The 263060-nt window shown below is 44.5% G+C and overlaps 2 protein-coding genes across 4 annotated transcripts; one reads left to right on the top strand and one right to left on the bottom strand.

The window, feature by feature from the left end:
* The first annotated feature begins 49285 nt into the window (after window positions 1–49285).
* Window positions 49286–217108, top strand: ARAP3 (ArfGAP with RhoGAP domain, ankyrin repeat and PH domain 3). 3 transcript variants are annotated; one of them, XM_066590556.1, is made up of 34 exons: window positions 49286–49429; window positions 111725–112766; window positions 125234–125295; window positions 129176–129246; window positions 132153–132229; window positions 135190–135456; window positions 136814–136883; window positions 145317–145437; window positions 154336–154517; window positions 155540–155646; window positions 156202–156401; window positions 159500–159585; window positions 160996–161178; window positions 163926–164076; window positions 173168–173302; window positions 175395–175548; window positions 182674–182776; window positions 182863–183061; window positions 183426–183489; window positions 185056–185219; window positions 185616–185828; window positions 189717–189822; window positions 189913–190060; window positions 192302–192370; window positions 192527–192601; window positions 199318–199432; window positions 202012–202140; window positions 204904–205037; window positions 206525–206607; window positions 207670–207705; window positions 208886–208949; window positions 210754–210891; window positions 214931–214969; window positions 216064–217108. In XM_066590556.1, the coding sequence occupies exons 2-34, from the start codon at window positions 111802–111804 to the stop codon at window positions 216691–216693; spliced, it is 5340 nt and encodes a 1779-aa protein (XP_066446653.1). In that variant the 5' UTR covers window positions 49286–49429; window positions 111725–111801; the 3' UTR covers window positions 216694–217108. The 3 variants fall into 3 exon arrangements, with proteins under 3 accessions (XP_066446653.1, XP_066446655.1, XP_066446654.1); XM_066590557.1 differs by lacking the exon at window positions 49286–49429 and adding an exon at window positions 77712–77844; XM_066590558.1 differs by lacking the exon at window positions 214931–214969.
* A 13696-nt stretch (window positions 217109–230804) lies between these two features.
* Window positions 230805–242651, bottom strand: LOC136611221 (proteinase-activated receptor 4-like). Its single transcript, XM_066590559.1, has 2 exons — window positions 242520–242651; window positions 230805–234952 (listed from the first exon to the last, which is right to left on the bottom strand). Exons 1-2 carry the CDS (start codon window positions 242593–242595, stop codon window positions 233925–233927), a joined length of 1104 nt encoding a protein of 367 aa, XP_066446656.1. The 5' UTR covers window positions 242596–242651; the 3' UTR covers window positions 230805–233924.
* Window positions 242652–263060: the final 20409 nt, after the last annotated feature.

The following is a 263060-nucleotide window of genomic DNA, read 5'->3' as shown; positions in this document are numbered from 1 at the left end:
AGTCGCGGCCTATGGCCAGTTGAGAAGAAGCGGGCATTGAGAACACAGCACTGGGGAGGGTAAGGGGAAACGCCGAAAAAAGGAAAGCCACAGGGCAAGAATAAAACAGGGGAGAACGAAAACTGAGACAAGACTAAGGATGGCTTCACAAAGAATGACATTAGTGAGAATAATTGCTCAATAGTGAATACAAACAATGGTCTTCCGTGTAAAAATGGCCACCAACAGGGTAATGAGTGATTAACTCACTAGTTGCTAGTCATTTTTGTTTCAGCTCTCCTAAAAGTAGTTGCTGTTTACATCAGGTGACATTTGATCAAAGTCAGTCATTTGTACTTAAATGTATTGTGAATTAATTTGCATGGAGATTACCTATTAAGAATGTTGGCAAACACCTAATGAATAATTAATACTCGGTGTAAAAGCGAACAAACCACTGCTGTTCGTACACTTCAGATCATCGGTCAGAAAAGTTGCTGGACGATAGCCGCACCATATATAGGTACCTAAAGCCAACACAGGAAAAAACCTGAATAGCCATGAAAAGGAGCAGGAAGGACAAGATGCACCATAACTATATTAGAAACTGCTTCTGCCCACTGACCCCCTCAACAGCTGGGACCTTTAGGCAGGTAATGATGCAGTTTTTCAAGGCCAATCAAATATCTTCTTGAAAGCAACGTCCGTTGCTTGGTGCATTGTAGCATAACTTTCTGCATGTCCTCTTTCAGGTCTTTAAAGTTGTGCTGCACCCAGATGCCCAGTTGGTTGAGTTGATACTCCAGGTCAGCCAACTTGTGCCTTCAGGTCAAGTCTGATGGGACGACTGACCACCTTTCACTGAATACTGTTCTTGAACTTCTGCTCACTCCGCCCAATTCCCTCCAGAATGTGGCACTTCTGAGCATGCCTACTGCCACTTTCAGGTGCCTTTTAACAATATCAGGTCATCTGATGTGTGAGCCTCACCACTGCACTCCGGAGCCTCTCATCTGTCACTGCTATTACTAGTAGACTGTATGCAAATTTCATTAGTGCAATATACAGTCGTCAGAAGGCAGTAAACGATCTATAGATTTGAGTGAGGTGCGAAATGCACAAAATAGGGAGAATTATAATACTAAATGGCTCAATAAATGGTTATCAACTCAACTGCAATGAGTAATCTTTTTCACATGTCATTAAGGCCTCATTCACACGAGCGTGGTTTTAACGTTGTATTGGGGCGCAAAAAAATTGCAACTATACTGCGCTAAAAATCACGTGAACAGGCAGCTGCTCACTGGAACAGCTGGGCTTAAGAAAGCACGGCTGCTCCCGGAGGAGTGAGAGAGAAGCCGCCTCGCAGGGCTTACCCATAGCCCGGCTCTGTCTCTCCCTGCTATGGGTTAATCCCCCTAGCCCTGCTCTGTCTCTCCCTACTATAGGTTAATCCCCTAGCCCTGCTCTGTCTCTCCCTGCTATGAGTTAATCCCCCCTAGCCCTGCTCTGTCTCTCCCTGCTATGGGTTAATCCCCCCTAGCCCTGCTCTGTCTCTCCCTGCTATGGGTTAATCCCCCCCTAGCCCTGCTCTGTCTCTCCCTGCTCTGGGGATCCCCGAGGGATATCCCCATAGTTCAGAGTGTGGGTGAGGCTAGAGAGGGGGCGGGGCTATAGGGCTTCTCACACCAGCAGGGCTGGAGGAATTCTCAGCTGCTTACAGCAAAACATTTGAAATGTTCTTTTGGGCAGCACGTTTTAAATGTCCCACTGTAAACTCCTGTTAGTCCCCGCATGGATTTAGGGAACCCTCGGGGTTTCCCTTCATCTCCACGGGGACTAACAGGAGTTTACAGTGGGGCATTTAAAACGTGCTTCTGGGCAGCAGGTTTAAGTGTTCTTTTTTTAAGCAGCTGAGAATTCCTTTGGTCGGCAGAAATCCTCCGAATGATATTTGTAATCCTTTTTCTGCGCAGACGTTTCCATAGACTCCTGCTCCCATGGGAATCTATGAAACGCCTGCACACCGGGTCAGGTCCTATCTTTTCTCGCACAACAGACCTTAGATGCGAGCTTTGCAGTCACATATCCTGTCTTTGATTGGTGTGAGAACTTTGCGCGTCTAAAATCCCTTAATGTGAACACTTCTATATAAAACCAGTGGTTTTATATAGAAGCACTCTTTTCACATGCCTCTAATGTGCGAAAACAGCACTTGTGTGAACAAGGCCTTAGAGAGACACTGGGCAAATCTTGGGACCTAATGGTTTAAAGAGCAACTAAGAATATCCTTCTGCTTAAACCCCACACTTGGGATAATGTACAGTGCATCAGTTTTGCCCTCATTGCTTTTTTAATATAAGCCTACAAATATAGTAGGTTTAACTGGTGGGGCTTACAGAAAAAGCGAAAGTTAAAAACTTCTATTCTTCATGGCTTCAGGGAGCCATTGTCTAAAATGATACTAAATTAGGAGACCCTTTAAAGGCATTTTCCACCTAAACGTTATAGAAACTCTTCCCAGTAGTATTGATTATCTTCATATGCCAACTGATCTCCCTTTCTGCATCTCTTCACTTAGGACATGCATCCTTTGTAGCCATTGAGACAGTCTGGTTGTTGCGAACTACTGCACATTGGCTTGGGAAACCGCAAGTCCCTACGAACCAGTCTGACACTAAAGTCCTAGAAGAAGGAATGTCCACCCTTGAATTCCATTGTCCTATGTTCTTTAATTAATCTAACTAGGTCTAATAATCTGCCCCAATTTAATTGGCCACCTTATCTTGTAGAACTGGTCAATTTTTCTGATAGAGGTCTAAATTCTCTACCTAGACCTATAATTACCATATAGGTAGACTCTAACTAAAAAGGGTTGTCCTTACAGTACTTGGCCTAACTATGAAAGACCTATTTCTCATTTTTTATTTTTATTTTATTTTCCAACAGTCAACACACTGGTGTTCCAAGGCTAAGATGCCGGGGGCGTAGATGGGTTTTTGTCAAAGCATTGCAAAACCATCTCCACCACACAAATGACATCAACGTTCTTGAAATTACATCCCTTGCATTTTGGGAAGAGAGAGACAGATTGTAGACACTGTGGGCTTGCCCAAGACAACTGTTCAACAGTAGATCTTCATTACAATTTTTCAGATTTTCTGGAGCAGCTGCATCAACGGGTCATCTAGGGCAGGAGTCTTCTTCAGTGCTGGTTCTCCCTTCCCTAAATTCTACCACCCATTTTTTTTTTTTGCTGTTGCATATGCATGGCAAGGTTCCCAAGTGCTGTCTGTCTGGATGTCTTTTGGTGAATAAACCTTTTCTATGCAGGTACTGGATTGCGACTTTTCAAATTTATCAAAGATTCAGATCTTGATCTTTGAAAACTAAAAAAAAAAGGAAGTATCTTTCTGAAAGTTGGTCTTTTTCATAGCCATTTGAGGTAAAAATATAAAAAAAAATTCATGTGTACATCAATTCAAAAATAGGCAAGCTAAGAACGTTTGGGACGATCCTTGTAGAAGGGAGAAAGAAGTATCTGAGGTTTCTTATTGGTTAGGATTTGGGCTTTAGAAAATGACTAAAAAGCTGAACAGCTACTTGGAGTCTCAAAGAGGTACGCCCATCTCAGTCTATGGCCTATCCTGTGAATATACAATAGTATATTTACTGTCCTGGCCACCTTTTAGTGCAGTGGTCAAGAGGACAGAAATGGTCACATGTTGTGTGAGTGAGCTATGCAATTTCTGTAACTTGGGAGCTGCAGAAGTGTCATAGCTTGTTGTGCTATGTTTGAGCTATACAGTTTCCATAATTTCCATTGACTTCTATGGAGGTTAAGCAGACAAGCTCAGCTATTGCTGTCAGCCTGGCAGTGGTGGTCCCATCTTGGCCATGTTTCGATGAGATGGCAACACCCATTGAGAGAAGTTCTGTCAGCTCTTCTTCTGATTTCTGTTTTTAGTAAATTACTTGTATTTCCCATAAAATAACTATTCTGGACCACGCTTTCTTAGAGCTCTATTTTATTGTTCCTTTTTTTTTTTCCTTCTGGAAATCTATGAAAAAAATGACAATTGGTCATGTCCACTCCCCTTATTTTTAGGGTGGATCCCTGTGTTTGACACGGATTGAACAGGGTCCACCTATAGGTACACACCATAGTGACGTGGGGCATAATGTCAATTTATTAATGCATTTCCAGGACGAATAACTTAATGCAGAGATCTAAGAAAACCATGTATTAGAATTTACTAAAACCAGTAGCGGAAGGATCTGTCCCAAAGTCCATAGCAAAATCTGCATCATTTGGTGTGGGGCCGCAGTAGACTTCACCTCTTCAAAGGGTGAAAACTGTTGTGGATCTGCATCAAAGTCTCCACTTGTAGTACGAGTAAGGGCTAAAATCCACCACGTGCGGAACAATAGGTTTGTTAAGGATTTGTCTAGAGATGAGCATTACTCGAGCGAGTAGTGCCTTAGCCGAGTATCTCCCCGCTTGTCTCTAAAGATTCGGGGGCCGGCGTGGGTGACAGGTGAGTTGCGGGGGGGAGAGAGGGAGAGAGAGATCTCCCCTCCGTTCCTCCCGCCTTCCCCGCTCCAGCCCCCGAATCATTAGAGACAAGCTGGGAGGTACTCAGCCAAGGCACTACTTGCTCAAGTAATGTGCCTTAGCGAGTATACTCGCTCATCTCTAGATTTGTTCAAAGTTGATAGTTCAAATATCAATATTTTTCTAAATGAGCTTCGGTGCGGTTTCACTGGTCTTGAATAACAGCTTTTGCATGCAGTAATTTGGGGGGAGATGGTACTGCAGATTCCTTACACACGATGAGTGTCTAGAACAGTAAAGCCATAGCCTAAATGAGGAAAAGTTCCAAGCTAAGTTTTTAATAGATAATATACATATAATTAAAATGACAATAGAGTATTTTAATAAATTGCACTTGGCACTTCTTTAATCAATAAAATGATTTCCGTAAACAGCAGTGTGATCTGAGATTTACAGTATTTAAAGAAAAGTGTGCTTACATATATTTTCTGGAGCAATAAAACTGCGTGAAACCTGATCTGTTCGTTTCCTCGTTTGTTCTATCTTGAGTTTTGCCTAGTAGAATCAAGGAGGGCGCTTAAATTTGGCTATCTCCAGCAAACTGAAATCCATGTGATGTGTGTATGTGGTGACCAAGTCTTGGGTTGATTAGGCAAGGGATGGTAGACCTAAACATTTGCCATGTATCTCTCCCCAATCCAAGTCCATCACCTGAATAAACATGGGGTGTTGGTGCTGTGCATTACCCCAAATATACTCCAGAGAGAGGCAACTTCAAGTCACTGCAATAACGACTGATGAAGAGGGGTCATGTCTGCAGAGATTGTGTGATTGTAACATTGATATAAAGATTAGGCATTGCAGAAAACTGAACCCTTGGAGGGAGGCTCTAGTACCACGTTGGGTCGTCTTTAGCTCAAACGCAAGATGTGATACGGGTGGACATGGAAGCATACAGGTTTGGTATGGTATCCTGCAGCATATGGGTCCACATCTGCTGTAACTGAGCCTCTTGATCGTGCAAACTTGTAAGCTCTCGAAGTTGGCATCCCTGATGATCCCATACATGTTCTATTGGCGATTTTAAATCTGGTGACCGGGCAGGTCATGGAAGTGTGGTATTGTTGTGGAGGCATTCCTATGATACCCTTGCTGTGTGCGGCCAAGCATTATTCTGCTTGGAAGTCTATAGAATAGCGCCATACATTGCCCAACTAAATTGTGCCAGTTTTAATTTGAATAGTCCTGCTGTGTTCATTGGAATAATACCATAGAGTACCTATTTGGACACCTGTATGGACTCATAGTGCGCCAACTGTGTTCCACAACCCATATGATGTCTGGAGGTGCACACCGATGGCTGTTATCAACCTGTGAATTGGTCTACACTCAGACTGAAGCCTACACTTAATGCTGGTATCAGTACAGGGCAGAATTCCACCAAGAATATTGGGAGAATCCAGGGGTGTCGCTATAGGGGGTTCAGATGTAGCAGTTAAATCCAAAGACCCTTATGCCGCAGACACCAGTATTATAAATTGCACATAAGGGACCCGATCCCTCTTACAGACGTGCACTAGGTCCCAGAAGTTTAAGATTAAGGCATAGGCCGGGCTCACAAACGTATTATGTACGCAAACGGAATACATGATAAATGGCGTAGGTGAAAGCACATTGATTTTCATTATGCCACTTACACTTGCATATATTTGTGTATGTCGCATTTTTTGCGCATGTTGCTAGGAGACTTGAGAAAGAAAGAAATTTTTAAAAAAGCTCTTAAGGAGAGCACCCAAAAAGTGTGTGAAGACACCTAGGGGGTAAATGGGTCAAAGGATGGCATTGTCCCTCCCAAGGAAAGCGTCCAAAAGAGGTGAATGAGGATACTTATAAAGTCATGCATGCGCCTCTGGGTATATCAAATAAGGAAGATGGAACAGGCCTCTCACCGGCTAAGCCAGAAACCTACTGCACACCGATGAGGGGCAAACACCCCGAAACAGCTGTCTGTGTATGGTTTTCTATTTCCAATCATTTTTTAACAAGTCTGTAAAGCAGTCCTACATTGATTTGAAGGAATTCTGCCATCCAATAGGTGGCGCTGCAGAGGCATTGTTCCATCTTCCTTATTTGCATAAAAAGTGCTGTGCCTACACAAGTAAAAACGCGACAGTACACAGTTCCTTCTCCGGTAAAACGCTGCAATTTTTACACATATAGTTGTGGGAGCCCGGCCTTGGGGAGAATCGCGTGAATTCCATCCAAAGAATTGCCTTCCAATTGCCCCCCAGTATGGAGGACATGCATTATTAGCTGAAGTTTTACATTGATTTGTAGAAATTTTAGAAACCCACAATCGCTATAAATTTGACAGTACTGCCCCAATATAGTAATAGCGCAGCACTAAATCAAGAAACCTGCTAGAGCAGAATGCCAATTTGATATTGTGGATGTACAAGACTTGTATTCTCACATGCTACAACTGATTCTATACAGGCAATGAAAAAGATTTACAAAGCTGGTATAAAGTATCCTGAATGGAAGAGAAAACACGACCCTCATTTCAAGCCTTGGGTCTATCCAGAGCAGAACACACTACCTACTGTCAATCTGGAAGATTTGGCAATCCAGCGGGCGGATGAGCTAGAAAACATAGATGAAAGTGGAGTGTCTGAAGAGAGGACGCACATCAGTGATGATGAAGATGGCCTCAACAAGGAGTCTTAGACACTTTTACTATTGCTGCTCTACCTGAATGTTAGGATGATTTTCTAATTCTTGTGTTCAGCTACCAAATATAGTGCATTACTTACAACTAACCCTTGATGACTTCCTGTCCTGCTGTAATATTTTCACTCACTTTTTACAATGTAGTAATGAAAAGCGATTTGATCAAATATCTATAATCGGATGTGATCGGGATAGCCGTACTTCTACATGCAAATTTTGGAGACCATTATGTTTTTTTTATTTGCTATTTGCCTCAGTAGTCCAGTTTTCATGGAGATGTTAATCACCTTAAAGACCCTAGCCAATAGTATTGCCCCAAAGCAAAACCTGTAACAAGGCCCCCAACTCATAGTACTCAGCTCCCTATATGTCGAAGGTGGGCCTTTTGGGCCCCCTAAGGCTCCTGGGCCCGGGGCAACCGCATCCCCTGCATCCCCTATAGTTATGCCCATGTTGCCCATCAGAAGACCATCAAAATGATACTTGACCTGATTGATTTTGTCACAGATGCAGCATTTTATAGTACTCCATGTTAAATGCAAAAGTAACTTCTCCATCAAGTTATGGGTGTTTCCTGGTAATGACTATTAGTACTAGCACTGATTTTCGAGTTCCCTTGCACCACTCCTTGAGTGGACAACACCCTGGCTAGTCTATTGGAAATCGATGTGTGTGTGTCTCCTATATCTTACAATGCACTCTCTATAGTGTACATCTAGTGAGGAGGGAGCCTCAGAGAGCTTTTCTTTATGGGGGAGGGGGTGGGGGTACCGTCATGTGAAGCTCATTAGTTACCAACGAGTTAAGTGGTGGAACCTGCACAATGTAAAGTTTAAGGCTCTTTTCCTTCTTGCTCTGGCAGCCTGCCTGGCATAGCCTGTGGTCTCGACTACCCTTACCCACCCCACCAGTCGGCCTTCATATTTTTTTTCCTCTAACACGTTGGTATTTGGGCTGTGTACTGACCTACGATGAGGGTTGGTCATTCCCCCTTCTAGTGCACCTCTTTTCCTAGCAACTGGCAACACTTTTGAGTACTTGATACCCCACTGCAAGTCGCGGCCTATGGCCAGTTGAGAAGAAGCAGGCATTGAGAACACAGCACTGGGGAGGGTAAGGGGAAACGCCGAAAAAAGGAAAGCCACAGGCCAAGAATAAAACAGTCTTGTCTCAGTTTTCGTTCTCCCCTAAGGATGGCTTCACAAAGAATGACATTAGTGAGAATAATTGCTCAATAGTGAATACAAACAATGGTCTTCCGTGTAAAAATGGCCACCAACAGGGTAATGAGTGATTAACTCACTAGTTGCTAGTCATTTTTGTTTCAGCTCTCCTAAAAGTAGTTGCTGTTTACATCAGGTGACATTTGATCAAAGTCAGTCATTTGTACTTAAATGTATTGTGAATTAATTTGCATGGAGATTACCTATTAAGAATGTTGGCAAACACCTAATGAATAATTAATACTCGGTGTAAAAGCGAACAAACCACTGCTGTTCGTACACTTCAGATCATCGGTCAGAAAAGTTGCTGGACGATAGCCGCACCATATATAGGTACCTAAAGCCAACACAGGAAAAAACCTGAATAGCCATGAAAAGGAGCAGGAAGGACAAGATGCACCATAACTATATTAGAAACTGCTTCTGCCCACTGACCCCCTCAACAGCTGGGACCTTTAGGGCTCATGTCCACGGGGAAAATATGATTTAGGATCCGCAGCGGATTACCTGCACGCGGATCCGCACCCCATAGGGATGCATTGACCACCCGCGGGTCGTCAATAAAAGTGATTTTAAAAAAAATGGAGCATGAAAAAATCTGGACCATGCTCCATTTTCATGCGGGTCTCCCGCGGGGACGGCTCCCGCGGGCTTCTATTGAAGCCTATGGAAGCCGTCCGGATCCGCGGGAGACCTAAAATAGGAATTTAAAGCATTTACTCACCCGCAGCGGACCGGGAAGCTCTTCTCTTCCTCACGGCCGCATCTCCCTTGCTTCGGCTCGGCGGATGTGCCCGGCGCATGCGCGCGGCGTGCCGGCGACAGGAATTCATCCGCCGGCCGAAAATGAAGATCCGGCCGTGAGGAAGAGCAGAGCGTCCCCGCCCGCTACGGATAGGTAAATGCTTTTAAATTGCTATTTTCGGCGCTCATGTCCGCGGGGCAGGAGGGACCCGCTGCAGATTCTCCATTGAGAATCTGCAGCGGATCTGATTTTCCCCGTGGACATGAGGCCTTAGGCAGGTAATGATGCAGTTTTTCAAGGCCAATCAAATATCTTCTTGAAAGCAACGTCCGTTGCTTGGTGCATTGTAGCATAACTTTCTGCATGTCCTCTTTCAGGTCTTTAAAGTTGTGCTGCACCCAGATGCCCTGTTGGTTGAGTTGATACTCCTAGGTCAGCCAACTTGTGCCTTCAGGTCAAGTCTGACGGGACGACTGACCACCTTTCACTGAATACTGTTCTTGAACTTCTGCTCACTCCGCCCAATTCCCTCCAGAATGTGGCACTTCTGAGCATGCCTACTGCCATATTCAGGTGCCTTTTAACAATATCAGGTCATCTGATGTGTGAGCCTCACCACTGCACTCTCATCTGTCACTGCTATTACTAGTAGACTGTATGCAAATTTCATTAGTGCAATACAGTCGTCAGAAGGCAGTAAACTATCTATAGATTTGAGTGAGGTGCGAAATGCACAAAATAGGGAGAATTATAATACTAAATGGCTCAATAAATGGTTATCAACTCAACTGCAATGAGTAATCTTTTTCACATGTCATTAAGGCCTCATTCACACGAGCGTGGTTTTAACGTAGTATTGGTGCGCAAAAAAATTGCAACTATACTGCGCTAAAAATCACGTGAACAGGCAGCTGCTCACTGGAACAGCTGGGCTTAAGAAAGCACGGCTGCTCCCGGAGGAGTGAGAGAGAAGCCGCCTCGCAGGGCTTTACCCATAGCCCGGCTCTGTCTCTCCCTGCTATGGGTTAATCCCCCTAGCCCTGCTCTGTCTCTCCCTGCTATGGGTTAATCCCCCCTAGCCCTGCTCTGTCTCTCCCTGCTATGGGTTAATCCCCCCTAGCCCTGCTCTCTCTCCCTGCTATGGGTTAATACCCCCCCTAGCCCTGCTCTGTCTCTCCCTGCTATGGGTTAATCCCCCCCCTAGCCCTGCTCTGTCTCTCCCTGCTATGGGTTAATCCCCCCTAGCCCTGCTCTGTCTCTCCCTGCTCTGGGAATCCCCGAGGGATATCCCCATAGTTCAGAGTGTGGGTGAGGCTAGAGAGGGGGCGGGGCTATAGGGCTTCTCACACCAGCAGGGCTGGAGGAATTCTCAGCTGCTTACAGCAAAACATTTGAAATGTTCTTTTGGGCAGCACGTTTTAAATGTCCCACTGTAAACTCCTGTTAGTCCCCGTGTGGATTTAGGGAACCCTCGGGGTTTCCCCTCATCTCCACGGGGACTAACAGGAGTTTACAGTGGGGCATTTAAAACGTGCTTCTGGGCAGCAGGTTTAAGTGTTCTTTTTTAAGCAGCTGAGAATTCCTTCGGTCGGCAGAAATCCTCCGAATGAGATTTGTAATCCTTTTTTTGCGCAGAAGTTTCCATAAACTCCTGCTCCCATAGGAATCTATGAAACGCCTGCACACCGGGTCAGGTCCTATCTTTTCTCGCACAACAGACCTTAGATGCGAGCTTTGCAGTCACATATCCTGTCATTGATTGGTGTGAGAACTTTGCGCGTCTAAAATCCCTTAATGTGAACACTTCTATATAAAACCAGTGGTTTTATATAGAAGCACTCTTTTCACATGCCTCTAATGTGCGAAAACAGCACTTGTGTGAACAAGGCCTTAGAGAGACACTGGGCAAATCTTGGGACCTAATGGTTTAAAGAGCAACTAAGAATATCCTTCTGCTTACACCCCACACTTGGGATAATGTACAGTGCATCAGTTTTGCCCTCATTGCTCTTTTAATATAAGCCTACAAATACAGTAGGTGTAACTGGTGGGGCTTACAGAGAAAGCGAAAGTTAAAAACTTCTATTCTTCATGGCTTCAGGGAGCCATTGTCTAAAATGATACTAAATTAGGAGACCCTTTAAAGGCATTTTCCACCTAAACGTTATAGAAACTCTTCCCAGTAGTATTGATTATCTTCATATGCCAACTGATCTCCCTTTCTGCATCTCTTCACTTAGGACATGCATCCTTTGTAGCCATTGAGACAGTCTGGTTGTTGCGAACTACTGCACATTGGCTTGGGAAACCGCAAGTCCCTACGAACCAGTCTGACACTAAAGTCCTAGAAGAAGGAATGTCCACCCTTGAATTCCATTGTCCTATGTTCTTTAATTAATCTAACTAGGTCTAATAATCTGCCCCAATTTAATTGGCCACCTTATCTTGTAGAACTGGTCAATTTTTCTGATACAGAGGTCTAAATTCTCTACCTAGACCTATAATTACCATATAGGTAGACTCTAACTAAAAAGGGTTGTCCTTACAGTACTTGGCCTAACTATGAAAGACCTATTTCTCATTTTTTACTTTTATTTTATTTTCCAACAGTCAACACACTGGTGTTCCAAGGCTAAGATGCCGGGGGCGTAGATGGGTTTTTGTCAAAGCATTGCAAAACCATCTCCACCACACAAATGACATCAATGTTCTTGAAATTACATCCCTTGCATTTTGGGAAGGGATAGACAGATTGTAGACACTGTGGGCTTGCCCAAGACAACTGTTCAACAGTAGATCTTCATTACAATTTTTCAGATTTTCTGCACAATTTCTGGAGCAGCTGCATCAACGGGTCATCTAGGGCAGGAGTCTTCTTCAGTGCTGGTTCTCCCTTCCCTAAATTCTACCACCCATTGTTTTTTTTTTTGCTGTTGCATATGAATGGCAAGGTCCCCAAGTGTCTTTTGGTGAATAAACCTTTTCTATGCAGGTACTGGATTGCGACTTTTCAAATTTATCAAAGATTCAGACCTTGATCTTTGAAAACTAAAAAAAAAAAGGAAGTATCTTTCTGAAAGTTGGTCTTTTTCATAGCCATTTGAGGTAAAAATATAAACAAAATTTCATGTGTACATCAATTCTAACATAGGCAAGCTAAGAACGTTTTGGACGATCCTTGTAGAAGGGAGAAAGAATTATCTGAGGTTTCTCATTGGTTAGGATTTGGGCTTTAGAAACTGACTAAAAAGCTGAACAGCTACTTGGAGTCTCAGAGGTACGCCCATCTCAGTCTATGGCATATCCTGTGAATATACAATAGTATATTTACTGTCCTGGCCACCTTTTAGTGCAGTGGTCAAGAGGACAGAAATGGTCACATGTTGTGTGAGTGAGCTATGCAATTTCTGTAACTTGGGAGCTGCAGAAGTGTCATAGCTTGTTGTGCTATGTTTGAGCTATACAGTTTCCATAATTTCCATTGACTTCTATGGAGGTTAAGCAGACAAGCTCAGCTATTGCTGTCAGCCTGGCAATCTTGTATTCAGTGGTGGTCCCATCTTGGCCATGTTTCGATGAGATGGCAACACCCATTGAGAGAAGTTCTGTCAGCTCTTCTTCTGATTTCTGTTTTTAGTAAATTACTTGTATTTCCCATAAAATAACTATTCTGGACCACGCTTTCTTAGAACTCTATTTTATTGTTCCTTTTTTTTTTCCTTCTGGAAATCTATGAAAAAAATGACAATTGGTCATGTCCACTCCCCTTGTAGGGTGGATCCCTGTGTTTGACACGGAACGAACAGGGTCCACCTATAGGTACACACCATAGAGACGTGGGGCATAATGTCAATTTATTAATGCATTTCCAGGACGAATAACTTAATGCAGAGATCTAAGAAAACCATGTATTAGAATTTACCAAAACCAGTAGCGGAAGGATCTGTCCCAAAGTCCATAGCAAAATCTGCATCATTTGGCGTGGAGCCGCAGCAGACTTCACCTCTTCAAAGGGTGAAAACTGTTGGGGATCTGCATCAAAATCTCCACTTGTAGTACGAGTTGGGGCTAAAATCCACCATGTGCGGAACAATAGGTTTGTTGATAAGGATTTGTCTAGAGATGAGCACTACTCGAGCGAGTAATGCCTTAGCCGAGTATATCCCCGCTTGTCTCTAAAGAATCGGGGGCCGGCGCGGGTGACAGGTGAGTTGCGGGGGGGAGAGAGGGAGAGAGAGATCTCCCCTCCGTTCCTCCCGGCTTCCCCGCGCCGGCCCCCGAATCATTAGAGACGAGCGGGGAGGTACTCGGCTAAGGCACTACTCGCTCTAGTAATGTGCCTTAGCGAGTATACTCGCTCATCTCTAGATTTGTTCAAAGTTGATAGTTCAAATATCAATATTTTTCTAAATGAGCTTCGGTGCGGTTTCACTGGTCTTGAATAACAGCTTTTGCATGCAGTAATTTGGGGGGAGATGGTACTGCAGATTCCTTACACACGATGAGTGTCTAGAACAGTAAAGCCATAGCCTAAATGAGGAAAAGTTCCAAGCTAAGTTTTTAATAGATAATATACATATAATTAAAATGACAATAGAGTATTTTAATAAATTGCACTTGGCACTTCTTTAATCAATAAAATGATTTCCGTAAACAGCAGTGTGATCTGAGATTTACAGTATTTAAAGAAAAGTGTGCTTACATATATTTTCTGGAGCAATAAAACTGCGTGAAACCTGATCTGTGCGTTTCCTCGTTTGTTCTATCTTGAGTTTTGCTTAGTAGAATCAAGGAGGGCGCTTAAATTTTGGCTATCTCCAACAAACTGAAATCCAAGTGATGTGTGTATGTGGTGACCAAGTCTTGGGTTGATTAGGCAAGGGATGGTAGACCTAAACATTTGCCATGTATCTCTCCCCAATCCAAGTCCATCACCTGAATAAACATGGGGTGTTGGTGCTGTGCATTACCCCAAATATACTCCAGAGAGGCAACTTCAAGTCACTACAATAACGACTGATGAAGAGGGGTCATGTCTGCAGAGATTGTGTGATTGTAACATTGATATAAAGATTAGGCATTGCAGAAAACTGAACCCTTGGAGGGAGGCTCTAGTACCACGTTGGGTCGTCTTTAGCTCAAACGCAAGATGTGATACGGGTGGACATGGAAGCATACAGGTTTGGTATGGTATCCTGCAGCATATGGGTCCACATCTGCTGTAACTGAGCCTCTTGATCGTGCAAACTTGTAAGTTGGCATCCCTGATGATCCCATACATGTTCTATTGGCGATTTTTAAATCTGGTGACCGGTCAGGTCATGGAAGTGTGGTATTGTTGTGGAGGCATTCCTATGATACCCTTGCTGTGTGCGGCCAAGCATTATTCTGCTTGGAAGTCCTGCCATGTGGGACAACACGTGGCTGCAGGGTGTCCTGAAAATATTTCTGAGCTGTCATTATTCCTCATAGCACTACTAGGGGTGACTGACGGTTGTATCCGATGGCTGTCACCCAGACCAGCAGGAGGGCAGTGTGCCACTCCACAGCAAAGGCAGGATTGAGATGCTCACCTCTAGGTCTCCAGACATGAACACAGCTGTCATCAGTGCCCAATCTAAACCTGAATTCATTGCTGAAGACAACCCGGTTCACTCCGTAGACATCCAGTTTTGTCATTCGCAACACCACTGCAAATAGAGGTGATGGTGAGCATCAAAGGCAATACACATGATGCGTGCCATGAGACCAAATGTCCTTCAGGCAGTTGCTTGGAAATAATTCTGACATACACAGGGGTCTGTAACAATGGTGGTACCCATCTCTGAATGGTGGACAACGAAACAATTGGAGCTGTGCATGCTTGTTAGATGATCAGTCGATCCTCACTACTGGTGGTCTGTCTCTCAAGGTATCTGAGCCCTGTCGCCTTGTGTGCCCTCAAACATTCACTAGTCCCAATATCTCCTAACAGTCTGGTCACAACGGCCTAGGTGACAGGCAATTCTTCGATATAACTATCCAGCTTCTTGCATTCTAATAATGCCCCCCTCTCAGACTCTGTTAACTGGAAGAAATCTCTTTTTAGTGCATCGTAGAGGCATCTAGTGGTCAACGAGCTCTACACAAGCCAGTCGATAGACCAACCAGTCAGTAAGGAACGCCAGCCAGCCAAGGATACCAATCAGCCAGACCCTCATGCATCTAGTAATACCAAAGAAACTTAGTCATGGAAGCTGTCCTGTGATTTCAGCCAGGGTAGCTGGCCAGCCAGTTAAAACAGCCCTGTTAAAAAGCCAGTTAGGAAGTTGGCCAGTCAGTTAGTAAAGGTAACCAGCCAGCTGGCTAGGAATGTAGGCCAGCAAGTAAGGCTGGCTATCCAGCCAATTATTTAGAGAACTCAGGCTGCCAGACAGCTAGTTAAGGATGCTGGCCAGCAAGACAGCCAAAGAAGTTGTCTAGCCAGGGAGAAAAGAACACCAAGCAGCAAAGTTAGCCAGCCAACCGACCGGCCAGAAAGCTTGTGAGTAGAGATGAGCGAGCACACTCGTCCGAGCTTGATGCTCATTCGAGTATTAGGGTACTCGAGATGCTCGGTACTCGAGACGAACACCATGCGGTCCTCAAGTCAATTTCATTTCCCTTTGCCGCATGTTTAGCGCCATTTTCTAGCCAATAAACATGCCGGGAAGGCATTACCACTTCCTGCTGTGACGTGCCAGCCCTCTGCCCGCCAACAGCAGTGAGTGGCTGGCGGGATCAGGTGACTGCCAAGTACTTAAATAGGTCTCGCCTGCGGCTCGTCTCAGACGCATGCTGGCAGAGGTTAGGGAAAGTGCTGCTACTGATATAGGGAAAGTGTTAGAGTAGGATCCTGTCTTCAAGAACCCCAACGGCCCTTCTTAGGGCTATATCTGACAGTGTGCATTACTGTTGTGGCTGGCTGGGAGCAGTAGTGCACCAATTTTTTTTTTTTTTTAAGCATCTAGGCCTATGCAGGCCATTTCAGCTATACTGTTCTGTGTGTGCAGTGCATTAGGTAGAGGTCTTATCCCTAAATAGTACTCTAATATTTCCTGGGCCACTGCAGAGCATTTCAGCTATACCGTTCTATGTGTGCAGAGCATTAGGCAGAGGTCTCATCGCTAAACGATACTCTAATATTTCCTGGGCCACTGCAGAACAGCATTTCACACATATCATTCTATGTGTTGGGTGAAGTAGGTACAGTTATTCGCCCTATCCACTGGCTTTATAGCTTTCTGCCCCTGTGCAGAGCGTCTCACAGTACCCTTTCCTTAGGTACGGTGAAGTAGCCGCAGTTTTTAGCACTGTCCACTGGCTGTATAGCTTTCTGCCCCTGTGCAGAGCGTCTCACAATACCCTTTCCTTGGGTGCGGTGAAGTAGCCGCGGTTATTAGCACTATTCACTAGATATATAGCTTTCTGCCCCTGTGCAGAGTGTCTCATAATACCCCTTCCTTGGGTGCGGTGAAGTAGCCGCAGTTATGCGCACTATCCACTGGCTTTATAGCTTTCTGCCCCTGTGCAGAGTGTCTCACAATACCCTTTCCTTGGGGGGGACGGTTGAGGTAGCCGCAGTTACCAGCACTATCCATTGGCTTTCTAGTTTTCTCACACTCTATACAGCCTCTCTTATCTACAAGTCTCTGTGAGCAGTAAATGACCCCTAGGTATCGGCACAAAATAGCGGTTTAATTTTTTCCGTTCACAGCATAGAGCCTCCAGTATCTACAAGTCTCTGTGTGCGGTGAATTAGCCACAGTTCTCAGGGCTATACGGTGGAGTAATTTATTTGGGCCCTGCTCTATCCTTAATGCGACATAATGAGGAGTAGGGGGTAAGGGTCGAGGGGGGCGTCCAAGTGAGGGTGTGGGCACAGGCTGAGGTCCTGGGCGGGGTGCATCACAGCCGGCTGCTGAGGGATTAGGAGAGCACCAAGTCCCTAAGCTCCCCAGCTTCATATCACAAATTGCAGGTCCGTGTGGGAGACCTTTATTACAGGCAAAGCAGTGCGAGCAGGTCCTGTCGTGGATGGCAGATAACTCGTCCAGCAAGGTATCAAACCCTTAGTCTTCTACGCAGTCCACTACTCCCCGCCTAGGGACTGCACCTCTGAATCCTCTGTGCAGAGGGCTAGGTGTTCAAAGGTGTGAATGTATTTTAGTGAGAGCGCGGACGACCAACGAACAGTGGTGTGCAACCTGTGCCACACCAAGATAAGCCGGGGAGCCACCACTACCAGCCTCACCAGCATGCGCAGGCATAGGATGGCCAAGCACCCCACAAGGTGGGACGAAGGCCATTCACCGCCTCCGGGTCACACCATTGCCTCTTCCCCAGTGCCACAACCTGGCACACAGATCCAATCCCCCTCCCAGGATGCAGGCACAAGCGCCTCCCGGCCTGCACCCACACCCTCACCTCCACGGCCCTCCACGGCCTCTAGCAATGTCTCCCAGCACAGCGTTCAGCTGTCGCTAACACTAGCGTTGGAGCGAAAGCGGAAATACGCTGTCACCCACCCACATGCACAAGCTTTAAACATGCACATTGCCAAATAATCAGCCTGGAGATGCTGCCGTACAGGCTTGTGGAAACGGAGGCTTTCATAAACATGATGGCAGTGGGAGTCCCGCGCTACTCAGACCCCATTCGCCACTATTTTTCCCAGTGTGCCATCCCCGCCCTACACCAGCATGTCTCCCGCAACATTACCCGTGCCCTCAGCAACGCAGTTACTGGGAAGGTCTACTTAACGACGGACACGTGGACAAGTACTGGCGGGCAGGGACACTATATTTCCCTGGCGGCACATGGCGTGAACTTGGTGGAGGCTGAGACCGAGTCAGTGCCTGGGACCGCTCACATGCTACCCACATCAAGAATAGCGGGTCCTACCTCAGGGCTGGTATCTGTGTCGTATTATGCCACCTCCTCCACCCACCCCCCTCCCATCTCCTCCTCCTCCACCTCTCAAGAAGTGTGAACACATCCTCAGCAGTCGGTAGTGCGCGGCAGCGCAGCGGTGGGCAAGCGTCAGAAAGCCGTGCTCAAACTAATCAGCTTAGGTAACAAGAGGCACACGGCCCCCGAGCTGTTACAGGGTCTGACAGAGCAGTCCGACCTCTGGCTTTCGCTGCTGAGCCTCCAATCAAGCATGGTCGTGTGTGACAATGGCCGTAACCTGGTGGCAGCTATGCAGCTTGGCAGCCTCACACACATGCCATGCCTGGCCCACGTCTTCAATCTGGTGGTTCAGCGGTTTCTGAAAAACTACCCCCACTTGTCTGACCTGCTCGGCAAGGTGCGCAGCGTGTGCGCACATTTCCTCAAGTCCACCACGGATGCTGCTACCCTCAGGACACTGCAATGTCTGTTTCAGCTGCCAGAGCACCGACTGCTGTGCGACGTGCCCACGTGCTGGAATTCTACGCTGCACATGTTGGCCAGGCTGTACAAGCAGCGTAGAGAAATTGTGGAATACCAGCTGCAACATGGGCGAGGGAGTGGTAGTTGGTAGTCAGCCTCCACAGTTCTTTACAGAGGAGTGGGCATGGATGGCAGACATCTGCCAGGTCCTCAGAAACTTTGAGGAGTCTACCCAAATGGTGAGCCGCGATGCGGCCATGATTAGCATTACCATCCCGCTGCTTTGCCTGCTGGGAAGTTCGCTACTAAGCATAAAGGCTGATGCTTTGTGGTTAGAACAGGAGATGGGGGATGACAGTATGTCACCACCCTCATGTCTATATCTCAGCGCATTTTGGAGAAGGAGGGGGAAAAGACTGCTGGCCACACTGCTGAGGGTACCCATGCTGCTTCCCTCTCATCTGTTCAGCGTGTATGGGCTGAAGAGGAGCAGGAGGAGAAGCATCCTCTTAGTGAGGACAGCGATGTGTTGCATACTGGGACTCTGGCACATATGGCTGACTTCATGTTTGGCTGCCTTTCCTGTGACCCACACGTTAGACATATTCTGGCCAACACGGATTACTGGGTGTACACCCTTCTTGACCCACAGTATAAGGAGAACCTTTCCCCTTTCATTCCCGAAGAGGAAAGGGGTATGAGAGTAATGCAATACCACACAGCCCTGGTGAAAAAGTGATGCTAAAGTTCCTATCTGACAGTGCTAGCGGTAGAAGATGCAGTTCAGAGGGCCAGCTAACAGGAGAGGTGCAGGGATTAGGCAGCATGTCCACTGCAGGTAGGGGAACACTCTCCAAGGCCTTTGCCAGTTTTATGGCTCCCCAGCAAGACTGTGTCACCACTCCCCAGTCAAGGCTGAGTCGTAGGGAGCACTGTAAAAAGATGGTGAGGGAGTACATATTCAACCATACTACTGTCCTCCGTGATGCCTCTGCTCCATACAACTATTGGGTGTCAAAGCTGGACACATGGTAGAAACTTGCGCTGTACGCCCTGGAGGGGCTTGCCTGCCCTGCCGATAGCGTCTTGACAGAGAGGGTGTTTAGTGCAGCTGGGGGGATCATCACGGATAAGTGTACTTGCCTGTCAACTGACAGCGCCGACATGCTTACACTCACAAAGATGAACAAAGGCTGAATTTCCCCAGACTTCTCTTCTCCACTGGTGGAAAGGAGTGAATCCTAAAGATTCTTTTCACTGCAACAGGAGAAAAATGCATCCTCTATCACCACAAAAAAGAGGAGAATTTGCTTTTTTCTATCCCTCTCGGATATTATTACTCCTCCTCCTCCTAAAACAGCATGTCATCACGCTCTACTGCCAATTTTTCTGTGGCCCAAAAGGCTTTGTTTAAAAGTTTTACAATTTTTACAAGTTTTAAAAGTTTAACTTAAACCAATTTATTTGGAGGGCTGCCTCCAGGCTCTGTTACAAATTAAGCAACAACGAGCTGTATCTTTAAAGAACGTTTAGGGGTTTCACCTGGCCTCGGGGTTCAGCAATTTTTCAGGGGTACACTTGTACTCTTGGTAACCAAGTTTTTTCAGGTGTTCGCCTATACTCTTGGTACATCAATTTTTCAGGGGTTCGCCTATACTCTTGCTACAGAAATGTTACAGGGGTCCGCCTATACACTTGCTACTGAAAGGTTTGAGGGGTCCGCCTATACTCTTGCTATAGAAATATACTTAGCAAAAAGAAAAAGAACTCTCGTCGCTCCAGCAGTAGAATATAAATAGATGTTAAATTACTTTTGTAGGGGTGCCTGGTCCGCGGCACCCCTTAAATCCCAAAAGGCGTGTAGTAAATATCAGATTGGGGAGATGCCAAACATAATTTCCAATGGATTTATTAAAATGTATGCAACACGTTTCGGCCTTCTAAGAAGCCTTTATCAAGCATAAAATCTTACAGACAATATGGAGTATATATAGAGATACAATGAATTACCTCCCCTTGTATGTGTGACCTTTCCGTTTGTTTAATAGGTTTAAAGAAAAGAAGTATCCAGGAATCCTACTAGAAACACTAGAGCTAGACAAGAAGGCAGGTCAATATGTACCAACACTGAAATAACAACGAAACAATTGACATCAGATAATAGTGAAGTCATTATGACCTTTGTTTCATTACAAGATACAACTCCAAACAAAAAGAACTGAGGGATATTCTAAAGAAACGTTGGAACATCTTGAAAGGAGATCCGTTTATCTCAGAAGGAAACTAGCATCTGAGTACGCTTTATGCCCACGATTGGTGAGGGTGTAGGTAAGAGGCCGAGGTCCTGGGAGGGCAAGTGTGCCATGTTTGGGCACTGTCATTTCTTTATGTGTAATACTGTCTTTGGGTTTCATGGGCTCGCCTATGCTGTGGGTACACAAAGGTTTCCCAGAGCGGTGTTCAGATATCTGACACATACACCGAATGAATTGTGTGGGGACACATGGATTTCCCATTGCTATGTAACTCATGGCACATTGAGTCAACCAGGTGGAGGCTGGGACCGAGCCTGGCCCTGGGCCTGCTCACATGCTTTCCACACAGAGTATTGCGGGTCCTACCTCGGTCATGGTTTCTCGGGCTTCTTATGCCACCTCCTCCTCCTGCTTGGGGTCCGGGGATCAGCGTTGGTCGACATGTATTTTCTCTCGTGTTACCACAGTTATCTGAGACACTGGTTTGGACCAATCAAAAGAAGGGTAACTGATTTGAGGAGACGTTCACAGCTGTACTAGCATCCGAGTCCGCTTCATGCCCACGATTGCTGAGGGTGTGGGCAGAGGCCGAGGTCCTGGGTGGGTGAAACTCTGCCATGTGTGGGCACTCTGATTTCTTCATATTTCATACTGTCCCAGGGTTGCAGGGGCTCGCCTATGCTTTGGGTGCACAAAGATTTCCCCTTGCAGTGTTTTAGCTATCTGGCACAAATAAACTGAATGACTTGGGTAGGGCGCAGAGTGCAGACTGCTTTCCCATTGCATTGTTCAGCTATCTGACACATACACCGAATGAATTGTGTTGGGACACATGGATTTCCCATCGCTATGTAACTCACGGCACATTGGGCCAACCAGGCAGAGGCTGGGACTGAGCCTGACCTTGGGCCCGCTCACGTGCTTCCCACACAGAGTATTGTGGCTCCTACCTTGGTCACCTCCTCCTCCTTGGGGTCTAGGGATCAGCGTCGGTCGGCATGTATTATCTCTCGTGCTACAAATAACCACAGTTATCCAAGATCATGAATTGGAGCGTTCACAGGAAGTGAAACTGATTTCATGAGACTTTCACAGGGTCACTGTATACCTGTGGTGGCTACTTTTGCGACACCTCCTGCTTCAAACCAATCTTTGGTATTAGTATGCGCTGCTGCATTGGAGAGATGTGTAGAAGTGCTGGCACCTGAGTCCCCTTTATGTCCACGTTTGTGGCTCCTGACAATTTTGTGTCAGAGGTGGCAGGGGATTGGAATGATGATCGTACGTCAATTTATCATCAATTCCAATCAGCATTGTGGGCTATCACCCACACTTTCAAAGAGGGCCACTGCCTAACCCTGCCAACCCTCTGCAGTGTGTGCCTCTGGTTCCTCCTCATCCAGTACGTGCTTATAAATAGACATGAGGGTGGTGTAGCTATGAAGCGAGCGTGTGGCATGAGGACAGCTAAACGCTGCGCAGGGAAAAGAGGTCAGAAGGACCCATTCTACTAAGTAGCTGGTGCAACTCTGCCAATAGCATAGTAGGAGGGTAGGGAGTAGTATTCCAGAGACCTAAAGCAGCATAGAAGAATGGGCAATAGTCAATAGTCACTGTGGTGAAACCTCAGGACTACTGTAAGGGCTTCAGTATAAAGATCACTTTTAATTAGTTGTATCACTGTTGTAAATTAATTAAGGCTTTTTGTTCTACTGCAACATTCTGCGTCATTCTAGAAGTTCAACTCTTGTTACACACATTTCAATTACTCTTGCATTTTCTTCATTCCCTCATACAGCACGGAATTATTAAACTGCTTAAATTGGCAACATCCTTACTTATTTTCAACCTGCTGCATTACATGACACCCCCACATTCTAAAAGCTAATAAAAGTAGAAACTTGTGCATTAATATAGACAGGAAACTCATCTCCTTCTGTTCACACCTGCTTCCTCAAGCAAAGTATGGGTACACCTTAAATAATAATATGGTAGTAAAAGGCTAAAACAAAGTGTTAATTAGGAATATTAATGCACTATTTTAGACCTTGTCTTTTATACCGTCACTCACATATTCCTAAAATACGAAACAGTTAAAAATTTATGACTACAGTGTGTATACAGGTAGGTTTCTGATAGTAACCAATACGGTGCTGACCCTCACCTGGCTAACCTATGACAATAAACATCAAATGTGGTTATATAACAATGATATCAGTGTAAGTTGTATCAGTTGTATCTCAAAAACTGCTACAAAGTCATAGAAAAGTGTAAGGGCCCTTTTACACAGGATAATAAATCCTTCAGATTCCCATATCCAGAGAAAATTTGAACGATTATCGTTCAGTCTAAATGCATGCACAGATTGAATGACAAATGATAATTAATTCTCTTAGCATTCATTCATTGTTCAGTTCCTTAAAGAGTGATGATACCCCTCTTGACTCACGTCACAGGCTTCTCCCTAGCCAAGCCAGAGTCCTACTGCACACTGATGAGGGGCAAAAGCCTCCTCACACACCTTCTAGGTGCTCTCACATCACAGGCCTCTCACTAGCCAAAGATCCTACTGCAGACTGATAAACACCCTGAAACAGCTGTCCGTGTATGGATTCTGGCATTGATTTGCTGGAATGCTGCCATCCAATAGGTGGCGCTGCAGAGATATTGTTCCATTTTTCTTATTTGCATGTAGTTCCCACAGGAGCATGAATGGTCTTTTAAGTCTCCTCACACACCTTCTAGGTGCTCTCACATCACAGGCCTCTCACTAGCCAAACCAGGATCCTACTGTAGACTGATAAACAATCTGAAACAACTGTCTGTGTATGGATTCTGGCTTAGTTTTCAATTATCAGTCATTGTTGCATAGACCTGTATAAAGAGTCATACATTGATTTGCAGGAATGCTGCCATCCAACAAGTGGTGCTACAGAGGTATTGTTCCATCTTCCTTATTTGCATATCGTTCAGTTTATGCATGCAGCGCTCGGCCCAAGTAGACAGGCAGTTCTTCATCTATGAACAACTACCTGTTTACTATGAATGGAGGTGGAGAGCAGGAACAATCCCTGGCCCTCTCCACCTCTAGTGTAAAAGCACAGGAATGATCATCGTTGGGAAGGCCTGTCAGGCATCTGCACCCAACAGGTTGTCCCATGTAAAAGGGCCCTAAGTGAATGAGGTTTTACAAAACCCAATTTATACACAATAGATTATACTGCTACAGATTTGAGGGGAGACTATAGATTTTTCAACATATAGCATTCCTGCTATGTAGCAAATTTTCACCAAGGACTACTCCCTTTGAGGAAAGCCGGAAAAATCTCCACCTCTGTAAGCTCTTGCATTGTGATCACTGGGACTGCCACTTTTAACTTGGCAATCTAGGACCTAAGTAAGGACTCCAGAACGGCTCTGTGATATTAAAGGGGTATTTTGGGACTTGGATATTGATAATCTATCCTCAGGATATCAAACTGGTGGGGGTCCGTCCCCCATGCCTATCAGCCACGTGAAGAGGCTTATTGACTGCATATCAAATAGAGCCCCAGTGTTGCCTGGTGTAGCAGTTCAATCCCAATTACCTGAATGGGTCTGGACTTTACTAAGGCCACGTGACGAATGAATATGACGTCATTAGCATGAGAAGTGGCAGCAAGCAGCAGACCCCACCAGTCTGGTATCCGGAGGATAGGTCAACAATATTTTATTCCCAGAAATCCCCTTTAACTTTTGGGGCATACCCTTTGGATATTGCCTGTCTTTTGTATACACAGGCAGTAATGTACAGGAATAAACACATATGATTACAAATGTAGTCCAACATATTAAAACAAATAGTAACACACATAAAACTAAAGGAATTGCATATTTTAAATAAAACATTTTCTATCCAAATAACTAGACAGCCGGTGTTATTATCGGTGAGCAGTGTAGCAAATAACAGTACAACGTGGAATTGTTTGTCATATCATTAAAAAATTCATAGAAATTAAATGCTAATTTATATTCATCCCAAAATGATGGCTACAAATTTTACAACACACTAAAAACAAAACCTCATGCAGCTATGAGAACTTAAGAAATGTTGGAATGCAAGGAGATTAAAATGAAAAAAAAAATTCTCATCCTTAAAGGGGTTGTCCCGCGCCGAAACGGGTTTTGTTTTTTTCAACAGCCCCCCCCGTTCGGCGCGAGACAAACCCGATGCAGGGGTTAAAAAAGAAAACCGGACAGTGCTTACCTGAATCCCCGCGCTCCGGTGACTTCTTACTTACCTGGTGAAGATGGCCGCCGGGATCTTCTCCCTCGGTGGACCGCAGGGCTCCTGATTGGCTGGAATCGGCACGTGACGGGGCGGAGCTACCAGGAGCCGCTCTCCGGCACGAGCGGCCCCATTCAGAAAAGAAGAAGACCGGACTGCGCAAGCGCAGCTAATCCGGCAATTAGACGCTGAAAATTAGACGGCACCATGGAGACGAGGACGCTAGCAACGGAACAGGTAAGTGAATAATTTCTGATAACTTCTGTATGGCTCATAATTAATGCACAATGTACATTACAAAGTGCATTAATATGGCCATACAGAAGTGTATAACCCCACTTGCTTTCGCGGGACAACCCCTTTAAACCAAATGCACACGGGTGGATTTGCACTGAGAAATCCGAAGCGGGCATCCACCTCCGGATTCCACAACAAATACTGCCCATAGACATGCTAAGGAAAATCGCTCTTCCATGTCCATGAGCGGAAATCGATTGTGTTTTTTTTCCGCTCGCAGAGGGAAAATCGCAGCAAGTTCTATTCCAGCACGGATTCCGCAAAGACAGCTTCCATTGAAGTCAATGAAAGCCGACTGATCCGCGGCCCTTCCTCAATAATCATTGCGGAAAGGTCGCGGAATTCGCATCATCGCCTAGCGACGGCGCAGCATAACCTTTACTGCACGTGCGCCGCCACATCCGCATTACAGATTATTGAAGAATCCAGAGAAGTACGCAGGGGTCAACGGCCGAGCACAGGGTTGGATTCCGCTGCAGGATCCTGCATGTGAAATCCGACCCGGCCGCTTTCACACAGCCGTGAAAATCGCGCAAGATTTGTGCATTGAGAGACACATGAATGTTACACAAATATGAACCCCATTCTTTTGAATGGGGACATATACATGAGCGATTATAAAATCACGGAATGTCCTATCCTTGGGGCGTTCCCTCAGAACGCCTCACCCATTGTTTTTAATGTGAAACACTTGCCAATCCTCTGGCGCGCTGCAGGAGCACTACTTCCCTTAAGTGATGCAAAGCGTTTTGACACAAAGCCATCTTTTGAGCGATAATCGTTGTGTCTGAACACGCGGCTGTCATGTACTGTTTGTGCACTATTCGTACATTGGTGATTTCCAGCAAGCTAGAAATGATTGATGAGTGTTATCAGCGCCGCACGTTGATTTTCTCACTGGGCGGTGCTGATAGCATTCTTTCAGCTGGTATCCCACTGGCAGTTCTCAGCGATACACCAGCTGAAATCTCCGAGAACAATGCAGCTGTTTGGATATACAAAACAGCTGCTTTGTTCTTGGAGCTATCCCAGCAGTATCCCTCTCCACCTGCATTAACTCTAAAGTAGCTAATTAGCTACTTAGAGTTATGCAAAGATAATCGCTCAAAACTGTCACTCAAACTCTCGTTTGAGCGAATTTTGAGCGATCATCGTTCCATGTAAATGAGCCTTTAGTGCAGAATTCATACTTTGCTATGCAAAAGGTAAAGTCTGTGGCATATATGCAACATTTCTGCACCAAAATCTGTGGAAAATGTGCAATGGATCCTAAAGCCATTCTTATGATAAGCAAAGCTCCCTGATGAACAACCCCATTTTGACCCCCGGCTCACTGACAACACTCTGTTAAACTAGCCCCAGACCTAACACTTAGGCTGGCTTCACACGGCCGTGATGGAATTCCGCGGCGGAGCCCGTCACGGCGCCCCCCAGAGACCCCAATACTTACCTACGGATCCGGCATCCTACGTCCCGCATGACGCTTCGTCGTGACGCGCCGCAGTGTCATGTGACACGCAGGCCACGTCACATGACACGCCCACAGCGTCACATGGCGGCGGTAGGCGGAGAAGCGGTTTCACGCTATCTTCCGCTGTAGCACAGCGGAAGATAGCATGCCGGACGGCTTCCATTGACTGCAATGGAAGCCGTCCGCGCGTATACCCGCGGCAAATAGAACATGCCACAGGTGAGGTCGGGTAATTTCACGGTGCGGAATTCCGCACCGTGAGCATTGAGCTACTAGGTTCAATGGAACCTAATAGCTGCGGGCAACGCAGCGGATTTCCGCCACGTATTACGCAGTGGAAATCCGTCCGTGGGAAGGAGCCCTTAAAGAGTAGCTATACTTTTTGAAAACTTTTGACACGTCAGAGAAACATGTCAAAGGATTTCATCAGTGGGTTCCTGCTACTAAGACGCCAGCTGATTGCTTATGTATGCAGTTTACCCCAATCCAAGTTGCTCTGGTTCTTGCAGGTAAGGAAATAGTTTTAGAATTAGTTTGGAGGAACTCTACTGCCGCCCGGCTGCATGCAGGAACAACATGCTATAGAATCATCTTGCTGTGCAGCAGAAGGTGTATATGTAAAAGGCATTATTTGCACATTCCCTATTATTACACCACATTTCATGTATATCCTCCAGTGTATTGTTTTGCATGAGTTCTATTTATCCCTACATGAATTATATTACAGAACTGTTGGGGCAACTAATATTCTAAAATGCCCATTTTGACAATGAATTCCCTATTTTCCCGGGACTACACATGATGAATACACAACACAGAGATCATGAATTGTATCACTAGACAAAGAAGCGGTTTCATAAATCATACGGCTGCATTCTGACTCAACAGAGTAGCTCATTGACTTCCTGCCACTGATTGAGTCCTGACGTCTGTCTTCCGGACGCTGTATAGTCCAGGAAATGGGAAGTTCTGTTTGACCTGAGATAAGTAGGCAGCTGGGAGCCAGTAGCGAGCATGTAGGCTAACAAAGAACCTGCAAGCAATTTGATTTTCCTTTGTTTAGATGCAGGAGAATATACAGTGCGGAATACAAGGCCGGCGGTCGGTATACAATGACTCGAGGCAGTGTCATTTCAGTGGAAGGAAGTCCCCTTTGTATAAAACTGACTCTCCAGTGAAATGAGGCAGGAACATGATGCAGAATGATGACTAAGAGTTAGAGGGAGCTCACGCATCATCCACAGAGGGCGAATATATTAGCACTGGTTGGGTCCCTTTTCTGTAAACTGGTGGTAACCTGCAAAGTAATATTCCATGGAAGTAAAAATGGCCGATGCTGAAGGAAGCACCTGTGAATTAAGGTGCTTTTTGCGTTTTTTTTAAATCAGTAGCGTATGTATTTATAGAGAATATTTCATGATAGTACCTCCAGACAAGGCAACAGCCCATCTTAGAGCCCCTCCGTTGCCTCTCCTGTCGCAGACCACAGCGAGGCGGAGAACTAGAAGGCGTAAAAGAAGAATTTGCTTCGGGGAGACGCCACTTGGCTTGTGGTGAAAGGTGACCTCGGTAGCTGCCCACATCGGACAGATGAGGGGGCCCACTTCCACCCTAATCAAGTTCTTAGCCAACTATAGGGGTATGTTCATACGTAGGGTACATTCTGCTGCATTTACAGCGCAAGCTATTTGGATGAGATTTTAACTCCCTAAGGCCTCATGTCCACGGGGACAGATCCGCAGCGGGTCACCCGCACGCGTGATCCGCGCCCCATAGGGATGCATTGGACACCCGCAGGTAGTTAAATACCTGCGGATGTCATTTTCCCTTGAGGCGCGGATTGCGTGTGCAGGAAAACACCCGCAGCATGCTCCATTTGTAGTGCAGGCCTCCCGCGGTGATGGCTCCCGCATGGTTCTATTGGAGCCTATGGAAGCCGTCCGGATCCGTGGCACACCCGCAGCTGAATTCCTGCTCTCCGGCGCGGGAGAGAAGGAGTTAAAAAAAAAAAAAAAAAAGAGTGCACGGTGCCTGCGCGTGGCACACTGCCAGCGTGCTGACCACATCCGCCGGCCCGATGAAAGAAGATCCGTCCGGACGGAGGGACGATCTGCAGCGTCCGGACAGGTAAGTAAATTCTTCTTTTTAGGCCTCATGTCCGCGGGAAAGGAGGGACCCGCTGCGGGATTCTGCATGAAGAATCCGCGGCGGGCCTGATTTTCCCCGTGGACATGAGGCCTAAAGACGGAGGTTTTATTTTCTGTTTTCATTTTTTCTCCCCACTTTTAAACAACTTTTTATTTATCCAGCCACATAGCTGTCTGTGGGCTTGTTTTTTGCAGAATGAGTTTTTTTTTAATGGTACTATTTAATGTATACGGAAAAAGCAAGTGGAATGAGATACAAAAAAAATGGAATTCCATTTTTCCACCATCTTGTTTCTATGGTGTACATACTACCGCAAAAATGACATCATAACTTTATTCTGTGGGGCAGTACGATTACTTTTTTCTGTACTAGTTTTAAAATCTCTTTTAAAAAAAATTTAATTTTCTGCCGCCATCTTCTGACAGTCATAACTTTTTTATTTTTTCATCAACACAGTTGTGTGAGGGCTCCGTTTTTGAGGGACGTCCTGTAGTTTTGGTGCCATTTTGGATTACGTGACTTTTTGATTGCTTTACCTTATATTTCTTCTTGGAGATGAGGTGACCAAAGAAGCGCAATTCTGTAGTTCACCGTGTGGAGTAAATAATGTGTTACTTTGATAAATCGGACTTTTAAGAAATGCAATAAGAAATATAATTTTGGGGGGTTTTATTTAGAATTTTTTATTATAAGTATGGCAAAAGGAATTTAAAAAAAAAAAAGCATTTATTACCTTTTTTTCAATAATTAATACTTTTTTAAACAGATTTTTACATTTTTTAGTCTCTTGCAATGGTTAAGAACGTGCGATGGTTTGATCGCTCCTGCAGTATGATGTAATACCATAGTATTACATCATACCAGCGTCCCTTACAAATCCTGAACCTCCATGACATCCTGCAGTGTTAAGGGGTTAATAAATATCATCTACATTAGGCTGCTATCACACAAAATCGCACATTTTTCTTGCGATGCGACAGCGCTACAAATCGCATGTATGTGCAGCCCATGATTTCCAATGGGTTCCTTCACATTAGCGATGTTTTGTAGGCTGCTACATCACGAGAATACAAAATCGCGGCAGGCTGAATATTGCCTCAATTTTCAATGTCTTGTAGCCCATGTTTCCCTATGGAGCCTTCCTTTGTGTTGCATTGCATTGAACAAAATCGCGGTTTTTCGTGCGGTTCAATGCAACTTTTACAGAAGGAAGTCCTACTGTTTCCCCTGAAATAAGTCCTGGCTGCATTTAAAAAAATCAACAAAAAACAATACGTTACCTGACAGGTGCTGTTTGCTCTGCCGCACTTCTCCTCCTAAAGCTCCGGCACCCTTGTTTGCAGTCTTCATCCGCTTCTTGATTAGGGGGTTCAATGCAATAGCTGTGATTGGTTCATTGAGCTCTGCAGTGATTGGCTGAGTCGCTGCACTGGAGAACCAATCAGAGCCAGCGCTTCCTGAAGGCGGGATTTATGAACCCCCTAACCAGGAAGCGGCGTCTGAAAACTTCAAACAAGTACAACGGAGCTTCAGGAGGAGAAGTACGGTGAAGCGGATAGAGTCTGTTAGGTAATGTATTGGTTTTGATTTGTTTTAAAATGCAGCTAGGGCTTATTTTCAGGGTATGGCTTATAGTTCAAGGTTGAGGTCCACTCTCCGTCTATGGTATGTGCGCTTCCACTTTTAATTGCATTGTCATTTTTGCTGTTACTCTTGCCTATCTTGTCAGTTGTGTCTAAATGGCGATTTGTGAATTAACACAAAAGAAATAGACCCTAGCGCCTCTCAAGTAAGTCTTCCCCCAATCAGTATCTTGTCCTGGACCTTTGTGTCAGAGTTTGGGTGCATCAGAGGCTCTTCCAGTGGGCTATTCGGACTACAGCAGTGTTCAAATAATAGTTCTATATAGTGTCTAAATAATGATACCATACAGTGCACTAATAATACCGACACACACCAACAGTGCTTATACAATGTCTAGGTAATGCTGTCATGTTTTGGAGTTACCAAATATCAGAGACTTATAGTTGTCTTGAGTAGAGATGAGCGAACGTACTCGTCCGAGCTTGATTGTTCGAGATGCTCGTTACTTGTAACGAGTACCGCGCAATGTTCGGGTTACTTTCACTTTCATCTCTGAGACGTTAGCATGCTTTTCTGGCCAATAGAAAGACAGGGAAGGCATTACAACTTCCCCCTGCGACGTTCAAGCCCTATGCCACCCCCCTGCAGTGAGTGGCTGGCGAGATCAGGTGTCACCCGAGTATAAAAATCAGCCCCTCCCGCGGCTCGCCACAGATGCGTTCTGACAGAGATCAGGGAAAGTGGTATCTTGGTGGAGCTGCTATAGGGAGAGTGTTAGGAGTATTTTAGACTTCAAGAACCCCAACGGTCCTTCTTAGGGCCACATCTAACCGTGTGCAGTACTGTGGAGGCTGCTTTTTGCAGTGTTGCAGTTTTGTTTTTTTTTGTATATCGGCCGTGCAGAGCATTGCGCCCTGCAGTAATACTCCAGGGCCAGAAGCGCTTAGGCAGGGACAGAAGACATATTGATTGAATATAGGCAGTGGGCCTTTGCAAAAAAATTTTGGGAAAAAAATCTATTTGGGCTGCCTGTGACTGTCCTCAGTGTTCTGGGTCTCTGCTGGGTGTAGTAGTTCTCCAAATTTATACGCAGCCAGCTAAGTGTTACAGCAGGCTTGCGCAAAATTATTTCCTGGCTCTGTCTGGGCTGTGAAATCACCGCTGTATTGCAGTTCACAGTGCAACACTCTGCAGTTCTTTGACATACTCCAGGGCCAGAAGCGCTTAGGCAGGGACAGAAGACATATTGATTATTGATTGAATATAGGCAGTGGGCCTTTGCAAAAAAATTTGGGGAAAAAAATCTATTTGGGCTGCCTGTCACTGTCCTCAGTGTTCTGGGTCTCTGCTGGGTGTAGTAGTTCTCCAAATTCATACGCAGCCAGCTAAGTGTTACAGCAGGCTTGCGCAAAATTATTTCCTGGCGTTCCGTAAGCGAAGTCAGCCTCCAACCACAGGCCAATAAGCGGCACATTTAATTACAGCGTTCTGTTTCTGCACTACTGGTAATACACCATGCTGAGGGGTAGGGGTAGGCCTATAGGACGTGGACGCGGGCGAGGACACGGAGGCCCAAGTCAGGGTGTGGGCATAGGCCGAGCCAGTGCGGTGGCCAGGGGTAAAGGCAGGGCCAGACCGAATAATCCACCAACTGTTTCCCAAAGCGCCCCCTCGCGCCATGCCACCCTGCAGAGGTCAAGGTGCTCTACGGTGTGGCAGTTTTTCACAGAGACGCCTGACGACCGACGAACAGTGGTGTACAACCTTTGTCGCGCCAAGATCAGCTGGGGAGGCACCACCACCAGCATGCGCAGGCATATGATGGTCAAGCACCCCACAAGGTGGGACGAAGGCCGTTCACCGCCTCCGGTTTGCACCACTGCCTCTCCCCCTGTGCCCCAACCTGCCACTGAGATCCAACCCCCCTCTGAGGACACAGGCACTACCGTCTCCTGGCCTGCACCCACACCCTCACCTCCGCTGTCCTCGGCCCCATCCAGCAATGTCTCTCAGCGCAGCGTCCAGACATCGCTAGCGCCACTGTTTGAGCGCGAGCGCAAGTACGCCGCCACGCACCCGCACGCTCAAGCGTTAAACGTGCACATAGCCAAATTGATCAGCCCGGAGATGCTGCCGTATAGGCTTGTGGAAACGGAGGCTTTCAAAAGCATGATGGCGGCGACGGCCCTGCGCTACTCGGTTCCCAGTCGCCACTACTTTTCCCGATGTGCCGTCCCAGGCATGCACGCTTACGTCTCCCGCAACATTGTACGCGCCCTCACCAACGCGGTTACTGCCAAGGTCCACTTAACAACAGACACGTGGACAAGCACAGGCGGGCAGGGCCACTATATCTCCCTGACGGCACATTGGGTGAATTTAGTGCAGGCTGGGACAGAGTCAGAGCCTGGGACCGCTCACGTCCTACCCACCCCCAGAATTGCGTGCCCCAGCTCGGTGGGGGTATCTGCGGCGGTGTATGCTTCCTCCACTAAACCACCCTCCTCCTCCTCCTACGCAACCTCTGTCTCGCAATCAAGATGTGTCAGCAGCAGCACGTCGCCAGCAGTCGGTGTCGCGCGGCATGGCAGCACAGCGGTGGGCAAGCGTCAGCAGGCCGTGCTGAAACTACTCAGCTTAGGAGAGAAGAGTCAGACGGCCCACGAACTGCTGCAGGGTCTGACAGAGCAGACCGACCGCTGGCTTGCGCCGCTGAGCCTCCAACCGGGCATGGTCGTGTGTGACAACGGCCGTAACCTGGTGGCGGCTCTGCAGCTCGGCAGCCTCACGCACGTGCCATGCCTGGCCCATGTATTTAATTTGGTGGTTCAGCGCTTTATGAAAAGCTACCCACACTTGTCATACCTGCTCGGAAAGGTGCGCCGGGTCAGCGCACATTTCCGCAACTCCAAGACGGATGCTGCCACCCTGCGGACCCTGCAACATGGGTTTCATCTGCCAGTGCACCGATTGCTGTGCGACGTGCCCACACAGTGGAACTCTACGCTCCACATGTTGGCCAGGCTCTATGAGCAGCGTAGAGCTATTGCGGAATACCAACTCCAACATGGGCGGCGTAGTGGGAGTCAGCCTCCTCAATTATTTACAGAAGAGTGGGCCTGGTTGGCAGCCATCTGCCAGGTCCTTGGAAACTTTGAGGAGTCTACCCAAATGCTGAGCGGGGATGCTGTAATCATTAGCGTCACCATTCCTCTGCTATGCCTCTTTGAGAAGTTCCCTGCAAAGCATAAAGGCAGACGCTTTGCACTCGGAAACGGAGGCGGGGGAAGACAGTATGTCGCTGGATAGTCAGAGCACCCTCATGTCTATATCTCAGCGTGTTAAGGAGGAGGAAGAGGGGGAGGAGCATGAGGAGGAGGGGGAAGAGACAGCTTGGCCCACTGCTGAGGGTACACATGCAGCTTGCCTGTCATCCTTTCAGCGTGTATGGCCAGAGGAGGAGGAGGATCCGGAAAGTGATCTTCCGAGTGAGGACAGCCATGTGTTGCGTACAGGTACCCTGGCACACATGGCTGACTTCATGTTAGGATGCCTTTCTCGTGACCCTCGCGTTACACGCATTCTGGCCACTACGGATTACTGGGTGTACACACTGCTCGACCCACGGTATAAGGATAACCTTTCCACTCTCATTCCTGAAGAGGAAAGGGGTTCGAGAATGATGCTATACCACAGGGCGCTGGTGGACAAACTGATGGTAAACTTCCCATCCGACAGCGCTAGTGGCCGAAGGCGCATTTCCACGACCCAGGTAGCCAGGGAGGCGCAGAGATCAGGCAGCATGTACAGCGCAGGCAGGGGACCATTATCCAAGGCCTTTGCCAGCTTTATGGCTCCCCAGCAAGACTGTGTCACCGGTCCCCAGTCAAGGCTGAGTTAGCGGGAGCACTGTAAAAGGATGGTAAGGGAGTACATAGCCGATCGCACGACCGTCCTCGGTGACGCCTCTGCCCCCTACAACTACTGGGTGTCGAAGCTGGACACGTGGCCTGAACTCGCGCTGTATGCCCTGGAGGTGCTTGCTTGTCCTGCGGCTAGCGTCTTGTCAGAGAGTGTGTTTAGTGTGGCTGGGGGAATCATCACGGATAAGCGTACCCGCCTGTCAACCGACAGTGCCGACAGGCTTACACTCATCAAGATGAACAAAGCCTGGAATTCCCCAGACTTCTCTTCTCCACCAGCGGACAGCAGCGATACCTAAACAATACGTAGGCTGCACCCGCGGATGGAAGCATCGTTCTCTCTCACCATCCAAAATGGGGATCTTTCTGCTTCATCAATCTGTGTATAATATTCCTCCTCCTCCTCCTGCTCCTCCTCCTGAAACCTCACGTAATCACGCCGAACGAGCAATTTTTCTTAGGCCCACAAGGCTCAGTCATATAATTTTTCTAAACAATTTTTATACGTTTCAATGCTCATTAAAGCGTTGAAACTTTCACCTGAACCAATTTTTATTTGGGCTGCCTCCAGGCCTAGTTACCAATTAAGCCACATTAACCAAAGCGATTAATGGGTTTCACCTGCCCTCTTGGTTGCGCATGGGCAATTTTTCTCAGGTACATTAGTACTGTTGGTACACCAATTTTTGGGGGCCCTCGCCTACAGTGTAATCAAATTAATTTTTAGCCCACCTGCATTACAGCTGACGCTACATCAGCTGTGTTGGGCACTGCAATGGGATATATTTATGTACCGCCGGTGGGTTCCAGGGAGCCACCCATGCTGTGGGTCCACAGGGAGTTGTAACTACATGTGTCCACTTCTAAAGAACCCCAGTCTGACTGGGGCATGCAGTGTGGGCCAAAGCCCACCTGCATTAAACATGACATTACCTCAGCTGTGATGGGCAATGCAATGGGATATATTTATGTACCGCCGGTGGCTTCCTGGCACCCACCCATGCTGTGGGTCCACAGGGAGTTGTAACTGCATGTGTCCACTTCTAAAGAACCCCAGTCTGACTGGGGCATGCAGTGTGGGCCGAAGCCCACCTGCATTAAACATTACATTACCTCAGCTGTGATGGGCAATGCAATGGGATATATTTATGTACCGCCGGTGGCTTCCTGGCACCCACCCATGCTGTGGGTCCACAGGGAGTTGTAACTGCATGTGTCCACTTCTAAAGAACCCCAGTCTGACTGGGGCATGCAGTGTGGGCCGAAGCCCACCTGCATTAAACATGACATTACCTCAGCTGTGATGGGCAATGCAATGGGATATATTTATGTACCGCCGGTGGCTTCCTGGCACCCACCCATGCTGTCAGTCCACAGGGACTTCACAGTTGGGAGTTGTACCTGCCTGTGTCTATGAATTAAAAACCCCGGTCAGGTTGGGGCATGCAGTGTGGGCCGAAGCCCACCTGCATTTAATCTGACGTTAGCTCTGCTGTCCAGGGCACTGCAATGGGATACATTTATGTATAGCCGGTGGGTTCCAGGGAGCCACCCATGCTGTGGGTGCACACGGAATTCCCATTGCGGAGTTGTACCTGCCTGTAACTATTTATAAAAAAACGCGGTCTGACTGAGGCATGCAGACACCTTGACAGAATGAATAGTGTGTGGCACATAGGTTCCCCATTGCTATGCCCACGTGTGCAGCTCCAGATGGAGGTGGCACAGGATTGGATTTCTCATTGCTTCTGTACAGCATTGTGGACTATCGCCCCGCCCCTTTTAAAGTGGGTCGCCGCCTAGCCGTGCCAACCCTCTGCAGTGTGTGCCTGCTTTTCCTCTGGCAGACGCACTTATAAATAGACATGAGGGTGGCGTGGCATGAGGGCAGCTGAAGGTTGGGCAGGGACAGTTTGGTGTGCGCTGTGGACACTGGGTTGTGGGGGGGGGGGGGTGTTGGGCAGCATGTAACCCAGGAGAAGTGGCAGCGGAGTGTCATGCAGGCAGTGATTGTGCTTTGTTGGAGGTAGTGTGGTGCTTAGCTAAGGTATGCATTGCTAATGAGGGCTTTTCAGAAGTAAAAATTGTTGGGAGGGGGGGGGGCCCACTCTTGCCGCTATTGTGGCTTAATAGTGGGACCTGGGAACTTGAGATGCAGCCCAACATGTAGCCCCATCGTCTGCCCTATCCGTTGCTGTGTCGTTCCCATCACTTTCTTGAATTGCCCAGATTTTCACAAACGAAAACCTTAGCGAGCATCAGTGATATACAAAAATGCTCGGGTCGCCCATTGACTTCAATGGGGTTCGTTACTCGAAACGAACCCTCGAGCATCGCGAAAAGTTCGTCTCGGGTAACGAGCACCCGAGCATTTTGGTGCTCGCTCATCTCTAGTCTTGAGCCTTCCTGAGGAGTGTTCTGGGGACCCTTAGCCCAAGGGGACTTGTTTATTTTACTCTCCCTATCATCCGCTGTATTCAGTAATAGGCAATGCATCCCTTATTATAATGTAAAAGAACTTAGTATATACTGTTCCCTGCCACATGGACATAGCTGGTAACATACTGAACCTGCAGCTTCTGCATTCTTGACTTGTAGCCCCTTATGTACACTGTCATTTACATATGAAGTCCAGATTCTTAGGAAGCTACTTGTATGTTTCTTAAGAACACTTTGAACGTACCATGCAAACATCCGAATTCCCAGTAATAGTAAGCGCACTAAAAAGGTAAAAGCGATGGTTTGCTAATGTTTAAATACTCAGTCTCAACTAAGCTTTCCTTCACCTGGAGAAAATAATTATTTAGTTGCTTTAGCCATTATCTGATTATCTTAGTATAGAATGATTGGCTTGTTGGCACCATCCCATGGCACCCAGCAGTTCTTGCATATGCCTCAGCAGCCCCTTATATGGTACTGTCGGACCTCCACGGTCATCCGCTGTACAGATTTTGCAGGTATGTTGGGTCGCCAGTCAGGGTCACAGTCGAATCTTTCTGCATGCAGCCGGCCTTAGGCCGCCTGTCCATGGGGGTATTCCTCCGCGGGGCTGGAGGGGGAGCACTTAAAGGTCTCGGCGATGAGCCAATATTAATAATAGGCTCACCACAGATAATCGCTATGATTCTCCGCTCATGTGCAGTAGGCTGCGCTTTCGCATATCGCCGTGGATCTCGCTATGACACCTTACCCGTGGACAGCCAGCCTTACACTGAACAAGAAGTCGCTCAAAAGTCATTCAGTTTCAACACGCTGAAACAGAATGAACAGAATGACTAGTGACTACTGAGCAACGACTTCTCGCCCAGTTCCCTGTCAAGGGCCATGGTGCCAGGGCCAACAATAGATCCCAAGTGCTCGTTTGAGCGATTAGTCAGATGACTATCCGCCCATGTAAATGTACCTTTAGCTACACATGTAGCAAAGTCTAACTTGACTTTGCTGGGGCAAATTACCTTATGTCACTGAAAAGCTATTACTACCTAATCACAGCACAGCAAAAACCATTGACTAGCTATTGAAAGAGTAAACTGGGGCACAGAAAGGTCTGTTTAAACTTTGAGGGTGGCTTTACATGGAGCAACTATTGCAAATATAAGCGATACTTGTTCCTTGTAAACGTGACCCCCGCCAGGTTAACAAGCAAGAATTTGTTTACTAGTCGCTAATTGTTTTGTTTCAGTAAACTTAAAAGATAGTCGCTGGTTGATGAATTCTCGCCTGGTGTAAACAGAGAATCGTCTGTCTTTCGGCATCTTTCAACGACTAGTCAACAACTTTGCTCGGAGTTTGTTTCTCACACACAAACTTTTTGTACTGTGTAAAGCTACCGGAGAGTCATTTTAGACTGTGCTGCATCTGTACATTCCCGACATAACTTATAACAGTTTGGGTTGAGTTTGGCACTTCAAAACCCTCCAATAGCTCCGGTAGGGCCCCGATATTTCTTAGGAGTCCTCATGTATCTGGTCCAATGGTTCATAAGATAACCCAGGAGTCAGACGTGGGGAAAAGACTGAAAGGTCATTCAGTGTTCAGCGGCTTTGATGTCTGTGTTATTTCAGTTTGTACTGGGAATTCCTGACCACAGGGCCGATCTCTCCTGGATTCATATTAAATTAAAACAAACCCTGCGGTGGGAGAAGTCATCCTCTGTTTACCACTATCTGCTCTTATCCAGCCGCCTCCACCCCTTCTAGTACAGAGGAATATACAAACTGCAGGAAGTTCTCTAAACTACAGTGACCCACAGGTGAATGACGTGCGGCTTCTATTTTATTTTATCAGTTTATTCCCTGTTGCTTGTGTAGCAGCGCTGTACCGAGATTCTCATCCTCGCATTAGTCCCTCCCCCCAATTGAAGCAGGGGCATAACTATAGGGGATGTGGTTGCACCCGGGCCCAGTGGCCTTAGGGGGCCCATAACAGAGTATGGCCTCCTGCACACGGGCATATTTGTAGACTCCTTGTTTACACCTGCCCCCGTCCATTGACTTAACATAGCAGCCGTTCATTACTGAACAGCTGCTATTCACACTGAATGATGATCGTTCAACTCATTTTTCATCGTTTATGCTGCATAAACGATGGACGATGAGCAGATCGCTGATCGCTCAGTGTAAGGCTGTCTGCACACGGCCGGGTCCGATCCCCTGCGAGAATTCTCACAGCGGGACCCGACCTGCACCCCTGCAGGGACTAGTGCTTGTCTCACCTTCTCCCGTGGCTCCGGCTCTCTGATGTGCCGGCCGCCGGCCAGCTGGCACATGCGCAGAGCGGAGCCAGCGGCCCGGGAGTGACATTTCTGTGCGGGCCTCTGTGAGACCCACACAGAAATAGAGCATGCCTCGATTTGTTTTTCGCGTGTGATTTTACACGGACAAATCTCGGCTGTCTGCCTAGGATTAAGTTTTTCAATGTAATCCTATGGCAGCTTCCACGGGCGGAAATTCTGCGGGAAATCCCGCCCGTGTGCAGGGGGCCTAAATAGCAGCCGTTCAGTATTGAATGACCACTATGTTAAGTCAATAGAGAGGGGCGGGGGAGTGAGGAGAGAAATCTCCTGCAGCCTCCCCACCCCTGCTGGCCACTCTGTGAGCGAGCCAGCGCTACTAGCTCCCATGTAACAGCACGAGAGATAGTATATTTCGGGCATCGTTTGCCCTGCATTCGTCCCGTCTAAATGGGCCTTTACCCAGGGACCGATTTACCTTAAAACCACCATGATTAGACAACCTTCTTAACTGTATGGCATAAGTAGAAAACATTATCCATCTACTTTGGAGAGAATTCAGTCCAAGTGTTCAACAGCAGGGATCCCATAATTGCCTTGTAAAAGTAGGAAATCATGCCATTTTGAGCTAGTTGTATACTCTGATAACAGATTCTGTGGGGCAATTTCAGAAGCTTTTGTTCTACATGTTTAAAGACAGATTCCAACCATATACAGTAGTTCTCTAGAAGGAAGAACGCAGTCTCCTTTATTGCCCCCTATTGGATGCTACTTTATCATTTTTAGGGATTATATATTCATACTATAACTATTTATATATTCATACTATAACTATTTAGTAGTGGTGGCCTTAGATGAGATAGCAACCTATGATGAATTTTTCTGCGTTCCCCTATCATAAAAGAAAAACTATATTGCACTAATAGGTAATCTGCCTGTAATCTGATAGAACTTTACAGAAAGAAACAAGATAGCAGCATAAACTCATCAGAGCAGCTCAGTGAGAAAATATTATACCAGAACCAAGCTCAGTACATTAATACAGCATCAGAACCAAACTCATAACATAGATACAGTAGCAGAGCTAAGCAATTGTGTTGCAGAGGAGCTGATGTGTTGGCACCGTCACCTCAGAACACCAGAGGGAAGGAGACAGAGACAGAAGGTGGATGATTCACGTAGCTCCACAAGGTACTGCCACACGGAAGAAAAAGATCATCTGGCCAGGCAGACCTAAGGGGGAAGATTTTAGGCTTGATAAAGGCCAATTATTGGCCAAAACGTTGCCTGATACTTGCTCCATGGAATAATAAAGTATTGATGTTTTGCCATTAACAACTACTCGCACCAGTTTATGCTGCCACACTCATTTATATGTGATCATACGGAGGTTGACAGTTCACAACCTGTTCGTGGCTGTTGCATTTTTTCATACTGAACGTGGTTCCTCCCTTGCGGGAGTTGTATTGCCATATTTTGAGTGCTGTGGACCTACATATTTCTACCTAAGGGGAAGATCGGCTCTAGCCTTTATCCGTCTGGTGCCCCCCTAGAAGATGGTATCAGGTGCCCTGTGTGATTGCACAGATCACCCGTAGCGGAGGTTGGCCATGGTATTTAGTCACAGTGACTGGTATGAAATTCCTCTTGCCAGGCTGCCAGTCATCAGTTATTCTACACACTGATCTTATATTAGTTGCATCATTTAATAAGCTTCTGCACAGTGTGAGTCAAGTGTAAGTGTATGTGGACACAAAGTATGTGTCAATTGCTTCTAATGCTTCCTCTTTGACATTGGCAAAGTCTGTAAGAGGAACTTAAACAAGACCTTATCAGCACTTAGCAAAGAAGCAAGAAACAATATCTTTTGCTACATATAACAAACTTGGTGGAAACTTGAACCGTTCTCAGTTTCAGGTCTTATTTCCATGACATCTGCTTGTTAGTACTTTCTTGTAGAGTAGTATGCTATAATCTACTAATATTTCCAGCCTGGATTTAGGAAATGATCAGACAGAAAGAAGCTATCACAGGGATAGACCAAAGATGACTGGCTGTATGTATACCTTGGGAGCTACAATAATGGCTGGCTGTCATTCAGATAATTACTGAGGCCCCATCTGCACAACCAAACCCATTTTTCACCTTTAAATGTTTTTTTTTTCAGAATAGCAAGTTATCCCATAACCAGAGAATAGATGACAACTTTCTGATCAGTGGGGTTCTGACCTTTGGGACCCTCACTGATCCTGACAACGGGTCCTAAATGTTCAGTAATTAATACATTTCAATGGAAGCGCCAGAGAAAGTTGAGTTCAAGCACATAAATACAACACTAAAACTAGAGTTTTGGGAGAGGAACGTTGTCCCATTCTTGTCTGATGTAGGATTCTAGCTGCTCAACAGTCTTCGGTCGTCTTTGAGGATTTTTCATAATGCGCCAAATGTTTTCTATTGGTGAAAGGTCTGGACTGCAGGCAGGTTGGTTCACCACCCAGACTCTTCTTCTGTGAAGCTGCTCTGATGGATGCAGTATGGGGTTTAGCATAGTCTTGGTGAAATATGCAAGGCTTTCCCTGAAAGAGATGTGGTCTGGATGGAGGCAGATGTTCTAAAACCTCTATATACTGCTCAGCATTGATAGTGTCTTTCAAGTTGTGTTAGCCCCCCATGCCATAGGCACTAATGCCACCCCATGCTATCAGAGATGCAGCCTTTTCAACTGTGCGCTGACAACAAGCTGGATCTTCTCTCGAGTCCTCAGGACACAGTGTCTATGGTTTCCAAAAGAAGTTCAAATTTTGAACAGTTTTTCACTTCCCTGGTCCATTGTAAATGATCTTCGGCCCAGAGAAGACACCGGCGTTTCTGGATTATGTTGATATATGGCTTCTTCCAGAGGCGTAACGTGAAACTTCTGAGCCCCAATGTAAAATCTGTAACAGGGTCCCCAACTATAATGTTTTATTTTCTACATGGAGAGGAGAGGCCCCATGGGCCCCCTAAGGATCCTGAGCCCAGGTGCAACCACATCCCCTATACTTATGCCAGTGGCATCTCCTTTGCATGATAGGTGGTAGGGGCCCACTGGTTTTCCAAATTGGACTTAAGGGGGGCTTACAATTTAGTTCGCATCCGAAAGGGAGATGAGTGGAAGACCGCGTTCAACACCTCGTTTGGACATTTTGAATGTCTAGTCATGCCCTTCGGACTTTGCCATGCCCCCGCTGTGTTCCAGGGGTTTATGAACGCGGTCTTCCACAACTTCCTGGGGGTATTTTTGGTCTTATATCTCAATGACATTCTGGTTTACTCCCCAAACTGGGATTCACATGTGCGGCACCTGAGGCTGGTTCTGACCCGTTTGCGTGAGTACCAACATTTTGTTAAGTTGGAGAAATGCATTTTTGGTACAAAACAAGTGTCTTTCCTTGGTTATGTGATTTCACCCACGGAGATTCAAATGGAGTCTGCTAAAGTGGTGGCAATCTCCCAATGGGTCAGACCAGATAACCTGAAAGCTCTCCAGCGGTTTTTAGGTTTCGCAAATTTTTACCGTAAATTCATTAAGAATTATTCTGTTATTGCACAACCCCTGACCGATCTGACCAAGAAGGGTGCCGACTTGGTTAGATGGTCGCCAGAGACCCTAGCGGCTTTTGGTTGTCTCAAAAGGGCGTTTACTGCTGCCCCGGTGCTAGTAAAGCCTGACGCGTGGAGACCGTTCTTCATTGAGGTCGATGCGTCTGAGGTGGGGGCAGGGGCGGTATTGTCTCAGGAAGTCAGCGGGAGATCTGGGCATAGTCCATGTGCGTTCTTCTCGCGGAAGTTCAGTTTGGCGGGATGTAACTACGACGTGGGTAATCGTGAGTTATTGGCAATTAAGTGGTCTCTAGAAGAGTGGCGTCACCATCTTGAGGGGGCAAGGCATCCCATTACCATGTATACTGATCATAAAAACTTGGTATATCTCACCAATGCTAAGAGAATCACAGCTCGTCAGGCCAGGTGGGCGTTGTTTTTCGTTGCATATATTCCAGGGGAGAAGAACGTGAAGGCTAACGCTCTCTCATGGAGTTTCAGTTTGCCGGAAAGTGAGACAGTGGCTCCCGAGAATATCTTGGCACCTGGGGTGGCGGTGGAAGCTGTAGAATCTGATCTCATTCCTAATCTACAAAATTGTCAGCAGGACGCTTCCTCAGGGTTGCCGGAGGGCAGATGCTTTGTGCCAGAGACTTTGCGTCTTAGAGTCATTGAAGAGTCTCATTCATCGTTCTCGCAGGCCATCCGGGGGTTCAGGGGACTCTGGATCTTCGCACTAGACACTACTGGTGGCCAGGCATGTCTCGGGAGATCCGCAACTTTGATAAGGGATGCTCTGTTTGTGCATGCTGTAAAAGTCGGCCGGAGGAGTCTCTGAGAACATTACCGGTGCCTTCTCGTCCGTGGTCGCATTTATCGGTAGATTTTTATTACCGATCTATCTGAGTCTCAGAAGTTCACCACTATCCTAGTGGTTGTAGACCATTTCTCAAAAATGGCATATTTCGTGGCTTTAAAGAAGCTACCTTCTGCGATAGATTTTTGTAAAAGAAATCATTCGTCTACATGGGGTTCCCGAGAACATTGTATCTGATCGCGGTGTTCAGTTTTGTGCACAATTCTGGCAAGCCTGCTGTAGAAAACTGGGAGCGGCGCTTTCCTTCTCATCAGTATTCCACCTGCAAACTTTTTTAGAATTGAGGTTGTAGTTGTGCCTGCTTCCAGTTATTTCCCACTGTGTTGTCTATACAATACTGCAAACCATATGCTATTCCTAGTACAGTATTAACATCCTAACTGGATTGTCCATATTATTGTGCACCCAAAGAGTGTCCATTAAACTGTATCATCCACATAATAGTGCTTAGAGAATAACTACATAGCAGTACTGACAGATTAGTTAGTATTATGACATTACCAATAAAAATGTGTTATTATAACAATGCCTACATAGATGTGCGAACCAAAGCAGTGGGCACTCCAAAAGTCCAACTGCAGAACCCTTAGGGCTCCTTCCAATGGACGGATTTCCGCCGCGTTGCCCGCAGCTAACTAGGTTCTATTGAACCTAATAGCACAATGCTTACGGTGCGGAATTCCACCACGGAATTCCGCACCGTAAAACCACCCGTCCTCACCCGCGGCATGCTCTATTTGCCACGGGCGTATGCGCGGACGGCTTCCATTGCAGTCAATGGAAGCCGTCTGTCATGCTATCTTCCGCTGTAGCACAGCGGAAGATAGCGTGAAACTGCTTCCCTGCCTACCGCCAGCCGCGTCATATGACGTGGACGGCGCATCATGTGACGCTGTGGCCTCGCAATAGTCATACCTGGCAATCAACTGATTTTGCAGGGAAAATCTGCGGCTGTTCTAGCATCCCCTCTGAGGCTGCGGCTGCAAGTGAAATGTAGAATTATAGGACAATGGAAGGTCCGCCAGATTGAAAGTTGTCCTTACTGAATGACTCTGTTATGGATCATAGAGGGGTGTCAAAAACATGGTACCCTGCTGTATGGCATTCATATGCCCTAATAGGGCATATGAACAGAGAATGCAGAGGATACAGCCAGTGATACAGCCAAGAGCTGTGCTGTTTTTGGAATAAGTAGACCCTTTTTCCTAGTCAAGAAACAACCCCTTTAACCATGGGACCACCAATGTGTGCCAACCTGCAGTACTACACTTATTCTCCAGCTGGCACAGATCTGGTGATCTATTCCCAGTGATAAGTGTAAGGTAAGGGTTCCTTAATAAGCAGTATAGCGTTTTTTAGGGTTTTATGAAAATATATGATATTCCAGTTCAAACCCTGAACTGCCACCATATAAGAAGTCCTTTATGCGGTGGGAATTAGGGAGTTTCTGTTAGTCTACGATTGGATATAAAGGCACAGAAGTTTTCCAGAAACCGGATTGTTCCTTTTTTATTCTTTCTAAGTTTAGAAAATATCCCAAAGCGGCAGGAAAGGAAGTGGGAGTATTAAGAATAGAACGGAATAAAATTCCAATGAGTCAAAAGTTGTTATACGGGAAGGGTCACCATCATCACTGCTTCGTGACTAGAACCATTAGTCTGCAGATACTGAATAGCTAGAAAAATCATATATGAAACAATGTGCATAGCATTTTTATGAAATATTGGTATTGTCATGACATGTTCTATGGCTACACCATGAGACCCCCACAATGAAAGCCATAGAATGGCCAATAGCACTGTTTATCCTGCACCTCCTGGTTCATCAAGAGCATGCAAGATGTGCACCAAGAAGCAAGAGGGAAGAAGGACATACATAGGTTGGCTGGGTCTGCCAAAACGATGGCTGCTCTTCTGGTTAATAGAAGAGGATCTCAAGCAGGGGACCCCTTTTGTATGGTGTCATGACTAATGACTTGAATTTAAATGCCCGACTATTTCCGGTGGTCCCATTGAAGCAGAGGCATTTTAATTAGCAATACTGGCATTGGGATGTATCCCTATACAGCCAGAAAGATCTGACATTCAGAAATCTCGAAAAGTCGTGACAGCTCCAATGGCCGCCATATTAATTCCTCCCAACTGTCCCCTTTTCAAAGGGATTGACCTCAAAAGGCAAGACTTATATCCAAAGTAGGCATTTCTGAAAAGTCTTGACTAGGTTAAGGCTCGTTTATATAGCCCAATTACTGAGCACGAACGTTCATCTGAATGTTCAATCACCAGATCGTCAGCGAACACTCATTTACTACATACAGATTTATAAAGTGTAACTAGTAGTTCGGGCAGGGAGCGTGGAAAGCATGCAAAGTTTTGTAGTTATGAGAAAAAGGTAAGTGCTGCCCCCTCCTCTCACTGCTCTTGCCCCTCAGGCAGTGCCAGTATGGGCCAACTTAAAACTTGGTGACATCTTGAATTGAGGCGCAGGGGCGTAACTATAGAGGGTGCAGGGAATGCCGTTGCACCCGGGCCCAGGAGCCTTAGGGGGCCCATAAGGCCTCTCTTCTCCATATAGGGAGCCCAGTACTATGAATAAAGCATTATAAGTTGGGGGCCCTGTTACAGGTTTTGCATTGGGGCCCGGGAGCTTTAAGTTACGCCTTTGATTGAGGGTAATACTTGTTTTAGTATTTTTACTGCTTTTTAAATATACCAGCGATAAAAGTCAAAAAATGTATCTTGTGATGAAAGGAGTCACCTGACAGGTCATATGTACTGGGGAGGGAGAGCAGGGATGTGCAGGGTGAAGACCTTTACTGCAGAGCACTGGAATTCCGTGAATTCCTCATTCATCCTGGATACACAACAAGCCTTTGTTGTACCTCCCATGTGTTTTGTCTTATGCAACTTACAATTTACTAGGAATCTATCATTAAGGAGTTGCTGCACTTTCAACTAACTTTAGACATGGCATAGAAACATGTCAAAACTATTCATGAGTCGGGGCTGCTGGGACCCTCGTTGATTATTAAAATGAGGATGCAGCAGTGCCCACCCAAGCGCTGTGCTCTCTCGGCTGTCTGCGCTGCTTTTTGGCTCCTTCCAGCAGCTAAAGACTTGCCTCATAGAGTTTTTTTTTCAAATTCCCTGCTCTGTTCGGAGCGGGTACGCGTTTCGAAAAGCTGCCCTCTTGCAATACCTGCGTAGGGCCAGCATTTTGATACGGAGCCCATAGCAGGGCTCCGTACCATACGCAGGCAAATTGTGCATACTGCGATTTATTTCTCTGCCGTATGGAAACGCTGGTGTGCATGGAGGAATGAACCTAGGGCCCTGGCTCGCCACAGATGGTGACTGGCATGCAAGCAGAACAGGGCATTGTTCACACCAACAGATGAGGGAATCCAACCCAGAACCTCCTGCATGCAGCAACACCGAGCAAAACATGCGTGACTCCAAACACCAGGGTTCAGGGAGAGAATAAGGAGAAAGAAAAATGACCAGCTACCTCTAGCAAGAGCGGCTGGTACTTATGTGCAGCAAACGGTGGGGATTGGCTGACTGGAGCAATACACACCCAGCCAGCTCAATCAACCCACATCGTGTATGTGTGCTCATAGGAACCCATAGAACCACGGGTGTCAGGAGGTCCGCATGGTCCGCTGACTCCATTCTCCTCTTCACTATCAAAAGAAAAAGCAGAGCACTTTGGTAAAATTGGTAAATACAAAAGACTGGCAAGAATTTTGTATGAATGTAGATCTAAAAACCAAAAGTGGTAGGAAAATCCACTGAAAGGTGCAGAGCAGCAGAACCCCAAAGAAACACCTGATACTATAATATATATATTAGGAAATATAGGCATCCAACACCGCAGAATAAACCGTAGAGCAAAACTGCAGTCTCTCAGTGGAAGGGAGAACCGTGCATCGGGGGAGTTTGCAGCCTGGAATTGGCTGCCGGCTCCCCAGGTAATAACCCTCCCCTCCCTGAGTGCCACCCAAAGCCGTCCCATCGCGGTGAAATGGAATATGGCAGGAGCCTATCGCCCCTAGTTTGCTAAGGCGCCGGGTTGCAATTGTGACCCCTAGCAGTATGCTGGTGCTCTGAATAGCGGACAATGAAACATTTAGAGCTGTTCTTGCTTGTCGGACTATCAGACGCTCCTCTCTACTGGTGGTCTGTAGGGGGCGTCCTGACCCTGGTCACCTTGTGTGCCCTCATGCATCCACTGGTCCCAACACCTCCTAACAGTCTGGGTAGAATGGCCTGGTGGGGACAATTCTTTGATCCGACCATCCAGCTTCCCCCATCCCAATAATGCGCCCCTCTCAGACTCTGGTAATGGGGTGAAATCTCTTCTCTGCCTCCGAGAGCCTTTTATAGGCCAAGGGGCGTCCACTTTTAGGGCCTCAGGTGACAAGACCATTCATCTAATCACCACAACTCTAATTAGTTACATATCTGCTTTAGATGGAATTGCAGGACGAGGTTTGCAGTAAAACAACAATTCCTTCTAGGTGCTGGATATTTTTGACAAGGAGTGTACTATAGAGCCATATAGACTGGTCAGCCACTGGCCCATACACATCACATATAGACTAGTCAGCCACTGCCCCGTATCCATCCCTGCAGGATATCACCCTGTAGTATACATCACATATAGACTGGTCAGCCACTTTCCCATATCCATCACATATAGACTTGTCAGCCATTGCCCCGTATCCATCCCTGCAGGATATCACCCTGTAGTATACATCACATATAGACTGGTCAGCCACTTTCCCATATCCATCACATATAGACTTGTCAGCCATTGCCCCGTATCCATCCCTGCAGGATATCACCCTGTAGTATACATCACATATAGACTGGTCAGCCACTGGCCCATATACATCACATATACTGTAGACAGGCCAGCCATCCCTGCAGGATATCACCCTGTAGTATACATCACATATAGACTGGTCAGCCACTGGCCCATATACATTAAATATAGACTGGTCAGCCACTGCCCCGTATTCATCACATATAGACTGGTCAGCCACTTCCCTGTATCCATCACATCTAGACTTGTCTGCCATTGCCCCGTATTCATCCCTGCAGGATATCACCCTGTAGTATACATCACATATAGACTGGTCAGCCACTGGCCCATATACATGAAATATAGACTGGTCAGCCACTGCCCCTTATTCATCGCATATAGACTGGTCAGCCTCTAGCCCATAACTATCCTTGCAGGACTCTAGCCCATAACTATCCTTGCAGGATATCACCCTGTAGTATACATCACATATAGACTGGCCAGCCATCCCTGCAGGATATCACCCTGTAGTATACATCACATATAGACTGGCCAGCCATCCCTGCAGGATATCACCCTGTAGTATACATCACATATAGACTGGCCAGCCATCCCTGCAGGATATCACCCTGTAGTACACAGTATTCCAGAGCTGGCAGAGGAGGCTCACCCGCATACAGCTGCAGCCTATGTCGCCTATAGAGTGGGGGAGGCTGCGCTCGTCACTAGGACACAGGAGGGCTGAGCAGCAGAGCTCCGGCTCTCACATCCCCCATCCTGCCGGCAGCCAGCAGCACAGCTACAGCCCTCACTGCCGGGTCAGCAGGGGTAGAGCAGGCGGACGAGTCGTGGCTCCCCGGAGGTCAGTAAGTCCGCAGTGCGGGGGAGAGCAGGCGGACGGGTCGCGGCTCCCCGGAGCTCAGTACGTCCGCACTGCCAGATGGGCATTACACCGGACTGCAGGGGAACCGACTGCACGGTAGTGACTGCTTCAGCTCTGCTACATCTGGGGCTGCTATGCTTGTACATGTTGGGGCTGCTATGCTGGACAAACTGGGATCTGCTGCAGATTGAATGTCATCTCATAGTGATTTGGTCTAAAGCTGCTTTATACGGAACGATAATCAGTGGATCGCGCAAACATGAATGTTCAGTGTAGATGCGACCCGGGATTGTACGACACAGGAGAATTTGTTTGCTTCTCATTCATCGTTCATTTTATGGAGGCATGAAAATCGCTATTAGCTCGTTTACACGTTGTTGCGTGTAAACAGCGATCGTTAAGTTGTTCAGATTCACTGGTTCAGCGAATGGGAACGACCTAACGATTTGTGAGCGAACAAGCAAATGATTTATCTGCTGTATGAACGGGCTGTAATTGTTCGCTCATGCAAGCAATAAATCGCTCAGGGTCAAAGTCCCCCTATCTGATTCTAGAATTGGGTCTGATGTGATATTGTTTGAGGCTAATCTTATAGGTAATGAGTGTCATGTGATCCTAATTGTATCTGGTGATGATTGGGTCTGATCTGATACCAATTGGGTCTGACCTGATATTGTTTGGGTTTAATCTTATGGGTAATGGATCGGATCTGATCCTGATTGTATCTGATCTGGTAATGATTGGGTATGATCTGACAACTGATTGGCTCTGAGCAGATGTTGCTTCTTGAAAGGCTGTGTTCACACTTGGCCTTTTTGGTGCGTGTTTGAAGCATTTCTGATATGCAGCAAAAAAACCAAAAAGCACATGGAGTTTTCAAAAAAAAAGTTTTTAAAAATTGCACACCGTTTTTGATGCTGTGTGTCTTTACAAAGATCACATGCGATTTTTGATGTGTTTTTATGCCGAGGCTCGGAAGCACTGCAAAAACGCTACATAAGAATGCAGCCTAATTGGTTGGACCCGATCCGGATTACAGATGATCTGGCGGTGATTGGTTCTGATCTGATATTGTTTGAGTCTAATCTTACAGGTAATGGATCTGATCCTGATTGTATCTGATCTGGTAATGATTGGGGATGATCTGACAAGTGATTGTCTCTGAACAGATATTGTTTGAAAGGTTGTGTTCACACTTGGCCTTTTTTGTGCATTTTTTGTAAGCGTTTCTGCAGCAAAAAAAAAGCACATGCAGTTTTTAAAAAATACTTTTTAAAAAAACCACACAGTTTTTGAAACTGAAAAATACTTTTTTAAAAACCGCACACAGTTTTTGATGACACATGCGTCTTTAGGCTGCATTCACCCGAATGCATATTGGCTCAGTTTTCACGCAGAGCCGATATACGGTGTCCTCATCTGCAGGGGGGGGGAGGATGGAAGAGCCAGGAGCAGGAAATGAGCTCCCGCCTCCTCTCTGCCTCCTCTCCACCCCCTCTCCGCCCCTCTGAACTATTTGCAATGAAAGGGGGGCAGGGCTAAGTTCTTAGAATTAGACCCGCCCCGGTCCCGCCTCTCCCCATTGCAAATAGTGCAGAGGGGCGGAGAGGAGGCAGAGAGGGGGCGGGAGCTCAGAGCACTGCTCTTGGCTCTTCCAGGCTCCCCCCCCCCCCTGCAGAGAGAGACGACGTATATCGGCTCGGCGTGAAAAGGCAGCCGATATACGTTCGTCTGAATCCACCCGAAGGGTGCATTCACACGAACGTATATCGGCTCGGTTTTCACGCCGAGCCGATATACGTTGTCTCTCTCTGCAGGGGGGGGGGGGAGGATGGGAGAGCCAGAAGCAGGAACTCAGCTCCTGCCCCCTCTCTGCCTCCTCTCCGCCCCTCTGCACTATTTACAATGAAAGGAGGCGGGACAGGGGTAGGGCTAAGGGCACGAATTAGCCCTGCCCCCGTTCCGCCTCTCCCCATTGCAAATAGTGCAGAGGGGGCGGAGAGGAGGCAGAGAGGGGGCGGGAGCTCAGTTCCTGCTCCTGGCTCTTCCATCCTCCACCCCCCCCCCTGCACACGAGGACGACGTATATCGGCTCGGCGTGAAAACCGAGCCGATATACGTTCGTGTGAATGCACCCTTACAAAGATCACGTGTGTTGAATGAAACCCGCATGTAGTTTTTGTATGCAATTTTGGGCTGAGGTTCAGAAGCACTGCAAAAATGCTAAGTGTCAATGCAGCCTGATGGGTTGGATCTGATCTAAATTGCATCTGATCTGATATTGATTGGTTCTGGTCTCATATTGTTGGGGTCTAATCATATAGGTAATGTGTCAGATATGTGTTAGATCTAGAGATGAGCGAGTATACTCGTTTCGAGTAATTACTTGATCGAGCACCGCGATTTTCGAGTACTTTCGTACTCGGGTGAAAAGATTCGGGGGGCGCCGTGGGGGGTAGCAGCAGGGAACAGGATGGAGCCCCCTCTCTCTCCCTCTCTTCCCCCCCCCCCCCCCCCCCCCCCACTCCCCGCTGCAACCCCCCACTCACCCATGGCGCCCCCTGAATCTTTTCACCCGAGTACGGAAGTACTCGAAAATTGCGGCGCTTGGGCGAAAAAAGGGCGTGGCCGAGTAGGCTCGCTCATCTCTAGTTAGATCTGATCCTGCATATATCTGATCTCACGGTTGGATCTGATCTGGCAATGGTGCTAATTATTACATGAGTGTTTCTCGCCTGCATTGATTGCATTTAGCAGCGGAGAAACGCAGCCTAGTGGTTGAGTGATTGGATCTGATCTGGCAATGATTGGCTCTATAGCTACTATTGGTAAACGTCTGTGTAGTGTGATACATTGTTACATGTTTGCTTTGTGTAGACACAAGGATAATTACTAACAGGGCTTCTAGTTTGTATCGGGTAAGATACCATTGTGTCTATCACTGGTTTCGGGTCATTTACATTGTTTCCACTTTTTCTTCCTGTTACAAGTTATTTTGTATGTACGTCATACGGGCCGGACTACAAGTGCACTTTACTGAGATACTTCAGTGACTTCACAAGCGCGGCACTGATTGCTCTCTCTTCCATCTTCTTGCATCATCTCTTTTCTCTGAAGTTTTCACATAAAGCATGTCATTAATATATACTGGAAGGCTTTGAGGCCAAGTCATCAACTTGAACTCTTTGTCATACTGCTAAAAAGTTTCTGTACAATTTCCGTAGTGTCAGATGCCTACAGAGGGAGAGAGGGCTTGCCAACGAGGGCTTATGTTCTACAAGGCAAGGGAAAGTAGGCAATAAGTACTTAGGCTTTTCTGAAGAAGTGGGATTTCAGGTTCCTTGAAGGTTTTGAGGATGTGGGAGAGTCTGATGGTTTGAAGTAGAGAGTTTATGCAGAACACAACTGAGAAAGCTTAGAGATGGTTGTGTGAGGAGTAGATGAGTGAAGAACAGAGGAGATCTTATGAGGACCAGAGATTACATGTGGGCAGGTATCGGATATAGGTCAAAGATTTAGGCCGACTGCACACGACTGGATTTGCATCGCAGGATCTGGGTCGGGCGTCCGCCTCTGGGTTCTGCAGCAAATACCTTCCATAGCATCTTATGGAAAAGCACTTTTTTTCTGCACACGAGCAGAGATCAATTGCAATTTTCTGCTCGAGGAAAAATCGCAGCATGTTCTATTTTTTAGCGAATTCCGCATGGACGGCTTCCATTGAAGTCAAAGGAAGCCGTGAAACCTGCGGCCCTAATGCAATTGGCATCACCTAGTGATGACGCGGGAAAAGCAGGGGTTTAAAAAATTAAATCTGTACTGCGCGTGTCTAATGGTGAGCCATCCGGACCATACGCAGCAGAGAGAATATGACAGATATGCGGGGCCATCGGCTGAGAACAGGGTTGGATTCCGGTGCGGGATCCCGCATCTGGAATCCGACCCATTCGTGAGCAGCCGGCCTTATGGATATTATCCTACTGAAGAAGACCACTATTAGGGAATGCCGCTATCATGGAGGGGTGTACTCGGTCTGCAGTAATGTTTATGTAGGTGGTACATGTCATAGTAACCTCCACATGAATTCATGTCCCAAGGTTTCCCAGCAGAACATTGCCCAGAGCATTGTCTCCTTCCCATAGTGTATCCTGGTGCGATGTCTTCCTCAGTTAAGCGACGCACACACACACAACTAATGTAAAAGAAATCATGATTCATCAGACCAGCCTGCCTTCTTCCATTGCTCCGTGGTCTGGGTCTGATGCTCACTTGCCTACGGTAGGCTTGGACACTTTGACCGGTCTGTGGCTATGCAGCCACAACCATTCCTTGTGTGATCTGAAGCCTTTCTGTCAGCAGTAACTTTTTTAGGAATTTGTGTTCTTCTGTAGGATCGGGAACAGACAGGCTAGCCTTCGCTGCTCATGTGCATCAATGAGCCTGGCACCACTTCACCAGTTGTTTCTCTTTGGACCACTTTTAGTAGGTACTAACCACTACATAACAGGTACATCCCACAGGACCTTCAGTTTTGGAAATGTTCTGATCCAGTTTTCTCCTCATCACAATCTGATCCTTGTCAGAGTTGCTCAGATCCTTAGGCTGGGCTCACATGACCGTATATGTAAAACCCTGCAAGAGTTACGCATGATTTTACCGCTGTGGATCCGTCGGAGATCGGGGCCAATCGCAGTGTATGGCAGTGATATTGTACTGCACATGACAGTGTAATTCACTCACGCTGTCATACACAGTCTTTTTTTTGTTAGTTTTTTTCTTTAATTTCCCACGCTGTCACTTCGCAGCGACACGCCCACAGAGAACAATGGACTTTACCTGCATCCGCCGCTTGGAAAATAAGACAGCTGGCTTTGTTTAAGCATTGCAAGGTTTTCTGTCGACCAACGGAATTCCGCGCTGCAGCGTATTTTTCACGCAATATGCCCATGTGAATGGATAAGAAAGCGCTAATTAAGTAGGAATCGATCGCTTCTATCATTCACTGATGCGATTTTCATCCATAATGCAACTCTGCCGTATCAAGGGCCACCCAGCAGGTTGCATAGCAGAAGGGACACTTCTACATCCTCTATGCAATGGGCACTATGTAGCCTGCAATAGAGAAGGCAAAAGCGGTTAAAAACCGCTGCTGCTTTCTTCTCTGGGTCCACAGCTGTCACTGACAGCCGAGGACCTGACCTGCTCCTGCTACATTGCAGGAGCAGAGGCTTTAATCTCGAGCTGTATTTTTTTACTATCATCCAGGTTTAAAGCCCAGGACCAACTTGGTAAATTTGTCTTGCTTGCTCCTTAACCCTTTCCAATCCACTGTCTGACATCTAAAGACATTATGATTTAAGGCTATACAGCTCCGATGTTGGAAGGCGTCTGTTGGGGTTCTCTTACTGTATATTGCCAGCCTCTCTGCTGTCGGAGCCTATCTAATGTGTCACCTCATGCAGTACTGGCTTTAGCCAGCAGATAGCGCCGTTGTATAACGGCGGAAAAAGAGTAAGCTCCCTAGGAAAAGCAGGATACAAATTGGATTGGAAAGGGTTAATGGTTTAAAAAGGCCGCTGCTCCATTGTCAGTTCCTGACAAATGCTCATTCACAACTGTACAAACTGTCATCATTACAAAAGCTGAAGGCAATGAGCATGTCTGACCAGTAAAACAGCGGAGCGGACGGGTCGTTAGCATTGGATACCAATGGAGAACTAGGCGGGGGGGGGGGGACAGGGTAACGAATATCTCTGAAGCTTTGTAACATTATATTGCAAATTACATCTTATTCTCTAATGAAGCGTTGTCTTTAACTCTTAATTGCCGGAGTACCCCTTTAACTCCACATGAAACACCATGAAATTCCTTACGCCCTTCCGTCCTCTACATCTTGTGATCCGTCCGTCTCCCCAGCTTTGGATGACTTCCCGTATTGGTGACCATTCTGTCTACAAGGTTTCTCAGTGTGAGAAAAATGTTCACTCCGCTCAGTTACACCCCCTTACAAAATCCGATAACCTTATGGCACCCTTTACCCTGCACTCCCCACCCTTCGTCACATCTACCCCAATGTATTTCAAGGACACCCGTGTGTGATGACTTGCATGTAATTAATGAGCCTTTTCCATATTTCATATCGCAGCGGGAAAACCTAATCTAAGCATAATAGACATCTTTATCCACAATCCCAGCGTAGCGAGTCGAAAGGAAGAAAAGGGATTTCCTAAAATAAGCCCACTATTCTTTCAGCAGGAAATAGCACTATACATTGGAGAAGAAAAATGGTCACTGGACAAGCACTAAAACCACAGCGACCTTTACCCTCCGCGACTTACAGGAAGGGACTGATTAAACTTTTGCCAAGTCAGGGAAGAGTCTCTCCAGTTTAACCCATTGGTTCCAGTTGCAGCCTATTATGTTCTCACAGGGCCCTATTGTTTCAGAGGATTCTTCAAATGAAAGGCCGTGTAATACAGGATAGCGTACCATGGCGGCCTGCGTCGTCTATGAGCTAGGGCTTTTGTTTTTCTCCTAGAACCAGCATTGTTCTTTATTTTGCATGTATTGTGAACTTCCCTATTTAGAGTGCTGCCAAGAAAGTGATGAAATCTTATTTTTTGCGGTTGCTTGGCTTTTTAGATTGATAGTGCTGCTCTTCTTTTCACTGACCCCGGTTCATATTACAGTATATAACATTACAGTCAGGAACCCCATGGACTTTTGGTCCACTTAAAGTGGTTGTCCAATACCGGGCAACATTCCCCTTAGATGGCTTACTATGCTAAAATAACAAAAGGAGCAGTACTTACCCATTCTCTGTTGCGGCGACCAGTACTGCAGTCCTACTGTGGTCCTAGTGTTTGTTGCAGCTGATGATGTCACCTGACCACCGTACCACCATTCTCCTGGCATTAGTGGTCACATCCTGGGCTACATGATGCCAGGAGTTTGAAACAGTGAACCTGCAACTTCTGGCTGCAGTGGTCAGGTAACATCCTTTGCCACCGGAAACACTGGGACCACAGTGGGGCTAAGTGTTGTCCAGTAATCAGACAACTATAGTTGAGAGAACATACTCTGTCGAGCTTGATGCTCGTTCGAGCATTAGCATACTCGATGGTGCTCGTTACTCGAACGAGCATCAAGCCGTGTTCGACCCCGCCCCAGTTTTTGGCTCCTCCCCACTGTGACGTGCCTTTTTTGGCCCCTCCCCGCTGCAGCGCGCATCATTAGCAAATTGGCTGGCTGGAGAGAGAGAACGAGAGAGAGAGAACGAGAGAGAGAGAACGAGAGTGAGAGAGAACGAGAGAGAGAGAACGAGAGTGAGAGAACGAGAGTGAGAGAGAACGAGAGTGAGAGAGAACGAGAGTGAGAGAGAACGAGAGTGAGAGAGAACGAGAGTGAGAGAGAACGAGAGTGAGAGAGAACGAGAGTGAGAGAGAACGAGAGAGAACAAGAGAGAGAGAGAACGAGTGTGAGAGAGAACGAGTGTGAGAGAGAACGAGAGTGAGAGAGAACGAGAGAGAGAGAGAACGAGAGAGAGAGAGAGAACGAGAGAGAGAGAGAGAACGAGAGAGAGAGAGAGAACGAGAGAGAGAGAGAACGAGAACGAGAGAGAGAGAGAACGAGAGAGAGAGAGAGAGAACGAGAGAGAGAGAGAGAGAACGAGAGAGAGAGGGAGAGAGAACGAGAGAGAGAGAGAACGAGAGTGAGAGAGAACGAGAGTGAGAGAGAACGAGAGTGAGAGAGAACGAGAGAGAGAGAGAACGAGAGAGAGAGAGAACGAGAGAGAGAGAGAACGAGAGAGAGAGAACGAGAGAGAGAGAACGAGAGAGAGAGAGAGCAAGAGAGAGAGAGAACGAGTGTGAGAGAGAACGAGTGTGAGAGAGAACGAGTGTGAGAGAGAACGAGAGAGAGAGAGAACGAGAGAGAGAGAGAACGAGAGAGAGAGAGAACGAGAGAGAGAGAGAACGAGAGAGAGAGAGAACGAGAGAGAGAGAACGAGAGAGAGAGAGAGAACGAGAGAGAGAGAGAGAACGAGAGAGAGAGAGAGAACGAGAGAGAGAGAGAACGAGAGAGAGAGAGAACGAGAGAGAGAGAACGAGAGAGAGAGAGAGAGAACGAGAGAGAGAGGGAGAGAGAACGAGAGTGAGAGAGAACGAGAGTGAGAGAGAACGAGAGAGAGAGAGAACGAGAGAGAGAGAGAACGAGAGAGAGAGAGAACGAGAGAGAGAGAGAACGAGAGAGAGAGAGAACGAGAGAGAGAGAGAGAGAGAACGAGAGAGAGAACGAGAGAGAGAGAACGGACGAGAGAGAGAGAACGAGAGAGAGAGGGAGAGAGAACGAGAGAGAGAGAGAGAACGAGGGAGAGAGAACGAGGGAGAGAGAGAGAGAAGGAACGAGTGAGAAGGAACGAGAGAAGGAATGAGGGGGAGAGAGAGAACGAGGGGGAGAGAGAGAACGAGGGGGGGAGAGAGAATGAGAGAGAGAGGGAGAGAACGAGAGAGAGGGAGAGAGAACGAGAGAGAGAGAGAGAGAGAACGAGAACCTAGGGGGGAAAAAAAGCTCGGGATCCGGCGTCCCACATATAAAATTGCTCGAGTCTCCCATTGTAGTCAATAGGGTTTGTTATTCGAGTAGAGCTCTCGAATTTTATGAAAAGCTCGTCTCGAATAACGCGGACCCCAGCATTTGGGTGCTCGCTCATCTCTTCAGACAACCCCTTTAATCCAGCACTTTTTAATGGCAGTTTGGGTCTTTTCCGATTTTATATTATATTCATACCTGCGTTAGGGCTCTGTTCGGACTTTTCGTCTGTTTCATTTTTGGAGCAGGGAAACAGAATTCAAACAGAAATAAACATTTCTGTTCTTTTCCTCATTGATTTCAATGGGTTTTCAAAAAAAAGAATGCTTTCTGTTTGTCTCCGTTTTTTTTTTTAACTGAACAGATAACGCAGTCTGCAGCGCTATTTCTTCAGTTAAATAATCAAACAAAATTGAATGGAAGCATACTGAAAGTTTTCCGTTTTGCTTTTATTTATTTATTTTTGTAAAATCATTGAAACCATAAGGGAAAAGATCGAAAATGTTTATTTCTGTTTTGTTACATACACCGTTATATAATGTAAATCAAGTGTGCGCTGTGTTCCTCGACGTTGGAGACAATGATCGAGGAATTGGGAAGTCTTACTTCTGTATATCATCAGTGTGTGCTATGTGTGAGTGTATCCACCATATGTATCTTCTAGGTTCGTCAGTATGTACTGCGGAGGCATATTTTGACCCTGTATACAGATAGGGGAACGTTTAACAACCCCCTCTCCACCATATTTCTGGTGACAGTCATATGTTCCAAGGAGACATGACCTTGTTGGCTGAACTATCCTTCACGCCAGAAATTGGCAAAAAGTGTAGTGGAAATCCACAGCAGCTAATGGCTGGTATAGATTCCAACCTGGCTTATTAACAGGCTAAACATGTGCCCCTTAATACACTTGGTGCATATTACTCTGGGGCCATCTTTATGATGGCCCTTGGAATCAGGAATATATACGAGTAGAGATAAGCAAGCATACTCGCTAAGGACAATTGCTCGATTGAGCATTGTCCTTAGCGAGCATCTCCCTGCTCAGAAGAAAAGGTTTGGCTGCCGGCGCAGGTGACAGGTGAGTTGCAGGAGGGAGCAGGGGGGAGAGAGGGAGAGAGAGATCTCCCCTCCATTCCCCCCTGCTCTCCCCAGCTGCTCCCCACCCGCCGCTGGCAGCCGATTCTTTTCTTCCAAGCGGGCAGGTACTCGCTATGGGCAATGCTCGCTCGAGTAATTGCCCTTAGCGAGTATGCTCGCTCATCTCTATATACGACTACTCTCACATGACTGGGATCCATTTAAGGAATGGAGGTAATTATAGGCGCTAGCGGAGTAACTATAGGGGGTGGAGGGGATGCAGTTGCACCCGGGCCGAGGAGCCTTAGGGGGCCCATTTGCCCATTTGGCTTCTCTTCTCCATACAGGGAGCCCAGTACTATGACTAAAGCATTGTAGTTTGGGGCCCGTTACAGATTTTGCATTCTGGCCCAGAAGCTTCAAGTTAGGCCTCTGATAGGCGCCATCAGAAATCCGCCTCCGCCAGGCGGTACATGTGCTGCACTGCTCAGGCTGATTCCTGTGGGAACGTTTTCCAATTTCTCACAAGTAATCCCTTAAACATGTGGCGTTTCCCTCCGAAGTGTTGAAAGAAGTTTGCACCTCCACAGCCCTTCTAAACTCAGAAACAGAGGGGCTTTCCCGACTTTCTGGTCTTTCAGGTGAAACATGTTGTACAGACCCATGGGCGCTGCAATGGTGGGAGGTTTTGAAAGAACACCTGATCACACACAACCCTGGCGTTTCTCCCTCCGCTTGGCATAGAGTCGATCACGCTGCTTCCCCCCTGTACTTTCAATTTCTTAAAGGGGTATTCCAGTTGTGAAGCAAATTTTTAAAATTCCATGTATGAAAGGTGTTTGTGCCATATTTATACATAGCTAGTTATAGGTATAAATTGCATAGCCATTACCTTCCTATCCTGCCCCCCATATCTGATGTTCCGTCCCCCCACATCGCTATTTTCAAAGATGGCTGACCCATCCCTGCTGACATGCAGCTGGAAACTACACATATCCAAATTCCCCACTCCGTACTTCCTTCCTGTTTATGTCCCCAATAGGTGCTGCCCTGCTATTGGTCAGCAATCCGATCCTGAGAGCTGAAGAGAAAAAGAGCCCAACCGGTAGGGCTGGAATGCATACAGGACGTATCAGGACAACTAGTGAATAAACCCTTCTAGGGTGCCGGGAGAAGGGAATGGCTTATAGAGCTACAGGATCACACTGCAAACTTTAATAACTTTTGATTAATATTTATTTGACAGCAACTTTGCATAACCGGAAGACCCCTTTAACTTTAGTTCAAACAGTAACCAATCAGGACAGCTTTGTTAGCGGTCAGCAGCGGTCTCAGGAGCCTTCTGTGCTCCGAACTTCTTAAGAAGATTAGATTCTCTACTTTTGTCGGTCCTTATTGTGGCCCCTGGTACAGAGCATTCTCACTGCGTGTATCAGCCAGAACTCAGCTTCCAGCATCCTAAGCCTTTCGGGTCTAGCGCTTAGCTGCACCATTATCCCTTTCCAATCCACTGTCTGACCTCTGAAGACATTCTGATTGAAGGCTGTACAGCTCTGATGTCAAAAGACACCCAGCAGGGTATTCTTACTGTATATAACTGGCTGCTCTGTTGTCGGGGGCCTCTCCAGCATGTCCCATATCGCAGTACTGGCTTTAGCCAGCAGATGGCGCCATTGTATAATGGCAGAAAGAGAAAGCCCCCAAGGAAACCCTGAATCCAAAATTGAATTGCAAAGGATTAATGTGGCGCTGGCTTAATTTTCTCTTCTGGTTCCTGAGACTCCCACCTCTAACCTAGTTTAAAAAAACGTCTTACAAAATAGCACATTAGCAGCAGAAACATACAAAAGAGCAGAAATCACAATAGAGGTGCACCTAGTTACAGAATGAGGACCGAAATGTTACATTATGGAATTGCCTATTTATTTTTGTAACTATTAACTACTTTATTACCAGAGACTTATCACTTTTCAATATCCATTCTTTCATCCCCGCATTCCAAGAGCTATAATGCTTAAGTGTGAAGAAAAAAAAATGCGATTGCGCCATTTTTGGTGGGTTTCAGCTTTTACAGCGTTCACAATGCAGTAAACATGACGTATGAACATCAGCAGGATTATGTTTATACCAAATCTATATAGTTTTTTTAATTGTTTTCTATTTTGAAAAAGTTATTTAAAAATTTTGCTACACAAGAATTGCTTTCCATCTTCATATTCTGAGGCTGCGTTCCCACGAACGTACATCGGCTCGGTTTTCACACCGAGCCGATAAACGTTGTCCTCGTGTGCAGGGGGGGGGGGGGGAGGATGGAAGAGCCAGGAGCAGGAACTGAGCTCCCGCCCCCTCTCTGTCTCCTCTCCACCCCTCTGCACTATTTGCAATGGAAGGAGGTGGGGCGTCCCGCCTCTCCCCATTGCAAATAGTGCAGAGGGGGTGGAGAGGAGACACAGAGGGGGCGGGAGCTCAGTTCCTGCGTCTGGCTCTTCCGTCCTCCCCCCTCACCCCCCTCCCTGCACACGAGGACAACGTATATCGGCTCAACGTGAAAACCGAGCCGATATACATACGTGGGAATGCACCCTGAGATTGTAACTTTTTTCATTTTTTTTCGTCAATAGGGCTGTGTGAGGGCTCATTTTTTACAGAGTGAGCTTCAGTTTTTATTATTACCATTTTGGGGTGCATACATTTTTTTTTTTGGGAGCTGGGATTCCAAAAAAATTACAATTCTGACATTCCTTTTTTTTCTATTTTTTTTTAACTGCCTTCACCATGCAGGATAAATATTGTGATAATTTCCATGCTCGGCAATACCAAATATGCGTTTGTTTTTTTAATTAAGTTTTTTTAAATAGGAAAAATGGGAAAAGGGTTTTTTGTTTGAACTTTTAATATTTGAACTTAAAAACTTATTTTATTTAGTCCCCACAGTGGACTTGCACTTGCAATCATTTGATCACTTGTGCTATATACTGCAATACTTCAATATTGCGGTATATAGTGACTTATGATGTTGCCTTTCAAGCCCTGCCTTGGACAGGGCTTGATGGGCATCTATGTGTGGTAGCCCTGGGAGCCTTCAGTAAGCTCGGGCTGCCATGCTAGCCTATCAGCACCCAGTACCAGCAGATCTTCCTCATGGCAGGCAGTTTTCAGGCTGTGAGTTAAGAAAAGTTTGCTGCAATGTAGCTCACAGAGCATTGTCTAGGCGGGATACACTGTCAGCTGTGGGAAGAAAAGTTGACTGGATACAGATTTTCAGCCTATCCATCTCAGCAAGAAATTTCCATTTACTGATAATAGCAATCTTGAAAAGTGTGAGAAACTGATGCACAAACTTCAATAATTCGATTGCCCTCCCCACCCTCAACCCTAGATATAATCAAGGACAGAAATATTTACCGTTATCTATGGAGATTGCATGGCTGCATGCTACATATTATGGCACTGATACTAATGGGTTTGGGTGAACCCGCTAATTAGAAGGGTTGTCTGCATACTTTTCACAAAGTCCTATGCCATGGCTGCACTTGGCACAGGCTGCTCCGGGGATGAATACATTCTCTGTATAGTGTCGTGTGATATCCCCGTACAATGATATTTTTCACTGCCATGATTCTGTCTGGACACAGGACTATTTTAGACATCACGAAATTCAGATCTCACAATTTTTCCAAGTACATTGTCAGCTCATGTAGTCAGCTGGAAGCATCCGATGGAATTATTGACTTAGTCAGAAGAATTTTAATGTTCCGCCCATGTGATGGAACTGGTGTGTGGTTCACTCTTCTGAGCTTGGGAACATTTGTTATCTGCTATACCATAAGAATCAGTGTGACTACGCAAAGATTTCCGACTTGATATATACAATATATTACCCATCAGGGTAATTATTTCCAATTACTCATATAGCGTCAATATATTCTGCAGCTCGTCACCAGATCTCAGACACACAGTAGGGCTAATTTCATTGGAAGCCATTGAAGAAAATTTTTTGCATGTGGAAGAAGAGAGTACCTGGAGTTCAATGGGATTTGTGGGGTAAACTAGGGATGACTTATCTTTAGGACAGGTCATCAGTAGTTGATTAATGGGGGTCCACCATCACAAATCAGCTGATGGAAGTGACAGCAGCTCTTGGGTGACAGCTGGAGCTTCTTCAGTCCATTCACTTGAATTGGAGTGAGCTGCTCTCAGGCCACGTGACCAATGAACATGACATCAGAAAGTTGAGAAGAAGCTGCGGCACTTACCTGACCACTGTGGTTTCCCTTAATTAGCTGATCGTCAGGTATCCCAAGCAACGGACTTCGATGATCAACTCTTGATGACCTATCCTGAGTTTAGTCCTAGACAAAATGAGGAGACTATCAAGAGGATCCACCAATGCTCTACACAATAATGGACACTAATTAAAGGTGGTTGATCTGTATAGATGGGCCTGTGAGCCCTAGTCCAACATTGTGTGCAATGAGCTGAAGTCAGCAGGCGTAATCTGAGTGGTTGGTTCCGATTCTAGCTTCATTACCAGGGTTGTTACTCTGCCTGGAAATGAAGGCCTGTGCAACTAATGTCTCACACTAACAAGGTCGACGACCACAGTAAAGAATAGAGATGAGCGAGCGTACTCGCTAAGGCAAACTACTCGAGCGAGTAGTGCCTTATGCGAGTACCTACCCGCTCATCTTAAAAGATTCGGGTGTCGGCGGGGGAGAGAGGTGAGTTGCGGGTGTGAGCAGGGGGGAGGGGGGGGGGAGAGTGAGAAAGAGATTTCCGCCCCCTCGCCAGCACCCGAATCTTTTGAGACGAGCGGGCAGGTACTCGCATAAGGCACTACTCGCTCGAGTAGTTTGCCTTAGCGAATACGCTCGCTTATCTCTAGTAAAGAAGTCTTTTGTGACGCCAGTGCCTCTGAGTAGGATGTAACATCAGAACAAAATAGTCAGTAGTCAAAGCGTTGTTTGAACCGGAGGCACACGGTTTACTTAACACTGTTTTAATAATAACGTTTTTTAGTACATACTACAACAGTCTTAGGTAACAACAATTCTGGCAAGTTTTCCATAACAGTCACCAATAAAACTTGCTTGATTAACCTCCCCTTCCCAGACGTTAGTCTCAATTATCTGATGGCTAATCCTGGGGGAGTGTTCTCGAGGCATAGAGGAGAAAAACTGGACAGTCTCTCTCTATTTCCTTGACCCTCTCGCCGGTGATTTAGCAGGCATGTCCTACATTTACTCACGGTAGGCTTGTCCTTCACCTCGCATCCGTGGAGTCTGCACTGACTTGAAATCTGTAGTTAAGCAGGGGAGTTCACAGCATTCTCCGCAAACTCCCTCTGCACTCCTGTCCCTGCTCTCGGTCATACGTGTGAACGTATCCTGATGCAAAATGTGATATTTCTTTATAAGTCAACATGATGTAGGGTTTTTGAGATGGAAAAGTCTTATCCCTCTATGAATTTCCTAGCCACCAGATGATTTTGGCCCTGATGCTGTTCAGTTTGTTTTTTCTTATACTGGTCTGGGGTGGGGAGATAAAGTTTTCTTGTGAGGAGTGCACCAAGTTGGTGTAGGGAGTCTTATGTAGGCCATGCTATGCTGCCTGTGAAAAAATATGCAAAGTGGGGTTGGAAAACACTGTGGAGGTACATTTCTGTCCCTTCTTTGCATACTTTTTCTTATATAGTAGTTTGATGTTTGCCCGGTAAATAAAGCTGACCATAGAGACGAGATTTTCACTGGCAGATCTCACCCATTACATCTGGGGAATCGGACATCGAATAGTTCTGATTTCCACCCATCTGATGTTGTTCTCTCAATTTGTACACAAACAAGGAGGCATCTGACATTAGTTGGGCTGAAGATTAGAAGTTAAGTCAGAAAATATTACTTTACTGAAAAAAATATATGATGTTTGGTCAAAAACATCCAGCAAATGTGGTTGGAAAATCAACATTAAGTGAATTTAAAGGAGTTTTCTTAAACTAAGGGCTCTTTCACACAAGCGCATATCGGCTGCGTTTTCACGGCCGCCCGATATACGCTACCTATTTTATGCATTGGTTTCCAATGCATTAGTTCAGATGGGCGTATTCCTGAGGCGTAAAAATGTCTGGCCAGCAAAGATTGTGCATGCAGAGCGAAGTTCGGCCGGTCGTTTTTACACTGGCTGGAAAAGATAGTCTTGGAACTATCTTCAGGCCGGAATTTGACGGGGGCTCCCATAGACTCCTATGGGAGCTGCCGGAGAAGGGAGGTGGGGGGACGTTCAGCAGCATATCTGCTAAACTCCCACCCCCTTACCTCCTTCTCTGTGACGCTAGCCGGCTGTTTGCAATAAGGGGGTCGGGAGCTAGTTGCCAAGCTTCCGCCGCCTTCCCTTGCCGACAGCTGATGAGGGGGTGGAAAGGGGGAGGCAGTTAAGCAAAGCTAAACTGTCTCACCCATCCCCCGCCGGACAGTATCCAGGGCTCAGCGTATACTTGCTGGACCCAGGCTGTCTGAACAAGCGGACAAATGGAAGATGATTTGATCACGGTTGCCTCTCGTTCATGAGATTTTCGGAAGCGCTGTGGCTGTGACACGGTCGACTGAAAATAGCCTACACTTGTGTGAAAGAGCCCTAAGAAAGATAATTTCTGGGCAGGAAATGTGTTACGATAAATCAAGTTAGCAGTAAGCACCTGTTACATTGTCACAGGCATTGAAAGCTATGAAATTTCCTTCATACTCATGGATACAAATTGCGTATTCCGCGAACAGTGATAAACTCGTAGCATGCTCTATTTTGCAGCTGTCGCCATGCAAACGGCCCTTGTTGAAGTCAATGGAGGCTGTGCGATACACAGCCCATACGCAATTAACAATACATATGCAGTGCGGGTACCTGCGCCATAGTTTAGCAACAACGCGGAACATACAAACATTAAAAAAACCAAAACTGTACTGCGCATGACTGACGGCGAGCCACCACGGTCATATACATTACAGAAAAATCAGGTATGTAGGATCGCCAACCAGGCTTACAGCTGGAATCCGATCCGTCCGTGTGCGCCAGGCCTAAGGCCGGCAAAGCCTACAATAACATATATTAAATAAGGGCCTTGCAGTCTTTTTCTGCCATCAATCCTCTAACATGAAGTGGTATCGGAGATATCTGGTGGCTACTCCTTCTGGTGTCACCATTCATGGTGGAGTCAATGGATATAGACTTCTTAGGCTAAAATCTCATGTCTACAGCCAATTAAATTCGTAAATATGTGACTTGGATGATCCTTGAAGATGCCTGCAGCTTTGTTAGAGTAGTTGAGGTCATCATCTTGGGGCAACCACAATCTTCTCCAATGTTCTGATGAGTCTATTTAGACTTTTTCATTGACTGAGGCCAACGTACAGTTAGGGATTTCGACATGTTTTCTCTGATGCCGTAGTGCTGCGGCTTTCAGGCCGTGAGCAAGTGTTGACTTGTCTGTTGTACAAAGCCAAACCATGAAACAAGAACACATTACAGAAGCCAAAATAATAGATCCTTGTATATTTGCAGTGGGAGTCGGTTTCAAAGACCTGTGAACAGTGGGCAAGTGATGTAGAAAAAAGCTTTTTTATTTTCTTCTGTACGCCTGAGAATTAACTTTGTTTTGAGTGAGTCATAAGACTGAGAGCATTGTTCATGGAAGAACGACCGAAGACATTCACTATTCAGTTTTAAAGCATCTTCAACCCTGTATACAGTAGATGAAGAAATAAAAAAAACTTTTAAAGATAGATGTGCTCCTCCTTAGAAGTGTCTGATCGCTAACTCTAGTGTCTTTCCTGTGGTTAAACCTCATCTTATTTTGCTTTTTACAACTTCTATTTAAAGTTACGGTAAACAACCTTGAAAAGCATATTTTTTGGTCATCTTAAAGGGCAGTTCCACCATCTTTATTTTTGATATTACTCATTGGGATCAATCATGAAACCATCATGGTCTAGAATACAAAAAGTCACAATTATTTTGGATTGTTTTTTAAACTTCCAGATGAGTTGTCGATTCTTTTCCCCCTTTCTTGTGTGAGAACCAAGCTCCTCTCACCCCGGGTATTAGATGTATATTTTAGGGAGGCTCCAATAAGAAATATTTTTTATGTCAAGGATAAAAAACGTTCTACCTTACTTCAAAAACAGCGTCACTTTTGTCCATAGGTTGTATTTTGTATTGCAGTTCATCCTCTTTGGAGGGATGCTGAGCTGTAATACCAGACACAACCCATGTGTAGTGGCCCAGAGTTAACGGGGCCCCTCCATAAGTGTGAATGCATTTGTCTTGTGCATATGTGTTGTCAGCGTCTTCTGTGTTGCATGAATATGTTGTGTATTGCATACTGAATGGGTTAACTGTCTGGTATGTGATATGTCTGGAAAATGTATCATGTTGTATGTCATGTGATTGTGCTGAGTATATATGTCTTTGCAAGGTGTCTGCAAGAGAGATCTGTTCTGGGCTTAGAAGAGAGGAGAGCTTGGAGTTCTGCAAGTGAGCTACACAGATACAATCTGCTCTGTGTGGTCCGCAATGATATGTCATCCTGTGGATCCCTATCGCATTATTTTGTGTTTTGCACCATTTTTCCTGCTGCCGTGTGTATACTGCTGTTGGACTGTTAAACTGTTATGTTCAAGTAAAGGAGCACTGCCAACCATTCCCGACTTTGCTTTAAACGTTTCCCTGTGTGTGGACTACTCATTTTTCTACCATCTGCATTAACCGCAGAAGAAGGAACGGTGGCGGACTTTCAGGTGATCCACATCTTGGGTTACCCCTGTGAAACTTCCCCAGCAGTAACTTGGATGGGTCCTGTGCTTCCCCCAGGGAAGGAAATGGTAGAACCCCATGACAAGGCCTCAATCTACCCACTATCTCCATGGTTGAGGGCCCGCTCCTCAGACACTGCACATGCACAAAAGTGGCAGTGTTACTGCGAAAATAGGCCTTTTTTTCTGTTTCGGGGTGAATGGTTTAAATGAATTGTGCCAAGATGGCATGTGCTGGTCACATGCCCTATTAGGGCATATGAAGTCATAGAGCAGGGTCACCTGCTTGGGAGCCCCCTTTACGTCCTAGCCACTCACTAAGAGCAGCTCCTCTCCTAGCAGACCTTCCACTCATTCTGCATATCTCTTGCAACACCTCTGCAGGCGAAATGTTACGCTGGCATTGGCTTCCCAGCCAAAATCCGCGCGGCTGATCCGCAAATCAAGCTAACTCTAGGGATACATGGGTATCTGCAAATCAAATAAAGCATGCAGATCTGATTTGTGACCTTTTGGCTGGAAAAAAATTGCAGCATGCTCCGTTTAAGTGTGGATCCTACACAGACGGCTTCCATTACGGACGGACCGCGGATTCCACGGGAAAGCAGAAGTTTTAAAAAAAAAAGTACTGAGCATCGGCGCTCCCGCAGACCCGGAAATAGAAGACCCGAATAGCACGCAGAAGACCCGGAGAGGTAACCGCAGGGTCCTCGGCTGCGGGAAGGGTCGGATTACGCTGCGGGCTCCCACATGCGGAATCCAATCTGCCCGTGGACATGAGGCCTAAGGGCAGTCAGTTAATGACCCCAGTCCTCGCCTTCTCAAAGGGGTTGCGCATCTTAGCACAACCCTTTTAAAGGGGTTTACCTAGCACAACATGGAAATTCTAAAAATGGTGAACTCTAGAAGGCAGAGCTAAGTAGTAGCAACCTGTACCTTTTATCTGCCGCTCCGGACCTTTTCCTTTGTCCATCACGAAAACAGAACATTCTGCGATTATTCCGTCTGACAGCATCGTGCGGGAGAAATATCACCCATGCAAAGGCACACATTGCAAGTAATGGGTTGTATTTTCGTGCGTCTCACAATGTACAAAAACGATTTTCTCACCTGTGGAATTGCACCAAAAAAACTCTAAAGCTCTGTTTCATAGTTCATAGTCCTGGAACCATATGGGAGCCAATGACAGCTGCTAGAGAGGGGAGGTGGGAGGGAGTTTAGAAAAGTGACTGCTAATCTCCCTCCCTCTTCTCTCCCCCTTGCCGTCTGTTTGCAATAGGAGGGGGCGGGGGCAAAGCTAATTGGTAAGCTCCTGCCCCCTCCCATTGCTGGCTGCCGACAAGGGGCGGAGAGGGGGCAGGAACTTAGCGCACTAGCTCCTGCGCCATCTCACCTCCTCCCCTTGCTGACAGCCGGCGAGGGGGAGGAAAGCGGGAGAACAGCTTAACAGAGTATATGCATCGGGCCAGGGCCGTCTAAACTGGCGCACAAATGTTAGCTTTGAGCGCCAGTTCACAGATTTTTACGGCTCGGGGGGGCAAACGTAAAAACGTTGACGCCCATGTGAAAGAGCCCTAAGGGTGTAGGATGTCTTACAGACCATGCAGTGCCTCCACTAGAAAAGCCTATCAGTGATGGAATAATTCTCCATACCGCCACCTATTGGATGGTATGATAAAGCTTCCAACCAGTGAAACACATTTTACAAAAAACATGTTTAGGATTAGAAAAAATGGTCGTCTTGCCTTGTTTTTTTTCATCAGATTTAGCGCCACTCTTGTCTATGTACAGTTCCTTATAGATCAGCCCTATTTATTTGAATTGGTATTAGCTGTAATACCAGACACAGCCTGTGGACAAAAGTAGCGCTGTTTCTGGTCTTTTTTTTAAATGCCTTTAAGTCCGACCTAGACTAATTCTCCACCCGACTTCTTGGTCAGACTGACTGAATGATCATTAGGCCGCGCCACCGTAAAATCTTTTTATGTGACTTCTACAGCCAACTCCCCGACGTGCTTGCAGAACTTTTTTAAATGTGTTCTGCTTCCAGATGTACTGTTTGGCGGGGTCTATAATCTGATGCCTGCATTGTTTTCTATTGTATATCTCATAATCCTTTGTACTCCTGCGATTACCATTTCCAGGTAGGACTCCAGTTTGGTTGAGCTTTATAGAAAATATGAGACTGTGCAGTTAGATGAGTGCGTCTGTTATTCTTTCTCCTGGGGAGAGGGAATGGGCGCGTGGGAGATCTGGAGAGAGGAAGGAAGTCGAAAATTTTAACAATAGCTGGAAACAGACAAGAAAATGGAAACTGGCAGTCAGTAGGCTGGATACGGCCGCGCAGCTGTTGGTTTGTGAGGGCACAATCGATTAGCATTGATGGAACAAAGCCTGGCTTCATTTCTCTCCATTGAATTACCTTCATTGTTGCAGTTAGAGACTGTTACAAACTCTTCTTTTGCTTAAACAGTCTACCGCTCATTGTAAATGCTGGAGACATTCACACATAGGATATTACACCAGTTAAACGTGTGTGTCCATACTTTTGCATCACCTTGCAGAAGATGTAGAAGTTGGTTCCCAAGAGTAGACTTTCTACTTTGCTATGTGAATATGAACAGAGCTGATATACAATTTTACAAATTTAGATCAGGACATCTCTCAGCATCCCTGCAGCTACTAAACCGATTGCACGGCAGGGACATGACATGGGGGGCATGCTATATATGCCACCTCAGCTGGTCAGCCTGCCTCCAGAATCCTCTTTTCAAGCCACTGTGCCCTGTATGTAGATCACCGTGGAGTGGTCTAAGGGACGGTTCACTGCTGATGGTAATCATGGACTTTCTTCAGTAAGTAATTGTCATCCCCTTCTCCTTGCTCTTGATTGATGGTGCTAGTAGACCAACAAGGAGGAAGAGTTGACCGTTATTTCTTATACTTGCTATCGAACCCTTGCAAGGCATCAAAAGTTGTATGGAATTTGTCTACAAAGTAACACCCAGACTTCCTCATTAACATGCTTTTTGGCTTAAAGGATTGCACAACCGTTCCAAGAATGCAGGATCCGGGTCAAGCTACAGAGTGTAGTCCTTGCCCTCCCTCTCCCTTTTCCCCCGGCAAACAGCTGATTTTGCTCGGGGAAGCCATGTTCAGCCACAATAGTCATTCACATGGTAGTCATTCATATGAATACAAGGATGGTAGAAGATCCACCAGAATGGGATCGGCCAACAGTGATGATTCTCTGTGCGGGAGAAATGACTGTTCATGTGGTCATTTGTCCCATCGGTCCGTGTGAAGGCAGTGCAGACAGGTGCCAATCTCTTTGACCATCATTCCTCTACAGGAGCAAACTGTTCCATGTAAAAAGACCTTGAATTCTTACTGTTTGAAGAGGTTGTACCACAATTTCAAGTTATCCCTTATCCACAGTACCCCTGCCAGTTTCAAGAATGGGGTTCCCGATCCTCCTCACTGCATGGTTACTGTAGTCTCCCACAGTTGGGAGGACACTGAATGAGGTGCTAGTCACACAAGTGCACCAGAGCTCCATTCACTTTCAAGGAGACTGTCAAGATACCAGAGTGGGTATCACTCGGGTATTTCCGTCAGCCCTATTGAAATTAATGGAGCGCTGACTACAGAATGTGCGACCAGTGCGCCATTGAGAGTGATGTCACAACAGTGGGAGAAGCGGCCACCACAGTGACAGGAGAGCAGGACACAGGAATCCCGTTCTCAAGATTGGTGATGGTGTCAACGGATAGGGGAAAACATGAAATTCTGGTAAACCTCTTTAGCTATTACATAGGATTAGTAAATCTGCCCTTTAGTGTTTTTCATCGGAGGCGAAGCTTTTAATGTGGCCTTCTGAACAATTACCAGGGTGCTACACTTTCCAAAACAATACAAAGATGTGTCATGAGGGTCCATAAGGATTTGATAACTGGATTTGTAAGTCAGTGTCCCAACAAGTCAAACTGGGAAATTTGTCATGCAGTTCCATGTTCTTCATCGATCATTCATTTAGGTCCCTGGCGTGGTATACTGACTCCCAGCTTAATGCGCCGCTGGAACTACAGATTTTTCGGAAATACATTAATGCAAATCTGATCTATAAAGCTAATAAATATAATAAATAGTACAACAAAATCTAAATAGAAAATAACATTTTAGAAACCAAGCTCCTTCAAGATGTCCTATTGTGTGGCTGCTCATGTCTGTGGTGTGCAATAGACCATCGGCTCTGCCGGGTATCTTCCCATCCACCTTGGCATTGTCAACCTACCTTGTATCCCTGTTTATGTAGACCCATTGTATTCATTGTTTGCTGTGAAGTGCTCTACGCACCTGCAGCTCTGGCTATTGTACACTAAAATTAGTAATGGCATAGTGCAGGACCTGCTTGTATTGTACACTGCTTGGCCACTGGATTAGAGACATCGGCACTTTCATAATTGGCGCTTCTCTGTATTAAAACACACGTGATCCCGGAGTGCAGCATAAAGTCATGTGACGAGTTTTTTGTGGATCAGTTTCGGTGTGAATCCACATTTGATGGGAAAATCCAGCAATCGGAGTGACTTCCAACAAGGCCTGGTCAACGGTGCTAGACTAGCCGGTGCCAGGATCTCATACACCGCCAGCATTATGGGTTTTCTCATACAGCGGTGTGGAAAGAATACCGAGAATGCTGTGATTAACGAAAAACATCCACCAAAAGGGGATCCAGTGAATGTAAACAACTCGCCAATGAAAAAGGGATCAGAGCAGGATGTCTAGAATGGTCCTGATGAAAAGGCGGTGATCCAACTAACATCTCGGAATGCACAGCTCATCGTTCCTAAGTAATAGATTGGCTACAACAATAGACTACCAGTTCTAGTACCATTGTATGTAAGGCCTCTTTCACATGGGCGTTGCCATTTTTGGCCGCCCGCATCGCGGCCGAAAATCGTATGAATGGGAGATAGCTGCAACCAAGTCGCGGCTAAATCTCTCATTTTCTCGCCCGTTCACAGAGCTGCGGTGTATAGCGCCAATAAAAACTCCCATAAAGGAGTTTCCTGGCAAGGAGACGGGTAGAGACTTTAGCAGTACTTGCCATGCTAAATTCCCTTTCCAGACTATGGGAGCTGCCATCAAAGGGAGGGGGAGGGACTTTTAAGTAATTTGAGCCGCTGCTAAACTTCCTCCCACCTCCCTTTTCTGGCAGCTCCCACAGGAATCTATGAGAACGGCCGGCGTATTCCAGCAAAAGATAAGACAAGTCCTATATTTTCCAGCTGTGTGTGAAAGTGGCCAGCTGGGTTGTGCACCGTATGTGCTATGTTTTCCGGACAGCCGATTTTGCGCATCGGAATAATCCAGATTTCTGTTTATTTCTGTTGGAGGGCCAGAATGTGGCACAAGCAGCATGGATTGATGAACCCTTCTATTCAGGTGTTCAGAGCATGTCGGCACCTCCATCTAATTTGCAGCAGCTGCATGAAGCTTTCCCGTTCTCACGGGCTGATATTCCACATATGCCACGGGGAATTGCTGCAGTTGTGAAGACCAAAGGAGGTCCAATATGATACTAGATGGGGGTCTCTAATAAAGTGTATATTTATAAAGCCCCAGAAGCTACACAGTGAAGTGCAGCACAAACCTAGAACTAATTGCATCACTACACTTATCATGAATCAACCACAAACCATTGGTGTACAGTATTTATGAATCACACAACAGCATTGATTTTCCAGGAATATACAGAATTGTCCGTAGGAGGTTTTCAAAGAGAGGAAGTACTTGCTTTGTGGAAAGAAAAAAAAAACAAAAACAAAACCCCTAGAAGAAGTTGTTTTGCTGCAAAACTCGGCATGCAGTTCCATCTCAGGCAGATATGTAGATGATTAGAATTGTGGTGGGATTAGGTGAACGGTCTTGTCACCTGATTGGCCTCCCTGTTGGCCAATCAGTCCACTCACCACAGAAGATATTGAAGCCGAGAAAAAAAGGTTATTGCTCCCAGCAAGAGAAACCAAGTAATCTTGTAGATGTAATAATCTTTATTTGTATAGCACCAACATATTCCGCAGCACTTACAAAAACGGGGGATACAGAAAGACAAAAATTACAGAACCACGGTTACATAGTAATCAGTTGATGGATACAGTAGGGGTGAGGGTCCTACTCCAACGAGCTTATATACTGCAGATAGTGGGGTGATACAGAAGGTAAAGGGGCTGGGGATGTGCACTGTATGGGGGGCTGGAGATGTGCACAGTATGGGGGGCTGGAGATGTGCACGGTATGGCGAGGTGGAGAGTGAGCGATGCTATATACATAAACAATGGTCAGACATTAAGCCGTGTGGTGGCTGAATTGGTGTGACTCCTGGAGGCAGTTGATAGCGGCTATCTGGGGTTGCAGTCACAAGGACAGGGAGCATGTTATCAGGTGGAGTACAGCGGGGTTTGGTTTAGGGTATATGGTGTGCCTCCTTAAAGAGGTGCAGTTTTAGAGCATGCTTGAAGTCTAGTTTGTCAGTGATTGCCCAGATAGTTTTTGGTAGCGCTTTCCAGAGGATCGGTGCTGCTCTGGAGAAGTCTTGGAGGCGGGAATGAGAGGTTCGAATTAAGGGGCCGCTCAGTCTGATTTCGTTAGCGGAAGGCGTGGGCTGGGTGGTGGATTGAGATGAGGGATGCAATATAGGCCGGCGCAGTGCTATGGAGAGCTTTATGGATGAAGGTAGCGAGTTTAAATTAAATTCTGTATTTGACGGGCAGCCAGTGCAGTGACCGGCACAGGGCAGAGGCGTCTGAGTAGTGGCAGGACAGGAAGATGAGCCTGGCTGCTGCATTCAGGATAGATTAGAAGGGGGAGTCTGGCGCAAGGGAGGCCGTATAGCAACGAGTTGCAATAGTCGAGGTGAGAGTGGATGAGCGCAACAGTAAGCGTTTTTAGCGTGTCCACGGTGAGAAAAGGGCGGATTCTTGCGATGTTCTTGAGGTGCAGCTGACCTGTTCGGACCACAGATTGGATGTTGGGATAAAGGACATATGATACCTTTTAATGGCTAACAAAAATACATGATGTTAATGCAAGCTTTTGAACCACTGCAGGGTTCTGCTTAAGGTCAAAATGAAATAGATCCGAAGTGGCATGCATATTTATACACACATACTTATGACAAGGCACTTAAAAGAATACCACAACGGAAACACAAACATCTTTGAGTAGTCCCTGATAAGGGAGTGAAGGTTTTATGGTCCCTGAATTAGTGTTAGGGGACACCAGGCCGGCAGTGTTATCTGTGCTATAGAAGTATGAGAAATCTATGCTAGGTCCGAACAGGCGCACGTTTCTGGCATAATTTAAGTCAATATAATACTCTGACAGTCCGTGGCGGCCATGCCATCTTCCCCCTCCTTCCAACACCCCAACAAATCTTGCCCACTTTTCGAAAAAGTCAAAAAAATTTTTTACAAAAATTCAGTTTTTGTTTTTTTTTTTACACTAGTATTATGGTGTACAGACTTTAGTAAATGTGCCCAAAGGTGTCTTAAAAACACATAGTAAATTTGGTGCAAAGCATGTAAGACAGTTTATTGCGCACATTGCACTAGAAAACTGACCTATTTAGAATAGTAAATCTGCCGCAGTAATGTGTCCAAAGACCTCACCAAAATGCAGTTTGGCGCTGTTTTGCAAAGTAATGGATTGCAGTTTTTAGAGCGCTGTTTGCATGGCTTCCTTTCACTTCAATGGGCTCTACGCAAACATCACTGTGCTTAGCTGTCTTCGTAGTTACTGGCCGGCAGGCCACTAACTATATAAGGCAGTGGTTTCCCATCTTGGCTATCAAAAGCAGACATTGGCATACCTTGTTGTGCCATGGTTTGTGGTTGCATTGCAGTTGTCTCTCAGTCACCTACATCTGTCCATACCCTTAGGCCGGCTACACGAGGACGTAAGCGTATTTATGTGTGCGCACTTACATGCTTGGAATTGCATTTTTGTGTGCGTGTCCGTATTTTAATACATTTTTTGCACGTGCGTGCCCTGCATGTGTGCAGAAAAACATGCAAGCCAGCTCCCGCTGATTTCAATTGGCAATTAAGTTTAATCAGCTTATATGCTATTTTCGTGCTCAATACGCACAAAAACAGGAAATGCTATGTTTTAGGGTTTTTTGAACGACCGAAATGTGTGTGTGTGCAAAAAACGTACATGTAAATGCATTCGTGTGAATAAGCACTTAGTTTGTTTTAAACCTCATTTCCTCTGGATCGCCAAAAATGGCGTCCAGGCAGACAGCTGAGTGAAATTATAGGCTGCCATTAGTGAAGCGCAGACCCGGATGGTATGGTAAACTAGTTAAATATGTCTACAGAAATGTAGTCGCGTTTTACGCCTCCCAAATACTGGAAGGAGCTTTCAACCAATTTAAAAAATTCCTATTTCTTCATTTTGTAGAGTGAGGCGCATAAAACGGCAAAAAGTTGCAAATATTTGAGCAAAACCCCGCTTGCACGAAATGTGCTACTTTTTGAACTATGGCGCAGCCCTTGATAATTTTCCCTCCTTGGGCCGGCTTCACACGGGCGTATTTACACATGCAATACACAGAGAATAGTTTTTATTCACATCTCCAGATTCTGCACGCTGTTGCGCAAAAGAAGGAAAAATTAGAGCATGCTGCATTTTTCTGCGCATTTATGCACCAAAGGCCCCCCGTAGAAGTCAATGGGGAGTGCACACGCTATACGCAAGGAGATATGTGAAATACTACATCTTTGTTTGCCAGGCGTAAAGGAAGATGTCTTGCGGGCGCAAAAAATACAGTAAAATACCCCGATGCATGCCCAAAAAAGCATTGTTCATTCCGCAAAAACGCTATGCTCATGTGAAGGCTGCAGTAGGCCAGATTCGCACGAACATACGTGAATTCGCATGCGCATTTGCGCCGTGTTTTTGCTCCTAGCGAATCGTGTATTTGTGCACGCACACAAGTAAAAGGCCCTGCGGCTATGGTTCCATACACTGAAGTGACTAATTAGCCTAATTAGTTTTGAATGCATGTAAAAATAGATCATGCGTATTTTTTGCACGACGGCACTGTGCGAGCAAAATACGTGCTTGTGAACGAACCCAGTGAAATCAGTGGGTTCTATCCGCCGCACGCAAATTTTTATTGCGCGCAAATCTGCTCGTGAGAATCAAGACTTAGTATTTCGCCGTTCTCCTGCTACGCCTAAAAATGTGTCATTAAGCGTGTATTAAAATGCCCGTTTTCAATAAGACATATACAGACCACGGCATGGCCCCCGTACACCTAGTGCGGTCACCTTATGGTTCAAAGCCGCTTGGTTTTACTATGACTCACTGTACAATTTTTGGCTGTAGGGGTCCCGCTTCTGTTCACAGGCGCCCCCAGAATTTTTAAGGATACATCCCGTTGCCTAGGAGAACGGTAACTCCCAGTTTTTACATTTCTTCATACATTTCCAGGAGGAACAACAGAGGAACGGTAAAACACAAATTTCTTAGAATTAAGAACTACACATTTTTACCAGAACAGACACGAAACCGCCAGCAAGAAAGAAGCCCGCTTTAACCCTTTCCTGTCTTCTGAATAGCCTAGCTGAGAATTAACTTCACACGCAGACGAAGAAATAGCCTGCAGTTCAAACCTAATAGAAAGATAAAGCCCCAACTGATAACATCAACCGCAGTGGTCAGTGCTTACAGCTCAGTTTTCAGCTGCCGTCACTTCCCTTTCCTTTTCCTCTGCAAGAGAGCCCTGATGCCTGGTGCGAAAAGGAGAGATGTTCTGGCTGGGATGATGCCCAAATCCTGAGGCACACGGCGTCCGCCGACGAGGGCCCACGTACGCAGAGAGAGGGGCCGCACGTCGCCGGCTCAGACATTCAGGTAAAGGGAAGCCATGCTGGAATGGAATAGATAGTCATCACATAATGAGGTTTGGTGATACACTGGCTGCATGTAGCAATAAATCCTGCCGCACCACACAATGCTGCTATTGTGCCCCAACGCTTAGTTTTCACGTCTTAAAGGGGAAGAACGCATGAAAAGAAATCTATTTGTGGTTAGGACATCATTGTTTGGGTACGAAAAAGGCAGCCCAATGACTGATGCCCTTTTTCGGGAGGACTAGTATAAGAAACAACCGAAGTCATATGCGACTATTGGTATTGGTATTTTTTTCGGTATCTATGAAACAAAAACTGTTGACGGTGTTCACTAGCGAGCGGTTGTGGTAACAGACACGTGAAAGGTTAACATGGAGCTGTAAGAGTAAGTGGTAGGCTTCCAATAGAACGCAATCTACAACCGGGTGATAAGTTGAAAAATGTGTTTTTAAAGCCATTTATAGGCCTTACACAAACGGATTTGCACTGTGTGTTACATGGGCAAAATTTGAGCATACATTACATCACGGGTAGAACCCATTAATTTCAATGGCTTCGCTCACATGGGCCTTGTTTATGCGTGCAACAGAAGGCGCATCTCCTATTTTGATGCACGTTTTATATATATATGCACTAATTAGCCCATATTAAACCTCAGAGGAATGGAAGGCTGAGTCAACCTTTAGTCGGCTACCTGAACCACAGGGGAATCGAACCCACAACCTTCAGGTCGTGAGCAAGAGCTTAGGACTGCATTTCTGCTGCATTAACACTCTGCACCACACGAGGCTCTGTCTTGTATAAAGCCATCTTAAAACGGACATCTCCGAATTGCTAACAGGTCCACTTTAAAGGTGTTGCATCAAAATGCAGGACCACTTTGAGAACACGGAGCTTGAGACAATCAGCAGATTGCCCACATTCCTGTTCTTGGCACCCCTGGCAAGCAGCTGGTTTTACCGGAAGAAGCCGTGAATGAATGGCCATCCTGTAATACCAGGACGGCACAAGGTCTGCCAAGACAGAAGCCCCTCTTACTGAGCGGCTCTCTGTTCTGGGAGGTAGAGAGGGGTTCCAATGGGGGACCCCACTGTGATGTTCATATGCCATGTTGGCACAGCCCCTTTAACTCCAGCCTCTTACAGTTCTCAACCTTAGGAAGGTTTCCCATTTCCGAGATGGAGTCTATAATACTACCGTGACACAGAGGATATACAGGTTTTAGGAGTGAAGCCCCGCAGCTAGATCTGCACCGAATCTGCAACAAAACCATTTGCGGATTTCATTGCGGTTTGGATTTTTAGTGCAGAAATTGAGAAGATTTTTTTTCCGATGCGTGAAGCTAGCCTAATGCAGCGCCAAAAATCATCAGTTGTTGGCAGCACATCACCCCGCGTAATCAGCAATGCGCTGCTGATACTAACGGAGCTGTACCTGCCCAAACAACAGCGTGAACGGTTGTCGTGGAAGATAGAGTAATGCGGACTCGGCCATGTAAATGGAGCTGAACAAGACTTAATCGAGGTAAAAGCAGCCATTTGTTACAAAGCTTCAGCCGTTATCTTTTTTTCTCAAGTGGTAAAAAAAAATCACTTTCATTTCAATTTTTAGCCATAAAAATAGATTTTTGAGGGGAAAAAAAGTTTTTTTTTGTTTTTTTTTTACATTTTTTCTTCTGTAATTTTTTTTCCCAAATTTTCATTGCTCTTTTTAAAACATTTTGTAACCTTTTGTGTCGCCGTAATCGTGTTGTTCCATACAATAAAGTTAACAAGTCATTTTTACCCCTCAAGGAACGCCGTAAGCAATTGTATTTATTTTTTTCTATTCAACCTGCTTAATTTTTTTTTTTTTTACATTTTTCAGTCCATTCTGTGGTATATTTAATATATAAAATATATATACTGTACTTATATAAATATGATATGTAAAATACAACTTGGCCCACAAAAAAGCAAGCCTTCATACGGCTAGGTCTACAAAAAACTAAAAATAACAAAATGACAGCTTTTGGAAGGTGGGGTCTCTGGAGTGAAGGGATTAATCATACACTGGTCAAATTTTGGTCACATGGCCAAGAAGACCATCTACAATAATAGAAATAAATAAATCTTGTTATTTGTATAGCGCCAGCTTATTTCACAGCACTTTCAGGCACTTTATTTATTACCCCCCCACCAAGCTGGGTACTCATTTAACCAACCTCAGAAGGATGAAAGGCTGAGTCAACCTTGAACCGGCTACCTGAACCAAGCGGGGATTGAACCTGCAACCTTCAGGTTGTGAGCGAGAGCTTAGGACTGCATTTCTGCTGCCTTAACACTCTCTGCCACACGAGGCACATATATCCCTTCCACCCTTCAGTGCTCAAACAGGAGAGTTATTTTAAAGAAGTCGTGCCAAGTGCATAAGAGCCCAATTAGGGCATATGAATGTCATAAAGTGACGGCCCTCACCCAAGAGCCCCCTCTATGTTCCACAATGGACAGCTGCTTAGTAAGAATGGCTCCTGTTCTGGCAGACCTGAGTATTCATGTGAATGGCCGTCCTGTAATACTACATTTCACCTGCAGTGGCCACTGCAGAGGAAATGTGTGTCTGGCCACCATTTTTCCCCAATCTACTCACCTGATTGCTACGGCTGCCGGGAGCAGGACCCAAAGGTGAGCTGTGGGCGGAGCTACAATGCTGGACGAGAAACAAGCTCTACGCATGCTGGGAGTTGTAGGTAACAGGCTGTTGTGTTTACTGCGGAAGTGATCCATGCAAACACAGCGGCAGATCGGCGGCTGCACGGAATGAAGGAGAGGGTCTGGAGCGGCAGATAAAAGGTACAGGTTTCCGCTACTTAGCTGTTCCTAGGCCAGGTAGAGTAAATCTATTACAGAATGACTTATTGTGATGATGTACATTAGATTTTAAAATGTTAGTCTTTTCCCGGAATATCCCTTTAAGTCATTTAAGACTTTTGTAATGCTTTAAAGGGATATCTCCAATTAACATTCCTTGATACCTATTTTACTTTCCAATATAACTGAACTCCAACAGCCAATCAGAGTTAAGTTCCATGAACTTTGATTGGCTGAATGAGTTCAGCACGAAGGACAAGCAGATGCAGCATGCTAATGAGGGCATATTAATAGCTGCAGTAGTAATTGCTCATCCTTGCTCAGACACAGTGCTGTATTATTCCCCATTTAACTGGCATTTAAATATTGGCAGCGGGATACGTTGGCAGATGTAGATTGGAGATTGCAAGGGCCGCAGATGTTATTTCTTGACATGCTCTGTGCTTATGAGTTGAGCCTGTTCTGAAACATGTGGAACTTGTGAGGCATTAGTATCAAACCATTTCTAAAATGTTGCCATATATTTCTGCAATATACATCTGATTAGATCGCCCCGAGAAGGATGCACACATGTGAAATTCATGTATTTCCCCTTTCTCACCTCTTCCTTGTCTTAGCAGTTAGCGGTAAGTCTGCATACACATTGGCATTCTTCATATATGTTGTTTTGCTGTGTTATAAGACAGGGGCGTCAAACTCATTTTCACCGAGGGCCACATCAGTCAGCCTTATGGTTGCCTTCAAAGAGCCGATTGTAGTTGTAAGGCTGTATAGTAATAGTGACCCGAATAATGGCTGCATTAGTAATAGTGACCTCCATTGTGGCCCCAGTAATAATAGTGACCCCCCCATTGTGGCCCCAGTAGTAATAGTGACCCCCATTGTGGCCCCAGTAGTAATAGTGACCCCCATTATGGCTCCAGTAATAATAGTGACCCCCATTGTGGCCCCAGTAATAATAGTGACCCTCATTGTGGTTCCAATATAAATAGTGATGCTCATATTGGTCAACAGTAGTAGGTGTCCCCTATATTGATGGCCACAGTAGTAATAGTGCCCCCATAATGGCTTCAGTAGTAACGGTGTCCCAGTAGTAATACGTTAACCAGATAGTAGTCCCAGTAGTAGTAGAAAACCCCACCCCACCCCACCTTCCCTATTGGCCTTTAGCAGCATTCCTACAGGCATTCCACTTAACCAGCCTGTAGTTCTGGTCCAGCGGTGGCCGCAGCTACTGCTCAGTCTGTGATCATTGACGTCTTCTGTCTGCGCTGCTTAAGAGAAGGCGCACACATACACCCAAGGAGGAGAGATCAGTGGTCACAAACTCTGCACTGCCATCGCAGCGTGGAATGCCCATTAGGTTGCTGCACGGCCGGTGGGCCAAATTAAATGAGGTGGCGGGACGGATTCCATTTGTGGGCCTTATGTTTGACGTGTGTTGTAGGAGCAGAACAGTGAAAGTGACGGCGGTGACAGTTGCCTCATATACCAGATAGCATTGGCGCCTTACAATCCCGCTGACTATAATGGGGGTTCCTCATTGTGTCTTAATATTTTACCGGACTAAGTAGCACAGTATGCTTCACTATTTTGTCTGGCTTTTTTGACCGGATCTGCAACAGAGGTCCATAACAGAGGTCCATAACAGAGGTCCATAACAGAGGTCCATAACAGAGGTCCATAACAGAGGTCCATAACAGAGGCTCATAACAGAGGTCCTGGCGCAAATGTGAACGGGACCTAAGCCAGGATTGCTTTCGCGTCATTGCAATGATGGCATAGTTCTGCTATAGTGAGAGTGAACTGGTTAAAGCACTTTGTTATCTTGGCAATTATAGAGGTTTTCCAATTTGTTTCAGAATTGAAGGCAGAGGGCGGGGAATGGTTAAAAATAACAAATGCAAATTTACTGCTCCGATGTCATATTGATCCCCTCATCATCACTCTTGACAAAACGGTAGCAATGACCTGCCGTATAGATCCGCTTTCGCTACAGACCATTTCTGTCCTCACGGCTCTATAGCAGTGACGCAAGTGATTGGCTGCAGTGATCATGTGTGCATGCAACATCTCACCTTTGCAAATGTAAAGAATGACCGGCAGTGAAGTTGAGAGCTGCTCTTGACTATGAGTTGTTTGGAATTGGCAATTCATGGCCAACAATTGGGAATTGGGCAAAATCTGCCATTTCAACTGACATTTGTCTCTTAACCTTTGATTTCATAAAAACAGCAAAAGTATACAATAGAATTTACTGGAAAAATACCCACTTCTCTATATCCAGAGTTTGCACTCTCCGAATACTTTACACAGGTATACCTCAGTTCTTCACTGCTGGTGGGCCAGTGGTTTCCAATACTGTAGAAGGTTCAGATCTTTCTGAGGAGATTTTCTAAAATGGTTGAAATTTACCACTGATATATCGAGTGCTTGAGTCATGGATGATCAATGGATCGCTTCATACCTATGGCTTGTATGAAGAGCATCAAGTAGACAGTGTGTTGTTTTACATCACTGCAATTAGGCTGGTTATACACGTATACTGGTTTTGCCAACAGGTATTCCTTTAATCCCCCACCTAAACATATGCACACACAGACATACACATGCATACTTGGCTTGGGTGAGCTCCCTTGTGTTTAAAATGGTGGAGGGCAGGTTAAAACCCTGCCAGACACCTGGCGATGACTTATCTCCCTGAAGGCTTCTATACTCATTCAGATTTATTCATCTGAACCTACTCAAAGTGGTAGGACTGGATAGCTCTCTAAAGTGTATGGAGGCCACCTAATTTTCCACCGGTAGATGATGCTTTTGTTCCCAGGGAGAATAGCCGTCTCCTGTGCGGTCTGGCTATGGCTTACCTCCCTAAGCACACAAATGACGAGATGAACATTTATATGTATGGGGAAGCTGAGGGCAACAGCTGTTGGCCAAACAATCATTCAGCCAACAGTTGTTGAACTTGTATGGGCAATATAAGAATAAAAGGATCAGGCATATTGAAATTCAACATGCCCAATTTTTTCCCAACACATGCCATCAGGGGATAATTGGCACACCATCATACACATTAGATGGTTGGCTGATCCTGCTGAAATTGTTAGGTATGGCCGACATTCATCTAATCATAGAATGAAGGGATCTGCAGGGTCATCAGGTCCAACTCCCTGCTCAATGCAGGATTCACTAAATCATTCCAGTCAGATGTCTGTCCAGACTTTCATTGGAGAATTCATCATCTCCCTGTGGCAACTTGTTCCACCGGTTGATCACCCTATATATGTGATATATGGCCACTTTTTCTTCTAGGTGATCCGTCTTTGTCTGAAGTTGTCTGACCTCAGTCATTATTGAAAAATGTTCTGTACAACCTCCAAAGCCCTGCAGGCTATCGGTGACTCACAACAAAACAGCATTTCTGTGGTCACTTAATTGTTAAGATGAATACATTCTTCCTGCCCATATATTAGCGCCCCCACAGACCACTTACATATATAGAAATTGTATATAACACATGACCGACCTCCGCAGTCTTGCATCCCACGCATCTTTCTTCTAGTAATTAGTAACATAACTTTTTTGTCTTTTTATTTCAGAATTAGGTTCCATTGAATTTGTGTAGTAAACGTTTGTAGGAAGATAGCTGCTAAAGATAAAAAATGCCATTTATCTTACAGATGCATTTAAAGGGAGTGTGTTTAGAAAATGACATAAGTTTTTATGTTAAACATTAATTTTTTTGTACTTTTCCATGCCTCTGTGTATATTTAAAGAAATCCTGAAGTCTTGCACTTTTTACTACGGCCACTGAGCATCACAGTAGGCTAGCACTTCCTGTTATGCAGTTATCCCTTTTGAATAGTCATGTAATTACCATCCCAAGCAGGACTACTCCTACAATGTGAGGTAGCACCTATATAACACGGGATTCACCGGTCACAATAAGCGATATGCTGTGACAGCTCCCTATAGTCTTCTCCATGCAGAGTGACCTCTGCAGAAGTCACAGAGCATGCCCACAACACTCCCCCATAGAAGGCAATGAACATTTCCAGACTACAGGTTCCCATGCTTCATGTGAATGCTGTGAAGCATATCCTAGAATGTTTTAACAGCATTTGTTGCAAAATGGCCGACCCATTATATATTATATACAGAAAACAGAAAAAAAATCTGCAATGAGCAAATTAAAACAGATCAGAAGAAAAGAATATGTGCCAGTATATGGTTTTAAGTAGTATAAAAATATAGGTAATAGTTCCCTTCAAAGAGGGTTTGTCTTGGTCTCTGTGTCAACGGGGTCCACTGCTGACTTCTACAATGCCATTTTTTTTTAAATTTATATACATACTCAATCCCCTGTAGGGGTTCTTCTTAGATTCGGTTCCCAGCGCTCTAGATACATCAGGTGGGTGACCCCACGGCGCAGTGTCAATCAAGCTTGATGTCACCCATTGACATTGTGCGGTGGGACTACCCATTTGGCACATTCACAGGATCAGGAGCCAAATCTAAGGGCTAATGCCCATGGAGAGACTTTTGCTGCGTTTCCCGCGGCAGAAATCTACGCCGTTATTCCGCAGCTACTAGGTTCTTTTGAACCTAATAGCTTTCTTCCTTCCGATGCTCATGCTGCGTAATTCTACTGCGGAATACCGCAGCGTGAAAGAAATTGCGGCATGTTCTATCTTTCGCAGAAATACTCGCGGCCGGCTTCCATTCTAGACAATGTTGTGGGGGCTCCTGTGACCCCCTTACTGTGTGCGGCTGAGCATTATCCTGCTGGAAAATGCCGCTTGGAAGCCCCCATGAGAGGAACACATGTGGCTGCAGGATGTCCTGAACATATCGCTGACCAGTCATTGTCCCTCGTACCACTACTAGGGTTGACTGACTGTCGTATGCAACGACCCCCCCAGACCATCACACGACCAGGGGGCAGTGTGCCGCTCCACAGCCAAGGCAGGACTGAGGTGCTCACTCCTAGGTCTCCAGACACTAACATGGCAGTCGTCAGCGCCCAAACTAAACCTGGATTATTCACTGAAGACAACCCGGTTCCACTCTGTAGCGTCCAATTTCGTCATTCACAACATCACTGCAAACAGAGGTGACGGTAGATGTCAAAGACCGTACTTTAACCAACTGCTTACAAATGGTTCTGACAAACACAGGGGCCTGTAATGATGGTGCCACTTGTTTCTAGATGGCGGACAATAAAACAGATGGAGCTGCTCATGCTTATCGGATGATCAGACAATCCTCTGTAATAGTAGTCTGTCAGGGGCGTCCTGAGCCCGGTCACCTTGTGTGCCCCCATCCACTGGTCCCAACCCCTCCTAACATTCTGGCCAGAATGGCCCGGTAGTGCCAATCCCTTGATACGCCCATCCTGCTTCTCCCATCCCAATAACGCGCCCCTCTCAGACTCTGGTAATGGGGTGAAATCTCTTCTTTGTGTCGTAGAGGAGTCTAGTGGTCAACAAGCTCCACACAAGCGGAAGAAGAGGTCACTACACACAAGGAGCCTCCGAGAGCCTCTTATAGGACAAGGGGAAACCACTTTTAGGGCCTCCGGTGACAAGACCGTTCATCTAATCACCACAACTCTCATCATTTGCATATCTGCCTGAGATGGAACTGCATGCTGAGATTTGCAGCAAAATGATAACTTCTCGGTGCTAGATTTTTAAATTTTCTTTACAAAGAGTGTATCATGTATCTAAGTGCTCACTCACACAGGCATATGTGGCCCGAGTGTTACGAACATATTTTTCATGCGCATAAATACTCTAAAAACTCACTGATTTCTATTGGGCCACTCACATTTCTATTTTTTCACTTTAACTCTTTCCAATCCACTGTCTGACGTCTAAATACATTATGATTTAAGGCTGTACAGCTCCGATATTGGAAGATGTCCGTCGGGGTTCTCTTACTGTATATTGCCAGCCTCTCTGCTGTCGGAGCCTAGCCAACATGTCACCTCATGCAGTAATGGCTTTAGCCAGCATATACCGCCGTTGTACAATGGCAGAAAAAGAGTAAGCCCCCTAGGAAAACCAGGATACAAATTGGATTGGAAAGGGTTAATATTACGTGCATGAAAAAACACAACGCGTCCTATTTTGGCGCTGAATACACCCTAATACAGGCAGTTTAACATATACGCAGCTAATACAAGTTACATGCGTATTTTCTGTGTAAACTGCATATTAGGCTTGTATAAAATAAGTGCGTAATACGCGAGTCATGTACACCCGTGTAAGTGAGCCCTTCTACTGATAACCTATCTAGTTAACGCCTTCCCTAAATGAAGCCATGTCAATGATCAGTTGATCAACAAGTTAGCGGCACTTAAAAGTCCAGTGTTGGGTCTGGCATCAGTAGTATTACACGGAGTCCATCCAAATGAATGGGTAACTATTAGAGATGAGCGAGCGTACTCGCTAAGGCCAACTACTCGAGCGAGTAGTGCCTTATTCGAGTACCTGCCCGCTCGTCTCTAAAGACTCGGGTGCCGGCGTGGGGGAGTGGTGAGTTGCGGGAGTGACTAGTGGGGAGCAGGGGGGAGAGTGAGAAAGAGATTCCCCCTCTGCTCCCCGCCGCCACCCAAATCTTTAGAGACGAGTGGGCAGGTACTCGAATAAGGCACTACTCGCTCGAGTAGTTTTCCTTAGCGAATATGCTCGCTCATCTCTAGTGACCATGTAGTACAGAGCATGATTCAAGCTTTGCAGCACATCTCCACTTAGGACCCTTCCTTCTGTGATGCCCTAAGGCCATGTTCACAGGAGGCAGATTTGCAGCAGATTTTCCATGTAGGCCTCTGCATGAAAAATCCATGAGATTTCCAATGGCGGCAAAGTGAATGGGATTTTAAAAAGTTTATTCACACTCTGCAGAAAAAAACTGCTTCAAAATAGACATGTGTTGCGGAATCTAAATTCTCAGCATGTCAATGCGGTGTCGATTTTTCTTGTGTAGCGCAGAGTGTTAAGGCAGCAGAATGCAGTCCTAAGCTCTCGCTCACGACCTGAAGGTTGCGAGTTCAATCCCCACTGGGTTCAGGTAGCCGGCTCAAGGTTGATTCAGCCTTCCATCCTTCTGAGGTCGGTAAAATGAGTACCCAGCTTGCTGGGGGGTAATAAATGTTTAAAAACTACCTGGAAGTGCTGTGGAATATGTTGGCGCTATACAAATAACAAGTCCCTCTACCCTTTCCTTCCGCTGTGAAATGTCCAATATATCTGCTTTTCAGGTTGTGTAGACACCCATTTTGTGGTTCTTGTTCTGATTTGTGAAGTTTTGGGGGCAAAGGGGATTGCTTTTGCAGCAGATTGAATTAAGAAACGCTGTTATTTTTACTATTTGATGTCTTTGTACTATTGCCTTTTTTGTTGATTCCTTCTGCTGAGATCCAACAATATTTGATATAAAATAGAAGGAATTCTATTATATTTTCACTTGTATCTTGAGAACAACATGACATGGCATGTGATTCACCAGCCACCATATAGAATAGAGAGCTTTTGAAGGATCAGTCCTCAATAAATGTTTGTGGCTGACTTTAGAGATGTGGCTTTGGTGGTCTGAGGTGAGTGTGTAAAAAAAAAAAATGCAGTCAAAGTCCTTTTATTGTGGCATTCAACTAACTGTAAAGTCTGATAAATAACATTTATTTCCAGTAAAGGACTGAAATGTGAAATTTTCCAAATTCAGAATCGTAAGACTGAGCAGACTAAGCTCGTTTTTGAGCTTTGTTGTACACACTGTGATAGTGTCTGCTGAGCCATCTCATAATCATTAGATGATGGTGGACTTAATGACAGGTGAAAGCTCTTGTGTACTGCTGGAAGCATAGGTAAGGCAAGGTAGCATCACTATACAAAAAGATAATGCGGTGGTGGGCTCCATTATGCTTCAGTCATTTCTGTGAGATAGCAGAGTATAAGTGCCTAGCAGTCTATGGCAGTTTGATAGAAATTAATGGAAGAATAGTATACACACATGACCACCAATCCATTCATGTAGGAACGCTAACCCTCCCCCCCATTTTTGTGATTAGCGGGGATCCTAGTGGTCACTCGCACTGTTCAGTTATTTTCATGGGACAAGCCACTTTAACCCCTAAAGGACATGGCCTTTTTTTTTTGTTTTTTCCTCCCTACTTTCAAAAAAATCATTACTCTCTTATTCACTATTATTTGTATAAATTGGTGTTGTGGGTGTTTATTTCCTATGTGATATATATTATATATATTCTTAGCTATATAAGCTACGGAACGACAGAAAGGAATACTTTTTGCTTTTGTCCAATATCCATTATTTGGATCGGATCTTATTTTTTTCCTGATCCTGCATACCTCCCCCCTTTTTTTTCCCCCACCCTGTTTTTTCATTAAGGGAAAGGTAGGGTGAGATAGGGTTAGGTTCCTGTGTGGGTTTGAGCTTTTCGGGGGCCATTACTCTTGGGGACAGTTTAAGGTTGCAATTTAGGTTTTTTATATAATAATCAAAAAAGTTGTATCCTCATTTTATAAGACAGCACACTTTTCTGTGAACCCTGATAGTTATTATGTCTGTATTTCTATATTTTTTTGCCAAGAGGGGCTTGCATTCCTAATAATTCTGTGGGACTCTTATTTATCCATCAGCGTAGCTGTCTGAAGGCTTGTTTTTTGTGGGACAAGTTGTATTTTTCAATGGTGCTATTTAATATATTAATTGTAATGAAAAAAAACGTTTAAAATTTTTAAGTGATGTGAAAAGGAAAAAAAATAAAATTACAACATTTTTTGGTGGTTCTTGCTTTTATGGCATTCACACTGTGGCAAAAATGACACAATAACGTTTATTCTATGGGTCAGTACGATTACTACGATACTAAATTTATGTTTTTTTGGGGGGGGTGTCAGCTGTAATTCTTTCAAGAAATACAATATTTTCTAACATAATTGTTTTATTTTCCTATTGCCATAATTGTGTGAGGACTTGTTTTCTGCAGGATATCCTGTAGTTTTAATTGCTTTTTATTAAATTTTTTTCTTAAGATGGGGTGACCAAAAAAGTGCAGTACTGGTGTATTTTTTTTTTTTCTCCAGACAAGTTCACTGTGCAGGATAAATAATGCGTTACTTTAATAGATCGGACTTTTACTGACGCAGCGATACCAAATATGTTTTTGGATTTTTATTTTTTTTTAGGGGGGGTCTGTGGGGGCAGTAGACTATTTAATACATTTAATTTCTTCTAATAATTAATAAAACATTTTTTAACGCATTTCTATGTTTTCTTTTTTAGTCCCCGAAGGTGACTTCAACTTGCGATCATTTGATTGCTCCTGCAGTGTAATGTAATACCACAATACCGTTATATTACATTATACTGTGATCTGACAAGCAGTCTATCAAGCCACACCACGGAAGGCTCCAGGCTGCCATGGCACCTCGCAATCTCATCGCAGGGGGCCATTCAAGACCCTACAAAACCAGTCAGGCATTTACTGGATTACCAACCCTTCTACGCAAACCCCAAATGCAACTGTTTGATTATCCGCAATCCTCACCAAAATGGCTGGTTATGCAAATGGATATCTTATACTTAGGGGGCCCCCTAAAGCTCATATGTGGGGTCAAATTATCCAAACAACATGGAGAGAGGGATAAATTATTGCCATACCCCTTTGTCAGGGCTGACCTACAGATTACAGGATTGGATATGTTGGATTTCAACATGCCCGATTCTTTTTTTTATAGTTGGGCTGCCACTTCACACATAAAGTCAGTGGATCTTGACAAAATTGCTGGGACCCACCATTGCTGATCTAACGTGTATGATAAACATTGTTGTACCAAGAGAGATCAGATACCTGTTATCCAGTTTCACACATTCGCAATGTAATTTGGTATTAAAATCTATGGTCTCCATGAGACGGCAGCAAACCTTTCTTGCGGTATAAATTAATAGACCGTCCAATTATTTGGGGGCTTTTTTTTAACTATGTGACTATTTTTCCCATCCATTAACAATAATGTTGTTTGGTGTTTTTCTCACTTGTAACATCTGTACAGTGGAAAATCTGTTGATCAGACAGATACTTCCTCTTCTATAGTTCTCTATATGTTGACCTTGTTCAGTATGGACAGGTGGGTGGTGAATGTGTTCTTACAAGCATCCTTTTAATCCCGTAGTGAACATTGCTGCACCTTGCTTGGTCTTATAGAGCATATTGGGAGAACGTGACGAAGAGAACAAGTGTCTGGTATCAGAAAATCATATATATATATATATATATGTCTTATGTTGTGGCCTTGTGCAAATTTTTTTTTTAATTAAGTTTCCCCCTATTATTCTGCATTCAGTTCCCCATAATGACAAAGTGAGAACAGAATGTTAGAAATCTTGGTAAATGTTTTAAAATGAAAAACTACCATTTTGCATTGACATAAGTATTCACACCCTGTACTCGGTACTTAGTTGAAGCACCTTTGGCAGCGATTACAGCCTCCAGTGTTCTTGCGTATGATGCCACAAGGCTCGCATACCTGGATTTAGGATTTTTTTCCCTTCTTCTCTGCTGATCCTCTCAAGCTCTGTCAGGTTGGATGGGGCCATCTGTGGACAGCCAATTTCAGGTCTCTCCAGAGATGTTTGACTGGGTTCGAGTCAGGGCTCTGTTTGGGCCACTCAAGGAACTTCACAGAGTTGTCCCTAAGCCCCTCCTGTGTTGCCTTTGCTGTGTGCTTAGGGTTATTATCTTGCTGGAAGGTGAACCTTCTGCCCTGGATCAGTTTTTCATTAAATGTCTCAGTAATGGGCTCCATTCAGCTTTCCATCTACCCTGACCAGTCTCCCTGTCCAACCACTGAAAAACACCCCACAGCACGATGCTGCCACCTCCATTCTTCCCTGTAGGAATGGTATTGGGTAGGGAATGAGCAGTGCTTGGTTTCCTCCAGATCTAATGCTTAGAATTGAAGCCAAAAGATTCAATTTTCATGTGTCTTAAACTTAGTGTAGTGACTCAGAGGGTATTATAGGGTAGTCAAATAGTCAGCGAAGTCCTGAATACCCTGCTAGAGACATAGTAGGTATCGTTCAGAGGGAAGATACTGTCTTTCCCAGAGATCGGGCTGAGGTTAGTCTCTCTGATTGTCAGTAAAATCTTTCATTGGTGGAATGTGAGGAGTCTAGCCAAGCTCAGGAAAGTGAGCTCGGTGGAGAAAGAAGTGTGATAGAAGAGAGAGAAAGTTTAGGAAAGTTGTAGGAAGTAAAGGAGTCAAGGAGTTGGTTGTTGGAGATAGGAAGCAGTGTGAGGAGCTGCAGCAATCGGGAAAACTACCAGAAGTCGAAAGGTTGAGGAAAATTCTAGGAACATGCTTGAGTGTACTTTGTCCCTGTGTAATTACAAGTCACATGAAGTACAGGCAACCCTGCATAAGCCATCCATTCTTGCACCAATGCCTGTCCGGAAAACAACCCCAGATAACTTAGACTGGTGGTCTCAGCTTTCCAAAGTAAGGCAAAAAGTTAAGGAATAAGTACGTGTATTTCTGATCAAGTGAAATTGTTTGAACTTAATGCTAACCACGAATTCTGCCAACTGTGAACTGACAATAACTTTACAAGCGTGGAGTAAACGCTGTACCCATGGTTTACTTTCAAGTCTTGTTTGGACTCTTCATTTCATCATTACCAGAACACTTCATTTAAGAGGTACTGGCGTCACAAGAACATTAAACTATATAATTTCTTTCTACTGTTGTTGTGTTACCACTGTGTGCAGACGTGCCAGGCCGCATCCAGACATTCCAGGGAGGGACAGTAGAGCCTCCGTTGACAACCATCTTGTTCCCCGCTGGGGTCTGCACTTGGCTGCCACATGAGGAGAGGCTTCTTTCTGGTCAGTCTGCCATAAAGCCCAGATTGGTGGAGAGCTGCAGTGATGGTTGGCCTTCTGGAAGTTTTTTCCATCTGCACACAGGATCTTTGGAGCTCAACCAGAGTGACCATTGGGTTCTTGGTCACCTCTCTCCAAGGCCCTTCTCCCCAGATTACTTAGTTTGGTGGGTATTTCATTCAAGAATTATGGAGGCCACTGAGCTCTTGGGAACATTTAGTGCAACAGATATATTTTGTAGTCTTCTCCAGATCTGTGCCTCCACACAATCCTGTCTCTGAGCTCTACAGGCAGTTCTTTCCTCCTCATTGCTTAATTTTGCCTCCGATATGCATTGTGAGCTGTGAGACTTTATATAGACAGTAGAGAGTCTTTTAAGATTATGGCCAATCAACTGACTTTACCACAGGTGGACATCAACGAAGGTGTAGAACCATACCCCCGGAGATACCTAAATTTCTATTGTTATACCAAAGGGTCTGAATACTTATGTCAATGCAAAATATTATTATTATTTTTTTTTTAAATTTACAAAGATTTCTAACATTCTGTTTTCACTTTGACATTATTGGGTATTGAGTGCAAAATGATGGGGGAGGGGATATAGATTTTTTTTTTGTGTGTGTACAAGGCCACAACATAACAAAATGTGAAAAGGTCTAAAGACTTTCCAAACACAATATAAATATTAGAGATGAGCGAGCACCAAAATGCTCAGGTGCTCGTTACTCGGGACGAAATTTTCGCAATGCTCGAGGGTTCGTTTCGCGTAACGAACCCCATTGAAGTCAATGGGCGACCCGAGCATTTTTGTATATCGCCGATGCTCGCTAAGGTTTTCGTTTGGGAACGACACAGCAACGGATAGGGCAGGCGAGGGGCTACATGTTGGGCTGCATCTCAAGTTCACAGGTCCCACTATTAAGCCACAATAGCGGCAAGAGTGGGCCCCCCCCCCCCCCCCCCGCACTGTCAGCGTAAAGATCGTTCTCCTCTGCCATAGCTGTAACAGCTGTGGCAGAGAAGAACGATGTTTGCCCATTGAATTCAATGGAGCCAGCAATACAGCAGGTTCCACTGAAAGCAATGGGCTGCCGGCGATCGCAGGATGAATTGTCGGGAAGGGCTTAAATATATAAGCCCTTCCCTGCAATTCATCCAGAAATGTGTTACAATAAAAATATATACCGGCGTATAAGGCGATGGGGCGTATAAGACGACCCCCCAACTGTCACCTTATACGCCGGCAATACAGTGGAGCAAAGAATAAAAATCATTACTCACTTCTTCTGACGTTCTGCGCCGCTCCTGCAGGCTGTCGCTCCCTCCTGGTCCACGGCAGAGCATTGCTTTCTGGACGCAGGGCTTGAAATTCCCGCCTCCAGGAACACAGCCAATCACAGCCATTCAATGACATCATTGTCATTGGCTGTGATTGGCTGAAGGCATGTGTGTTTCTGGAGGCGGGGATTTAAAGCCCTTCGTAGAGAAATCAATGCTCTGCCGGGAACCAGGAAGGAGCGACAGCCTGCAGGTCGTCTTATACGCCCCGTCGCCTTATACGCCGGTATATATTTTTATTGTAACACATTTCTGGATGAATTGCAGGGAAGGGCTTATATATTTAAGCCCTTCCCGACAATTCATCCCCGCGCACGCCAGCAGCCCATTGCTTTCAGTGGAACCTGCTGTATTGCTGGCTCCATTGAATTCAATGGGCAAACATCGTTCTTCTCTGCCACAGCTGTTACAGCTGTGGCAGAGAAGAATGATTTGTCTTCTATATGTTCTCAATGGGGTCGGCGCTGCTGCCGCCGGCCCCATTGAGCGCATATAGAGAAGAGAACAGAAATCGCAGATCGCACATAGGTGCGATCTGCGATTTCTATGGCCTTAAGAAGGACCGTTGGGGTTCTTGAAACCTAAAATACTCCTAACACTCTCCCTATAGCAGCTCCACCAAGATACCACTTTCCCTGAACTAATGTCAGAATGCATCTGTGGCGAGCCGCGGGAGGGGCAGATTTTAATACTCGGGTGACACCTGATCTCGCCAGCCACTCACTGCAGGGGGGTGGTATAGGGCTTGAACGTTGCAGGGGGAAGTTGTAATGCCTTCCCTGTCTTTCTATTGGCCAGAAAAGCGCGCAAATTTCTCAGGGAAGAAAATGAAAGTAACCCAAACATCACGTGGTACTCGTTACGAGTAACGAGCATCTCGAACACCCTAATACTCGAACGAGTATCAAGCTCGGACGAGTACGCTCGCTCATCTCTAATAAATATGTATACGTATATATGATATAAAAATAGTGTATGTATGTATCTTGAACTGCAGATACGTGGTTTGCAGACATGAATTAGAAGTGGCGATGTATGTGTGTGCCTCTTTCCATCTGGGCCCTTTCAGACGGCCTACGTATTATTAGGCCGCCTACTGTCTGAATGCCATGGACAGCACATAGCCCTATAATTGCCTATGAGACTATTTGCACAAACCTTCTACCACACACACTGGAAGAAATCGCAGCATGTCCTATTCGTGTGCTGGCTGAGGTTATTTGGGCAGTGGTGTGGCAAGATCAGGTGATACGCGATGCGAATATTTTTTTTTGTAAACCCCCCTCCCCCTCCTTCAACTATCAAAAGAAGCAAAATCAAGATACTTAGGCCTCATGTCCACGGGGAAAATCAGGCCCGCTCCGGATTCTCCATGGAGAATCTGCAGCGGATCCCTTCTGCCCCGCGGACATGAGGGCTGAAAATAAGAATAAATGAGAATAAACTCACCTCCCATCCGCTCCGTTTCTTCTCTTCGCCTCGGCGTCATCTTCTCTGCGTCGCGGCCGGATCTTTTTTCTTCGGCTCGGCGGATGCGCATGATGACGTCGGTGACGTGCCCCGCGCATGCGCCGTCCCGAAGAAAAAAGATCCGGCCGCGACGGAGAGAAGATGGCGCCACGGCGAAGAGAAGAAACGGAGCGTGTGAGTAAATCCCGATTTTTGTCTCCCGCGGATCCGGACGGCTTCCATAGGCTTCAATAGAAGCCCGCGGGAGCCGTCCCCGCGGGAGACCTGCATGAAAATGGAGCATGGTCCAGATTTTTTCATGCTCCATTTTTTTTAAAATCCCTTTTATTGACCATCCGCGGGTATTTATCTACCCCGCGGGTGGTCAATGCATCCCTATGGTGTGCGGATCCGCGGGCAGAAGAAGAGTTAAAATCCGCTGCGGATTTTAATTCTTATTTTGCCCGTGGACATGAGCCCTTACAGTTGCAAATGTAACTTTCTGGTTTATTTACTTAGCATTGTGAGTAGAGATGAGTGAGTATACTCGCTAAGGCACATTACTCGAGCGAGTAGTGCCTTAGCCGAGTATCTACCTGCTCGTCTCTAAAGATTCGGGGGCCGGCGGGGAGAGCGGGGAGCGGCGGGGAGGGACGGAGGGGAGATCTCTCTCTCCCTCTCTCCCCGAATCTTTAGAGACGAGCGGGGAGATACTCGGCTAAGGCACTACTCGCTCGAGTAATGTGCCTTAGCGAGTATACTCGCTCATCTCTAATTGTGAGCATAAACGCTCATCAGTGACTCGCATAAACTGCCAATGAACAGTTATAAATGCCTGTTAATTGGTGGTGGGCGTGCCAGCACAAAATTTGCGCTGGCTCACCCATTCAGAAGACCACACATTACTGCATAATTGCAAAAAAGACAGACCATGATCTGTCTTTTTGAGCACTGGAATTTCCTCGCAGCGATTTACGCTGTGCGGTGAATGACCCAATTGAAAGCAATGGGTTTGAGTTTTAAGCACATAGAAAACACATTTAAAACGCCGGTGTGAGAGGCCACATTGACTTTTACGCGACCTTGTGCTGACAGTGTATCACTGGCAGGGAGATCCCGCGGCTGATACGCTGTCACTAGCTCCCATAGCAATGCATTGCAACACTCCTACAAGCGCTGCTGCATTGCGTGCCCTGCGGCCACGAAGTTGAGCGCAGCATATTCTATCTCAACGCTGAATCTGCCAATCTGGATAAGATTTTCTGGCGATTTAATGTGTATAGGTGAAGCCTGACAATCCCCCACACCGTATGTGGGGTGACAGATGGATTCTTTGGTTTTGAACATGCATGGTCCATTATTCTGCACTGAGTTAAGTTGCTGCCAGAGAAGCGGTTTATTCCACTCCTCCCACAGAGATACACGTACATACTTTGCTGACCAAGGTTTATGGGAAGGTTGCGGTGCCAGCCATCCACCATATGAGTCTGCAGATGGCAGCTATCTGATAAGATAGGCTCGCTTCACAGTGGCACTGCTCAACACAGCTCAGCACCACTACAAGCACCAGGAATGAGGGTAGGTGGGCACAGCAGTCTGGCACTAGAACATGGACTTGATTTACTCTGTATGTAAGACTTTATACCATCTGCTGCCAGGTTGTGTGACCTTCACAGACATCTGTGCAGTAACCCTGCGGCTGATGCCACTCATCTTGTGGGCACTTGGAGATGAATGAGTGAATGCGCTCTGTAAGAATGCCTATATGTAAATGATCAGAGTTTATGCAGGTGCCCACAGGCTGGCAGCATCCTCTTACCAGTGCAGCGCACAGGCCAGCTTCTGCCCATAAACAGCTCGTCCGAGCCGCACTCCAGGAAGCCGAGCGGGATGCAGATGTCGGCCAGTGCCTGCAACCAGACCAGCAGCAGGTTCCGGGCGCTGTATATGAGAGCGGCCACAGAGTAGACCCTGGCACTCCCCAGCAGGAAGTAGGCACAGGTCTCCTGTTCCTGTTCTTGGTCGTTGTACCGCACACACGACTATATGGTGGAGGCGACGCAGGTAGCTGTTGGGGTGGGCACTGAACAGCGGTTACTGGGAGACATGGTACAGCATGTATGCCACCCTGGCCAGCCCTCTTTACAACCCACCCTTCTGTCCCCCCTGTGCCAGCAGCTCTCCCGGGATGCACTCCACCATACTGAGGACTTGTTTTTCATCCTGTGGCTAGTGGTAGTCCAGAGGCTGAGGCAGCGAGGTGGTGGCTACAGCAGCTGGTGACAGAGACAGAGCATGCTAGAGCGGGCGGACATCCATGGAGGCAGCAGCAGCGGAGAGTCTAAGGCCTCAGGTCCACGGGCAAAAGATGCGGATCTGCATCCCATAGGGATGCATTGACCACCCGCGGGTAGATTAATACCCGCGGATGGTCAATAAAGGGGTTTAAAAAAAAATGGAGCATGAAAAAATCCGGACCATGCTCCATTTAGGTGCGGGTCTCCCGCAGGCTTCTATTGAAGCCTATGGAAGCCGTCCGGATCCGCAAGAGACCAAAAGCAAAATATACTCACCTGCTCCGGATCTTCCCTTCTTCGCAGCTTCATCTTCTCTCGGTCGCGGCCGGATCTTTTTTCTTCGGGCCAGCGCATGCGCACGGCACGCAACCGATGTGCTGTGCACATACGCCGGGCCGAATAGAGAAGATCCGGCCGCGAGGGAGAGAAGATGAAGCCGCGAAGAAGGGAAGATCCAGAGCCTGCGGAGAGGTGAGTAATTGCTATTTTCATCCCTCATGTCTGCGGGGCAGGAGGGACCCGCTACGGATTCTCCGTGGAGAATCCGTAGCGGGCCTGATTTTCCCCGTGGACATGAGGCCTAAGGACTGGACAGCGGACAGGAACACAGCTGAGCTGTCACCCCCCTCAGTGATAGCACCCGGGGCGGCCTGCACCTGCCGCGCCCTCCTTCCTACGCCACTGGAGTTGGGCACGAGTTTCTCTCGTGAAGCTTGCATATGACTTCTGCTTATAGACTTACAGGTTATGGACGTTCTGAAATATGAGGCTGTCACCACAACACCTATAATCTACAAAGGAGAGAGCCACATAATTACATGGTCTCCTCCTTTCTGGAGTGCTGTTTGGAGGAAAAGGAGATTCCCATTCTTTCAATAGGAGGGAATCATGGGTGTGGAGCCTTCACCTATAAGACATTTATGGTGTATGCTTTTGATATGCCATATATGTTGCAAATGCTAATAAGCCTTAATCGTTGCGTGAAAATGTGGCTATCATTAACTTTTCGTCTGAAGGATGATTTTAAGGTGAGCAGGCTGTGTTCTCAGCAGGTGCAGGAGATTACATTGTATTCTGCCGAAAGCCCATGTGAGAACAATGCAGTTGTGTGCAGAGCCCAGCTCACATGCTCCAGGAGGCCCTTTAACTTGCAAATGAAGGTGATAAAGTGTTAATGGACACTAATGTCTATTAACACTTTATGCAAAATGATCGCTAAAACTGTCAGTCTTTTAATCGTTTGAAAGATTGTCTTTGCGTGTAAACGGGCCTTTACTGCAGCCCTTGGGAGGTATCGAAAATGGCAATGTAGCTCTCAGACCACAAAAGATTGTGTACGTTTGATTTAGGGATTACTGTGGAGGATGAAAGGAGTGGAAAGAACAGTGACACTTCAATGCAGATCTCTAGGAGTTGCTGCTGAAGGTGATCATGGTGGAGCAGGGACAAATTCCAAGTTTTGCCATAGAGTCATGGGTACTCGTAGCACACACCTCTGGCTAAGTAGGAGACCGTTAATGTTCCAACAACTATCCTACTGAATTTAGGCACTGAGTTTGTTGAGTTGCGTAATGAAACCCTTGCTTTAGCCAGCAAGAGAGTTAAGGTACCCATATTCATATACCCATACTTTTGGACGAGTTTTCGTTTGAATGACCGATGCTTCCTCTGACTCCTCCATACACCTGAGCAATGAACATTCGACTTGGTTGAACATTCGTGTGTTGAGGGAGCTAAGCCGTATCAGATACCTCTGGTGACAGCTTATCTCTTGGGGAATTCAATGTCCTCGATCTTTCTTTCCCTGTTGGAGGGGTAAGTTGAGAGGCCCCCGTACACATTAGAGATTTGTCCTCTCTGCAGTTATTGATGGATTCGGACAACTAAACTGGATTGTCTATTGGGGCCAAAAGCAACGTTTGTCAGTTCTGCTGAGTCACAAGCTTCACGTTGAACCGAATTTCTCATTTTTGCCAGAAGTTTTTCTTTTGCGGGGGAACTGAGGAGGCTTCAGATAAGATATAGAGATGTCCGCTTGTTGTAGATTTCCGCCGCCTTCTATTTTTCTTGCTGCTTGTTGACCTCTCTCATGCTCTGGTTGGCTTGATACAAGACGCTCTGGATTCTCTTTTACTATCTCCAGCTGGGTGTCAGGCTTTTAGGCTTGTGTCTAGACATGGTTTTATGTGATATTTGCTTGCACAAGAGACATGTAAATCTTTAGTTCCATATGTATGTTATCAGAGATGGCTCCGGGGCCAGAAATATTTTTTGATTGTGTCATTTTAGTGACCATTGTGTACATCCGAACATTGATGTTTATGAGATCAATGCAGCAGCGCAGTATGGTTGGTACCTGTTGAGACACGACTTTTGTGCTTTGTTTTATCTATCTATCATTACTAGTTGGCAACTTTGCTCCATTTATTTGAGTAATGCTCAGAACAATAACAGTACATGTATGCGGAGCGGTAATGACGCCGCAGAGAGCCACACTACTGCCACGCCTATGTACGTCCATGTGGTGGTTTCTGCAGCGATACAATTGCACTTTTGTTACAACCATGGTTAAATCGTACCAAAGGCAAGCATTTGGGTATCACTGTACCCATTGACAAGAATTTGCTATTAAATTAGGGGTTAATTTAGGGGTAAGGGGGTAATGTTTCTCCTTGTGGAATGCCCCACAAGTGAGACCACTTATAGGCCATGTAATGCTGCCTGGGAAAAAGCTGTGCAAATGAATGATGAAATTCACCACAGTGCCACCTTAGTTGTAGACTGTCTCTGATAACAACCAGCAGAATTGTAAATGCAGCTCTAGACTGTAATACAGCCATAACCCCCAGTGTAAGGTAACTAATAGAGATGAGCGAACTTACTCGAAATTACTCGATCGAGCACCGCGATTTTCGAGTACTTCCGTACTCGGGTGAAAAGATTCGGGGGGCGCCGGGGGGCGGGAGGAGGCGTGGCGGAGTGGGGGGTAGCAGCGGGGAACAGAGGGGAGCCCTCTCTCTCTCCCTCTCCCCCCCCCCCCACTCCCCGCTGCAACCCCCCACTCGCCCACGGCACCCCCCCGAATCTTTTCGCACGAGTACGGAAGTACTCGAAAATCGCGGCGCTCGGGCGAAAAAGGTGCGTGGCCGAGTAGGTTCGCTCATCTCTAGTAACTAATCCTGATTGTTCCCAGCAAGAGAAACCAATTAATCTTTTAGATACAAAAATACATGATGTTATTGCGAGCTTTTGAACCTACTCGGGGTTCTTCCTCAGGCATAATGAAACTGATCTGAAGAGGCGTGCATATTCGGATCTATTTCATTATGCCTGAGGAAGAACTATGAGAGGTTCGAAAGCTTACATTAACATCATGTATTTTTTGTTAGCCATTAAAAGGTATCATATCTACAAGATTACTTGGTTTCTCTTACTGAGAACAATCACATTTTGCTCTACTGGCTAACACGATACCAAACCTTTTTCATTGTAACTAATCCTATACTTTTACAAAATCGCTCAACTATCTTTGCAGTTTATATCTATGAAGCTGTGTCTGAAACCGTGTCCAGAGCATAATATTATAGTGTATTATTAAAGTATTTACAGCAACTGTATCTGACCATGATGTCACCACAACTTATGGCACATACAAGACTATTATAAAATATACTTGCAAGAAAAAGTAAGTCCTCTCTCATACAGGCACTTTTTACAGCGTTTCGTAGGCGTTTTCAATGCCCGCTAAGAAGGCTGCACTAAGACTCTACTCATTTTAATGGGACTTCTCAGACAAGTGTTTTAGCGCGATATTTATTACGCTCACTAAAACTAATGCTGAATGTTCCATTTTCAGTGTTGCAGCACGTTTTCAGTGCCTTGCATCATCCAATTGAAATGAATGGGGCACTTTAAGAACGGCATTAAAAAGTCTGTAAAATGCTAATCACAGCTTTTTATAGCACTTTTACCGCTGATTACCACGCCACGTGGAGGGGGAAAAATTGGTGACGTGATCAGCTTGCTTTGCCTGTGTTGTTACTGCACAAAATATGCAGTAAAAATGCAGGCAAACCCTTACCAAAATGCTGCGTTAGAAAAACAAATTCTTCTGTGAGTGGCCTAAGAGGTCTCTTTGGAATTACCAGGATTTCTGCATTAGGCCAAATGCAAATTAGCCGAAATTCTTCGGCGGAATTTCCTGCTGAATTTCCGCCCGCTGCTATAGAATTGCATTAGATAATGCAATCCTATGCAGAAAGCCGCGATTTGACTGCGTGAAAACTCACACAGTAAACAGATCGCGGCATGCCCTATTTCTGTGCAAGCCTCACAGAGGCCCGCACAGAAACGTCACTGGTGACACGCCAGCTCTGCTCTGCGCATGCGTGGCTGTGTGACAGCCAGCGCAGAGCGAAATGCCGGGAGGAGGTGAGCGCCAGGTCACTGCAGGTGCACGGCTCTCATCCCGCTGCGAGAATTCTTGTAGCGGGATCCGACCCGGCCGTCTGTAGGAGGCCTTAGATACTAATAAAATGTAGTCTGATTGTCATCTAAATCACAATTATAGACAAACGCAATCTAACTAATAACACACAAGCAGTTCATTGAGTCTACTTAGTAATCATTCACAGTGCAGGGAGAAAAAGTAAGTGAACCTGTCTTAATGACTTCTGCAAGAGATATTAGAAGTGATTTGCCCATTAAATAAAGATGCACAAAGCCTGGTATATGACAAATCTGTTCTTCTAAAAAAAAGAGGGCTAGTGTAGGCCATGCCTCAATGCAAACAGCTTTCAGAAGATGTTTTATAAAGATGCATGAAGGTGGAAAGGACCACAGCGACAGTGGGTGTGCATCAATCCAGTCTCTTCACCTGTATGAGGCCTGCGTCCTTTGGGAATGCAGCTGTGATTGCTGATGTGAGTAGATAAGATATATAAGGCACTAAGAAGGAGGAATCTTGTCATCACTTTTGCAATGCGTATGGCTATTTGACGTGTCAGAGACCGGCACACTACTGAGAACAGATACTTGGAATACAGTGGGTGGCAGCAGGTGCAATCTAGAGACATATGCATGCAACACATTACGGCGGGGTAGCATTATACAGTATACGATATTAGTACCTATCATATTTTTCCTACCCCTTCTCTTTCACCTCCTGTATCTCTTTTCTCATTCCTTCTAAATAATTGGTTTATTAAAGGGACACAGTCCTCACCTCTGAGCCCCGTAAACTAAGTTAAGGGGCTCAAATGTGAGACAAGATATGCCATTCTTTAACAGTGTATCTCTCTGCACCACCCCTGTAGTTATCATATGTGTCTAAACAGCAAAACATGTAGTAACTGGAGAGCACATTTAAAGGAATATACACATTTATCGCATATGCACAGGATATTCCCAACTGCACATGCATCAGATTTCATTGGAGAGCATAATATTAAAGCATGACCAACTCTCCATTAAACTAAATGGAACAGGCAGTAGCTGGGAATCGTGAGCGGGAATCACTGGATCCCTGTTCTTCTAATAGGTTAGGGTTTCAGATACAGGACCCACACTTCTGGTTTTTGTTGTTCTGCTTCCCAAAAAGCGGAAAATAAATAGGCAATCAAAAAGTTGTTTGTTCCCCTAATGGCAAGATGTCTTTCAAAAAATAAGCCTTCGTACAGCTCCATCAACCGAAAAGTTAAAAGGTTATAGGACTTGGAAAAGTGGCAACAGACAAACTAATTTATTTTTTATACTTTTTATTGTACAAAAGTAAAAAAAAATGTTAGGCGTTTGGCATCGCTGTAAATGTCCTGACTCATACAGTTATAATAATGATATTTATGCTGAATGGAGCAAAATGTTTTTTTTTTTAAATTGGCGAATTCCAGTTGATTCCATTTTCCAGAGAAAGAGTACATAAAATTTAATGTTTCCATTAAAAATACAGTTCTTCTCACAAAGAAAATACAAGCCCCATATGGCTATACTGATGAAACAATAGAAAAAAGCTATAACTCCTGGACTATGACAATGAAAATAAGAAAAAAAAAGACTTGGCCGTTAAAGTCACCAGATAATACTTTTTATATTTCAATATTTTTATTATTTTCAATAGGGGAAACATAAACAAAATGACAGCACTTACACCTAAATCATCAATATGAACTCGTGTACCTATTAACCACTGGCAGCATGTTATCAGTTAGGAAGATAATGTTCTATACATGTCTATACTGTATTATGCCCCAGTACCCCAACATACATTTGGCAATTAACTACTTAAAAATCCCACATGGTATGTAAATGAAAACCATCTGCTGGTCGTACCTGGACCATTCCTGGTGCCACCAGAGTCTTCTGTGTAATCCAGCCCTCTTCTGTTAATTGATGTGAATGACTTTCCCTACATCATCCACGGGCCAGTGAAGACATCAATGTCCCAGAAGTCAGAGAACATATGCACAGAGGAACCTGATTAATCTTCCCATAAAGAGACGAAACAGACTGATAATGTGCCGATCCCACTCTAATACAGGACATCAGCATCTCACTGGCTTGTGGATGACCTAGGGAACATCATCCACATCAATCAAAGGGAAAGGGGTCATTACGCAGAAGACTTTAGGTGTAGAGATGAGCGAACACCAAAATGTTCGGGTGTTCGTTATTCGAAACGAACTTCCCGCGATGTTCGAGGGTTCGTTTCGAATAACGAACCCCATTGAAGTCAATGGGCGACCAGAGCATTTTTGTATTGCGCCGATGCTCGCTAAGGTTTTCATGTGTGAAAATCTGGGCAATTCAAGAAAGTGATGGGAATGACACAGAAACGGATAGGGCAGGCGAGGGGCTACATGTTGGGCTGCATCTCAAGTTCACAGGTCCCACTATTAAGCCACAATACCGGCAAGAGTGGGCCCCCCCCCCTCCCAACAACTTTTACTTCTGAAAAGCCCTCATTAGCATGGCATACCTTTGCTAAGCACCACACTAGCTACAACAAAGCACAATCACTGCCTGGATGACACTCCGCTGCCACTTCTCCTGGGTTACATGCTGACCAACCGCCCCCCCCTCCCCCCCACAGCGCACACCAAAGTGTCCCTGGGCAGCCTTCAGCTGCCCTCATGCCACACCACCCTTATGTCTATTTAGAAGTGCGTCTGCCATGAGGAGGAACCGCAGGCACACACTGCAGAGGTTGGCACGGCTAGGCAGCGACCCTCTTTAAAAGGGGCGGGGCGATAGCCCACAATGCTGTACAGAAGCAATGAGAAATATAATCCTGTGCCACCGCCATCAGGAGCTGCACACGTGGGCATAGCAATGGGGAACCTATGTGCCACACACTATTCATTCTGTCAAGGTTTCTGCATGCCCCAGTCAGACTGGTAATATGTACCTTAACAGTAACCGCGTTGGTGGTAATGTGGTGGTGACTGCGGACCTAGTAGCACGGTTGTATTTTGTTGGTTTTCGGAATGCGGCCAGGATTAAGTGGGCCGTGGCGGGGGGATGGTGTGGGGGCTCTCTTGTTGTGTCGGTAAAGGTGAAATTCTTGGACTGCCACCAGACGAACCAATGCAAAGGCATTTGCCAAGAATGTTTTCCCTGTTGGAGGAGGAGGGGGATGTTTTTGAGGCACTACGTGTCCTCTCCACGTGTCCGTGGTTATATGCAGCTTAACAGTAACCGCGTTGGTGGGAAATGGCCTCGCCGCCATCATGTCTTTGGGAAGCCTCTGTTTCCACACCCCAGAGACATACCATTAGCAGCGGTATAGGCAGAGCCCAGAATTCGTAACATTTCAGCCGTAGCATTAGGACAGGCCCCACTAACATATCAGTAGCAGCATTATAGGAGGAGCGCAGTCTTCGTTCCATGTCAGCAATAGTAGCACTCAAGACAGGCCCCAGTAACAATTCCGAAGCAGCAGTATAGCGGGAGCGCAGTCTTCGTTCCATGTCAGCAATAGTAGCACTCAAGACAGGCCCCAGTAACAATTCCGAAGCAGCAGTATAGCGGGAGCGCAGTCTTCGTTCCATGTCAGCAATAGTAGCACTCAAGACAGGCCCCAGTAACAATTCTGAAGCAGCAGTATAGTGGGAGCGCAGTCTTAGTTCCATTTCAGTAGCCTTAGTATAGCCAAGGCCCAAGTTACATTTATGTAGCTAAAGTGTAGGCCAACCCCACACACCTTTCTGTACCATGAGTGCAGGCGAAGAACATACAAATTGCTATGATTACACTGTAGGTGAGGGCCCCAAAAAATTGGTGTACCAACAGTACTAATGTACCTCAGTAAAAATTGGCCATGCCCAACCAAGATGGCAGGTGAATCGCTTTGGTTAATGTGGCTTAAGTGGTAACTAGGCCTGGAGGCAGCCCAGTGTAACGAAAAATTGGTTCAAGTTAAAGTTCCAACGCTTTTAAGCGCATTGAAACTTATAAAAATTGTTCAGAAAAATTATTTGAGTGAGCCTTGTGGCCCTAAGAAAAATTGCCCGTTCGGCGTGATTACGTGAGGTTTCAGGAGGAGGAGCAGGAGGAGGAGGAGGAGGAATATTAGACACAGATTGATGAAGCAGAAATGTCCCCGTTTTGGATGGTGAGAGAGAACGTAGCTTCCATCCGCGGGTGCAGCCTACGTATTGCTTACGTATCGCTGCTGTCCGCTGGTGGAGAACAGAAGTCTGGGGAAATCCAGCCTTTGTTCATCTTGATGAGTGTTAGCCTGTCGGCACTGTCGGTTGACAAGCGGCTACGCTTATCTGTGATGATTCCCCCAGCCGCACTAAACACCCTCTCCGACAAGACGCTAGCCGCAGGACAAGCAAGCACCTCCAGGGCATACAGCGCTAGTTCAGGCCACGTGTCCAGCTTCGACACCCAGTAGTTGTAGGGGGCAGAGGCGTCACCGAGGATGGTCGTGCGATCGGCTACGTACTCCCTCACCATCCTTTTACAGTGCTCCCGCCGACTCAGCCTTGACTGGGGAGCGGTGACACAGTCTTGGTGGGGAGCCATAAAGCTGGCCAGGCCCTTAAAGACTGTTGCACTGCCTGGGATGTACATGCTGCTCGATCTCCGCACCTCCCCTGCTACCTGGCCCTCGGTACTGCGCCTTCTGCCACTAGCGCTGTCGGCTGGGAATTTTACCATCAGCTTGTCCGCAAGGGTCCTGTGGTATAGCAACACTCTCGAACCCCTTTCCTCTTCGGGAATGAGAGTGGGCAGGTTCTCCTTATAGCGTGGGTCGAGCAGTGTGTACACCCAGTAATCCGTTGTGGCCAGAATGCGTGCAACGCGAGGGTCACGAGAAAGGCATCCTAACATGAAGTCAGCCATGTGTGCCAGGGTACCAGTACGCAACACATGGCTGTCTTCACTAGGAAGATCACTTTCAGGATCCTCCTCCTCCTCCTCCTCAGGCCATACACGCTGAAAGGATGACAGGCAATCAGCCGGTGTACCGTCAGCAGCGGGCCAAGCTGTCTCTTCCTCCTCCTCCTCATCCTCCTCATGCTCCTCCTCCTCCTCCTGTACGCGCTGAGAAATAGACAGGAGGGTGCCCTGACTATCCAGCGGCATACTGTCTTCCACCGCCCCCGTTTCCGAGCGCAAAGCAGCTGCCTTTATGGTTTGCAGGGAATTTCTCAAGATGCATAGCAGAGGAATGGTGACGCTAATGATTGTAGCATCGCCGCTCACCACCTGGGTAGACTCCTCAAAATTACCAAGGACATGGCAGATGTCTGCCAACCAGGCCCACTCTTCTGAAAGGAATTGAGGAGGCTGACTCCCACTGCGCCGCCCATGTTGGAGTTGGTATTCGACTATAGCTCTACGCTGTTCATAGAGCCTGGCCAACATGTGGAGCGTAGAGTTCCACCGTGTAGGCACGTCGCACAGCAGTCGGTGCACTGGCAGCTTAAAGTGATGTCGCAGGGTGCGCAGGGTGGCAGCGTCCGTGTGGGACTTGCGGAAATGTGCGCAGAGCCGGCGCGCCTTTACGAGCAGGTCTGACAAGCATGGGTAGCTTTTCAGAAAGCGCTGAACCACCAAATTAAAGACGTGGGCCAGGCATGGCACGTGCGTGAGGCTGCCGAGCTGCAGAGCCGCCACCAGGTTACGGCCGTTGTCACACACGACCATGCCCGGTTGGAGGCTCAGCGGCGCAAGCCAGCGGTCGGTCTGCTGTGTCAGACCCTGCAGCAGTTCGTGGGCCGTGTGCCTCTTATCGCCTAAGCTGAGTAGTTTCAGCACGGCCTGCTGATGCTTGCCCACCGCTGTGCTGCCACACCGCGCGACACCGACTGCTGGCGACATGCTGCTGCTAACACATCTTGATTGCGAGACAGAGGAGGAGGAGGAGGAGGAGGGTGCTTTAGTGGAGGAAGCATACACCTCCGCAGATACCACCACTGAGCTGGGGCCCGCAATTCTGGGGGTGGGTAGGACGTGAGCGGTCCCAGGCTCTGACTCTGTCCCAGCCTCCACTAAATTCACCCAATGTGCCGTCAGGGAGATGTAGTGGCCCTGCCCGCCTGTGCTTGTCCACGTGTCCGTTGTTAAGTGGACCGTGGCAGTAACCGCGTTGGTGAGGGCGCGTACAATGTTGCGGGAGACGTGGTCGTGCAGGGCTGGGACGGCACATCGGGAAAAGTAGTGGCGACTGGGAACTGAGTAGCACGGGGCCGCCGCCTCCATGATACTTTTGAAGGACTCAGTTTCCACAACCCTATACGGCAGCATCTCAAGGCTGATGAATTTTGCTATGCGGACGGTTAATGTTTGAGCGTGCGGGTGCGTGGCGGCGTACTTGCGCTTGCGCTCCAACAGTTGCGCAAGCGACGGCTGGACGGTGCGCTGAACTACACTGCTGGATGGGGCCGAGGACAGCGGAGATGAGGGTGTGGGTGCAGGCCATGAGGCGGTAGTGCCTGTGTCCTGAGAGGGGGGTTGCATCTCAGTGGCAGGTTGGGGCACAGGGGGAGAGGCAGGGGTGCAAACCAGAGGCGCTGAACGGCCTTCGTCCCACCTTGTGGGGTGCTTGGCCATCATATGTCTGCGCATGGTGGTGGTGGTGAGGCTGTTGGTGTTGGCTCCCCGGCTGAGCTTTGCGCGACAAAGGTTGCACACCACTGTTCGTCGGTTGTCAGGCGTCTCTGTGAAAAACTACCAGACCTTAGAGCACCTCGGCCTCTGCAGGGTGGCATGGCGCGAGGGGGCGCTTTGGGAAACAGTTGGTGGATTATTCGGTCTGGCCCTGCCTCTACCCCTGGCCACCGCACTGCCTCTTGCAACCTGCCCTGCTGATGCCCTTGACTCCCCCTCTGAAGACCTGTCCTCCTGAGTAAGCATTGCACACCAGGTGGGGTCAGTCACCTCATCGTCCTGCTGCTCTTCCTCCGAATCCTCTGTACGCTGCTCCCTCGGACTTACTGCCCTTACTACTACCTCACTGCAAGACAACTGTGTCTGATCGTCATCGTCCTCCTCACCCACAGAAAGTTGTTGAGACAGTTGGCGGAAGTCCCCAGCCTCTTCCCCCGGACCCCGGGAACTTTCGAATGGTTGGGCATCAGTGACGATAAACTCCTCTGGTGGGAGAGGAACCGCTGCTGCCCAATCTAAGCAGGGGCCCGAGAACAGTTCCTGGGAGTGTTCCCGCTCCTGAGCAGGTGTCATTGTAGTGGAGTGAGGAGGCTGGGAGGAAGGAGGAGCAGCAGACAGAGGATTCGGATTTGCAGCAGTGGACGGCGCAGAACTGCGTGTTGACGATAGGTTGCTCGAAGCACTTTCTGCCATCCAGGACAGGACCTGCTCACACTGCTCATTTTCTAATAACCGTCTCCCGCGTGGACCCATTCATTGGGCGATGAATGTGGGGACGCCAGAAACGTGCCTCTCTCCTAATCGCGCAGCAGTCGGCTGCGACACACCTGGATCAGGAGCTCGGCCTGTGCCCACACCCTGACTTGGCCCTCCGCGTCCTCGGCCGCGTCCACGTCCTCTAGGCCTACCCCTACCCCTCAGCATGCTGTATTACCAGTGATTTGATTTCCCAGGCAGGAAATAAATTGGCGCAAGACTGCAGGCCAAATATAATTTTTTCCCTTTTTTGAAAACGAAAGGCCCCACTGCCTCTAGTGAATGAATAATCTAAGTTTAATAACTGTGCTGTGGCCCTGCTAATGTGTCACAGAACGTGAGGGTAGCAGAGTTATTATAACTCTGGCAGAGCAGGTATTTTTTTCCCAATTAAGGAAAGCAAATGGCGAAGCCAGCAGTAAACCGTAGCTGGGTGCGTCTGATTTTTAAACGTTGCACACGCAGCCGACACGTGTCCACCGCCCTTAGGACGGACAGAGGCAGGACAAATAGAATTATTTTCAGTTTTTTTCCACCAAAAGGCAGCACTGCGTATATTCAATGAACATGAGAAGTTTAATAACTGTGCTGTGGCCCTGCTAATGTGGCACAGAACGTGAGGGTAGCAGAGTTATTAACTCTGGCAGAGCAGGTATTTTTTTTCCCAATTAAGGAAAGCAAATAGCGAAGCCAGCAGTAAACCGTAGCTGGGTGCGTCTGATTTTTAAACGTTGCACACGCAGCCGACACGTGTCCACCGCCCTTAGGACGGACAGAGGCAGGACAAATAGAATTATTTTCAGTTTTTTTCCACCAAAAGGCAGCACTGCGTATATTCAATGAACATGAGAAGTTTAATAACTGTGCTGTGGCCCTGCTAATGTGGCACAGAACTTGAGGGTAGCAGAGTTATTATAACTCTGGCAGAGCAGGTATTTTTTTTCCAAATTAAGGAAAGCAAATGGCGAAGCCAGGAGTAAAACGTAGCTGGGTGCGTCTGATTTTTAAACGTTGCACACTCAGCCGACACGTGTCCACCGCCCTTAGGACGGACAGAGGCAGGTCAAATAGAATTTTTTTCACTTGTTTTACAAGCAAAAGGCCGCACTGCGTATATTCAATGAATAATAACTGTGTTGTGGCCCTGCCTACACAATTCTTTCCCTGCAGTATCAATGGAGGGTGCAATGCTCTGCAGAGGCGATTTTGAGAAGAAAAAAAATATGCAGCACAGCTAACAGCAGCCAGCACAGTACTGCACACGGTTAAATATGGCCCTAGAAAGGACCGTTGAGGTTCTTGAAGGCTACACTCACTCCTAACACTCTCCCTGCCTATGCAACACTTCTGTCCCTAATGCCGGGTGCAACGCTCTGCAGAGCCGATTTTGAGAAGAAAAAAAAATTGCCACTGCTAACAGCAGCCAACACACAGCTATCAGTGGCCCTAATAAGGACCTTTGGGGGTCTTGAAGCCTACACTAACTACCAATTCTTTCCCTACAGCAGCTCCGGTACAAACAGCACTGTCCCTCATCTAACTCACAAGGCATCTGAGGCGAGCCGCGGGAGGGGCCGACTTTTATATTAGGCGGACACCTGATCTCCCCAGCCACTCACAGCAGGGGGGTGGTATAGGGCTTGAACGACGCAGGGGGAAGTTGTAATGCCTTCCCTGTCTTTCAATTGGCCAGAAAAGCGCGCTAACGTCTCAGGGAAGGAAGTGAAAGTAACCCGAACACCGCATGGTGTTCGTTACGAATAACGAACATCCCGAACACCCTAATATCCGCACGGATATCAAGTTCGGACGAACACGTTCGCTCATCTCTATTTAGGTGTCTGACATCTAATTTTGCATATGTTTTGGGAGTTGAACAGTTAATTTCCAAAGGCTAATGGGGTATATTATATACATGTCTTAGAATGCTAAACTCCCTTCCAATAACGTGCTGCCAATGGTTTATAAGGGTGGAGCATGGTCACAGATTTCCCTTAAGATCCAAATTAGGCTGGTCACAAAGAGGTTTGAGTCTTCAGGTCTTGTCATTACCTATCCATAGCCATACAACCAAGCGTTCCAGTAATGTTTCTATAGAATTTGGTTCATTTAATTGTTAAGAACTTGATTACAACAATCTGAAATGGATTTTTTATTTTCTAGGGTCCTTCTGCTCACTCTTTGAAAATGTTCAGCTGGCATTTAAACTGGTAGAAGCTGATTCTTTGGCCTGTGTGGCCATGACGTCCACTTCTGATGAAGAGGTGGATATCGCAGAATGGCTCTGTGCCATCCATCTGGAGAGATACCAAAACAGCTTCAGGCAGCATGGCTACCACAGCGTTCGAGATATTCTATCAGTGGACAATGAGGTCCTTCAGCAAATTGGTGTTGGTGCCACTGGCCACCGGAAGAGAATAATTAGCCGATTGAGAAACATTTCTGGTGACTCGAATCTGTTTTCCTCTTCAACTAGCATGGAGAAAGCCGAATGTCTCGAATGTCTAAGTAAAGATGAGAAGGACAACAGCCCTGGTAATAAAAGTAACACTGATGGAAAAACTCTGTATCCAGAACCTGCTTTCAGGCCTGTGCCAAAACCAAGAACTGTGTTCACTAAAACTTCTAAGGAATTTGTAGTAGCTACGATGTCCACCACCACCGCTACATCATCATCATCATCTGCTTGTATAGAACATAATTCAATCACAGTTAAAAAGACTTCTCTTCAGGAAACAACTGTTCCAAGAGGAAGCAGCTTGGATTCGGAGAACTGTAATTCATGCATGGGGCTGAATGCAGGAGGGGTGGAGATGGAGGCTGGACCTTCTAGATATACTTCCGCTGGGGTTGGGAAACCATTTCATCCCATTCCTTTTCTCCCTATGCGTCAGAACAAAGAAACTTCACAGACTGGCTCATCTTACCAGCAATACAAGCTTCAGATGGAAGCGGATACCGTACAGTGTTCTCCGTTATCGATTTTGTCTTCCTTTGCTGGAAGTAAAGAGGAAGTCACCTCCTTTTCAACCAGTCCTCCATCTCCACAGGAAACGCTAACAATGATATCCAATGAGATCTATTCTGGGTTTGGTCCTAGCACTGACTCTCTCAGATGTGCTACAGACATTAGAGCACCACAAATATATTTAAATCCCCCTGACATGATTAAGCAAGATACAACGTCACCGCCAGAAAGAATAAAGTAAGTACAAGTTTAAAACTATTCTATGACCTTTTTAAGAAAATGGTAATAATCTGAGAGTGATTTGACAAATGTGCTCTGTAAAATGAAGTAAGATGTCTATGTAAATACTTGATCGCCTAAAATCATAGAATTCAAAAACTTTATAGAATTCAAAAACTTTGCAGCATTAAATTCAAATTTTATTTTTATATCTATTGCAGTTCAAATCTATTAATGTTTTTGTGCCAAAATTATACTGAAATCTATTGTATCAGCTGCTATATTGATTAACCATCATTATATTTCATTTTGATTATTTTACGTATTTCGCATTTCGAGTTATATTCGTGTGCATGTATATAAATTATGTCGACCTATTACTTATATAACACATATGCTTCTATACACTGTAAGTAAGGCATGCTGCAGCTGCTATTGTGTAGCTTGAGAAGTTCAAAAACGACACCCAATTGTGCAAATAAAAAGGGTCTAGATCTTTAAATTAACCCTTTCCGTCAAACATTTCAGTGCCAGAGCTATACAAGACGCCTTTTTATTCATAAATAAAAAACAATACCCGCTGAATAAAGTTAGAAGATTTTGTAATGCGAATTCTGATTCCCTAATTTTTTTAATAATGTTTTTGGAATTCTGCATACTGTAAGATAGAATAGGAGGAGGTTAATATATTAAGTCCATATAATTTTTTTGCTGGGAACATTGAGTTCCTACAGATAAGTATACAGAGTGAGCCAACCATGGAAGTCTAAGATAGTTTCCTGGAGCCAATGGTTAAGGAAAGGGTGGAGATTACTTTACTTTACAGCTGGAATCAGACAATTGAAGGAAGTCTTGACCTTGCTGAAATTATAATAATGACTTTACATAACTTGTTAAAGGCACTAGCTACACCCAAGCAATGCATGCTTTGGGGAGAGCGATCCTTGCATTTTTCTCATGAAAATAAGAATTTGATTTTTTTTATACCTTCTACAACATTACATGCATGGATAGTAGGCATTGCTGCAGCAAAAGCAGGGTGGATGCATATTGTTACTTCATCGTGACTAGCATTTAAACCTGATTAGTGGCTGCTTCGTTTAGATCACCGCAGATGAGGAATTCGACTCTAAAACCAGCCCAAATGAGGAACACACCGTCGCCAACACCTGGAAGCATACGAGATGGTGTTTGTCCAAGGCCAGCTCCCATAGGGATTTCTGCTTCCCCGACTACTTCACGGTTGAGGACTACTGCCCCAGGGAGACCACTACCTGTTGGTAATCAAACTCAACAGCTTCCAAACCAAAAAAGGAGTACAGTACCGATTACATTTTCTACTGCTGCTTTAAGACCAAATCCAGTAGGAGATTCTGGGTCACCGAGGCTTCCAAGAACAGGACAGGCTGCTTTCCCTCGACCTCCACCAATTGGACATTCTGCATCTCCAATGTTACCTCGCGTGAAAAATGCTCCGTTACAAAGGACAGAGAGCCCACAGAATGATGACATTTCTATACCACCATTAACTAATTCTACATCTTCCAGACAAGTGAAGAAGAAACAGTCTGTAATGCGACAAGAGGTAACAGGAAACACATCACTGCAGAGGCAAATGTCTATCTCAAAAAACACTATACGTTCTGCACCAGTTGTTAGAAATAATTCGTCCGGATCTCCACCTGGGGTGAATGGCATTTCACTCCGGCCAACTCCAGTAGGGAATGCTGGTTCTTCCAACACACCATCTGTTAGCCCTCCATCTCAGAAGTCATTTTTATGGAGGTACAAAACTCCACCAAGGCCTGCAGTACTAAAAGCTGGCCCGGCAGTACATCCAAGTCCACACAAACCTGTACAGGTACGTGAAGCAGAGCCTGAATTTACGAAAAGTGTAGTCACACCTACCAGTCACATGTCAAAGCGACCCACACCTATGGGAATCTCACCATCTTCAACTCTTAAAAAGTCATTTACCAAGAAGCCTGTTGCAAATATTCCATCACCAAAAACAGCAGTGAGCAGCTTGCCTAAACTGAAGCCTAAGGAATTAAAAGTAGAAGACCCTAAGGTATCGCATCAGGGATCCTATGTAACCATCGCTGTACCAAAAGCCAAGCCAGATGGATTTGTTCCAAGGACAAAATGTATAGTGAGTTTGGCCACACAAAAAGTAAAAGCTGCAAGAAATGATTCATCACTTAAGCCAATAGAGGCGGAACATTGTTCAGTCGAAAGAACAAAAGTGAAGGGAAGTAAGTTCTTATTGAAGCAGAAACCAACAGAAAAATATGGATTATCAATACAGAAATCTGCAGGAAGTGTGACTTTCCAGAGGCCAAAGCAAACAGGAAACACTGGTTCACAACCGCCTAAATGCAGGAATGCAGTGTCAAGTACGAAAAACTCACAGCCAAGTGGTGCTTTGCCAGGACCTCTAGGGAATGCTGAAGTAACAAAGCCTTCAAGTAACACTGGATTATCGCTATCAAAGGTGATAAAGAATATACCAGTAGCAAGACCAAAACAGAAGGATGTTACAATGATGAACCTGACCACATCAAGACCACAACCCGTGGGAAATGTATCCACCAGTCTATCTAAGTCAAAGAGCACTCTTTCTTTAAACTATGGAAAACTATCCGAAGGAATTGTTCGAACTCCACCGAAAAAAATAACCAGTAATCTTTTGCCAAGGTTACCATTCATGCAAAAGAAGTCTCCTCCTAAAATGTCTCTTTTGAAGTCTTCAACTTCCAGAGCAGGAGATAACAATTACTTAGTCTGTTCTCCCGGAAGAAAAACTGCTCCAAATGTCCCACAAGAAGAAGAGGGTGATATGAGTATATTACCAGAGGTATCTTCGATTGATGAAAGCTTTGACTTGCATAAACCATATCAAGACTCTTGGGAGGTGGACTTAACCGAAGAGTCTTTGGAAGCTGCATTACGGGCAAGTGCCACCACATTTAACCCAATTCAGGATGAACATCTAGTTCTTGTAAGGCCAAGGTTATTGGGATCCCACTTGAGTGACGCATTTCTTGAGCAAAAATATGGAATGTCTAAAATAGATGATGGCTAGGGCTTAATATCCGCTACATGGAACTGTGCAGACGACAGAAACACTCTTTGTACTTTTCTACCTATAACATAGTGTTAGTTTGGCAGCTTTGTGTTGGTGTCGGTGTTGGATTTTCTACTGTCGTATGACATTTTGTATTTTTAAGGTCCTATGGTCTTTTTCAAGATGATGGCAGATTTGTGTTACTAATGCTCTACATGAATGTCTTTGATTTCTGAATGTTTTTTGCTGTTTTAGTATAAATGTATAAAAGTAGATACCGAAATGTTGCATTTTAAAGGAAATGGGAGGAGTCCTAATCTTTTGTGGACATAAATCTGCCCCGCTACTGCAGTATAATATTTGCCTTAAAGACAAACTTGTACTAAAGTATCTTTTTTTTTTTTTTTTTTACACAAATTTGCCATTATTGGCCATTATTTGGCAAATGTCCCTCCTGAGTAATTCTTCTTCTGTATGAATTATTACGGTATATCCCAGGAGTCCCTAGTATTTTCAGTTGCTCTACGTCTCACCAGGCTCTTGACATTTTGAAATTCTTGAATCCTATATTTCTCCCTGTTTTAGAATTGATGCAGATGTAGAAGCGGCACATCAAAAATATTAATCAACATCATCTTAAAGGGAATTAGCTTGAGCGTGCTGCACATTATAAGCTTAGAGGTCCAATGGGCGGTCCTATCAGTGACTGACAGCTGTGTATGACTGTACATACAGGGATAGCTGTCAATCACTGATAGCTCCGCCCATTGGACCTCTAAGCTCATACTGTGCAGAGATATGAATGAATAAAATACAAGTTATACTGACTCTTTCCCCATATAACGATATATCAGTCTGCTCAGCTCCTCCTGCTCTATAACATTATGTTAGCAGTTTTGACAGTGTGTTTGAGCTGCCAGGTTGCCTTGAAGAAAAATATTACAAAACCATGGGGAATGTCTTATAACTTGCTTTTGTCTTACAGGCCTATCAGCAAATGCAGGCTGTCATAGACTAGCCTGGTTTCTACTGATGGGTCTATTGGACAAACCATAATTGGGCTCTCCATTGGGAATTCTGTTTTCCTGCTCCATTGTGAGAGCAGAAAAATGGAATCTCCTGGTCAAACGGTGCCGTTTAATGACAGAGCAAATGGTGCCGAATGGACCACATTCATTGTAATAGGGTCTTTTTGGTTCTTGTCATCCTGGCTGGCATTTTACTGGATGAACATGTTCTGCATTTCTTGCCCGATCTGCCCCAGAGCCTCTGCTGTAAATGTCTATAGAGAGTGGGGTCTCCTTCACCTTTTTTTTTTTTTTACAAGCCACAAAATAACATTCTTTTGTTGATTTTGGGGTGGTATTTTTTATTTTTCATTATTTATGAACATGCGTGGTTTTTTTCCCCCTGCGTTTTTCAAATCCTATGGAGAAGACTATAAAGAAACGCATAAAAAAGCCAAAATGCACCAAAAGTAAAAAAAAAAAACATAAACCCTATAAAACTGTTGTAGTGCATTTTACATTTTACAAAAAAAGGCAGACTTTTTCCTATAATTTATTTTGTTAAACCGCCCTTAATGTGGTTTCCGAAAAACATGGATGTAAGACGTGTTTATATGCTGTAGGATCAGGTGGATTGGGCAGGTCTAGTGCTAATTGTGAATATGCAGTATTACAGAAGTTAACTTTATATGACTTAGTTTTCTGCCACTACTGGATAGTGGAGATCTGTGTTGTAAATGTATTTTCGTAGTGTTTAATCTTTTTGTAATTTTTTTTTTTGTTTTTTTGCAATGAAATGAAATCTATATTTTTGTAATCTTTTCTTTAAAAAAGAAGATTGAAAACAAGGATATGTAATACATATATGTGTATATCACTTTTAACTTTTGAGGGTATAATCCTAAAAAGCTAATTCCCCTTTCTTGCACTTTCTTAATACTTTTTGATATATTTAGTAATATGTGCATGGTTCTGCTGTTTTGGGTATTGAGCCATTGCTTTTAGGATGTAGAATGAATTTGCAGTCTTTAGCACTTCTTCTTGTTTTTGAAATTTTTTTTTTTTTTTACAAAATTAAAGGAGTTGTAGTCTTATCAAGACATTCCCTTCTAATATGCATATTAGGACAATTAGACCTAATAGACAAGGGTTTCCCGTTCTCAGTATCTCCCTCGATTAGCCAAAATGAAGAGTTGGGAAGGGACTTGTATAGCGCCAACTTATTCCACAGCACTTTCAGGTAATTATATTACCCCCACCAAGCTGGGAACTCATTCTACCGACCTCGGAAGGATGAGTCAATCTTGGGCCAGCTGCCTGAACCATGTGGGGAATTATTCCACAACCTTCAGGTCGTGAGTGAGAGCTTAGAACTGCATTCTGCTGCCTTAACATTCCGCACCAGAAGAGTTCTAATAAAGAGCAACTTTCCCTGTAGTGGATTCGATCTATATATTTTTTGCTTGGCCTATAATATTACATTTTCCCTACCGTGGCCACATTGCTCCTGGCAATAATTTCCAATGGCGTGGGTTTTCTGAAGACCTGGGGTTATCAGCTGAATCATATTATGAGTCATGGAGAAAGGGACTAGGTGTTACAAGACTGGTAATGGAACACAAAATAGTGATATTGACAACAACCCTACGGAGATACATCTGGATGGGGATTTAATTTTTGCATCTCTTTAGCTATTTTGAAGAAAAATGCATTTATTGTTGTCTTGGAACTATGATTTTCCTCTTGGTAGGATGAAATGGGAGTTCCAGCTATGTGTCTTGCATATAATGATAGTAAATGCATATTCTTTTGCATTTGTTCGCGATCTATAAGCAAAAATAATGTATGGCTACAAAGGCTCAAATTACTGGAACTGATCATATCTTGTTGCTAACGTGTACAATATGTGTCTATTGTTTTACTTTTTTCATAATGACCTACGTGCTAGGAAATAGGAAGCAGTGTTTCCCTGGGAGAAAGAAATTTCTCACAAACGCTCGGCTCTATCCGTAGAGGTTTTTATCTACATGCTGCAGTAATATGCCGATAACTCTTCCCCTCCCTCCGAGGTAGGATCACATCCTACTACTTAAATAGGACCCATTAGCTCTTAGGTCTGCTTTAGCAAATCCTTGTATTTTCAGCCTGTTTTGCTGTTCCTTTTTTCTGTTATTCTTCCTAGAAATGTATGAATAAATTGACAACTGGGTGTTACCATTCCTCAGGGTGTTACCAGTTGCAGGTGTGACTCTACATATATTGGAAAATCTGTGTAGAATCACACACTGGGAAATGGTGGCACCCAGTTGTCAATTTATTCATGAATTTCCAGATGGAGTAAGAGAGGAACAATAAAATACAAAATTCAAAGAGAAGATGCTCCGGATTTGTTACGTTACTGGGAATACAAAGATTTACTGAAACAGACCTGTTGGGAGAGCTGACAGTTCCTTTTTAAAACTTGGAGTGCTTGATCCTGGGGGTGAAAGTTAGCATCACAACTATTTTTTTTTTTATGGCAGACCATAAGCCCGTAATGCTAACTTGCTAAGATTTAGTGTGCCAAATTTAGGCCCAACACTCCCAAAATGGGAAATGTACCAAAATGCAAACCCAACCCCTTCAGCGGTCCAGTTTGCAGGATTGTCCTACCACAATCGGGACTGTTATATAGGCAAGTATGTACTATATGTGATGTAGAGGCCTTACTACGTGTCAAACTAACTGCAAATTGAAGAAATTGAAGTCCAGAACTATTACATCCTACAGTACACATGAATACTTGAATATTATTTAGAATATATCCTATAAAGTATGACATGGGGCTACGTGGTAGAGCATTAAAGGGGGTCTGTCATTTAAAAAAAAAAAATCAATACTCCCCTATTCCTCCCCAGTCTTATCGCATCTTCTCCTCGCTGACCTTCTTCAGTCCCCGGGTCATCTCACCTGCAGCCGTCCAGAACCTCTTCTTGTTATGATCCGTCCATTCTCTGCATTCTTCTTCCGCAGGTTGTTGTAGGTTACGTCACTAGTGACATAATGGAAGGAATGCCGATCTATTGCAGAGACAGTGCGTATGCACAGTCTCGGCAATAGGTCGCCACTCCCTACTAGGCTGTGAGTGCTACGTCACTAGTGACTGGGAAGGAAGGAGACTGCAGAGAATGGACGCTTTGTCACTGGAAGACAAAGAATCGACTGGCTGGAGGTAACATAACCCGGGGGGGACTGCAGGAGACAGAAGAAGATCGGCTGGGAGAAGATGCGGTAAGAAGACTGATGGGGAGAAATAGGCGAATATAGAATTTTTGTTTTCTAGTGACAGAAGCTTTTTAAGTTAGTGGACCCTTCTCAAGCGGCCCAGGAGCCTATACCTGGTCTAAAATAGTCTATATAGCATGTAGAGTAGCAGAAGCATGACCACTGGGGAACAAACCGCACCCACAACATATTTGTATGTGTGTGTGTATAATATATGTGTATGTATGTGTATATACACACACATACACATTTTTTTGGAGATCTGCCCATTGTACATAAATACACAATATCTCCTCTCTCGGCAAAGTATTATCCGTTAACTGCAAGGAGGTTAATGAAAAGAAGTTATTATTGGTTTATGTATGATCTCTGGCATTTATAATGCACACTTACTTCTATCATTTTTGTTTGTTGTAAAACAAATCTGTGTGTGGTCAGTACTGAATAATAAAGCAATATATTCTTAATGGCACTGGGGGTGCTTCTGTATTGTTTGTGTAATTGCATTCGAATAACTTCCAAAACCCCAGTCATGTCCTCTGATTGGAGAAGCAGGCTGCATAGTGTTGCAGGTCCAGTCCTGCTGACTCTGTGGCACTCTATACTCCAATCGGGGGAGCGTTACTGGTGGGGTACCACAGGGGGCAGTGTTGGGCCTATTCTTTTTAATATACAGTAAAAGATCAATACCTACAGATGATTTAAACCTGTGCAAAGTAATTAGAGCAACCATCTGATTTCAGGATACAATTCTGTATTTTGTAAGTTGTGTATAGTACCGGCGGTTGAACTTCTCTGCTCTGCCAGTTCCAGGTCACTTTTTTTTGGTCGCCAAGGACAGCCACTTCAATTTTCTCACTATCTAACGCACACTGTACACTGGTCTCTATTTGCAAGCATTGATCACTGAGCACCCTTGGCCAATTAGAAAGCAGGTGTGGTGCATTGGTAGTCTAACATTATCAATGCACTCTGGTGATTAAGTAGCCTGAGGATTGCATTGGCCATCTTGGATAGTCAAAAATGGGACATGGAACTGGCAGATCAAATGCCTGGCAAAAAGAGTAACTGCAGGTAAAATACCCCCCTAGACTCTCCGGTCTCGGGACAGAATTTTGTCCTGAAATTAGAGGGTTGTTTTAACGCAAGAGAGGACAATATATAGTTACTAAGGATGAGCGAGTATACTCGCTAAGGCACATTACTCGAGCGAGTAGTGCCTTAGCCGAGTATCTCCCCGCTCGTCTCTAAAGATTCGGGGGCCGGCGGGGGAGAGCGGTGGGGGAGAGCGGGGAGGAACGGAGGGGAGATCTCTCTCTCCCTCTCTCCCCCCGCTCCCCGCCGCAACTCACCTGTCACCCACGCCGGCCCCCGAATCTTTAGAGACGAGCAGGGAGATACTCGGCTAAGGCACTACTCGCTCGAGTAATGTGCCTTAGCGAGTATACTCGCTCATCTCTAATAGTTATGTAGATAAGTTGGAATTTTGCTCAGAAAAGTGGTAAATGAGGTTTAGCACAAATAAATTTAGGGCTATGCACATGGGCAGAGAAAATACATGTCACGCCTTTCTTGAGTGTAACAACATTACATATTATAGTCACTAATTATTTCTGAAGTTGGTGATCCAGGGATTATTCCAAATGCCAGATTGGAGTCGAGAAGGAATTATTTTCTTCTAAAATGAGGAACATTGACTTCTACCTCATTGGTGTTTTGTTTTGCCTTTCTCTGGATGAACATTGGAAGGATAATACGCTGAGCTGGATGGACATATGTCTTTTTTCAGTCTTACATACTATGTTCATCCCTCATTCCCCGCACTGAAAGTTCATTAGATTTGGCATCTGCCACCTTGACTCTGCCAAGTGAATGGCCTTCTTCACTCACTGTCAATGGGTGACATCATGTTTCCTCTTCCACTAATGTTATCCATTGATCGTATGTGAAGGAGATCCCCCCCACTGGACAGATTCAAAAGGCTGGGACCCAAATGTAACGGAGGTCAGAGCACACCTGTAACCATATAAATAGATTGCATGAACACCTCCACACAGTCTTTTTTTTTTGTTACACGAGGCTCAGTAATCCTATGAGAAGGCAGAATCAGTCTGCCTTGTTCGAGATTTGCAGAGAATCAGCCTAATTCACCTCACGAAGAATAGATCGATGAAGTGTTATTTTTGAGCGTATAAAAAAAACATAAAAGAATATGAACATCAGGACCACCCATGTGTAGTTCAGAGCAATGTGCATGGAGCCTGTATGGTAGTGCATGAAGGTCACATGGCTCTGTGTGCTGCCATACAGGCTCCATTGGGTGCCATATGTATATAGATCTTCTGCTGTAAAAGCAATGCCTGGTGCATGTTATAATTCTGATCTGGTTGTATTCTTATGTAATCCATCAGAAAAAGTCTGATTGTACCTCCTTATGAAATTGGAGGCATATGGAGATACAGTAGAGGGACAGAGGGAGTCCGATTTAGAGCTGTGTCTTAAAACAGAGGAATAATGCCATCATATAAATGTGGTTGCCCCAGAATAATGTTTTACCGCATAACTAGATAAAACTCGGACAGTGGTGTGTTCCAACATCAAGATCCCCACCAAGAATGGGGTCCAATGTCCCTCTATCCTGAACACTATACTGCCTGCATAGAGTGATGACTGAGCATGCGTGGTGCATTTATTTTGAATGGGACTACCGAAGATTGCCGAGTACAAGTGCTCATCTATTTCTCATATAGATAGAGCGGTACCACGCATGTCCATCCACCACTCCATTCAAGCTGCTTCTTATTGTGGAGGGGGTAATGAGGAGGCAATGGAGCACAGGACCACCATTGTCAGGATCAGTGGGAGTCTTAGCAATTTTATCACCTGTCTTGTAGATAGGACAGCCCCTTTAAGCTCAAGATCAAGCTTTACGGTGGTTGCCCCACTTCTAGCTGTTTTGCTGCAGGAAGCAGGCTGCTCCATACATTGTGCAGTGGTCCTGGTTCGTACTACAGGCTGAGCCCTGTTCAAGTGAGTGGGACTCAGCCTGCAATACCAACCCAGGCCACTGCATGATGTACGGAGCTGTCTGCTTCTTTAAGATCAACTTAACTCAAAGTACATATGGGTACATAACATACATTCCGATTTGTTTTATCAATCCTTATGGAGAGGAGATGAGTATGGATTGGTTAGGCCTGTTTCACACATCAAGCACCAATTGCAGAATTTCAGTTTCAGAATCCAAACTATTTTCAAAGATATTTCACTATGGATTTCATCAGTTCAATGCAATGAGTGCAATGAGCAGCTGAATCCACACCCCAATCTGCAACAAAATCATGTACGGATTCACGCTGGAAATTTTATGGTTTGTATGAAATTAGAGGCCAGAAATCTCTGCTGCCATTTCTCTTTGGAAAGAAACCATTAATGAATCCAACATGGATGGTCTTATTTCTTGGTTGCCTGGCATTGTCTGTAGAACCATCAGGAGATCCTCATGAAATCCATATCTCTTAGATCCTTAGTGGACACTATTGGTAATGGCAGAATCCAATGACAGGACGGTAAATTCCTTGAGGCCCTACATAATGGGGCTTTGAAAAAAGGAAACTTTGGAAGACTCTTGGCAAAGTTTGGATGGCTTAGACTCAGGAACTACAGTATTTGATCCTGGTCATCAGGAGTGTTGGCAAATATGGACAAAACCTTCAATAATTCCAGTTGGATGGACTCTTCTAGAGTTGTATGTGTAGGATGAGGTGGGAGCAGACACCTAACATCTGTTGTGTTTAACTTGGCACCCCACTGAATTACCAATGCCTTCAAACCCTATACATTAATAAGTGAAGTGTTCATTAATTTAATGAGATAGCTCTGCCTAATAAAATAATTATGGAATGAATATGAGATGTCATCACACATACTCAAGCATACCACCCAACCTTTGCACAATGAAAAGAAGGGGCAGTTCTAGTTTGTTACGGCCAACCTTTTCTAGTTAGGCCATGCTCTTTTTATGCTAGGCCACTCTCTTTATGTTTCCTCATAGTGCTAGTGCCTGTAGTAACCCTTTGACAGTGATAACGCCCGATAGTGTCCCTTTTACAGTAATAGCGCCCCTTAGTGTCCCTCTCCGTAATAATGTCCCCACTTAGTAGTGTCTCCACAGGTTCCCACTCAGTAATAATGCCCTTCTATGTCCCACTCAGTATTAAAGCTCCCGCATGTCCCCTCAGTAACAATACCCCTGCAAACCCCACCCAATAATATCCCCTTTAATGTAGTAAAATAAAAAATAGAGCGTATATTCACCTCTTTCATGCCCCACTCCACTCTGCTCATTTCCAGGTACTACGATCACGTGCTTGCTGTGACAAATTCCCAGCCTCAGTGTCCATATGTCCAATCAGTGTCCAGTGATTTGGCCGCAACAATCACATGCTAGATGGCACATTTGGGCAGTACATGATTTAGGGGCTGACTGGAGTGGCAGAGTAAGTGAAAGGGGTGAATATAGGTTGTTTTTAATTTTACTCCACTTCGGGTTGCCCCTGCAGGACATGTCTTCTGTCCTTGGGGTCTGCCCTGCTGTCCTCAAAATCCAGCACTGTCTCGCCAAATCCAGGATGGTTGGAAAACATGCCACAAGAGACTAGTAGTAATAAAAGCCACTGGACCTCTTAGGCCTCATGTCCACTAGCTAAATGGAATTGCGGATTCCGCAGCGGATTTTGCCCATAGGGAATCATTGGCCATCCGCGGTCCATTAAATTGATTTTTGCACATGCGGATGGCATTTTAAAAGAATTCTGCGCGGATTATATTTTTCAAGTGGACATGAGGCCTTAGGCCAGTGGTTCATTGTTAAAGAGCTTGTCTCAGGAATAGAATAGCCCTGTCCATATGTACAATTAGGTCATATAGAGGGTAAAGATAGCTATATACCAGGACCAACTTGGTCTATCCATACATAAGATGGACCGCCATTCATTTGTATGGGGGCTGCCATGTAATGCTGTAATTTCTCCTACAGTGTCTTCATGAGACAACTCTTTGAATGTTCATGGGTTTGTGATTGCAAAGAATACTTAGTTACAATTATTGAGTCCTATCACACTAACATTCTTATTTTCTTCCAATAGTTGCTCAGGTTTGGCTGAAGTGGATTCACCTGCCGTTCCTGAAAGGCCAACATCTAGTTTTGGTAAGAAACTCTTATTTACTATAAGAGCAACAATCCACAGTGTAAAGGCCATTTATGATTATTGCTCAAAATTTGTTCAAACGACCGCAAATGAGCAATAATCGTTAAATGTAAACGCTTGCATTGTTCACTTTTCGTCTGAATGATGATTTTAAGGTGAGCTTAAAATCCATCATTCATCCGCAGAGACAAAGTATCTCTCAACAGAGCGCATGTTGTGTTCTCCACAGGAGACGGAAGATTACATTATATTTTGCCAGCAGCCCCTAAAAGAACAATGCAGCTGTGTGCAGAACCCAGCCCACAGGCTCAGCTCTGCAAACAGCTTCTGGAGGCCCTTTTACATGCAAATTAAGCTGATAAAGTGTTAATGGACACTAATGTCCATTAACACTTTAACAATTTATGCAAAATAATCGCTAAAACTTTCAATCTTTCAGTCGTTTGTGTATAAAGTGTATCTGTACTTTTAAAAGACTCTTAAGATGCCATAGGGACAGGCGCTGAAATCTCCACTGATTAATAGAACAATACAGCAGAAGTGCCCATCTAAGCTCTTTCTCTGCTTGCTAGCTGAAGACAGGGTAAATATAAAGTCTTTGAGCATGTCTTCAGCTGGTGAGCTGAGGTGACACTTGAATGGGGGCTTCTGATGCTTGCCTGCAGCAATTTATAGAGGTCTCAGCACCCAGACCCCCACCAATCAAAGCTTTTGACATATCCCTATGGCATGTCCAAAGATTTTGGGAAAGTACAGATACACTTAGTAGAAATTTTGCAAGTAAATGCATTGTTAGTAAATAAGCCCTGTGAAATTACGAGGTTCGGATGGGTTGCTATGGCACCTGGAGGCCTTGTCAGTCATCCATGGAGGCCTATTAGGCTCTGCCAGAAGCAGGGTCTAATAGACTTGTAGAACACATGGTAATAATGAAGTGTTGCTGTATATTCTATCAGCGATCAAAGTTTAAGTCCCATAATAGGAGAAAAGTAAAGTGTAAAAAGAAGTTTAAGAAAAATGTAAACAAATATTTTAAAAAAGCTTAAACCCCTCCCCTTTCACCTCTTAAAACTTAAAAAAATACCATGAAATTGGTATCATCGATTTTGTAGTAGCCAAGTAAAGTTAGTACATTATTTAACTCACCAGGGCTAAAAAATGTGGCCAAAATTGCTTATTTTGTGTATCCCTTTTCACAAAAAAACCTGAATGAAAAGCAATCAAATAGTCGTATGAACCAAACAATAGTACCATTAAAAAGTGCAACCACAAAAATCGCCCTCAGGGTGGATTCAGACGACCGTATATCAGCTCAGTTTTCACGCCGAGCCGATATACGGTGTCCTCATCTGCAGGGGGGGGGGGATGGAAGAGACAGGAGCAGGAACTGAGCTCCCGCCCCCTCTCTGCCTCCTCTCCGCCCTCTGCACTATTTGCAATGAAAGGAGGCGGGACAGGGGCATGCTAAGTTCCGAGAATTAGTCTGCCCTTGCCCCGCCTCTCCCCTTTGCATATAGTGCAGAGGGGCGGAGAGGAGGCAGAGAGGGGGCGGGAGCTCAGTTCCTGCTCCCGGCTCTTTCAGGCTCCCCCCTGCTTCAGGCTCCCCCCTGCAGAGAGAGATGACGTATATCGGCTGGGTGTGAAAACTCAGCCAATATACGTTCGTCTGAATCCAGCCTCACACAGCTTTATCGACAGAAAAATAAAAATGTTACGGCTCTTTGAATGCGGTAATCCAAAATATAAATAATATGCGTTTAAAAAGAAAAGTGTTTCTAGTCTGTAAAAGCAGTAAAACATAAAAAAAAACTGTAAGCTTGTTATCACTATAATCGTACTGACCGAAAGAGTTAAATTATTGTGTTATTTATACGGAGCAGTAAACATCGTAAGAAAAAAAATCCTAGGAAACCATGCCAGAATTGCTGTTTTTTTTGTTAATTTTGCCTCTAAATTAATGGAATAAATAGTGATTTAAATATCTGTTCCAAAAAATTGTATAAATCAAAAGCACAGAGCCTCCTGCCAAAAACAAGCCCTCATACAGCTCTGTTTTTGGAAAAATAAAAATGTTATGACTCTTGGAATACAACATCGCAAAAACTAATTTTTTATGTGTCTTAATTATTCAAAAATAGAAAAACGTAAAAACTATATAAACTTGGTATTACTATAAACATGATGATCCAGAGAATAATGATGAACTCAAAACCTAAAAAAAAGCAATGGCAGCATTTCCCCTCACCCCCCCCCCCCCCCACCCCAAAAGCAAAAAAAAAAAAAAGAAATATTACAGAATACATTATATGTACCCACAAATTATTCTATTAAAAAAAATACATCTTGTCCCGCAAAGTAAAACACTTACATGACCATAAAAAAGCCATGGCTCTTAGAATATGACAATGAAAAAAAAGTGTAAAATTGATTGGTCATTAGGGCCTAAAATGAGCCAGTTGTTAAGGGGTTAAAGGGGATGTCCAGCCTGCAATTCTTGTTTGATTTAGAAATTAAACCACTCAGTAAATTACCGTTATTCCACATTCAGCCTCAGCCAGGGGAAGACAGTATGTCGCTGGATAGTCAGAGCACCCTCCTGTCTATATCTCAGCGCGTTGAGGAGGAGGAGCATGAGGAGGATGAGGAGGAGGGGGAAGAGACAGCTTGGCCCACTGCTGAGGGTACACATGCTGCTTGCCTGTCATCCTTTCAGCGTGTATGGCCTGAGGAGGAGGAGGAGGAGGAGGATCCTGAAAGTGATCTTCCTAGTGAGGACAGCCATGTGTTGCGTACAGGTACCCTGGCACACATGGCTGACTTCATGTTAGGATGCCTTTCTCGTGACCCTCGCGTTACACGCATTCTGGCCAGAAAAGGAGGGGGGGTTAATCAGCTGATCGCTCTGGACTCTGCATTCTGAAAGGTGTTGTACAATTAGGCACATAACCCCTTTAAGACCCCATTTACACTGATAGATGATCACTCCAAAATCGCTCAATCGACATTTTAAATGACAGTTTTGAGCGACCATCTTTGCATAGTCTATAGTAGCTAAGTAGCTGCTAAAGAGCCATGCAGGCGGAACGGGACACCGCCGCTATCGCTCGGCGAACAATACAGCTGTTTTGCATAAGCAAACAGCTTCATTGTTTTCTGTGCTTACAGCTCATGTTCCTCTGTGAACTACCAGCAGGACACGAGCTGTAAGAATCTTATCACCGCTGCCGACTGTGATAACAGCCTGCACCGCTGATAACAATTTATCGCTCTAGAATTGAGCAAGGAACAAATTGTGCACAAAAACTGTACGATGTCTGTGCATTTAGATGCAACAGTTATCGCTCAAAAGGCGGCTTTGAGCGAATTTCGAGCGAGAATCGTTGTGCCTAAATGGGCCATAACTCAGAATTCCCTATCCAGGTATATGAAAATGGATTTTCTAAACTGGACAACCCTTCGAAAGCAACGGAAGTCAGTATGTGATGCATTAATAATGTGTTTGTAGCAGCAGTTTACAAAACTCTTCCATAATTAATACGTGTCTAATTTCTTCTTCTATTTGATTATATTTGGAATCAGAGGCGTAACTTGAAGCTCCTGGGCCCCAATGCAAAACCTGCAACAGGGCCCCCAACTATAATGCTTTATTCATAGTACTGGCCTCCCTATATGGAGAAGAGAGGCCTTATGGGCCCCCTAAGGCTCCTGGGCCCAGGTGCAACCACATCCCCTGCCCCTTCTATAGTTACGCCCTTGTTTGGAATTATAAACTGCCTGTAATTATACACTGACGTGTAATTACGAAGTCGTCCATAAGGACACACTAGGTAGAGGCTGTAGACATTGTATGGTACCCACTTACTGAAATCTGCTTCTTAGTATTTGCAGAAACCATCAACCCATACTGTGAAAGCCTCTTCAACCGCCTGCCTCAACTACAAGACTCAAAGGTAAGAATCTGGAGGCATCATGGCAGCAATGTTGCACTCTCCAGACAACCATTTAGGGGCGCTATGAAATTATTTGCCCTCCTAACTTTTGTTGGCCCCTCTAAAAGTGCACCAGTTTCCATTCAGCATCACATTTCGCAGTAAGCCTGTAGATTTTGCTCCAGAATTTACTGTATGACTGGTCCCTTAGGCCGGCTGCACACAGCCGTGACGGGCTCCACCGCGGGATTCCGCGGCGGAACCCATAACGGCGCCCCCCAGAGACCCCATACTTACCTGCGGATCCGGCGTCCTGGGTCCCGCATGACGCTTCGGCGTGACACGCCGGCCACGTCACATGACGCGCCCACAGCATCACATGACGCGTGCCTTAGGGTGATTGCATGACTACAGATGGAAGCCTCATTATTGCGGAAGTATTCCTTTAACCCCTTAGGCCGGCTGCACACGGCCGTGACGGGCTCCGCCTCGGAATTCCGCCGCGGAGCCCATCACGGCGCCCCCCAGAGACACCCAAACTTACCTGCGGATCCGGCGTCCTCGCTCCCGCATGACACGTCATGTGACACACCGGCCACGTCACATGACACGCCCACCGCGTCATATGACGCAGCGGCGGTAGGCGGAGAGGCAATTTTACACTATCTTTCGCTGTGCTACAGCGGAAGATAGCGTGAACGGACGATTTCCATTGACTGCAATGGAAGCCGTCCGTGCGTACACCCGCGGCAAATAGAGCATGCCGCGGGGTGAGGACGGGAGATTTCACGGTGCGGAATGCCGCAGTGGAATTCCGCACTGTGAGCCCTGAGCTATTGGGTTCAATAGAACCTAATAGCAGCGGGCAATGCAGCAGATTTTCGCCGTGAATTACGCGGCGGAAATCCGTCCGTGTGTAGCCGGCCTTAGTGATCAAGCTTTTTTTTTTTTTGTTTTTCTATTTTCGTTTTTTTCCTCCCCCTTTTAAAAAAAATCGTAACTCCCTTATCATTCGCCGTTTCTGTCTGGGGCTTCTTTTTCTGCGGGATGAGTTGTATTTTTCAACGGTACTATATAATGTACTGAAAAACTTTTAAAAATTGTGGAGTACAATGAAAAAACCCCAGAAATTCTGCCATCTTTTGGTGCATCTTGTTTCTACGGCGCACAAACTACAACAAAAATGGGTCAGTACCATGACTACGATACCAAACTTAAATTGTTTTTTTTTTTTTGCTGTACTACTTTTATTTTTTTTTCAGTACATTACAATTTTTTAATTGTTTTCTGCCGCCATCTTCTGCGCGCAATAACTTTTTCATTTTTCCATCAGCATAAGTTGTGCGAGGGCTCAGTTTTTGTGGGATGTCCTGTAGTTTGCGTTGGTACCATTTTGGAAAACCATAAGACATTTTGATTGCTTTTCATTGCATTTTTCCTTGGAGACAGGGTGACCAAAAAAGCAGAGGGGTAAATAATGTATTACTTTGATAGATCGGACTCTTACGGACGCAATGATACCAAATAGGTATTTTTGTTTAATGATTTAGATTCTTTTATTATGAATATGGCAAATGGGAGTGTCTTACACTTGCCTACTAGGCACTGTCCGGGTCCCTCCCACTGGCGTCCGGCGCTTCTGCAGGCTTCCATGTAGTCCTCAACGTTGGCCGGGTCCCTCCAGCTGGCCTCTGGCGCTCCTGCAGGCTTCCGTGTAGGCCTCAACGCCCTATAATAATGTCATTCAATAAATGGCTGTGATTGGTTTATCGAGCGTCGGCTCTGAATAGCTGAGGCAGTGCTCGTGAACAAATCTCTTGCTGGAAGCAGGGTATTCAAGCCCTGTCTCCAGCAAGAGATGTTCTTTCAGCGCCGAGGACTACCCGGAAGCCTGCTGGAGACCAGTGGGAGGGTCCCAGACAGCGCCTGCTAGCTGAAGATTGCTTTTTTTTTTTCATTTAGTGTAGCTAGGGCTTATATTTCACCCCCCTCCCCAGACAGGGCTAATTATTGGGGTAGGTCTTATTTTTGGGGAAACACAGCAGTTTTGCTAAGGCCAGCCTCACATACAACTTGTTGCCAACACACTCTTCAACGTCCTTCTTGATGTCATCCATGATTCAACAGCGCAATCCCGTGTTCTCTTTTGCTAGAAGCAGGCAGACACAATATCCTCTGCACAGTACTCTCTGCCTTCTGCAAACAGCCCTCTCTCATCCAGGGTTTCCCTCTGCAGATCGTTGCACCCTTTCATCAGCAACACCTCAGCTCACTTACATAATACCTTTACTCTCTCCTGTAATGCAGCAGGAAATTGTCTTGACATCATCTCACTAGTATGACGTCATCTAACTAGTATGACATCATCTCACTACTATGTTCCTAGGGAACATACTCAGCTCAGTTTGGAGTGCCCATCTAACTAGTATGACATCATCTCACTACTATGTTCCTAGGGAACATACTCAGCTCAGTTTGGAGTGCCCATCTTGGTACTCCATTGTGAAGCCCAGTATACCCTTCAGGAGAGTCCCTTACACCCCAGTGGTCGGACCGCCACAGATCAGACTTTTATTACCTATCTTATGGTTAGGTAATAAAACACAATTTCGGGAACACCGGGTTAAAGGGCTATCTTGACAATACAATGTTAGAATTTATCATTTGCTTATGCCATAACATTTACTATTTGAAGCCCTACAAAAATAACCAGGTCTTTTCTGTAGCTTCTCCACAAATGGCCACTTTCAACCAGTAGACTGTAACAGAACTTCTTGAAATGAATGCGGTCGCTTTCTAGTATCTGCACAATGCCAAGAAGGCTCTTAGAACTTCATTCTAATAAGCAGCAGATATGTTATCTGAAATGTTTATAATTACCGTTAACCCTTTAGCTCTTAAGTTTTGCCTTTATTTTAATTATACAGGATTCCAAGAATGGCAAAATCCGGACATGTTCTACAATGCCAATGTTTACGCCCGGAGAGGACAGAAGCCATGCCAGGTATGCCTGACTGAAGTTACAATATTGGCCCACAACCAACATTGAAAGGGCACAAGACGAAATGTATTCTGGTGCTTGCTGATGTATTTTAAACCCTGAACCAGTCATAAGCATAATGGCTTGTTAGACAGCATGTGATAGGAATGAAGGAACAAGACGGCTGCAACATTAGCCCTCGCACACTCTCTGGACGGTTTCACACCAGTGTAAGGGTATTTGTGGCACATTTTTGCGGAACGGCCAAAAAAACACGCACCAATAGAGATGAGCGAGTATACTCGCTAAGGGAAATTACTCAAGCGAGTAGTGCCTTAGCCGAGTATCTCCCCGCTCGTCTCTAAAGATTCGGGGGCCGGCGTGGGTGACAGGTGAGTTGCGGCGGGGAGAGAGGGAGAGAGAGATCTCCCCTCCGTTCCTCCCCGCCCCCCCCCCCCCCGAATCTTTAGAGACGAGCGGGGAGATACTCAGCTAAGGCATTACTCGCTCGACTAATGTGCCTTAGCGAGTATACTCGCTCATCTCTACGCACCAATGCTCTCGGCCATTCAAATGGCCAATAGTTTCATGAGTTCAAAATGTTCACAATAAGGGCTCTCTTACACGAGCGTAGCAATTTTCGGTCCGCTGTGTCACGGCCACAGCACAACCTAAAATCGCACGAATGGGCACACAAATGTGTTGTTTGTGCACCTGTTCAGATGGCCCGGGTCCAACGCGTATACGCCAAGCCCAGATTGCCGTTGGGTGGGGGGAGACAGTTTAACCCTGCTAAACTGCCTCCCTCTTTCCAGCCCCTCTCCAGCTCTCGGCGAGTTAAGGGGGCAGGATGGGGCGGGAGCTAGTCTGCTAAGCTCACACCCCATGTCCGCCCCTTGTCGGCTGCCAGCAATGGGAGGGGATGGGGGTACAGGGGGGGAGCTTAGCACACTAGCTCCCGCCCCATCCCACCCCCTCCCATTTCAAACAGCTGGAGAGAAGGAGGGAAGGGGGTGGGAGTTTAGCAGACACACTGCATTGTAGTCTATGGGAGCCGCCGAACTCAACTATCTTTCCTGGCCAATATACGCTGCCCATCTGATACATAGATTTACAATGCATCAGTTCAGATGAGCACATTCCCGTAAACATGCCCGGCTGGCCAAGATAGCACATGTAAACACATTTCGGCCAAGCGCTTTTACGCCACAGGAATATGCCCATCTGAACTGGGCACCGTATATCGGCCGGGCGTGAAAGTGCGGCCGATATACACTTGCGTGAATAAAGCCTCACTGTGCAAATGCGCAAGAAAATAGAGCATGCTGCGTGATGTTTTGCGCGATCAAATTACGTACGCCATATACATCCTTATGAACAAACCCATTGAAATCAATGGGCTCTTTTTTTCTGCGTATTGCGTGTGCAGATTTTTTGCGCAAAAACATACTCCTGTGTATCCGGCCTTACTCTGAAAGCAAATGAAGCAGCTGAAAAAGGAAGTCTACAGATGATGATTATAGAAGATTATAGAAGATTACAGACCCACCATCTATGCCAACTTTCTGCAAGAATGGAAGAAAAGAATTGTTGGTTCCCAAAACATCTGTTTTTTTAATAGCACAGATGGGCCTCAACAGAACATGACCAGTTCAAATGCCATTGCTGTCTGAGGGCTCTTTTACACGCGCATATGCATTTTTACGTTTACCCGCCGGCGATGTTAGAACATGTGAACGGGCGCACAAATCTAACGTCAGACTGCACGGCGCAAATATGCCGAGCCCACAATGCCATTGGGTGGGGGGAGACAGTTTAGTTTGCTGAGCTGTCTCACCCTTCCCTTCCCCTCGCTGGCTCTCGGTAAGGGGTGGAGGCGGGATGGGGCAGGAGCTAGTGTGCTAAACTCCTGCCCCCCTCTCCGCCCCTTGTCGGCAGCCAGCAATGAGAGGGGCGGAGCTTGGCAACCAACTTCACCCCGTCATGCCCTCCAATTGCAAACAGCCAGCAAGCGGCGGAGAGGAGGAGAGAAGACGGAGGGAGTTTAGCAGTCACATTGCTAAACTCCCTCCCACCTCCCTTCTCAGACAGCTGTCATTGGCTCCCATAGGAGTCTATGGCAGTGGCCGTATTCCAGACGGGAAAGATAGTTCCAGGACTATCTTTTCTGCCCGGCGTGAAAGCACCCGGCACTATTTTGGCTGGCCAGGCACTTTTACGCCACGGAAATACGCCCTTGTGATCTGATGCATTGGAATCTAACGCATTAGATGGTAGCATATATTGGCAGCCCTAAGAGCAATAGAAAGACAAGACTCCAGTGAGCAAAAGAGCTCAAAAATTGCATCACTGGGCAGCAGAAAAGCATGACCTTGGTCAGATGATTCCAGATTTCTGTAGCACCATGCTGAACGTCGTGCAAGCAGTATGAATCAATGACCCTGTCAGGTGTCAACACTTCCAGTTGGTGGAGATGGAATAATGGTTGTGAGGAGTGATTTTCTTGGTACACCTTGGGTCCGCTGATATCTGTTGATGGACGCCATGATGAATTGCTATAGTTCTGACAGCCAAAGGAAGTCCAGCGCTCTACTAGATGGGCGTCTGTTATAAAGTGGCCATCCATTGTATGTTTCCATTTATTTCTATATAAAGGATGGGAATGTGGTGACAAATTCTAGAATAAGTCATTTTTCCTCCAACAGGCATCTAGAGAGCATTGTATACTGTATGAGGACAATAGATGTGGTTACATGAGAGTAATGTAATGTGTATGTCCATTTCAATTGAGCAATCAGAAAGATACATTGTTAAAAAGTTAAATAATGAGGCCCAACCCTAAAGAAGACCACTTTAATGATAGTGACTTTGCAGACTCCCAGGTCCTTGTCTAACACCTGATGTCCGAGGGAAGATGGAATACAAATTGTAATGATTCCAGAGAGTTGTGTGAGAATCGGCTATATATTATTGTGTTGTTACAGGAATATTGGCGAAGCAGCTAAGGAGAAGAAGAGTGATGAGGAAGAAGGAAAAACTCAGCGAATCACGCAAATTCTTCACAATGAGCAAGAAGGTTACTCCACGGTGGACTCTCCTCCAGATAACAAGAGGTTTAGCCTCCCCTCCGACTTGTACAAAGATGAAATACTAGATGACTTGACCATATCACCATATGCCAGCTTTACGTCCATCCATGACAAGTCACGGCCAGTACTCACTGGATGGTTGGATAAGCTATCCCCACAAGGGTAAGTTGGATGCCAATTTCTCACAATGCGTTCTCTATCAGATCTTTTGATCTTTGTTGGCTCCATGGTGTTTTGAAATGCCCTTCTTTGAGGTTTGTGGCAGTAGAGATATATCCTGTGTTCTCTTTACACCTTATATGGACCAAGTAGCTGAATAATGATAGAGCCTTTATTTAGAAGCATGGGTAGGTGGGTTATATGGTGATGTTTGTGACCTGCTGGTAACATACGGTAGTATTTTAGGCTGAAGGAAATGATGTCCATCCAGTTCAGTCTGTTTCCACCCCCCATTGTTGATCCAGAAGAAGGCAAAAAAAAGCCAATGAGGCAATGGTAGCTTGGCTCTTGCTGCATAGACGAGGTGAAATGCTACCACACACCACCAGATCTACTTACAAGATTATGATTCGCCTTATGTTCCACACATTTCATCTCATCAGTAGGTCACAGTTCTTTACATATGACAAAATCGGATGTTAGTGTGTGAGAAATTTCACATATCATTTCACCATGCTCTATCATGACATGTTTTATTTAACTTTGCAAAAATCAATAGTGCAGGTAATAAAATACATTTTATAATGTATCTTATCAGAGAGAAATGCTTCTTTCTTCACTTATTAGGCTCCTTTCCTAATCCTCCTCCCCTCCTAAACTGTTCTCTCACTCTGAAAAACTGTTAGAATCCTTCTTTTTCGAGAAAATGAACTAATGGCTCACTGATGGATCAGATTACATGCTGCCCATAGACGTCTATGGACAGTAGAGAGGAGACATTGAGTGAGAGGGAAGCTGAGATACATAGAGACACTACTGCAGCTAATAGTGTTTTACTGTCTCACAGCTATTGAAATCACATCTACACTGCTCAGTACTTCTCTATAATGTCCAACATACTGCTTCTGCTTCTCTTTAATGAGAGATAGGGGAGCAGTGACAGCACAGAGCGCCTGAAATCTGCTCCTTCTGTGATCAGATGACCATTTTAAAACCTAAAAATGGATTGTTCAGATGACAGAACCCTATTATTGACTATCTGTATTGTTGACCACACTGTAGGGGCCGCAGACGTTCTGACTGGTGGGTACACTGGATGTCGGACCCCACTGCTCACACATTTATTTCTTATTCTATTTATATAGCTACAAGTAGTTTTATTTTTATTGCTCTTCACCAAATAGCTAAGTAGGAGAATACCTACCTTATATCACAGGCAGAAAAGAGTTTGGGGTTCGGAAACTGAACCATATTCGGGCTAATCTTGTACTGTCAGTATGTGTCCAAAGTTTAAAAAATTTATCTGTATATATGATAGCATTGTTGTATCTGTGGCCTCACTGGACTGATATTTTTTCAGAAACTACGTCTTTCAGAGAAGATTTGTAAAATTTGATGGCAAGAATCTAATGTATTTCAGTAATGACAAGGTAAGTACACAACTGATACTCCATGTCTTTTTAGGGTGATCTTTTTTCATGAATGGTCATTTTACTCATGAATATTATCGTTATGATAGTCCGTCAGGGTTTGATCAGTAGGGGTTTGACCTTTGGAAACCCTTCCGGAGAACCCAGTTGGGGTTTACCTGCAGGATTTGTAGAGATCCTAATAGTCTTCGTGCCCTACTGCATAAAGACCCGCGGGCGGAGGCTCCTGCTGTAGTCAGATGAGCCGGAGAGGGGACATGTCTGATCTCCTGGCACACATAAAGATTTCTTTATATATTCTCTGTTTTAGTTGCAATATGGCCCAAAATAGGATTAAAGCAGAGAAGAGGATTAAGGGAGAAATTACTGGGATATTTTATGTGTTTATTGTTTCCTTAGGGCGGACACCCACTGGCGTTTTTTTCTCCACTGCGCTGCGAGAGTAAGTGAAAACTCTCGCAGCGCAGTGCGAGACAAAAAACAGGATCACGCCAGGATATCGCAAGTCTTTTCAATGGGGCCAGCGGCAGCAGCGCTACCCCCATTGAAAAGATATGGAGAATACCGCGGACTTCTGTCACAGCTGTGACAGCTGTGGCAGAAGTGCAGCATGCTATCCCATTGCTTTCAATGGGATCGGCGCTGCTGCCGGTCCCATTGAAAGCAGTGGTTTGTAGCAAACCCTGCAGTATGATATAAGCCCTTCCCTGAAAAGCATCAATAAGTGGTAAAAAAGTAATTTAAAAAATTACTCACCTCTCCGCCGCCCCAACACTGCTGTCCAGCACTTTCAGCAGACGGGGATTTAAAAATCCCCGCCTCCTGAAAGGGCTGTGCTGATTGGCTGAGCGCTCAGCCAATAGCAGCTAGTGCTTAGCTATTGGCTGAGTGCTCAGCCAATTACAGATAGGGCTTAATGCTATTCATGAATGAATAGCTATCTTAGCTATTCATGAATGAATAGCTAAGCACTATCTGTAATTGGCTGAGCACTCAGCCAATAGCTAAGGGCTTATATTTCAAACCCTTCCCCGAAAATCATACTGCAGGGTTTGCTACAAACCACTGCTTTCAATGGAACCGGCAGCAGCGCCGATCCCATTGAAAGCAATAGGATAGCATGCTCTGTGACAGCTGTGGCAGAAGTCCGCGGTATTCTCCATATCTTTTCAATGGGGCTAGCGCTGCTGCCGCTGGCCCCATTGATAAGACTGACGATATCCCAGTCTTATTTCGGCGTCTTTCTTGCGCTGCGAGGCGGGAGTTTTCACGTGCTCTCGCAGCGCAAGAAAGGAAATATCACCAGTGGGTGTCAGCCCTAAAGGGACATTGTCCACTACTTTTTGCCCTATAAGCTAAGCTTATGGGCTAAAAGTAGGTGACCCCGAATTCAAAAATAAAGTCACTCATATTTTAATGTGGGAAAAAAAGTGTTTACTGTGAAAGAAAAACCCTACAGAAATACTATAATATATGGCTCAAAGGGCTGCATACTTTCGGTCTTCTTGACACTGATTTGCTCAGGAGGTAATGTCTTGCGTCCATTGGAGTAACTGGGTCCTGGGTGGAGAGGGGAATGAAAGGGAGGAGGGAGGAAAGGGAGGAAATGCTCTGTATCAGCCGTTGAATTTCACAATATGACAGACACTATTAGGCTGGGTTCGCACGGGGTGGATTCCCGACGGAAATCCCGCGGTTTGGCCGCAGCAAAAAAACGGCAGATTTCCGCTGGGAGAACCGCTGCTTTAAAGCCCACGGCGGTTTTGAAGCGGCCCAGCGGCTCGCTCTTCCGCTGCGGCCGGCGCTCCCATAGAGGAGAGTGCTGCCGCAGTGGGAAAAAAAAAAAGACCTGCTGCGGTCGGCAAATCCACGCCACTGCAGTGGCTTCTGCCGGCTTAGCCACAGCGGATTTGCCGTCCCGTGTGGACGAGATTTCTCAGAAATCTCGTCCACATGGCTGGCTAATCCTGGGATTAGCGGCCGCATGCGGATTTGCCGCAGCAAAATTCCGCATGGAATTCCCGCGGCAAATCCGCCCCGTGTGAACCCAGGCTTACATTTTAAAAACTCGTACGACGAACGAAAAGACAAGGACTCTAAATAATTGATCTACATAGTACAAGACAGACTTGGGGGGGTTGTTCATTTGGAAGTTTCCATACTGTATGTTAAATCGTCTTCGGACGCACAAAAATGTAGTAAAAAATATTTGAATTTTAAAAAAAAGTACTCTGATACTTTCCTCCCTCGTCGTTCCCCCGGTGTCAGTGGTGTCAGTGCTGGAATCTACCGCTCAATGCACTAAGTAGTCCGCCCATTCTAATTTTATTATGAGTGGGCTTCTTAGCCACTGCTCAAAGCACAAAGCGGCCGGCGGATCATAGTGCTAACACCCGGGAAACGATGGGGAAGGTAAGTATAAAATCTACATCCTCAGACTCAGCAGGTCATCTGCTTCTAGCCCATAAGCTTTGCTTATAGGGCCAACAGTAGGTGACAGAATCCCTTTGAGCTTCCAGGGTTATTTTTCATCTTTAATTTACCTTCTTACTTTAAATTTTCATAACCAAATTCCTCTCTATTCATTTCTGCTGCCAAACCAAAGGAGCTGGACATAACCTCAGGTAATCTTTACAGGGTGCTCAATGATACTAGTCAACTAAGTCTCAGTAACCGTTCATTGTTAACGAATACCTTTATAGAGTAACTACAACTAACTATTGTAACTGCGTAGCTGATGAGGGCGCTCCAGTTGTGCCTGCACTGTTCTCTCTAGTGCTGGCACAGCCGCTCCATACAGTATATCGGTGTATTAAAAAATGTCTACTGTATATTTTATTTATTTTCAAAGCTGCTTGGTCCTTCCCAAGGTTTCTTCCTCACTGCTGGTGTTATTTCTGTCTTGCCTCAATGGCTCTGTCCCTCAGCACTGTGTAAGGAGAAGTCGTTCTGTGCTGCAGATGGCTTCTCCCTTTCACAGCACCGCTTTTGCACCAGACTCCATGTACTGTCAGGGTCTCAGTGCATTGGGTTGTGACATACTGTACTGTACACTCGATGCACGGAGACCCTAACAGCGCATGAAGTCCAATGGGGAATGGGCACTGTGAAGAGAGAAGCTGTCCGCATCACAAAGCAGTTTCTACTTACACAGAACCTCAGGACAGAGCAGTGTAAGCAGGAGACTAATAAAACCAGCACTGCGGGAGGCACAGAGCGACCAAATGGGTTTGAAAATGTTAAAGTAATTACTTTAATTTACGTGATACTCAAGGGGTATCATAGCCTTATCAATCAGGTGTGTCTAATTATATATACACACAATGCAATGGCGAAGAGTGCAATGAAAACACTTAAGTGATCTTTCCAAACTCTTCTGTTTTATTGTTACAAGGCAAGAGGTTTTATATTTTGGCATCACCCACAGTCAACAAGTCCACAGCATGTGTGATACTTCTATCTTGATAAAACATTACAAAGATTAATTATGACAATACTGCATGCTCAGTGTCTGAAATCCTGTTAGTAAAATGTACCTTTAATGCGTGTTTTACTCACGTATTTCTTGCTATGCACGCGGCACAAATATTATACACATGACACTACTGCATAAAATATAATTCAATACTTTCACATTATAATTCACAAATAAATAAAATATAAAGCAGACTTGTATTAATAGACTGCTCTATGGAACAGCTGTTCCTGCACTACAGAAAGCAGTGCAGGCACAGCTTGAGCGCCCTTTTCAGCGATGCAGTTACAGTGGCTATCTGAATATGGATTCACCTAGGTGCATAGAGGAATAGGAGTTTCGTATGAAAAATGTACAGAATAGATTGATAAAACCTATTGCCAAAGTGCTTAGACTCGCCTATTCTATACATTTTAAAAAAGTGCAGCTTCTCTTTAACCCCTTAAGGACATGGCCTATTTTGGGCTTAAAGGGGTTGTCCCGAGGCAGCAAGTGGGTCTATACACTTCTGCATGGCCATAATAATGCACTTTGTAATGTACATTGTGCATTAATTATGAGCCATACAGAAGTTATAAAAAGTTTTATACTTACCTGCTCCGTTGCTGGCGTCCTCGTCTCCATGGTGCCGACTAATTTTCGCCCTCCGATGGCCAAATTAGCCGCGCTTGCGCAGTCCGGGTCTTCTTCTTTTCTGAATGGGGCTCCGTGTAGCTCCGCCCCGTCACGTGCCGATTCCAGCCAATCAGGAGGCTGGAATCGGCAATGGACCGCACAGAAGCCCTGCGGTCCATGAAGACAGAGGATCCCGGCGGCCATCTTCAGCAGGTGAGTATGAAGACGCCGGACCGCCGGGATTCAGGTAAGCGCTGTGCGGGTGGTTTTTTTAACCCCTGCATCGGGGTTGTCTCGCGCCGAAGGGGGGGGGGGGTTTAAAAAAAAAAAAACCCGTTTCGGCGCGGGACAACCCCTTTAAGGACGCAACGATTTTTGGCGGATTTTCATCTCAATTTTTCAAAAGCCATAATGTTTTTATTTTTTCGTCGACGCAGCCGTATAAGGGCTTGTTTTTTGCGTGGCGAACTGTAGTTTTTGATGGTGCATTTTTGGGTACATAGACTATATTGTAAAAGTTTTATTATTTTTTATATGATAGCAGGGAGAGAAAACGCATCAATTCTGCCATAGATTTTTTTTTTACAGCGTTAATCATGCAGCATAAATAACACAATATATTTTTTCTGCGGGTCAGTGCGATTACAACGATACCAAAATTCTTACATTTTTTTAGGTTTTTCCACGCTTTTGCAATAAAAACCCTTTTTTTGTAAATCTTTTTTTTTCTCTATCGCTGCATTCAAAGTCCTGTAACTTTTTTATTTTTCTATGTACGGAGCTCTCTAAGGGTTATTTTTGGCGAGACGAGCTGTAGTTTTTATTGGCACCATTTTGGGGAATATACGGCTTTTTGATCACTTTTATTGCATTTTTTGGGGGAGGCAAACTGCTAAAAATTAGCATTTTGCCTCTGTTTTTTAGCGTTTTTTTTTTTACACTTTTTGCCGTACAAAATAAAAAGCATGTTCAACTTTTTGTACATGTCGTTTCGGACGCGTCAATACCCAATATGTGCCATTTTAATTTTTTTTCTACCTTTTTTGATGCTAATATTAGAAAACGCACAAAGAAAGGTGTTTTTTTTACATTTTTTATTTTCTTTTTTTACACCACTTGTGTCCCTTTGAGGGACTTACAACACTGTACTGTTGATCGCTTATACAGCGATCATAGGCATTGGCACTACAGGACGCCAGTGTCTGGCATCCTGTTGCCATGGCGACAGGCCGGGCTCTCTGCGATTATATCGCACTCCCTCTGTGAACCCCTCCCGTGCAGCGAACTACTTAGATCGCGGCAGGGAAGGGGTTAACAGCGGGGGGGGGGGGCGCATCTCTGATGCCTCCCCGCTGTTGCAGCTGGAGGCCGGTTATCACTGACATGATCTCTCGCTATCCCGATGACGTAAGGGTGCGTCATTTTGCGGGAAGTACCAGCCTGCCATGATGTACCCTTACATCATGGAGCGGGAAGGGGTTAAAGATATGTCCACATGTAGCTGAATAGGGCCCAATACTGACCCTTGTGGAACCCCACTAGTAACAGTGACCCAATATGAGTATGGACTGTTAATAACCGCCCTCTGTTTTCTATCGCTGAGAATTCTCATTTGATATACCAACCTTTTATGCAGCACAGTATCTTTTTTTTTTTATAAATATCAAGATATACTGTATCATCATGATAGGCTATCAATAGTTACTTTGCGGGGGTTCGACGCTCAGGATTTCCACTGATTGAGGAGGCCGTACGCAGTGCTCGAGTGGGACTGAACTGCAATACCAGGCACAGCCACTATACAATCTACCAGGCTGTGCCTGGTATGGACTAAACTGCAAGCACGCTCACACAAGCTGATCAACAGTGATCCTCAGAGACTGACTTCACCAATCAGCTATTGATGACCTATCCTGATGATAGGTCATTAATATAACCCCAATTCCAAAACATTGGGATACTGTGTAAAATGTAAATAAATGCTAAGAAAAAAGAATGCATTGATTTGTAATTCTCATATAAACATATATTATGCATAATAGAACATAGAACACATCAGAACCTGAAAGTGAAACGTTTTTCCATTTTATTTACCAAAAATTAACTCATGTAGAAATTGATGGCAGCCACACATCTCAAAAAAGTTGGGGTGGGGTTAACAAAAGGCTGAAAAAGTGAGTGGAACAAATTAAAAACAGCTGGAGGGTCAATTTTCTACTAAGTCACATGACTGTGTATAAAAAGATCATGTTAGAGAGTCTCACAGAAGCAAAGACTTTGTGTATCCCACCATTTACAGTATATAATATCATCAAAAGATTCAGATAATGATGTGCACAAAGGATAAGGCTGACGGTCAATATCAGATGCTCAAGATCTACGAGCCCTCAGTCATCACTGCTTTAAAAACAGGTATGATTCTGTAATACAAATCACTGCAAGTGCTCAGGATCAGGAATACTTCCAGTAATCATTATCTGTGAACACAGTTCACTGTGCAATCCACAAATGCAAGTGTAGGGTGGATTCAGACGACCATATATCGGCTCGGTTTTCACGCCGAGCCGATATACAGTGTTTTTGTCTGCAGGGGGGGGGGGGGAGGATGGAAGAGCCAGGAGCCTGAACTAAGCTACTGCCCCCTCTCTGCCTCCTCTCCACCCCCTCTCCGCCCCTCTGCCCTATTTGCAATGAAAGGAGGTGGGACGGAGCTAAGTGGGGAGAATTAGCCCGCCCATGCCCCGCCTCTCCCCATTGCAAATAGTGCAGAGGGGCGGAGGGGAGGCAGAGAGGGGGCGGGAGCTCAGAACACTGCTCCTGGCTCTTCCAGGCTCCCCCCCCTGCAGAGAGGGCGTAAAAACCCAGCCGATATACGTTCGTCTGAATCCAGCCTAAAGCTGTATCATGCAGATGAGAAGCCATATAGCAACACAGTCCAGAAACACCAGCGTCTTAACTGGGCCAAGACTCATTTAAAATGGACTGAGGCAAAATGCAAAACTATTCCATGGTCAGATGAATCAAAACTTGAAATCTTTTTTGGAAGCCACGGATGCCGTGTCCTGCAGACTCAAGAGGAAAGGGACCATCCAGCTTGTTATCAGCGCACAGTTCAAAAGCCTGCATCTCTGATGGTATGGGGTTGCATTAGTGCCTATGGCATGGGCAGCTTACACATCTTGAAAGGAATTATCAATGCTGAGAAGCATATAGGGGTTTTAGAACTACATATTCATGGAAAAGCCTTGCATATTTCAGCAAGACAATGCTAAACCCCATACTGCATCCATCAGAGCAGCATAGAAGAATAGTCCGGGTTATGAACCGGCTGCCTGCAGTCCAGACCTTTCACCAGTAGAAAACATTTGGCGCATTATGAAACAAAAAATCTGTCAAAGAAAACCCAGGAGGGTTGAGCATCTAGAATCCTACATCAAACAGGAATGGGACAACATCCCTCTCCCAAAACTCTGGGATTTGTATTCCCTTTCCAGACATTTATAGGCTGTTGTAAAGAGAAGCAGTGATGCTGCACAATAGTAGACATGCCATGGCCTAACTTTTGTGAGATGTGTGGCTGCCATCCATTTCTAAATGAGTTCTTTTTTTAAATGAAATGTAAACATGTCTCCCTTCCACCTTCTGATATGTGTTCTATGTTGTACTGTGAATAAAATATGGTTAGTTGAGATTTCCAAATCATTGCATTCTTTTTTTCTTCACTCTACACAGCATCTCAACTTTTTTGGAATTGGGGTTGTAGTTTAGTGCTGGAAAATCCTTTTACCCTTTCCAATCCAATTTGTATTCTGGTTTTCCTAGGGACTTACTCTTTTTCTGTTGTTATACAATGGCGCTATATGCTGGCTAAAGCCAGTACTGCATGAGGTGACACGTTGGATAGGCTCCGACAGCAGAGAGGCTGGCAATATACAGTAAGAGAACCCCGACGGACGTCTTCCAACATTGGAGCTGTACAGCCTTAAATCATAATGTCTTCAGAGGTCAGACAGTGGATTGGAGAGGGTTAAGATCAAAAGTTGCACCCCAATATAGTACTTTGAAAGGAAGATTACAATTATGACCTTGGAGAGACTGGAAAACTACCAGTTTTAGAGTAGAGTGTTTTATAGGTTTAACTTTGCTTACTGGTTTTATCTCTACCAACTTCCATTTACAACAATTATTGTAGTATCTTAAAGTTGCTAAAAGTTTTATGCTGCTGTCAAATAACAAAGGCCAAATATGATACAAAGTCACATTTGTACAGCCAGACAATAGTACACACTACATCTATTATAGGAGCATTCCGAATTAATGTGTTGCACCCTTTCTCTGACCAGGACATATATTCTAAAGGTGTCATCCCCCTGACCTCTATTGAAATGGCTCGTTCAACCAAGGAGAACAAGTTTGAAGTAGTAACAAAACACCGGATTTTCGTTTTCCGTGCTGACAATGAAGGTTTGTATAGATCGATCCATATGCAATTAGAATTGTAATGATTAAAAGACTCTGTATTATAAAGCCAACAACAGAAACAAAATGATTGGAACACTCCAAAGGAAGGCTCTTCCCTCTTGTCACTCTCCACAATTTGCAATAGTAAATCTACTAAGAAAGCAAACCACCTACCACTATGAGGGCCATCACGATAGAGGCCTTCACACTGATCTGCTCTTCATACTTCCCTGATCAAATTGCAATGACCTGCAGTCTCCACTAGGAGATTCTTTGGGAGTTAAAGAAATCTGAATGCCATGAGCTCTGCCCACACACATATGGCTCATTTTGAGTTTTGCTACAGGTTCAAGGATGTACGTACCATAGAGGTAGACCATGCGCCTATTATGTGGTCTAAGTAGAGATGTTTGGTTCAACCATCTTTTCTGCTGGGTGGCTGGGACCAGTACAGGACTCCCCTCAAAAACAAGGGACTTGGGAAATGTCTAAATGGTCATGGAAAGGGAGTAGAAGGGAAAACCAAAATCAGACCCTACTGTCCTATGTGCCATTTTTATCTTTGCTGTGAGGCCTCTCCTCTTTTACGTACAGTGGATATAAAACGTCTACACACACCTGTTAAAATGCCAAGTTTTTGTCATGTTAAAAAATCCAACAAAGATGAATCATTTCAGAATTATTCCCACCTTCAATGTGACCCACTATCTGTACCAAAAAGTTTTTCCAAGGCATTACATATACCAAGCAGCACAGTGAAGATGGTCATCAAGAAGTGGATTAAATTTGGCGCAACAGTGACTTTACCAAAAAGTGATGGTCCTTTAAAAATTCATGAAAAACCAGAAGAAAATTGGTCCGGGAGGTTGCTAAGAGGCCTACAGCAACATTAAAGAAGCTGTAGGAATTTCTGGCAAGTGCTAGTTGTTTAGTACATGTGGCAACCATCTCCTGTATTCTTCATATGTCTGGGCTGGAGGGTAGGGTGGCAAGACGGCAGCCTTTTCTAACAATAGAAAACATCCAAGCCCGGCTGTGTTTTGCCAAAACTTGCATCAAGTCTGCCAAAAGTATGTGGGAGAACGTGTTATAGTCTGATGAGACCAAGGTTGGACTTTTTGGTCATAATTCTAAAAGGTATGTTTGGCGCAAAGTCAACACTACACATCAGTAATAGAACACCATACCCGCAGCATTAGGCATTTGGGCTTTTTTTTCTGCTGCTGGAACTTAAACTTTCATCAAGGTGCAGGAAATTATGAACCGTTCCAAATATCAGACCATTTTGGCACAAAACCTTCAGTCTTTGCGTAAAAGCTGAAGAGGAATTTCATATTTCAGCATAACAACGACCCAATGCATACCTCCAAATCAATAAAAGAATGGCTTCACCAGAAGATGATCAAAGTTTTGGAATGGCCCAGCCAGAGCCCAGACCTGAATCCCATTAAAGACCTATGGACTGACCTGAAGAGGGCGCTACACATGAGATGCCCCTGCAATCTGACAGCTTTTAAGCACTTTTGCAGGGAAGAGTGGGCAAAGATTGCCAAGTCAAGATGTGCCATGCTCATAGACACCTACCCAAAAAGACGGAATGCTGTCATAAAGTCAAAGGGTACATCAACAAAGTATTAGTTTTAGGGTGTGTATATTTATGCAACCATGTTATTTTTAGTTTTTAAAAAGGTTTTAAAAATTGTTTAGATAACGGGTCACGTTGAAGGTGGAAATAATTCTGAAATGATTCATCTTTGTTGGATTTTGTAACCTGACAAAACCTGCATTTTCACAGGGCATGTAGACTTTTTATATCCACTGTACGTGACTCTATGGGTTCCTATCAGTTATGTATGTATGAAGTTTTCCTTCAAGATTTGCAAGTGGTTACAGTATTTTCTAATGAGTGCCAGTGTGTCAATTTTAAATAGATTCACTAATTTAATGCCCTATAGATTTATAGAAAGTAACAAAAAAATTGTCATCAATGAAATCTTGGATCTCACAAGGTGTATGTGGTCAATCACATTAGTATTCTATCGACTAAACCTGGTCCAGACAATCATCTGATGTGTTTAGGGGTTTATTGCTGTTCCCTAATGGCAAATGTCAATGGAGATCAGGTCGGATGGTTGGATTTCATCTGCCTGATCCCTTTGTTCTTGAGGAGAAGCTGCTGCCAGAGGTGTGTGGAAGCAGCTTTCTCCCTCCCTTCATTCTGAACTGGGCCTAACAGAGTAGCAATAAAGAAGAAAAGCTGTCTCCTGAAAAACACTTCTTTTATTGCAAAAAGATTATAAATGTTAGGTACCGTGTAATACCATGTGTATGTAGAGTGTAGGTCGGGAGGGGTATCATCTCTCCTTATGAAGAGCATCTAGAAGGTGTGTGGAAACACCTAGGAGGTGAGTGAGTAGACTTATAAGGCCATGCATGCTCCTCTGGGAAATATATGCAAATAAGGAAGGAACCATACCTCTGCAGCGCCACCTATTGGATGGTGGCATTCCTTCAAATCAATGTCCAACCCTTTAAACAAGTCTTTAAAACAATAATTGGGAATTGAAAACCAAGCCAGAAATCCATACACAGACAGCTGTTTATGGGAAACCAAGCCATAATTCATACACAGACACCTGTTTCAGGGTGTTTGACCCTCATCAGTGTGCAGTAGGTTTCTGGCTTGGCCTAGTGGGATGCCTTTGACGTCGGTCAGGAGGGGTAACATGTCCCCTTAGGGAGAGCACCTAGAAGGTGTGTGGAGACACCTAGGAGGTGAGTGAGGAGACTTATAAGGCCAAGCATGCTCCTCTGGGAAATATTTCAATTCCCAATCATTGTTTTAAAGACTTGTTTAAAGGGTCTGACATTGATCTGAAGGAATGCTGCAAAATACTGGTCTGTTTGCAGCACCCTTTGGGGTGCTTTCACACAGGAAGACTTTCCGCAGCGAATATGCAGCAACTCCTCATGTGGTGTAAATGGTGTGGATTTTGGTGAGGATTTGCTACGGATTTGAACCTTTTTTTTAACCACGTGGATGAGATTTTGTACATGGCTTTTACTGTAAATGCTGCAAATTTTCTACAGCAAATTCTGCAGCATCTACGTCCCATGTGAAGGCACCCTAAGGACATGTTCATAGGGCAGATTTTTGCTCAACTCCACAGCAAATCCATATCCCATTACAATCTATGGAAATCCGCGTGCGTGAAAAAAGTGACACATCACTTGATGTGGATTCTCCACCAGAAACTCCACATGCGGATTTGCACATTGAATATAGCTAAATCTGCGTGCAGATCCAGGGCCAAATATTTGTATAGCTGCGGCAGAAATAAGCAGCTTGGCTGTGGATTACTGCCGTGGCTTATTCCGTGCTTAGAAATTTGCATCGGATTCTGTCATATGAACGTACCCTTCACATGGGATGTAAATGCTGCATAATTTCCGCAGCATTAGCAGTGCGAGCTGTGTAGACTATGTAGATGTAGAAGGAATCTCGTCCGCATGGAGCAGAAAAAATCCACATGGAACCTGCAGTGTATTTGAAATACACTGTGAATTCTAAGGCCAAATGTTCGTGGACGGATCATCGCTGCAGAATTCGCGGTCAGACACCCACCGCAAATTCCGCAGCAATGTCCGTCCATGGACATGCTATGATAAATGATTCTCCCCTGCCCACGAGCGGAAATCAACAGCGATTTTTTTTTTTTTTTTTTTTTTCCCCACTCGCATGTTCTATTCTGTGTGGAAAATTGCACAGACGGCTTCCATTGCAGACAAATGGAGTCCATTCCGCGATATTCCGCGCAGCAGGCACAGCGGAAGTATCATGGGAATCCACATCACAGCCAAGCACTGTGGCTTGTCATGCACTGCGCATACTTGCCGGGTGAGACACTTGCACCAGATCTGGAGAGGTGAGTATTGGGGTTTCTAGGGGGCGCCGGGTCTGATTCCGCTGCGATATTTGAAATGCAAAGGTTGGAACATGTAGCAAATGTACACCAAATCCACACAATTCAGGTGTGGATTCAGAACCTGGGGATTACCTGTGTGTTCACTGCCAATTTTCTGCTCGCATGGCGGAATTGCAGCAGAATTTTCCGCATCAAAAAAGCATCAAAATCCATGTCTTTCAGGCGCGATTTTTGACACGGATCCACAGACGTGCTCATTTCCGCATCAGAAATCCAAACACAGATTTTGCCCATTGATGGGGCAAAATTCGGGCACGTATCCTCACACAAAAATGTGACAAAGACACAGATTTTTTTGCGGAATTCACGTGGAAATTCTGCGTTAAATTCTACCATCTGAAATACCCTGTCGGCTCACTCTCATGATTGTATTCTGGCTGCGAATTATGTGCAGAATATTCGGTACGCAGAAAATACACACGAAACATGAGTATTCACTGCAGATTTTATACACCCATAAACTATAATAGTGCGTTTTACACATGCAATCCGAATCAAAATACGCAATTTCAAGAAAATGGACACGCTGAAATTGACAAGATCTGGATGGGAGCATATGTTATTCTAAAACCTCGATATGCTACTCAGCATTGATTGTGCCTTTCAAGATGTGTGAGCTGCCCGTGCCATAGGCACTAATGCAACCGCATACCATCAAAGACGCAGGCTTTTGTACTATGCGCTGATAACAAGCTGGGTGGTCCCTCTCCTCTTGATTCCACAGAGCTCTCTCCTCTTGACACTATAGAACAGTTTTCATTATATCCATTTTAAATGAGCTTTGGCCCAGAGAAGACGCCGACGTCTCTGGATTGTGTTGATATACGGCTTCCTCTTTGCAAGATACAGCTTTAACTTGTATGTGTGGATTGTACAGCAAACTGTGTTCACAGACAATGTGAATTTCTGGAAGCATTCCTGAGCCCATGCACTATAGAATCATGCCTGATTTTAATGCAGTGACGCCTGAGGGCCTGTAGATTTCAAACATCTGTCCGTCTTGTCCCTTGTGCACACAAATTTCTCTAGATTCTCTAAATCTTTTGATGATATGTGCTGTAGATGGTGGGATATTCCAAGTCTATTCAATTTTACGTTGAGGAACATGTTTTTCAAATTGTGCTACAATTTTTAGACCCATTTTAGACCCTCTGGCCATCTTTCCTTCTGAGAGACCCTGCTTCTCCAACATGAGCTTTCATACACAGTCCTGCAGCTGTTTTTCATTAGTACTACTTTCTGTTCCAGCTTTTTGTTAACCTTGTCCCAAGTTTTTGGAGATGTGTTGCTGCTAGAGATGAGCGAACGTACTCGTTTAGGGCAATTTTGCAATCGAGCAGAGCTTTTTTCGAGTAACTGACTACTCGGGCGAAAAGATTTGGGGGGCGGCGTGGTGGAGCGGGGGGTAGCAGTGGGGAACGGGGGAGCTCTCTCTCTCTCTCTCTCTCCCCCCCCCCTCTCCCCTCTGCAACCCCCCGCTCACCTCCGGCGCCCCCGAATCTTTTCGCTCGATTGCGAAATCGCCCTAAACGAGTGCGTTTGCTCATCTCTAGTTGCTGCCATCAATTTCTAAATGTGTTATTTTTTTATTAATGAAATGGAAAAGTGTCTCCCTCCCCCCCTCTGATGTGTTCTATGTTCTGCTGTAAATAAAATATGGTTATATAAGACTTCCAGATCATTGTTTTTTTTTTTTTCTTTACATTTCTTTACATTTTACACAGCGTCCCAACTCTTTTGGAATTGTGGTTGTAGGACATGTTGTATTTTTTTTCATGCGTTAAATACGTGTGTGTGATAAGCACAGGTCTGAATGGCCCAGTGTAAGTCAATGGGGTTTTAGCACGGTGTATTAGGTGCATAATATGCGGCCAAAATTCACTTGTATGATTTAGGCCTTAGTTTTTCCAGAAGATCCCATGAAATTAATTTCCAGCAGATCTAATATGTATAAAGCTGACCAAAACAGCACAACATGTGAAGCAGATATGGGCACCGGCGTAATTATAGGGAATGCAGTTGCACCCGGGCCCAGGAGCCTTAGGGGGCCCATAAGGCCTCTTTTCTCCATATAGGGAGCCCAGTACTATGAATAAGCCATTATAGTCAGGGGCCCTGTTACAGGTTTTGCATTGGGGCAAGAAATTTCAAGTTACGTCTCTGGATATGGGGATCGTATACACTCCATAAATCTGAAGAAAGATGCTACTGTATGTAGTAAAATCTCTGATCAGCTGACTGTTCCTTACTAGAGATGAGCGAGTATACCTGCTAAGGCACATTACTCGAGCGAGTAGTGCCTCAGCCGAGTATCTCCCCGCTCGTCTCTAAAGATTCAGGGGCCGGCGGGGAGCGGAAGGGGAGAGCGGGGAGGAACGGAGGGGAGATCTCTCTCTCCCTCTCTCCCCCCAACTCCCTGCCGCAACCTACCTGTCACCGGCGCCGGCCCCCGAATCTTTAGAGACGAGCGGGGAGGTACTCGGCTAAGGCACTACTCGCTTGAGTAATGTGCCTTACCGAGTATACTCGCTCATCTCTATTCCTTACCTATTCCTACTCGTTCTACTCATTACAGTTTATGTTGACTCCTTGAAGTATTATATAGCATAAGGCGTTGGGGGCGGGGGGGTCACTGTATTTTAAAGTATGTGAAAAATATCAGGCACAATATTGCCAAGATACAAATAGCCATAGGACTGTATATCTCCTCAGGGAGGATGCAGGCAGCTGTCTGCCGAGGTCTTCCATGAGAGGTCCTCTGTTACTTCCTGCTTCCTGATCTTTAATAGCTCCTCAATAGGATTTCCTGTTCCATAAGTGCAGGATGTCTCGGGATGTTATTGGAAAAATTGTTTTCCTCCAAATTCAGCAGGTGACATTATATTGTTGGCTATTCACGAAACCCCCTCTGTTTATTTTGAGGGGTTCCTTTAAATCCTAAACTTATCTTTGCTGCATATAATGATAATTGTGATGCAAGAGAAGGAAATGTACGTCCAGGTTATGGTGTGTCCATTAGCTTTCCTTTGTGTTCATTGTGAGGTCTTGTGGTTTTCCAAGGACGGTGTGTTTTGTTTCTCATGTTTTTTGTACACAATGCAATTTTACATATAGTTTTATTGCTTATTACAATTGCAGAATGGAATCTCATTAAAGGGGTCGTCTAGTTGTAAAACTATATTTGGCCTATCCACAGGATAGGCCATCAATAGTAGTTCAGCGGGAGTCTGCAACCCCAAATCCCGCCAATCAGCTGTTCACCGAACCTCTGTGCTCATGCACGGACCTGATTTCTGCAGGAAACAGAAACTCTGTCCTCACTTAGTATTCTAGGAAAAGTTCCCATTGAAGTGAATGAGTGTAATACCAAGCCGGACCACTACTAAGAGAACAGAGCTGTTTTGCTTCTTGCAGAAATCAGCTCAGTGCATGAACGCACTGGCCCAGGAAACAGGTAGGCATCGGTCATCTCAAGTCATGGACTCCTGCAGATCTACTTTTGATAGCTTGTCATAAGAGGAAGCCATCAATAGTTTACAACTGGACAAACACTTTAATGTTTGTTATCTTGTGCGCTACTCAATAACCAGGGATGTATGCATAGTTGATATACAGCTGCTATGAGGCCCCTGGATAGATAGTGCACATTTTCAGTTGGTCTCACCACCTTTTTAAGGGGTTGTGGTACCAGCCCGCACAGAACGTGGTGCCAACAAAATTTACTGTACATCAGTCATGAAAATGGGAAGAGTCCTCCATGACCTCCTATGGCAGTAGGAGTGTTTGGTGTCAAGTAGCCCCTGAAAGGGGGCTAATTTCTTAATAATTATTATGGGGCCCCTTGTCTTCTATGTACACTATTAGTATAGTGTCCCAATATACACTATGCTGTCAATAGTATTGGGACACACATAGAAGGTGATGAAAATGTATTTTATTTACATTAGTCAATAAGGTGTTGGGCCGCCTTTGGCATCAATGACTGTAGTAATCCTCCTAGGCATACTTTACACCCAATTCTGATAGATGTGTGGAGGGATATGCCTCCTTTCTTTTAGGGGAGCTTCAGATAGTGATGTGGGGGATGATGGGCATGTTGGGCGTGCACTGATACGGTGTTCTAGTTTGCCCCAAAGATGCTCGACGGGATTGATATCCGGAATTTGGCCTGGCCAATGACGTTTGTAGACATTCTGCTCCTCAAACAAGGCCTCAACACTGCATGCTGTACGACATGATGCTTGGTCATGTTGGTGGAGACACCAAGCTGTACCATAGGATTCGCACAGGGTAGATAATGCCACATTGTCAGGAATGTCTCTGTACCCGATGACGCAGAGGGTGGACTTTACTCATCCATGGTAACCCTTAATATGCAGTTCCCTACTGATGGTTCTGGTGCTAATGGATGTTCCAATGCCTGTGAGACCTCCTAAGCAAGTGTTTCGGTAGACAATATGCGGGATGTCTTCACAGCTTGTACAAGGCTTTGTTGTCCACGTTCTCTCAGTTTACTAAGTCCTCCTTGATGGTTTCCATTTCTGAATAACATGGCCAACAGTGGACTTTGGTAAGTCCAAAAGCGCTGCGATGTCCCATACCGATTGGTTGCTCAGGTGACATCCCACCACCGTACCCCGTTGTCAACTCTATACCAAGTGGCATTCTGATGGTTTCTGTACTGGGATATACCTGTGTGATCCTCTCCTTTATACCTACTGCTCACACATCCAATTTGCATATCCAGCACGGGATTGGTGGGGGTCCTAATACTTCTGTCAACATAGTATAATAGCAGACTGGCTGTGTAGTCTGTAGCACCCCCTATAACAACAGACTCTATATATAGTCTGGTCCCCATATAGAACAGCAGTCTAGATGTGTGTGAACTTTTGTACATTCTTTATCTCCACAGCGCAGAGAAGTGAATGGTGCTCAACCATACAGAACAGGGTGAAGGAGCATCGCATGTTCAACCAGCGCCCTCGTTCCACCTGCATCTTCTCCAGGATCGGCTACCTAGAATTAAAAGGCTATAAGTCCAAAGTCTTTGCAGTCCTCACAATAGATGAATTATGGGTCCATAAAAATGAACAGGTACACTCATAATATTTCATCCTGTGGTGAAGATGATTGTTCTCTGTCGTCAGCACTGGCGTAACTATAGGAGATGCAGGGGATGCGGTTGCACCCAGGCCCAGGAGCCTTAGGGGGCCCATAAGGCCTCTCCTCTCCATATAGGGAGCCCAGTACTATGAATAAAGCATTGTAGTTGGGGGCCCTGTTACAGGTTTTGCATTGGGGCCCTGGAGCTTCAAGTTACGCCTCTGGTTGTCAGATAGTAACTTTGTGTACAGAGAAATCCATAGTAAATATATCCATACATAGATTGCCTCTGGAAAGTGCAGCAGTATGGGGAGTCTAGGATCATGTATGGTGGACTGTTAGTACATGGCTTACTCTGCCTAGTGCAATGCCTACGGGTCAGATGTATACAGGCTGTGCCGTACATGGCATGAACAGTATGATATCCTATTATAGTCATAGTAGTAAAAATAAGCCTATGTTAATGCCATATTTGCAGTAAAAGTTTGGCATAAACATAAGGAAAGCTTTTATACTAAACTTACCAATGACCCTTATAGAGCTGGTGTAGGCCAGAAGAATATTCTTCTGGCATCAACCACACAGCATAATTTTTTTTTTACATTTGGCCCACTGTATGCATATTACTGTATATTATGTTAGGGCTATAAAGGGATTATCCAGCCCCACACCAAAAAATAAAAAAAACAGCGCAGTGTAGTGTAAAACCATAAAAGAAGTCACACTCGCCTCACCCGTTCCCCGGCCACTCCCATTCCAGCGGTGCCCGGTCCTCCGCTACTTCCCACTTCCTGCTGCAACAGTGATGACTACCCTACAATTTAGCCATGTGACCACTGCAGCCAATCACCAGCCGAAGTGAGCCAGTATTCTTATGTCCCTCGTTTAGGTGATAGTAACAGTGAAATGAAAAATTTAGGTCTGCTGCATCTATTAACAAAATCAACATAGAAAACTGAAATCAAAATTATTTCCGTTTTTTTTTTAAATTTATTTATTTTTTTTCTTTTTAGTTTTTCAAAATGGGCAACGGAATGTTTGTGATCGAAATGCACGGCTCCACCATCCGAGACGGACGCAACAAGACTTTTGAGTTGTTTACGCCACACAAGACTTTCAGGTAATATGGAACCTTGTAAAATGATCCTAATTAAAGTGATTGGGTCTCCTCTGTCCAACAGAAAGATATGACTTGTTGCCCATAGCAACCAATGAGAAATCCACTTTCATTACATGCACTTCTCTGGAAAAATGAAAACTGAGCTGTGATTGGTCGCAACGGGCACTCTGGCCCATTTTTTTATGAGCCCCTTAAATATGTTTTTTTTGTTTTGTATTTTTATTGACTTTTTTTTATTATAAATATAAGGCTTTTAAACTTCTATTACCTTTTTTCTTTTTTTTAATAATTACAATAACAATAACATTATTGTTTTTTTTTTTAGTTCCCATAGGGGACTTGAACTTGCGATCATTTAATCGCTCTTGCAGTATGATTTAATATCATAGTATAGCATTATACTGCGAACTGACAGGCATGGCTTGATAGGCAATCTGCAATGTCAGCCCTGGGGGCTTTCAGAAGGCCACAGACTGAAAGTCCATTAGTGAGGTCACTAAAGGGTTAAGTATCATTGGTTATTTATTACTATTTACAGTTTCTATGTGTTTGCAGCTTCACTGCAGAGTCAGAGCGGGAGAAGAAGGAGTGGATGGAGGCTCTGCTGGAATGTATATCCGAGTCACTGTCAGATTATGAAGTAGCTGAGAAGATTTGGTCCAACAAAACCAACAAGACCTGTGCTGACTGCAAAGCCTGCAACCCGGACTGGGCCTCCATAAACCTGTGTGTTGTCATATGCAAGCAGTGTGCAGGTCAGTGCAGCGTTGTGTTGGCGCTCGGTGATGTATAGAGATGAGCGAGCATACAGAGAGAGACAGCGATAGAGCAAGAGACAGTGAGAGAAAGAGTGATAGAGAGAGACGATAGAGAGTCAGAGTGATAGAGAGACAGTGAGACAAGGAGCGATAGAAACACAGAGTAATCGATAGAGAGATAGAGACAGCGATACAAAGAGAGATAGTGAGACAGAGAGAGAGCAATAGAGAGACAAATAGAGAGAACAATAGAGAAATAGACAGAGAGCAATAGAGAAACACAGAGAGAGAGAAACAGAGAGCAATAGAGAGACAGACAGAGAGAACGATAGAGAGACCAAGAAACAGAGTAGAGAGACAGAGCGATAGACAGAGAGAGCGATAGAGAGACAGAGAAAGATAGCAATAGAGAGACAGAGAGAAACAGACAGAGAGAGACCAATAGATAGACAAAGAGAGAGTGACAGAGAGAGCAATAGAAAGACCCAGAGAAAGCAATAGAGAGAGAGAGAGCAATAGAGACAGAAAGAGAGAGAGTGATAGAGCAAGAGACAGAGTGGGACAGAAAGAGAACAAAAGAGACAGAGCGATACCGAGACAAAAAGAGAGAGATAGACAGACAGAAATGGAGAGAGAGAGAGACGGACAATGAAAGAGACAGATAGAGAGAGGGAGAGAGACAGACAACGAAAGAGTCAGATAAAGAAAGACAGACAGAAAGAGACAGAGAGACAGACAAAGAGAGAGAAAGACAGACAAAGAGAAAGACAGACAAATAGAGAGAGACCAGTAGGCTTTTTAAATTAGATATCTGTTCCAAATATAAAGTAACACTCTAAATAATCACCTAACCAAGAAGATTTAGAAGTTCACAACAACCACTTTGGAAACATTTTTTGTTCACGTAGCGAACATCGGGTCAGTCTAGTTATTACAGTCAAGAAAGGCACTCAGGCCCCTCTTGTACTCTTTTGTTGAATTCACCATCACCACATCCTCAGGCAGAGAGTTCCACAGCCTCACTGCTCTTACAGTAAAGAACCCCCTTCTATGTAGGTGTAGAAACCTTCTTTCCTCTAGACGTAGAGGGCGCCCCCTTGTTACAGTCCTGGGTATAAACAGATGATGGCAGAGATCTCTGTATTGGCCCCGGATATATTTATACACAATTATTAGGTCACACCTCAGCCGTCTTTTTTCTAAACTAAATAACCCCAATTTTGATAACCTTTCTGGGTATTGTAGTCCGCCCATTTCATTTATTACTTTAGTTGTCTGCCTTTGTACCCACTCAAGCTTTGATATGTCCTTCTTGATGCCCAAAACTGTTCACAATATTCCATGTGTGGTTTGACCAGTGACTTGTAAAACAATATTGTCGTCATGTGCCCCTACACCTCTTCTGATGCACCCTATGATCCTATTTGCCTTGGCAGCAGCTGCCTGACACTGGTTGCTCCAGTTAAGCTTACGTTTAACTAAAATCCCCAAGTCCTTTTCCATGTCGGTATTACACAGTGGTTTCACATTTAGTGTGTCATGGTGACTAGAGGCATAATTTAAAGATTCAGGGCCCCAATGCAAAATCTGTAATAGGACCCCCCAACTATAATACTTTGTTCATACTACTAGGCTCCCTATATGGAGAAGAGATACTTTATGGGCCCCCCAAGCATCCTGGCCCGGGTGCAACTGCTTCCCCTATAGATACGTCCCTGATTGTGACATATATTACCTCTTCCCATGTGCAGAACCTTACATTTATCACTTGTAAACCTCATTTGCCACTTTTCTTCCCAATGCTTGCTATGACTTTAATCTACGGCTTCTACTTTGTAGGACTATTTATATTGTCCTGCTTATGGTATTCTTGGCTCGCACCTTCTTTCACAACTACCTATAGATTTAACTGTCTATTGAAGTAACTATACTGTGATAGGATTAATGTATAATACCTCCCTTATTCATATGCCGGGATCAGGAAAGAGTTAAACATTATTTACTAGTTCTCGCTCTCTGTTTATTCAATCTCATCATTGATATTTCCTTGGGTCGGTCTGCAAATTCTGGCTTATTTATTTCATATGTCAATCATACAGATATGTCATCCATCTTCAATAGGCATATAATGGACAGTCTGCTTATCAAAAAAAAATCAGCAATTTCTGGGAAAACTGGACCAGGAATAAGACAGGGTTTTCTATTAAAAGAGTTGCTAGGGCTTATTTTACTTACTCAGCAGGCTCGGTCTTAGTCCTTCCTGCTGCTCTCCAGAGCCCCAACACGGTTCCCACAGTCCTCAGCTGCCCACACAGGATCACTTCCTGTTTACAGGATTTATAAATCCTGCCTCCACAAAGTGATTGCTGTGATTGGTTCTTCGAGTGCTGCACTGATTAATTAAGCCACGGTGCTCAAAGAACCAATCACAGCCATCGCATTGTGGAGGTGGGATTTATGAATTGGCTGAACCGCGGCTCAGCCGATTCATGAATCCTGCCTCTACGATGCAATGGCTGTGATTGGTTCTTCGTACGCTGCATTGTTTGGATGAGCAGCACTCAAAGAAGCAATCACAGCCATCATTTCATGGAGGCGGGATTTATGTATCCCGTAATTAGGAAGTGATCCTGTGTGGGTGGCTGAGGACTGCGGGAACCACGTTGAGACTCTGGAGAGCAGTGGAAGGTACCTGGACAAGCCTGCTGGAGATTTTATTCCTATTGATTTTTTTAATGAAATATAACTAGGGCTTATTTTTCAGGTAGGGCTTTTAATTCAAGCCTCCCCGAAAATCCAGAAAAAGGCCTGTGACTATAGCAGCTGTTCAAACGTCCATTCACAAGTATCAGGAGACCCAGTATATGCTAAGAAAACAATCACTATATCCAAATTATGACTCCCATACGTGTGTGTGTCTGTGTATATCTATGTATGTACGTATGTGTGTCTATAAATATATAATTACTATTAATATCATTTTATGAATGTTCTGGACCTTCTCCTCATGGCGTCTTAGTCATAGTCAGACTTGTCTGATCGCTCCCGCTGTAGACTGTTTTTTTCAACATACCCATCTGGTGTTTGTTCTGCAGGTCAGCACAGAAGTCTGGGGACAAACGTCTCCAAAGTGCAAAGTCTGAAACTGGATACCAGCATCTGGAGCAACGAGATTGTGCAGGTATGGAATGTCTCTGGTCAAAGATTGTGATATAGTAAGAAGTAGGGATTCATTGTAAATACTTTCTCATATTCGGTCTTTAATCAGTCCAGTCAGATCGGCCACTCACCTTTCCAAGATGGCAGTAGACATTTTCATGTTGGATCTACCATTCATGTTATTTATGTATACACACATACATATTAGAAGACTACGGGTATGATGACATGGGACAGATTTGCTGAGAAATGTCCGCAGTCGACTTTCCGCTGCTCCAAGTCTCAAAATGGTACCATTTGGATTTTGGTGCAGAATTCCCCTCCTTTTTGAGAAGAGATGGATGGATTCTGCAGTGTGTCCGATGCTAAAATTGAGTAAAATTCCACACTGCATGTCAATTTTTCCACAGCGTGTGATAATCTCATCCACTTTGCTGCTACTGTAAATGCCACGGATTTTTGGTTCATACAGTCTGGAAGGAAAATCTGCAGCATATCCGCCCCATGTGAACATGGCCTAAGAGCTCTACAGATGAGTAGTAGTACTGGGAGCACATCAGACCTACCTCCAGCATCGCCATAAGGATGCTCATTAAGTCTCCCATCATTACCAAATGTTGATAATTCTTCGCCTGCCTTTCTTGTTTTGATCTGTGATTTCTGTGAGACCCCGTAATGTTGTTGTAGTTTCCGAGCTCTAACCTTAGACGATATTGGCACTTCAAGGCCATATAAGTTACATTGATAAAGCAATGGATACAGGCATTAAAAAAACTCTTTCTATATTTTATCCATATTGTTTTACCACTATTTCATTGGGATTCTCCAAAACACAATTGTCCCCTATTTGTGAAATAAATAAATAAAGTTTGCAGATATAATTAGTTTTTTAAACTGAGGCCAAACACCCCAAAAGTACCCCGTGGCATGCTTTTTTTTTGTACATAATGGCTACCAGATTAGTGGATCCAGCATGTGCAGTGGATGTCCTCTGTGCCTGTATAGCTGCTGTGTGTCTTTCCTAGTTGCATGCACATTTTCATTATCTTCGGGCGAGTGTAAGCAGTGTAAAAGACACACCGTGCTTGCCCTAGCTCTCAGCTTTCAACACTGTGGGGAGATGCAGGACCGCCCGCTCTACAGACAGACAGAGGAACAAGATAAAAAGAAACAAGAAGAAACACACATTGTAAGTTTATTTTGGCACAATAGAGTTTGCATTGTAAAGTAGGATTTCTAAAAGAATAACCCCTTTAAGGAGCTCAGACCAAATTTGTGAGTGTGCCCATAGCCTATCCATGGCAAATGTGCAACACACATGTACCCCAAATGTGAACACACCCCCAATAATACAATATATTACGGGTAAGCATAATAATCTGAAGTGTCGTTGGAATTCCATCTTTATCATTGTAACCTTTAACCTCTACAGCTATTTATTATCCTGGGGAATGACCGAGCGAACCGTTTTTGGGCAGCTCGTGTGCCACCGTCGGAGGTTCTTCATCCAGATGACTGCATTGAACAAAGGCGAGACTTCATTGCACAAAAGTACCGTGATGGGAAATACAGAAGTCCTCACCCTAATTACAGCACACAAGAGGAGATACTCAAGGTATTTATGGGATGAGTTAAAGGTCATCCACAATGGAGCTCGTAAAGGGCAGTGCTGGAGGATAGCAAGGGCAAAAAAAGACTATTGTTCTGGGGCCTTCACTAGCTAGGTCCAGCAGCAGAACTAATCTGAGGTCAGTGGTGGAGGTAATCATTTTCCCCTCCACTGTCAGCTTATACTAAGCTGCTGAAACACTGTTGGAGAGCTGTGATTTTATTTGTCCCTCTATGAGAGCAATGCCATTCTGTGTTGCCCCCAAACATCTGGTAACAGATATTCTTGTCTATATCTGGTGGCTTCTCATGTGTATGTTACATGTCAAAGAGACAAGCAGTTGCATGTAGTACGGGAGCTTTTACACTGTGTAGCCATCTTTGGAACCCCACATACTGGCAGATTGGAAGTCTCAAAACTCCTTTGTGGCACTCCAGAAAGTAATGAATGAGGTGGAGAGGTGGCCATGCATGAGCGCCTCTATCATCATTGTAGTTTTATAGGAGTAGTGAAACACTCGACTGTTTAGTGACTCACGTAATCTACTATGAAGAGAGCCGCCTGCATGGTCTCTACTTGTCTAAAATGTGAATAGGGGAGAAGGGAACCTCCATTCCCCTGATATGTCGAAATCTTAAAGTGGAAATGCTACATTTTAGGCCCATGTGGACATTGTTTGATTAGTGTCTATCCAGTGGCCATTAGTAGATGTACATCACCAGCTCATCATGCTGAGCGGGCATTTGTCTCTAATGGCCGAATGGTAGGACACATCTTGCACTGTTTTGCTATAAGAGGCAGAAAGCGGTTTGCGAGTTGTTCCTTTGCGCCAGTGTTGAAGTATGCAAGTGTGAGCGGTAAGCGCAAGGTTGACCAATTTGTGAGCCATGAGTGGAACCCTGGAAGGCTGCTAACAGATTGGGTGCAGCCTTTAATTGTGAGCTGCAAGAGAATCCCTGAAGCTTCCTGATTGGAACCAAATTACCCAATTAGTTTGGACTATCAAGCTGCGGTAGCTCTGCTCATTGATCCTCTGAGTCAAAGTAGGAGAACCCTACAACATAAAGACTGCGTGTGTACCACTGAGAGCCATGTTGTTTGTCCTTAGAGTTACACCAGGCCTGCTACGTAACTAAGAGACTGTGAATATACAGAAGGCCTGTGAATAATTTACAGTTTGAGACTTCATTTCACATGGGCCGGATAGCCGAAACAGTGTTGCCAAGTAGTAATATAGTAACATAGTGCGTAAGGATGAAAAAAGACCTACGTCTATCCAGTTCACCCTATTAGCCACCAATGTTGATCCAGAAGAAGACAAAAAAAAACAATGATGTAGAAACAAATTTTAATAATTTGAAAGAAAAAAAATCCTTCCCACCTCCAATCTGGCAATCAGAATAATCCCCGGATCACCGACCCCTCTAAAGTAATCAGTGACTAGAACATGTAATATTATTACACTCAAGAAAGGCATCCAGGTACTCTTTTAGTGACTTCACCATCACCACCTCCTCAGGCAGAGAGTTCCATAGTCTCACAGCTCTTACAGTACTCCCTTCTGCATTGGGGATGAAACCTTCTTTCCTCTATATCTAGAGGGTGCCCCCTTGTTAGGCCTTAGTCACACGGGCGTTTTTTCGCACGATTTGCGGATCGCATGACGGATGCGCATCACGTGACCGGGGCCCAAAAATCGCCCGAAAACCTTTCATTAGAAACGGGCCGGAGCTGTCCAGTGCATTGCATTCAATGGAGCCGGCAATACAGCCGGCTCCATTGAAAGCAATGCGCTGCGGGCGAGCGCGGGATGAATTGTCGGGAAGGGCTTAAATATATATAAACTCCGTCTGTCGGGACAAGGTGAGTATATATATATATTTTTTTTTTACACATTTCTGGATGAATTGCAGGGAAGGGCTTATATATTTAAGCCCTTCCCGACAATTCATCCCGCACTCGCCCGCAGCGCATTGCTTTCAGTGGAACCTGCTGTATTGCCGGCTCCATTGAATTCAATGGGCAAACATCGTTCTTCTCTGTCACAGCTGTTACAGCTGTGGCAGAGAAGAATGATTTGTCTTCTATATGTTCTCATTGGGGTCGGCGCTGCTGCCGCCGGCCCCATTGAGCGCATATAGAGAAGAGAACAGGAATCGCAGATAGGTGCGATCTGCGATTTCTGTTCTATAATTTATCGGACGAGCGCATAAAGAGCGCTCATGTGTCCGATACCATTGCAAAGCAATGGTTCTATAAAATCGCCAGACGCATGCGCAAATCGCGCGAAAAAACGCCCGTCTGACTAAGGCCTTACAGTCACAGTCCTGGGTATAAATAGATCAGTAGAGTCAACATTGCCAAAGTATTTAAAACTGTGTTACAACGTTCTTAAAACTGTGTGCTAAGTTAGGCCTCATGTCCACGGGCAGGTTTCCGCTGCAGGCTCCTGCATGCAGAATCTGACCCACCTGTGGACATGAGGCCATAACGAGATAGAACCGCTAATTCATCTGCCAAGTAAAGACTGTTATTGTTTACTGCGACATGTGCTCTGTCTCCTAATCAACCTGCATGTTGGCCCCACAAATACCTTAGATAGGAATATCTCATTAAGTTTTATTGCCACCCTTGCTATTAGCACTGTGGCCCTCAGACCAGAAAAGGTTGGAGATCTCTACTCTACACAATAGAGTATCCATAAAACTTCATTTAGATTTAGGGCGACTTCTTCAGCTTGTGATGTTTTCCAGATGCTGTGCAATGCCGTCTCCGGACCCAACCTGCTGAAGACTGTGATGCAGTTTTTCTCTGATGCTGAACCCGTTGCTGATCCCATTGACGGCTCTACCCTTTCCCTGCAATCAGCTGAAAACTGGACAGCGAGCACCTACAGCCTAAATGGTAATATCATCTATGCTGCCCTCTCACTTCCTGTAAAATATGCCACCACGGGCAATGATAGTGTGAAGTAGCATTCTTATTGACAATGTGAACTTTCAGGGGGCGTCCCCTTCTGCAAAAGTTAAGTGCAACTTTAAAGTGGTCCTTCAAGTTTGTACATTATTCTGATCCAAGCAATCGCGTTACTTAGAGAAGATGGAATTTTGTGTGATTATGTATATCCTTCTAGGGATACCTGAATGCTATAGAACATACCTGGCAGGTTACGGTCTCTAATAGCTACTACACTATACTAGAGGTGGGGAGCACAGTGTATGCAATGTTTATGAGAGATGCATATTATCCTCAGTCTGTACCATAATCCGGGCTCGTGGCATTTCTTGCCCATACAAGGGAAATCATCGGTGCTAATACATGCTCCTCCAAAAACAAGAGCTCATTGTATTAGTCCATATGCTGCCAACAGGGGTCTGCCCTAAAACACGTAACCCACTGGAATACTCCATAGTTGTGACTGCATTCAATCACTAACCACTGATTCATAGAAAATGACTCGCATCCCATTTTATTATGTGGATACAATAGCAGTAAGTTAGTATTATATATATATATAAATGAATGTCTGTCTGTCTGTGAGTGTGTCTGTCTCTGTCTGTCTGTGTGTCCTTTATGCGCTACTACACCATTCATCCGATCGCCATGAAACTTTGGGAAGTTGTTGAGTACACTCCCGCAAAGGTTTCTGGCATAGTCCATCTATCCTACGATAGGTGGCACGCATGCAGGCATCGTTGACAGTTATAGCCCCCAGACGTAGATTGACCAAGCACGAAAGAAAAAGGCATTACAAGCTTCCGAAACAGACGAACAACGGGATGGGTGCTCAACTACAACATGATGGATATTGGGAATGGGAAGATGGCAGGTATAATGAAAGCTGTGCTGTGATTGGTTGCTATTTCTTATACTGCTGGGGTAACATGAAAGCTGCGCTGTGATTGGCTGCTATATATTATACTGCTGAGGTAAATGAAAGCTGCGCAGTGATTGGTGGTTATATATTATACTGCTGAGGTAAATGAAAGCTGCGCTGTGATTGGTTGTTATTTCTTATACGGCTGAGGCAGAATAAAAGCTGCGCTGTGATTGGTTGTTATATATTATACTGCTGAGGTAACATGAAAGCTGCGCTGTGATTGGTTGTTATATATTATACTGCTGAGGTAACATGAAAGCTGTGCTGTGATTGGTTGCTACTTTTTATACTACTGAGGTTACATGAAAGCTGTGCTGTGATTGGTTGTTATATATTATACTGCTGAGGTAACATAAAAGCTACGCTGTAATTGGTTGCTACTTCCTATAGTGCTGAGGTAACATAAAAGCTGCGCTGTGATTGGTTGCTATTTCTTATACTGCTGAGGTAACATGAAAGCTGTGCTGTGATTGGTTGTTATTTCATATACTGCTGAGGTAACATGTAAGCTGCGCTGTGATTGGTTGTTATTTCATATACTGCTGAGGTAACATGTAAGCTGTGCTGTGATTGCTATATATTATACTGCTGAGGTAACATGAAAGCTGTGCTGTGATTGGTTGCTATTTCTTATACTACAGAGGTAACATAAGAAGCTGTGCTGTGATTGGTTGCTATTTCTTATACGGCTGAGGCAGAATAAAAGCTGCGCTGTGATTGGTTGTTATATATTATACTGCTGAGGTAAAATTAAAGCTGCGCTGTGATTGGTTGTTATATATTATACTGCTGAGGTAAAATTAAAGCTGCGCTGTGATTGGTTGTTATATATTATACCACTGTAGTAACATGAAAGCTGCGCTGTGATTGGTTGTTATATATTATACTGCTGAGGTAACATGAAAGCTGCGCTGTGATTGGTTGTTAGTTCTTATACTGCTGAGGTAATATGAAAGCTACGCTGTGATTGGTTGTTATTTCTTATACTGCTGAGGTAATATCAAAGCTGCGCTGTGATTGGTTGTTATATATTATACTGCTGAGGTAATATGAAAGCTGCGCTGTGATTGGTTGTTATATATTATACTGCTAAAGTAATATGAAAGCTGTGCTGTGATTGGTTGTTATATATTATACCGCTGAGGTAACAAGAAAGCTGCGCTGTGATTGGTTGTTATCTAGATATATATATAAAAACGAATGTATGTCTGTCTGTCTTCGCAGCAACGCGCGACGGGTAAGCTAGTTAGTAATAAAAGTAAAGATACAAAAAGAAACATTTTTTGTGATCTAACATCAAAATTTTATATGTAATAATGGGACAAACCTTTTAAAGAGAGCATATAATGTAGTAAAGTCCACCAAGGCTAGTTGCATAGGCCTCATTAATTCTATCCCCTTTTTTTGTACTCGCCTCTGTTCCACCGGACGGACTCTTCTTAGGTCCAGCTCCTACTACTGTCAACAAGTCAAGTGGGCGGTCCCCACCACTCGGGGTCAGTAGGTGATGTCAGACTGTCAATCAAGTCCGAAGTCACCCATTGATGGTGAGTGGTGGAGACAGCTTGGTGACATATTGACAGCACTATGAGCTACGAAGAGCCCGTCTGGGTGAATGGAGGCGAGTACGAAAAAAAACAGGGATAGAGTCATTAGGACTGTGGCTGCAGCGTTACACAGCCAGTCCGGCCGACTTTATCCTTCACAGGTCCTCCTTAATATCTGCTTCACTGAAAGTTATCTATAACTTTATTTAAAGGTGTTTTTAAAGAGGAAGATAAGGGTACAAAATAAAGACCTTTTAAATGTATCAGCGCTCCTGCACTGTCACTGTGGCCCCGGTAACCCCTTCAGTGGCCATGTGCTGTTCATTCCTCAGGTGAATGGCACATCACCACTGAGGCCAGTAATTGGCTGCAGCGGTCACCTGACCAATGAATGTGATGCCATCACAGGGAATGGAGTGGTTGCGCTAGATTGGTGGGACATTTTAAAGGTGAGTACTGTGTTTTTCTCTATCTTGTACCATTATCTGCCCACTTTCATAAAATCTTGGACAACCCCTTTAATAATTAATCTTCTCTCATGGTGCAGTATGTATATTACATGTAGGTAGCTTTACATGAGACTATTGTCAGACGTGGCAGTAACCGATAGCCATCCCATAGGAGTGATAGTTGTTCTGTGAATGGAGGTGGATTGGGCTAGAGATCTCTTCTGGCCACCCGCCTACATTCACAGTAGACAGGCGGTCATTGATACATCGACCACTGCCTGTTTACATGGGCCGACCACTGCCTGTTTACATGGGCCGACCACTGCCTGTTTACATGGGCCGACCACTGCCTGTTTACATGGGCCGACCACTGCCTGTTTACATGGGCCGACCACTGCCTGTTTACGTGGGCCGACGGCCGCTTGGTTTTTATCAACCAATTTTGCAATTTTTGTGTAAAAGTACTTCTAGGCTACTGCAACATCCGAGGAGCGGGCCCCAGCCTAGGAGACAGCAGGGTTAGATGTAGGCCTTGTCACAGTGGCTCTATCGTCTCCCACCCGGAGGGTAACCAGGCACACGTCCAAAGGGCCGAGAGCAGGCTATTAACCCCTTAAGGGCATGGCCTATTTGGGGCTTAAGAACAGAACGATTTTTGGCGTATTTTTATCTCCATTTTTCAAAAGCCATAACTTTTATTTTTCCATCGACGCGGCCGTATAAGGGCTTGTTTTTTGCGTGGCGAAGTGTAATTTTTATTGGTGCCATTTTTGGGTACATAGACTATATTGTAAAACTTTTATTATTTTTTTTTATGATAACAGGGAGAGAAAATGCATCAATTCAGCCATAGATTTTTGGGTTGTTTTTTTTTACAGCGCTAATTATGCAGCATAAATGACACAATACATTTTTTTCTGCGGGTCGGTACAATTACAATGATACCAAAATTCTTATATTTTTTTAAGGTTTTTCCACTTTTCTGCAATAAAAACCCTTTTTTTGTAAATCTTTTTTTTTTTCTAAATCGCTGCATTCAAAGTCCTGTAACTTTTTTATTTTTCCATGAACGGAGCTTTGTGAGGGCTTATTTTTTGAGAGACGAGCTGTAGCTTTTATTGGTACCATTTTGGGATACATACGTTTTTTAATCACTTTTATTGCATTTTGTTGTGAGGCAAAATGCTAAAAATTACCATTTTTGCCTCAGTTTTTTAGCATTTTTTTTAACGCTTTTTGCCACGCAAAATAAAAAGCGTGTGCAACTTATTCTACGCGTCGTTATGGACACGACAATACCAAATATGTGGGATTTTAATTTTTTTTACCTTTTTTATGCTAAGAAAAAGCACCTAAAAAGGGTTTTTTTTAAATATTTTTTTTTATATTTTCATTTTTTGTACTATTATTTTGTATTTAGATTTTTCTTTTTTTTTTTTTTTTACACCATTTGTGTCCCTGTGAGGCTTACACCACAGCACTGATGACCGTTGTGATAAGGCATTGCAGGACTTCTCTCCTGTAATGCCTTATCGATTATTACAGCGATCACAGGCACTGGCAATTACAGCACGCCTGTTGCCATAGCAACCGGCCGGGCTCTCTCATATCGCGAGAGCCTGGCAACGTCAAAGAAGGCAGACGTTTAAAGGTAGAACCAGGAACAGTCGGTAAAGCCGTTTACTGAAACACAACTTGAAATACAGTTCACATCAGTCCACAATTGACATCCACTGGCAGGGTGCTCAGTGCAGGAGAACAGGTGGTGTGACAGGGAGGAAACACGGGAGGACAGAGTGACTTAAACAGGCCAAGTTATCTGTGGTTCCCTGTTCCCGGACACCTTCTTACAAACACTCGCCGACTCTCTATCGGTGCACACTCACGGAATTGAAGAACGCACCCAGCACTGAACAGTTGGCTCTTGTACTTGTTGCGGATTATTGTTATCTCTTAATCTTCCAGGAGGTGAAGGAGAAGGGGTCCAAAACACACATTTGCTATCCTCTCAGCCTCTTCCATATTCACTACACACAGACTGAAGGTGTCCATGTGCAGACTGACTCATGTCCGACCAAAAGATCCTCCGATAAACAAAGACCTTGCTCATGCATCTTGCATCCACATATATAAAACAAGGTCACATGACCTACAGATACTTTTCCAGACTGTAACCCGTTCAGTGCTGCAGCTATGCCATATCTATATATATAAAGACGAAAGCACTCACTGACTGACTGACTCGCCAAAAATTCTCCAACTTCCCGATGTCGTAGAAACATGAAATTTGGCGCGAGCATAGATTATGTCCAAAATAGGAAAAGTAATTGGGTCCCAACTCGATTATTCAATTCTAGCGCAAAGGAACTAGCGTCCAAATTTTACGGACGGAATCGAATTCACTTCCCGATGTCGTAGAAATATGATATGCAGCACGAGCATTGATTATGTCATAAATAGAAAAAGTTAATGGGTCCCAACTCGATTATTCAATTCTAGCGCAAAAGAACTAGCATCCAACTTTTACGTACCTAATCTAATTCTCTCACTTCTTGGTGTAATAGAAACTTGAAATTTGGCACGAGCATTGATTATGTCATAAATAGGAAAAGCTAATGGGTTCCAACTCGATTATTCAATTCTAAGCGCAAAAAAATTAGCATCCAAATTTTACGTACGTAATCTAATTCTCTCACTTGAAATTTAGCACGGGCATTGGTTATTATGTCATACATAGGAAAAGTTAACGGATTCCAACTCAATTATGCAATTCTATGTGCAAAAGAATTAGCATCCAAATTTTACGTACGGAATCTAATTCTCTCACTTCCCAATGTCATAGAAACATGAAATTTGGCATGAGCATTGAATATGTCATAAATAGGAAAAGTTAATGAGTCCCAACTCGATTTTTAAATTCTAGCGCAAAAGAACTAGCGTCCAAATTTTACGTGCGGAATCTAATTCTCTTACTTCCCGATGTGATAAAAACTTGAAATTTGGCACGAACATTGATTGTGTCATAAATAGGAAAAGTTAATAGTCCCAACTCGATTCTTCAATTCTAAACGCAAAACATTTAGCGTCCACATTGTACGTACAAAATCTAATTCTCTCACTTCTTGGTGTAATAGAAACTTGAAATTTGGCACGGGCATTGATTGTGTCATACATATGAAAACTTAATGGGTCCCAACTCGATTATTCAATTCTAAGCGCAAAAAAAATTAGCGTTCAAATATTACGTACGGAATCTAATTCTCTCACTTCCCGATGTCGTAGAAACATGAAATTTGGCATAAGCATTGATTATGTCATAAATAGGAAAAGTTAATGGGTCCCAACTCGATTATTTAATTCTAGTGCAAAAGAATTAGCATCGAAATTTTACGTACATAATCTAAATCTCTCACTTCCCAATGTCATAGAAACATGAAATTTGGCACGAGCATTGAATATGTCATAAATAGGAAAAGTTAATGTGTCCCAACTCGATAATTCAATTCTAGCGCAAAAGAACTAGCATCCAAATTTTACGTACGGAATCTAATTCTCTCACTTCTTGGTGTAATAGAAACTTGAAATTTGGCACGAGCATTGATTATGTCATAAATGGGAAAGGTTAATGGGTCCCACCTCGATTGTTCAATTCTAAGTGCAAAACAATTAGCGTCCATATTTTACGTACGAAATCTAATTCTCTCACTTCCCGATGTCATAGAAACTTGAAATATGGCAGGAGCATTGATTGTGTCATAAATATGAAAAGCTAATGGGTCCCAACTCGATTATTCAATTCTATGCGCAAAAGAATTAGCATCCAAATTTATGTACGGAATGTAATTCTCTCACTTTCCGGTGTCATAGAAACATGAAATTTGGAATGAGCATTGATTATGTCATAAATAGGAAAAGTTAATGGGTCCCACCTCGATTGTTCAATTCTAAGCACAAAAGAATTAGCGTCCACATTTTACGTACGAAATCTAATTCTCTCACTTCCCGGTGTCATAGAAACGTGAAATTTGGCACGGGCATTGATTATGCAATTAATAGGAAAAGTTGGTGGGTCCCAACTCGATTATTCAATTCAAGCGCAAAAGAACTAGCGTCCAAATTTTACGTACGAAATCTAATTCTCTCACTTCCCGGTGTCATAGAAACTTGAAATTTCGCACGAGCATTGATTATGTCATAAATTGGAAAAGTTAATGGGTCCCAACTCGATTATTCAATTCTAAGCGCAAAAGAATTAGCGTCCAAATTTTACATACGAAATCTAATTCTCTCACTTCCCGGTGTCATAGAAACTTGAAATTTGGCACGAGCATTGATTATGTCATAAATTGGAAAAGTTAATGGGTCCCAACTCGATTATTCAAATCTAAGTGCAAAAGAATTAGCATCCAAATTTTACGTACGGAATCAAATTCTCTCACTTCCCAATGTCATTTTACATAAAGGAAACGTCACCTGGTGTTTCCTGGGTAACGCAGAGAACTATGCAAAATGGTGAACATATTTTTTTCCTTGGGATCTCTAAAGTAACCATGACTTCATAAGATTTTCCGTGTGAACACCAGATAAACACAGTACCAAGTTAACTTGGGCGCAGCCGGGTATATCAGCTAGTACATCATATTCACTCACATGAAACAGATTAACAATACACAGAAGCACAAGACTACATAGACCATCCAGAAGCTTCCACACATTAACGTCTGTACACTACACTACGAACCAAATAAAGTTTGTCTCTCTTCATAATGTCACAATCTCCGTTATCACAAGGGAAGTTTCATGCTGCAGCTGCAATGTGTACATCGTTCTATCTGCTGCAAAACCTATTTTTAAACATTGTCCGTCCTTCAAAAGATGTATGATGTTAGTTGACATGAAGCTCCTACTTCCTCTTTTCAAGAAGTTTGGTAGCAGCTGTTGTAAGCTAGCATATCTAATGCATTCCTCAACTGCTGCAAAGATCCTTCAGCTTTCATATCAATTAATCAATCCTTATATTAATATATATATATATATATATATACTCTTTGTCAAAAAAAAATCCAGCCCCAAGAAGTTGTCATTTTGCTGCAAAACTCGGCATGCAGCTCCATCTCAGGCAGATATGCAAATGATGAGAGTTGTGGTGTGATTAGATGAATGGTCTTGCTACCTGAGGCCCTATAAGTGGTTACACCCCCTATAAAAGGCTCTCGGAGGCTCCTTGTGTGTAGTGTCCTCTTCTTCCACTTGTGTGGAGCTTATTGGCCACTAGACGCCTCTACGACGCAGAGAAGAGATTTCACCCCGTTAACAGAGTCTGAGAGGGGACAAGAAGCTGAATGGTTGTATTGGTGAATTGCCGGACCGTTCTGACCAGACTGTTAAGAGATCTTGGGGGTAGTGGATGTGTGAGGGCACACAAAGGACCGGGTTCAGGACGCTAGAGGTGGTACAACAGGGTAATAGGGCTTCCATACCCACTCATATCACATCTTGCATCCAAGCTATAAGCAGTACAACAGAGTACTAGAGCCTCCATGCCCACCAATATAACATCTTATATCCAAGCTAAAGGCAGTACGACAGCGTACTAGAGCCTCAATGTCTGCCTGTATTACATCTTGTATCCAAGCTAGAGGTGGTACAACAAGGTGCTGGAGCCTCCATACCCATCTGTATCACATCTTGTATCGAAGGTAGAGGTGATGCAACAGGGTCCTAGAGCCTCCTTTCAAGTGTTCAGTTTTCTGCAAATTCTCCTTTTGCTCGGATACTTTAATCACTTATATCAATGTTACAATCATACAGAGAAAGTTATGTTCCATTCCAACTCCTTCTAGGGGATGGCTGGATGGATAGACAGACACATAGTACTCCAGTATTGTCTGCTCAAAAAACGTTCCAAGGAAAATGTAAAAAGGCATGTACACATTTCACCTGCTGCAGAACCTCTTTGAGCATAAAAAGTTGGTCTCTCAGGTCAATAACTGCAAATATCTATCAACTAAATGAAGTGATGTGATTCCTTTTCTCTAAGCCTTCTGATTATCCCACATCAAGGGGGGAAATAATATTTATCACATTAACACGTTCCTTGCTTCTTGTCTCTTCTATAGCAGAGGGAATGGCGCCAGATGATGACAGTTGCGCGAGAGTCTACGATGAGATCATGCAGCCTGTGATGCACTCTGGATACTTAAACAAAGCTGCCGTTATGAGCAAAACCTTCACATCAAAGAAGATGAAGGACGGTAAAGAAGATTGTTTAATCTCCATTAAATAATATAAGAAGTCACTGCCCGGCGTCTGATATAAAGGAGCTCCCCGGGACATCATAGGTCAACATTTATAGCATATGCATGTAATAACTGCAGCCATGCTCAGCGGCCTCAGCATCTCCAGTAGACCATTATGGAGTATGACCTGCCAAAATTCATGGACACCCACCAATTATTACTTATCAAAACCCTATAAAGCTTACATATCCCATGATACATGAGGTCTCCTGGTCTTCTGCCTACCACCAACTGAACCGGGGACTTAGTACATAGTTTAATATTATTATGTTATTATACTTTATTACTACATATAGAATACACAGAGCCTACCGATGGGAAAGTCATAAGATCTTAGTATATCTAGAGATGAGCGAGTATACTCGCTAAGGCACATTACTCGAGCGAGTAGTGCCTTAGCCGAGTATCTCCCCGTTCGTCTCTTAAGATTCGGGGGGCGGGGAGCGGCGGGGGAGAGCGGGGAGGAACGGAGGGGAGATCTCTCTCTCCCTCTCCCCCCCCCCGCTCGCCGCCGCAACTCACCTGTCAGCCGCGCCGTCCCCGAATCTTTAGAGACGAGCGGGGAGATACTCGGCTAAGGCACTACTTGCTCGAGTAATGTGCCTTAGCGAGTATACTCGCTCATCTCTAATAGAGACCTATCTCACTGTTCATCCTGAACCACCTGATTCATAATGGAAGGCCACAACTGTAGAACAGCTACAATTATGATACCTATACAGTAGTCCCTCAACATACAGTAATAATTGATTCTGGGATGACCAGAGTGAGTCGAAAATATTGTATACTTTGTGGAAAATTGGTAGTTGGTTCCGAAGCACCAAAATATTCTTTAAAAGTAATGTAAAATAAAGAATTAACAAAATTAAGCACATCCCTAATACACATAAAGCAAGTCCTTCCATGTAACAGTCTGAAAGAGTTGCTGAAAGATGTAAATCACTTTCTATGGTGAGAACAGCAGCGTCTTCAGGGTCTGTACAGAACTAATTTTGGGCACATATAACACATTGAATACCTTTTATTAATGTTTTTGCTGTGGGCCAATGGTAAAAGCTACTTCATCAGACTTCTTAGGATTTATTTTTACAGTGTTGACCACGTGGTATAAATATTGTTACATTATTCTACGGGTCAGTATGATTATGACAACACCACATCATTTATAGAGGTTTTGTTGTGTTTCACCACTAGTGATTCTAATTTGAGGTATAAACAACTTTTTGATCCCTGTATTGGAGGAAGCAACATCAAGGCCCAGTGTCCACGAGCAGAGCAGATCCACAAGTCAAGCCTTCCATAGGCATACATGGGCGTCCACAAGTGAAATAAAGCATGCGGATTTGATTTGCGGATCTTCTGGTCCAGAAAAAAAAAAAAAATCGCAGCATGCTCCATTTAGCTGCTGATCTGGCACGGACGGCTTCCATTGAAGTCAATGGAAGCCATCCAATCCGCGGCCCGGGTACTATAGTACAGGATGTTAGGTATAGTTTTTAGTTCTTTTTATTTTTTTCAGTTTTAAAAGGCTTGTGTAAAAGGGAAAAAAAAGTTAAACATTTCTGTAAAAATGTTTAAATGCTGCAGTCAGCATCTGTAAGGTTAAAAAATGTAGAGGAAGCATTGGATGAGCAAGTCTTCATCTTTTCACTCCCACTGCTTTTATAGGAAAAATACCCCCATATGTGACCATATAGCAAATATGGCGGCTGCCTGCTTGTCGCCCCTTCCTCTCTGGTCTGCAGACCCTCAGCTGACAGCTGTAAATTCAGTATTCCCAACCTTCATGCATATGGCTGCAGCTCCACTTCTGTCGGTGCTACAGATGAGCTTGGCTTTAATGATATCCAAAGCATGTAGGTAGCCCGGATAGAACCGGAGTTACAGCACATCAAATTTGAAGAAGCTCAATTCTTCCAAAACTGTAATGTCCTTTTCTTGCAGAAGGAACGGAACTCTTCCTAAACTGTAGGGGGCTAAAGCCGTTAGACATTGTACTTGGTCAAAAGCACAAGTGTATTGAGGATGTGTCTGTTTCCGCACCCAGAGTTCCACAAGCAGTGGTGCGTCCTGGAACGATCCCTCGTATTCTATGAAAATGACAAGAGCGCAGAACAAATCGGAAGGATTGATCCGTCGGAAGTAGTTTGCCTGGGGGTGAATAAGGTTGACTCGTTACAGAGCCCAGCACCTGTGGAAAGGTATGAATAATAGGCAATGTAGAGCCTTCACACATGAGGAATGGGGGGGGGGATAAAATATCGGCCCCCCAGATAGGGCGGGTTCACCACAGTGGGCTTCCTACCATGAGGAATTCTGACAGTAGACATTTATGACATGCAGGATATGCCATGAATATCTAATAGGTTGAGTCCCAATTTTTGGGAGAATGATAGACCACTGATCACCCATTGTGTAGTAGAAATCAGGTAGTGGCAAACATGAGGAGAAGCAGAGATTACATTCACACGGTGGAATGCGAGATCAGGCCGAGAGTCTTTAGCCTGATTTCACACTTGTGAATGTATATTTTCACTGTGCATCCAAAGATGGCGACTACTTCCTATTGTCTTCAATGGGGAAAAAAAAAATCGCACTCGTATGTATGCACATCACATGGCATAGCATTGCCGCTTCAGCTACTCTTGCCTTCATTCAAGAATGAAGTCAGGTCATTGACTTTGGTCCTTCTTCACCTGCCCCACATTGCCTCAATGGGAGAGGCACTGTCCTCTGTAGAGTTCTGCAGCCCTTCGTCTAAGCTGTCAGTGGGTATCACAGCGCTGTATGACATGTCAGAAGTTTTCTTCGAGTGGAGATACAGTTAATATGGGCTTTCTCCATCGTTAAAAGTGATTTTTTTATATACTTTTCTATGACTGCCTGTTAATCCAGAATATTTGATAATCAGGTGGCAAGTACATTTCACTGTATATCCAATCCATAAGTCAATGAAATGATAATATTATCATGCTGGTTATTAATTATAATAGCAAATCGTTATCCTCACAAGCTGTACTAAAAAGATCTTGTCATGGCAGCGGACGTCAATCCACTGTGTATGTAACTGATTTGACTTTGGGCTAAGTCTGGGGGCTGCAGCTGAGGTTCCCCGGTTTTCACCCTTTAACCCCACTAGTCAGGATTTGGTTTTCTCTGGGTGTGCACATTGGCCTTTTAAGAGGCCAACCATGCAAACACACATACTCCATGGGTGGCGATGACTCTGGGGGGCTGCAATGAGAAGAAGCAGCATCTGCCACAGATGACCGGTGAACCTGGATGCCGGCCATGACCAATGGCAGAAAGAGGTGAGCGATGCCGTCGGCTACGAGCAGCAGCCATAATGGATCACCTTATATTAGGCCTTATTCATATGGGCAACATCCACACCATTTTTTTTTTTTAAATATTAAATTTTTATTTGAGATTCAGATAATTTACATACAGAATTTTGATGTTAATAGATTATCATTGAGTTGTTACAAACAATATTCGTTTCTTTTGATTACATCAAAACATATTATAACATGTTCAAATCTCATTTGTTATATATTAATTAGACAATACTGTTTTTTAATAACTAAATAGTCAAACAGTTGGCACTAAAGTTACTTCTTGTAGATTCTATTTTTTGTTCCTCCTTATCTCCATGCTCCCCACTTCTCTTTATATTTCTTAAAAGAGTTATTTCGTAACGCCAACCACCCTTCGAACACTCGTTGTTCAGCCATCCGGTCGCTGAACTCCCTCGCCGTTGGGGAAACCGTATTTTTCCAATTTTTAGCTATGAGGGATTTAGCTGTCATCAGTGCATGCCCTAGCAGATATCTGATGTTGGGGGGATAGTTGTTCAGGCCGATCAATAAAAATATTAGTTTAGCCTTCCTTTCTATTTTGAACTTTAATGAGGTTTCTAGTAGGTTGAGAATTGGACCCCAATAGTTATTTAGAGCTGGACATGACCAAAAAATGTGGATAAGGGTACCTCTCTGTCCACAGTTTCTCCAACAATTACCATCCGATTTGTGAAACCTGCTAGCTAGTAAGCAGGGAGTATATAGTACCATCTCAGGTTTATGTTTTGTTGTGTTTCTAAAATACCCAAGCCTCTAGTGGAGCCGCATGCCATTTTGTAAGCTTTTTCCCAGTCTTCAGTTGCTATTTTTTCTCCTAGCTCCTTCTCCCAATTGAGCATGTGCATTTGTTTTTTGGAGAAGGATGTTATTATCTGTCAAAACATCGTAGAAGTATCTAGTGTCTGATTTTCCCAGCGGGGGGGAAGGTGTTGTGATCTTTCCCAAAACTGTAGTTGGGATTTTTGTTTTATGGATAGCTGAATTTTTTAGAAAGGCTTTTATTCTAATATATTTGTAGAAATCCTTTTGAGACAGGTTGTATTTTGAGCTTATGTTCTCGAAAGGCAGTATCTCGTCTTCTGTTGTTAGATCTTCTATCTTTTTAATCCCTTTTTTTCTCCATTCGTCTAGGTTTATGTCTATGTTAAATAGGCTCACTATTTCCAGGGGTATATTTGGTTTTGTGTGTGTGTCGTATTTTGCTACTTTCACCGTATATTCCATCCATGAGTCCAGGGAGGCTAAAACAGTGGGGGGCGGATTTGTTAGGTTTATTTTTACTTCCGGGTTTTTTGTCATTGCTTCAAGGGAGGCCGCTAATAGTAGCGCGTTCCCTTTTTTGGAGTTGGTGAGGCATGTTTCCATGCCCACCCAAGCCATCGCATTTTCTGTTTTTACCCAGTTCCTAGCTTGATTTAAGATATTCGCTTTGTAGTATGCCTCTAGGTAAGGCAAGTCCGCTCCCCCTTTTTTACGGTGTAGGGTTAAGATTGGTGTGGCTAATCTCGATTTATTTCCTCCCCAAACAAATATTGCCAGTTGTCTTTGTAATTTTTTGAGTGTGTTTTTTGATATGGGAATTGGTAATACTCTAAAGAAGTATAAGATCTTTGGCAATACTTTCATTTTGTATGTCATAATCCTACCCATCCATGACAAGTTTATATTTGATAGATGGTCCAACTCCCTCTGGATTGTTTCCTGGAGAGGTGTAAAATTTATTGTTTCTAATTTGTTTATGTTTGCTGTCATTAGTGTCCCCAAGTAAGATATATTTTCTTTTTCCCATTTGAAGGCAAACTCTGATTGGATTATATGTTCTAGATCCTTTGAAACATTTATGCCCAATATTGTTGTCTTATCAACATTAAGTTTGTAGTATGAGATGTTGCTAAATTGTTCTATTATTCGATAAGCGGCTCTCAGGGATTCCAGCGGGTGGGATAGAGTAAGAACAATGTCGTCGGCAAAAAGGCCGATTTTATGCTGACGGGCGTTCAGGGGTATTCCTCTTGTGTCTATAGAGGATCTTATTAGCTCAGCGAGCGGCTCCACCATGAGGACATATAAAATCGGGGACAACGGGCACCCCTGACGTGTTCCGTTTGTTGTTTGAAATTTCTCAGAAAAGGCCCCATCTACCATCACCTTTGCTGTCGGACAGGAGTACAGGGCACGGACGGCGCCAATCATCTCCCCCCCCATGCCAAACTTCTCTAAGACTTTAAATGCGTAACCCCAATGAACCCTGTCGAAAGCTTTTTCAGCATCTAGGGCCATAACTACTATTGGTAATTTTGTGCTGTTCAAACCATGGATAAGGTTTAAAAGTTTCCTGGCGCCGTCCGAGGCCTGCCACCCCTTTACAAAACCAACTTGGTCGGAATGCACTATCGTTGGGAGTATGTCAAGTAACCTGTTTGCCAATACTTTAGCATAAATCTTGACATCTGCGTTGAGCAATGATATCGGTCTAAGGTTCGCTGGATCAACCAGTTCCCTACCGGGCTTAGGCAGCACTATTACTGTGGCTTGAAGCATTTCTTCAGGAAATCTTCCTTTCTCCATAGCTGAATTGAACATCCTTTCTAGACAGGGAGTCAGAGAACCTGAGAATATTTTATAATACTCAGCCGAAAACCCGTCAGGTCCCGGCGCTTTTTGTTGTTTCATGGAGGATATCGCATCTATTATTTCAATTTTTGTTATTGGGCCTTTTAGCTTATCTGCTTGTGTTTCATTTATTACAGGTAAGTTGATTTTACCCAAGAAATTTTCTATGTCTTCGGCTTTAGGGTGGGTAAGCTTTGTGTCATTTTTTAAATTATACAGTTTGTTATAGAAGGATCGAAACGCTTCCAGTATTTGTTTTGGGTGGGTTATTTTGTATTCTTTTTTTTTTGGAGTTCCATAAGAATGGAATACTCGCTTTCTCCACTTTCTTTTTAACTAGATTGGCCATCCATTTTGAGGGCTTATTGAGAGAAGCGTATACATTTGCGCGGTGAGATGTAATTTCCCTGTCATGGTCCCCTTGTAGAACTTTGCGTAATTCTAACCTAGTTTTGAATAAGTCATTGTAATGGTGTTGGGATGCTGAGGATTGTAGTTGCTTTTCTAGGGTTTGAATTTTATTTAGTAGCGTTTCCGTTTTGGATATCTTTTTTCTTTTTTATACCTGGCTCCTATTTTTATGAGGATACCCCTCATGTAGGCTTTGTGGGCTGCCCATATTGTTTCTGGGCTAACTTCGTCTGTATTGTTTAATATGAAATATTCATCAAGTGCTTCTTGTATCTGTTTTTGAATTTCAGGTATTTTCATTATATATGTGTTGTTTCTCCATAGCTTGGTGAAGTGGCGGTTTTCCCCGAATGCCAGAGAGGTCATTATTGGTGCATGATCTGCCCATGTTATTGTGCCTATCTCTGATTTAATTATTGTTGTAATGAGAGATTTGTCTACCAGACACAGATCTATACGTGAGAAGGTCTTATGTCGTGCAGAGAAGAAGGAGTACTCCCTGGCAGAGGCATTCAAGCATCTAAATGTGTCGTAATATGCGTTGTTTTTTATCCATTCACCCAAGGGCGCTCCTCTCCTCATCTCTCGGTTTATAGTGTCTATGTTTTTTTCTGGCACTAGGTTAAAATCGCCACTTATGATGACTGAGCCCTTAGCTACTCTTTTTATTCTTTTTTGAATTTTGTTTAGAAAGCGTATTTGCTGTGAATTGGGGACATATATGTTGGCTATTGTTACTGGCGTGTTTTTTAGTGTGCCCACCAATATTATGAAACGGCCCTTTGGATCGCATATTTGTTTATCTATACAGAATGGCGTTGTATCTTTGAATGCTATTAAGACCCCTGCGTGTTTTTTTGGGGCGCAAGCATGTATGATCTGTGGATATTTCTTGTTCTTCATTCTTAAGGTGTCTACATGCAACAGGTGTGTCTCCTGGATACATACGATTTCTGCATCCAGGTGTCGCGCTTCCTTCCACACTGAACTTCTTTTGAAAGGAGTGTTCAAGCCGATGGCATTTAGTGACATCAGTTTTGTAGCCATTTTCTTATTGGTGCGAAGACATCTGAGAAGGCGAGGAGGCGACAGGAACCATGTATATCTGCCAATGAATACAAAACACAAGAACAGACAAAAACAACAAAGCAAACTATTTTTACGACCTTGTTTTGCGAATAGCAGCTTCCCTCTTTCAACAAAAGGATGACGCAACTTGTGGTCAAATGAGCGAGGGGTGCTCGTAGGTGCATGAAAATTTGTCGCATAAATATCATGGCGCAAATTTTTTTAATTTTAAATGCGCGCTTGCACAAGCTTATGCTTGTGATTCGGTTGGGGAGCAAAGTCACCGTAACGAGAGGGCTCAAAGTGTCTTGTTTTAAGACGGATTGTGAAAGTCAAATTTCACTTAGTGGAGTAAGGCAAGGCTTTTGGATAGATTCATTCTTTCAGGTTTTCCCGAGTTTGCCAGGGGCTGATGTTCCAAATGCGGTTTTTTCACGGGTTGGGACTTTAATGCCCCATGCGTTCAGAGTCTCTGCTGCCGAGTTGGGATTGTGGAAGATGTGGGTTATATTTGCTCTGGTAGCAATTATTTTTGTAGGGAAACCCCATCTATAGGGGATGTTTGTGTCTCTCAGGGCTAATGTCACCTCTGCAAAGCTCCTTCTTGCTTCCATGGTGGCTTGAGATAAATCAATGTATACCCGTATCTCGGAGTAGGGGCTGGGGAGTGTCTTTAGTTTTCTGACAGTGCTCATAAGTGCCTCCTTCGTGCTGTAAAAATGTATGCGCACTATTATGTCTCTGGGGGTGTCCTTTTTGAGGAATTTCGGGAGAGGCAGTCTGTGAGCTCGATCGATTTTTAACTCTTCCTCTGGGGTGTCTGGCAAAATCTTACGAAGAAAACGTGTCATGTAACTTGTAATTTCCGCATTTGTTATTTTTTCAGAGATGCCTCTTAGCTTGACGTTGTTACGTCTGTTCCTATCTTCTAGGTCTGTTAATTTTTGTTGCAATTTGGTTACAGACCCCTCTAAGTCATAGTGGGCATCTATCAGAGAATTATGGGATTTAACCAGCTCACCCATTTTTGACTCTGTCTTCCCCATGCGGTCTTTAACTTCTTGAACTGTGGTGTCAACGTATGAAGTCAAGCTTCTTATATCAGATTGTATGTTTTCGTGCAACGCCATTACAATCTCTTTAATATACAGTTCTGAAGCAGGCTTGTTAGAGGCTGTCAGACTTGCCAGCCCACTTTCTTTTATTGTGTTGTTTTCATCATGACTGATTAGGCTGTTTTCATCTGTTGTTTTTTGCCTCTGCTTTGCCGGACTGTCTGTGGGGGATGGGGCGCTCTGTGGCAGCGTGTCCGGCGCCATCTTGTGTCCCCTAGACTGCTTAAGTAGTTTAGCTTGTTTAGTGTTGTCCCCAGCCCCCTTATCTTTTTCTACTGCCGCTGTGTCTGGGGTCTCTGCTATGTCTGCCGTCCCCCCTGTGTCCCGCGGCTCACCTGCCTCTGCTTCAGCCGAATCCTCCAGCGCTTCTTCTAGTGCAGGGACGCCGGCCGAATCTTCTCCTGTCTCCATGCTGTGTGAGGTGCCGCGCGCCGGGAAAAAGTCTTCCAGCCTCGCTGGTTTTGTTTTGGACGTCCTCCTTCTTGACATCGCTAGCTTCTCTGTAAGTTCCCACGTCCTTTTCTTCTGTTTTTTGCCGTCTTCAGTTGCTTTTTTGTAGCTTTTGAGCCTATTTGAACGGAGCCTCAGGCAAAAGCGTCCGTTCTGGTGCCTCTCTTGGCCACGCCCCACATCCACACCATTTGAAGTACAGTGTGCTTCTCTATTAAATTCGAGGATTCTAGTTTCAGAATCTGCATCCTATGTGTGAACAGGGCCTTATTTCACAATGCCGATCTCATACACTTATTTTGTGTTTTAGGTTCCGTTTTACTTTTGAGATTTTCCTAATGTCAGAAAAAGTTCACCAATTTGGAACTGATGCTGCTGAAACCCTCCAGATCTGGACCAACGCAATAGGAAAGGTGAGCGGAGCGGTTCAGCATTACTGCTATCAGTCTATAGATGAGTCCATGAGCAATCAACGGAGAATGTTCTCTTTCCTATTTAGTGGTTCACCCCGATCAGCTGTCACTGCCTGTTGGGGTACGAGTTCCAGCGTGTGGGGAGAATGCGTTACAAGGCCATGCTGAACCCCGACCAGTGGATGGAAGGCTTCTTCCTCTTACAAAAATGCCATCTCTTCATCTGCCCGGAGGAGCAAGGAGCAGCAGAAGACAGCGTCAACCTGCGGCGCCTACAGGAGCTCAGTAGGTTTTGTCAGCCGAGCAATCAGACCGGCATTAGTTAGGGTGGTCCTTGGTGTACTTACTTTGATCTGCCAAACAATGTACTAAAGTGCCACCTAGTACATGTTCACCTAATAGCATTGGGAGCCCTACATGGAGTATTAGTTGACGTCTGTATACAGGACTCACTCACCACCATAGATACACTTTAATTTCAATGAACCATCCATAATGCTTCATTTTACACTTAGCAAAGCAATTCTCCTGCGAGGAGAAGCTCATTATGGGGGCTCTGTGATTTCTGTTGACTGAAGAGAACCTATAAGACCAAGTCATGCAAAGAAGACCAGCAAATAACATATGACTCTTGTGCTTCCTATTACAGCTGTAGCACCAGTCACAGAAAATTCTGAAAAGAAAGACGTCTTAATTCTGGTAGAGAAAGGAAGGTAAGTGCCATTTAGAAGTACCAACTTGATGATAGATAGGAAACAGGTGCCATCTAGTGGCCGGTTTGTGGAACTGCATCTAAAGGTTACAGTTATGAAATACGTACATCACACAATATTTACCAAACAACCATCAATAAACAAATATATAGACAGGATACTTACAACTTGCGGTTGTGTATGTTAACCAGGATAGGCGGGTACAAGTCATAGGAAAATACCGGAATAGTTTCTTCAGTTACTTAAATATTAAACAGGAATAAGAAGCATCATGTAAGAAGTAACACAAGCAAAATAAAAGAAGGTGGGAAAGGAAGGAAGGATAGGAGAGTGGGAGAACTAGTGCAAGGTGCTATACGCTACGAAGCCATGTTGACAGCTTCTGGGATTCCTTAAAGTGGATGTCTGAGTATACAAAAAGTTTTTTTTGTTTTTTTTTTTTAAATAGCTGAGCATGCTATAAAAAAACCGAAAGAATTGATACTTACCTCTCAACTTCCCCCAGGAAACAGTGGGGCTGCTTTAGTAAATCCGCTGTGAGTGCTGTCCGGAAGTCAGATAACCGCTGCAGCCAATCAGAGACTGCAGCATCACCTTCTGTTCCCCTGACATCAGTACTCAACATCCTGGGCGCCATGATGCTAGGAGTTCGGAACAGGATGTTGCAGCCTCTGATTGGCTGCAGAGGTCACCTGACTTCCGGCCAGCACTGACAGCGAGAGATTCCCCAGAGCCGCTGCTTACCAGCAGTAGGAGAAGAGCAAGTATTGATTCTTTTGTGATTTTATAGCATGCCCGTCGATTTAAAAAACTTTTTTTATAATTGGACAACCCCTTTAGACATAATCCAGGGGGTGCAAAGCTTTAAGATGTTGTTGTACCCATCCTGGGTGATGATCTCCACTCTACAAAACTCGGGCCGATATCGCTTTTGCGAACATGCGATTTACCTGCGGATGGGAGGCGATTTTTCAGGCAAAAACACCTCGCATCACATCTGTGAAATTCCGATCCTCTTGTGCAAGTTTCACGTGAAATTGAGTATCACAAGTGTTTTCTAATGATTTCACTGGGAAGCCTTGCATCGGACTCGCATGCATCACACGACATGCGAGAGCCATGCATTACATTAAAGGTCCCATTGAATATAATCAATGGGCGATGCGTTCTGAAGAACACAATCAGATCAAATCGCGGGAAAACATCGCTCATGTATATGACTTCATTCAAAAGAATGGGGTTCATATTTGTGCATCTCGCAATGCACAAATCACGCACTAGTTTCTCAGCCACGTGAAAGCGGCCTTAGACTGGGGATTCAGAAGATTTCCAGTGACATGGAAGAGCTAAACAATCCACTTGAAGAAAAGAGCAGAGAAGACCCTTCTTTGAGGAGGAGATGGACCCTGGAATGATGGAAAGTAAGACCATTGTCGGTGACCACTTGAGATCAGAGCGACAAACCTTCTTATATAAGTTATCAATAGCTGACCAGAAGGGGGCGCCGGTCATTGACTATTAGCAATGTTCTTTCCTATACACTTAGATTTTTCTTGTTCTCCTTAGGACGCTGTACCTGCAAGGAATCACACGTGCCGACTTCTCCGCTTGGAGCAGCGACATCCAGGCGGCCGCTTGCAGTGGAGGCAACATGTTGCGAGATCAGCAACTCAGCAGAAACGACATTCCCATCATTGTGGACAGCTGCATTGCTTTCCTAACTCAGTATGGTGAGTTGTTAGTGTGGTGTATGGGATATTACCGCAGGCAGGGGTGTACACAGGGGCGGCTAAAGCTTAAAATCGCCTCCTTGTGGACTTTTGAACTTGACTGTAGAGCGGCTCAGCTCAACCAGCTAAGGGAAGGTCCAAACCTTTCCTTCCCGCCATGTCCTTCCAACAATAAATGCGCCAGGACTGAAGTGTGAGCACTTACTTGTCTTGGCGGCGCTGCTTGAAGATAGACAGGCAGTTTGAAGAGACATGTAATATCTATAGTTGCCCCCTATTTTGGTGACTATGGAAGTAGAGAGGGCCCATTGTAAAATAACATGTAGCCTTCCCTCCTTCTGCACAAATATATAGCAAGCTGTATTCTTGACTGCTGTTAAATAACTCTCTCTCCAGGCCTTTGTCATGAGGGAATATACCGTAAGAATGGCGCCAAGTCTCGGATAAAGCTTCTGATGGACGAGTTCCGCAAAGATGCCCGAAATGTTAAGTTGCGCATCAGTGATAACTTTATTGAGGATGTTACAGATGTATTGAAGAGGTTCTTTAGGGAGTTGGATGATCCCATTTTTACTACAGAACTTCACCCACAATGGAAGGAAGCAGCAGGTAATGCACTACCTCGTTTAATCCAAGGTCTATGGGGCAGCTCAGCTATGGTAAATAGGGATCGGGCATGGTTAATAATAATAGTTTTTATTTGTTTAGCGCCAACTTATTCCACAGCGCTTGACTTAAAGGATCACTCCAGACCAGGGGGAATACTTAGAGGGGCAGTAGGTAGGGGTACTTTCTCCACAAAGCAGTTGGGTAATCACTAGATCACTGTATAATTGGACAAATTTGGAAAGCTGGGTAACATCCATTGGGATATGCTGGAGACCAGATATAATACCTTAATTTTGCCACGACTCTATATATACAGTATCTGACTAATATGTATACAATCTATGTATCTTCATTATTATTACGTTGCTCCCCTGTAGAATTTGACCTTGAAGCAGGCGCATCAATGACCTTTGGTCATGAAAGGGGTAATGTGCATAATGTTCACAATTTGCCTTTTCACAACTTCCAGCTGCCGATTCGTATTGTTTTTTGTTGTTGTTTTTTTTTTACTGAGTGGGATAGGATGTAAAATTGTAAAAAAAAAAAAAAGTTTCAAAAGTTTTTATTTTTTTTTGGCACAAAAACTCTGATAAAAGGTATAAAAAAGCTAGAAGTTCTATCCGACCTTCACACCCTGACTGAACACACTGTCAGTGGAAACAATAAGCATATATCTCTCCCATCGCAGTTTCAAGGCATTCGTCATTGCTCACCCCTTTCCCCAAACGTCTTGGTTCAGCAGTGATGTCATACGGGTGCAGCTACTGATACCAGCCGCTCTCCAGCTGAAGACGGAGGATGTTGGGAGGGAAGGTTTAGTGTCCCTGAATCATATACTAATGAATAAAACCTGCACAAATCCGGCCTACGATCCCCGTTAGCGATGGACTCGCTGCAGGGTAACATGGTGTGATTTACTGCAGGGGACGCTTCAGATCAGCAGTTTTCTATACATGTTGTCCGAGGTCTCGTTCCACAATTGTTCCATTTATCCTCCTCAGTAATCAGTCTGCGATTTACCATAACACCGCAGCACTGCTCAGTAAGCCATGAAATTAGAAAAACAAAGTACTTGACTTGTCCGCCCGCCTGCTCCTTCCTCCTGTATTAAATTCAATTTATGTTTGCTCATTCATTTATTTTGTTTGTATTTAACTCGGCACTCAGGTGCCTCCTTGCATATCAAAGCGCCAAAGGGACACAGATTCCTTAGCTGTAAAAGTCACCGGGAAGGGAATCTGCGCCCATGATACTGATAATATACAGCTACAATTCCATCTGCAACATTCCCCTAATTACAGAGACGTTACAATATGCTTGCGTGAAAGCAGCCTGTCACTGTTTAAACCCAACCCAATTCCTCCCACAGGAACACCCAAAACTAGATCTAGAATGCTGCGATTTACGGGGGAAATACGTCACTCACGGCTATGGTAACAATCTTTTATAAATCACAAAGATCAGCAATAGAGATAAGCGATCGTACTCGCTAAGGGCAATTACTCGATCGAGCATTGCCCTTAGCGAGTACCTGCCCGCTCGGGAGCAAAGAATCCGCTGCCGGCGGCTGGGGAGAGCAGGGAGGAACAGAGGGGAGATCTCTCTCTCCCTCTCTCCCTCCCGCTCCTCCCTGCTCACTGCCGCAGCTCACCTCTCACCCGCGTCGGCAGCCGAACCCTTTCTTCCGAGTGGGGAGGTACTCGCTAAGGACAACGCTCGATCGAGTAATTGTCCTTAGCGAGTATGCTCGCTCATCTCTAATCATCAATGCACTTCAGCTGTAGAACACGTAGTAGTACCACCCAACAGTTCAACGCAGCAATTGCGGTCGCTCGCACACAGTCCGAAAGTAACGCAAGTATTGTCCAGTAACTTGTCCTCAACTGGCGGATGAATATGTGTTCCTCTGAAGTTGGCTCGAGCTCAGGTATTTGAACTTGCAGGCCTGCGTTTAAGTCACTATGTGCACACTTCAAGCCTATTGCTAAGGACCCACCTCACTTACATATCTCTAGCATGTTCAGTACCATAAGGTAGGGGACACATCTTTGGATGTCTGTTGAGAGCACCCCAATTCGCAGAGCTGCAGAACGATGTGACTTCTTTGTAACATTCTCTATAACTGTAGTCTCTGCTGCTTTGTTCTCTCGGCAACCTAAATTCTGGCACATTATGGAGTTGCACTTCTCAAAAGGCACAGATTCTCCAGGACTCCACGGCTTCCCAAGCCAACTCATCACTCCTTTGGCAGCTTTCTCTCCCAGCAATGCAGTCTCTCTTAAGGCTCAATACCCCTGGAATTGCTCTCCAGCTTGTTGCTCTTTATCATTTAAAGTCCTCCAGATCTCCCACCTGACTCCTGCAGCCAATGGGAAGTTGCATACAACATTCCATAGAGAAATTCACAAACAGCAGTAATGTATAACGGCCAGTAGAGGTCACCTGAATACCATCCAAATTTCATAGCTATAGGAAACAAAACAGAGCTCATTACAGCACAAATGCAAACCTGGGCTCCCTCCTTACACACAGCATGGGTAAAGTAGGTATAAGATTCACATCACCAAAAACTTCAGCTTTTCAGCATCTTGTGTTCACCAGTTGCTGGTTTTCTGATAGACTCCTATAAAGCTTCTGTGTATTAAAGTGCTTGTTGAAGGCTGTTTCACACTGCGCTACACCAGTTTCACACAGACACATCGTTACACCCCAGACTTGTTACAAATGAAATCGCAACCATATTGCATCAGTATTTGATCTGTAATTGCCGTCATTATTTTTTACTAGGCAAATATACATTTTTAGACCATTTTTAGTGGTTTTGGGACTATTCACATAACAAAAGTCTTGAAATATTCCAGTTTTCACAATGACCACTTTTTTTTTTTTACACGGGCAGATAAACAGCCAAACAAGTGTTCATACAAATGCTTATTCCCAATCATTTCCCATGTAAACATGGCAGCAATCCGCCAACAAATGAACAAACGCTAATTTGCTCGATGATCGCATTTTTTATACTACTGAAAAATTCCTTGTTTTTGGCAGCTGATCTCCCCATGTAGACGGGGATGTGCTACTGACAATAATAAAAGTGTATGGGGGGATGCACAATCGAATTAGTGATCATTCGTCCCCTATACAGGGGTCTGCGTGAAGGCCTTGCTCAATGGCTCTCATCATGGGCTTGAATGTAGGTGAAACATGTCTGAGTTCCTCTCCGGCCGCCCACCTTCATTGACAGTAAACATGGATGAACGACTACCTGTTTACTCGGGGCGATCGTCATTTGAAAGTTATATCTGCCTAAACTGAATGACAGGCGAAAAGCGAACAAATTATCATTGAATGTTCAGTCGCTGGAAGTGTTTCCATTCAGTTTTGCATGATCCATCAAGAATCTGAGCAATACCCATTCTGTGTAAAAGGGCCCTGACACCGAGGGACTGACAGAAGTAGGCAAGCACTGTGCGCAGTTCTCTCTTTCAGTCCCATAGACTTTGATTGGAGTGACAGAACACTTGCTTGACCACCGCTTTACTCAAGCATCCTTATTGTGGGACCTTCATACTACTGATCAGTAGAAGTCCTAGAAGTGGGATCCATAGTGTTAATACGTTCATCACATGTGGGATAACCTATTTTAATGATACTATGATGAAATACATGACTCGTTTCTTTAAGGTGGCTAAACACAGTTGTGCCGAGTTTAATGTTTTTTCGGCAACTTTTCAGTTCTTGCTTTTTGACCCCGTGAGATGTTTAAGTTTTTGTCCGCCATGTAAAATTAACCCTGACATGGATAATTTATCTCCGGCATCCACCTTGTTTTTTTATGCTTATTTTAATGTTAGAAATTTTATTTAAATCTTTATTTTCTTCTGTCAGAACACTCTGAAAGGGCCAAGAGACTAGAGAAATACATGGAGTTGATAAACCATCTTCCAAAAGTCAACCGAGCTACTCTGGCCGCGCTGATTGGTCACCTCTATCGGTAAGGAACTTGACAAATATCAACTATGGCTTTCTGTAGCGGATCTGCTCTTTCCCTATGTTGACTTCTCTTCCATTCTTTCTCTGCAAGGGTCCAGAAATGTGCAGGATTAAACCAGATGTGCACCAAGAACCTGGCACTGTTATTTGCCCCCAGCTTATTTCAGACCGAGGGAAAAGGAGAACACGAGGTCAAGATAATGGAGGATCTGATTGACAACTATGCCAGCATCTTCTCTGTAAGGGCAGTCTTTAGTTTTCATTTATTGGGCATTTGTGTCTGTTGCTTTACAAAATCCATCTAAGAGGGTGTTCATATCTGCGTTCTGGGACTCCGTCATATTATTGGGGTAGGAAAACGGAATCCAAGCTAGGGGCAGATCTGTCCTATGACCAAGCCAAATGGCATCCACCAGACCCCACTGACTATAATGGGGTCCGTTGGGCGTCTAGCATGCCACACAACGTTTTCTCGGACAAAATAATGCAATGTGCTGAGCTATTTCATCCAGGATTTTGTGCCGAATCTGTGCCAAAGGCTCCACATGGAGCTTCCAATGGTTTGCCTGCGGATCAGAAGTGTAGCAAGGCCTACCTTTACTTAGGGTTGTTTCTAAATAACCTGGCCAAAGCAGGGTGGCACTTTGGCAACTCCCTGGCACCCAACAGCTGGTAATCATGCTTTACCAACCACTAACTATGCTCCTGCTATGGACTACCCAAGATAATACCGTATATTATGACTCATTTGGGTAGACAGCCCTTGAAATATTAACACTGGATAAATTAAGGGGGTATTCCAGAAATCTTTATTTTTTTTCTACTGATGGCCTATCGGTCATCAGTAGATGATCATCGGGACCCAGCACTCGAATCCCCACCAATCAGTTGATTCCCAAGCCCACTGTCACTGCAGTTAGCGCAGGAAACAGAAAGCACTGACAATAGCATAGTGGCCCAGGTAGGTAGTGCATGCACAGCTTACACTAAATTCACGTGATACCTGCAGTACCAACCTAAACCACTGCTCTATGGTCAGTGCTTTCTGCTTACTGCATCAACCACAGTGACACTGGCCCAAGGAATCAGGTCGCTAGGGATCCAAATGGTGGGTCATCAATAGAGAAGATTCCTGGACGACTTCTCTTCAGTTGAGCCATGTGATCTCACTGTGACCACCTGGGAATTACTCATCTTTTTGTTCTCCGGGAGACACTATTTTAGTCTCCAGAACGTCTTGTGTGATGAAACTGGGGATGGGGTAACAGAAACTTCTATCACAATTGCTGAAGATTAGATGCTCCTGTCATACACTTACAATGAAGAGGACTGAGTGCATAATTATGGTCTCCAGCTTATTTAGGAGACTATAAAGGCTAATGATATTTACACTGTCCCCCCCAAGCAGGCAGAAATGGTACTGATGCTGGCTCTAGCTGGTGTCTGATGAGCATCAGTTAGGAGGCTTAACTAGAAGAAAATAAGGATAATATACTGTATATCGGAAATGTCCAAAGTGTAACAGATAGTCTGGTGAGGGGGGCTGTGATGGGCAAATGTGTTTTTTACTGGTGTAACCCTTTAACAGGAAGATCAAATGGGTTTTTCTCTTTGGCATCATAGAGGATACCAAGATTTCCCTCCATAATTGATCAGCTCCATGTCCTAGTAATAACACTAAAGCAGTATGCTGACAGTCCTAGATGTGTAATAAATGCTGGTCCCACCTCTGGGACTTCCGCCTATTCTACTTCTAGCCCCTACTGACCCTGGCTCGGCTGAATGCAATGGTCAGGACTTATGAAATCAGCCAAGTGGGCTGCATTATGCTGTTTCCGTAACTCCAACTCACTTCTATGGGAGTTATGGAAACAGCTTGGCACACCCCGCTCAGCATTGAGCATACCCTGTGGATATCCTATGAAAGTCTCAGATGGGAATATCCCTGTAACCCTTTGCAATCCAATTTTAGATTCAGGGTTTCCTAGGAGGCTTTCTCTTTCTGCCATTATACAATGCCGCCATCTGCTGGCTAAAGCCAGTACTGCGGTATGGGACATGCTGGAGAGGCCCCCGACAACAGAGCAGCCAGTTAAATACTGAAAGAATACCCTGCCGGACATCTTCCGACATCAGAGCTGTACAGCCTTCAATCAGAATGTCTTCAGACGTCAGACAGTGGATTGGAATGGGTTAAGGCATAGCTAACCATAACCTAACATTAGTCTTTCTATATTATAGTCATTAATGACAACAAAAAGGAGAAATTAAATAAAAATAGTTGTGCCGTATAAACTCTGTTCTGCTACAACTGTATATGGGAACATTGAAAGTCGGCTATCTAAACCTCAGAATGTTCCCGGCTTTGTACTTTATGTATATGTCTTTAATTTAGTTGCTATAACATTTACTGATCTGTTCAATTTAATCAGAGACTACAACATGTACACTGACATAAAGGTCTTTTCTTTCTCTTCAAGATTGATGAAGAGCAAGTGACGCAGATTGATTTAGAAAATAGCCTAATTACTACTTGGAAAGACGTCCAGGTAATGAGCGGTGGAGCCGGTGCCGGCTATGTCTTACTTCTAATGATATGCTCTCTGTTCTGCTAAGTTATCAAATGCTTAATGTATAAAGAAAAACATCTTCAAATAACCCAAGAAGACACAAAGTTCAGCTACTGTTTTCTCTTCCTTCCGCAGCTGTCACAAGCCGGAGATCTCATTATAGAGGTTTACTTGGAAAGGAAGGAGCAAGATTGTTGTGTCACCTTAAAGGTCAGTAATTCTAAAAAACATTTAAAGAGGTTGTCCCAACAAACAAAGTTATCCCATATCTACAGGATACGGTATAACTAACGAATGAGTGTGGGTCCAACCGATTCTGAAAATGGGAGTCCTGAAGGCACCTGCATGCATAGAGTGGTGGTTGAGCATGCACACCCCCACCCAATAAATTTCAATAGTCGAATTTCGGTGCTGGACTATCTCCAGCAGCCCATTAAAATGAATGAATCGGCAGTCCACATACTCGACCGTATGGAAGGGGGAAACTGTCTATTTCTAAAGGATGGCACAGAGATGGCATACTCTCACTTAGCCAGCTGGTAGATTTGTCAACCAAATCCCCTTGTACATTGCACACCTTGAAAACTCGACACCCTAACACCTTATTTCCTAGGTTTTATATCTACAAGCTATGAGTTACGTACATAAATGCCTCCACACAATGTCAACTTCAGAGTGGAACCAAGAATTCCATATTGACCTTAGTTCCTCAATTTCTACCAAAGGCCATATATCGACACACTATAATTTCCTTCACTTCTTACTTGACTACGGCACTATAGTTACGGGTGTCATTTGTTGGAAAGCTACTATACCGGAGATCACTACCTCGGACATCCTAAAAATGACAATTTATGCATCTAAAATTCTTCCTTCCTTCTGCTCAATAGATGGAGATGTCTCTGAAAGTTTTACATAGATCTTGCTTATCCCCAATAATTAGCTGCAGGATGGGTATTTACTTTTCTGACCTTTGCTTTAACCCCTTAAGTGGCACGCCCGGAAATTTTCTGGGACGAGCTCCACTGCCCATAGTGATATAGCCCAGACTATGTTTTATTATGGGACCTGCGTAGCACAATGCCATAAGCTGTGGCAGTGTGCTCTGCCTGCACAGATCCACAGAAAACAGTGCAGGACTTTAAAAAAGAAGCAGGAAGATAGACCTGATCTGCTGCCAACTTCCAAATTCTTTTTTTAAACTCCTGCACTGTTTTATTTACAGGTTGCCATGGAGACCATCGGCTTATCAGAAGCCGGCCGATGGTCCCTGTGGCAGGGAGAGCTAGTGCTCGGCTGTCAGAGGATAGCCAGGCACCAAGCTCTTACACCCAAGAAAGGAGAAAACCTCTGATCTCTGCTGTTTAACCCTTTTCATGCTGCGGTCTATGCGACCGCAGCATGTAAAAGGCTGTCACTATCAGACCCCTGCAATGTGATCAGGGGGCCTGATGGGTCTCTGTGGCACCCAGAGGCTTGACTATAGCCTTCAGGTCTGCCAGTTATCTCTGGCTGTTTAACGCTTTACATGCCGCAGCCTGTGCGACCACAGCATGTAAAGGGCTGACAGAGGGAGGGGGCTCCCTCTGATATAAAACGTAAATGCTAGGAGTCTTTGATTGCAGCAATTAAAAAAATCTTTTTTTTTTTTAAGCTGTGGAAAAGTAGCGGGAAAAAAAAAAACTATTACAAATTGGTATTGGCATAATCGTACCGGCCTGTAGAATGACTTTACTATATTGTTTACACTGCTTAGACAATGCAGTGAAAAATAAAAATAAAAGACATGCCAGAATTACAGATTTTGTTAATCTTGCCCCTAGAAAAAAATGGAATAAAAAGCAATTAAAATTCTACATGTTCCTAAAAAATAGATAAATGAAGACTAGAGTTCCTCTTGCAGAAAAACAAGGCCTTCTAGAGCGCTGGCAATGGAAAAATAAAATTAATACGACTCTCGGAATGTGGCGACACAAAAGCAAACCTTTTAAGAAAAAAAAAATTTTAAATGTTCAAAAATAGCAAAACATAAAAAACCTGTATAAACTCGGTATCGCCGGGATCGTGCCGACTCGGAGAATAATGTTATCACACTATTTATTCTGCACGCTGAACGCCGTAAAAACGAAATCCAAAAAACAAATGGCAGAATTTCCTTTTTTTTCCCCCAATGTCCCTACAAATTTTTTTACAAAAGTTATGCAATACATTTGATGTACCCAAAAATTGTCCCGCAAAAAACAAGCCCTGTGTCAATGGAAAAATGAAAAAGTTATGGCTCCGGGAACGCGACTGGAAAATTAGTTGAAATTGAATGATTGGCCCATTTAAAAAACCTGTCCTGGTGGGTCTGACAGGGTGGTAAGAAACCCGCCACTGAAGGGGTTAAATGTGCGGAGGGTGGCGCAGATGTTGCTCACTGTCTGTGGACTAGTGATTCAAACCTTTTGGGGGGTTATTCAGCAATTGGCACAAGCTCATCTAACTACCTTTGTGCCCTATGATGCACAGTATCTTTGGTTGAATAGACCTATCCTCCAGACTTGGATTTCCGCGCAGGCTCCTTCCCGCAGACTATTTTTCGAGAAAGTGTTCTATCTCTTCAGGATGGATTGGGTTGAGGCTTCTCTTCTGAAAGAACAGGTTAAATTATTTAACACCTGGGAAAGCTTTATTGGCAATCTCCCTTCTAGAATGCAGGTTAGAATCAAATCTCACTTCCAGGATACCCTTTGGTATTTAGAGCAGGAAACCGGAGGCGATTCCTCGATTTAAATATCAAACCAGCAATTTTTCATGGAGCGTCTGGGAATCCACAGAACGTTTTGCTCTTTTTCACCTCTTGCCCTTTTTTTTCTACTTCCACCACTTCTAGCCGGCTCAAGGTTGACTCGGCCTTCCATCCTTCCGTGGTCGGTAAAATGAGTACCCAGCTTGGTGGGAGGTAATAAATAAGAATTACCTGAAAGCGCTGCGGAATAAGTTGGCGCTATACAAATAACAAGATTTTTATTTATTTATTCTGACCTTTTTACCTGCTTTATATTCTTAATGTTATTCTATTGATATTATGGTTAATAATGTGGCTACCATTGTCTATAAATATGAAGAAAACAACCAAGAGACTTAGCCTTATGATTGGCTACCTTACTTTTAGGTGGGAGGAACATTGAGAGTTGTGATTTCTCCACTAACTTTTATGGATATACCTGTACTGCAATAGACTGTGACTAAATCCTTTTCCAGTTCTGAGATGCCTTGTGTCTATCCCTTAAGGCATATCACTGTTCTGTTTGGTTATTACTGTTTTAAATTTGAAACATTTTGGCCATATTGTAAAAAAAAAATAAGAATATTTGTAGGCGATGAAGTTGTGATAAAGCAGTATAACTTTTGTTTTTCTCTTCAACAACTGTAGCAATAATGGCCACACATCATAATTGGTGCTATAATGAGGGATAACTCTCATTTGCTTTAGGGCTTATTTACACGACCGTATATCGGCTCGGTTTTCACGCCGAGCCGATATACGGTATCCTTGTCTGCAGGGGGGGAAGGATGGAAGAGCCAGGAGCAGGAACTGAGCTCCCGCCCCCTCTCTGCCCCTTGCCACTATTTGCAATAGGAGGGGGTGAGATGGGGGTGGAGATAAGTCTCGACGCTTAGCTTCGCCCCTGTCCCGCCCCTCCCATTGCAAATAGTGGTGAGGGGCGGGGAAGGGGCGGGAGCTCAGTTCCTGCTCCTGGCTCTTCCATCCTCCCCCCCCCCCACAGACAAGGACACCGTATATCAGCCAGGCGTGAAAACCGAGCTGATATACGGTCGTCTAAATAAGCCCTTATAGAGACCCTCTCGGCCTGTAACTGTCTCGCCTAACCCTATCAGTCCCAATCTTTGTTGAATATTTCTTTTATTTTGACTAATGCCTTACTTAGGCCAGGAGATGGCTACCATTCCAACACCGTGGCTTCCGCACCAACTGTCATCCCCGGTACAGCTCATCACCCTCCTTCCTGACGGCACTGAGCTCCACCCCCTTCTTTCTAGATCTTTTTTCTGTGTCCTGTACTGCGCTGTCTGAGCATGCTTAGTACAATCTATCAATTTATCATTTAATAATTCACTATATTCCATCTACATACATAACCAGACAGATAACTGTGAGAAACTACTATTACATACAAGTACAGGTTACATAGATACTAAAACAAAATGGAAGCCTAGATTTCCGGCATATTTACCCACCTTAGGACCCTTTTACTTGAAGCGATTATTGTCCAGAGTATTGCTGGATTGTGCAAATCGAAAAGGATAATTGTTAGAGATGAGTGAGCACCAAAATGCTCGAGTGCTCGTTACTCGAGTCGAACTTCCCGCGATGCTCGAGGGTTCGTTTCGAGTAACGAACCCCATCAAAGTCAATGGGCGACTCAAGCATTTTTGTATATCGCCGATGCTCGCTAAGGTTTTCATTTGTGAAAATCTGGGAAATTCAAGAAAGTAATGGGAACGACACAGAAACAGATAGGGCAGACGAGGGGCTACATGTTGGGCTGCATCTCAAGTTCCCAGGTCCCACTATTAAGCCACAATAGCGGCAAGAGTGCCCCCCCCCCCCCCCCGCACTGTCAGCAAAAAGATCGTTCTCCTCTAGCCCATTGAATTCAATGGAGCCAGCAATACAGCCGGCTCCATTGAAAGCAATAGGCTGCCGGCGAGCGCGGGATGAATTTTCGGGAAGGGCTTAAAAATATAAGCCCTTACCTGAAAATCATCCTAAAATGTGTAAAAATAAAAAAAAATGTATACTCGCCTTTCCGCTGAAGCCGGAGTTCAGCCACGTCTGGCCGGCAGTTCTCCTGAACTGCTCTGTGTAGTATTCAGCAGCTGGGGATTTAAAATCCCCGCCTGCTGAATGAGCTACGTCGGATTGGTCACAGCCTCACCAATCAGAGGCAGCTCTCACTCACACCCATTCATGAATGGGTGTGAGTGAGAGCTGCCCCTGATTGGTCCCTGCGCTGAACCAATCAGAGGCAGCACTCACCCATTCATGAATTCATGAATGGGTGTGAGTGAGAGCTGCCTCTGATTGGTGAGGCTGTGACCAATCCGACGCAGCTCATTCAGCAGGCGGGGATTTTAAATCCCCACCTGCTGAATACTACAGAAAGCAGTTCAGGAGAACTGCCGGCCACGGCTGAACTCCGGCTGCAGCGGAAAGGTGAGTATACATTTTTTTTTTTTTTTTACACATTTTAGGATGATTTTCAGGTAAGGGCTTATATTTTTAAGCCCTTACCGAAAATTCATCCCGCGCTCGCCGGCAGCCCATTGCTTTCAATGGAGCCGGCTGTATTGCCGGCTCCATTGAATTCAATAGTCAGTGCTCGTTTAATTGAAACGAGTACCGCGTGGTGCTCGTCTTGAATAACGAGCATCTCGAGCACCCTAATACTCGAACGAGCATCAAGTTCAGACGAGTATGCTCGCTCATCTCTAATAATTGTCCAATGTAAAAACGGATAGCTACTGAACACTGAACTATAATTTGTCGACTTATTATTCGCAGGTTTAGTGCGTGCAGGCATAAAAATAAAATAACGATTGCCCTGCATAAACAGACAGTCCTACATCTGTAAATGACTTCCTGTTTACTGTGAATGCAGGCAGGCGCGGCCAGAAGTGATTTTCGGCACGCTCCACCTCCATTTCCTCTTGTAGTCTGATATACTGCTAAAACCAGTCTTGAAGCAGATTAGCTCACATAGGGATCAGGTTACATGCTGCCTATAGAGGTCTATGGAGAGGGGAAGGATAGAGGAGGAAGCAGCTGCAGAGTAAGGGCCCTTTAAGGCAAATCAATTATTATTTGAACAAGCAAATGAGCAAGTGTCGTCATCACCAGCTCATTCACTCTCATGCAGCCTGTTTAGACAGGCAGACACATCGTTAGCTCTTTCAAACGAGAATTGCTTAGAATTAGAGATGAGCGAGTATACTTGCTAAGGCACATTACTCGAGCGAGTAGTGCCTTAGCCGAGTATCTCCCCGCTCGTCTCTAAAGATCCGGGGGCCAGCTGGGGGGGGGGGGAGCGGCGGGGGAGAGCGGGGAGGAATGGAGGAGATCTCTCTCTCCCTCTCTCCCCCCAATCCCCGCCGCAACTCACCTGTCACCCGCGCCGGCCCCCGAATCTCTAGAGACGAGCGGGGAGATACTTGGCTAAGGCACTACTCGCTCGAGTAATGTGCCTTAGCGATTATACTTGCTCATCTCTAGTCAGAATAATTCAGTCTTCCACATATGTTATATAAGTGAATGTGAGGAACTGGATGAGCGCTGCTTGAACTGAACGATTAGTGAACGAGCCAATGATGATTTTTATGCCTGCATATAATGAACGGCAGACGAAAAGTGAACTTTTATCGTTGTCATTCGGTCATTGGCTACGTTTAGACTGAATTATTATCCTTTGCTGTCGTTCATTTGAATGTTTTTTTGAACGATAATTGCTCCACCTAAAAGCACCTTTAGAGAGTGAGTGGCAGAGAGAAACCAAGACGCTGCGGCTGAAGGCTCTGGTAGATTTTCTATTTCCCCCTACTGCTGCATGCAATGCTACACTGCTTAATACTGCCGTATAATGTCCTCCGTGCTGCTGCTTTTGAGGTTGTGTTACAGAGAGCTAAAGAAATAGATATCCTGATCTTTGTGTGCAGTGTAGGGGGTGCAGCACAGCAACTAGTCTCCACCAACTAGCTCGTGGTGAAATGAAATTAAGAGATGCCTGGACAGCTGTTGTAAAATGCCATATACAGGTGCCATAATGGCCAGAAATAAAGTTATTGCACATCTACACACGCAGCAGCTTATTCTGAAGGCACATGTACTGACAGATACAATTTATGGTATCATTCTCACTTAGGTTTCTCCACTCATGTCTGCTGAAGAACTCACCAATCAGGTACTGGATATGCGGAATATTCCAGCCAGTATGGACATCTGGCTGACCTTCGAAGTCTTTGAAAATGGGGAATTGGGTAAGTGATGAAATTATAAATATGTACAGTAACTTTATTCTAGTAGTCTTATCCTCTCCCCTGACAGTTAATTTCCACCGACTACTTAAAGGGAACTTGTCAGGTCCCTGATGGGTTACTGTCTGCGGGCAGCACTGTATAGTAACGTACACACTGATTTTAGTGCCGTGTGTGGTGTTTGTGTGGAGCGGGATTGGGAACCAATTCTGCTCCATACATGGTGGGTGCTGTCTTGGACAACTGACTCATGCTCGCAATAGCCGCAATCAGCATGAACATTAACTGTTTCAGTTTCAATGGTAGCCTAGGGCCTTCTGAAGGCCCCCAGGACTGCTATGATTGATTGTCAATAGAGATGAGCGAGCATACTCGCTAAGGGCAATTACTCGAGCGAGCATTGTCCTTAGCGAGTACCTGCCCGCTCAGAAGAAAAGATTCGGGTGCCGGCGTGGGTGACAGGTGAGTTTCGGGAGTGAGCGGGGGGGGGGGGGGGGGGGGGAGAGAGGGAGAGAGAGATCTCCCCTCTGTTCCACCCCGCTCTCCCCCGCTGCTCCCCACCCCCACCAGCACCCGAATCTTTTCTTCCGAGCGGGCAGGTACTCGCTAAGGACAATGCTCGCTCGAGTAATTGCCCTTAGCGAGTATGCTCGCTCATCTCTAATTGTCAATAAACATTTATGGTATAGCTTGATAGACTGCCTGTCAGAATACAGTATAATGCAATACTATGGTATTGCATTATACTGTATGAAAAACAAGTTTAAAAAAACTTTATTAATTGTTAGAAAAAAACAAAAAGCACAAGTTTAAATAAAACCAAAACCTTTTCCCATATTTATTAATAAAATAAAACAAACAAATCCTAATTTGTTATTACTGCATCTGTAAAAGTCTTATCTATCAAAGTAATGTATAATTTATCCCACACTTTTTTTGGTCACCCCACCTCCTAGCAAAAAATGTAATAAAAGGCAATTGAAAAATCATATGAACTCCAAAATGTAGGTATATAAACGATAGGACGTCCTGCAAAATACAAGCCCTCACACCGCTATATGGACGGAAAAATATAATCATCTAATTAATGAGTCAACTCAGCAGATACCGGCCCAGTGGGTGATACAAAGATTAAAGACTAGCTTAGGCTGCTCAGCTTTTTGATTCTGAATTAAAACATTTTCACATTATATTTCAGCCCTTAACGGGAACAAATGCCATTTATCAGACTTTAAGCCCCTGTCAACGGCAGTTTATTCGCCAGCTGACGCTTCCCATAGCATTACTATGGAAAGCACCGGCACCTGTCCACGAGCGGAGAATCATTGCGATTCTCCGCTCCCGGCGGGCAATTCGCAGCATGCTGTGAATTGCCCCGATTCTCCGCGGTCAGCCCATCAAGTAGATAGAGCTGACCTGCGGAGAATCGCCGGCGGCTCCTGCTCCCAGGCGGCGGCTCCCGCGTCGGAGCTTCGCTGCGGGATACCGCATCGCCCGTGGACAGGCGGCCTTAGAGTCTTTTTCTGTTTCACATCACATAGAAGTTTTTTAAAGTTTTCAATACGTCTTCTGATACATTAAATAGTGCCATTGAAAAATACAACCAGTCGTACAAACAAGAAGCCCTCAGACCGCTTAAGGCTGATTTAGACACAACGATTCTTGCTCAAAAATCGCTCAAAGCCATCTTTTGAGCGATAATCGTTGTGTCTAAATACACTGACATCATGCAGTTTTCTTAGGCAGTCGCTGACCGTTGTCTTTCAGCATGCTGAAAGACAACAAGCAGCCTTATCAGGAGTTCACAGCGGGATACAGCTGATACTATTGTTTCAGCTTTATCCCACTCCATGAACATAGCCGGGGAATGAAGAGCACAGCGGTCCAGCTCTGTTCAGTATACCCCGCACGGAGTGCACAGCTGTATACCAACTGAGCGCTCCATGAACAGCCGGGGTATGCAGAACACAGCAATCCAGCTGTGTTCTGCATACCCCACTGGGAGCGCTCAGCTGTATAACAGCTGAGCGCTCCGAGCAGAGAACAGCTGGATGCAGAGAACAAGCGGCCCTGCTTATCTTCTGCATGCCCTGCTTGGAGCGCAAGGTGATCGCTCAACTTTTGAGCGATCATCTTGCCCTGTAAATGCACACGATTATCGCTGAAAAGACATCTTTTGAGTGATAATAACTATGTCTAAACCAGGCTTTACTCAATGGATTACAAAAAAAAAAGTTTAAATTTTTTGAAAGTGGGGAGAAAAAGCCAAAAATGAAAAAATTAGGCTGCATCATTAAGGGGTTAATAAAGTACACTGAAGAATGTAGCTATAGAGGATGTAGAATTCCAACCAAGGCCATGGGGCCTGAGGGAGCGCATGGTTTCCTCCGACATATAGGAAAACCCCAGTATTATAAATGGCACATGGTACGTGGGTGGGGCCTTGTTACACATTTGGCATTGGAGCCCAGTAGGTACAAGTTATGCCTCAGCAGGCCATGGTAGCTATGGAATTCCACATCAGATCTGCTTTATATTCACGTGTATGTGCTTGCATTTATTCCAAAACTGTCTTTATCTAGAGAGACCTTTACACCCGAAGGAGAGGGTCCTAGAGCAAGCTCTGCAGTGGTGCAAGTTGGCCGAGCCCAGTTCTGCATTTTTGCTCGTAAAGAAGATCTCCTTTGGTGAAGGAAGTTGTCTATTCACAGGTCAGTTCCATCTGAACGTTTTATATCTGTAACATTACGTTACAGGTCTTATTAGTTATCATTGTTATTTAGGGTCCTTCTACACTGAACGATTAGCCTTCAGATTCTTACTTGTTCGAGCAAAACTGAACCATAATCACTCATTGTAAATGCGGCCAGCGACTGGACGACAAATGATAATTTGTTTGCTTATCATTCAGCATTCAGATGGTGCAGGTATGAAAATCAAATGATCATCCCGTGTAAACAGGCAGTCATTCATTTATGAACAACTACCTGTTCACTGTGAATGGAAGTGGGCAGCCGGAAGGTATATGTGACCCGCTCTGCCTCCATTCACTGAGCGATCATTGCGCCTATGTGGCCCATAATCACTGAGATGACAAGCGCCCAACCTCTGTCCCATCTAAAAGGCCCCTAATACAGAAGACTGTGCTGTTTGCTGCCTGCTGAAGCAGATAATTTTAGATGTAGTAGCATCAAAGCACAATAGATAGTTTAAAAATAAGAACTTCCACAATCTGATGGTTTTTTTTAAAAATGTTGCTCTATGACGCGTGTCAGGCTCAAGCCCCACGGGCCGAATGTAGCCCACCATGTCATTTTATGTAGCTCATGAAGTCTGGACACAGAAGAGTCTCTTCTAGATCAGAAGGTCCTGAGCTATGTCAGAAGGACCCTTTGGCATATTGTGGACTCATTTGCAACTAGTACTAGGATTGCGGTCACCATCTTGGTCCTACGTTAGGTGCATGCGGACTGAGTACTACAGCCCCTGGAGTCTTTGGTCTGCACTCCCCTGTCTGCTTCTCCCGATGAGCCTACCCTGCAGTACAGCACTGCTTACCGGGGGTCAGAGCAAGAGGCAGCTTGTACATCCTGACTGGTCCTCGCTACCATCCTGCAGAGGACAGTCTGTTCCAGCCTGCCCATCCATATCCTGTGAGTCCGCTGTACGAGTCAGAGAGGACGTTGTTTTAGGGTGTGTCTGTGTTGCGGGACTTGTGACCCAATTCTTCTGGACCAGAACCTTGCTGTGGTCCATCTGTTCTCCCCCCCTCCTTTAGTATAGCCTTTAAAATACAGTATTATAATTACAAACGGCCCTTTGAAGGCAACGAAAATGCTGATGCGGCCCTGGGTGATAATGAGTTTGACACCCCTGATGTATGAAACCATGCTATTAGTAAACTCCTCCTTTGCACATCTACCTAGCGCTGCTTTAGCTGGCGGACATGCATGCGGTTTTACTGTGGCAGCAGCCAGATCCTCATTCAGAGTACTGATGCATTTACTTTAGCTGAAATTAAAGGGTGGCTATTTATATGAGTGTGCACAGGAGGAGGAGGCACAATATAGTGTGATCATGTGTGCCTTCTCTGAATCCCTCCCACAATAGCTCCCATCTGGCACATTAAGGAAGGAGAAATTAAACCTATAGAATAACAAATGGTACTTTTTCCGCAAATTTACTCTACATTTATCCACGTTTGGAAGGTTCTTGAAGTGAAGCAATTTTTGGGATAACCCCTTTAAATTAACCCCTTAAGGAACAGGGTGTTTTAGTCCTAAAGACCAGATACTTTTTAGGGATTTTACTCTTGTGCTAGTTTTACTGCCCAATTTTTTTTCTTCAACTGCCAAAATTACTTTTGCTGAAATTGTTTTCCTGTAACATATACAGTTATATTTTTATATTTTTTTTGCTGACTTTTTTTTGTTTTTTTTTTTGTTTTAGTGGAGGTGAAAAATGTATAGTTTTTTTTTCTAATATATAGTATATTTATGCTAGGGTTCCTCATTTTGTTTTGGATGTTTTGATATATAATTTGCATAGTCTTGGATTACAGGGCTCATATGGCGACGGTTTTGGTTGGCGTCTGTAGTGGGTGATTTTCATATATAAATAAATATATACATTTTTAATGTACTTATTTGTTACTTTTTTTTTCTATATCATATAAGATTGCCTTTTTTTTCCACACTTTACCGCTGTAGCTGGGGCATCCATGAGTTGCATCCATAGGAGCCCTAGTTACAGGTGAAAACATCCCTTGTAGTGACAGTCACTAACAGAGCTGATCAAGGTTAGGACCCAGCAGCTCTGCTGTAGCAGGGAAACCTGGCAGTCACATGATCGCCGGGTCGAATAGCGGAAGTAACACTTCCACTTTCTCCCTTCACTACTTAGCACTTATTGAGTGCTGACTAACAGCCGACTAACTGTTAACTAAAAGCCGAGGACATGACCTGACCTGCTCCTGCAGGAGCTCTAATCCCACACCGTGTTTTTGCTATCAGACGGGATTAAAGTTTGGGACCAAGTGCTGTAAAATTTACTGTGCTTGGTCCTTAAAGGGTTAAACAAATGATTAGTTAGGAAGATAACTCACCAAATGGATCAAATATAATATTGAACTTTATTATTAATGCAGTTAAAATTCTAGTTTTTCCCTATTTGCAGGATAGGGGATAACTATGTGATCAGTGGGGGTCTGACTGCTGGGTGGTCATGCAATTTCAATGGGACTATTGCCAGCGGTCCCATTGAAATTTATCAAGCAGCGGTCCACATGTGACCACTGCTCCATTTATTCATGTACCTTTAGGACCCCTTTTTTTTATAATCTTGGTAGGCCCAGCAGTCGGACCCCACTGATAAGTTAGTTATCCCTTACCCTGTGGATGGGGGGTAACGTTATGTCATGACACGACCCCCTTACTTTGATTTGCAAATAATTGATTGAGTTAAATTCTTGATAGGCGCAAAAAGAGAAATCCCCAAATGTGGATTGTTGAAATGCAGAGAGGAATCACCGAAGCTGCTGTGCAATAAGTTCCAGGACAGATACTTTGTAATCAGGGATCGTAAGTTGCTGCTTCTTAAGGAGAAAAAGGTATGGAAAAATCTAGAATTGATTGGTTCGTTTTATAAATTTACAATTTAGGCCGCAATCAGTCAGTATTGTAGATCAGTATTTGAAAGATACTCGGAATGGGTCCAAAACACGAAAGAGATGCAAATCCTTCCAGTATATTTTTTCTTTGTAACATGCATTCTTTGCGTTAGCATCTGCATCTTAATATTGTTGTGGCCATTGTTTATTACATCTGGAAAATGTCAGCCCCTTGTTACCATCTAGGGATAGTCTAGGTTGCCCCCATATTCTGGATGTAGGGTCGCCCTAGTCAGGGCAGTCACCCTGATTTTAGGTAGGGTTTTTCTCCTATTAGTATGAGAGGGTAAGCTTTCCCTTCTCCCACAGTTTAGTTCCATTATTAATAGTTTTGTTCCCCACATTTTCAAATTGTGTGTATATCCATCCTCTTGAACAACTGATACTTCTGACCTGGACGAGGTACATTTGCGTCGGACGTAACATTTACATTTATACAATGTCTATTTAAGGACATACATAGCCAGATATTGTCACAGAATGCCCTTAAAGACATATAGTACCCAAATGACCCACACTGTGCCATACTATGCAGCATACTGCTGACTGGTGCCCAGAGATTGCCATACTTTGCCAATATAGTATATACAATATTAACATAAAAACATAGTGGGACACGTTTATTTGGACCTGCATTTCAAACATCTTAATACATTTGTCTCATCTTGCAGTACCTCAGTGCACCAGATGGAAACCTACACCAGCTAGAAGCCAGTATAGTATTCTGTTATAAAGCACACCAGTTTCTGGCATACATTACACAAAATGTAATGGGCCACATGCCGCCATACCCCCTAATGCTAGGCCCACCTACTTTTTGAAAAGATACCAAGGCCCAGTGTAAATGCCCCAAAAGTCACAATTTTGGTGTGTGCACCAAGATCCAGTGCATTTTACCCCCATAGAGCCTACTGTCCTCCCTTCCCAGCGCATCAACCATTATTTCCCTGCAATCCTATGATGAAGATCCACTTTGTCGGAGATCGATTCTGCTTTCTATGGTAGAGCTAGTAATGTCCTAATACTGATATTACCATAGAGAAAGTTTTCCGACTCCTGAAGACTGTCTTCGTTAAAGGGACATTCAGGACTCGGTGAGACGGGGAAGGTACAACTAGAAAAGTATCTAAAACCCTGGACTTGCTAGCTTGATCCGAGAAACATTAAGACTTCAATGTATTAGGAATTGGTGTAAATGGCAAGGTATACACTTGTTTAATGGATCAGTGAACACAGGCTGCCATAAAGCAACCTGATGAGAATACTGTAGTTCCCATTGTAAGGTGAAGAATACAATATATTTGTGAATCAATATATTGAGTTGCGTAAAGTGAGTGTGGATTCATTCTTCATGTTACACTCCGCACGCCTTATGTTATATACCAAGTCTATTCTGCCATTTCTTCTTTTTTTTCTTAATCTCACAGAGTTCCAAGCCGGAGAGAGAATGGTCACTTGAAAATGCCAAAATTTACATGGGGATACGGAAAAAGGTGAAACCTCCTACCCCGTAAGTGTTGCTCTAATTTAAAAGGTGCTTTTATAATAATCTAGTCAGAGAATGACAATTATCGTATGTATCATATGGAGCCTTCATTGGTCAGTTGCGTCTATATTTCCTCGACCGAGTCTTCAGGTCACCTTCCAAGCAAGACCTTAGTTTAGACCAGTGTTTCCCAAACTCTGGTCCTTACAAGCCCCCAACAGGTCATGTTTTCATGATGCAATTATTGTCCTCAGAAATTGCCACAGATGATCTCTACCTGAAAACATGATCTGTTGGGGATTCGCGAGGGACGGAGTTTGGAAAACACTGCTTTAGACAATTAGAAATTCTTAGGAAATTGACACAATGGGTGAAAGTCATGGAAAAGAAGTTCAAATAAGAACAACAGTTCATAGACGACCCGGACACCAACCCACCGGCCCACCACAATTACATGATGGATGATGTCACATAGGGAGTTCCCTCCCTCTATTAAACTTGTACATGCTATGAGAAACATTGCAGGGCATTAATGGCGGTGAATTGGTGCTATTACTGATCTCTGCCATTAACCGCTTAGGTTAGTTTCCGGGTCATCTACATGCTGTAAATATACAGCATTTTACCTCAACCTCTTTCTCCCAATGACGTATATGTACATCGTGGTGTGAGATGGGGTTACAGCTTGTGGAGAGCACCTGTGAGGAGACTTATAGGCTGTGCAGTGCTCCTCTGGAAAATTTGGTATGCAAATGAGAGATGGTACAATACCTCAGTGGCGCCACCTATTGGAAGGTAATTTCCCTATAAGTAAACGTCCAACCCCCTAAAAGATCTTATAACATGAAATATAAGTCAAACCAGTCTTCTCCAGAAGGAATCGATAAACTTATACAGACAGACTGTTTTGGGGTCTTTGCCCCCTGTCAGTGTACAGTAGGCTTCTGGCTGGCTGGGTGAGAGACCTCTGACATTCATTTAAACCAAAAATATCACTTTTTCTTTATAAAAGGCTGAAAAACCAGAGTGAGTTCCTGTTGCTTTTCTAAGCATGTTGTAACAGCAATAATTTGATTTATCCACTAGGTGGGGCTTCACAATCCATATGGATAAACAGCAGCTGTAAGTATTACAGGATCTTTTAGAATGACTATTGTGAAAATGGAAGTGATAATCACTATAATGAAGACATAAATAACAACCTCACCTCAAAGATACTTTTGAAAAAAGATGAAAAAAATAATTTAATTTTGCCCTATCTGCGAGCAACATTATGAGTTAGGCTCCTCTTACATGGGCCAAATTTTTGCCTCAATGTAACCAGCACTAATCAATAAGTATGTCGATTGGTGCTTGTTTAGTTTTCATTTACAAAGCCTGAGAATCATTCATGGGGACGAATGGTTGTAATTATGATTGTTTTTCACCTTTTTTTTTTTTTAGTCCCACTAAGGGACTTGAACTTGTGGTCATCTGATCACTTGTATAATAAACTGCAATACTTATGTATGGCACTATACAGTACATTTTATTGCTGCCTAATAAGCCCTGCCTATATGAGCCTAGACTTGTGGCCACTAGTTCTGGCGCCTGATAGTTCCTGCCATGGACAGGGCTTAATAGACATTCATGCATAGCAGCCCTTGAAGCCTTTACAAAGCCCAGGGCTGCCATGCCAACTCATTAGCGCCAATGGGGGGGGGCTGATGGGGTGTAAAAGGTTGCATCCCCCTCCCCGCTGACCACTTAGATGCCGTGGTCAGCATTGACCTAGGCAATCAAGTAGTTAAGAAGGACAATTGCAGCTCACTCAGATTGTGACCATTGAGGGTGGCTGTTGAAGACAGCTCACACCCACCAGGTATGGAACTGGCTCTACTCCTGAGTCCCCTCCATACACTCTTCATAACCACATGACATATATATGTTTTTTTATGCAGTTGGGAAGGGATTAATACATAATGATATTTAAGCTCCGATTCTTCTAGCTACAGAAAATATTTAGAGGCAAGATGTACTACATACATCCTTTGGAGTGAAAGGGTTGTTCTGGATTAGATAAAAGGGTATCCCTTTTTTCCTCTGGAAACAGCGCCTCTGTAGTCCAATGGATGGCGTCTGGAATTACAACTCTATCCTATCCACTTGAATGGGGATAAGTTGTGATAACGGACATAGACCATGGACAGATGTGGTATTGTTAGTGGACAACACCTATAAGGTCTGTTTCAATACCATAGTTGGTGGCCCCCAGTTCTGGCACCTGATATTTCCTTATAATGTTTCTGTTTGCCTTTTGCAGATGCTTAGGTTGCACGACACAAGCGGAGATGTGGGACTGGATCACAAGTATTCTCAAGGCTCAGGTAATAAGCCTTCCATTACTCCCTAATACTTGAATGACCACCTGTCTATGAAGTCTGGAAGTCGATGTGGCCGTTATTGGCCACCTTGTCTACTGGAGCATGTGTCAGGGGACCTATGTATACCTAATAGGTGAAGGACCACCGCATATCAGATATTTATGGCATATTCTTGTGGACCTGAAAGTGTCCAAGATGGAAATACCCCTTTAACTGTTGGAGAAACCCTCTAAAGGCAATCTAACCGTACCTGACGGTTCCTGAAACCTGTTGGAGGTGTGATTTAGAGGGTGGTACAATGCTACGCATTTGGTGGGATAGCTCAAAGCTAAGACCCTTCTTAAGTATGGTTTTTCAGATATGTAGTGAAGTAACAGGTCGCCCCGTAGTTACTACCCCACAGATAGCATTGCACCTGTCAGTACTGATGCCATCTTTTCAAGAAAGATCTACTTCACCGCTTCCTGAAAGCTGGTAGGGCAGTAAGCCCACGACATTGGATGAGCACCTGTTTGCTCCTCTTGAAATGAATCACATTATGCGTATGGAGGAGCTAATGGCAGAAGATTCTGCCGATACACGGAAATGTTTGCTACTCTTGTAGTCTTGGACTGCTTTTGAGAAATCTACGGAGTTCCAGGATCTCGTTCCCTGAAGTGTTTTAATTTGTGCGTGTACCTTGAAGGAACATTCCTGCCCATTCGTGTAATCATCAAGACCTTCCCTATTTTTCTTGCTCTTCCTTCTTTCTTCTCTCCTTTCTCTCTCTTCTAGTCTCTTAGGCCGGGCACACAAGGATGGACCAGATTCTGCATGCGAGAAGTCCGCAACCGATCCTGACTGTGAGCCTGGCCAAGCAGCCTGCAGACCCATTTCCACTGTATTGTGAATGACCGCGGCGGCTCGCCAGCAGTCATGTGCAGTATAGGGGGTATTTGTATTTCTTGAGCCATCGCTTTGCCATGATGTGGGTACCCGTAGCCCATATACAATGTTAATTGTGTATGGCCTGTGGGTCAGACTACCTCCATTAACAACAACGGAGGCCGTTCGAGCAAATTCCGCGGCAAAATAGAGCATGCTGCGATTTGTCTTACGCTTTTGGAATACGCAATTCATATCCACGAGTGTGAACGAAAATGGATGCCTTTCAATGCCTGCGTTTTACCACGGATCTTCCGTGCGGACCGCGATCGCGGAATCTGCATTCCAAATCCGGCCTAACTCTCAACCTAGTTTGTTCTGCGCGTTGGTGGATTTGCAGTTTTGAAGTTACTCAATGTTTCACTAGTTTGTGGTAAAGGGTATGCCAGTCTCTCAATATGTGAAAAGTTCAAGCCTTGTACTTTTTACTTGTGCCTTTTATTCGTTTGTTTGTGGTTTCCTTGACTATTCTGAGAAAATGAAGCAGCTCACTAGCAGGATGCCCGGACCTGAACAGAATCAATTGCAGAAGACAGTAAGAAAAGGATCCAGTATTCATAAAATCATGGTTTTATTGTGAGACACATTAAAATCCCAAACGAAAAGGATCTACAATGGGGCGACATCCGACGCGTTTCAAGCTGTTATTGCAGTGACTAAGAGTTGCTGTGACCGCTTGAAACATGTCAGATTGTCATGCTATTGCATCTTCTTCCTATTTGGGATTTTAATGTCTCAATGAAGCCGGGATTTTATGAATACTGGATCCTTTTCTAACTATTCTGTTATACGATATTCTTGAAACTAATGGATTAAACATGAATGCAACATAACAACTCATGCATTTACATAGCAAAAATGAATGCCCGCTTTGTTTTTTCAGCACGATGATCTCCGCCACGTGATTTTAAGGCGACACTCTTCCTCAGATGTAACAAAGCAAAAATTTGGCACCATGCCGCTAGTACCAATTCGTGGAGATGACACCAACACCACCATGGTTACTGCCAATCAGCAACTGGTGAGTTTTCCTGTATTCCTAGTGGGAGGCGGAGAGGAAGCTTCGTCCCTATGCAGCCATGTCAGTACTCGGGGTATGCAGACCGCTGCAGAACAGATGAGCTTCTTCTTTTTTGCTGTCTATGTAGCCACATGGAGCACCACATTCTTCAGTACGCTGAATGACCATTTTATTACGGACACCCTTCTAGTAGTGTGTTGGACCTCTTTCGGCCTTCAGCACCCTAGAATTCATCATGGCATAGATTCCACTAGGTACTGAAATCATTCTGCAAGAACACTGGACCCAGGGTGTGCCAAGAAAACATTCCCCACACCGATGCTCCATCTCCACCAACCTGAACTGGTGACACCTAACAGGAAGGGTTCATCGATCCATGCTGCTTGCACCAAATTCATATCAGTATGATACAACAGATCAATATTTGCCCAGTACAAAATAAAACCAACGACAGCGAATACAGTTCAAATAATAATGAAATACTGATGACCTACGGTTGCCATGTCATCTGTAACATGTCCGTATTAGGCAGGCTGCACATGGGTATATTTGCATTGCGGAATCCGGAGCAGGCATCCGCCTCCAGATTCTGCAACAAATATCGCCCTTAGCATGCAATGGAAAAGCGCTTTTTCCTGCACATGAGCGGAAATCAATTGCAATTTTCTGCTCATGGAGGAAAAATCGTGGTATGGTCTACTTTTATGCGGACTCCTTACGGACAGATTCCATTAAAGTCAATGGAAGCTGTCCGACAGGCGGCCATTCTACAATTAACATTGCGGAAAGGTCACGAGACCCGCGTCACAACAACGGCGCAGGAAAATCTGTACTGTGCGTTTCCACCTGCTTGTCGGCTGGACCATCCACAGTAAGGTGGTGTGCAGCCGACCTTACGGCCAAGTGAGGTTACACTTGGTTGAAATTGGCCAACGACTCTATGCAATTACACCTCTAATAATTGCAGTTGTGTCAATCTTGAGAATCATCGAAGAGCTAAATACATCAGCAGCACGAATTTGTCTCAAGGTGTATTCACACGAGCGAATGCGATATTGGTTTGGAAAACTAGGACCGACTTCGCACTTGTAAATCAGTAATTTTTGCCTGCAATTGGGATGCTTTTGCTTGAAAAACGTATCGCATTTTTCCATTTTTGTTTTTCCCATGCGAGAAAATCGCATGTTGTTGCAATAGTAAAAATAGAATTTGAGTGCAATGCGATAATTTTTTTTTCACGCTTTCATAGGAAATAATGGTCAATTCTAAAGGCCCATTTACACCAGCTGATGATCGCTAAAATCGTTTTAGCAATCATTGCCGCGTCTAAACACGCACCCATCGTGCGCTATTTGGGCACTGTTATCTGATCGTTAAATTCAGTCTTACCTAAAAATCATCCTTCACTCTTATCAGTAGTTCTCCACGGGGAGTGCTGATAGCATTGTTTCCCCTTGAAGAACAAAGGATCTGAGCACAGATAAGAGCCCTCAGGCTATTAACTGCATTCAGTGAAGGCTTCATCTACACACTTAATTGCTATTAAGTAGCTGAGTAGCTACTTAATAGTTTATGCAAAATGAACGCTCAAAACTGTAACTCAAACTGTTGTCTGAGCGATTTTTGAGCGATCGTCAGCTGGTGTAAATGGGCCTTCAAACAAGAATTGCCCAAAAATTGGACCTGCTGCGACTTTTCTATCTCGGACCATCGGTTTAAGAGAAAAAACGCCCATGTGAATAAACAGATTTAAATTAATGTGTTCTTTTCACATGCAAATTCCCTCCATAAGGCAAGCAGAGAGATTTCGTTGGTGAAAATCCCTCATGTGAAAACACCCTAAAGCCTTACTGGAACCTACAGAGAGAAAGAACAGAAAGATTTGCATCTCTTCTTTAGTTTGCATACATCACAGAAGGGCAAATATAAAAAAATTAAAAACAATCACCGAAAATGGCCGTTACTTACTGAGTAAGGAGTGCATATAGATGCATCCTCCTCTCACCATGCAGGTAGCTGACTACCAAACGGAGGAGCGAATTACACCTGTGCAGGACACCGATGAGACAGCCACTCACACTGCCTCTTGATATAGAGGGGGGTGGCTGCTTGGCATATACTCCCACACATAGTGGATACAGGGTGCCAGACCATTCAGATATATGTAGTTCACCATGCAGACCAGCAACCTATTAATGATGCCACAATAATTCGCTCCCTCATTTGGTAGTCAGCTACCTGTATGGTGAGAGGATGCATCTATATGCACTCCTTATTCAGTAAGTAATGGCCTTTTTCTGTGATTGGTCTTCTGTAGTTTGGGCCCATTCCTTATTTTGGCTTTGGTTGGCCAACACTGCCGCCTCTACCTTGTCCAGGTAGTTTGCTACAATGTATCAGTTTAGAGATGAGGCTTTGATTCATAGTTGCGGAGGATTGGATGGCTAGATCGGATTATAAACCTGGGTCACATGTTGCATATGCAATGTTTTTTAGTGATATTTGTATCATTTATTCATTACATACAGGGTGTTATTCAAACCCTACAGGTAAAGGGCATAACACTTTATGTATTGTGCACTTTTATAAACTGGCTGCCTCGTGGTAACTGGCACTAGTTCCGAGCATGGCACTGCCCCCGGCTGTATAGTTCACACAGCAATCACTAAATGCTGTGTAAAAAACACTTCTGTTTTATACTGAAGAGCTGCCAACTCATTTCTGCTCATTTCCCATATAGGAGAAATGTGGTATTTCAAATATATCGCCGTCCATATACAGTAATGCAACTGGTGGAAATTGAACGTTTTTTACCCAGAGGGAACTGGTGGAATTTCATGAAGCACTGTAGATATGAGTCATACTCAGAGTAAATGATAGTAAATTGGGATGAGTCAAACAATGTTTATTACTGTTGTCAACAAACCCAGTTGCCTGTAGGGGATCTTCTTGGATCTGAGTCGTGGTGCCGTAAATCTGGTCTGTTTGGTCTTCTCATTGTAAACGGGTGACATTAGTGGATGGAGGAAGTCTGACGTCATCCACTGACAGTGAGCAGAGGGAGACCATCCACTTGACAGGTTCATAGCATAGGGAGCTGGATCTAAGAAGAAAGAATGGGTGTGAGAAGTTAGAAATGATAGGCAGCAATGGAGTCACAGCAGGTTATGCATCCAGTCCTGCTGACGTAGACGCATGAGGTCCTCTTTAAAAGAAGCTTGCTAGCTCAAACATACTGTCCAAATGCAGGCATGATGTTATAGAGCAGGAGGATCTGAGCAGATTGATATATAGTTTTATGGGGGAAGGTTTAGTATAACTTGTATTTTATCCATTTCTATATCTGCTCTTTCTATGCTGGACAGTCCAATGGGCGGAGCTCTTGGTGACTGACACCTACCTCTTTATTCAGCTGCCAATCACTGATAGCTCCGCCTACTGGACTGTTCAGCTCACAATGTGCAGAGATATAAATGAATAAAGTACAAGTTATACTGATCCTTCCCCCATAAATCTACATATCAATCTGCTCTGCTGCTCATGTTTTATAACCTAATGCCTGCAGTTTGGACAGCAAGTTTGAGCCAACAGACTGCCTTTAAATTGAACATATTTAGGCTGCTTATAAAAGAGGAATAGAAGCTGTACCCTGTGATACATTGGATTATAGGATTCAAAACTGAATAAAAACAGTATAAATCCTGGCAGGACTCCTAGGAGAGACAGAAAGAGTCCTGCTTACTCCACCCACACGGGCTGATTGACAGTGTGTATACAGAATAGGCTGTCAATCAGCATGTGTTGGCTAGCAAAGCAGAATCTTAAGTATCTTTCCATGGAGTCTGGTCAGGATTTGCTCTGCTTTATATTCAGGTAACTGAACTGATATATCATGGAGCTCGGCTTTTCTTCCTCTATCATTTGCTGCTGTCATAATATGTTGATTCAACTTTTAGCACTGCTGGTCCTTCCTGTCAGCCTGTTAAAAATATCTTTTGAAGTTCTTGTTCCTCTTTCATACCTTATTTCCATTCCTCAGCGCCGTCTCCACACACGGAGGACACTGTCAATGTTTTTTGTAAGTATTCACATGCCAACATACCCACCTGCATGTGCTCCTAACATGCTTCGGACATTGCATGTCAGGTTACTAGGCTGAAAATGTAGCATGAAGACTGAACATGTTGTCAGCAGTACTTCCATTCTTGTATTGTACTAGAATTATCGCTTCTGCCAAAGAGATGAGATTAGAAAAAATGTTGAACTTTTTGCTAAAAACAGCAGTGGGTTTTGTGTAGATCTGCAACTCAGCACCATTCAACTTAATGCCACTGAGTTGCAATACCTGGCAAAACCACTGGGCTAGAGTGGTGCTGTTTCAGTGGAGTAAGCACAGACTTTTTTTTTTACTGATATCATACAACCCATTTAAAGAGACCCTGGAAAAACCAAGATGGCTGCACAAGTTCTATGACTACCTGGTGCACATTGTATATTTGTAGTGCATACATACATACATACTGCTCTAATTGGCCAGCGGTGCTCATATGAGCAGCACTGGCCAATCAGAGTAGCGTATAGTGTCTTAGACCACTGATGCACTATCAATGCACAATGTGCACCAGGTAGTCATTGAAACGGTGCGTCCACCTTGGTTTGTCTGGGACCGTAGGGTCGCTTCAATGACCACAACCGCTTTCTTTTATACTTTGTTTCAATTCTTCATCATTTTCAGATCTCAGCTTGCCATCAGTGTCAGTTGGACTTAATCAGGATGGATTTTCAACCCCTGGATGTAGAAGATTTTCATTTGCTAACTGCAAGCAGAGATTTTGAAAATGATGAAGAATTGATACAAAATGTATACATGAAAGTTGTTTTTTTTTTCACACGCAACAAAATAATAATTCTTGTTAAATTTGAAGTGTCACTTGTTCCTCTTTTAACACATTTAACACCTTTTCAGACCTTCATTTTGAGTATTTTTGAACATACGCAATAGGGCCCTGACCTGAGGTTTTCAAAAATCCTGCACTAACCTGGACGCACAGCATTTTGCATGTTTTCACATCCTCATGCTTGTATACCATTGTTTGCATGAATAACTACCTAATCTTATCATAACAAACACTAAATCGTGTATCACAGTTCCAAATATTTGTGTTCTTTTAGCCAATGAAGATGCATCAAGACTCTTTGGAGGAACTTCAGGAAAAACAAGATGAAGAGCATGACCCCGTGTACGAGGAGGTTGGAAACTTCCAGAGCATTCAGCAAACAGATTCAAACTGTGTTTTTCCAACAGAACGACTTCAATTGCCCCCTCCCTTGGACCGGACAAAAAAGCCAGTACTATACCCGGAAGCAATAATGCCAGGTCCAATGAAGTCACAATCATCAGAGAAACCGGAACGGGACAGTTACTCCAAAACTCAGTCTCTGGACAGAAACCTTTGTGTGGATAATCCTAAAATAGTCCTAAGTGAGGCCGTTAGATCCCCCATGCCTGACCGAGGCCCTGGCCCTTCCATTATAAAAACTGCCTCCCTAGAAAGACAGGTGGAGCAAAACAGAACTCAGACTGCTTCTACGAGAAGCCCGATTGTGAAGAGTGCACTAGACTTGAGTACGTTGCCATTGTTTTTTGAACCAACAACCTCATCAGATCCAACAAAGATTCCCGCCTGGAAGAAAACGTCCCCCGTGTCCTCGAATATGCAAGACAAACTGCTCCAGGAACTCAACACCATGCTGAATAAGAAAAACGACGTTGGGTCTGGGCCAGGACAGCAAGTAACGTGATCAAGAGTCGTGAATGATGATACGGCCTCCTAGAGTGTTTTCTATGTAATATAGACCATCAATGGACTAAAACGGTGTCTGCAGCCTCAGCTTATATGGTGGCAACAAACTGATGGAGTTCAGCTTACGTGTATTCTGGGTATATTCTTTGTATAAACTCATGGTCATGTATATCTTTCTGGTAGAGCCATGATTCTGCACAAAACTATCCATGTATAGAGTTCTTGTTGGATGAACTATTTAAGTCTCGGAACTATTAAGTTATATATTTTTAAAGAGAATGCGGCCCGTCTTAGCATCGCGCCGCGATCTGCTGTCTCGCAGCCTTTTGTAAAGTAAGCTGAAGAGCGGCTGGTTTGTAAGTACATGTGTATGACCGACGTGTTCTTTAAATTAAATAATACTGAAAGTGTCACCCATGTAAATGACTATTTCACAATTTGCACTCTCTTACACTGAGAATGATGATTTGGAACACAGCTTATTTCTTGTCCTATATTCTGCAGTGCTGTACAGAGATTAGTGTATCTTGACTCCACCAGGAGTTAGGGTTTTGACAGGAGGAACGCCCCTGTCACACCCCTGGCTCCTGATTGGGTCAAGAGACGAAGGTACTAGGTGCACACTGTATATAGGTTTTTTGCCGGCTTTGGGTGAAAATTAACCCTTACTGTAAGGCAGCAGGGCCGGCAAAAAGTAATATACAGGCTGCAACCCTGAGTGTCAGCACTGGTGGATTGTGATGCCTCGCTGCCGCAGGGAGGATGAGGGCAGATTGACGGATAGCGGCTGTGTGCTTCGGCGGGGGGCTAGCTGCGAGCATCCCAGGGCCTGTGTGTTCCCTTAAGGCGGCTGCCCAAGCACACTTTGGCCATGTGTCAGCGCCGCAGAAGAGGATCCAGTCCCGCGGCGCACTTCCGAGGGTCCTCTGCTTCGGAACAGTGCGTCCGGACGGCTCTCATAGTGCCTCCCGCCCCACCCACCCCCCGCGTGCCACGAAGCCCTGGCAGAATGTGACAGCGCTCACCATGCTGCTTCGCTCAGGCGCCGCACTAAGATCCCTGCTGTGCTGCTGCACTGTGCGTCCCGACGGGTATGACAGCCGCGGGGCCTTCCCCATCCGCGGAGCCGTTTCTGCAGCCGCAGCCATCTGTAAGTGACATGGGGGGAAGCGGAGGCATGCTGGTCTGCAGGAGAAGGCACTTCACGCCTCCGTCGCCTCACTGCTTAGTAGCCTGCAATAGGTGCCCGACACTCTATACCTTTTGCACACACGTTATCGCCTTGCAGGACCTTGTGCCTTGCCATCTTTCCAGCCAATGAGCTACCGGGGGCACCACCCCCCTGTCACTCTTGACTCCACCAGAACTTCCTGGTGGCATCAAGAAACACTAATAACTTCATCATCTACATCAGTCTCGCAATCTAATTTATCTGTTAGACACACAATAGGGCCACTTTTAGAAGAAGTCTATAAAGCTATGTTTGGTGTGTGAGAAAAGCTAGGCAAACATGGGGAGAAAGAATTTTAAAAAACTCTATGCAGAGGTTGTGTTTGGTAGGGGCAGATATACCGCCAGTGCAGCTGGTTCAGCTGTAGAGGGTTTCAGAAAGAGAGTGGGGCTTGGCGTCCATTTACGAACCTTCAGGAACAGTATGAGCAATGTGATCTCACATAGTCCTGGCTGATACTGCAATCTGTGCACAGCATAACTCCTCCCCTGTCTCCACAGCAAAGCAGTGTATGCAGGAGACAGGGGAGGAGCTACACTGTGCACAGAGCATAACTTCAGGCAGCACTCTGTGAGCAAAGAAGATCATACTGCTGATTCTGCTTCTGGAGGCTCGGCTGCTAGAGAGAGGCAGTATAACTAGTAGGGGTGACATAGTAACATAGTATGCTAGGCTGAAAAAAGACAAATGTCCATCCAGTTCAGCCTGTTTCCACCCCCAACTACCCTTGTTGATCCAGAGAAAGGCAAAAAAATCCCAGTGAGGCAGAAGGCAATTTACCCTCATTCTGGGAGGGAGGGGGGGGGGGGGAATTCCTTTAAGATTCCATAATGGCAGTCAGAATAATCCCTGGATCAACATTTGAGATCAACAACCCTTCTGGTCAATATCCTGTAATGTTGTAGTGCTCTAGAAAGACATCTAGTCTCCTTTTAAACTCCTCTATGGATTTTGCCATCACCACGTCCTGAGGCAGAGAGTTCCACAGTCTCACTGCTCTTACAGTAAAGAACCCCCTTCTGTGTTGGTGATTAAAACCTTTTTTCCTCTAACCGTAGATGATGCCCCCTTGTTACCGGCGCAGTTCTGGGTATAAACAGATCATGGGAGAGATCCTTGTATTGTCCCCTCATGTATTTATACATAGTTATTTGGTCGCCCCTTAACCGTCTTTTTTCTAGGGTGAATAATCCCAATTTTGATAGCCTCTCTGGGTATTTCAGTCCTCTCATTCCGTTTGTTATTTAGTTGCCCTTCTTTGAACCCCATGAAGCACTGCTATGTCTTTCCTGAGCAGCGGTGTCCAGAATTATACACCATATTCTATGTGAGGCCTGACAAGGGCCTTATATTGTGGAAGAATAATATTCTCGTCCCTCACCCCTATACCTCTCTTAATGCACCCTAAGACTTTATTTGCCTTTTTAGCAGCTAACTGGCATTGGTTGCTCCAGTTGAGTCTATAGTCAACTAGTACCCCCAGGTCTTTTCCCATATCACTTTCCCTAGCAGTACCCCATTTAGTGTATATTGGTGACATCCATTTCTCCTGCCCATGTGCATAACCTTACATTGATCAATGTTAAACTTCATTTGCCATTCTTCTACCCAAGCCCCTGCTTATCTAGATCCAATTGCAGCCATACATTGTCCTCCGTTGTATTAATTATCTTGTATAATTTCGTATCGTCTACAAATATCAATATTTTACTGTGTAGTCTATCAGGTCATTGATAAATATATTGAACAGAATGGGGCCCAATACTGAACCCTATTGCACCCCACTAGCAACGCTGGCCCAATCAGAGTATGAACCGTTAATTACCACCCTCTGCTTTCTATCTCCAAGACAGTTCCTTGCCCAGATACAGCTGCCTCATTTTATATATTAACCCTTTTATGCAGCACAGTGTCATATGCTTTAGAAAAGTCCAGATATACGAGATCAATAGCCTTTCCCAGGTCCAGTCTAGAACTTACTTCATTGTAGAAGTTGATCAAATTGGTCTGACATGATCGACCCCTCATGAACCCATGCTTATGAGCAGTTATACCATTGTTTTCCTTGAGGTATTTCGGGATGGCATGTCTCAGAAATCCCTCAAATATTTTCCAATTATTGAAGTGAGACTTACTGGCCTGTAGTTACCAGGCTCTCTTCTTGACCCTTTTTGTATATTGGAACCACATTGGCAATACGGCAATCCAGCAGTACACCCCAGTCTCCATAGAGTCCCTAAATATAAGAAATAGCGGTCTATCCATCATGTCACTTAGTTCCCTTAGAACACTTGGGTGTATTCCATCTGGGCCTGGCGATTTGTCGATTTTAATCTTTTAAAGCCTGCTCTGCACTGCCTCCTGTGTTAGTGGGGGGTTAACTTTATCCCTCTGCATCTCATGTGATATTTCGTATTCTCTTGTGAATATACTTGAGAAAAAACTGTTTAATAGATTTGCCTTCTCCACCCCATCTACTATGGTTTCTTCTGCATTATTTGTTAAAGGACCAGTGCTTTCAGTGGAAATCTTTTTACCGTTTATACAACTGAAAAATAGTTTAGGGTTATTTTTGCTGTCGTTGGCAGTCTCTCTGCCTCCTCCTTGGCAATTTTTTATTTTTTGCTTACATTATTAATTTTTTTTACTGTGTTTTTAGCGCTTCTTCGCTGCCTTCTTGTATTAGTAATTTAAACGCTTTCTTTTTTTCATTTATTGCCCCCCTTACAGTTTTGTTGAACGACATTGGTTTCCTTTTATTCGTAGTTCTTTTATTTTTGAAGGGTATGAACTGCTCACATGAGGTGATTTGTCAGCTATACTGTTATTTTTGAGGACACTGTCCCATTTAATGTTGCCGAGAGTAATTCTGAGCTGATCAAGTTTTGCTTTACTAAAGTTTTGTTTTTTTTTATCGCTCCCTGATAAGGCTTCCTATTGAATAACAACTGGAAATTAATTATATTGTGGTCACTATTTCCCAAGTGCCCCTTAACCTGTGCCCCCATGATTCTGTCCGGTCTGCTTGTTAATAAGTCCTCCCTCTAGCTGGCTCCCACACAAGTTGGGTAAGGTAGTTATCTTTAATTGTTCTCAAGAACTTATCGCCCTTTATGATATTTGCAGGTTTCATCATCCTACATAACTTCTGGGTAATTAAAGTCCCCCATAATAATTACTTCATTGCAGTTTGATACCTTTTCTATTTGTCTTAGTAATAGGTTTTCAATGTATTCTGTTATTTTTGGTGGCCTAAAACAAAACTATCAGGATTTTATTAGTCTTCCCTACCTGTATTTCTATCCATAAAGATTCCACGTGTTCATCTCCTACACCTATATCTTCTCATAGTCTCGGCATTAAGTAGGATTTAACATTAAGACATACCCCTCACCCTTTCCAGTCTTCATGTTCCCTCCTGAAGAGGTTGTAACCCAGTAAATTCACTGCTCAGTCACATTCTTCACCAAGTCATGTTTCTGTTATGCCTACCATAGCGGAATTTTCTTCAGATATTCTCGCTTCAAACTCACACACTTTACTGATCAGCTTCTTGCATTCATTGCCATACATTTTATACGGTTGTGGTTATTTGTATACATTATGCTACTTACAGCTACTCTGTCAGTTCTATCTGTACAACTCCCCCTGCCCCCCGCCCCCCACCCACGCTCGACCCCCATTTCCCTTCCTTAATCCCAGAACTATGTTTACACAGTCTTGCCCCCTATCTCTCTTTTTGCCCTCCCTCCCCAGTCCCCAGTTTAAACACTCCTCCAAACTTCTAGCCATCTTCTGCACCAGCACAGCTGCACCCTCCCCATTGAGATGCAGCCTGTCCAGGTAGAGCATGTAGCCAACAGCAAAGTCAGCCCAGTTCTCCAGGAACCCAAATCCCTCCTTCCTATACCAACTCTGGAGTCACTTGTTTACCACCCTAATCTTCTGCTGCCTTTCTGGTGTGGCTCGTGGTACATGTAGTATTTCCAAGAAAACTACCTTGGAGGACCTTGCCTTGAGTTTAGGGTCCTCCATTGACCTCTAACTTTGTCATTGGTGCCAATGTGTACCATGACCTCACTAGCCCCTTTTAGTAATGTGTCAACCCGATCCGTGACATGTCGACAATCATGCCAGGAAGACAACACACCGTTCGACAATCCTGGTCTTTGTGGCAGATTGCCCTGTCTGTCCCCCTTATAATTGAGTCCTCAACCACTAGGACCTGTCTAGCCTGCCCTGCACTCCCCTTCCCCTTCTTATTGAAGCAGTCATCTCCCTGGTGTTCAGAGGGCATGTCGTACTGCAGCAGTGCTAACACTGTAACGGCATCCCCCTCATCTGCCAACTTTGCAAACCTGTTGGGGTGTACCAGTTCTGGACTAGCCTCCCTGGGTCTCTTCCCTCTACCCCTTCTAACTGTCATCCAGCTAGCTGCTTGCTCCTCCTGCACTCCCAAACTACCATCCACTTCCACATCTGCCCCAGCGAGTGTCTGCTCAGTGAGCAGCAAACTCCTTTCCATGTTGTCAATGAATCCCAGTGTTGCAAGCTGCTCATCTAGATCCAGGATCTGGGCTTCGAAATGTGCAACGTACTTGCATCTCGTACAGCAGTATGCACCCTCGAGCGGCTGTTCAAGGACTGTATACATGGCACAATATGTGCACTGAACAGCGCTGTCAATCATAGAGCATATTCTAGTGGGGATCTACTGTTTAACATAAAAAGAAACGAGAAATAACTAGATCACACTCCTCACGAGCCTCCGCCAGTTCGTTCCCTCTCACAAACCTCCGCCTGTTCGTTCCCTCTCACGTATCTCTGCGCTTTTTTTCTTTTTTTGGTAAACACTATCACGCTCCTCTTGCCTGCTCACTCTCAGTCATACTGGTTCACATGCCCACCGCTTCCACACACTCAGAATTATACTTATATGTCCGTCTCAGCCATAATCTTTACAGCATCTCTTCTCCCTGCTCAGGCTGGCGATGACGTCACCCACCAGGCGCAGGTTCAGCTTGGGACTACTATCTCTCTCCAGCGTCCGCTTTCCGCCGGCAGCACTCCTGGCACCGGATCCCACTCCTCCTCTCCGTGCTGGATGGATCCCTCCAGTGGCTCCTTTGCAGCCACAGATGCCGTACCTGGTTCCAGCCTGGATTCCAACTGATTCCCTAAGTTGCCATGCACTGTTCTGAGCACTTAGAGTGATTCCCTCGCAACTGCAGCTGATCATGACAGCTCACAGCAGCAAGAGCCCAGTGCAAAGAGGTTATTGTCAGAAGGCCTATAATATGAAAACGGGTTATTTTCCAGGTCTTTAGGGAGCAGTATTACAGCACTGAGAACAGGTATAAATCCATTACCACCACTTACCTGAGTTAGAAATGTGCTCAGGATCGGAATCGCTCCCCCCACCCCCTTAGCCCTCTTTTTTTGCACATCAATCAAAATGCTTTACACATATGAAATTTGTTCTTTATCCTCAGCCAAGATGGAAGGCAAATCCAGAATGAAAAAAGGGATTTACCTAACATACATAGGGGTGTATGTATTAAAGGGGTCGTTCAGTTATAAACTAATAAGCAGCTTTCCTCAGAATAGATCATCAATAGTAAATCAATAGGGTTCTGCAACCTGCACCACCTACAAAACAGTTGTTTGCCAGGCTAATGTGCTGCTGCCCTTAGCTGATTTCTGCAACACGCAGACAGCTCCGTTCTCACTGCAGTGGCCAGGCTTGCTATTACAGGGAAAGTTCCCATTCACTTAAGTGGAAACTTTGCCTGTAATACCATGCCTTACCCTTACAATGAGAATGGCGCTATCTGCTTCCTGCAGAAATCCCCAATGCATAAGCGTAGCGGCTCAGTGAACAGCTCATCAGCGGCGCTCCCGTGCAGTGGACCTCCACTAATCTATTATTGATGGTTTATCCTACAGATAGTCCATTAAGTTTATAACTAGACAACCCCTTTACGATTTTTTTAGCATGCAAAAATCGCAAACTATGGTGCACACATATGACTGAACATAATTACAATTTGCCAAGGTTTTAGCTGGGAGGAATTTGGAAGAGGCGAGTATGGCTTCCAAGGTTTTTTTAAAAATGTTGAGCAACTTTGAAAAAATTTTTTTTGGGGGGGGGGCTGGGTAAGCCCCTTAATAAAGAGGCATCACACTTGTGTGGCAAAGAGAGATAGATAGATATGAGAGAGAGAGAGAGAGATAGATATGAGAGAGATAGATATGAGAGAGATAAATATGAGATAGATATGAGAGAGAGATAGATATGAGAGAGAGATAGATAGATATGGGATAGGGGATAGATATGGGGTTGATAGATAGGATAGACAGATAGGATAGACAGATGGATAGGGGATAGATATGGGGTTGATAGATGGGGTTGATAGATAGGATAGATAGATAGATAGGATAGATAGATAGATAGATAGGATAGATAGATAGATAGATAGATAGGATAGATAGATAGATAGATAGATAGGATAGACAGATAGATATTAGATAGATAGATGGATATGGGATAGGGGATAGATATGGGGTTGATAGATATGATAGACAGATATGATAGATAGATGGATATGGGATAGGGAATAGATATGGGGTTGATAGATAGATAGATAGATAGGAGATAGATGGATAGAAGATAGATATGAGATAGATAGATATGGGGTTGATAGATTAGATAGATATATGGATTAGATAGAATGATGGATATGGGATAGGGGATAGATATGGGGTAGATAGATAGATATGAGATAGATATGGGATAGGGGATAGATATGGGGTTGATAGAGAGATAGAGAGATAGATATGGGGTTGATAGATTAGTTAGATAGATGGATGGATATGGGATAGGGGATAGATATGGGGTTGATAGATAAGAAAGATAGATAGATAGAATAAAGTGTTGGAGCCAATGACTTTTTTGCTAAAGCTACAATAGACAACCGCACAATGACACTGCTGCAGTGCATCCTAATGTAACTGAATGATTGTGTTGCAACTCCCAAGTTGCGTCAACCATGACCCTACAATTAATATAAATCCATCAGTTTTGGATTTCTTGCTATTGTCCTGTTACGGCAACTTGCAAGTGGCAAAGCATCCCCATTCACTTATATTAGAATGGAATGTAGCAAAGCAATTGTGCGATCTATGGCCAGATGAAATAAAGAGGATCCAACAATGATGACTATTATGAACTGATAAATTGCTGCAGCTCAGAATATGAAGACATTAGCAGCATTTATGGTTACCTGGAAAATTATAATAATTAGGGCCACTCGCCAAAATTTCCCACTTTTTATGGTCGATCACAAATTTACAAATATGTTAAATAGCTCAATTACAAACTGTTCAACAGAGCAGATAACCAAAGGAAATGCAGTCGCACGGGTTTCCATCAAACATATAATATACCTCACTGCTCAACAAACAAATCAATCATCAGAAGTAAAAATAAATAAAAAAATCTTATTTGTATAACTCCAACTTATTCCGCAGCACTTTCAGGTAATTTCAATTTATTACCCCCCACCCATCTTGGAACTCATTTTACCGACCTCGGAAGGATGGAAGGCTGAGTCAACCTTGAACCGGCTACCTGAACCATGCAGGGGATTGAATATACAACCTTCAGGTCATAAGCGAGAGCTTAGGACTGCATTTCTGCTGCCTTAGCACTCTACACCACACGGGGCAGAGGAGTAAATAATCCACAACAGTGTCCACTCTACCAGCCGTAGAAAATGAATCGAGAATACATCCGGTGATGCAAAGATGGTACGGTATGGCCAAGCCGATTGCAGGGTGGAACACCTTCATTGGAGATGGAGATATTATAATGGCCTCTTTCTGGAATAGCAGTTTGGTGTCACTTGCCAAGAATAGTCCAGAAACCCCGAGTATCAATAAAGGAGATTTGTAATCAGCACACTCACAAATGTGAAGATAAAAGCAGCATAACCTCAAATCTCATGAACAAGACTTCAATAATGCTCCATACAAGAGCCTCAATCTCTGTTTTCATCATTTGGCGGCTTCTGATACATCAGTAGCCAAATGCCAAAACTCGGTGTCGGACTCTTACATGGCATGTTAATGAATCCTTTTTCATGGAGAAGTTCCTATATTTCCATCTTTAATGAAGATGCTCCACCCAGTAGTTGGCTCTGACATTCTATCTTTGCACTGGACAGTGTGTCCTGGATGCATATATCTATATTACACTCAAGTTTGACACAATGGAGCAATTCCAGCCACCTCATTGGTTCTGACTCACAATGCCAGCAACCTGATTGGTTGTTTGGCTTGTCTGATTCAACCTGATTGGTTGTTAGTGCCGAACTTGAGAGTAATATAGATATATGCGCCCTGCATGTGGTTTCCTCAAATGGTGAAATGGAGACAAATTAACAGATGATTGGCAACTCTGGTCCCCAAGCTCCAATATACATTAGCTACGACCAAACGTGAATGAATCTATTAACTTAAAGCGACCCTCAGGTTTTGGGACAAAATTTTATTCCAGGACATGAAGGAGAGGGGGTATATTACCTACAATTGTTCTTCTCCACTGCCCCTTACATTTGCCAGCTCCAAGCCCGGTTTCAGCCATTCAAGATGTCTACAGCAAATTTCTAACTACCTATTGCACACTTTGCACTGCTTTCTCATTGGCCAGCGCTTATCACATGACCAGCTCTGGCTAATCAGAGAGTAGGTATGCTGCATTGATAGTCTAACATTACCAATGCACTGTGGAATTAGATAGTCTAAAGATTGTGCCGGCCATCTTCGACAGCTAAAAATGGGTCCCGGAACTGGTGGGTTGGAGGGGTGGCAGAGAAGAACAACTACAGGTAATATTACACCCGTCCCAGGACAGAATTTTGACTTGAAACCGGTCACTTTAAGGGAAAATGTACACCGCTTTATTACAGAAAAAGAGCAAACATTAAAAATAAGAGTTTTAACATTTTAGTATTCAGGCAGAAGCAGCTTAATTTAGTTTGTTATGATGTAAAATTCCATATTTGGTGGGTTAAACTGTACGAATTCCTCTTTCTGTTACAGTATATGTAAAGTGTAGAGAGTCATGAGCAGAGGAGGAGGATATTGACGGAGTTATATTCAGTCATTGTCTGGGGGAGATCCCAGAACTATAGTAAGTGAAAAATTACGCCCAGCTTGAAGTCATACTCCTAAAACCACACTAGAGTTAAGGCTCTTTTACACAGCCCAATGGATCCAATAGTAATAGTGGACCCAATAGTGCTACCAGTAGTGGAACCAATAGTAATAGTACCGCCAATAGTAATAGTGGACCCAATAGTAAAGGTAACACCAATAGTAATAGTGGCCCCAGTAGTGGAGCCAATAGTAATAGTGGACCCAATAGTGCTGCCAGCAGTGCATCCAATAGTAAAAGTATCACCAATAGTAATAGTGGGCTCAATAGTGCCGCCAGTAGTGGAGCCAATAGTAATAGTGGCCCCCAGTAGTGGACCCAATAGTAATCGTATCACCAATAGTAAAAGTGGCCCCAATAGTAAAAATATTACCAATAGTAATACTGGACCCAATACTGCTGCCAGTAGTGCACCCAATAGTAATAGTATCACCAATAGTAAAAATATTACCAATAGTAAAAATATTACCAATAGTAATAGTGGACCCAATACTGCTGCCAGTAGTGCACCCAATAGTAATAGTATCACCAATAGTAATAGTGGACCCAATAGTAAAAATATTACCAATAGTAATAGTGGACCCAATACTGCTGCCAGTAGTGCACCCAATGGTAATAGTATCACCAATAGTAATAGTGGACCCAATAGTAAAAATACTATCAATATTAATAGTGGACCCAATAGTGCTGCCAGTAGTGCACCCAATAGTAATAGTATCACCAATAGTAATAGTGGCCCCAGTAGTTCCGCCAGTAGTGGAGCCAATAGTAATAGTATCACCAATAGTAATAGTGGACCCAATAGTGCCGCCAGTAGTGGAGCCAATAGTAATAGTGCCCCCAGTAGTGGAACCACTAGTAATAGTATCACCAATAGTAATAGTTGACCCAATAGTGCTGCCAGTAGTGGAGCCAATAGTAATAGTGACCCCCAGTAGTGGACCCAATAGTGCTGCCAGTAGTGCACCCAATGGTAATAGTATCACCAATAGTAATAGTGCCGCCAGTAGTGGAGCCAATAGTAATAGTGGACCCAATAGTGCTGCCAGCAGTGCATCCAATAGTAAAAGTATCACCAATAGTAATAGTGGACCCAATAGTAATAGTGCCCCAGTAGTGGAGCCAATAGTAATAGTATCACCAATAGTAATAGTTGACCCAATAGTGCTGCTAGTAGTGCACCCAATAGTAATAGTATCACCAGTAGTAATAGTGGACTCAATAGTACTGCCAGTAGTGGAGCCAATAGTAATAGTGGCCCCCAGTAGTGGAGCCAATAGTAATAATATCACCAATAGTAATAGTTGACCCAATAGTGCTGCTAGTAGTGCACCCAATAGGAAAAGTATCACCAATAGTAATAGTGGACCCAATAGTGCTGGCAGTAGTGGAACCAATAGTAATAGTGCCCAAATAGTACTTATGTCCCCAATAGTAATAGGGCCCCTTCTTTGTGCCTTCCCCCTTGCAGACGCCGGGAGGACAGGTCAGGGGTCACAGCCTTTGACAACAGTCGCTCTGACAAATGGGAGCTACAGAGAAAGTGAGTGAAGTACTTGATGCTATGGGGTTGCAACCCAAACGGAGGTGCTTTCAGCTGGCAACTATTTTTTACCCGCCATTAATATGGCCTATTTGACCATAATTCGTGCAAAATCATGTAAACAAAATACCAGAAAAATGGCATATAAGCCCAGTACTTTGGGGGGGGGGGGGGGGGAGATGGTAACCCTTTTTGACGCTCATAACAACCAATGAGGCCTCATGAGTCATGAACCAAGTGAACATGAAAGCGGTGATGTGATAGGTTGCCACGGGCAACAAAAGATGTCGCACCCGACTAGAAAACTAGAACTACAATAACATTCCTAGTGTTCTCGTCAAATGAATTAGAAAACTTCTTAGTGTTCAAGAAGTTTGGATAATTGGCGCAAGCTTATGTATATGTACGTCGTGGAATGAGTGAAAGCACCATGCCATACATATACAGAAGCTGTGACCGTGCTTTCAACTCTAGAGCCCAGCGGTAATTGACAGCCAGGATCAGAATAACCTTTGATTCCATCCGTTTATCCACTGAGATACCATGGTCAATAGAGACTATGGTATCGAAGGTGCTTGACAGAGGTCCCTGTAATGCAACAGTCAAAAAAATCCAAAACATATATACTTCGTTCTAAAGGCCCACAATAGGACAGTCCTTAAAATGGTAGTGCCAAGATGTAAAGTTGCCCCCTATCCGCAGGATAGGGAATAACTTTATGATTGGTGGGCGTCTGACCCCTGGGACCCTCACTGATCCTCAGAAAAAGCTCTAAGTGGAAAAGCTCTATAACAAGATACCTAGAAGAATGCAATCAGCCAGAGTCTGTTTACAACACTGAACCGGAGTAACCCATGGGTATGTGCCAGGCACGAGGCACGGTTCAAAATGTGTGTGCATATTCAGAAGAGGAAGTAATGGCTAGAATCAGTGATCTTCAACCTGAAACTGTACAGCTGTTATGAAATGATAACTCAAAGCATGACCTGAAAGCGTTAACCCTCAAGGTCATGCTTGGAGTAGTAGTTTTCAGCATGGCCAGAGTTGGCATGTATGACTTGTGCCAGATGTGCCAGATTGGAGTACTCCAAGTAGATAAATTTGGGCAAATTTGTGCAAAATGAAACATTGTTTCCTTTGTAAAGTGTTATTTGGAAGGCACAATTTTGATAGATGTGCCCCACTATGACTCTGTTAGTCACAATGCATGTTCTTCTCGTTTGTGCGGGTTTCCTCGGAATTCTCTAGTTTCCTTCCACACTTATATACTGATAGTAATTGGCATCCTATAAAATTGTCAAAAAGGGAGATGGAACAAAACCTCTGCTTCATCTCATCTCCCTTATTTGCATATTACCCAGAGGAGCATGAATGGCCTTAGAAGTCTCCTCACTCACTCACCTTCTGGATCTCTCCCTAAGGAGAAAAGATAGCGCTCCACACCCAAACAATTGTCACGAATGTAAGACAGGAATATTATATTCTTAGCCCCATTTGTGACTGAGACTGCCCAGCATATCATATTCGCATCAATGTTCTGCTGAGAAATCTAGGGTCCTAGTATTCGTGTGAACATCATTTTGAGCTGCCTAAACATTGCTGCGGATCAAGTATACCTCTATTCCCTAATGGCAGTGGCCTCTTTCAGCAGAATAATGCTCCCTACCTTACTGCTAGAATGGTTTGAAGAACGTGACAAAGAGTTGGTAAGTTGACTTGGCCTCCAAATTCCCCAGATCTCAAACCGATTGAGCACCTATGGGATGTGCTGAAATAGCAAGTCCAATCCATGGAGGCCGCCCGTCATGACGTACTGCTGCTAACGTCTTGGTGCCAAATACCACAGGACATGTTTAGAGGTCTTGTGGAGTCCATGTCTCATTGGTTTAGAGACACTTTCCGGCACGAGGAGGACCTACACAATATTATACAGGTGGTTTTATTGTTACAGCTGACCGATGTGTATTTTTAGGATTGAGGTTCCTGAATGAAAGCTAGACTACACTGTGGTGCCTAAAGGGCAATTAACTGGTCACTTCTGATATATATGGAGCAAAGCTTGAAAAAAAAAGGACCCTTTTCGTCAAATATATTAAATATATTTTATTATTGCAGTAACAAAATGCAAAACAACCTAAAGACATTAGTTATACAACAGTTGAGAAATTGATTGTGCATGGCTAATACCTACTGTGCATATGTATATTCAACATGCCCAAGTGCATCTAGATTATAGAATATACATTATATACATGTTATATTAATTTTACCATTAGAGATGAGTGAGTATACTCTCTAAGGCACATTACTCGAGCGAGTAGTGCCTTAGCCGAGTATCTCCCCGCTCGTCTCTAAAGATTCGGGGGCCGGCGGGGGAGAGCGGGGAGGAACGGAGGGGAGATCTCTCTCTCCCTTTCCCCGCTCTCCGCCGCAACTCACCTGTCACCCGCGCCGCCCCCGAATCTTTAGAGACGAGCGGAGAGATACTCGGCTAAGGCACTACTAGCTCGAGTAATGTGCCTTAGCGAGTATACTCGCTCATCTCTAATTACCATGTATCATTTATCAAATATTACCTTATTCCTCCAGATTACTCGTTGCAAATCACTTGCAAAATGGTATTTACTAATGAAAGTTTAAGGTTAATACTGCAATGGCGCATACTAAACTTCATTAATAGGAGGCTCATAGCTTGAGCAGCTAATGACACAGTTTTGTAGATTAAAGGTATTCAACTTTAAAAGGGGATGTTTCATCAGAAGCAACCCCTTTAAAAATGCGCCACACAGAGCGGATAGCTGACTTTGCCAGGGAAAGCCGTTGCCAGCCGGACATTTCCCATGCAACTCCTACTGCAAATACAGTATTACAGGATGGTCATCCAAGAACGGCACAAAATTCTAGCAAGACATATGAACAGGGGTTGTGATCTTGGCACAACCCCTTTAATTACTAAAACATCATGTTTTGGTTCAGTTTTTCAGAAAGTCAAATATGCCTCCTAGAGACAACCCTTAACCCCTTGAGTGGCGGGTTTCTTACCACCCTGTCAGACCCACCAGGGCAGGTTATTTAACCCCTTGAGTGGCGGGTTTCTTACCACCCTGTCAGACCCACCAGGGCAGGTTATTTAACCCCTTGAGTGGCGGGTTTCTTACCACCCTGTCAGACCCACCAGGGCAGGTTATTTAACCCCTTGAGTGGCGGGTTTCTTACCACCCTGTCAGACCCACCAGGGCAGGTTCTTTAACCCCTTGAGTGGCGGGTTTCTTACCACCCTGTCAGACCCACCAGGGCACGTTCTTTAACCCCTTCAGTGGCGGGTTTCTTACCACCCTGTCAGACCCACCAGGGCAGGTTTTTTAAATGGGCCAATCATTTAATTTCAACTCATTTTGCAGTCGCGTTCCAAGAGCCATAACTTCTTCATTTTTCCATTGACACGGCCATATGAGGGCTTGTTTTTGGCGGGCAAAGTTGTACTTTTTGATGGCATCATTTTTGGGTATATATAATGTATTGCATAACTTTTGTAAAAATATTTGAAGGGAGATTAGGGGAAAAAAAAAAGAAATTCTGCCATTTGTTTTATTTAGATTTCCTGTTTACGGCATTCAGCGTGCAGAATAAATAGTGCGATAACATTCTCTCAGTCACACGATCCCGGCGATACCAGGTTTATACACTTTGTTTAGGTTTTGCTATTTTTGTACATTTAAAACATTTTTTTCTCTTAAACGTTTGCTTTTGTGTCGCCACTAGAGTTGGGCGAACATGCTCGTTCGAGTATTAGCATACTCGATTGTGCTCATTACTCGAGCGAGTACCACGCCGTGTTCGACCCCCTCCCCGTTTTGACCCCACAGCAGCAAATTGTTACTCTAGGGGGCACTGAGAAGTGCATTAGCGGTTGCAGTAGAAAGACAGAGAGAATGTGTAGAGGTGAGTCATGGCTGGAAGAAATCTCAGTGGACCCAATAAGAATAAAACCACATCAGCATAATTCCAAACAAAACAGAGTCAATGTCACATCTGAGCACTGCAAGTAACTGCACTGTAATCACTATCAATAGAGGAAAAATGTAGTTATTGGTTCTGGTGCCGTATTTATGTTATAAGCTTTGTTCTGGTGCCGTATTTATGTACAGAACTTTGCCCTGGTGCTGTATTCATGCCATGAGCTTAGTTCTAGGGGTGTGTATAAATATATATTACGAGCTTGGTTTAGGTGCTGTATTTATGTATCGAGTTTGGTTCTGGTGCCGTATTTATGTACCGCACTTTGCTATGGTGCCGTATTTATGTACAGAGCTTTGCTCTGGTGCTGTATTTATGCCATGAGCTTAGTTCTAGGGATATATAATATTATGAGCTTGGTTTAGGTGCTGTATTTATGTATCGAGTTTGGTTCTGATGCAGTATTTATGTTGAATAGACAAACAAGTTAAGTAAGGAAGAACACAGTGTGGCTGGCCGAGCACAGGTAAATCATGCCCACCTGCGGTGGCCAATGGCCATACAAGTTGTATAGCAATAGCCCCAGGCACACATTACTACCCCAGCTGTATCTTGGTCTATGGAGATACGGCCATACCACTATTCTACGGTGACAAAAAATTTAAAAAAACAGAAGTGGCAAAAGATCTGAAAAAACAGACATTATGTATCTTATCCCCTCTATATGCATTATATAGTTATCACCTATTCAATGTCTCCCCCACACTCATGCCCTAGAAAGAATAAACCACATCCAGGCACTGCTGGCTGCGCTTATCTACGGGAGAACAGAGAATTGGACTGTCACCAAGCACATTACATTTTTTGGTACTCATCTCTATGGCTTTCTTAAAGGGGTTATAGGGTTATCCAGGGTTAGAAAAACATGGCAGCTTTCTTCCAAACACACTTATCCGATGTTTGTGCCTGGTATTGCAGCTCAACTCCCATTCACTTAAATAGGGCTGAGCTACAATACCACACACAACCCTATGGACAAGGGTGGCGTTATGTTTGGAAGAAATTAGTTATGTTTCTCTAACCCTGGAAATCCCTTTTAAGATATGGAAACACCTTGGTAGGAGCTCTCAATTAGCTCCATCAACAGATGTGAAGGAAGTAGCTATTGTGCAAATGATATGTGCTGCTCATTTCAGTCCAGTGAATAATTTCCTCCACTTGCAACATAAAAATGACTCATTTACAATTGATAATATACAGTCAAACTCTAATTCCCCGCAGTTACTGTATTAGACCCATCTCTTTATCCGATGACGATGTGAGCTTCGTTTTCTTCGTGCCTTCTGATGACACAGTGTATCCCAACCTGCTAATCCAAAGGGTTTCTTTTACCGCTGTCCAGAAGTCATTCGAAGCATAGCAATAGATGAAAGGGTCAATACAACTGTTGAAAGACGTTAAAGTCAGTGCCAACGTATACCAGAAGTAAAGTTGGTTATGGCACTCCCAATCTGTCTCCAAGTAATGAAGGACGAGTAAGATGTTACTGGGTGTAAAGCAAAGGATGAACATAACCAGCACCAGCGCTATAAATCCTATCACACGTCCGTAAGATTCATTTTTCTTTGCCAAGGTCACCAAAATCAGCACGTAGCAAAATATAATGACCACCGATGGAATGGCAAACCCCACAATGAATAGTCCAAGGAAATATCTGGTGTACCATTCATAGCCCGAACAGCTTGCCCAGATTTCATGGCAGGTGATTCTAGATGGTGCATCAAAACTTTTTGTCTGTTGTACAAAAGTAAATACAGATGCAGCAGCTATTGCCACGAGCCATATTACGATGGAAGCACACGTGGAACGTCTCCAATCACGTAGAGCTTTGGCACAAAACGGGTGAACTATACCAATGTAGCGGTCAACACTGATGGCCATGAGAAAGAACACCGAGCAATACATATTTCCATAAAATATGGCAGTGACTATCCGGCAGAGGGTTTCACCAAAAATCCAGTTGTTTCCCATGAAATGGTATGTTATCTTGAAGGGTAAAGCTGACAAGAAAAACAGGTCTCCAGCGGCGAGGTTGATTAGTAATATAGTAGAAGGCATCTTCTTAGCTTTGGAAATAAGCACCCATAAAGCAATGCTGTTCGCTGGAAGTCCCAAGAAGAAGACCACAGTGAAGAGTGCAGGTACAACCCTGGTGGTGATGATAGAGTCCAGCTGGTTTACAATTTCTGTGTCCAGCGTTGAAGAGTTGCAGTTACTGGGTAGTCTGACTCTGCCCTTTTGTGAAGGAGCTGTAAAAAGGAGATTACATGGACATTTATATTTGTCTTAAAGGGCTTGTGTAGATCACAAAACATATTTTCATACATCCTATTAGGAAATTCTGAGTCAAAATGGAGGCTATATCGTAGGGCGCTTATAAAGAGTGTCATGGTGGAGGGCTTGTTCTGTCCGACATTACACAGATGACCCATCGATTTTAATGAACTCCATGTAATGCTTCATTCATCCTGCGGTGATGCTGCAGGGATTTTGAACATGTAGTGTCAGGTTTTTCCACAGATTACAGTCTATGACTGGGGGTCTTAGCTGAGGGTCCCTTTGTGACCAGCTTGGTGACAAGGAATCCTTTTAATAAGAAGAGATAGTCAAAGCAGAAAACTCCATTAAAGGGTTGTGTGGATTTAACAAAATTTCTTTTAAGGGCTGGGCAGGTGAGAAAATAAAAAAGACAATATACTCACCTGTCTTCGGTCCCCTGGGACACAGCTAAGCTGCTCTCCCGTTTGTGGATGGCCACTGGAATTCAGGTAACTACTGTGGCCAATCAGGGACTGCAGCAAACTCCTGGCATCCTGGCTCCCAGCATGTGAGCGCTGATGCCAGGAGTTTGGATGCTAATGCTGCGGTCTCTGATTGAAGCGATCACCTGACTTCCTGCAGCCATAAAGGAGGACATGGCAGGGAAGAGGCTTAGCTGGGTTCTGGGGTATTTTTAAGGTTTTCTGTACAGTCTGTTAATTTAAAGTAGTGTTTCCCAACTCCAGTCCTCAAGAGACCCTGACAGCTCCTGTTTTCAGGTTTTCTTAGTATTGCACAGGTGATGCAGTTATTGTCAGCATTTTAGAAAAAGCCACAGATGTTCTTTCTATGGGATATCCTGAAAACATGGCCTGTTGGGAGGTGTCAAGGACTGGATTTTGGAAACGCCGATTTAACACATTGACTGCCACACTACAAAAAGAAATTCCTTGGGGCCACAGTGTTTTATTACTAAATGGCAATTAATGTGTGCATGAGTTATATATCATTCATGAGGCCCCAGACTCAAACTAGTGTGAGATAAATGCAACTCACATGGCAGTTAATGTGTAAAAGGCATTGTATCACTTATTTTTTTTTTACTAATTAAAGTCAGATGGTGAAGCACTTTCCATTTTTCTAATCTGTTTTTATTTTCTGATTGTAGATTTTTTTAAATTTTATTGTCTATACAAGAGTGGCAATCTTGTCTGGGGTACTTTTAACAGTATTTGGAGACTCTTTAGAGCAGAAATCATGGACTAGTCACACAATGGACAGGAGGGGGCCCATTGACTTCTATGGGACTTGTTCTAGTCATGCTCTGTGACCTGTGCAGAGGTCATTGTGCAGGAAGGGGGAGGAGGTGAGCTGTGACCATCACCCTATGATATCTAAATATATAGGTGTTCTATCTGTGATGATTATGAGATAAGTGCTGAGACATTTACTCTACAGAACAGGAAGTGTCAAAATATTATTAGGTTTAGTGATCAGTATGAAAACCACAGAATTTTTCAAATACAGATAAGTGACATTGAAATAAAAAAAAAAAAGACCAAAAATTCTTTGAAAATGTATTTAACATACAAACGCGATTTATGCTATAAGTAGAGATGAGCAAGCGTACTCGGTAAGAACAGATACTCAAGCGAGTATTGTCCTTACAGAGTACCTGCCTGCTCGCCCGCAAAGATTCGGGTGTCGGCGGGGGGGAACGGGAGAGAGATCTCTCTCTCCCCCCGCCCGCTCCCTCCTGCTCTTTTAAAACTTACCGGGCTCCCTGTTCCTGGGCTGTCACCACGGGAAGTCGACTCCCAGTTTATCAGTATGACAGACTGGACACCGACTTTCCAGCATGGGAACCGGGAGCTTGGTAAGTATAAAAAGTACACCGCTGACTCCTTGACCCCTGTCCTTTAGGCACCATAACTTAGTTTATGGTGCTTATAGAACAGGACAGGTTCCCTACAGGAAGGCTTGTCCCACCCCTGCTTATATTGGTACCCTGTATACGCTGTTCTATGTCTTCACTATGATATGTATAGTTATATGCATAAATAAGAAAGTCTCTAGCTGTAAATGACTCCTATAGCTACAGTCATCATCTGTAGATACATTGTTTGCAATGTGGCCAGACAGTGAAGTATCATCTGGAGGGAGGGAATAGATATTATTGTATTGCAGATAGTGATTTAGACAGCTGCAGATACAAGAGATAGGCCTCCTTCTCAGCAGCAGACCAGAGCCGGCATGTCACCAGTGATGTGTAGGCCTATGTGAGGCTTGTACAGAAATAGGACATGCCGCGATTTGTTTACTGCGCGAGTTTTCACACGGTCAAATCGAGGCTGTCTGCATAGAATTGCATTATCTAATCCAATCCTATGGCAGAGGGCACGGGCGAAACGTCGGCGGGAAATCCCGCCGCGGAGTTTCCGTTCGTGTGCATTTGGCCATACTTGCAGACAACTGCATATCTACCATATTTCCCCGAAAATAAGACACTGTCTTATATTAATTTTTGCCCCAAAAGAGGCACAGTGTTTAATTTTTTTTTTTTTGGGGGGGGGGGGGCTCATACTCACCTGGTCCGTGGCATCCCGATAACTTCACTAAATGGCTGTGATTGGCTCATCGAGCGCCAACTGTGATTGGCTCCCCCGAAAACCCCGAAAACCCAGTTAGGTCTTACTATCGGGGTAGGACCTACTTTCGGTAGGCATGAGATGTTCCCTTTAAACCGCACACTCTTCGCCGCGTCTTCTGACATCTACTCTTTTATCACAATCTAGTCTGCTTGTGTCCTGCATTCACTGCTACTATTTCAGGCCTCTGACACACTAGCATATTTTGACGCCGTGTGCTAACCGTGTAATTTCACACATGGATGTTTTTTCACATGGACTGATGCAAAGACTTTATGCAAATAACGTAGATGGAATAATACCTCTGCGCTGACACCTATTGGAAGGCAGCATTCCTGCAAGTCAATGTTAGACTCTTTATACAAGCCTTGTAGCAATGACTGGGAATTGAGAGCCAAGCTCGAATCCATACACAGACAGCTGTTTCAGGGTGTTTGCCCCTCATCGGTGTGCAGGAGGTTTCTGGCTTGGTTAGGTGTGGGTCAGGAATGCTATTGTTTCATCTCCCTTATTTGCATATTACCCAGAGGAGCATGAATGGCCTTAGAAGTCTCCTCAGTCACTCACCTTCTTGGTGCTCTCCCTAAGGAGAAAAGATAGCATTTCTAAAAGACTTTGACACGTTGTATTGCTGTCTGTTTCAGGGACTAGAAATAGGACATGCCAAAGCATATCAATGTGCTGTGTCTATGTGTATCGGACAGCACATGGACTAATGTTCGCGTGCTGTCCAACGCAAGTCACACAACCCCACCCAACTCTGCTGCTGTAGCCCACATCATCTATGGAGTGCTGTGAACTCTTATGCATGCACTGGAAAATAATGTACTGCCGCATGCACAGATAGGCATGATGGCCCGTCCACAAAAATGATAAATGGTCTGCGCATGCACAGGTTTGCAAACTTACTACACATACGTATAGCACTCTGTGGATGATGTAAGACGTAGCAGCAGAGTTGTCAGACGAATGTTTGAGTCTAGAGCTGTTTCTGCAGCTCTTATTGAAGTGACGAAAAGCTACAGAAACCGCACTGAGCTGAAGAGGTTGACTCTTTACGTAGCTACTGGCCAGGTGGCCAGTAACTATAGTAGCGGTTTCTTATCTCTGCTATGAAAAGCCGAGATGGGAAGACCCCTTTAAGTAAATAGGAAGGAACTGCAATACAGAACACAAATTGTAGGCCATTGTAGCACTCTTTCTAGAAGAATAAGGCAGCCATGTTTTTCTAGGAATGTTCTGACCTTACCGTCAGATTCACAATGTAAATACTTTTGACATCTGGTCACTGGAAAGTGAAGACATTTAGAAGTATCTGCAGGCCATATGAGGAAGAGACTTTATCATCTGACAAGACATGGGTTGGTCAGCAAATGCTATTACTGGAAAGGGCTGAGCTCACTTTCATCAGAGACTCGGTAAAGGGAGCCAAACTTGGCAGTAACATATACAAACAGTGATGGAGTTGTAATCAACATCGTTAATGATCTGGTAAACTAATCTTAAGTGCATCCAGATGTCTGGAAAGGGGTTTGGTTGTGTAGTATTATGCGTAATACATCAGGCAACACATCTTGGTGTCAATGAAAACCTCACTATCATTACTCTAAAGTTATATGTCATGTGATGCTATTTGACCACCAGTCCAGAACTTTTTCTTCTTCGTAGACAGGATGTCAGACCCCCCTCCTAGCGTGGAAGTCTTCCTGTAAACTACAGGAACATCATGATATCAAATTTCTCCTGGCTTCCATGAGACCCCTCTCCTGCAAGCTTGGCACCTGTAAGCTTTTTGCAGTGATAGAAGCTGCTGAAATGCCTTTGCCTCGCTTTCTTTGTCCAGCTCCCATAAGAGTCTATGGGAGCCGCCGGTGTTGATAGGGCAAAAGGTAGTTCCAGAACTATATTTTTCCCAGCGTACATGCGTTGGTACGTATTTTGGTCGCATATGTTCAATTTTTCACGGTTCGATGTTTTTACTTGACGTATATTCACCCATGTGAACAGATGCATTACAAACCAATGGCTTAGATGGTCGCGTGAATCTGCCGGGGGTAAAAACGTTGCTGTTTATGCGCACATGTGAATAAAGCCTTTCGCAGTGGCGGAGGCTGGAAAAGAGGGATTCTGGTTAACTGCCAACAAGAACCATCTTCTATAGTCACTGGCCCATTACTGACCTGTCATTTCGGAGTTAAAATAGTTAACACATTCTTTGTCACATTGGATTGTGTTGGTTAAACCTAGACACTGACTTTCAGGGTTCAAACAAAACCTTGAATTGTATGTAAAGAAGGAATACTTCTCCAATGTCTAAAGCCCCGTTTACGCACAATGACTATCGTTTGAACGAACGAACAACTAAACGAATTAAAGACTTTTTGCATAGAAATGCTGAGCATCTAAATGTACAGATAATCGTTTGAAATCCTCTCCATTTTCCTCATTAGCTAAAGTAAACCCTGTATATGTTGTTTATGTGAGTGTTTATGCGAGGAAACTCTGGCCAGCAGGTTTTTAATTAGTGTGAAGATAAAGGCCTATTTACACGGAGCGATGATCGATCAAAGATCGTTCAAACGACAGTTTAAGTGACAGCTGTGAGCGATCATTTTGCATAACCGTATTAAGTAGCTTACCAGCTACTTATTATCGGGCAAATGAAGCCTTTAGCTGAATGCAGTTAATAGCCAGAGGGTTCTTATCTGCATTCAGCGCCTTTGTTCTCCGATGGGTTAAATAGCTGAAACAATGCTATCAGCACTACCGGCAGAGAATTCAGCATGCGGTCCTCATAAGACCGCACAATGATTTTTAGGTTGGCCTGAGTTTAATGATCAGCTAGCAGAAAAGTGCACAATGTCCGCGCGTTTAGACGCAACGATTATCGCTCAAAGGATCGCTTTTTAGCGATTTTTGAGCGATTATCGCTCCATGTAAATGGGCCTTAACTCATTGTCTTCTGCCAGCATGAGTAAACAAGTAGTCATTGTGTTTTGCAAGGCAAACAATCACCCTTCCCCTCAAGTCCTTCAGTCTTTCAAAGGACTGAAGGAATGCAATATAAACCAAGAGAAAAGCAAATGAACTAAATGACCATTTTTATGCAGGCTGAAACTCAGCAATGAGTGACAAATGAACAATTCACATTTACATGTAACGACTGCAGTAAGGAGCCAGCGTGTAATAAAAGGCATTGCCCCATTGAAAGTAATGGCAGTGATGCCTTCTATTACACTTTCTGCATTGACCATGAGTGCATACATACAGCTTGACATCAAAGACATTGGGCTGGAGGATTAGCTGATTGATCCCAAAGTGAACCCCGACTGATCCCGACTAAGGATAGGTCATCAATAGAGATGAGCGAGCATACTCGGTAAGGACAGATACTCGAGCGAATATTGTCCTTACCGAGTACCTGCCCGCTCGCCCGCAAAGATTCGGGTGGTGGCGGGGGTGAGCGCTGTGTTGCAGGAGTGAGCAGAAGGAAGCAGGGGGGAGGGGGGGGGAGAAAGATCCCCCCTCCCCCATTCCCCGCCGGCACCCGGATCTTTGCGAGCGGGCAGGTACTCGGTAAGGACGATACTCGCTCGAGTATCTGTCCTTACCGAGTGCGCTCGCTCATCTCTAGTCATTAATAATAAATGCCTGGAATACCCCTTTAAGATTAGATAACTTGTTGCAGCAAGTTATCAGTTTTGAGTTAAATTTTACATCTGAATGCATTATAATATACTCATACTGTAGTGCACATGCAGATATAGTGGCACGGAGTTTTTCAGATTACACAAATCATCATCTATCATTTCATAGTAGTTCTATGTACGACTGCAGGTTAAAGTTAGGTATTACTCTAATCTGAAGATTAAAGGCGCTCTATTGTTTATAACACTAAAAACTATGATATTTTTTCATTACATTGTTCTCTGTGCTTTCTGCTCATATATGGGTTGTCTATAGAATGAACCAGATACATAGACCACCAATACGGGAAGGCTTATGTATGACAAAGTCTATCTATCTATCTCCTACCTATCTTTCTCATATCTATCCCCTATCCATCCATCCATGTACCTATCTCATATCTATCGATCTCTCTCTCAAATCTATCGATCTCTCTCTCATATCTATCGATCTCTCTCTCAAATCTATCGATCTCTCTCTCAAATCTATCGATCTCTCTCTCAAATCTATCGATCTCTCTCTCAAATCTATCGATCTCTCTCTCAAATCTATCGATCTCTCTCTCAAATCTATCGATCTCTCTCTCAAATCTATCGATCTCTCTCTCAAATCTATCGATCTCTCTCTCAAATCTATCGATCTCTCTCTCATATCTATCGATCTCTCTCTCATATCTATCGATCTCTCTCTCAAATCTATCGATCTCTCTCTCATATCTATCGATCTCTCTCTCATATCTATCGATCTCTCTCTCATATCTATCGATCTCTCTCTCAAATCTATCAATCTCTCTCTCATATCTATCGATCTCTCTCTCATATCTATCGATCTCTCTCTCATATCTATCGATCTCTCTCTCATATCTATCGATCTCTCTCTCATATCTATCGATCTCTCTCTCATATCTATCGATCTCTCTCATATCTTTCTATCTGTCTATCACAATGTAGGAGCATACAAGCATTTGTATGTTAAATCTTATGCTGTTCATGCATTACAAACCCTTTAACATAACATAAATTCACAATATGATACTACTTTAGAGCTCCCTTCAGCTACAGTATCCTATCAATCTATCTAATGTAACTATATATATATATATATATATATATATATATATATATATATATATATATATATATATATATATACACACACACACACACACACACACACACACACACACATATACATACATACCACACAAAATCATTGCATTTACCTTTAGGGCAGGAAGCTGTTAAAATGCTGAGAAGGGATAACAGAACCACAAGTACGTACAGAACCCGAGACGACATTGTGAAGTCCGGATCACCGGAGGAGCTTTCACAATTCCTCACTATCACTGGGAGACCAAGTCTGAGCCTTTCTGCTGATTGCGTCACTCCCGCCCCTCACATCCTTTTCTGGTAATGTAGTTTTGTGATGACATTCAGGGTTGTACGTTTTTATGGGCATTTTTACTAGTCTTCATCTCTACCGCTGATAGAGGAATGGGTTACCAAACCATCATTACAAAGCATCATCTATAAGGCTGCTTTCACATCTGCCTTGGGTCAGTTCAGGCATTCAGTCTCTCTGCTCCGTTTTTGGAGGAGAGAAACTAAAATAAAACAAAAAAAAAAATATGGATTTGCTTTTTTTCTCCATAGATTTTAATGGGGTTTCAAAAAAAATGAAAGCAAATGGAAAGGCTTCCCTTTACTTCCATTCTGTCAGGGTTCGGCTTTTTAGGATGGTAAAATAGCGCAGTCTGCAGTGTTATTTTTCAGTCCAACTGAAATCAATGAGGAAAAAAACCATCAGCTTTTTATGTTTTATTCCAGCCTGGCAGCAGTGTTGTTGTTGGGCACCTCGGTTGCTCCTTCTGTGGGTGCTGTGTTGGGTTGGCTGGGGTCACGATGCGCTGATCCGCCCTGTAGTGTAGGGACCAACTAAAAAAAGATCATCGTGAAGTGGCTAGTAGGCTTATACAATTTGATCAAAAAGTAACAAAGAACCTCGTGTCTATTGAAGAGATTGTATCATAATTGCAAGTTATTCCCTGTCCACAGGATAGGGCATAACTTTCTGATCAGTGGGGGTCTTACTGCTGAGAACACCATTGACATTGCAGATAGGCTGTGAGTAGCCGTGTCATCACCTAGCAACGGCGCGGGAAAAACAAATATTAAAAAAATCAGTACTGTGCATAACAGATGGTGAGCGTCCGCGGTCATCAGGAAAACAGAAAGGTACATGGGGTCGCTGGCTGGGGTTAGAGCCGAATTCTGCTGCAGAATCTGACTCGTTCGAGTGAGGCCGGCCTGAGAAGCACTAGATCAATGTATATATGTGGGCGTGCGCCCATTACTTTTTTCTACAGCCTTACTGTAAATCAAAGCATTAGATATCTTAAGAAACAATAGGAACAATAGGCTAAATGGCTCTTTCTGCTTCTTGTATTTGTACAATGTATTTTAATATAAGGCCCATTTACACAGGACGAGTGTCGGGCAAACGATGTCTGACACTCGTCCCTGTGTTTCCTCGCTCCTGCACAGGAGCTAGCACAGCTGGCTTGCACATGGAGCGGCCAGCAGGGGGGCGGGGCAGTGCAGAAGCACGGGAGCGCAGAGACACAGGGACGAGTGTCGGGCATTGTTTGCTGTGTAACTGGGCCTTAACAGGGAGGCACAAAGACAAAAACAAAAAACAGGAAAATGTGGTGGGTGGAGGAACAAAAATAGAAACTAAAAATACCTGTGGGTGCGAGTGTTGTTCACTTCAATTTAAGTTGGCGAGGTTTGAGTCTGTTCTGGAAGGTATTCAGATGGGGTAGTTAAAACTGCATTAAAAAACAAAAAAACACATGGTTTTGCCACGATTTATAGGAGTTTTTGATATGGTAGTGGGTTATACTAAAACTGTACAGTTTTGATGCAGTTGTGGGTACACCAGCCGCAGTTGTATATTACAGATGACAATCTGCTGTAGCGGCCAATATCAGAGTTATATTCGGCCTTTTGAATCCTTAGTGGATACACAGAGGGAGGGGTCCCAATGACATGATGGGTGAGTGGGGGGCGTCATAGTCTGCTGACAGCGCCCACCTCAGCCGGCCCCAGAGTAATACACCTGCCCGGCGCCTGTCCTGTGCTGTCAGGCGTAAGCCATGTCTGAGGAGACGCAGAGGAACTTCCGCCCGGTCTACTATGAGAAGGTTGGCTTTCGTGGCATGGAGGAGAAGAACTCCAGTAACATCTTGAAACCATGATGTTGTGAGCACAATGTATTAATAAAGCAGGAAACTTACTTTTAAAGAAAGTCTGAAGCTCCTGTCAGTCATTGCACACTGGTCCCAATGACAGCCTGGGGAATAAAGGCGGACCCCTGGCCTGTCATCCCTTTACGTGTATGGTAGTGGGCAGAGACCTCCTAACTCCCTCCACATGGAGCAGCAATGACTGCTCAGTCTAACAGTCGCCATGTTGGGCCCCATGCCATTGATGCAGCAGGGGGGAGAGATTGTCAGCACCATAAGTGCCCATTCCGTTTATGACGTGGACAGTTAAGTGACTAGTGTCCCCCTCCCATTAAATGTAGGAAAGATGTAGGGTCAATGTGTCGCGGATGGTAGTGTTACAACGCAGGTTCGGGATACAATGCATCAGAAGAACTTACAAAAATGTATATGTCTTAGCATGTCCTGTGTCGTTTTGTAACCAAAATACTGCCACCATGTCGAGGCATTTATATATGTGGATCATCCTTGGTCATGGATATCTGCCAATAGGGTAGGAGCACAAATTCTACCACATCTTTCCCCTCGGTTCATTGCCATAGTCCAGACAGTCTTTCAGGTTGGGGCTCTAGCATGACCACTCTCTGTTGTCCCCAGGCAGCAGGCAGCACCCCTGCAGTATCTCCAACTCACTTAAATAGTCCCTGCACCCTGCTGTTGCACAGCAAGAAATTGTCCTTTTTATTTTGAAGCCTCAGCCAATCAGTAAGCTTCCTTTAGGCATGCTCAGTTCCGCTGCACCAAAATTTTGACACAAATGCTAGCATATGTGATGTTGATGTAATTTTTGGCACATCAGCATAGTACATCTCTATAGTAACTTAGCTTTTTAGGGTGAGTCCATTACAACTGTAGGAAATAAGCCTCACCCTCAAAGCAGGAGATTCTAAGCACCAGGTGGCGCCATGTTCACATAAAAGGAGAGTGACGCAGCACAAAAGAGGAGAAGAGCAAGATAAGTGGCATAGGCCACCATCAAAGAGAGCTGCAACAGATGTCGTATTGCCATGCTGGAAAGCGGTCAAAAATATTTAGGATGATCAGAGGCTGGTGTCGAAGATGGCATGCATAGCACATGGCAGGAAATGAAGTCTCCCTCCTGGCCGTTTCCCGAGGCAAAGACAAATTCACATTGTAAAAGTCTGCCAGGAGTTTGGAATAGTGACCTCTGATTGGCTGCAGTGGTCACCTGACTTCCAGTCTGTGCTGTTAGTTGGATCCTCACAGAGGTAAGACAGGGAAGTACTGCATCTGCTATTTTATCACATGCTTGTTGATTTAAAAAATATTTTTTTAAGTATTTAACCCTCCTGTGGATGCTGAAACTTAATAATTATTTTTGCAAAATGCCTTAAAAGTCACAGTTTAGGTATGTTCACCATAGGGGTGCATTCACACAAGCGGCCCCATTGAGCGGTGCATTCACCGCTGTCGGCAGCCCCATTGAACGTAACAGGATGCGGATAACCCCTGCAGTGATTTCCAGGGAAGGGCTTGAAATATAAGCCCTTCCCTGAAAACCATCCCTGGTTTGTGTAAAAATAAAAAAAATATACATATCACCTCTCCACTGCTGCCAGCAAATATTTCCTGCGGCTAGTTCCCTTGTCACTGAACACTGTGACAGCACTGAGTAAAGAATCCCCTACCACAGCTGCAGCAGAGGATCATGATGCCGGCACCCTTCGCTGAAAATCAATCCCATCTGGTGTAAAAAATAAAAATATAAAACTACTCACCTCTCCGCTGCTGACGGGGCTCAGGCGCGTCTAGCAGCTTGGGTCCTGTTACTGCTCTGAAGCTCTTTCAGCAGGCGGGGATTTAAAGTCCCCACCTGCTGAAAGGGCTGTATGTGAATCACAGGCAGCCCTCAGCCATTCATTTAATGACAGCTGAGCACTGGCTGTGATTAGTCACAGCACTCAACCAATCACAGGCAGTGCTTGGCCAATCATTGAATTCAGTTTTTTCAGCCTCACTTAACTATAAATGTATAGATATATAGATGTGTGTGTGTATGTCTATACATATACCGAGGCGGCAGAGGAGAAAATAAGCATCATATCTATCATCAACAACGGCCAGCAATGAGACGCCATTCACTCGGTCTCCCATCTCCAGCCAATGTGTTACATCACCATCCTAGATTCCCCTTTTCTTGTAGAGCTATTTTTCTGTTCCCAAGTTGCTCTCAGAATGACTGTGATTACAAATATTGTGCATTTTGCATTCTTCCAAAACTTTTATTGAAGACGTCAGCAGCTTAAAAAATATATAAAATATATATAACCATCATGAATGACTTCTCCACACGCGACCAATTTGTGGGTTGTGGCTTATAGGATCATCTCAATCCTTTGCTCCTCCTTGTACAATTGCAGACATTCCCTTTGCTTTCAGTGCAGGATACTTATCTGCAGCATAGTGAGAATCACTTTGACCTGTTCAGTGTTTGTCCTCCACTTCTGCAAAGCTGGGAACCTTTAACCCCTTAAAGGGGTTGTCCCGCGCCGAAACGGATTTTTTTTTTTTTTTAATCCCCCCCCCCCCGTTCGGCGCGAGACAACCCCGATGCAGGGGTTAAAAAAACAAACCGGAGAGTGCTTACCTGAATCCCGGCGGTCCGGCGTCTTCATACTCACCTGCTGAAGATGGCCGCCGGGGTCTGCTCCCTCCGTGGACCGCAGCTCTTCTGTGCGGTCCATTGCCGATTCCAGCCTCCTGATTGGCTGGAATCGGCACGTGACGGGGCGGAGCTACACGGAGCCGGCATTCTGCACGAGCGGCTGCATTGAAGAGAGCAGAAGACCCGGACTGCGCAAGCGCGGCTAATTTGGCCATCGGAGGCCGAAAATTAGTCGGCACCATGGAGACGAGGACGCCAGCAACGGAGCAGGTAAGTATAAAACTTTTGATAACTTCTGTATGGCTCATAATTAATGCACAATGTACATTACAAAGTGCATTAATATGGCCATACAGAAGTGTATAGACCCACTTGCTGCCGCGGGACAACCCCTTTAAGGACACGACCTATTTTGGGCATAAGGACACAATGATTTTTGGTGGATTTTCATCTCCACTTTTTATGATTTTTTTATTTTACTGTCGACATGGCCGTATGACTGCTTGTGCTTTGCATGGTAAACTATAGTTTTTATATGTATTTCTGGGTAAATATACTATATTCTAAAACTTTTATTATTATTTTTGCATGTCTTTAAAATAAACACCTTTAGGCCTCCTTCCCACAAACGGATTTCCGCCGCGGCGAAAATCCGCTGCGTTGCCCGCAGCTATTAGGTTCTATTGAACCTAATAGCACAATGCTCACGGTGCGGAATTCCCCCGCGGAATTCCGCACCGTGAAATCTCCCGTCCTCACCCGCGGCATGCTCTATTTGCCGCGTGTTTACACGCGGACGGCTCCCATTGCAGTCAATGGAAGCCGTCCGTTCACGCTATCTTCCGCTGTAGCACAGCGGAAGATAGCGTGAAAACGCTTCCCCGCCTACCGCCGCCGCATCATATGACGCAGCAGGCGCGTCATGTGATGCGGCCGGCCGCATCATGTGATGCGATGGGCGTGTCATGTGACGCGCCCGGCGTGTCACATGATGTGGCGGCGGTGGGCGGGGAAGTGTCATGCGGGAGCGAGAACGCCGGATTCGCTGGTAAGTATGGGGTCTCTGGGGGGCGCCGTGACGGGCTTCGCCGCGGAATATTCCGCGGCGGACCCCATCACGGCCATGTGCAGCCGGCCTTACTCTGGAACTTCATGAACACGTACTTCATCCATTATCCTATACGCCAACCTGGATTTTAGGGGTGTCACAGGCATTGACACCCCTACGAAGTAAGTTACATTCCGTCTTTCTTCTTTCCATATACCGAATAACTGGAGCGCCAGGGGTTTTTTCTTTTGTAAATATCCGTCTATCCTGCTTTCTCTGGTATATACTATACCTAGAGCCACCCCGTGATGCTCTCCCTCCCTGGGATGTCTGCCTGACCAGTTCTTTGGACCCTGTACTTTACATCATGTGGTTTTCTGGATAATTTGGGCGATACTGTTACCCCACCCCCAGGGTACAGTTACGTCTGGGGTAAGTCGTTTTACTTATTCCACTTCAAAATTAAGCGCATTTCTTTCTCCACCTCACATTGGAGCGCCACTAATCTCATCCTTGCTTTATTATTATTTTTGTGATAGCAGGGAGAGAAAACACAGATGATACCAAATATGTGGGATTTTAATTTTTTAAAAATTATAATAGAGAAAAAGAGCACAAAAAAAATTGTTTTTTCACACTATTTTTAGCTTTTTTGTATACTTTTTATATCTCTGTAAGGGACTACTACCATAGCAGCAATGATTTCTATAATAAAGCACTGCACTCCTGTATTGCTCTGCTAAACTGTCTCTCCCCACCCAACGCCATTGCAGGCTCGTCATATATGTGCCGAGCCTGGACCGTCCAAACAGGCACACAAACGTTAGCTTTGTGCCCCTGTTCACGCGTTTTAAGGCGCCGGCGGGCAAAAGTAAAAGCACCAATGCCCATGTGAAAGAGCCCTAAACTGCAGACTTGGGGACTGTGACATTGAGGGTGACTGTGACACACTGAGGGGTCAGTGACTTAGCTGGCACCCAGGACCATATAGTTGAGCAAAGCTGCCTACTGGCATCATGCAGTGTCTGCTCCTGAATGATCTATGGAGAGGCCTTGTAGGGAATGGGTCATCAAAAAAGGATCTATTGTATGACTCAAACTTTTATGTTAAACACATTTTTTATGGATTTATTTTTAAGTTTTTGAAGCCATAATACATATTTTTTTTAAATCTAAAAACCTACATTTTTTTACACTGACCACTAAGTCTAATAATTGTCTGACAGTTCCTGCTCTGTGGAGAAAACTTTGCAGCAGTCATCTCATTATCATCACAGGCAGGATTACAATGAAAGCCAGTGGTTATATATAGATAATACAGGATCCACCCTTCGTAATAGGTGATGTCACAGCTCACCTCTTCAGCCTCCCTGCACAATGACCTCTGCAGAGGTAACAGAACATGTCCATAAGATTCTCCCATAGACTTCAATGGGTGCTGCTCTGCATTTCATTACTTTGGGAATAGTCAAAAAGAAGTGATGCAGTCCCTAGGGACGTAGTCTATGGTAGTACAGTTAACCCCTTCATGACACGGCCTATTTTGGGCTTAAGGACGCAACAATTTTTGGCGGATTTTCTTCTCCGTTTATCAAAAGCCATAACTTTTTTATTTTTCCTTCGACGCGGCCGTATGAGGGCTTGTTTTTTGCGTGGCGAACTGTAGTTTTTATCGGTGCCACTTTTGGGTACATAGACTATATTGTAAAACTTTTTTTTTTTTTTTGATAGCAGGGAGAGAAAACGCATCAATTCTGCCATCGATTTTTTTTTTTTACAGCGTTAATCATGCAGCATAAATGAGACATTCCATTTTTTCTGCAGACCGGTACGGTTACAACGATACCAAAATTCTTACATTTTTTTTAGGTTTTCCCACTTTTCTGCAATAAAAACCCTTTTTTAGGAAATCTTTTTTTCTATTCTAAATTGCTGCATTCAAAGTCCTGTAACTTTTTAATTTTTCGATGTACGGAGCTCTATGGGGCTTATTTTTTGCGAGATGAGCTGTAGTATTTACTGGTACCATTTTGGGGTACATACGGTTTTTTTGATCACTTTTATTGCGTTTTTAGTGAGGCAAAATGCTAAAAATTAGCATTTTGCCTCAGTTTTTTAGGGGTTTTTTTAGCATTTTTTTCCGTGCACAGTCAAAAGCATGTGCAACTTATTGTACGTGTCGTTACGGACGTGTCAATACCAAATATGTGGGGTTTTATTTTTTTTTTACCTTTTTTATGCTAATCTGAGAAAAAGCATAAAAAATGGGTTTTTTTACATTTTTTTAATCTTTGTTTTTTTTACACTGTTTGTGTCCCTCTGAGGGACTTTAACCACTGCCCTGATGATCGCTGTCATAAGGCATGGCAGAGCTTGCTACTGCTCTGCCATGCCTTATCGCTTATACAGAGATCATAGGCATAGGCAATACAGGACGCCAGTGTCTGGTGACAGGCCGGGCTCTCGCGATGACATCGCGAGTTCCGGCCGGAGACACAGAGGGAGTCCGCTCCCTCTGTGAACCCTTTCCCTGCCGCGATCTATTTAGATCGCGGCAGGGAAGGGGTTAACAGCGGGACGCCGGCTGTGACTGACAGCCGGCTCCCGCTGCGGGATGGCGCGGGATCATATGTGATCCCGCGCGATCTCCAGGACGTAAGTTTACGTCCTGTTGCGGGAAGTACCAGGCTGCCAGGACGTAAACTTACGCCCTGCAGCGGGAAGGGGTTAAAGGGATTTTCCATTTGTAAACTATTGATGGCGTATCCTCAGAAAAAAACATCAGTAGTAGCTTGGTGGGGGTTTGTTTCCCAGATCACCTGTTTTCAAGGCCAGCATGCTGGTGCATTGAGATGATTTCTGCAGGAAGCAGACAGCTCCATTCCCACCGCAGTGGCCAGGCTTGGTATTGCAAGCAAAGTTCCCATTTCCCAATCAAAGGGAATTTGGTAGGTTATACCAAGCTTGGCCACTACAGTAAGAACAGTGCTGTCTGCTTCCTGCGAAATTCAGTTCAGTACATTAGTGCACACAGCTGATCAGCAGGGGTCCTGGGCAACAAACCCCAGCCAATCTACCCTTGATGATCTATCCTCGAGGATATGTCATCAATAGTTTACAACTGGAAAACCACTTTATTGCACTTACTAATCCGTTTATGCATGAATGAGCTCAAGTGCGGTACTCGGTTGTCGCAGGCGACTACTGTTGTGACTAGCCAAATCCTATAACAGACGGAAGTCATCGCTATATATTTATCAATGACCTGATAGAGGGGCCGCACAGCAAAATATCAATATTTGCAGATGATACAAAATTATACAATATAAATCAATGCAACGGAGGACAAGGTACGGCTACAGACGGACCTAGATAAGCTGGGGGCTTGGGCAGAAAAATGGCAAATGAAGTTCAATGTTGATAAATGTAAGGTTATGCACATGGGCAGCAAAAACGGATGTTACCAATATACACTAAATGGGGTACTGCTAGGGAAAAGTGATATGGAAAAAGACCTGGGGGTACTAGTGGATTGTAGACTAAACTGGAGTAACCAATGCCAGTCAGCTGCTGCAAAAGCTAATAAAGTCTTGGGGTGCATTAAAAGAGGTATAGGGGCGATGGACGAAAACATTATTCTTCCGATATATAAGGCACTTGTCAGGCCCCATATGGAATACTGCGTACAGTTCTGGTAACCGGTGCTCAGGAAAGATGTTACAGTACTGGAGGGGGTTCAAAGAAGGGCAACTAAACTAATACATGGAATGACGGGACTGGAATACCCAGAGAGGCTATCAAAATTGGGATTATTTACTCTAGAAAGAGCAGTTAGACTGTGGAACTCTCTGCTGGAGGAAGTGATGATGGCAAAATCCATAGAGGAGTTTAAAAGGGGACTTGATGTCTTTCTGGAGCAGAAGGATATTACAGGATATAAATCTTAGGTTAATTGTTAATCCTGGTATACAGGCAGGTAGGAACTATTAGGGGTTGATCCAGGGAACAGTCTGATTGCCATTAGGGAGTCGGGAAGGAATTTTTCCCCCAAAGGGCTTCTGCCTCTTGGGGGGTTTTTTTGCCTTCCTCTGGATCAACAACATAGGAGGATAAACAGGCTGAACTAGATGGACATTGTCTTCATTAGGCCTTACATACTATGTTATGTTACTATGTTACTATAAGACTCACAGAATAAGAATGAATGAAGAAAGTGGCTTCCAGTCCATATAACAGATGCTGTTGGATTCAATAGTCAAAGCGGAGGTCACGTGGGACAATAGGGGAGCGGACTGGACCAGGTGATAGATAAAGTGATAAGAGCAATAACTGCAGTACCCAGGGTGGATTGGCCAAGTGTCTTATTGGGAATTTTCCCACAGGGCCAACTGTTCCTGTGACTATATCCTGGGCCGGCCACTGGGCTCATTATATATGGAGCTGACTGCTATCACTGACTCCACAGCAGATTTCCGCTAACGTTTAAAGAAGAGAGGCGAAGCTGAGAAAGTTTAGTATCACCTACAGCCATGCTAGGCCAATTGACATGCTTTTGGCTAGTTCTCAGCAGAGCTAGCACTGTTAGCTTCGCCTCCACCGGGCTCCCTCTCTCAGCGCCAAGCCAGACCTGCGAATTATTTGCTCCTGCAGGAAGACAGTGACCCGCTTTTGTCGTAGTCAGTGATCACTTTTTTAGTACTACCCCGTACCCTACAGCCAGCCTCAGGATAAATATTACAGATACAGCGCTGACACCCATATATAAGTAGTGGCTATGGAGATATATTGTACAGGTTAGGAGGATGGGATGGCATATATGTGTGCGGAAGGCCAAAATAAATACTGGTAAAATGCCTGGCAGCATGGCAGAAACCCAGCGGGTTCCAGTATAGTCAATGAGTCTCTTGGGCACCGTTCATAGCAGTTTTGTGCCAGATTTGGCACTTTTGTGATTTTTGCTGTTTGGTTCCTTTGATAGAGAAGGACAATGGAAATATAAGTGCAGCGTCCAAGGAACAGGCACACAGCCAAGGAGACAGCGGGGTAGGGAAAGGCAGTATTCTTGTATCTTGACGCCACCAGGAAGTCCTGGTGGAGCCAAGATTGACAGTGGGGTGACTCTCCCTGTACCTGATTGGCTGCACAGCTCGCTGGCCTGCAGGTCTTGGCAGCCCACAAAGGAAGCCATTTTTGGAGCCGAGCAACATACAGCGCCCCCCTGCTGCAGCCACACTGCCCCAGCGGTGTGAAACAAGCATGACACCCCCACCCCTGATATAATTTTTTAAATTGCCAGTGGCAGCAGACCCAAGGCTGTCAAACCCCTAGCTTCTGATGGTGTCAAGATACAAGAATACCGGGGGGGCGTGGCCTGGAGAGAGACCGAGACGGCTGTGTTTGCTTAGGCTCCGCTCGGTAGCGACTCTCAGCTACAATTTAAAAGCATTTCGGAGGACTTTTACTCACCATCCAGCTAGGTGAAGTACCCAGGAATATGGCGACGTCCAGGAGAAGAGCCTCCAGGGCAAATCCGACGCGCTTGGATAAATTCTTTGTGCCGCGCGGCTCTCTCCCTGTAATGGCGGCGGAGGAATCTTCAGTCCCTGCAGCCGACGATCCAGTAAGAGCCCCACGCATGTCCCCTGAACTGCTACCTATGAGCGGGGAAGAGGATGACAGCGCCCGAGATATGTCAGCGGGAGCGGGACAAGAGGAGGGGGAAGCAGCAAGGGAGAGAGTACAGAAGCCAGGAGGTCCCGCAGGCCGCAATACAAAAAACAAGATGGCAGCGGCAGCGCTGCAGGGGGGACAGTCTGCCTCTAATAGTCCGGCCAAGCAGAGACAGAAGATGTCAGAGGAAGAGGGGGGAGATGCTCCTGGGTGCTCTGAATCCCAGAATATGCAAGAAGGCGAAATAGATAACCTAACTGCATCAGACAGACCGGCCTCAGAATTCTATATCAAAGAGGCTATAGTGGCTTTGAGAAACACAATCCAAGCTGACCTGAAAACTCTAACTCACCATGTCGACACTTCAGTCCTGGAAGTTAACAGGTTGAACAATACAGAAAGCAAAATGGAAGAACTCGTTAGATCTCATAACGAACTTATAGATGCGCACTATGAGCTAAAAGGAAATGTCACCAAGCTACAAAATAAAATTACTGACCTTGAAGACAGGAACAGGCGCAACAACATTAAAATCCGTGGCGTTCCTGAGAAGGTATCCAACACTGAAATTTCTGACTACGTCACCCATCTTATCAAAAAAATCCTCCCAAATATCCCTGAACAAGAACTCAAAATTGACAGGGCTCACAGGCTTCCACTGCCAAAATTTCTAAAGGATGGCACCAAGGAAGCACTCATGAACGCAGCAAGGAAGATGAAATCTCTACCAAGCCCCTACACTGATATTCGCTTTTTCATTGACCTCTCTCAGGCTACCATGGAGGCGAGACGCAACTTCGCGAGCGTAACTTTAGCCCTGAGAGAGGCGAACATACCTTATAGATGGGGTTTCCCCACAAAGATTATTGCTACAAAAGAGAACACATTACACGTTCTTCATGATCTCGTCTCAGCAAAAGACACTCTGAAATCTTGGGGCATAAAGACAAAAGATCCTACCCCCACCCATGCTGAGGCTGGTCCTGGGAAATCCCGAGAAAAGAAATCTTAAAGTCTCAACCGAACTAGAAGAAGGAAGAAATAAGATTTCCTGCAAGTAAGCAGAAACCTATACCAGCTTAGTCCTGCCGAAACACGGAACCGCAGGTTTTGAGTGTCGGATACACACTCCTGCGAACTTTTACACCCCCAAACGAAACCGCAAGCAGTTGCTTGCATTATCTTGTCCAGTCTGTCACGTTGTTTTTTCTTTATTTCTGCAACGAGATTCTGTTTTGTGGCTTATCACCCCACAAGCCAACGACTCTTTGCATAACCAAAGTTTTGTTTTGTGTAGTTTTTTTTTTTTTTTTTGTTCCAACAGGCATCGCTTATCTTTTGGGCTCCCCTGCTCCTAGCTCCAGGTCGCCGATACCAGAAAAATGGCTACGAAAATACTATCATTAACCCCTTAGTGACACCCGCGGGCAATAGCTGCGCTCGGCCGTTCGGCCGATCATGGCTATTAACCCTTTAAATGCCGCTGTCAATTCTGAGAGCAGCATTTAAATCCCCCGAACACTGTTCGGGGGTCCCGCACGGCCCCCCCGCGGTGAGATCGGGGGAGCCGTGCAGGTGTCATGGCAGCCGGGGGCCTAATGAATGGCCCCAGGGCTGCCTATCAAGCCATCCACACAGGGTGGCTTGAAAGACTGCCTGTAAAAAAGCAGTATGACGTAATGCTATAGCATTACGTCATACTGCAGGAGCGATCAAAGCATCGCATGTTAAAGTCCAGGGGGACTTCAAAGTAATGTAAAAAAAATAATCAATAAAGTTTTTTTAATTGTTTAAAAAAAAAAAAAAAAAAGTTATAAAAAACTTTAAATCACCCCCCTTTTGCCATATCTATTATTAAAAAAATCAAAATAATAAAATAAAAATATGTATTTGGTATCGCCGCGTCCGTAAAAGTCCGATCTATCAAAGTAGTGCATTATTTTTTCTGGTCGGTGAACGTCGTCTGAAAAAAAAAATAAAGAACGCCAGAAATGCATTTTTTTAGTTACCCTGTCTCCCAGAAAAAACGCAATAAAAAGCGATCAAAAAGTCGTATGTATTCTAAATTGACACTATCGGAAACTACAGGACATCCCGCAAAAAATGAGCCCTTGCTCAACTACGTCGACGGGAAAATAAAAAAGGTATCGCACACACAAAATGACCGCAGAAAATAATTGAAAAAATTTTTTTTTTAAAATACAAGTACTACAGCAAAAACAATACTATATAAGTTTGGTATCATAGTAATCGTACTGACCCATAGAATAAAAATATCAGGTCGTTTTTGTTGCAGTTTGTGCGCCGTAGAAACAGGACGCACCGAAAGATGGTGGAATGTCGGGTTTTTTTCCATTTCTCTCCGCTAAGAATTTTTAAAAAGTTTTTCAGTAAATTATATGGTACAATAAATAGTGCCATTGAAAAATACATCTCGTCCCGCAAAAAACAAGCCCTCCTACAGTGACGTCGATGGATAAATAAAAGGAGCTACGATTTTTTAAAAGGGAGTAGAAAAAAACAAAAATGGAAAAAAGTAAAAACGTTCCGTCACTAAGGGGTTAAACGCCAACGGTGTGAACTCTCCACATAAGAGGAGTTCGGTTTGGAAGGAGGCTCTTCGCAGAAACGCGGATATCGTATGTATCCAGGAGACGCACCTATTAGACACAGACAGCTCCCGCATGTTCCACAAAAAATACCCCCAAACCATGTTTGCACGCGCCCCTAAGAAACAAGCCGGCGTTATGATTGCTTTCAGCGAACCCACAGCATTTACGGTTGAAAAACAAATATATGATCCCAAGGGCCGTTACATAATACTGGTGGGTGTTTTGAGAGAGACACCAATCATAATAGTTAACATCTACACCCCAAACAAAAAACAAATAAGCTTCTTAAATAAGCTTATGAAAAAAATATCCCAAGTAGCGAGGGGGTCACAGATACTCTGTGGCGATTTCAATTTAGCACCAGAGGGATCTATTGACACCACCCAACAAACTATAAGGAAGGGAGTTTTCCTTAACCAATGGCTACGAAAAGTGGCACTCTGACACCTTTCGTTGTCTCAACGCTTCAGCACGAGAGTACACGTTCTATTCTTCACGACATAGGTCGATGCGGGAGAATGTTCTATGTCTGGTTGACAAACAACTGATAACCTCTGTGACGAAGGCAGAAATTGGCACGGCCACGTGGTCGGATCATCCCCTGATAGTAACAACAGTGGCTCTAGGTAGATTCCGACAAAAAGCCAGAACATGGAGGAATAATATATATTTAATGAAAATTCCCAAATACAAAAGAGAAATACAAAAAAACTCGGAGGAATTCTTTAAATTAAATGACACCCCGGACATAGACCCGGCTACTCTCTGGAACGCCCATAAGGCCTACATGAGAGGGGTTTTAATAAAATTGGGCGCCAGGTACAAAAAAATAAAACTTAATAAGACTGAGTCATTGCTGGATGACATCCAGTTTTTGGAAAAAGAATTACAAGTATATCCCTCCTTGTCTACGCATAACAAATTATTCAAAGCAAGACTGGAGCTCTGAAAAATTTTACAAAGCGATTTTGACAAGGAGGTTATGGCCCACCGAGCAAATATATACTCCTCACTAAACAAACGGTCAAAATGGATGGCCAATCTGGTAAAGAAAAAAAACAATCAGAGCCGGTGTCCCTTACGTATGGAGCTCAAAAAACAAAGTTTAAAATCACCCACCCAAAGCAAATTGCAATTATAAAGAATTCTTAGGACCAATAGCCCCATATTTGGTTAAAAATTTTAATATAGCCATGCAACGCGGATCTTTTCCGGAAGAGGCACTCCAGGCTACTGTTGTAGTTCTGCCTAAACAAGGAAAGACTCCTGATGACCCCTCAAATTTCCGTCCAATTTCTCTTCTAAATACAGACGTTAAGATATTCTCTAAAACTCTTGCGCTTAGACTTCTCAAAATCCTCCCCGAGATAATCCACTCCGACCAGGTCGGATTTGTAAAAGGTAGGCAGGCCTCGGACGGCACGCGTAGGATCATAAATCTCTTGCACTCCCTGAAACTATCCCAATCTCCAGCGGTCCTACTAGCCCTCGATGCCGAAAAGGCTTTCGACCGCGTCCACTGGGACTATGCTTTTAAAACTTTAGCAAAATTCGGTTTAGGAGAGGGATTGTTGCGCGCCATCCGGGCCTTATACTCTTCACCATCAGCTAATATATTGGTCGATGGAACACTTTCTGAATCATTTAAAATAACGAACAGCACAAGGCAGGGCTGCCCGCTCTCCCCTATTCTATATGTTCTCTCAATAGAACCACTGACTGAAGCTATCAGATTATCACTTGCGATAAACGGAATACCCCTGAACCATCGCCAGCACAAGATTGGCCTCTTTGCCGACGATATCATTCTCACTTTGGCATACCCATTAAATTCATTGAGGGCAGCCCAACAAATTTTGCAGGCTTTTGGCAAGGTTTCGCAGTACAAACTCAATATAAGCAAATCAATGATTTGGGGAATAAATATCCCAAGAGACCTAAGGGAAACAATAAAAAGAGAGTTCCCCTTTGAGTGGAGGGAGGAAGTTTTGCCATATTTGGGAATTCATTTATCTCCCAACATAAATGACTTGGAGAAAAAAAAACTATACTTCCATGCTGGACTCCACGCAGAGGGAGATCGACCGGTTGTGGGTATGGAAAGTAGCTTTGCCGGACTCCCCTCGTGCAGGCCACTCCTTTTAGCAGCATCACTGGAGACCATGTCGAACCGCTCAAATTTAAAAATAAACACGAAATTCTTGTCCCCCGCCACGATAGCATCTCTCGAAGCTTGGAAAGAACTAACTCAAAAGGTCACTATACATGATAATCTTAGGCCCCCTTCTCTCCCTCTTGAAATATTGAATATATTTGTACCCGACCTAGATCTGAGAGAATGGAAGAAACGGGGCGTGCAAAACATATCTGATCTGATGTTGGGAAATTCAACTAAAACCTTTAAAGATCTGGCCACTACCTACAACATCAGGATCTTTACAAGTATTATAGAAATAAAGACTTTCTAAATAAGACAAAAATACATGCAATACCATCAGATATTATAAATAAAAATTACCTCAAACCCCAACTTAGAAAAATCCGAAACCAGGGCCTTCTACGACACCATGACAGGTAATAACGCCCTATCAAAGAGAACCCAAATGTTAAACTGGGAAAAGGAATTGGGGGCGGATATCACTATCGAAGAGTGGAACAGAGCCTACAAGCTAGCGGGAAAGTCAACCAAGGGGTTGGGAATATTAGAAGTGCAGGTGAAAATCAACATGAGGTGGTACTATACGCCCGCATTGTTATATAATAGACTCCGCAGAGGAGATGGTTTGTGCTAGAGGGAATGTGGTGGTAAAGGCTCTCTCTCACACATATTCTGGTCATGTCCCAAATTAAGTAAGTATTGGTACGAAATATTAAAAATATTGGACAAAACTCTACAAGTCCACATACCAAGAGTACCAAAACATATTCTACTGCTAGTAGATCTGGATGATTACGCTCTCCCAACCAGATACCTAGTCGGACACGCATTGATGACCGCTGGCATTTAGAGATAATGCTTTGGCTAAACATGAGGAGATGTGGAGCGCGTGGAGGGAACCTACATAACTTTGAAGCAAATATATATATATTGCGATGCCAAGTTTTCAGTTTACTGTTATCTTTTAATTTTTGAGTAAAAACCCTATCAATACTTGAATCGAAAGTGTCTATGAATAAGACAACAGACCGTTGAGAATGTCTACCAAGCTTGGATACAAAGTTCGACAATTCCTTGTTGTATTGTTTATTGAAATATTGAAAAACATTGAGGATGTTATTGCAATGTTTACAGATCTCCCTCGTCAAATTGTTTCGACTTTACGACTCTGTATAATGATTACTTTTATGACTATGTATTATCTTGCATCTTTAATTTAAAAAAACCGAATGATTAAAAAAAAAAAAAAAAAAAAAAGATACAAGAATACCGAGAAAGGCCTTGTCCCAAGACTCTATCATCTTCTCCCCAGGGGGTAGCTCGGGACCCGACCACGTTACCACTGGGGGAAATCATAGGGGCAGTAAACGGGGGTTAATTTAAGTCCAGTTGTCACTCATGATGCCACCGTTCCGTTCACTGCGGCGGATTTTTCAGACATCATAAAGTAATCCACACACAGGGTAACTTTCTGAGCAAGTCAGTTCCACTCGTTTACTGTAAACTCTTGAACTCAGATCGAAAAACAGTCTTGGTATAGAAACAAGTCAAAGTGGTGCAACCGTAAGGATTCCCGGGGCATTTGTATAGTCCACAGTCTAAGTTATCTGTGACATTCCTCTCCCGGCAAACTCTCTCTCTTCACCGGTAAACACTCACATTTGCTCTTCCTCTCGTTATAAAACGGCCTCTCTCTCCCCCTCTCGGTACTCAGCAGACGCACCGAGGATTACTGGGTTGAACAGGCCCCGGCAGAGCATAAGGAAATCGCTCTGTCTTCTCCATGCTCCCCACACAGAACATCTGTGTGGCTCACCCACTACTATGAGTAAGACCTGTTCTGTTGAAACGCGTTAGCAGTGGCCAGTAGACGTTTGTATGTCTCTGCATAATTTAATGATTATTTCATAATAAAATATGGTATTATTGTACTTTGACGCCACTGGAAATGGTGGGTGTGGTGAAGTGTAAGGCTCTTTGACAGCCAGGTGATGCCCCCTCTTTGTGATTGGCTGGACGATGTGCTCCCTGTCCTGGGCCTCACAGGTCCTGGAAATTAGTAATTGGTTTGGTCCTCAGCCTGTGCCCCCTCAGCACTCTACTCGGGTAAGCCTGCGGTCTTTGGTCTCTCAGCTGCACTGCTCACTGGTGACAGGTTGCAGTTGGCCCTGTTCTGCCTGGCATGCTGGGACTCTACTGTGCCCCCTCAGCACTCCAGTCACAGGCTGCTTACAAGGTGCACCGCCCACAGTAACAGCGGCCCTGCTAGGGCATATTCTGTGCACTGTGAAACCGCCTCAGGCCACTGCGACACTGGGGAGGGTAAGGGCACGTAGTACGGGAAGATGGGAGTCCGCAGCTCCTACAGTGCCGGCGGCTACTGTCAGAGTGGGGCCTGGAGCAGGGGCGCCGCTGCAGATGCACGCTGTAGCCGAAACAATCACAGTGGCCGTGGGAGGGGAGATGGCAGTGGGACACTCAGTTCAGGGGGCTATGCAAGGCAGATGTCAGTGGCACCCTGCAATCAGGAAAGCCGAGTGCTCACTGTCACCAGTGAGGATTGCCAGGACCTGTGAGCACAAGACAGTAGAGGCAGCCCTAGGGGGCGTCGCCTGGCTGTCAAACAGCCTTACCCTCCACCAAACCCACCACTTCCGGTGGCGTCAAAGTACAATAATACTATAAAGTATTAAGGATTTTATATCATCGCTGGATTACTTTGCCTTTGGATTTCCATTTCCATTTTCCACTATTTCAGTGGATTCCGGGAGCAGCTCCAAGGACTGTCCGTGCGCCTTTTTGTGACTCATAGGTGAGCAGCACATTTTTCTTTTTCCTATGGCTGACTCACTGCCAGACTTCACTCTTCCTCCCTGACTAACAGACTTCGATTCCCCTTTTTCTTGCATTCTTGCAAACACATATACATAACATTATCATGTGACCACAAACATAACTGTGCATTTTACAGACATTAACTCTTTCATTCCTGCAAACATCCAATACACATATAACGAATCCATTCCACAAACAAGACACTGACACGAGACAGACATAGAACATTATGGAGGGGCCCCACTTCATAAGCCCAGATGTTTAAATGTACACAGAGGTGATAAAAATGCTGCATAATTAGATTAATGCAAATAAACATATTACTGTTAAACTCTTACTACACACCTCAGCTGCTGCAGATCCTCATCATCTACACCTGAGCTGCTGCAGATCCTCATCATATGCCTGCATCCACCTTGCAGACAGATATCAAGCATCCTCACTGACCATAAACTCACAGCACAAATAGATACATTTTCCAAAGAAGAGATTTGCAGATATTAACCCTTTCAGTACTGTAGAGATGCAACACACATCCAACTTCATACAACACAGAAGGCGCTGCTGAAAGTACTATTGCATAGGACAAACATACAAGACATAATGTAGGGGCCCTGTTTACTGGGGGCCACTACACTGTAGAACCTTACACACCTCAGCTGCTGCAGAAGAGTATGATATACACCTCTTGTCAGCTGTTGCAGAGTATTATAATACACACCTCAGCTGCTGCAGAACATCATAATACACAACTCAGCTGCTGTAGAAACATATTATACACACACCTCAGCTGCTGCAGAACCCTATTATATACATTACAGCTGATGCAAAACCTTATTATATATACCACGGCTGCTGCAGAATTTCATAAAACATGTCAACTGCTGCAGAGTATTACAACACCAAGCGCAAAAAAGATGTGTGTTTCAAATGAAATGGAAATGGAAAAATGTCTCCCCCTTCCCCCCCCCCCCCCCCCCCCCCGATGTGTTCTACTGTGAATAAAACATGGTTAGATGATATTTCCAAATCATTGCATTCTTTTTTTCTTTGCACTCATTTACATTTTACACAGTGCCACAACTTTTTGGATTTGGGGATGAATGAGGCTGCCTGTCCACGGGCGTATTTTCATTGCATTTCCCACGGCGATAATCCGACCACGGGGAACGCAGTGAACGCTTTCCATAGCACAGCCCCCATGGAAAGCACAGCCCCCTGTCCACGAGCGATTCTCCGCTTGCGGACGGCAAATCACAGCATGCTGCGAATTGCCGCAATTCTCCGCGGTGAGCCTATTTGTCAGATAGGCTCAGCGCGGAGATCCATCTGCTGGCTCCTGCTCCCAGGCGGCTTCCGCAGCGGAGATCCGCCACAGGATATCGCTACACCCGTAGACAGACGCATCACTGAAGGGGAAATATTAAAAAAAATTAAAAACAATCACAGAAAACGGCCATTACTTACTGAGTAAGGAGTGCATATAGCTGCATCCTCTCACCATACAGGTAGCTGACTACCAAATGAGAGA

The sequence above is a fragment of the Eleutherodactylus coqui genome, chromosome 2 (assembly GCF_035609145.1).
Source record: "Eleutherodactylus coqui strain aEleCoq1 chromosome 2, aEleCoq1.hap1, whole genome shotgun sequence".
Taxonomy (NCBI): Eukaryota; Metazoa; Chordata; class Amphibia; order Anura; family Eleutherodactylidae; genus Eleutherodactylus; species Eleutherodactylus coqui.
This window is presented reverse-complemented; position numbering and strand designations above follow the sequence as displayed.

Coding starts and splice junctions, on each gene's coding strand:
- ARAP3 (XM_066590556.1), top strand. CDS start 111,802: ATGACGTCCACTTCTGATGAAGAGGTGGATATCGCAGAATGGCTCTGT. Junction 164,077..173,167: donor GAGCACCTACAGCCTAAATG/GTAATATCATCT, acceptor TCTCTTCTATAG/CAGAGGGAATGGCGCCAGAT. Junction 185,829..189,716: donor ACAATGGAAGGAAGCAGCAG/GTAATGCACTAC, acceptor TTCTTCTGTCAG/AACACTCTGAAAGGGCCAAG.
- LOC136611221 (XM_066590559.1), bottom strand. CDS start 242,595: ATGTCGTCTCGGGTTCTGTACGTACTTGTGGTTCTGTTATCCCTTCTC. Junction 234,953..242,519: donor AACAGCTTCCTGCCCTAAAG/GTAAATGCAATG, acceptor TCCTTTTTACAG/CTCCTTCACAAAAGGGCAGA.